Source organism: Mixophyes fleayi, chromosome 1 (assembly GCF_038048845.1).
Source record: "Mixophyes fleayi isolate aMixFle1 chromosome 1, aMixFle1.hap1, whole genome shotgun sequence".
Taxonomy (NCBI): Eukaryota; Metazoa; Chordata; class Amphibia; order Anura; family Limnodynastidae; genus Mixophyes; species Mixophyes fleayi.
The window spans coordinates 306178878-306442323 of NC_134402.1; the positions used below are offsets into that span (position 1 = coordinate 306178878).

Below are 263446 nucleotides of genomic sequence, written 5' to 3' on the forward strand. Positions count from 1 at the left end.
CAGCGAAGCAAGACTACTGATACAGAGCCATCACATATGTCCCTGGAAATGTTTTTACCTGAAAATGTTTCAATTTGTCAATATTGATCACCTCCACATTACAATTCAAGGAGATGTGATGTGTGCTTATGGTGTGTTCATCACTGCAACACTTACATCAGGATGCTTTGTCATCTGGCAGATGCACTGAAACCAGGGCTATGAAAGACAGATTTCAGTGCCCATTCCGGAGACCAGACATTTGTGAGGACAATCCCAGTTTTAAGGGGCTGCCCTGTATCTTTCACTATCACAGCAAAGAGCAACTGTATTAGTTGCACTCTGCTGTCACTGCTGGCTACAGGAACAACCTTTGCTACCATTGGTGATAGCAGTGTTTGTCTTGTACTAGTCAATGGAGCCCACTGCAGGAGATGAAATGGGAACTCTAACAACCTGCAGTATTAATGGCTGTAAGTGTTACTGGACTGGGTGGCTCTGGACCAAAATGACAGTCACAGGAAATGTTTGTGATGGGGTTTACTCTGGGGTCTGTGTGGCGCATTAGACATCATGATTAAGATTCTATTTGTATACTAGCCACAAGAATTAAGGTCTGCTTTCTATACCACTCCCAAGGAATGGGCATGGGGAATCATTTTGTACACTAGCAGCTAAGGTTGAGCATTGCTTTATATATTATCCAGCACGAATGGATGGAGTGTTTACTGCACTAGTCACAAGGATTCAGTAAGCAATTTGGGTATGCTATGTGCACTAGTCACTAGGAATTAGAATTCTTTGTACACTAGCAAGCAAGAAGAGGGGCCTGTATTGTAGACTAGCCACCATGATTCAATTAAGGTATACAGAAGCTTACTTTCTAGGCTGTAGTTTTTGTTCTTCATTCTTGCTAAAGCTATCAATGTCAAATTTGTGGTGTGCATGGCAAAATAAAATGTTGATGGATATAATTTGAAAGATGTGTGCTGAATGACACACTGATGTAGAGGTAGGGTACTACAGAAGCATGGTGATAGTGCTGTGGTCCTGAAAAGCACAGCATGTACAGATCCACACAACATTCAGTCACAAAATGCAGTGTAAATGCAGTTCTCATGAGTCTATATTTCTATGTTATATATTTATATGCAAATATGTGCTATTGTAATAGAAGAAGAATAGTGTCTCATCTACTTGCACGAAAAAGGTTAAAAAGTTAGACATGTTTACATTCTATTGCAAATAAACCTTCCTTAGTTCCACAAAAGCACTCCAAACTTTTAATAAAGACATGGAAATCCTGTAAACTTGCAAGGATAAAATGTCAACTGTGTTCCTCAAAGTTATAGTGCTTTGTTTTGATAATATTGTGGAATAAATGTTTAATTTATGGACTTGCATAAAGAAAAACTGACAGGGTAAAATATTCTTTCCATGATGCTTTCACTAGTAACACTGCCATAAATAGTTAAACCCATGAAAATAAATCACTAAATTGGTTTTGCTATGAAAACAGACACATTTCAAGACCACAAATTGGTCATCATGAAATGGAAGAAGCTCGGTCATTAATTGTTAAAAACAGTTACAACTTAAATTCTGTAATTTATTGGAATTTAGGACTCGCATTCGTTTTAGGGCTCACATTTTGTTAAATCATGCCTAACCCCACGGTAACAGCACAGTACTGATAACTAACAACAACTGCTCAGCGCAGATGGTGTTGCCGGGTGTTCGCTCCGCCGAGGCAGCAGGTGGCGCTGCCCCCCAGCCTCGCTCTGTCTGATACCCACGTGGAAGTTAGTGGCCGCTGCCGGTTGCTGGGTTTAGGCAGGACTGGTATTCCGCTCTGTGTAACCAGGGCGACCTGCTGTCATCATGGCCAACATACTAGAGACCATACTGACAAGTCTTCTGCAACCGGACAATGCTGTCATACAGCAGGTAGTGGACGGGGTGATGGGAGGGGTCTGTCCCGGCATGCTGGAAGAAGATGGGCGAGGGTGTCAGTGACAGGACTGCACTAGGGCTACTGTGTAGTGATGGCAGCCGGCAGGATTGTCACATACAGACACTCAGCATTGGAAATGTGACTGCAAAAAGTTGTTTTACGGAGTTTCTGCTCATCCTTGCTTCTTATATGTATTCTAAACTAGTTTTAGTAAGATGTCAGAGTTGTATTGATCTTTATGCTTTTGTTTACTGACTAGTAAAATTGTGTATTTTTAGGCTGGTTTACTGTTATCTCTGCATTGCACTGACAGCTTTGTTGGCAATGTTTCACTTATTCCTACAGCTCAGTTTTTCTTTGCTTGCGTTTGACCCTGTCAGAAGTAAACCACACATTTATGTGTATTTGTAAACTGGAGAAGTAGTGATGATCAATCCTGTCATTCTATCTGTGATGGTGACATTATAATTTGGGATGCTAAACTTTACTTTATTCACTAAAGTTTGTTAAACATTGCTGTACATTTTGATTGACCATACAGAATTTTTTTTTTTTTTTATATAAAGTATTTTTTTTAAAGAATGGACCTAGAAATGATGCAAACTAGCAGTAGTAGTTAGGAACGTGGTAAACATTTAATGAAATCCGTGAAGATTTTCTATTTGAGAGCATTTTATACACTGGAGTGCAGATACGTTATGAAAGAAAATTAACAGGCAAATTGTAAAGAATACAGTAATTCTGGTAGTGATTCAAAGAAGAAGCTTTAAAACAGGAGAGATAATCCAGGTACATTGTCAAAGACTACAACATCTGTAAGGAATAGATTACATCATGCTAAAATGCAAATCATACAGGAATCATGGTAAACACTAATCCATGTGTAATGACTAATTGCAAAGAGGATACGTACTTTGGCAATATATATAGGAAGCGGGGTACATGGAAATCAGCTAGCTAGTGCTAGGAAAACCGTTGCTTTCCCATTTTGTCATCACAGGACAATTATATACATCCAACTGGACAGATGCATCAGGTTTTAGGACATATAAAGGGAGGGGGGGGAAGGCGGCTTTAATGTGAAAACCAAGCTAATCTGCACAAGGAAAGCCAGATACTGCACCACCTCAACAGGTAGATCTGACACAATAACATGGACATTTATTTTTAGTGTGGGCTGTATACAGTTTATAATAATAATAATACATTGATGTAATAATACATTGATGACAAGGCTCATATTGCTGTCACTACTGCAGAACATAGATAATTTCTACTTCCATGTTAAAAGATAAACTAAAATATTTCTTTGCCAAAAAATGTTTTCTTTGCTAGCATAGGTGAAATGTCTAGTAACCCTTACAAATTTTACATTCATAATTTCCATTAGTTTATGTTTGCAAGCAGATTTGTTTACTTTCCCAGAAGCTTGAGGATAATATAGATAGTGAAATTTCTTGTTGATTCCCAGAGTAATCTCTAGAGCTTTACATATATCATGTATTGCCTAAAAAAAAAAAAAAATCACACACACTATTATCTACCAAATAGTACCACCACTATGATTTAGTTCAAGAGCTGACACTTTTAGGAGGACTTAAGTTGCTCCCTGACATATAAAAAACCAAGCCTGTCTGACACGTGGATTCTTTTAGAACACAAAGAACATTTTTACATTCTTATTGAATAAAAATGGTTACACCAAATTGACTAACAGAAATGTAAGTGCAAAGTATTTTTTTTAAGATGAAACAGAAATAAAACATAGAAGTGGGAGGGGAGACCTACACTCTTTTGTGTAATCTGTCGGCTGGAGAAAGCAGTGTTCTCCCCAGCACCTACTTCCCGGGTGCGCCACCTGGCTGTTTTTACTTGCCACCTGGCTCTTGGAGCCCAATAGAGTTCTATTATAATAGAATAAACCATTGTTTTTCCTATTAGAACAGGCACTATGTGAGCACCACTGTCAGCAGTGTGTGTGTGTTAGACCTTACCACCAGTCTGACCAGTCCAGGCAGGTATAGACCATAACCTCCAAAATGTTTCAATATTATTGCAAAGTATTATAACTGCTGCCACCCGGCTGGCAAAACTTTCTTGGAAGAACACTGGGAAGGCTAGATGGTTTGGACAATTTCTAGTCGCAAACTGATTCCTCAAAACAGATGCAACATATTTCACTTTTTAAATAGTAAATCTAAAAGTTTTTTGTTTTTTTCTGTGCCCCAAAAATCCAACCCCACTTCTGTGACCTCATTGAAAGGGGTATGCTGGTATTTTGAACACATGTTTAAACTGATTTATTGCCTCTTGGCCAACAGTTCTCTTAATGGGTCCCAAAAATATTCAGTAGCTCCCTTCTGGAACATACACTAGATATACATTAATTCCACTAAACATGGTACAATTTTCTGCACTTATTGATATGAAATATGATTGTTGTATTGAGTCCTATAAAAGATACATCATCCTTATAGCTTCCTTATGGGGCATGTATTTATCATGTATAGATGTTATTTTATTACTTTCAGGGGTTTGGAATTTATAAACATTACAGGGACAATTCCCTACTGAGCATGTTTCATTATTCTCAGTAAACTAAACCCAAAGCAGAAGTAGCTAAGTTAAAATGTATAGCTGTGCTAAAGTCTTTTACTTTGCTTTAGGATCTCTTTTTCACACCAGTTATCCAATTTGTGTATAAGAACCAAGAGCAAAACAAACAGCCACGTTGTCCTATAGTGTAAGTCCTGGCAATATTGTGTCTTTGTGGGACGCTGGGGTATTCTTTGTATACAATCGTTATAGGGATCAGGTGTGTATAAACCAAAAACAAAATCTTATTTACATCTTATGCATTTTGAAACATAGTGGCCATAAAGGTATTTTGGGCATGAGCAAAAACTGGTGTGATTACCATAAGAAAGCAAACAAGATAGATCAATGATGGGCAACCTGATGGACTTCAAGGAGAGCATGTTTGTTCTCATATGCCCTTCACTTGCTACAAAATCCCACCACATGCCCTTAGATTAGTGTTTCCACTTTCAAATTCCAGATTTCCTGGTCTTAAACTGTTTTTTCCCTTAACGGGGAAAAAAATTAATTGAAAACTCTACCTCAGACCTGCACTTGCCACAAAATGCACCCAAATGCATTCACCCACATTTACTTATCTACTGGCTTGCCCACCGCCAATATAGTTGATATTCCTGTTAACGCTTTCTGATTTCTAGGGGCTTTGGCTTGGGTGGAGATGAGAAAGAGGCATTGATGCAGCTTACTGCATTATGTACTAACTCCTGCAAAAATAATTTAATTAAAGCACAAGTTTTACACAGTATAACCTATAAATGTGATATGAACATATGCAAATGTTTTAGCTCTTTTGAGAACATGTAGGAAAGATCAAGTGATTATGCCAAAATGTGTGAACTGTTCCTGGAATGCACCTGGTTCTCAGCTTCTTTGTGGAAGTTCCTAGTATCATGGCATCAAAAAGACACACTGGTGATGTAGAGCTTGTATATCCAACGCGTTTTGTTGCATTTGAAATTTTTCAAGGCTGTTGTGTGTATTGGAAATCTACTTCTTATATGGTTGGTTTTTTTTAAAAAAAAAAAAAAAAAAAACAAAGAAAAACTTTATTGCTAATCAATATTTTGTTTAAAACAAAATGGATAATTAAAAACTTCTTTAAAAGTCAGTTAATAGCTTGTATGTCTTCTCCCATCAGCTAAAATTAAATTTGATAATAAAAGTTATAATGATTGGCTATAAGGTACATATTTTTTCTTGGAAAAAACCCAACTCATAATCAATGTTTAACCTGTGTGGCACTAATGTGTCAAATTTAAAAATCCAATGATCCTTTGTTCTTGACATTTCTGCTATTAAATCTCCTCCTCTTCAGTTTTCCTATACATGTTGTATGCCCATAAATTTAAAATCTGATGCATCCTGGTGGGCTTCTAGATAGAGATTTTGATACGCTGTGTGTAGTAAGTCCTTTTATAATATTGCGGATGTGTTCAGATATTTTTTTTCAGCTTTCTTTTTGTATGTCCTATATTCTCCGAAGCTACAGGGGTACTCCAAGCTATACAGTATATGGAAAAAAGTATTTGGACACTTGACCATTACACCAATAGGGACTGTAATGACATTGTATTCAAATACATATACTTTAATATGAAGTTGATCCCACTTTTGTAGCGATAGCCGCTTCAATTCTTCTTGGAAGGCTTTCCACAGGATGTTGGAGTGTTTCTGTGGGAGTTTGTGCCCATTCATTCTGTAGAGCATTTATGACGTCAGGTACTGATGTTGGACGAGAAGGCCTGGCTCGCAATCTCTGTTCCAGTTAATCCCAAAGGTACTTGATGGAGTTGGGGTCAGGGCTCTGTGCGGGCCAGTCAAGTTCTTCCACACCGAACTCATCAAACCGTGTCTTTGTAGTCCTTGCAATGAGCACTGGGGCACAGTTATGTTGGCATAGAAACTGTTGCCACAAAGTTGGAAGCATAGCATTGTCTAAAGTGATTTGGTATGCTGAAGCATTAAGATTGCCCTTCACTGGAGATAAGGGGCCTAGCCCAAACCCTGAAAATCAGCCCCCTACCATTATCCCTCCTCTACCAAATTTCACAGTTAGTACAATGCAGTCCGGCAGGTAACTTTCCCAGGATCTGCCAAATCCAAATTCACCCATCAGACAGCAAAACAGAGAAGCGTGATTCGTCGCTCCACAGTCCAATGTTGGTGTGCTTTGCACTACTCCATCTGGCATCTTGGCATTGGTCTTGGTGATGTGAGGCTTGCTTGCAGCTGCTCAGCTATGGAAACCCATTCCATTAAGCTCCCACCGCACAGTTTTTGTGCTTACATTAATGCCAGTGAAAGTTCGGAACTCTTCAGCTATGGAATCGGCAGAGCATTGGTGACTTTTACGCACCATGCGCCTTTGCAGTCGTTGACCCCACTCTGTGATTTTATGTGGTCTTTCACTTTGTGGCTGAGTTGCTGCTCTTTCTAAACCCTTTCAAATAATATCACTTGCAGTTGACCGTGGAATATCCAGCAGGGATGAAATTTCACGACTGAATCTTATTGCCAAGGTGGCATCCTATCACAGTACCATTCTTGAAGTCACTGAGCTCTTCAGAACGACCCATTTTGTATCACAAATGTTTGCATATGGAGATTGCATAGCTAGGTGCTTGATTTTATATACCCCTGGCAACAGGTCTGATTTAAAACACCTCAATTCAATAATTAACAGGTGTGGCCAAATTGTGTATATCACTCACTCTGTATTATTTTCAACTGATTCTTAAAGTTTTTGTTTTATTTTTTTGGTTGTGATTTCCTCATGGGTTTTAGGACTTCTTTCCTATTTTTGCATCCAGCGCAATTTATACAACCATGGTGACATTTGGTTTTCTTATTCAGATTGCTTTGAGGTTCTTTGAAAGGAATAAAGCTGTGTGTGTGTAATTTCTGAGAGTTTGTGCTTTTTTTTTTTTTTACATTTTTCAAATGATTTTAGGTTTCTTCTGTAGAATTTCCTGTAAGTCTTTATCCACATATAAGATATGCCAGTGTTTGTGAATTATAGATTTGGTAGTATATGCATTACTATATTTAGCAACGAATGCTGTTACTAAACATTTCTGTCTTATTTGTTGGGACTTATATTTAAGTGACTCCTCTCGATCCAATTACATTGATCTCTTTAAGGGAATTAATGACTTTCTCAGTTATAACTTCTGTCTATGAATTTTTCGGCTAAGTTTTCTCCTATCACATTATTTCGGTGCAATTTCTTTTGAGGCCTTTTAAATTGTCCTGCTGTTTATAGTGCTCTCCTTTGTACAAGTAATAGTTATATGAATTCAATGCTATTTATAATAAAGTTTATTTATTAATTTTTTAGTTGTCGTTCTTTCCATAAAAAATTATATGTATGACTGTGTCCATCTATGTAATTGATGCATGTGAATAAAGATGCTCATCAGTGCTATAGACAATGCATCAGGCCATTTTAATCTGGTTTCTGCACATGTTTTTGCTCATTTGTGTGTTAGAACACCGTTTTGTTTAGTTTCCCAAAAGCTTGAGGGTAATATGGATAGTGAAATGTCTTGTTGATTCCCAGAATAATCCCCAGAGGTTTACATATATCAGTGTTCTCACCTGAAAATTTTGCCAGCCAGGTGACATTAAGAAGCAGTCGGGTGGGGACAGTTGTAATTCTTTGCAGTAATATTGAAAAATGTTGGAGGGTGTTGCCTACACCTGCCAGGACTATTAAGACTGGTGGTCAGTGGTCTAACATACACTGCTGGCTGTAGTGCTCACATAGTACCTGGTTTAATAGGAGAAACAATGGTTTATTCTATTATAATAGGAGTCTGTTGGGCTCTAAGAGCTGGGTGATGAGTAAAAACAGCCAGTTGGAGTACCCGGGAAATAGGTGCTAGGGAGCACACTGTATATTATGTATTACCTGTATTGTGAGATGTGTGCACAATCTAATTTTAGCTCTAGTGGTATTCTAAACCTATGAATGAATTCTTTGAGTTAAGCTGGGTACACACTACACTGTTTTCATCCAATAATTGGCTGAATCAGCCGACATACGACCGCTCGTTCAAAAATCGGGTCTGTGTGTGCAGTGACACGATGGTCGAAAGTCTGCCCAAACGGACGATTGTCGCCTCATTTGGTTGGTCGTACTGTTTAATATTTCCGTTCCAATCGCGTTTACGTTGTGTAGTGTGTATAAACTTCCGACCGATCCACAACAGTGAGCTTACGACAACATGGCTGTAAAAAGTCGCTAAAGGGACGTCCGCTTTTCCCTTTATCGTTCTAAACAAGGCTAGTGTGTATGCAGTCCTTGGACCGAGCGATCGGAACATCGATCGCATGTAAAATCGCTCGGCATAAAAAGTTGGTCGAAATTTCTGTAGTGTGTACCCAGTTTAACATTTTGCGGACTGTGATTTAATCTGCTGTGGCACACAGATAGCTCATCTTTAGTACACAGTCATTTATCAAAACATATTCAAAGTTGCAACAGAGCTTGTTTAGCTACAACAGCTATAGAAGTTCTGAAAACATGCCCCATTCTGATTTGGGCTTTTGTTTGGAATGCTAGTTCTGGCATAGGAGCATAGTTAATGAAAATTTTGGACAGCTCTGCTCCTACCTCCAAACTTAGATTTTTCTTGTACTAGTGGGAGACTAGACTCCTTAAACTAATGTAGTTGTGTTAGGCTAATGACACATGTATCTATGCTTGCGTTCACCCGCCATTTGTCTGCACTATCTTTAACAATACGTTTCATTCATAATTATTCTTGCCCTTCCTTAGGCCACTGCTCAGCTGAAAGAAGCCGTCAAGGATCCATTAATTATCCCAGCATTGTGTGATGTACTACGAGGTGCTCAGGACCCACAGGTATTTGCAAGAAAATTGAATAGGCCAATTTTTGTTAAGATTGTGAGATATGGTTTAACACATTTGTGTTTATATTCATTTGCAGTGTTACCTGCAAGCTATTTACCCTTGAAGATGGTGATTGTTAAGAAAAGTCCATTGCACTTAGAAGCAGATTCTTAAAACGGTTGTGTTGTAGCTAAGAAAATTTTGCCTATGCTTAAAACTTAATGGCACAGATGATTAATTCTCAGTGGTTGTTCCAGGGAATGTGCTTTACAGTATTGTCTAAAATTGGCTAACACTTTTAATGCAGTGTGTCATATTGGAGTTCCAATTAGATTGGGCTTGTAAGGAGCAATGTGTGTGTTCAGCCTGTATGGGTTTTAGCACTAGAGGCTGGTATGTTTGGTATTAAAGCCAGTATCATCAGAAGGTGTGTGCCCTCCTATAGCTATAGCAAGGACATAGCTTAGCTACAGGACCAATGGTCATAGGGAAACTTATTGTATAGCACACTGCTGTAAGAAACATTTGGTGTTGGTCAGCAGTTGCTACTTCCAAATTGCAGCTCTGTCTTTGAACCTAGGTACTCATGAAAATCTTTATAAAAGTCACAGTGGAGGTGATGACTCTCAAGTAAAAAATGGGGCGGTACTGTGATTCCTTATTTGAACTGTCTACTAATCCAGCCTTTAGAATTTTTAACCATTCTGATTACCTCTATAACAAGATATACTGTTACAGTTCTCTAGACTAAACCCATTGGGACATGAGCCTTTTTTATGTGTTATTATTTGCGTGTCTGCATTTGAATTTATTTTCATGTTTTGTACATTATTTTCTTTACTGTATTCTTGTAAATCTGTGTAAATAAGTGTGTACCCAGTGCAATCTATTAAGACAAAAGTTCTACATACTTACTCAGGATGCAGTCTCCTGTGTCTGTCATCCTGTATAGAAAACTAATCTTTACATGTGCAAATAATGCAGATATACTCCTACACTACATAGTGGAGCATACTACTTAAATTTATTTTTGCAAACTTGATCAAAAGTCAGACCTTTTGAATCATGGAAAGTCCAGTTTTTTAAATCTGTCAACTGTGTTATATCTTTCAAAACATCTGGCATTTTGCTCCTTAAACATGTTTGTACCTGTAGTACTTTAATGTCATTTGGAATTGGGTTACTACTCTATATGATGTATACAGCTAATGGTTGAAAATTAGAGGTGACTTTCAATGTATTTCTTCCTGGTAAAATACAACTGATTTTCAAAATAGCTTTGCCCTTTGTCTGAAATGTTCCAGAAACACATGGATCATCCTAACAATTATCAACCAAGCTTGAATGTTGGGTCTATTTTTAAGAAAAGCATGATAAGTTTTGTTTTATTTGTTTAAACATAATACCTTTTAAAATGTTCTATAAGGATATATCACAGATGGGCAAAATAGAATGAAAATGTTCAGTAATAAAGCTGCACATTATTTTGTTGTACTCTGTCCCTTTCCTCCATTATATCTGACTTAGTACAGCTGACACCATCTATAGTTCTATAATCTTAGTTAATCCATATGCTGATGTATGAAAATCATGCTCTTCTGTGCACTCTGAGAATAGATGATAATGACTGTCACTTATTACAAACGAATAGAAACAAATGGGCAGTGAAGTGAGGGTTGAAACCAATTTGGAAATAAAATCAATAGAAATTTAAAAGAGAAGTAAAAAAACCCGTGACCTAATCTCCAGAAACTTTTAAGCCTCAACTAATTATTAGACAAGTGTAAATCTTAGTGTTTTTTCTTTTAGCAAACATTAATCGGTGCTATAGTAGCATCATTATCTATTTATTTATATAGCACCACGAACTCCGCAGCGCTGTACAGTGAACTCGCTCACATCAGTCCCTGCCCCATTGGAGTTTAGTCTAAATTCCCTAACATACACACACACAGACAAAGAGAGACTAAGGTCAATTTAATAGCAGCCAATTAACCTACTAGTATGTTTTTGGATTGTGGAACGAAACCAAAGCACCCAGAGGAAAGCCATGCAAACTCCACACAGATAAGGCCAAGGTCTGGAATCGTGAAAAGGGGACTGCACACTTTTTATAGATACAGTATGTTGAGACTAATATGTGTATGTATCATAGGACACGGCTAATAATGTGTGTATAATTGACTCAGATCCGGCAGTTTGCAGCAGTTTTGTTGCGTAGGCGGCTGACTAAAAGATGGAAAATGATGCCTGGAGAGCAGCAAGAAATGTGAGTACGAGAGAACCAATCTCCTTTGTATTGTCACACTGTCCCTCCCTTCTGTTTTGTACACATTATCTTTTTGATGGCCTCTTTAACATTTCAAAACACTTATTGGGATTTTCTATCTAGAATGTTGGGGACTTCAGATCTAATAAAAATGACTCTGCCTTTACTTATGTCTACTGAGCTCCTCACAGCTAGGCATTTGGCGATCATGTCTGTGGGTATAATCATCACAAATCAGCATCCTTTCTGGATTTTGGAACTTTTTTTGGGATTAAAGATCTCACGCATTTATATAGAGGAATATAGAGCTGGATGTATACAATAATAATACAGTAATACTTGTTATTACTGGTTACATTTTGTAAAAACAAAACACTGCGCCTCATTTAGCATTAGGGGTTAATATAAAGTTACTAGGTTCACGTTTGCATCTTGGCAAGACCATGTAGCACTCCAGCGGGGCAAATTTAAAATGTGCCAATAGATTAAGAGTTGGGAGGTGGCCACTTCCTGACTCAACTCTAAATGACAGTGCAACAATAAAGCTGTCCAGTAGTTTTTGTGCTAAATGTAAAAGCAGGCAATACTTCACCTGCATGCAAAATGAAAATGCATTTGCACCTCTTGCGTTTTAACATGGGTTGTCCAGTTGTAAACCGGCACCCTTTATTTGCTTTGCTCCTAACTGAATGATGCCCTGTTTGTGCAAACTTTTTACAATACTCCTTTATTTATGCAATGTTTTTGAAAAACATAAAATGTCAGTAAAAATAAAAACAATAACATTTAGACTGTAGATCAACTTAAAATTTAGATACATGTTTGATGCAGTAAAGTCATTTCAGTTATATGGTTTTCTGCATATACAGAGCTCTTCAGCATATTTGTGCAAAAGCTGACAGCACACCTGCTATTCAGCAATGCAGACATGCTAGAAAGGCCCTGTATTTTTTGTGTACCTTTTTAATAGTTTTATTATTTAATGGGGGGGAACACTGTGTTTTGCTTCATCTTCCGTTCATGAAACATTTTTAAAATTTAACTCATTGTCTTTATCTAGAGTGAAGTCTCTTCTGTTAGAAGCTATTACAAGGGAAACAGAGTAAGTGAAATTCACACTAGTCCCCTTTTATTACAGTGTTGGCTGTCAGGCTCTGTCCATCTCTTTGCTAACACACTTTGGCATATTTTATTCCAGTGGCACAAGCCATTCAGTCAAAATATTGCATTAAGAGCACGTAAACATGTTTGTAATAGTAATGCTTCATGCTTTTTTGTCTCAACTGTACATGTAGCCAGAAAATACATAGAAACAAGTGGTGACAGTTAATTTATATTTTTCTTTGTAGAATGCTTTATAAATACATACTTTACTGAATAAATGTTTCAAGCAAGAACATAGTTTTCAGTCTTCTCAGTGGTAATGCTAGCCATTGACTTCTTAGGGAGCCAAAAAGTGAAAAAGCCAGTTTGGGCAGCTTGTTGTCCAGTGCTCAGACCTTCACACAAACAGTCTGCGTGACGGGCAGGCCTTCCACCCGGGGTCTCACGTGGTAGGAGTCTGCCTGCTTTTTTTTCCAGATAATGTCATTTGATTCCACATCAAACACATGGGTGAGAGGAATAGTAAGTCATAAATGCATCATAGATCTCCTGATGTCCTCATCCAATTTTATTTTCGCTACCAGCCTTCCTGAAGACAAAACAAAGCATTTTGTTCTATGGGAAGCAATCCAGTCCTTGATCTAGATTCAGTTTTCTCTCGGATCTTTTTTTTGGGCCAGAACCTGCTCAGATCCTTTGAACCCATAGTGAATCTGAAATCCATAGATATTCAGCTTTAGGTGGAGAGCTTCAAGATGAAGTCCTCGAGGTCTGTTATGGAACAGGAGTAACTCATCTTTTACATGGGACATCTGGGAGGGATACCAATGTCTTAGATTTGCTGTTCTGTCCCATCATTTTCAATTTCTGGCTCTACCTTTCAGCTTGACAACAGTGGCAAGGGTATTCATGACGATCATGTCAGTGATGGCTGCCCTTCTGAGATCCTGGGGAGGTGTCTTATTCCTTACTTGGGTCATCTGCTGCAGGCTTATGTTATGGAGATGACTCAGACCTTGGCGTCTTATTGTTGAATAATAAACTACAAGTAATCCAACCAGACACCCTATGAGTGGAATGTCTTCCTGGGACTGCATGTTCGACACCCATTCGCAGAATGTGTTCTTGCCAAAGGACAAGATTCACCCTTTTATAGTGGTACTTGTAAAGTCCATTTTGCCTTGTAGACTGACATCTGTTTATTTTTGCATGAAGGTCTTTGGAATTTGGGATTTTTTTTATATGTTATATTTGATTATTTTTATTCTCGATAAATACATTCCTCTATCAAATACTATCCGCCATCCCATATTTATTTTTGATATTAGGGTCACTTTTCCTGGCGCACCCTATCTTGTAGTATTGTTTTTTTGTTTTACAAGGTCTGGCACCCTTGATTGGGGTTGCGACAGGGACTGAACCCTTATTCATTGTTCTTAGATTAATCTCTCTAGATTGGAGCGCTCAAGGCTTGTTTCTTTTATTTTCTAGAAGGATATGTAGTTGGGTGAACGACTGTATAAATGTGAGAGCAATAGGAAGCATATTCTTTAATTTTTAAGCAGCTAAACCATGTGGTGGTGAATTCAGCAAATTTATTTTGGTATGAGAGAATGAGATCCTCCTTGTTCATGTAAAAGTCTATTCTGTTGAACCCGTTTGTTATGAAGGGGGTCTGTCAGATCTCCAGTGAACAGCTTTTGTAGTGTTATTTAAGTTCTTATTTAAGTGCTTCAGGAGTGACCACTTATGAGGTGAAATAGGAATTTTAGTATGTAAGAGAAGCCAAAAGCCTGGATTTGTTGGAACCTCACTTCCTAATATGGCGGATGAGATCTGAAAACACCCATGCCAGAAGGGGACAATCTGCAGGCAGATCCTCCTGAAATAGAGTACGTATAGCTGAATTACATCTCCAACAAGAGGAGGAGAGGTGGGAGATATTGAGTAGGCTAATTCATCTATATCACCTAGTCCAAATTTTATACTGCACTTCTGTAACAGAGAGGCTAGAATAGCAAATACGTGTCCGTGTTAATGTCTTTAGCCGCTCTGCTGCATAAAGGGTTATATTAAGGTATCTCTGCCAGGTCTGGGTATATTTGGGTAATGAATGGTGGGAGCTCTGAAAGATCAGCTAGTAAACTTGTGAGATACTATGATTAGGTGATTGTGTTAATACAGAGGTCTTCAAAGTGGTGGTTTGTTTATAAAGATTATGAGCCCGTTCAAGCTCCCACAAAAAGTGTTTTATTTGCAGGTACATCCAATGTTCCCTTGTTGTCACAGCAAGCAGCAGATATGAGGATTCAGAACGTACTTATTGGGAAGTAGCAAGATAATCTTGCTTAGTAATTAAAAATAAGAGTACATAAGTTACTGCAAAAGTCCCAAATCAACTTATATTCACAAAATCTTGGACACTTATTAGAAAGACCTTTCTTTACTAACATTTTGATCAGTTTTGCCTGCTGTCTAACCCGCTGTAACCACTCACTATCTGACAAAAACACTGATTTTAACATACTAATCAGCTTCTGGTAAAGGTTATACTGTGATCTATAATTTCAGCTGAGAAGGAGGGAGAGTGATTACTAGAAACTTTACATCGTTTGTAAGAGGAAATCCCCACACTCTCCATAGGATGTGAAGTTTGTCACGAATTACCGTACGAGTTGAGTTATCAGAACTTGTTGTTGACGAGAGCTTCACCTATAGCAACCCTCTTTCCCATACAACCAGATATGTTCGCCGGTACTCTGTTGTCCCCAGGACTTATTCTCGAGTAGTGATATCTCAACTCCGGTAGATAGGCACAACAGAGGACTTGACAGTGGCATGCTGAGCAGAGCTGCTCCTGGACCAGATTAAGCAGGAACACTGAGTAGCAACAGAATGCAGTACCAACCTCAACCAGTATAACAGATTGGCAGTGTGGAGTAGAGGATGGTGTAGTAACAGCTGTGGCCTGTGTGAGATGGAGCTAGAGAGCAACACCGTGTCAGGGGAAAATGCCGGACCAAGATAGAGCAGTAAAACTGTACTGTGAAATACTGCAGACACAGGTGAGTCTGATGGAGCCGATAGCTGGCACCTCGATCCTGCGGATGGGAGGTGATCTCTCAGATGAAAAGGCAGAGTCCGAATTCAGGCAGAGGTCAGGACCACGAGCAAACAAGCAAGGATGGTATCCAGGCAGAGGTCACAACGGTATCAATCAGGAAAACTGGCAGACTATTCTCAGATACAGGAGCACGGAGAAACAAGGGTGTGAACGCTATAACTGACAAAGGCAGAGTGTAGCTGACAGGTATTTTAAACCAGTAGTAGCCAAAAAGAAAACGGCAGTTACCTGCTCTTCCTAACAGTTTAATGATTTTATTTTTTTGCGTTTACACAGAGAGTACATTGAACGTGATCTATATATTTGAAAATGCAGTGGGTGAAATAAGTATTGAACACACAAACATTTTTCTCGGTAAATATATATTTAATGTGGCTGTTGTAATGAAATTTACACCAAATGTCAGCAACAATCCTTGCAATCCACACATGCAAAGAAATCAAACCATAGATGTCCATAATTTTAGCTTTTGTGTAATAGTGTGAAATGTCACAGGGAAAAGGTATTGAACACATGAAGAAAGGGAGATGCAAAAAGGCATGGAAAGCCAGGACACCAGCTGAAATCTATCAGTAATTAGAAAGCAATCCTGCCAGCTGGTTCAGCCACAACTGATGGCCTGTAAAAAGGTGTCTCATTACGAAGGTGTCACACAAAAAAATATCTCATGATGGGTAAAAGCAAAGAGCTCTCTCAAGACCTTCGCTACCTTATTGTTGCAAAACATACTGATGGCATTGGTTACAGAAGGATCTCTAAACTACTGAATGTTCCAGTGAGCACTGTTGGGGCCATAATCCAGAAGTGTAAAGTACATCATTTCACCATATACCGGCCACGACCAGGTGCACCTCACAAGATTTCTGACCGAGAAGTAAAAAAAAAATTGCAGAAGAGTTGTCTAAGAACCAAGGACCACTTGTGGAGATCTTCAGAAAGACCTGGAATTAGCCGGTACATTTCTTTCAAAGAAAACAATAAGTAATGCACTCAACTGCCATGGCCTGTATGTACACTCGCCACGCAAAACTCCTTTGTTGAAGAAAAAACATGTTGAAACTATTTTAAAGTTTGCTGCACAATATTTGTACAAGCCTGTGAAATACTGGGAGAATATTGTGTGGTCAGCTGAGAGAAAAATTGAACTCTTTGGATGCCATAATACACACCATGTTTGGAGGAGAAATGGCACTGCATATCACTCCAAAAACACCTTACCAATAGTGAAGTTTGGAGGTGATAACATGGTGTGGGGCTGTTTTTCTGCCCACGGCACTGGCATACTGCATTTTATTAAAGGAAGGATGAATGGAAAAATGTACCGAGACATTCTTGATAAATATCTGCTGCCATCTACCAAGATGCTGAAGATGAAATGAGGGTGGACATTTCAGCAAGACTATGATCCCAAACATAGCCAAGGACACTCCTCAATTGGTTTCAGAGAGAGAAAATAAAGCTGCTAGAATGGTCCAGCCAATCACCTGACTTGAATACAATTGAATATCTATGGGGCAAAATTACACCTGAGCAATGCATGCAACTAGTTTCTCCATGCAGGATTCGTCTTGAAGCTGTCATTACCAGCAATGGCTTATGTACAAAATATTAAATACATTTCAGGAAGCTTGAATAGTTTTCCCTGTGTCATTTCACATTATTATACAAAATTTCATTTATGGACATCTATGGTTTGATTTCTTTGCATGTGTGGATTGCAAGGGTTGTTGCTGACATTTGATAGCCACATTAAATATATATTTACTGAGAAAGATGTTTGTGTTCAATACTTATTTCACCCGCTGTATGTTGGTTTGGGAATTTTGTAGTTGCTTATGGACATTTTTTCATTTACTAAGCAAGGTTATTTTGCTACTTACCATTAAGTATATTCTGAGTCCTCAGATCTGCTGTTAATTTATTATACCATGTTTCTGCCTTTATTAATATAGCAGTAATATGTTCTGAGTCTATTTTAAAAGTGTTGTGTATTTTATAAATAAATGCATTCCGTTGATTTAACCAATCCCAGCATATGAATTCTGCCATCTATTTCTATATTATTAATTTTTAAAGTATTTATTACATTTCTAACAATTATTTAGTTAAGCAATACATATATATTTTAGTGCGTCACTATTAGCACTTTTTGTTATGGTGTTTTTTTCATGAAGACAGGGCTGTTCAGATAAAACCTTCCTTTCAACCTAAAGCGGTCTCCAAGTTCCACTTGTGGTTCCGGTTTAAGACTGTGGTAGGGATTTCTTCACTCTCTGTACTTTGTCAAGGCCTTTAGGACCTGTGAAGTGTACAGGACTGATGATTGATGATGCTCATGAGAGAGGAGTCCAAGCAGATTGCTAGGTGGATTACTGTGTTAATTTGTCAGGCTTACATTGGGACAGAAAAGCCTGTTTCCGAAAATGTGACAACACTTTTTACCTAGACCGCCAGGTTCTGCACCTCTGTTAAACAGCTGTGTTGCGTGGTCACCCGGTCTTCGGTACATATGTCCACAGTTTTACAGATTCAACAGTTTTGCAGCCAAAGATATCCGCTTCGGGGCTACTTCTGAGTGTACACTCCCGTAGCGACAGTTTTTCCAGTGTCCCCCACTTGGATGAAAGAAAAAAAACAGGATTTTTATACCTTTGTTAAATCTTTTTTCTATGTCCATTGGACGACACGCAATCTTGTTTTTCTTTCCTGTTCTCTTTAAGGTTCTGTTTTCCTGTTGTTGGAGAGCCTCGTTCTCTACTCTATCTCTCGTACAATTCTTCCTGGTTTGGCTCTTGGGACTTTTTTGAAAAAAATTCTGAAGGCCCTGGCAGACTGCGGGGTAAAAGGGGAGGGGCTTAAACTTTTTGAGCCAGATTTAAAGTGCCCAAATTCTATACCCTAATGTTTCCAGTGTCTCCCAATAGACACAGAGAAAATGATTTAACATAAGTCTAAAAATTCATTTTTTTTTTTCTCCTATTCTTTAATTTATTGTAACGGCTACTGATTATTTTTTTTTTTGTCTTTTTCTTATTTTTCTTTTTGTTTTTATCTTATTTTTCTTTTCTGGACTTATTCTGTTTCACTAATGTATATGTCATTTCAGGCACAAAGTCCGCTATGCTGTTGCACAGCTATCTGCTGTGATTCTGAGGAGTGAGAAGTTAGAACGCTGGCCACAATTCATCCAGTTTGTGCTCCAAGCATCTCAAAGTGATATTCCAGAGCAGAGACAGGTGTGTATTTAACACTTTCTTACTAGTTTACCATTATTGGAGGAATTTAATTTAGTGCCTCCGAACATCATAGCAATGTTCGGCTCTGCGCATTGTTGGGTACTATGGTACCCAACATGGCGGATTTTCCTGGACAATGGCCCTTTGTGGAATTTTTTTTATTTTTTTTTCTTCCACAGCTGGCTTTATGTTTGTAGGTTTATTCTTTATGGATTCTACATTTTCTAGCGCTCTCACATTCTCTGTGTTGCATTTTGGCAGTTAATTTGTCAGTCTTTCACATCTGTTTGTCTCTCAAGCCTTCACTTTTTTTTTTCACCTCTGAATTTTATATATTTCCACCATGGTGTGATTTTTTTTTTTTTGCAGCTGATTTTACCATGTACATAATGTAGCAGCATAATGTGAAGTGTATGTGCAGTAGAAGTTTCCTCTTTAAACCTTATACTTTTACTAGTATCATATAATTGCAGCACTTCAGCATTGGATGGTAAAAATAACAGATCTGGAGCTAGTGGCATTCTGCGTTTTTGGATGAGACTGTAGCTGGTAAAAAAAAAAGAGGTTTTTTTATGCTTGCGTTAAATCTTTCTTCGAGTCCAACTGGGGGTCACTGTTACCATGGGGCGTTGTATGAGGGCGCATGGAGTTGGCATTTAAATAGTTAACAGCTAAACTTGCTGCTGCTGATTTTTCCCCTCTGTAACCCGATAAACCTCAGTAATAAAGTCCCAAGAAAAGGGTACAACAAAATAAACTAAACCGTAGAACAGCAAAAGGGAGGGAACGCAATGTCCCCTGGAAGGACTTTGAGAAGGAGATTTAAAACTTAGCGGCTGTCCCTGCCTGTTCTTCTTCTTTAATCCTCTTTTTTTTTTTACCTAATAAAAACGACCAGGAACAGTGTAAAACAATTACACATATCCTCTCCTATCTTAGAGTTGTACGCTAATAAAATAATAAAGTAATAAGCTAGCAACAGTATCTAAACAGCCCAACTCCTTGGACACTTAAACAAAACTGAAGTGTATGGGGTTGCAGAGCGGAGGGAGTCAGCAGCAGCAAGTTTAGTTGTTAACTATTTAAGTGCCAACTCCATGCGCCTTCATACAACCCCTCAAGGTAGCAGTGTCCCCCAGACTCGAAGATGGAGAAATATTCAGTATGAGGGAGTAGTGTCATTTTGGATAGGCTGTAGTGAATAGATTGCTTTTGAGAGAGTGTTGAAAGACTAAATGTTGGGGGGTAGGTGTGGTCTGGCAGGGCATAGGGTTCCGTAAATGGATAGCAGCACGTTAGAAGTCTTTGAGTTGGGAATGAGAGGTGAAGTGCTGACAGGAGGCATATCTAAGATAGTGAGAGGGAGTGTATTTCATCACTAGGTAAAAGATGTATGAAGTTGATGAGTTACAGAGAGTGAGTAGCTTGAATTCTCATGGAAATGGGGAGTCACTGTTGGTATTGCAGAGTGGTGCAGCAGATGTGTAGTAGCACTCGTATATGTTGGAATCTCATTAGATTGTAAGTGGCTACAAGCACTACCTACCTTCTGTCTGTACCTACTTGTCTACCATGTATACTCTTGTCACAACTAAACTCGCCTGGGCATGCGTGACATATAAGTGTGAATAAGTCAATGAAAAATAAACAAAAAAAATGATATCTCGCGTTCACTACTAAACCCAAAATTCTGCCCCACAAAGGTCTGATTCCGCAGCACTGTACAGAGAACTCGCATCAGTCCCTGTCCCATTGGGGCTTACAGTCTAAATTCCATAACACACACACACGGGTCAATTTGTTAGCAGCCAATTAACCTACCAGTATGTTTATGGAGTATGGGAGTAAACCCACGCAAACACGGGGAGAACATACGAACTCCTCACAGATAAGTCCATGGTCGGAAATTGAACTCCTGACCCCAGTGATGTAAGGCAGAAGTGCTAACCACTTAGCCACCGTGCTGCCCTCTTATGAAGTCTTGAGTTATGCCCTATCTATTACCAAACTGAAATCAGACTTTTTTTTAATCAGTCACTGCAAGCCTAGCAATCCCATGCCTTAAATATAGTTTTATAATAGCTAAGCCTATCTGGCACATAAATTCAGTACGCAAAGACAGAACATTATTAAATGGACGAATATGACAAAAAGTCACAATGCTTATTCAAGAAAAATGGTGAGGGTGATAAATTGATACACAGAAAATATAAATTCAAAACAGTTTTCTTGAAATAAAAATGAATAAAAACAGACATGGCCCTAGCACACTCTCATAGTTTACGGTTAGTTTGCCACCTGGGAAAGGCTACAATGTCTGGAAAATCAATAGACGTGCAAAGAACTGAAAAATCACACTGGAAGAAGTATAGTATGTTGATATGCTAATCTGTTTTATAACTTTTTTTTTTTCTTTTTAAGTGTGTTCAATCAGTTTTTTTTTGTTGTGTATATAATCTGTTTTTATTGAAATGAAACAGCATATACATATGTATGCAACAATATGAACACAAAAATATAGTACTTTAGACTTTCCATTGCACAACAACAATTACAGGTTCACCCAAAGAGGTGTGTATCTGCTTAACCACTCTAAAAAATAAAATAAAATAAGGGGGATAGGGGATAGAGAGGATGGAGGCGAAGACTGCGAGGAAAGGCAAGGGAGGAGGAGGGGGGGAGGGGAGAGGAAGGTGGGCTTCATACATTCCACTGAGCGAACAACACTGTATCTTTAAACTCGATCCATTCCGACCACAGCATGTAGAATTCACTATATTTATCAGCTGCCTAATAAATTACTTCATCCATTGCCATATAAAGTCTATTTGTGCAAACCATTCTTTTATAGTGGGGGCTAACGGTGATCTCCAGTGGACTGGTATCACAGCCTTAGTAGCACCACTGAGATATTTTACTGAGGACTTTTTACATTGGGAAACTGGTGTATTAGTGTCGTTAAGTAACCAAAATCTCGGACAGTTTGGTAATTCAATTCCCACAATTGTTTTGGAGATGAGAATGACCGCATCCCAGAAAGTTCTGATTGCCGTGCATTCCCACCATATGTGTGATGGAGTGCCCGATGCCCCCTGACACCTCCAACAGAGATCAGGGACCCCAGGAAACATTTTGCCAGGAGACTGGGACACCGGTACCACTGAGTCAATATTTTATAAAGTGTTTCAACCACTCTTATACTATAACAGAGCTAGCTTGAGTGCGCTGAAATATGTTCCCCCACTCTGACTCAGGTATGACTATGTTTATCTCCCACTCCCAATCCCTAGTGAATTTAGGTAGCGCTTTGAATAAATGCACAATCAAAATCTTATATATAGATGATAAAGTGTGCCTAGGGCGTTGGGCCGCAGTACAAAGGGCCTAAAACTGCGTGTAAGTCCTGCCTGCCTCCTCACAGACTCCCCTAGAACATGCGAAGTGTCTCAGTTGGATATGTCTCCAAATTTCCACATTGGCTAGACCCCATTTTGCCTGTAAATCAGCAAAGGGTATGACTCCAGACATGTCCACCAGCTGGCCGACGCAAGTTATTCCTGCTTGAATCCAATGTTGGAAAGACTGTCTTGAGAGGCCAGGGGGGAAATCTGGGTTGTCGTTCAATCAGTTTTTATTGATTTAGGGTAATAAAACATGAATAACACAGAGTAGCATTGCTAAATTTTACAATACAAGCCACATTTTCAACAAATGTCAAATTACGGTTAACTTTTGAGCGGCATAACCATCTAGTAGAAATTGGTGTTGTATTACTGATAAACTTGTTGATGCCCCTGCTAGTTGAATTGAGAAATTGTGGAAACAAACAGGTCAGGTAAAAAGTAAGGACCAAAGCACGGGATTGGGTAATTAAGTTAAATAGCCAATTACTTGACTTGTCACTGAACAGAGAGGTTTGGTCTCCCCTTTGCTTTTCCTCGTCCTGTGTAAGCGATCCTTCAATGTCTCAGCCTAACCTTTGACAAGCGTTGTGGTGAATCGATGTTTCACAGTTGGAGGAAAGGAGAATCTCTATCAAGTCTGGATTCTAGCTTTTGCAGCATTGTTTAAGTGCTTTAATACAGATTTATTTTTATTTCTTTATGGTTTGTAATTTGAGATAGGACCCTTGTCCAGTTTAGAAGTCAGAATTCTCGATCATAATGGACTGTGCCATGCATTATGTTTTTAGCAGTATTCATGACACCCTTCGAATAGGAATAATTTTTTTGTGCGTTCCTAACAGATATGGAGAGGGCTGCCCAACACCTCATTCTTCTCCAACAGAACACTGGGAAACATTCTGTTGAATAGATTTAGACATCCCTGCCACCTTGATAGACTTTATATTAAGTCGCTGGTATGGAAACAACCAAAGGGCTAGCGTGTGTGAATTAGAAGAGCTTTCCCCAGTTGAGTTGTTTAATGACCTCACCAAGGTCTCCCTCCCTCGCGTTTGTGAAGTGTGAAGTTATAGAAAATCCCACTAAATAGATTTTTTATAATTTTATATCATTGAGATTGTAAGGTTCCCCAGAGGCCTTCCCTTTGGGTCTCCTTTACTAGGTCCTTCAACCCCATAGAGTGGTGGATAGGTATATACTGCCAATGCTGAAGTGTGGTAGGATACACTTAGCTTGAATTTTAGGAAACGGATGAACCCCAGCAGCTTGCCTGCAAGGAAGACCCTTGTCCACAGCCATACTTAAAAGGTCTGGTATTTTCGGCAAACATGGTGCAACACTTGCAAGGACCTACAGGTAATGCTCCTCTTGAGAGATCCATTGTTTAGTGTCTCTTACCCTGATCCGTTCCAGAATTCTGTTAGGCGTAACTGCATGACAGGAGGTGTATGACAGGAGGTGCGAGGGAGCTGCAGGCCTCTTAAATGTTTGCTTATAAAATATATTTCCCCATACAAGTTCTCTGATCAGTGTTTGCGCATCTAGAAGGCACCTAAGGGGACCTGGATAGGCAAAGGTACAAAATAGAAGTTTCTAGGTAGAATATTAATTTTCACAAGGCTAGTCCTCCACATCTGGAAGAAGATTTTTGCACTGCCACTGTAGGAGTTCCGTACAAACTTAAGATAAAAAGGATGGAAATTCTCTTGTAACAACTGAGACAGGCTTTCCTCTTTGTCTGGCACCATTCTCATCTCAAATACCAAAAGATCTGTTTCAAACCTTTCACTGTCCTCGGGATGAGCAGTGATTTAAAGCTGCAGACTTTGCAATCTCCCAAATTCCCTGCTCTTAGCTACAGATTGGGGACTGGTGCAAACAAATTTGTGCCAAACCTAGTAGGTTATCTGCAAATTACTAATTTGAATTCTCTTGTCTCCCAATCTGATATTTGAGACTTTCAGGTTAGCTGTGGTTGATTTCACCGTAGTCTCCTTACAGAGAATAAAAATTAATTGGGAGAGGGGCAATATCAAAAACATATGGAATACCTCTGTTTATTTCATCTTTATTCTATCAGTATGAATGGATTTTCTAAATAATTTCTGTCCTCTGAAAGAAGCCGGAGTGGATTCATTTTCCAATGGAACTGCAAAACTCCTTTTTAGCTCTACCCTCCAACTGCCATCAATTCACAAGATCTTGCTTCTTCCTTTAAGGACAAGATTGATGAGATCAAACGTTGTCATTTTCCTCAATCAACAACCTGTTAAGTTCCTTCCCTGCACACTCTGACACTTTCTCTTTATTTGATCCCTCTAATGAATATGATCCTTATTTATTTCCTTTTTTTTATCCTTATTCGGATTTAGGTTATTGTAAGAATATATTTTTTTCCTCTTGCTCTTGTTTTGTACCCCTGTTTCTGTCCTTCAGGGCTTTGTTAGACAAGTATTAAGGAATTAAAAGTAGCCAATGGGGAGTTGAGGTGGAGTAGCTTAAATTTTAGAGCTACATTTGAAAGTGCCCATGTTATTGTGATCACAGGCTACTCCATTGTCTCCAGTGTTCCTCATTGGGTTTGGAGAAAGGGATTCAACATATTTGGAGTTGGTGTACAGATACATTTCTAATGTAAGACTTAAAATTTTACTAAATTCTCTTAATATACAAAACATTTTTGGATTTATAATGAATCCTGTTTAATATTGTTTCTGACAGGGATATTACATTGACATGTTCTTTTGAAAACCAAAAGTTTGTAGCGATTGTCTATCTGAATAAAACAATGACTTTTTGCCATTTTCTGTAAGCTATGGATGCTAGTGTTGAACTTGCCTATTCCCTCTTTAAGGTTCAACTTTTATTTCAGATTTTTGGTGGATTTTTTTTAACTATAGTTTAATATTGCAGCTGTATCTTTAACATGTTATACTCTTCATTTCAGGTTGGTCTCTTGGTTCTTCGCTGCGCTGTTGACCTCAATGCTGACCGTTTCCGGCCCCACTTTCCCGATTTAATCAAACTTTTCAATCAAACGCTATGTGATCTTCAGAATGGACCAGTGCTCTTCTATACTGTTCAGTCTCTCACCAGTATAGTGCATGAACTGGTTGGTAATGAAACAGTAAGTGCCATGCAGCCCACATCTTCTCTATTTCTCTGAAAAAACATTTACTTTAATTCTATTCTCAGCCTTTATATTGAATTTCTGTGTCATATTGTTTTTTTTTTCACAGAACCTACTGAGGTCTTTGGTCCCAAAGTTAGTAACAGCCATCAAACAATTAACAGTGATCAATGAGGTAACCTTTTAATTCCAGTTCCTTCTGTTATTCTTTTGATATTATAAATATCATATCATTGTGTACCCTGTGGTGTCTGCTTTCTACTTAACGTAATAGAGCGCTCACTAGAAGTAGAAAAATTAAATTTGTATTTTATTTTGCATTTTATTTGTTGACATGTTACCAATGACAATAGAGAAATAAAAATATAAATATTTATCTCATGCATCCGTTGAGGGACACTGAAATCAGCCAATTAGTAAAGAGGAAAAATGATTAGATACTCTAGATTCTGTCAGGGCAATTTCTAACTTGCTACAAGAGATATGTTTGGAAAGACTGATCAGCTTTTTGCCTTTCCTTCAGGGGCATGACAAGGGCATGCTTCATTCAAAGATAAACAGGCATATCTGAGAAGTCAATGCACAGGCATATAAGGACGGAATTCGATAGGTGCCTAAAAAATTCTGAGGACACTTTCAATCAGGAATGGCCCGCTCTGGCTACCAAGCCAGAAATCTACCAAGCAGTGGGATGGCCATTGCTTCATACCTTTACCAAGCGTTGATGTAATTTTCAGATGCTCAGTCTGGAAGAAAAATTGCTCAAGCCATTAGGCCAATAAAAAATAGTTTGAGTTTACATAATCCGTGACTGTAAATTTGAGCCCTTCCTATGTTTAAATTGCTTGGGTACATCTCATTCTTTAGGGCTGCAGGGAAGTCGGAAGAGGAAATAAGCAAATTATATTTCTCATTCATCTAATCTGGGGGACACTGCTACCATGTGGGTTGTATGAGGGGAGCGTGGAGTTGGCACTTAACTAGTTAACTTTTGTTAAATGTATCAAGTTGACAGACCCCTCCCCTCTGCAACCTCTGTAGCTCATTAGTTTTAGATTAAGTGCCCAAGGAAGTTTGTTTTTTTTTTTGTTTTGCTCTTACTAAAGGTTATTTATTTTATCATTTTTATTCTTTTATATTTTCTTTCCTTTTTTTTTTAAATTCAGGAATACAGGTAACGTGTTCTATAGAGATGGCACCCTTCCTGGAGATACAGCTGCACTATAGCATTTTATAGTGAGAGCTGGACGGCTCTCATTGACAACATCCGCGGCTCTTCTGTTCTGACAAGCGGCTTAATGAAGCCGCTGTCACACAGATAAATTTCCAATATACCAGCGCTGCTATCAAAGGCAAGGAGCGCCGCTAATCGGATCAGTGGTGGCTGTCAACCTGAAACATGCAAGGTTCCCCCCTCAGGAATAGGAGAGGGGGGAACTTGCTTATACATATTATCCACCACAGCAGTGGAGACAGAATGGAGCGATCGCTGCAGGCTTACCAAATTAAGATTTTGCAGCTATCGATCGCTATTACAGGACCAGGAAGAATTCTGGGGCAGAACTAAGGAAAATAGAGTTCCCCCACCGCATACAGGACTTTGGAATCTTCCAAGGACTCCGAACAGTGCCCGGGAAACCAGCAGACTCTCAGCCTGAACACTGTAGGCGCTGCTGACAGACTCCTTTCCTGTAGATCTAGCTTAGCTCGTTGGAAGGCTAAGTACCACCATGTAGCTATATATATTATATTGCTGTAGATTTCTATACTCAATTATTACTAAATAGTTTGTTGTGCGTTAGCATATATGTTACATACTGCTTATACTCTTATATTATTACAAGGCCAGGGATTAGTTGTATCCTTGTATCTATATCAAACTTGTTTCCTTGTGACTTTCTGCATTGCATTCTGTTTCTTTTTGTGGTGACACTATTCCCATTCAGAAACATGTCTGACAAGGGAAAGGCACCTCGTGAAAAATAATTTACTTGTTCAAAGTGTAAAGCTAAGTTACCTATTGGACAACAGGACCTGGGGGGCGCTCTGCATTGACTGAGACGCGGGGGCCCAGCCCACGCATGCCCAGGTTGGTGTACCACCTCTGTCGGAGGAACCGGTGTGGGCATCTTCTCTTGTGTAATCTGTTGCGATATTTGTTTAGCTTCTTGCTAGGCCAGCGGAGATACCAGCGGTTGCTGTGGTTCTCCCATTCACATTAATAGCTTTTGACCATTCCCTGCATCAGTCACCTTACCAGTGATGGTAAGGTCTTTGCTGAGAGGACACTTCTTCTGCTCTCTCTCCCTCGCTCACTTGCTCTGTACTTACTTCCCCACCAGATTCTGCAGCATTCTCTCCTCTTGGCCGGTAGAAACGTCTGCGGAACCTTCGTCGGTAGGGTGCAAATCTGCTTCCTATTACTGGTACACCACCAGGGCCAGTCACATTTGCTGCCTCGGCACCCTTCTCTCCGTCCACAACATCAAATTCCACAGTCTCCCCGTCTCCAACACTGTGCAGAAACTTCCGTGGGTTATTTCGCTTTATTGCTGTCTGGTGGACAAAGACATCTACTTTGGCGTCATTTCTGTTGATGAAGCCATATCCATTCCGCACATTAAACCACTTAACAGTGCCCGAAACCTTTACATGGGAACCAGCAGACTTTTGGTAACCTTGCAGGAGCCGAATAGTATGTTGAAAGGCCTGATGACCGGGGGAAGCCCCTTGGGTTAATTTACCCTTCAAAGTAACCTTGCAGCAGTGGATTTTAGAGCTGCTGGCATATCATCCTCACTAACTATTGCAGGTCCTTCTCCTGGAGAATCAGCTTGATCCTCATCCCTGGTCAGAGGCCTATATCGGTTAAACCATTTCTTGGACTCGCAAAGATCTATTCCGACAAGAATCAAACGACATCGGTCCACCCATCCAGACTTCAGGATACTTATGAGTCGGCCCAGAACGCAGCCTCCCTTTTATCCTCTATATCTGCAACAGCTGTAGCAGCCAGAAGAACACTCTGGTTGAGGTCCTGGGATGCAAATACTGAGTCAAAGAAATCATTAGAAACTTTGTCTTACTCAGGTACGGTTTTTTTTGGTCCTGAATTGGACAATATTTTTTGCCAGGCCACTGGTGGCAAAAGTACCTGCTTTCCGGTAAATGTACCTAAATCTAGAACTCCCAAGATTTGGTTCATTCCGCCAGCCCTTTCAGGGAGGGGGGCCCTCTGGTAGAGGCCAGACCTCCAGGGCCATACTGCTCGGGAACAGGGGTCAGTCTCATAGAGGTAGGTCTTCCAACTCTGCGAGACATCCCTCACCCTAGCTTCCAAAAAAGCAGACAGCCTGACTGTTGTTCACCCATTCTCGCGGGAGTGGGAGGACGTCTGCTTCTGTTCAGGGACCAGTGGATGGCATCCTCCAAAGAAGGTTGGATTTGTGGCATCATGACAAGGGGCTACATAAAAGGTCTTGCAGTTCCAGCCCCTCGCCGTTTTTGTTTTTTTTGTTTTTTTTCAACCAGCCTGCCCTGGGATCCGGAAAGAAGGCAGGCGATGCTTCATTGTGTCATCTCTCTTATTTCAGTTGGGGTCATCATCCCATTTCCTGGAAACCAGAGAGGACAGGGGTTTTACTCCAACCTCTTTCTGGTTCCAAAGCTGGATGGCTTATTCCGACCCATTCTAAATTTAAGGATGCTAAATCTTCACCTGCAGGTGGACAGGTTTCGCATGCAGTCCCTCCGATCGGTAATAAATGGGTTGGAAGCAGGTGAATACTTAACGTCGATAGGCATCAAAGACACCTATCTGCATCTCCCTATCTGGGACGGAGACTGGGCACTGCTTCGCTTTACGGTAGGTGCTTTACACTACTAATTCAGGGCACTACCCTTCATCCTCATCGGTGCCAAGGGTGTTAACAAAAATGTCTGTCCTGGCAGCCTGTCTTCACTCCATGGTAGTGAGAATGGTTACATATCTAGACGACCTGCTCATCAAGGCTTTGTCAGCCCAGCTGTTACTTTAGCTGGCACTTACCATCAGCACACTGGGGGGCCACGGCAGGATAATCAACTGCCTCAAACCCCAGTTGGTTCCCTGCCAAAGGATGACCTTCCTGGGGCTCATAATTGACACCAGTGTACAAATAGTATTCCTCTCAGAGGACAAGATCAATTCAGTTCAGGACACAACATTATTGAGTTCTGGCCTGAAGCAGGCCATCAATGCACCTCTGCATGCGCCTCCTAGGCAAAATGGCGGCCACCTTCAAGACTCTTCCCTACGGGCAGTTTCATTCCCGCTGATTTCAGTGGGACCTCTTAACGTGATCAGGATCCCACTTGCTCTTGGACTGTCAACTAATCCGGTTGTCCCTGGCGGCGCGGGTTTCTCTTCGGTGGTGTATGGTCCATAAACACCTGGACATAGGCAGGTGCTTCGCCAAGTGGTCCTGGATCATTGTGACCACAGACGCCAGCTTGAAGGGGTGGGGAGCTATGATCCTCCATCTCCATCTTCGGGGTCATTGGTCACGTCAGGAGACCTCCCGTCCTATCAACATCTTAGAGCTGAGAGCCATGCGGATGTACCTGCTAGGGGCCCATGCCATCCTTCGGGAGTGTCCAGTCCGTCTGCAATCTGACAATGACACGGAGGTGGCTTATGTCAACAGACAAGGCAGGACAAGAAGTTCTGCAGCAATGAGGAAGGTATCTCGGATCCTAGCATTAGCAGAATGCCAGGTTCCCTCAATTTCGTCAGTATTCATACAAGGCATCCAGAGCTCAATAGCCAGGGACCCGTTGGTGGTGACCGTCTACGTCATAACCATGCCCTGGAGCTTCGGGTTGGGATACCTGTTGCCCCCCATTCAGGCGGATCTTTCTGGAAAATTCCAATCTTCAAGTTCACAGGTTCCAGATGGAATCATTGAGATTGGTGATAAACAGCATGGAGAAGAACTAGGTTCTAGTGTCCATGTACTTCAGGGATGATATGTTGCAATCTGGAATGGTCACCAGTGCCTCCACAGATTCTCAGACACATGTCAACATTATCCTTTCAGGCCTAGAAGTGGCACTAGAGAGTCTTTACAAAAGTCATGGCAGTGATGGTTGCTCTTTTGAGATCTAGCGATGTGATAGTCCTCCCTTATTTGGCCGACCTGTTAATCAAGGCCGGATCCTCGGCTCTTCTTAAGACAAGCTCATGTGCAGATGATGGTCTAGACTTTAGAGTCTCACAGGTAGCTCAACAACTACCAGAAGCCCAGTTTTTATCCTGCTCAGCGCTTATTTTTCTAGGACTACTAGAACACCATACAGCAGAGTATTCTTGCCAAATAAGTCCCAGTGAAGATAATCTCGACTCTTGAGGCAGTACAAATTGCACAATTCCATATGTGGGGTTTCCAGATAGGATTGTTATCGAAATGGAACAAATCACACCATCAATTATCTAACCAACTCATAAAGTTGTTCCCAAAGATCCATTTGTTGCTCTTTTGGTGTCTTATGATAAACCACCTCAACAGAGGTCATCATTTGGGACTGTGTCCATCGGATGCAGGGACTATGGATCTGGAAATAGTCAATGTTACCAGTCAATGTTCTGGAACCAAGAGTGGTCTTAAATACTCTAGTAAAAGCACATCCTCTCCTAAGTGTAAAGCCAGTGATAAATCAGTCTGACATTGCCACTGCTGTGGTATACATCAACCACCTCGAAGGTACCAAGAGCTCCCTAGCGATGAAAGATATCAAAAGGATTATGCAATTGGCGGAACTTCTTTCCAACTGGGTTAATATATTTGTAAGAACCATTGTTAAGGATACAAATGTATCTTTCAAGTATTTAAAAAACACCGCACAACCTGTGTGTATATTCAAGATATTGGACAGACCTAGTACCCCATAATTGAGGAAATATAATGTTCATCTACAGGGGATATGTTTTTTAAACAAAACAAAAAAGGCAGCATTGTTGCCATTTAACTGAGAAACCGTTTTATACAACCCAGACAGTTGTGAAACGTGGACGTAGAGGTTAGATTTCTCTACTCCACAAACAGGCCAATGACTGCCGCCTCCTTGAAAAATGCTGAGCTGCCTGGGGAGGTGCAAGCCATTAATGATCCATGATATCTGGGAAGTCACGCAAATATGTTTCTTTAGATCTGACAGAGTAAAAACCACATATGTGAGTGTGCTGAAGTAGTGTATATATATTTATTATTATATATGCAAACTGTGAAGCTTTGAAAATTTACACATTTGGAAATGTTGATATTAAATGCTTATATGCATCTCTGATTGCGCAATTATTGTTGTTAAATCTTGATAACTTGTTTTCTTACCATTTTCTCTTTCTCAGGTACAGGCTTGTGAAGCAATGGAAGTTTTTGATGAGCTGATAGAAAGTGAAGTGTCAGTCATTGTTCATTACCTGGCGGACGTCATTCACTTCTGCCTTGAGGTATGTCAGCAGAGTGTATTGTATTTGTTAATGTTTAACTTGAGAAGTATAAGATTATTCAATTATTATGGGTTGTGCACATGTATGTATTTTCTGTTACTTATACATTGCTTGAGCCTTGTGGTGGCTTGCTATAACGTCAGTGCAGCTTTAACACCCAACGAAATAAAGTAATTGCTGTAGTAAATATGCTGTCAGTACACACTGGTACTATACTTTTCAAAGCACTTTGGTGCGGCTGCTGGAATGACTTATGTTTGTGTGTAATAGAAAATGTAGACTGTAAGCTCAGCGATGGCAATGATTTAACATTCTCTGCAAAGGGCTGTATAATACACTATGTGGGTGCCATTAAAATAAAGGTTTAATAATAAAAAAAAAAACTTCCTCACTTAGAGTCTCCATTACGACATTGGCACTAAATGTCTTCAACTTCTATAAGTTACCTCCTCTTCTGTATCCCAATCCTTTAGGTTTTCTTTCAGAGGGCACGCTAGAAGGGATGAGGCAGATTGTTTGCTGTCATCCTCTGAAACTTAGGACTTGCAGGAAGTGCAGTGTTCTGCGGTTCATTGTAGAGACGAGGGTCAGGTTGGGGATCATCTTTAAGAAGGTAACCAGCATTAGGCACCATTGTCTGTAAGGAGGTCGTCTTCTATGACATTAGCTAAAGATGCTGGTCCCTGGGAGAGATGCAGCCCCGGGCAGAATGGCACCTCCTCCATGGCAGCATTCAGTTTACCAAAATAGACAAACAGTTTTAAGCTCCTGCTCTTTGTTGCCAGCATTCCAGCTGCAGGGTAGTATCCACAGCTAGGGGGTTTATTTACTGAGTGGGTCTATGTGCTTTTTATCTTGGTTAGTTTTTTCAGGTGTCTGCTGCTTCCATTCTCTCTCTCTCGCTGGCTCACTATGACTGGAGGTGTTTCATCAGTCATTGTATTTATTAATACGTGAAATGTCAGTCTAAGTTGTCTAGTGGACAGTTAGACATGGACACCTTGTGCGTGTTCAGCCACAGCTTCGCCATTGGGCTACATCCCTGGCTCAGTGTATTTCTAGGCTTCAGCAGCTTGATGCCGAGCACGTAGCGTATAGCTGAAGGGAATGGTCTCTTCACCTCTTCTTTCTTTTTTTTTTTTTCTTTTTTTTTCTTTCTTACTGAAGCTTTATACTGCAATTTCATTTAACTTTTTTTCCCACAGATTTGTCACTACATTATATATTTTTATTTTTTTAAATATTCTGCTATTTGCAAATTAGGGATTTTCTCAAACTGTTTTGAACTGATAAATAATAAAGATTACATTTGTTCCCAATTGTTAAGCGCTACAGAATCTGTTGGCACTATATAAATAAATGTTAGATGATGATGTCCATATATATCCTTGGTGTGCCTCTAATAAATACACTTTCTTTCCTTTCTCTTCTTTTCTTTTCTCTTTGACATTTTATTGAGATCATAAAAGGGGAAAAATGTGTAAAAGTTTGAAAACATGGTGGGTGTGCATTTTAAATGAAATGTCATTGCCTTTTGTTATTGAAAATGTTTTTTCAATAATTGTCATTTGGTTTGTTGGCCTTTTTATGTTTTCAGTGACAAAAGGCAACTCCTAAGCCTACCTATAGAGAAAAGCCTCAGGTGTCAAGAGAGCAGTCCTCTACCTCTTGTGGAGGAAAACAAGCCTGGTTCACTAAGAAGCCAGCAGCCATGCTCTGAGATGATTTTGTCCACATGACAGGCTCCTGTCTGCGTAATCTGAAACCATGTCTGTTGCTGGAGAGACAAGATCCTCTACCTTTTTCATGGTCCGCCTTTTTGCAAGCGTTTGCTGAAGTTTTTGACCACCACATTGTGTAGCACTGCAGAGTCTGTTTTGTCTAACAGCGCCAAGGTTCACATCCTGTTCTGGAGTATGTGCTGGAATTCCATCAATGGACAATACTGATTGGAATATGGCAGCCAAGAAGTATCAATTTTGCATAGGCCTTATGTCCGTATTAGGAGGATGGACAGTTGTGTTAACATAGATTCCAGATTTACAGAGGAAGACAGAGTGACACAAGCAGAAAAGGAGTTATTTTTCTCTTTCATCCAGTCTGGGGGACACTGCTTACCATGGGTTGTGGAGGGGAGCACGGGAGTTGGCACCTAGCTAGTTAATCTTTAACACTGCTGACAGACCCCTCCCCTCTACAATATCCCTGCCTCTTCCTCCCCAGTTTTTTCTAGGTGCCCAAAGGAGTTGGGCTTATTAGAAATAGCTAGTGATTTATTTTATTTATTTTTGTATATAACTTTATTTTTTCTTTAAATTTTTATAGTTTAGTCAGTTTAGGGCAGAGCTGGGAGTGTGTTCTACAGAAAGAGAGCACACTCACACAAACTGGGCAGACTGCTCTCAATGGCAGAACATTAACGGTCACAGGATAGAGTGACAAGCGGTCTCACCGGACCGCTGTCACTCCAGGAGGCTCCACGATAACCGGCGCTGCCATTAGGCACAGAGCGCCGCCTATCGTATCATCTTGCCGGCGGCCATGATTTTTTTTCAAGGACCGCGGAGATACAGGAAAGAAGGAGGAGAAAAACGGGGCCATACCAAGATCCCCCCTCAGGTGAATAAGAGGGGGCATCAGGGTACTATAACGCTGCAGGAGACCTCTAAGAGGCCTCCATAACTCTGCCAATTTCATCGATAAGAGTTCCTTTTTAAAAAAAAAAAAAAAAAAGAAAAGAGAGAGACAGAAAGCTGCAGAGGGGGAACTATCACAAGAGCTCCCCTGCTCTCAGCACAGATGGTACAGTCTGGACTCTGGCGCCAATCAGAAGCCCGGGAAGGAACTTATCTCCAAGGGAGCAGACACCAGGACACTGCTGTTGGACTTCCCCCCTGAGTGGCCCTTTTGGCTAAGTACCAAAAACCCTTCTTTAACCTTTTACTGACTGTTTATGTGGTTACAGGAGGGAGGCTAGTAGGATTGTAAATATATTCTTACTTGCACATATATCTTTTAATTGTTACACACATACAGGTACAGCTTTTATTACACAATAGTCTGTTTCTTGTTGTAAACTCTGTCTCTCAGAAAATATCTTTTAGGATATCTATCTAAGTGTGTTTGGTGTGCTTTTCCTTTTAAAATGACAGAAAAGGGAAAAGGCCCTATGGCAAAATATTTTACATGTTCTAAATGTAAAGTTAAATTACCTAATGGGCAGAAAGACCCGTTGGCGCTCTGCTCAGCCTGTGAAGGAGAGGTGCCCTCTGCACAGACCCAGCTCCTTCCAGCCCCACCGACTGAGGAACCGGCCTGGGTAGCTTCCCTGACACAGTCGGTTTCCTCTTTGGCACAGATGGTCTCCCAATCTACTCAATTGTTGTCTAGTGTGGCAGCGTCTGTGATAAATAACGCTAATACTCCTGTGGGGCTCCCTGCTGCCACGGTTTCTACTGAAACGGCTAAAGCAGGACCTTCCTCTGCATTTATTAAGTGTTTGGAAAAGCTTAACCAGTTGCTTGAGTCCCCAGACCTGCCCCCAGCTAAAAGAAAGCGGCTCAGATCCGCTAGACCTCTCATTGTCCTTTCTGATTCAGAGGGACTTTCAGAAGAGGAAACAGATTCAAATTTGGATTCTGACCAGGTTCCATCTTCGGAACAGGAAGAAGTCATTAAATATCAATTTATTGACGATTTGGTTTTAGCGGTGAGGCAAGCGTTGGACCTCCCAGAAATGGAGGATCCTAGTCCTAGAGACAGAAGTCTATTTAAAAAGGCCAAAAGGAAGGTTATTCGTTTTCCCCCTTCTACATAACTCAGAGATATTGCTGAGGGAGCCTGGAAACAGCCTGATAAAAAGTTTTCTGTTCCAAAAAGGTTCTCTTCCTAGTATCCGTTACAGGAAGAGGACGTGGCTCGCTGGGAGGAAATTCCGAAAGTAGATAATCCTGTAGCCCGTTTGGCCCGTCATACTCTCCTTCCGGCCCCGGGCTCAGCTACTCTGCAGCATCCCACTGACCGCAGAGTGGAATCCCAGTTAAAATCTATATTTGTAGCAGCGGGTTCTTCCTTTAGACCCACGTTTGCTTCAGCTTGGGTTGCCAAAGCCATGGAGACATGGGCAGAGCAACTAGCACAGTCCTTACAGGACCCAGAGTTGGTTACCCTGGCGTTACATTTAAAGGAAGCGTCAGGATATATTTATGAGGCGGCTCAGAGCTCAGCATCTGTGTCCTCCTCAATTCAGGCTGCGTCGGTTTCAGCCAGAAGAACATTATGGCTGAAATCCTGGGAAGGGGATTCTGAGTCAAAGAAATCTATGGCATCCATTCCTTTTTCAGCTGCAGGTCTGTTTGGTCCGGAGTTAGATAACATGATTTCCCAGGCAACAGGTGGCAAGAGCACCTCTTTGCCGGTTGTCTCCGGTAGAAGTCGGACCCCACGGTTTAGTTCCTTTCGTCAGCCCTTTCGGGGTACATCCTTACCCAGAGGGCAGTCGTTTAAGGGTAGACACCGGAATTCACGAGGCTCGTTCGTCAGAGGCAGGTCCTCTTTTGCAGCTAGGCGCCAGGCCTCCAAGACTCAGGAAAAACCTGCGTCCTGACTGCCCCCATACTCCCCAGGAGGTGTCGCTGGTGGGGGGACGTCTGTCTCTTTTTCAGGAACAGTGGGCAGCGTCATCCCAAGACCCTTGGATTCGGGGAATTATTTCAAGAGGGTACATGATAGATCTGATGGGACCAATCCCTCAGCGTTTCTTTGTAACCTCGCTACCCTGAGATCCCCAAAGAAGACAGGCAATGCAGGCTTGTGTCGCCTCTCTTATTTCGCAAAAAGTCATCTGTAAAGTCCCAGACAACCAGAAAAGAAAAGGTTTTTATTCAAATCTTTTTCTGGTCAAGAAGTCGGACGGCTCATTTCGACCCATTCTAAACCTAAAGAGCCTCAATGTGCACTTACGAGTGGACAAGTTTCGAATGGAGTCCCTAAGGTCAGTGATAAACGGCCTAGAGAAGGATCAGTTTATGGCATCCATAGACATAAAAGATGCATACCTCCACATTCCTATTTGGAGCAAGCATCAGTCCCTCCTGAGGTTCACGATAGGGAGCTCCCATTATCAGTTCCGGGCCCTTCTTTCGGCCTCTCCACAGCTCCAAGGGTCTTCACGAAGATCATGTCGGTGATGACAGCGTGTCTTCACCTACAGGGAGTTCAGGTCGTTACCTATTTAGACGATCTACTCATCATATCCTCCTCAGAGATTGGCTTACGTCAACACTTATCACTCACCTTGGCAATCCTCGAGAGCCATGGGTGGCTGATAAACTTAAAAAAATCCCAGATGGTCCCGTGTCAACGCATGGTCTTCCTGGGGCTCATCATGGATACCAGTCGACAGAAGGTATTCCTGCCTACAGAGAAGACCAGTTCAATCCGGGCTACAACAATTCAGGTCTTGTCCTCTCCCAAGCCCTTCATTCATTTGTGCATGCGCCTGCTTGGGAAGATGGTGGCCTCCTTCGAAACGATCCCCTTCGGTCGGGCTCATTCCCGATGCTTCCAGTGGGATCTGTTACAGAAATGGTCAGGATCCCACATACGCTTGGATCTGCAGAAGATCTCGCTGTCTCAGAGGACGAGAGTATCGCTCCAGTGGTGGCTGAATCAGGTTCATCTGTCAGAGGGCAGGTCCTTCACTCCATGCTCATGGATTATAGCAACGACAGATGCCAGCCTGAGAGGTTGGGGGGCGGTAATCCTGCACCTCCGGCTCCAGGGACTTTGGTCAATTCAGGAATCCGCCTTATCAATAAATGTGTTTGAATTAAAAGCAATTCTTTTAGCCCTTCAGGGGGCTCAGTCCCTCCTTCAGGGCCACCCCGTCAGAGTTCAGTCCGACAATGCCGTGGCATATGTCAACAGGCAGGGAGGAACCAGGAGCGCAGCCGCAATGAAAATTGCAGCTCAGATTTTTGTTTGGGCAGAACAGTACGTTCCAGCAATCTCTGCAGTATTCATTCCGGGAATAAAAAATTGGGAGGCCAACTACCTAAGTCGAAATCAAATGATGCCGGGGGAGTGGTCTCTCCATCCGGAAGTATTTCAGTCTCTGGTTCAGAGGTGGGGTCTTCCGGATATGGACCTCATGGCCTCCAGACACAACAAAAAAGTTCCACGGTTTTGTGCAAGGGCAAGAGACCCCTTAGCGGTAGCGGTGGACGTAATGACGATGTCATGGAAATTCAGATTGGGATACCTGTTTCCTCCGTTTCCCATGCTTCCTCGCGTGCTCAGACGAGTAAGGCAAGGCGGTCTGCCGGTAATTCCAGTAGCTCCCTCATGGCCACGCCGAGTGTGGTACGCGGAAATAATCTCAATGGCGGTAGGACAAGGATTTCGTCTTCTGTCACGAGACGACCTTCTTCTTCAAGGTCCCTTCCGTCACCAGAATTTACCTCAGCTCAGTTTAACGGCATGGCTGTTGAAGCCAGCCTCTGGAGGTCTAGGGGTTTTTCCCCCAGTGTAGTGAACACTATGATGCAAGCTCGAAAGACAGTGTCAGCTCGCATCTACCACCGGATATGGCGAGCCTATATCAGATGGTGCGACGATAGGACAGGTCACCCGTCTTCCTTTCGTCTCCCTCGCTTATTGGCTTTCCTTCAGGATGGGCTGGAAGCAGGGCTTCGTTTAGGTTCCCTAAAGGTTCAGGTATCGGCACTTTCAGTCTTTTTTCACCTGAAATTAGCGGATTTGCCAGATATTAGGACTTTTCTTCAGGGAGTCTTACATATTCAGCCTCCCTATGTTCCGCCTACAGCACCATGGGATCTTAACCTGGTACTGCATATGCTTAAAGGGCCTTCTTTTGAGCCCTTGTGGTAGATTTTAGGTGTTTGACTTGGAAGGTCGTTTTTCTTTTGGCAATTGCTTCGGCACGTAGAGTGCCCGAATTGGGAGCTCTGTCTTGCCGGGAACCTTATCTGTTTTTTCACGAGGACAGAGCACTCCCCTCTTTTGTTCCTAAAGTGGTGTCCTCTTTCCATTTGAACCAGGAAATTGTAGTTCCGGTTTTTTCATCTACTTCTCAGTCTGACCTGCAGTCTATGGAAAAGTTAGATGTGGTTAGGGCTCTCCGTATTTATGTCAAAAGAACATCTCAAATTAGACGGACCGATTCTCTGTTTGTCCTATATGAATCTAACAAAAGAGGCTGGCCAGCCTCTAAACAGTCCATTGCAAGATGGATTACGGCAACTATTAGGCAGGCTTACATAAGAGCTAACCTTCCTGTGCCAGAGAGACTTACGGCCCATTCCATCAGATTGGTAGGGGCGTCATGGGCAGCAAGAAATGGGGCTTCTGCTGACCAGCTTTGCAGGGCAGCCACCTGGTCTTCTGTCTATACATTTACCAAATTCTATCAATTTAATGTATTCGCTTCCGCGGATGCAAATTTTGCTCGTAGTGCTATACGAGCGGGGTTTTCAGAGCGGTCCCACTCTTAGGGGGCTGCTTTAGAACGTCCCCATGATAAGCAGTGTCCCCCAGACTGGATGAAAAAGAAAAGAGGATTTATGTACTTACGTTAAATCCGTTTCTCTGATTCCGTCTGGGGGACACTGCGATCCCTCCCTTCTGCCTTTCCTCTGTATGCTCTTGGCTGATTGACCTATCTCCTTGGGGCTTTTTAATTAACTGGGGAGGAAGAGGCAGGGGGATTGTAGAGGGGAGGGGTCTGTCAGCAGTGCTAAAGATTAACTAGCTAGGTGCCAACTCCCGTGCTCCCCTCCACAACCCATGGTAAGCAGTGTCCCCCAGACGGAATCAGAGAAACGGATTTAACGTAAGTACATAAATCCTCTTTTCTGCTCATTTTTATACGCTGAGCACTAGGCCTTTGGCAGTGAAGAATCTTGATCCTGAAGTTAGCCTATGACACTTATAAGTGTTCGAGGCCCATTACCAATTCAAGAGGAAGCAATAAAATAATTCAATCTATGCAATTACTGTGCTAGTTCTGCACATTTTTTTAGCAGAATGTAAGAGCAAAAAAAAGTTGGGAAATGACAGGACCCACGTCCTTCTCCAACTGTTCATCAATTAAGACCCACAGTGAGCATACCAAAATGCTATATTGATTTATTTGGCTCAAGCTCTGGCTCAATGGGACATTTTATGGATATTTGATTTACCAGACATAATATTCCTCTTGCAGAGAGTCAGTTATTCCATTAGAAACTAGTGATGGCTATCCATTGTATTCAGCCCAGTTAATAAAGACACAATGCCAATAATTGTGTCCACTTCTGGGGATCATGTTGAAAAATTATGGATGTGGTTCAATTCCCGAAGTTTACCATAGTTTTGGGTATGCCTTGACTCTCCTTGCAGAATCCTTTGATAGATTCACTTTTAAAAATCACAGGTCAAATTTTGTGACTGTTACTGTAACAAATCCAAAATTGCCTCTTCAATATCAAGAATTGAAGGATGTATTTGACAAAAACCAGTTGGAACTCTTACCGTCTCATTGCCTCTGTAACTGCCCTATGTATCTTGTTCGAGTAATTGCTATTACAGTTCGATGAATCTTCTCCTTTTTTGAACCTGAACTCAATATTGAGAATTTTGAAAAAATATTTCATCCGTCCCTCCACTTCTTCGATAGGGGCTCCTTTCTTCGTTGTTGGGAAAAAGACATGAAGGCTTATGGCCTTGCACGGACTATCATGTTGTTCATTATATCACTATCACAACAGATATTTACTACCTCTCATTCCAAAAAGACTACTGCCAGCAGGAATCCTTACTAAATGACATCTCCATGGGCCTACAATTTGGTCTGTATCAGTCCCAAGGATAACTGAAAAAAATAACATTTAGCTTGTTTTAAGCACTTTTGCATATCTAGTGATGTCTTTCGGACTCTCTAACATAACAGCTACCTTCCAACACCTCATAAACTATGTGTTTAGAAATGTTCTGGATCAGTATGTGTTAAGTTATTTTTCCAGCATCTTTTCCTACTCTTGTCTGAACACAGGTGTCACATTTGGGCAGTTCTGGGGCATTTTCAGACTCACAGATTGTATACCAAACTGTAAAAATGTATATTGAGTTTGAAAGTATGTAAGTTCCTGCGGTATAATCACCAATGATAGAATCAAAATGTATCCTGTAAAAACTTTTGGCAGTTCCCAAGTATGTCAAAGCAGTCCAGTGATTCATAGGATTCTGTAATTACTCTAGGAAGTTTTTCAAAGATTATGCAGCCAATCTCTTATATAACTCGTAAAGGGGTTCCAATCCGGAGGCACCACTCTTTGTTCATCCAAAACCAGTCCAAGCATTTTTTTCTGAAAGTGGATGCTTCTCGCTCAGCAGTAGGAGCTATTATATCACAAAAACACAAAGAAAAAAAATACTTCACCCTTGTACCTGTTTTTCAGAAAGTTGGTAGTAGAACTAAACTATTCAATGGGTGATGGAGAACTTCTGGCCATTTAGTTTGCATATAAGAACTAGAGAATTTTGCAAAAAGATCTAGCTTTCATATCACCATTTACAAAGACCACAAGAATAGTAGTGCTCCTGCAGTAATTTTGAATTTGGCACTGAATTGTAAACGCAGCGAATGGTGCTTAAGAAAGGATCACATAGGAGGTCATAGGCTCAAAGATGGAGGAACAGTCTGTTTGCATGGAGCTTTTTGGAGCTGTCCCTGCAAAACCAAAATGTTTGTTCAACTCTGTCTGCTACCTGCTTTTCATCAATGGAACCTGAGTCTGATCCAAAACAGCAGAAGAGTTTTTGGCAGCATGCTACTCTCAAGCAAAGAGGAAAAAGCAGTCACTAGAACAATATAAGGATTTAATAGAGTGGATATGAGAGGACTTTGTCACTAAGGAAGATTTGTGTGTCCTGCAGGGGTTAAAGGGGCCTATGTCTCAAACAAGCATAGATTTGGTAGCCACTTGTGAGCAATCAGACAGATTCCCCAACAGATGGAGATGATTCATTCCTCTAGTAATGAGCCTGGGGAAATCAATAAGTCATCTAGAATGTTTAATCTGGAATAAGTGGAAAGTTTGTAAAAGGACATTTATAAATTTAGGTATGAATTTACAGCAGCCTTCCACAGAAATTCAAGAATCTGTCTTTGAACAATGTAATATAAAAGGATGAGTTTTTCGATATTATCAAGTCGTAAAGGACGTAAACCTGATTTGTACAGGTTTGATCTTATACCCTTTGAGTTCCAGAAATGTAGTGTAGCAGCTTAAGGTTAATGCTTCAGTGGCAAGTCTGTCCTCTAGAACTACATATCCTATTGAGGTTGGGGTCCTCTTAGACACCCCATGGATAGGAAGTTGAAGAGTTGTCTTAAGAAGTCACATGTTTCTTCAATGGATTGCACTGAAGTCTCCAGATGAATAGAAGCTGTCTTTGATGGCTTGGCGATTGAGTGATAACAGCTCAGAACAAAAGTTGTGTCAGAACAGATAATCAATACCTTTTTACAGGCAAGAAAGAATAATTCTTCGGCTATCTATTGCAGAATCTGGAAGAAGTTTGTTTCCTGACGTGGCACCAGATTCAATCCAGTAGAAGGCATCATTCCACATATCCTGGACTTCCTCCATGATAGGCTCAGTAAAGGCCTTGCAACATCTACTCTTAAGATACATATATTCTTGGACACCAAGTTAGCCTCACAAGGTAGATTATGAGATCCCTCCAGGCAGTAAAGAAGATTCATCCATCCATAAGACCTTTTGTGGCCGCATGAGACCTTAATTTTGTTCTAAACGCCCTAATGTCTGATCTCTTTGAACCTCTCTAATAAATCTCCTTGAGGTGGATGACATTGAAAGGATGAAAATGATTTTCAAAAAAATCTGCATTCATCATTACCATTTATTTATATAGCGCCACTGATTCTGCAGCTCTGTACAGAGAACTCATTCACATTAGTCCCTGCCCCATTGGAGCTTACAGTCTAAATTCCCTAACATACACAGACAGAGAGAGATAGAGACACTAGGGTCAATATGATAGCAGCCAATTAACATACTAGTATGTTTTTGGTGTGTGGGAGGAAACCGGAGCACCCAGAGAAAACCCACACAAACACGGGGAGAACATACAAACTCCACACAGATAAGGCCATGTTCGGTGATTGAACTCATGACCCTAGTGCTGTGAGGCAGAAGTGCTAACCACATAGCCACCGTGCTGCCTCATTCATTGAATTTAGTGAGAGCAATCGCCATATAAATGTCTGAAAAAGAACGAATCTGGAAGACAGATGGATCCAAATGGATCAGAGAAGACATTAAACAGGCCTACAAGAGTAATGATTGCCAAAGATCCTCAGGTCTCAGTGGTGCAACTCTGCAAAACAGCTGGTTGGTCATCTATTCATACTTTCGCAAGTCATTACCATCTTGGATTATAGTTTGGAAGAGATGTTCCTAGTTAAGCTTCCAAATAAATTTTTAAATTATGGCATATCTGGCTGAGTTTTGATTATTTTTGGGGCCCTTAATATTGTTTAAGCTTTGGTACAACACATAGTAACTGCCAGTGAGTTTGAATAAGAAAATAACTGATTATTTACCGTTCATTCCTTTTCTTCAAAAGACTCCACAGCAGTCCAATTTTACAACTAAGCTTATATTATCATCTGGGGTGTGTATTTGCTACCTGTCTCTTCTTAGCCAGTTAAAGGAAGCTGCACTATATGGAAAAAAGTATTTGGCCACACCTAATAATTACTGAATTGAGGTGTTTAAATCATACCCGTTGCCAGAGGTGTATAAAATCAAGCACCTAGCCATGCAGTCTCTATTTGCAAACATTTGTGATACAAAATGGGTTCTTCTGAAGAGCCCAGTGACTTCAAGGGTGGAACTGTGATAGAATGCCACCTTTACAATAAGACGGTTCGTGAAATTTTATCCCTGCTGGATATTCCATGGTCAACTGTAAGTGATATTATTAGAAAGTGGAAGCGTTTAGGACCAACATTAACTCCGCCATGAAGCGGAAGACCACGTGAAGTCAGAGCGGGTCAACGACTGCTAAGGTGCATGATGCGTAAAAACTGCCAACGCTCTGCTGATTCCATAGCTCTAGAGTTCCGAACTTCCACTGGCATTAATGTAATCATAAAAACTGTACGACAGAGCTTAATGCAATGGGTTTCCATGGTTGTGTAGCTGCACGCAAGCATCACCAAGAACAATGCCAAGCCAATGGAGTGGTGTAAAACACACAGATACTGAACTGTGGAGCAGTGGATAAGTGTTCTGTGGAGTGACGAATCACACTTCTCTGGCAGTCAGACTGCATTATGCCAACTGTGAAGTTTGGTGGAGGAATGTTAATGGTATGGGACCGTTTTCAGGGTTTGGGGCTAGGCCCCTTATCTTCAGTGAAGGGCAATCTTAATGCTTCAGCATACCAAGTCATTTTGGACAATGCTATGCTTTCAACTTTGTGGCAGCAATTTGGGGAAGGCCATTTTCTATTGCAGCATGACTGTGCCCCATTGCACAAATCAAGGACTACAAAGACATGGTTTGATGAGTTCGGTGTGGAAGAACTTGACTAACCTGCACAGAGCCCTGACCTCAATCCCATCGAACACTTTTGGGATGAACTGGAACAGATATTGCGAGCCAGGCCTTCTCGTCCAACATCATTGCCTGACTTCATAAATGCTCTTCAGAATGAATGGGCACAAATTCCCACAGAAACATTCCAACATCTTGTGGAAAGCCTCCCAAGAAGAGTGAAAGCTGTTATCACTGCAAAAGGGGGACCAACTCCATTTTAAAGTATATGTATTTAAATACAGTGTCATAACAGTTCCTGTTGGTATAATGGTCCGAATACTTTTGTCCATATAGTGTATGCATAGTTATGGCTGCCATGTAGTCTCCAAGTAAAATAATTAATGGTACATAATCTGTTCTTTTCTCAAGCTATGGAGGTCAATCGTGCCCAGTACCTTCTATCGTCTGAGTCACTGGTACCTGCTGTTCCAGTCCTTCTTTGGAAAAGATGCAATATTTGGAGAAATATAGTACTACATTTAAAAGAAACGTAAAACCGATCGAAGCAGCAAGCACATAACCATCGTAGACCAGTTAGGATATATTCTATTGGTGATCAAGTCTAGTTGGCTATAAAAATCTTACATTTGGGATGTCCTTCTGCCAAATTGTTAGATATATTTATAGATCCATTCATAGTCATAGCTACACAAACACTTTCATTAGTAAGGCGTTGGTGTTGCCTTCCCTTGGGACATCCACATCTCTCTCTGGTCTACATAACATTAATTGACGTTAGTTTTCAATGTCCATAATGGTTCACTAATGTTTGTGTGTTTATAGATGTTAGCATAATTTATATATCTGTGTGTTTACATTGGATTTTTTATCTATAGAGATATGATACTTATATTAGGCAACAGCCTTTCTCTTTTTGGTTTTGGTTCTGTTCATAGTTATTACAAGCACGGATGAGACACTCCACAGATTTTAGTGTCATTATTCAAGGAGGGATACCTTGGTCCCGCTGCTGCTGTGGTAATATCGTTTAACTGGAGTTGAGCGCAGTGTCAGCATATTTTGACCGTAAATTCATGTCTCCCACAGACGGCAGGCCCTTTACCCTCTATCCTCTCCCTGGTGGATAAATGTGAATCCCTGCCTTTTGTTGAATGCTCCCATAGCTTGTGTTGCAAGATGGCAACCATTCCTACTTCTATTGTTGTTACCTAAAGGGACTGCACTGATAGGAAAATAGTAACCACCCTTAAGATTGTTTACACAGCAGCAAGGGCTTCCCTTAGACCCAGTTTGACTTCTGCCTGAGTCACTAAGGTCGAGGAAAGGTGGGCGGAGGGCTTGGTGTCTGATAGATCCAAATCAGATTTCCTCACCTTAGTGGAACGCCTTCGTGGGGGCTCTTAGTACCTTGGAGAGGTGTCCATAAATATGGGACTCATTGGGGCTAGGATTTCAGCCTCCGGTGTTGCGGTTTGTTGTGCTTATGGAGCCGGACCTGGGAAGCCGATGCATAGTCCAAGAGGTCTCTGGAATCCTTTTCATACTCTGCTAGTGTCCTGTTTGGGCCTTAGCTAGATTATCTCATTGCTGAGCCCACCGGGGGAAAAACTCTTTTTTTCATGTTTAATACGCCTAGACCCAAGGAACCAATTTTATGGTCCTTTTGTCCCTATGTGAAGGCTAGAAGTCAGCGCTCAAGAGCTCAGCCTTCTGCCCCCAGGGAAGGGATGCAGAGAGGTAGACAGGCGTGGACAGCTAGGCGTCCAGCATCTAAGCCCTCTAACAAACAATCGGCATGACAGGCAGGTGGTTGGAGCCTGTCTGCTTCTTTACCGGGACCAGTGGTTTGTTCCACCATAAACTCATGTGTAAGAGGCATCACCAGCCGGAGATACATAATAGATCTCCATTCATCCTCTCCCTAGGGTTTTTTCTCTTTTGTCTCCCAGGAAACAGGATGAAGGGACTTGGCTGTACAATAGGCCATTCAGTCACTCTTTTTGGCAGGTTAGTTATTCATGTGCCAAACAAAGAATATGATTTTACTCCAGCCTCTTTCTGGTCCAATAGCTGGGTGGCTCCTTCTGACCTATTCTGAACCTGAAATCCTTGAATGTGCAGTTAACAGTGGACAGGCTCAAGATGAACTCTTTACAGTCCATCAGCAAAATGGAATGAGATGTGTTCATGGTGTCCATGGACTTTAAGGACGAGTACCTTCATGTTCCAATCTAGAAATGTTATCAGCGAGCTCTCAAATTCACGGTTTAAACACATTATTGGTTTCGGGCCTTGCCTTTCTGCTACTATGTGTACGGATACGTGCTGGATCTAATTGATGGTGGACATCTATAAGGGGCATACACGGTCTGCGGACACAGCCCTGTGTTACCAGCATTACCTTTATGACTTTGGCTTCTTATCTATTTAAGATTGCGTTCTAATTCATTGACTAATCCTGCCATATATAATCATTTGAAACAGCGGATCTGCGGATCAATTTAAAGGCTGCATATTATTCGGACTTCAGACACATTGAGACTGGTCTCTTTTAGTTTTTTATACTCGTATCTACTTTTGGATTGTTTTAACATTCGCCTTTTAATCTGATTTCTATATGTTGATATTTAGTGTTACATTTTCTATCTACAAACCATTCCCAGTTTTCACAAATGATTTCTGCCATATGATAGTTCATTGGAACAGCCTTTGTACTGAATTTATGGCTTATTATATCAAGCGCTGTTGGTCTCTTTTCTTGCTCTGGATTTTCATAGGGGGTTTGGCATCAACCCTTAGTTTGTTACAGCTGCTGATTTAATTAAGCAATTTCCTTCTGTGTGTATTGTTCTTCCAGCGCAGGACACAGTTTTTGTTTTGTTAGATAATGATCCCACAATATATACATAAAATACTACAAAAATTGTTAATAAAACTGGATATGGAAAATGTGTGAAAAAAAACATTAAATTATAAATAACTAACTTGTTCGAACTGGCCAAGAGGTCTCTTGATAGGATGATTCAGATCATGATCAAGACTCACAAACCTGTGTCTGCCTGTAGTTAATTACCATAAAGGTTGGAAGATTGACATCTTCTGGTGTGAATTAAAGGGGTTTCCTACATCTTCTTTCAGGCTGGAGAAATTCCTGCAGTTTCTGCAGGAAGGTTTGGAAGGGGGATTAAAACTTTGTTTGTTGAAGGTCCAGGTCTCAGCCCTTTCGGTTTTATTTTAAAGAAAACTGGCACCTCTGCCTGATGTGGTGCATGTGCAGTCTCCCTACATCCTCCAGTTTCTCCGTGGGATCTGAATTTGGTGCCGACTGCCTTGCAGCACCCTCTCTTTGAACCTGTTTGTTCAGCGGACTTAAAATCCTTCACCTAGAAGACAATCTTCCTGTTGACCTTTTCTTCTGCCAGGTGAGTTTCTGAGCTGGGGGAATTGTCTTGTAGCTCTCCGTTAGTCATTTTCACAATGACAGGGCAGTGCTTAGGACCAAGCCATTTTTTTAAGCAAAGGTAGTCTCTAGTTTCCACCTAAATCAGAAGATTTTGATTCCGGCTTTGGATCAGGCTAAGTCTCCAGAGGAAGAGGGGCCTCTTCGTTCTCTGGATGTGGTTCGGTGTATGTGGACAGTACCAAGGGCTTGCACAGGAGGGATGACCTGTTATCCTCTAAACAGACCTTTGTCCGGAGGGTTATTTCGGTAATTCGTCAGGCTTCAATTGAGCGGGTCAGCCAGTCCCTGAAAATGTGTGTTCTCATTCCACTGCATCAGCGGGTGATTCTTTGGCGACATTTCACAGAACCTGCACTGAGCATTTGTGCCAGGTGGCCCCTGGTCCTCGGTGCACATCTTCACAAGGTTCTGCAGGTTTAACACTTTTGTATCCAAAGATGCCAGTTTTGGATGAAAGGTGCTGCACACCATGATTTTGGAGCGTTCTCTCCCTCCTTAGGGACAGCTTTGAGACATAGTGTGCCCCATAGATGTCAGATAAAATTATATTTTTGACCTTGCATTAAATCTTTTTCTCTGAATCCAATGGGGACACTGGACACGTTTCCTTTCTGCTCCTTTTTTTTGTTGTGTTCCATTCTGGTTCTTGTCCTCTCACTGTTATCATAGTTAGGATTTAGGTTTTGGGGGAGTATGCGGTTTCCTCTTCTCCTTGTTCTGTATCGTGTTTCTGTCCTTTGTGGCTTTCTTAAACAAATGCTGATGTTAGAATGTTGCCAATGGGGTATAGAGGCGGAGGAGCATTTCAATACTAAATTTGAAAGTGTCAAAGCTCCAGCAACTACATTCTATACCCCCTTTATATTAAGAGGAAAATATATAAAGTTATGTACAAAAATCCCATTATCCCTTTCTATGAACACACATACATTTTTTGTTACTGTATGCTTAGATATATAAATCATAGACAAGTGGCATACAAGAGAAGAGTAAATTACATTATTATGTTTGTCTCTATGCAGCTTGCTGTAAACACATCACTGTCTGATAACCTCCGTGTGAAGTCACTTTTCTGTATTCGTTTCCTCATCAAACTCAAGAGCAAGGTAAGCTGTATTGTGCATGCTTAGATTTCTGTAATTAGCAACTTTTTATGAAAGTTCAGCAGAGCTAAACGTTATAATCAGTTTTTACAAGCAAATTTTTCTCACATCCTTTCCCAAATTAAATTGGACCTCACTACTTGGTCCCATCACTATGTCTCCTGGATCGACCATATCAACGCTGTCAAAAGGAATATCCTCCCCAGACTTATATACCTTTACAAGACCTTACCCATCTGTATTCCCTCCCTATGTTTTCAAATTTCTCTAATTTCATACCTCCTGCTTCATATGGTCCAGTAAACATCCTCGGGTTCACCTAAAGGCTCTTTAGAGGCCCTTGCGGTAAGAGCAGCCCCAACTTTCGTTGCTACTATCTCTGCACAGCTTGTTCATGTATCTTTGGTGTGGTTCTAGGTTCTCTAGAGTTTAAATACGCACTGAGGCTCTGGAATTACTGCCTCTGGCTTCTCTTCTCTGGCTCCCACGGGCTCACCGCCCAAAGAGTGTGCTCCTACATCTGGTAGTCTCTCACTCTCTGATGGTTTGGGACTCTGTCTCTCAAAGGCATGGTCTTTCTTCTCAACCTTCCCTGGTCCCATTATTTAAGTCCCCGGAGTTCCCCCCAGGTCTCACCCCCTCAAGTTTCCTACTATGGCATTTTCCGGTGATTAGATATCTTAATGATTTGACTAATACTGTAATATTTCCTCAATTTTCCAATATCCAATCATAATTTAGAGTGCCCATGAGATGTTTTTACCAATACTTACAACTTCGCAACTTTTGAAGTTCCATTATGCTTCCTCTATCCGCCCGTCCCCGCACCACTTTTGAAGCTCTGTATCTTTGCCGGTCCTCCATGAAGGGTCTAATTTCCACACACTCCGAACTTGCCCCGTCTACCTCTGAGATCTCCACAAAGTGGCCTGAGAAAGGGACCTTGGTGAAACCTTTGCAGATGATGACTGGTCTGAGATCCATGATAATGCTGCCTTCAGCGCCACATGTGTCAGAACTCGAGAAAATATATATAAGGTCTTTTGACACTGATATTATGTGCCTTCCTGACTTAAAAAAAAAAAAGATGCTTCCTGACTCTACTGATCGATGTTGGTGAGGATGTTTCCTTGAGGGTGCGTTCCACCACCTATGATGGGACTGTTCGAACCTGCCCCACTTTTAGCTAGATATAAAAAAAAATTAGATTCAGGCGAATTGAAGTACCTTTAGAACCTAATTTTTTTTCTGCTTCCTCTAATTAGATTATATCGGCACCTGTCTGCTTGCGGCGGACTGGTGGCAGCATTTCCCACCCCCCCCCCAAATCAATACAGGCCATAATTAATGGAGTATGGCATGTGCATCGCATGTAATTTATGACCGGCATCCTTAATAATTATTCTAAATCTTTTACCAAGGCTGTCCCTCTTTACATTTTTCTCACCCCTCTCTTGATCCCACAGTATAATTGACTACCTCCTGTTTTCTCTTCTTCTGCCCCCCCCTCCTTTGCTTTCTTTCGATACTTGCTACACCTGCTCCCCAACCCCCTAAAAATTGGGTTGTAGTGTTTGAATTTACTTATAGCATGTCTGGTAGCTTGCTTAGTATTCAGTTGTCTTTTACTGACACTTGTTTTTGCTGTTTTTATTAATTGTTCACTTACTTAGCCGACTTCTTTTTTTGACCTTTCATAAATAAACTATTCGAAAAAAAAAGAAAGTTCAGCAAAGCTCAACACAGCATACTAGTGTGTTGAGTCAAGCTCATACAGCGTACATTGAAAAGCAGTGGTTCAAATGAAACCAGTTGTAAGTGGAATATTGCAATTATTTGTTTTGTATCAATTCATGAATGTAAGTTGCAGGAATGGTCAGCTCTCCTGACAATTTTGTGTTCGCCATATTTGTCAGTATAAATGTGCGCTCAAAGTGGCTTGGCTGAGATGGACACATAATTATTATAATATGATCTGTATCTTTTTAGTCCATCTTGAAACAAAAGCTGCTGTCTCAGATTCTCAATGCTATTTTCCCCATCATGTGTGCTGAGCCTCCTCCTGGACAAATGGACCCAGAAGACCAAGAAGATGAGGATGAAGAATTGTTGGAAGAGGGGGCTGAAGTGGAGTCACCCAAACACTATGCAGCTCAGGTCAGTCATAGAGCACAATTCTCTGTTGTGTTTAGAATATGGATAAGATTTTCATGTAATGTGTTTTTGTATTACAGGTGATCGACATACTGGCTCTTCATCTGCCGCCTGAGAAATTGTTTCCTCAACTGGTACATATACAGGATAAGTCCTCTGACTTTCTAATTGATTAGTTCCATCAATACTTGACTAATGTATTGGCCATTAATAAGTCCTTTAATTCATTATTCTTTGGTCTTGAAAAACATTTTTGAACCTCTGCTTCTAAAAGTATGTTTCCTTCTGTTTCAAGAATCATTTTATTCTAACCGTTTAATTTTTTTTTCTTTTACTAATTCTGTTCATTGTATCTGTAATACCTATATGCAAGGGGGATACAAATCCCGGTTGACATGGCAACTAAAATATGCCCAGTACCAGTACCCTGGTAACCGATGCATGTTCCTCTTATATGTTCTGGCCTCCCTTCAGATTCCTCACTCCTGCACTTGTCCTGCCATTTGTACCTCGAATCTACTCTAGAATGCTGTGTTATTTGTGTTGTTACAGTGACTTGGATCTCACTTCTACATTTGCTGGCAATCCCGGTGATTTTATGACCTGGGATTCTGTATAGAAGTGTAATAGCACAAATATATAGAGATATAAGTATAAATGCGAGCACATGGTATCGGGCTGGTGTTTATTTAAGGTGACGCTAACCGCCACCGACACGTTGTTTTGTTTTTTTTTTATTTGTCTGGTGTGCAGGAAACTACTTCTCTTTTTTTTTTTTTTTTTTTATCTTGTAGCTTTGGGTATCAGCATTTCTGTATGATTCTGAGAGTTTGTTCATACAGATTCTAGGGTACTATCCCAAGGACTTTTGTCCTGAGTGCCGCAAATTGTGGGAGATATATCCTGTTCACTGCATTCATCTGCCACTCGTGCATGCTGTAATGCAGGAGTGTATAAATTAGCATCTGGTTTTTTTTGTTACAATATTCTTTATTTACATCCAAAATTAATACATTTTATATCCTTTGTTGTCTATTTTTTTTTTATGTTTGAGGGGACTTGGATATGACTTTTGTAATTTGTGTAAAGGCAAATTGCTGGTAGATTTTTTTTTTTTTTTTTTTCGTTTTTCAAAAAAAAAAAAACAGTTTGCAAACTTCTGGGGTGAATTTATCAAGCTGTGGGTTTGAAAAAGTGGAGATGTTGTTTATAGCAACAAATTAGATTTTAGTTATCATTTATTTAGTACATTCTAAGAAATGGCAGCTAGAATCTGCTATAGACAACGTCTTCTCTTTTTCAAACCCGCAGGCTTATACATTTACCCCCGGAGTTAATTATCCACATGTAAACCAGTTGAATAGTTATATTTCCGTTAATTGATGTTGAATCTGACTTTCCTGATTCGATAAAGTAATTTTTACCACATTTTGCTTGTCTCTGTGATTGTCTAGAATTGCTCATGGATGTCTGACTAATTGTATATGAGACTGACTAGAATTCCTATATATATATATATATATATATATATATATATATATATATATATATATATATATATATATATATATATAGTGTAGACGGATAGATGTATGCACACAAACACTCACTCTCATTTGTCTCCGAATTCTTTCTGTTATATGTCCTTGTTTGCTTTTCTTACATATCTTTTCTTTCCAAGACACCACTCATGGAGCCATGTCTCCTTAGTTCGAATCCCTATCAGCGGAAAGCTGGCCTTATGTGTCTTGCTGTTCTAAGTGAGGGCTGTGCAGACCACATCCGTAACAAGTATGTATAATGAACAATAGTAGTGAATAAGTGTTATCAGTAAAGAATACTCCTGATGTAGATATCAAGTATGTATTCCAATGATTATATGTTAGCTGGATAAGAAACACTATCACATGCTTGGACTAGACAATTGTGTTGTACATTGCTCTTTGCCACTTTTTTTATTTTCCTGCATTATTTTTAATTTAAGTGCTGTCTCAAAGGGTTTATATCCTTTAGCACTACTTATTTACTGCTTTCTAATTACTATGATCAATGGGGTCCCCTGCAGCAGTGTAAGGTGTGAGAGGCTGTGTCAGCTCTCATAAGTAAAATGGATAAAGAAAATTCTAATTTCTCTTTCATCCTATGGGGGACATTTAAGTACAGAGTCTCATCACTAGAGTTTGGCCACTTTAAATTGGTTCTAAAAATACAAACTCATCCCACTCTAAAAAAAACAACTGAATGTGGGTACGGTGGTATAAAGTGCCCACCGAAGTTTGGCGCTGTTTTGGATGGCTGCCATTGGCTGACTGAAATTTTAAATCATTATGTTCTTCTTTTTATTTTACTACTCTTCTACTGGCATCACTACAGCGGCAATGGTTACAAGATTCCTGAAGAGTACTAAGGAGATGCCAATGCCAGTATCGCCTCCTTCACTCACCCACTTGCTTCCACTGAGGGGCTGTATCTCTCAGAAACCCATTCACTTACTCCGCAGGTAGTGACCAGAATCCCTGTGTCTCCATTGCCATCATAGACCTTCACCTGAGCGAGCACTGGTAGTGAAGCTTTAAGGTTAGCCATGGTCTGTTGCTGGGGCCTGCACCTGAATGTGGTGCAGGGTCCCTGGTGTCATGGGGAATGTGTGAGGTGGAGGCTGGCTTTCATTGTATTCCCGCACTAGTCACAGGGAGGCTGAGCTGGTTGTCCTTCAGGATGGCAGCCATCCCTTTGGTAGTTGGCCCTGGAGGTGCTTTCCCTATCCAACTTTTCATTTAGCAAACACAGTTGGAAGACTTTGGAGCAGGAGGCACTGTTTTGTATCTATCTAATATTATTGTATTTAATCTCATATGAAAACTGGGTTCTTTGGACTAAACCTTCCTTTCAGCCCAAAGTAGCCTCCAAGTTCCACCTAAAGCAGCCTTAGACCATGTTCAGTTACTTGGAAGAAGAAATCTCTCTTTTACTCAATAGATGTTGTCAGGGCTTAGAGGAAAAATGTTATGAGGATGCCGGAAATGCGCAGGACTGATAACCTTTTGGTCCTATATGATGGCCAGAGAAGAGGTTGGCCCTGTGTTCTTGCAGATCGTTGTTAGTTGGATTACTTTGGTAATTTAGCCAGGTTTACATTTGAGCAGGACAGTCTGTTCTTGAACAGGTAACGGCACAATCTTCTAGGTCGTTGAGTTCCTCTTGGGAGGCATGGCACAGGGCCTCAGTTGTCTCCCTCAGATTATTGAAGGAAAAAATGTAATTGTCTAGTCTGAGCTATTTGTGGGTACTCTAAATAAAGAAAGCAGGAAATAGACACATTATTCTAGACTCTACACCTTTCCCTAAACTGTAGTAGAGCAATACAAATTGATTATAGCATTTTAGGGTGGTTATATAGGGGTTCCTTAATTGCGTGAAGATAATATGTATATAATTCACCTTGAAACTCTCTTAAACCATTACATAGGTGTTAATGTGGTTGACTGTTTTGTTTATCCATACACAAAGCAAAGAGGTTAACTAGTACTCTTACAGATAGCTAGCTATCTACTTGAAAACTAAACCATGTTCTCATATATGGAACATATAGGTAAACCATATTGTTAAGTCTTACCATGCTTTTCTTGCTTACCTTGTTATTTTTTCCAACATAAAGTTAAATTATTTCCGCTTCCCCATGTCACCACCAGCACAGCTATTGGTGTACATATGGTATTTAATGCAGGGCGCTTGCTCTTTAATTTAGCTTTTATTTTAAAGATTCATTATTGGTTTTCAACATATATGTCTATCGTTTGGCAGGCATCTCCAATCTATGCTACAGTTGGTATGTCAGGCTATCACAGATGACAGTCATGTAGTCAGGAATGCAGCACTCTATGCTTTGGGGCAGTTTTCTGAACATTTGCAGGTAAAGTAATATCTATTTCTGGAACAATTGCCCTCTAGGTCTGTTGTATTACCCTTCATTGTTTGTGTTTCCCTTAGTGATCATCTTTATCAGTATATGTTTCTTAGTAATGTTTTTTTCTCTGTTGATTGGTTTGCCACATGATTTTCTATTTATGTACCACTGATCAAGTTGACAAATTATTTCTTCTCTATATGTTTGTCTTTTTTTTTTTTTTTTTTTTCTTTTTCCCACTGCTAATATTTTAGTGTAATATTTCTTTATTCAGTTTATGTTTTGGTAAACAGTTAAGCACATTTTCATAGCATATCACCTGAATGTAAATATATTTCTTCAAAAGATATCAGAGATACATTTTTACCTTAGAGGACAATAAAAAACTATACAAAAAAAACCATAAATAACAAGAGGGGGTTAGCCCCGAAAAGAAGAAGAGGGAGAGGGAACCTGGCGAGTCCACCTGGGCTACGCCAATAAAGAAGAAAAAGAAGATGGATAAAAGGAGGGGAGGGGGGGGGAGGGAGCCACTCAATGAAGAATGTAGTCAGGGTTGAGCGCTGTCAGCTAAAGAGTTAGAGATTGGACTCGTCAACAATAATAGTTTCCCGGACTCTGTGAATTCAAACCACCTACAACATATAGTATTCTGCAAACTTATCAGTTGCAGAGAATGTCAGATCATCCATTCTCCTAAAGAAATCTAATTTCAAGAGCCACTCTCCTGTAGATGGTGGTGTAGAAGACATCCAGTGGATCGGAATTACCGCTTTGGCAGCTGAAATGAGATAATTCACACATGATTTTTTGAGGCTAGAGATTGGTGAGTTGGTTTAATCTAATGACCAGAAGGCAGGGTTATTGTGGACTTCGTCTCCCAGTATATCTGAAGAAACCGCTCTGACCTGATTCCAAAAGGGTCTAAGCACAGAACAGTCCCATAAGATATGAAGGGTAGTGCCAGGGGCCTTCTGACATCTCCAACAAACATACAATACCCCTGGGAACATTTTAGCCAACTTCCCCTGGCGGAAACAGCGGATTGTCAAAGATGGGAGACAGAGGAGATATGGGTGAGGATATATGAGTAAATTATCTGAGTTTTGACCACCTTGAAATTGTAGGACCTATAGCAGGAAGTTTAATAGTGGGTAATTTACTCAACCACAGGGTGAACCGGGGTGAAGAGGGCGAGCTCGCACCTTTTATACTAATCCACTGTTTCTCACCACTAGAGGTCGTCCATTCTACGATCCTCCCCAACAGAGCTGCATTGTGGTAAGAAGGAAAGTGTGGGAATTGTAAGCCCCCCAGATGTCTACGCCAATACAAGACTTCATGTTTAAAACGAGGTCTTTTCTCGACCCACACAAAATCCCTTACCACTCACTGAAGGTCAGAGAACCATTTGTCAGGTATATGTATTGGGAGTATCTGTAAGAGATAGAAAACACGCGGAAGGACATTTATCTTTATTATGTTGACCCGACCTTACCATGAAAAGGTCTTGCCATGCCACTCTCTCAGGTCTGATCGGAGCCGTGATAATAGGGAGCCAAAATTAAGGTCAAAGAGACGTGACAGGTTACTGGAAATCAGCACACCTAAATACTTAATATGATGGGGGTGCCATTGGAATGGGAACGCTTTTTGGATACCCTCAGCCACAGGAGAAGGCACCGAAATGGGTCACTGATTTTGATTAATTAATCTTAAAATTTGATAGAGAACCAAAATGCTGGAATTCCCTGGCAAAATTTGGAATTTAAATAATCGGATTCGTAACCATAGCTAGGTCATCAGCAAAAAGAGCTAATTTGTATTCTACTCCCCCAACCTGTAATCCCGAGATGTCAGGGTTTGCTCAAATGGACCTAGCCAGAACTTCCGTACAAAGCACGAAAATAAGGGGTGAGAGCAGACAGCCCTGTCTGGTGCTATTGCTAATCAATACTGGATCCGAAAGTGTCCCGTTAATTTTAATACGAGCTGAAGGCGAGCAGTAGAGAGCCAAATATCTGTGAAGCGCCAGAGGGCCCAGACCCAAGGGAGCAAGCATACACCGTAGAAATGACCAATCAGTACGGTCAAATGCTTTCTCCGCATCCGTGGATAAAAGCAAGGCTGGAGTGGTAGAGGACAGAGCCACGTAAATCAAGTCGATGACCCTAATCATATTGTCCCTGGCCTCACGACCGGGAACAAATCCAACCTGGTCAGTATGTATCGGATCCGGAAGAAGAATCTTCAGTCGATTGGCAATAAGTTTTGCATAAAGCTTAATATCGACATTAAGTAAGGAAATCGGGCGGTAGCTTGAGCACTGGGATGGGTCTTTGCCCTCTTTGGGAACCACAGTGATATGAGCCTCTAAAGATTGTGAGGAAAACGGGACATCTTCCGAAACTACATTGAAGGCTGACATCAACAGGGGAAAAAATTTCTGTTTAAAGGTTTTATAATAGGAGATTTAAAAATCCATCCGGGCCTGGTCTTTTACCCAAAGGGGTGTATTTAATTCCTCTAATTTGCCATGTGTTCTTCCAGTAAAGAGATATCTGAATCGGAGAGAGTGGAGAACCCGACCTCCCGAAGCTATGCCGATATCTGAGGGGACTTGTCTGAAAAGTCAGACCAAGGGGCTTTCTCTGAAATGTTAGAGGCGTGAGTAGTAGGAGTGGAATGAGGACAATATGTCTGACGTAAACTGGCAATCCGAACCTTTATCATTTTTAATCACTGCAATGAAGGATTTGAGTCTTTGTGATCTAAGGTTGTGGCCTTTGGGATAATCTAATTTTATTCTTTCATACATGAGTTTGTTTAGCGTCGACTTAGCTTCAGTCAATTCCATTAGTACCTCAGGCGCCAAAGCAGCTTTGTGTCTGGAATCCAGCTTTGTAATTTTTTGGAGAAGCTGAGTTTTAAGAGGTTCTCTTTCTTTTTTCATATAGGAGCCCAATTTAATTATTTTCCCACGAAGAACACATTTATGAGCTTCCCAGAGTGTTACCGCTGAAACCTCTGAAGTGAGCCTGTTCAATTTGGGTTCTACAATATGTATCTTGTAGAAGGAGTTTAAGTTTCCATGAGCAGCTTTTAACACTAGAATGGGCCAGGTGCAGGGTAAGGGATATAGTAGCATGATCGGACCAGGTCGCTTGGCCTATGGATGTGGAGTGAGCTAAATGAAGGTGCCTGTGTGAAAAAAAATAAAAAAAATAATCGATGTGGGAGTAGACTCCGTGTGGATAGGAGAAGAATGTGTAGTCAGTCCCTCACCGTAGGGTGTTGTAATCCATCAGTAAGAGGGAGGAAGAGAGGGCAAGGACTACGTCTAGTATGAGTAACCGTTGGAAGACCTTGGTTGGAGAAAAAGACATTAGGGAACATCAAAGACAATCAATACAACAAAGTTTAACAGCTGTAAATCAAATAGAGAAGATCTTATGGACGATACAGAGAGCCTGTAGAGAAAAGAGCAAACGGCAAAAAACCAAAACAGCATCATAGAATGACCGTATCAATGAGAGAGCCTTGAAAGCCCGATCCAGGCGACGATCTGGACAACTAGATGACCCTGGTTGAAGAAGAGCTAAACGCTTTATTAAGGTATCTCTATCTCTATGAGGAGTCTGTCTACGCTTGGACGCAGATCTCGGGTTGCTGGCCCTCTGCCACCTTTCCGATGATGGGGGGTGAAGCCTAGCAAAATAGTCCTACCATTCCGGAAGCTGGATGGTTTGGATGTCCAGAGCTGAACAGAAAGGGGGCAAGATCTGAGGGAACTCTTACAGATTCGGTTCGGCCACTCAAAGTGGCCTGAAGGCCAAAGAGAAAGATGCATCTAAATTTGATGCTCTTATTCCGGAGGGCATCATCATACGTCTGAGTTGAAGAGTATGCCAAGAGAGGTCCAGGAAAACTTGAATTTTCTGTCCATTCCATCGAGAATCCTCACCTTTTGAATAATTGCCTCTTTTTGGGTGTAATGTTGGAGGCGACAGATAACATCTCTTGGTCGATCTGATTGAGCTCCACGTGGTTTCAGGGCCATGTATGCTCTGTCAAAAGGGATGGGCGTGGATTGGTCTTGAACTAGAATTTCGTTGAAGTTTTTGGTCTGGAATGGGACCTGTTCCGGTAGTGTGATGTCTTTCGGGATACCCCAGATCCGTGATATTATTTCTGCGACCCTTGTTGTCAAGATCGTCCACTCTAGTCTGGAGTAGATGGAGCTCCTGAGCTTGTGTCTCCAGTGCCTCCTGAAATCTATCCTGGCGATCTTTTGATTCCTCCCTGTGTGCCTCCACAATGGCTAACCGCGAAGCGTGTTGTGAAAAGTCTGCTTGGAGATTAGCAACTTTCTTACGAATAAGTTCATGAAGTCTGGTCTCCAGGGATTTGAAATCTTTTTTTCGTCGGGAGTTCATCCTTTGTGGGAAGCGACTTAAGTTGCAAAATGGTACTTGGCCAGATTGAGAGGTTGAGTCAGAGGTCGCCATTTCAGCCGGTGAGGAGATATCGGAAGCTATAGAGTGAGGAGACAAGGCCGCAGGTGAGTTAGTGGAGGCAGCGGAAGGTGAGGGACACCTGAGAAACTGTCTGAGATCCGAACATGGTGTGCATCGAACAATTTCTTGGAACCCCGCTTGGCAATACTTTTCCTGTCTTTGCTCATGAGGAGTACCGTATGTAGATTGAAGTGATCAGCCTTAAGTTACATGCATGAAGTGAAAAATGCAGTTACCTTTGGTCACGCTCCCCCTGCAGTGACCTAGAGCGCCATGCGGCCAGAGCACAGACCGGGTCTACAGTTACATGGTTCGGAGTAGTAAGTGGAGAATCAGTGGGGTCAGCGTGTTATATTATGCAGATCTCGTCACCCTTCCAGATCCGTTCACTTGTAATGAATTATAGCAGGAACCATATAGTGGGACACGAACTGGCCATATTTATGAAATGAACAAGAGTGATGTCTGCACTGTTCCTCGTTCGCCACCTGGTGGCAGCATGTCACCAAAAGCAGATGTAGTGATAGTTAGCTGGGCCAGAGAGGATCCAATATAGGGCGATATAAACAGGCACTAATTTGACCACAGGGCAGAATGCCTCAGCCGGACTCCTACTACTTGCCGGTCCACCAAAACAAAGACCACACCTGTCACCGAGCAGCCAGACAGATGTGGGTGTCTTATCGGATGTCAGCCGTGGAGCTCCCCACCAGCTGCTTCCACATAAAGGCTCTTCTATAATGGGGAGTTTTCGTGGCCATGTAGTCTCCATGCTGAAGGCCAGATAACAGTGCTTAAGGTGTATTCGTTGAACACCGGCAGTACGGAGAGCCGCAACCTCTGGTCCGGGCGGCGGGGAGAATCCCTCAGATATTGAGCCTCAGCTGGGCAGAGGAGGTCGGAGCCCCGGGTCTCAACAAGCAAGGTGAGTTTCGGGGGACAAAGAACCCCTATCCAGCGGGGAATAGTCCAGCCGTCGGTCCCGTGGTACTTCTATAATGAAATGATCAGGACGCTAGGCCGCAATCCCGGAGCCTGGGTAGACAACGGAGCCACAGGTGGGGTATCTGCCGGCCACAAAAATCTTTTGATGGGGCTCTCAGGAGGGTAATGCTGGTCAAAACTAGGGGTGTGCACCGGCCACTTTTGGTGTTTTGGGTTCTGATTAGCTTGAGGTTTTGGGTTCTGATTGGTTTTGCCAAAACACCCCACTAAAGGTTTTGGTTCTGATTTTGGGTTTTGGGTTCTGATTTTTTTTTGAAAAAAGCATAAAAAGTGCTAAAATCCATTATTTTGTTTTTTTTTCCACTCGAACACTATTATTAACCTCAATAACATTCATTTCCACTCATTTCCAGTCTATTCTGAACACCTCACACCTCAAAATATTGTTTTTAGTCCAAAAGGTTGCACCGAGGTAGCTGGATGTCTAAGCTAAGCGACACAAGTGGGCGGCACAAACACGTGGCCCATCTAGGAGTGGCACTGCAGTGGCAGACAGGATGGCAGTTTGAAAAACTAGGCCCCAAAGAGCACATAATGCCAAAAAAAGAGGTGCAAGATGGAATTGTCCTTGGGCCCTCCCGCCCACCCTGATGATGTTGAAATAGGACATGCTCACTTTAACAAACCAATCATTTCAGCGACAGGGCCTACAAAACTGTGGCTGAAATGATTGGTTTGTTTGGGCCCCCACACAAAAAAAGCAATTCATCTCTCCCTGTACAACTAAACTGGCTCTACTGAGGTAAGATGTCGTCCTCATCCTCATCCTCTGATTCCTCGCCCCCTTCAGTGTGTACTTCCTCATCCTCACACATTATCAATTCGTCCCCGCTGGACTCCACAATCACAGGTCCCTCTGTAGTCTCTGGAGGCCAGTGCTGGTCTTGTTCATAAAAATGAATTATCAATTCTTCAATCATCATCTTCTCAACGTTTTGCAGAAGCAACCTCCTTCGCCGCTCACTGACCAGGTTCCCCACTGCACTAAAAACTCTTTCGGAGTGCACACTGGAGGGGGGACAACTCAGGTAAAATAGAGCCAGTTTGTACAGGGGCTTCCAAACTGCCTTTTTTTCCTGCCAGTAAAAATAAGGACTGTCTGACATGTCTACTTGGATGGTGTCAGCAAAGTAATCCTCCACCATTTTTTCAATGGTGACAGCATCCAATGCAGCGACAGTAGACATGTCTGCAATGGTTGGCAGGTCCTTCAGTCCGGACCAGATGTTCTCAGCATCCCCGCCAGCGGGTCGTTTAGGAAATCTCAGCTGTTTCCTCGCAGCCACAGGTGTGGAAGAAAATGAAGGAGGAGCTGTTGGCATGTCACGGTCATCTTCAGAGGACAATCTCCTGACCAGCAGGTCTTTGCACCGCTGTAGACTTGTGTCCGCCGGAAACAGAGACACACAATATACGCTTTAAACCGAGGATCGAGCACGGTGGCCAGAATGCATTCCTCTGACTTTAAAAGAGTGACCACCCTCGGATCCTGGCAAAGCGTACGAAGGGCTTCATCCACAAGAGCTACATGCTTTGTGGAATCGCAATGCTTTAACAGCTCCTCCCTCACTTTCTCTAGCTGCTTCTGCAACAGCCTGATCAGGGGAATCGCCTGACTCAAGCTGGCAGTGTCGGAACTGACTTCTCGTGTGGCAAGTTCAAACGGCTGTAGAACCTTGCACAACACGGAAATCAGTCTCCACTGCGCTTGACTCAGGCGTATCCCCACTCCTTTGCCTATGTCGTAGGTGGCTGTGTAGGCCTGAATGGCCTTTTTCTGCTCCTCCATCCTCTGCAGCATAAAGAGGGTGGAGTTCCAGCGCGTCGCAACCTCTTGTTTGAGGTGATGGCAGGGCAGGTTGAGGCTTTTATGATGTTGCTCGAGTCTGCAATAGGCAGTGGCAGAATGCCGAAAGTGTCCAGCAATTTTGCGGGCCACCGCAAGCATATATACACCCCTGTCCCTCTTCAGGTAATGCTGCACCACCAAATTTATTGTGTGGGCAAAACATGGGACGTGCTGGAAATTGCCCATATGTAATGCCTGCACAATGTTACTGGCGTTGTCTGACACCACAAATCCCCAGGAGAGTGTAAGTAGGCTAAGCCACTGCAAGATTATTTCCCTCAGTTTCTCTAAGAGGTTGGCAGCGTTGTGCCTCTTACTAAAACCGGTGATACACAACGTTGCCTGCCTTGGAACGAGCAGGCGTTTTGGAGATGATGCTACTGATGCTGCTGCTGCTGTTGCTGCGGAAGGCGATGCATCTACCCAGTGGGCTGTCAGTCATATAGTCCTTTGCCCTGAACCACTTGTCCACATGTCCGTGGTTAAGTGGACAGTGGGTACAACCGCATTTTTCAGAGCACTGAGGACACTTTTTCGTACTTCTCTGTACATTCCGGGTATCGCCTAGTGAAGTGGAATCTCGGCGGGATTTGGTACCGGGGACACAATACCTCCATCAACCGTCTAAATCCCACTCCACTGATGGCGGACACCGGACGCACGTCTAACACCAACATAGCTGTTACGGCCGCAGTTATCCGCTTTGCCATAGGATGACTACTGTCGTACTTCGTGCTCATGGCAAATGACTGTTGTACGGTCAACTGTTTGGTGAAAGACGTAGCGTTCTTACGACTTCCCCTCTGGGAAGATGACCGACTAGCAGCAGCGGCAGTAGTAGGCGTACCGCTGCAGGATCCTCCGGAAGAATCCCAGTTTGAAGAGGACTCAGTCATGCCGGTGACATGGCCTGCAGGACGATCTCTGATCGAGATCGTGGAGGAAATTGACGAGGAGGGTGTTGCTGGTGTGGATACAACAGGACCAAGGGATTTAGGTGTCCCTGGACTGCTGACGGTCCTAGCCACAGGTCCTGAACTAAACACTGAATTATGAAGGTTCTACAGGTGACGTATAAGGGAGGATGTCCCTAGGTGGCCAAGATCCTTACCCCTGCTTATTTGAGCTTTACATAAGGTACATATGGCCATGCATTTGTTGTCCGGATTGGGATAGAAATAATTCCAGACCGAAGAGGTGGATTACTTGGTCTTCTGGCCAGGCATGACGATGTGCTTTTTCATCCCATGGACAACAACTGTTTCCCCCCCTGGTGCCTCATTTAAGATAACCACATCAGCATCCTCCTTGTCAAGTTCCTCCTCAGCGCCAGCTACATCAATATCCTGCTCCTGGTGTACAACATTGACACTTTCATTAGCCAAATCTGTAACTGGACTGTGGGTGATCCTTCCAGCATATGCAGAGGGCGTGCTGCAAATGGTGGAAGGAGCCACCTCTTCCCGTACAGTGATGGGAAGGTCAGGCTTCGCAACCACCAACACCCTTGGACTCGCCTTGGGGGTTTGTGATGCCATCTCTTTAGAAGGCAGAGTTGTTTGCTGTGTTGTTGATGACAGCTTAACTCTCTCAATTTTTTTAGGGGGGGGGGGGGGGAGGAGGAGGGCTTAGATCCTTGGGTGAAGCTGAACCACTAGTCATGAACACGGGCTAGGGCCTAAGCCGTTCCTTGCCACTCTGTGTCGTAAATGGCATATTGGCAAGTTTACGTTTCTCCTCAGATGATTTTAATTCTAATTTTTTGCTAATTTTAGTGAACTTTGGCTTTTTGGATTTGACATGCCCTCTACTAGGAGATTGGGCATCGGCCTTGGCAGACGACGTTGATGGCATTTCATCGTCTATGTCATGACTAGTGGCAGCAGCTTCAGCATTAGGAGGAAGTGGGTCTTGATCTTTCCCTACTTTATCCTCCAAATTTTTGTACTCCATTATAGTTTAATCTCTGGTACTAATATTTCTGGACTGCAGGAACAGTGAACGTAGTTTAATCTCTGGTACCAATATTTCTGGACTGCAGGAACAGTGAACGTAGTTTAATCTCTGGTACTAATATTTCTGGACTGCAGGAACAGTGAACGTAGTTTAATCTCTGGTACTAATATTTCTGGACTGCAGGAACAGTGAACGTAATTTAATCTCTGGTACTAATATTTCTGGACTGCAGGAACAGTGAACGTATTTATATATTGCAGTACTAATATTTCTGGACTGCAGGAACAGTGAACGTATTTATATATTGCAGTACTAATATTTCTGGACTGCAGGAACAGTGAACGTAGTTTAATATTGCAGTACTAATATTTCTGGACTGCAGGAACAGTGAACGTATTTATATATTGCTGTACTAATATTTCTGGACTGCAGGAACAGTGAACGTATTTATATATTGCAGTACTAATATTTCTGGACTGCAGGAACAGTGAACGTAGTTAAATATTGCAGTAATATATTTCTGGACTGCAGGAACAGTGAACGTATTTATATATTGCAGTACTAATATTTCTGGACTGCAGGAACAGTGAACGTATTTATATATTGCAGTACTAATATTTCTGGACTGCAGGAACAGTGAACGTAGTTTAATATTGCAGTACTAATATTTCTGGACTGCAGGAACAGTGAACGTATTTATATATTGCTGTACTAATATTTCTGGACTGCAGGAACAGTGAACGTAGTTAAATATTGCAGTAATATATTTCTGGACTGCAGGAACAGTGAACGTATTTATATATTGCAGTACTAATATTTCTGGACTGCAGGAACAGTGAACGTATTTATATATTGCAGTACTAATATTTCTGGACTGCAGGAACAGTGAACGTAGTTTAATATTGCAGTACTAATATTTCTGGACTGCAGGAACAGTGAACGTATTTATATATTGCTGTACTAATATTTCTGGACTGCAGGAACAGTGAACGTAGTTAAATATTGCAGTAATATATTTCTGGACTGCAGGAACAGTGGACGTATTTATATATTGCAGTAGAAATTTTTTTCAACTTTTTTTTTATCATTTTTTTATAATTTTTTAATAAGTTTTTAATAACAATGGACTTAGCAGGACAGAGCACAGGACACAGCACCACTGGACTCAGCAGGACAGAGCACAGGACACAGCACCACTGGACTCAGCAGGACAGAGCACCACTGGACTCAGCAGGACAGGACACAGCACCACTGGACTCAGCAGGACAGGGCAAAGGACAAAGCACCACTGGACTGATCAGCAGGACAGAGCACAGGACAAAGTGACCACTGGATTCAGCAGGAAAGAGTGACAGGACACAGCACCACTAAAAAATCCAACTTCCCTGTTCTTAGCCCGACTGAAGATGGCGGCGGCAAGCGGGGAATTTATACTATCCGAGTCTCGCGAGATCCAACGGCGGGATTTGGAGTCTGAGCCTTGCTTTGACTGTGTCTCCCCGCCGGAAATACCCGAACAGTGCTCGGATCGCCCTCGGATCCGCACTGTTCGGGTGGGCTCGGATTGCGATAATCCGAGCCCGCTCATCTCTAGTCAAAACGCGGGAGCCAAGTCTGCATGCGTCCGTCACGGATGGGAACCAGTCCACGCTCCTGCTAATATTTTTAAAGCTTCATTACTAACTTCTTCCCTACTCTCCTTGGAGCCGTGAGTGCCGCACCATGCAGATTTGTTTCCTGTGCCTAGTATAATTTCTGTGTGATTCTGGGGATGGGGTTATGAGAGAGAGGACCTTTCTCTATGATTGTGGCTTCTGATTGGTGCTCCTGCTCACATCCCACCTCAACAGCCATTTTAAAGGGAGAAACTAAAGTATTCCACCACTAGGTAGTAGTGCAGGTTTATGTTCTGCTTTTAACATTGTTTTTTTCATCCACTTGTGTTACACTTTTTCCTTTGTATGATGTCTTTACCAGTCTTCTAGCTTTATATACATATTTGTCCATTTATCTGTGAAATCTCATATTCCCCACTATATCTGTCACTACAGTGCAACTAAACTTAAAGTATGAGATTGTCTAATATAAAATAACTAATTTTAAGATTTGCAAATATAAATGTATGCATTTCTGGGGCTTATCAGAACATAACAAGTGAGATAGAAGCTTATCACGATTGGGAGATTTTTGCCCTGTGCACATTAGACTTCCAATCAATAAGTTTATCAAACTATTTTTTTTTCCCAGTAAGTTTATCATTCATTTTTTTTCTTGACTTTCAGTCCACAATTTTTTTTTATTTTTTTTTTAAATAAAAATACATATTCTCTTTTTTTAGTTTTCTGTTGGCTTCTGATGGGAAAATAAGGTTACGCTTTACAGTTGGAGACATTAGCCTACATCAAATAGTGTTCCATTGAAAATATACATCATTGGACTTAATGAAATCATACACTGTTTTAAACCATTGTAATAAGCCTATATACAGCTCTCCACACATATGATCGATCCAAACTAACTGCTTATATGTGGCTCTGCTAATGTCTGAAAACAATTGAATCTTAATTTTAATAAATTGTGGCTGAAAATGCCATCAACAGGGAACAGCTGTCGTTGGGTCTATGGTCAATAGCCATCTGTACTAATTGGGTTATGGGTTGCAGCTGTTTTACCTGACTGCAAAATGTATACAGTTTTGCTATTTTATATGTTGATTTGGTCAAATGTCTGAATCTTAACATTTAAGGCCACATTTAGTGTGACGTGGCTAACAACATTGAATGATGGCTTGCACATGGATTCATAGCAAATGCCAATACTGTAGTATACATATGTCATGCATTATTTCATTAAGATAGCGGAACTTGTACTTGTATACAAGATTTGGAGGATGGCTTCTCATATGATCAACTTCTGTTTTAGGTTTAGTGACATTGTTAATGTCATTTCCAGGTTATTCCAACTAATTTATCTTTTGTGTCACTTGTGTTCTTCCCTCTATCCTATAAACATTCTTCTAGCTCTTCTAACTGCTTTGTATTACAGTCTCTTGCCTCTCTCTCTCCTAGCCGGATATCAGTGGCTATGCAGATGCTGTACTTCCGCTGCTCCTGAATTACTTGTCTGCTGTGGATCCTTCTCATACTGCGCATCTCACTAAGGCTTATTATGCTCTTGAGAACTTTGTGGAGAATCTTGGTGAGAGTTGATAAGGAAACCAGTGCGGTGGTACAAAATAAGTATTTGCATGATCAGTAAAATGAGTTAACATGTTTATATAGTAATTTAATTACAGTTTTTTGCTACAGTTTTTGTGTTTCTTCTTTGCTGAAGGTAGATTTTAGATATTTTTCATTGGTGTGTTTTATGAGGCAAACCTTTTATGGGCAACTATAATCTTTGTTTGTGAGTGCATGAGTGGGATTAGTGTTGCTAGTTGATATTATGACGAGACAATGTTACAAGCTTTAGTAATATGGAGATACGTTTTGCTTTCCTGCAGGCAGTAAGATTGAACCATACCTGCCCACCTTGATAGAGCGGATATTGATGTCTCTGAGTAGCTCAGATAATACCAGACTTAAGGAGCTGTCAGTGAGTGCTCTAGGTGCCATTGGTGAGGGAATATGTGATTTGTCTTCTGTATCACCTTTCTCTTTTATTGTCTTATGATCCCATTCTTTTCAGACTGACCCATTTACTCTATTTCCCTTCTTATGTATTCTGTCCATCAACTGTGGTGCCTGTTATGCTTCCTATCCTGCAAGTTGTGACCACATTCTTTTCTGTCTCTATTTATAAATCATATGTCGCCCGTCTTTCCTATACTTCACTCCTTTGCTTTTCTCTTCCCCAGCCAATGGTGCAGAAGAATTGCTCCGACCATACTTCCCATCTATAATGGAAGTATTGAAAGTTCACCTGGTGCAGACAGGTGAAGAGGGAAGACCTGTACAGATCCAATGTTTGGGTAAGCAGAAAGGGGAGACATAGTCAAAAAGACGAGGTTCATGCTTGTAGTGGGTTTTTTTCCGTTTACTTTTGTATTTACGGAACTGAAAATGAACTTTTGTGTCTGATTTGAAAATATTAGAAATTGTAGAAAATAGGATGTATTATCAAGTTTTGATCTATTAAACTGGAATAGGAAGCTTTTCAATCTTTTACGTTGTAATTTATTTTAGCATTGTGTCTGTTCACCTCTTTTCCCAGAAACCCTTGGTGTTCTGGTCTATGCGCTAGGTAAAGAAACTTTCCTTGCTTTAGCCGAAGACTGCTGTCTCTTAGGACTCAACTTATGTGACAGAATTGATGACCCAAACATGAGAAGCTGCGCGTAAGTCAAAATACAGTAGGGGGTGTGTTTGGCCGTTATAACATTTATTTGTGAAAGTTCAGATTTTAAAAGTAAATTATTAAATATCTATCACATACACAGCTTAAAAAAAAAAAACAACAACATTTTTTAAAGTGTAGAAACTGTTACACATAGTTGGAGTTGCTTGCTTGGGACTTCACACTATGAATCGAAACTAATGCTATTTGTGACAATGGTGTTCTTCACAATTCCTTGTTCAGGATTTTGGTAAACCCTATCAGTTAGGATATCTTGCTCTATTAAATAAAAGGTAAATTACCGTGGGAATCCTTTCTACTTATTGGGTTTACTATTAGATGGGTATTTTCAGCAAGTGCATAACCAGGTGACATTGGTATCACCTCTTCAAAAAAAATACAGTAAAGTAGTGAGAATAAGTGGTTCCAACATCTGTTTAATAGCTTGCACTCCCACAATCCATGTCTTAATTAGACTTCTTATTTCACATTTTTAGGAAAATTATATATTGGAGCAATACATAAGACTGGATATATTAATTGCCAAAAAAGCTTTTTGGCATGTTTTTAATTGTTGCTGTGTACATATTTTGTTTGGTGTGGACTTGGTTATTTTAACCATTATATTATACGGAGATGCATGTTTGAACATATTTGTGTTGTATTGAATTACTTTAATGTATTAGATAATACCTTTTTCTCTTTCATCCAGTCTGGGGGACACTGCTTACCATGGGTTGTGGATGGGAGCACGGGAGTTGGCACCTAGCTAGTTAATCTTTAGCACTGCTGACAGACCCCTCCCCTCTACAATCCCTCCGCCTCAGTTTTTTTTTGGGGGCCCATGGAGTTGGGCAGTGTTTTAGTTTCTGCTAAGTTTTTTTTCATTTAATTTTATTATTTAACTTATCATTTTTTTTTTTTAAAGGAATTTTTTCTTTTGGTGGCAGACCTGGGAGTGTGTTCTATATAGAGAAGGGTAAATAGGGTGCCTGAATACAGAGTGACAAGCGGTCTCTCCGGACCGCTGTCACTCTTGGGGCCTCCCCGATAACCGGCGCTGCCACTGCGGGCATGGAGTGCCGGTTATCGGAGTGAACAAAATGCCGGCGGCCATCTTGAAATCCGTGGAGGAGAGAGGAGCTGAAGGGGGCTATACCAAGATCCCCCCCTCATACATAGGAGGGGGCATCGGGGTGCAAAACCGCAGCGGAGACCTCAATTTGAGGTCTCCACTACTCTGCCATAAACCGCCTTTTTATTTTTATAATGGTGGCCTCTAAAGATCTACAGAGAGACAGCATTATCAGAGGGGGGGGGGGCTAAGACATAGAGCTCCCCTGCCCTCCAGAGAGAAGTGGACTAGCCCGGTCTTCTGGCGCCAAGGAGAAGCCCGGGAAAAGGACACAGATCAGAGGGAGCAACCACCAGGACACTGCTGTTGGACTTCTCCCCTGTTTGGCCTATGGGCTAAGTATCTGACTTATTTAAACACATATTACTGTATTTGCTGACTGCAAAGTGGGCTGGTAGGGGTTATATTGTAGTTCTCCTACTTGCCAAGATATTATATTGTTGTTTAACAAAATACAAGTACAACTTTTATGTCAGATTAGTTGATTACTTGTTTTTTTCACACTGTTCTCTCTCTGTCTCTCTCAGCTAAAAATCTAACAATTTAAGGCTGTGTGTTTGGTGTGCCTTCCTTTGTAAAAATGACAGATAAAGGAAAGGGCCCTATGGCAAAGTATTTTACATGTTCAAGATGTAATGTAAAAATACCATGTGGGCAGAAAGACCCGTTGGCACTCTGCTCTGTCTGCGAAGCAGGGGTCCCCTCTGCGCAAACCCAGCATATTCCAGCCCCACTGACGGAGGAACCGGCCTGGGTGGCCTCCCTGACACAGTCTGTTTCCTCTTTAGCACAGATGATTTCACAATCCACTCAGTTGCTATCTAGTGTGGCAGCCTCGGTGGCTAATAATGCTAGTACACCTTTGGGCCTCCCTGCTACCACAGGTTCTATTGGAACGTCTATACCAGGACCTTCCTCATTGCTTACGGACCAGGCCCCTGTTCCCACAGAACCGGCATGGTCCGCAGCATTTATAAAGGGTTTGTACAAACTAAACCAGTTACTTGAATCCCCAAACATCCCGCCTGCTAAAAGGAAGCGGCCTAGATCCGCTAATCCCCTTATGGTCCTTTCAGACTCTGAGGGTTTTCAGAGGAGGAGGGGGAAATAAATTCTGACCCTGACCAGGGTTCAACCTTTGAAACAAGAAGAGAACACTAAAAGCCAATTTATTGATGATTTGGGTTTAGCGGTGAGACAAGCGTTGCACCTCCCAGAACCGGAGGATCCTACTCCTAGAGACAGAAGTCTCTTTAAGAAGGCCAAAAGGAAGGCTATCCGTTTTCCCCCTTCTGTAGAACTCAGAGATATTGCAGAGGGAGCCTGGAAACAGCCTGATAGAAGGTTCTCTGTTCCCAGAAGGTTCTCTTCCCTGTATCCATTGCAGGAGGAAGACGTGGCTCGCTGGGAAAGTATTCCTAAGGTGGATATTTCAGTAGCCCGTTTGGCCAGACACACTTTACTACCAGTGCAAGGTTCAGCAACTCTGCAGGATGCCAATGATCGCAGAGTGGAATCCCAGCTGAAATCTATATTTGTGGCAGCAGGTTCTTCCTCTAGACCCACATTTGCTTCAGCTTGGGTTGCTAGAGCCATGGAAGCATGGGCAGACCAACTGGCAGAGGCCTTACAAGACTCTGATTTACTTCCCCTGGCTTTACATTTGAAAGAGGCATCGGGGTACCTTTATGAGGCGGCCCAGAACACAGCGTCTGTGTCCTCCTCTATTCAGGCTGCATCTATTTCAGCAAGAAAGTTATGGCTGAAATCCTGGGAAGGAGATTCGGAATCAAAAAAGTCAGTTGAAACCATTCCTTTTTCAGCAGCAGGTTTGTTCGGCCCGAAATTGGATACTATGATTTCCCAGGCAACAGGGTGCAAAAGCACTTCTTTGCCGGTATTCTCAAGTAGGAGCCGGACCCCTCGGGTCAGCTCTTTTCGTCAGCCCTTTAGGGGGATCTCCTTGCCTAGAGGACGGTCATTTAGGGGTAGACAACCAAATGCGCGAGGCTCCTCTGTCAGGGGTAGATCCTCATTTGCAGCTAGGCGCCAGGCCTCCAAGACACAGGAGAAGCCTGCGTCCTGACGATCACTCTACTCTGCCGAAGGTGGTGCCAGTGGGGGGACGTCTGTCTTTGTTTCAGGAACAATGAGCAGCGTCATCCAAAGACCCTTGAATTCGGGGCATTATATCAAGGAGATACATGATAGACCTGCTGGATCCGGTACCACATTGTTTGTAACCCCGCTACCCCGAGATCCAACAAGAAGACAGGCAATACAGGCCTGTGTCGCCTCTTCTTTCGCAAAGAGTCATCTGCAGGGTCCCAGACAACCAGAAGGGACAGGGGTTTTATTCAAATCTGTTTCTGGTCAAGAAGCCCGACGGGTCCTTTCGACCCATTTTAAACCTAAAGAACCTCAATGTGCACTTACGGGTGGACAGATTTCGGATGGAATCCCTGAGGTCGGTAATAAACGGCTTAGAGAAGGATCAGTTTTTGGCTTCCATAGACATAAAGGACGCATACCTCCACGTTCCCATTTGGAGCGACCATCAGTCTCTCCTAAGATTCACAGTGGGGTCCTCCCACTATCGGTTTCGGGCCCTTCCCTTCGGCCTCTCCACAGCTCCGAGGGTCTTCACGAAGATCATGTCGGTGATGGCAGCGTGTCTTCACTTAAAGGGAGTTTAGGTCGTGCCTTATTTGGACGATCTGCTCATCAAATCCTCCTCAGAGATTTGCTTACGTCAGCACTTATCCCTCACCTTGGCAGTCCTCGAGAGCCATGGGTGGCTGATAAACTTAAAGAAATCCCAGATGGTTCTGTGTCAACGCATGGTCTTCCTGGGGCTTATCATGGTTACCAGTCGGCAGAAGGTGTTCCTGCCTACGGAGAAGATCAGTTCAATCCAGGCTATAACAACTCAGGTCTTGTCCTCTCCCAATCCCTCACTTCATTTGTGCATGCGGCTGCATGGGAAGATGGTGGCCTCCTTCAAAACGATCCCCTTCGGTCGGGCTCATTCTCGATGCTTCCAGTGGGATCTGTTACAGAAATGGTCAGGATCCCACCTGCGCTTGGATCTCCAGAGGATCTCGCTGTCTCCGGGGACGAGAGAATCGCTCCAGTGGTGGCTGAATCAGGATCACATGTCGGTGGGCAGGTCGTTTGCTCCATGGTCGTGGATCATAGCCACGACAGACGCCAGCCTGAGAGGTTGGGGGGCGGTAATCCTGCACCTCCGGCTCCAGGGACTTTGGTCTGTTCAGGAATCAGCAATATCAATAAACGTATTGGAGTTGAAGGCAATTCTTTTAGCCCTTCGGGGGGGAACAGACCCTCCTTCGGGGCCATCCTGTCAGAGTTCAGTCTGACAAATGCCACGGCTGTGGCATATGTCAACAGGCAGGGAGGAACCAGAAGTGCAGCCGCAATGAAAATTGCAGCTCAGATTTCTGCTTGGGCAGAACAGTATGTTCCAGCAATCTCGGCAGTATTTATTCCGGGAATAAAGAATTGGGAGGCCGACTACCTAAGTCGAAATCAAATGATGCCGGGGGAGTGGTCACTCCATCCGGAAGTATTTCGGTCTCTAGTTCAGAGGTGGGGTCTTCCGGATATAGATCTCATGGCGTCCAGACACAACAAAAAAGTCCACAGGTTTTACGCAAGGGCAAGAGACCCCTTAGCGGTGGCAGTGGACGTAATGACGTTGTCATGAAAATTCAGGTTGGGATACCTGTTTCCTCTGATTCCCATGCTTATAAAATATGGATTAATTGTGGGAGAATAGGGTTTAAGCGGTTAGCAATCAGCTTGGCAAAATTTTTTAGATCTAAGTTAAGGAGCGCTATGGGCCGGTAATTAGGACATTGTGTGGGGTCTTTCCCTGGTTTTGGAATAGTGATTATCTGTAGAATGCACATTGTAAGTCAAGCGCTGGGGCACCCACAATACAGATATTGCTCTATTCCTATCATAGGATACAATTTTCGATGAAGCCAAATTAAAATATTAAATTTGAAATTTTATTCATACACCATCTAATATAACAAATATATGAAAAATCTGAAACATCCTCAATTTGGAATACAAAGCATCACATTAGTTGGTAAGTTCCACTCAATATATGAAACAGAATATATTCCTTATCTCATGAGATCGTTGCAGAGAGGAACGATTACCTACACCTTCTATATATTCATAACAGGTGAAGCCAATCTTTATATAGATGAAGATATTATTGCATATGGATCCAATATGATACAGATACCCAAATAATAATTAAAAATTAAAAAGTATACATTTCCAATATCCAGAAACCGAATACATGCATGATTCAAAAATTAAGGGAAAGGGAGGGATTAAAAATAGATATTGGATAATGGTAATACACCTGAACAAATAGAATGGAAAAAGTGCATAGAAAAACTTGCTGGTATTGTTGTCCACCGTATGGTTAACGATACATCCAAACACATATATGTAGAGTATAGTTCCACCTATGCATAGGTAACTGCTGTCATCTATAACTCCTTTGTATCATGTATCCGCTTGTTGAACTTGGAGTCCATGTGTATAGCAGTAAAACATAACCACGTGTGGCTGTCTTGTAGTGACTTATGCACTCCGGAAAATATAAAATAATAGGGCTTACCCGGCTTGATCCGTAACTTAGAGTATAACCGAAATTCAAGTACAATATACCGTTCCCTCCTGGATGATTTCCATAAATGGAGCGAGACAGAGTTTGCCCAAGCTGGATCTGTGATCCGAAGAGTGCATATGACGCAAGCACGTTTTTCCGTCACCTCGTATCTGGGGATACACCCCTTGGTTGCCCAGGAACCAAAGTTTCGTTTGAGATAAACCAATTTGTGTGGGGTCTTTCCCTGGTTTTGGAATAGTGATTATCTGTGCCTCTAACATTTCCGCCGGTAAGAACGTGTCTTTAGTAGCCAAATTAAATAGATTAGTGAGCATCGGGGACAGTTCAGACCGGAAAGAGGAATAGAAGTCTTGCGTGAACCCATCAGGGCCTGGGGCCTTCCCACACTTCATGGATTTTATAGTGGCGTGAACTTCGTCCTCTGTCCATTCCGAACATAAAGCCTCGGCATCTTCGGGAGGCGAAATAGAGGCAAGAAAATCATTAATAGCCTCTGGGGAGGGTTGGGTCAAAGTTGTGTCTGACTTTAGATTGTATAAACTTTCATAATAAGAAGCGAATCTGTTTGCTATAGAAAGAGGATTAGATATATGGGTACCCTGTGCACTGCATATAGATTTAATTCTGTTAATAGCATTCTTCCCACGTAGTTTACGAGCAAGCAGCTTACTAGCTCTGTTACCTAAAGGGTAAAATTTCTGGTTGAGCTTAGCTATTGCGTTGTTAATTTGTAACATAGAGATTTCGTTAATTTTCCTACGGAGAGTTACTAGGTCAGCTTTAACTTTAGTATTCTGAGGGGTACGTTTATGAAGAGTCTCTAACGATGCCAGCTGTGACTCATACGAGGAGAGCGCTTCGGACTGTGTTTTTCTAATTGTTGCTGCTGCTTGAATTGCCGCCCCTCTCATTACTGCCTTAAGGGCACACCAATGGACATATACTGAGGTGTCCTCAGATTTGTTGGTCTCCAAATAAGAATCCAGAGCTACCCTCATAACTTGATTACCTTCAGTACTGGTTAATATATGCTCTGCTAGTCTCAAGGGCCGGTCTCTAGATTTTAGGTGTTTGACCTGGAAGGTTGTTTTTCTTTTGGCAATTGCATCGGCACGGAGGGTGTCGGAATTGGGAGCTCTGTCTTGCCGGTAACCATATCTGGTGTTTCACGAGGACAGAGTGGTTTTGAGAACACTTCCCTCTTTTGTTCCAAAAGTGGCGTCCTCCTTCCATTTGAACCAGGAAATTGTAGTTCCGGTTTTTTCATCTACTTCTTAGTCTGATCTGCAGTCTATGGAAAAGTTAGATGTGGTTAGGGCTCTCCATATTTATGTCAAAAGAACATCTCAAATTAGACAAACAGATTCCCTGTTTGTTCTCTATGATTCTAACAAAAGAGGCTGGCCAGCCTCTAATCAGTCCATTGCAAGATGGATTATGGCAACTATTAAACAGGCTTACATAAGAGCTAACCTTCCTGTGCCAGAGAGACTTATGGCCCATTCCACCAGATCGGTAGGGGCGTCATGGGCAGCAAGAAATGGGGCTTCTGCTGACCAGCTTTGCAGGGCAGCCACTTGGTCTTCTGTCCACACATTTACCATTTACCATTTACCAAATTCTATCAATTTAATGTATTCGCATCCGTAGAGCGGGGCTTTCAGAGCGGTCCCACCCTTAGGGGGCTGCTTTAGAACGTCCCCATGGTAAGCAGTGTCCCCCAGACTGGATGAAAGAGAAAAGAGGATTTATATACTTTAAATCCGTTTCTCTGATTCCGTCTGGGGGACACTGCGATCCCTCCCTTCTTCCTTTCCTCTGTATGCTCTTGGTTGATTGACCTTTCTCCTTGGGGCTTTTTGAATTAACTGAGGAGGAAGAGGCGGGGAAATTGTAAAGGGAAGGGGTCTGTCAGCAGTGCTAAAGATTAACTAGCTAGGTGCCAACTCCCGTGCTCCCCTCCACAACCCATGGTAAGCAGTGTCCCCCAGACGGAATCAGAGAAACGGATTTAACGTAGGTATATAAATCCTCTTTTTCGCATATAACTAGCTGATATAGAATTACATGAAATAGAAAATATGAATGAAATTTGAATGCTAAACAGCATGACTTTGCTGGAAGGCACATAATGAAAACTGAAATGATATCCAAGTAGTAGTGTCATAGCTTACCACTATTTCTGAAAATATGGGCACTAGTTGCTAACATTCCATTTCTCGAATAGAAAAGCTCGTACTTAAAAAATTGTACATTTTAAGTTGGCCTTCCCACGTCTCTGCCAACCGCTTTTAACTTTTCTAAATTTTGGGTGTGACATTCATTGGGCCTGATGCGGAGTGGTACTCAAATTGTGCAGAATTGACACTCGGGCAAGCAGCCCATAAAAATAGCTTTCTCATGGCCATTTGCTGAGCTGTACGCATCTTAAGATCCGTACTTAAGAGGCCTGCTACAGTAGCATATGCTCCGAGGTTTACGCCAGGTACACATCAAAGACACATCCCACTTGCGCTATATTTGTATCCATTTGTTTTATGTGCAACAAATGCATATGCCTACAAAAGCAGTAATCCAAGAAAGGAGGAAGCACAAAATGTAATGAATGTATAATATATGCCTGAGCGTTGAAGAAAGTATCAGTCAGCGATGCAATTGTAAATAGCCACTCACAAGTGGTCACAAGAGATTTGCTGGTGCCAGAGACTGTTGTAGTCGTTATCCTCTGTTTGCACATGCCCCTGATGCCCCACTAATAAGTTTTTTTTGGGTTTTTTTTTCTGGTCTATACGTGTCATTTTCCATGTCGGCATCCGTTCACAAACTACGTGAACACTCCCTTACTGTACTCTGCCTATGTTTGGACCTGCCCCGACCCGTCTATCCAGGTGCAGGATGGCAGAATCATTCAAATCTGCATATGCGTGCACCCAATTTCTGGGTATGCATAGAATGATTTCACACAAACTGGTGTAGTTCTCACTTTGCAGCCAGTTAACATTGTGCAATCTAGCTGAACCCAGTTTAGGTACTATGCAGTGAGCTCTGTGTGTTTGCTTTTGGACAGTGTTGACATAAGGTTTTGCATTGCTGGATATAAATACTGTGCTGTCAATTGTGACTACATTAGGTTGAATATTTGCTTGGGAGTAACATTAGAGCAGTTGCTGAGTATATGGCTGGTAATTGCTGTTGTCAACTCTTTGCTACCTTAAATCAATACCTTCTAAGTGCCAACCAAAAAAGAGGATTTCTCCTTCATCCTATCTGGGGGACACTTCTACCATGGGGTTGTAGGTTGGGGAGTGTGGAGTTGGCACTTGACTGGTTAATTTGTGGCTGCTGACAGACTCCTCCCCTCTGCAATCCCCTGTAGCTAGTCGGTGTAGTTTAAGTGCCCAAGGAGTTGGGCTTACTATGGTTTAGCTGGAGGTTTGTTTCTTATTTTACTTTTATTTATTTATAGCTATTATATTGGAGCTGGAACAGCACACTACTCGCAGTTTAGGCTGGGTAGTGGTGGTCACGCAGTGAGAACGGAGAAGCTCACACTAACTGCATATTTCTCTCCTGCAGATGCTGTAGGGCAAAGCCCGCAGTTACATTATCCTGAGGCCTTGCACTGCTCAGTCGGGCATAGAGCACTGGAATTCAGCGTGCTTGCAGGCACCTTCTTGGGATCTTCCAAGTGCCTCTCTCGAAGGAGGGGGGGAATCGGAACTAATGTTAAGAAAGGGGGAGAGAATGTATACTTATGTCTGCGCACTTAACCTGGAAGCACCGCAGAATAGTTATTTAGGAATCAAGGAGAACGAGGCTACAGATAGGGAAGAGTTAATATAGAGCTTCCCCTGCATCTGTCAGCATGTTTGTTTCTTACGGAGGCCACAAAGCATCACTGAGCATGGAGGATCCTTTGCAGTCAAACTAAACACACATTGGCTGTTGTCTGACTCTCTCCTGCCAGCTCCTGTTAACAGGAAGCTAAGTAACTTTTCCTTTGCCTTTCTATCTCACATTGTACTTGCTGCATTTTACAAACAAAAAACGCTGAGGTATTGCAGGTGACTTTGTTAGGGATCAGTAGTATTCTTAGGTTTCACCCTCTGCCTTGTGTGATTGTATACTTTACTGCCTTGTTCTGTTACCCATTCAGTAATGTCTGATAAAGGGAAAACGCCTAGAGACAAATTTTATAATTGCTCTAAATGTAACACAAAATTACCAACGGCACAACAGGACCCAAAGGCACTCCGCACAATCCCAGGTTATTGCTCTGATAGTGGCAGAGGAAACGGTGTGGGCAGTGTCTTTGCAACAGTCAGTGAATACTCTGGTGGAGCTTTTGAGCCGCCCAAGAGAGACCTCAGTGGGAGAACACCCCTCTACCTCGTTAGTAGGGGTAACCTGCCCCAACAAGCCGAGAGTGCAGGTTTAATCCAAGTGGCCTCCCATCCTCGTTAGCTCCCTCAGGCCTTCCCCAGGGGGAACCGGCCCGGTCCAGTGGTTTAGTTAGTGGAATAGACAGATTAAACCGGTTTTTTAGACTACCCGGGACCACCAGGATTTAGAAACGAGAGACACAGAGTGAGCCATCCTCTCCTTTCGGTCTCTGACTCCGATCATCAGAAGAGGATGGGGAACTTCTGGATGAATCAGATTTCCAGACACAAGTCTTAGACCTGGATGACTCAAACAGAAACCAGGTCATTGAGGATCTGGTTTTGGCAATACGGCACGCCTTAGACCTTGTGGATATAGATGAGCCCAGACCAGTTAACCAAGGGTTATTCAAAAAGGTTAAAAAAAACAAACAAACCCCATGGTTTGTTTTCCCCCTTCATCGGAATTAAGAGAGATTGCAGAATCGGCTTGGTCACAGCCCGATTGCAAAATAGTGGTTTCACAGAGATTTATGTTCCTGTGCCCATTACAGCCAGATGACCTTGCACGCTGGTAACAGGTTCCCAGAATGGACACACCAGTGGCACGACTGGCGCGCCAAGCTACGCTACCAGTTCTGGGCATTGCCAGCCTTCAGGATGCCACTGGTCGGAAGGTGAAGAGATTCTTGAAATCCATTTATGGAGCAGCCTAAGCTTCCTTTAGACCCATGCTGTCATCTGTATGGGTTGCTAAAGCTAGGGAAACTTGGGCTGACCGACTAGCAGAGGGATTGCAGGATTCAGACTTCCTTCCCCCGGATTTACACCTGAAGGAAGCCTCAGGCTATCTGTATGAGGCAGCGCAGAATGTGGCTGCTATTTCATATTCAAAGTCTGCTTCTGTAGTGGCGATTAGAAGAACTCTCTGTCTCTGCTCCTGGGAAGTAGATGCGGAATCCAAAAGAGCCTTGGATGCACTCCCTTATTTGGACTTGGTACTTTTTGTACCAGAGTTAGAAAATATTATCTGCCAAGCTACAGAGGGTAAGAGCACCTTCCTTCCCGTTAATGTGCTAGAGCCTCGTACCCCGTGGTTTAGCTCCTTTCACCAGCCCTTTTTTTTGGGGGGGGGGCGGGGGCTCTGCCTTTAGAAGTCAGACAAGCAGAGATATCTGCCTCACAGCACTGGGGTCATGAGTTCGATTCCCGACCATGGCCTTATCTGTGTGGAGTTTGTATGTTCTCCCTGTGTTTGCGTGGGTTTCCTCCGGGTGCTCCGGTTTCCTCCCACACTCCAAAAACATACTGGTAGGTTAATTCGCTGCTATCAAAATTGACCCTAGTCTCTCCCTCTCTGTCCCCCTCTCTGTCTGTCTGTGTGTGAGTGTGTGTCTATATTAGGGAATTTAGACTGTAAGCTCCAATGGGGCAGGGACTGATGTGAATGAGTTCTCTGTACAGCGCTGCGGAATTAGTGGCGCTATATAAATAAATGATGATGATGATGATGATATGTCTACTGGATTTAGAGGTCACTCACATAGAATAAGGTCCTCATCTGCCAACAGGCACCCCGTCAGACCCCCACCCTCCTATCCTCGTGGCTGCTCGGGAGTTGGGGGGGGTGTCTGCGACTGTTCACAGAGCAGTGGATAAAATCCTCTCCAGATCCCTGGATTCAGGCATGGGGATATATTGTAAATCTTTTAAGTCAGGCCCCTCATCGTTTTTTTGCAACTTCCTTGTCGCTCGACCAGAACAGAAGGCAAGTGATGCTGCATTGCGTAGATTCTCTTCTTTCAGCGGGAGAAATCTGCCCGGTCCCAGAGATACAGAGACGCCAGGGATTATATTCAAATCTTTTTCTGGTCTCCAAACCAGATGGCTTTTTTCATCCTATATTGTACTTAAAGACTCTAAATCTACACCTGAGAGTAGACAGGTTTCGGATGGAGTCTCTTCGTTCAGTGATCAATGGATTGGAGGGGGGAGAATTCCTGGTGTCCATAGATATTCGGGACGCATATCTTCATGTAGCCATCTGGGAGAGCCATCAGCCATTGCTCTGCTTCACGGTAGGAGCAGCCCATTACCAATTCAGGTCGCTTCCCTTTGGCCTTGCCACAGCGCCCAGGGTATGTACAAAGACAGTCACAGGCCTTCCATGCTCCTTTGCATGAAGTTACTTGGCAAGATGGTCTTGACTTTCAAGACAATCGCCTACGCAAGGTTTCAATTGAGATGCTCCCAGGGGCATCACCTAAAGAAGTGGTCTGGTTCAACTCTTCACTTGGAGCACCAGAGGATACTGTTGTCCCCAGAGGCTCGGTTATCTCACAGGTGGCGGAGGATTAAAGAACACCTATGCATGGGCAGATACTTTGCCCCATGCTCCTGGATCATCATACTGACAGATGCCATTCTAAAGGGCTGGGACACAGTGGCTCTACATTTGCACCTTCAAGGTCTTTGGTCGGCACAGGAAATTTCCCTACCAATAAATATACTGGAGTTGAAGGCCATGTTGATGGCTCTCAAAGGGGCTCAGTCCCTCATTCAGGCATCCCCAGTACGTTTACAATCGGACAATTCCACGGCCGTGGCATATGTCAACAAAGAGTTCAAGGGCAATGCTCATATCAGCCCAGATATTTTTTTGGGCAGAACAGTTCGTCCCATCTCTGTCAGCCGTATTCATTCCAGGCATTCAAAATTGGGAAGCTGAATTCTTAAGTTGTCACGCAGCAATACCAGGGGAAGGTAGCGGAAGTATTTCAGATGCTGGTCCGGAGGTGGGGCCTTCCGGATCTGGATCATATGATATGGCATCCAGACACAACCGTCAGATTCCCAGGTTCTGCTCAAGAGCAAAGGACCCCCTGGAAGTGGCGGTGGACATAATGACAGTGCACTGGTTTTCGGTTGGGGTATCTCTTTCCTCCCATTTCAATGCTTCCCCAAGTACTCCGGCGGGTCGAACAAGAGACTCCTATTCATACTGTTAGCTCCCGATTGGCCACGCAGGGTATGGTATGCAGACACTCTTTTCATGGCGGTAGGACAAGGACTTTGTCTACCTCTTTGCGACAACCTTCTGCTGCAGGGTCCCTCTCAGCATCAGGACCTGCCTCGGCTGACTTTGACAAGCATGGCTATTGAAGCCAGCCTCTGGAGGTCCAAAGTTTTTACCTCCAAGTTGATGAATTTCCTGTAACGGGGTTGGAAGCCGGTCTCAGCCTGCATTTACCATAGAATCTGGCGCATCTACATTAAATGGTGTGAGGGCTGAGCACACCATAGAAATACATTTCATTTGTCCTGGCTGCTGGCATTTCTTCAAAAGTGTCATGACGCAGGGCTCCACCTAGGATCCTTAAAGGATCCAAGTCTCGGCCCTTTCAATATTCTTCCAGAGGCAGCTAGCGGACCTTCTGGACGTCCGTACCTTTTTGCAGGGTATTTGCACATTCAACCTCCATTTGTTCCTCCCACGTCACCCTATTATCTGAATTTGGTACTATCTATGCTACAGGAACCTCCCTTTGAACCCTTTACAGTAAGCGAACCTGAGATTCCGGACATTAAATGTGGCGTTTCTGCTTGCCATAGCGTCAGCTAGACGATTGTCAGAGCTTGGGGATCTTTCCTGCAGGGAACCTTTCCTGATCTTTCATGATGACAGGGCGGTGCTTCGGACTGTCCCTTCTTTTCAATCAAAAGTAGCTTCCGGGTTTAGCATTAATCAGGAAATAGTGGTTCCAGTGTTCCAAGACGCATCCGGGGATTCCACCTTAGAATATCTGGATGTGGTTAGGGCATTACGTATTTATGTCCAAAAAACTTCGGGTATTCGACGTATGGATTCTCTTTTTGTCCTGATCAATTCCCAAAGAAGAGGCTGGCCAGCTTCTAAGCAAGCAATTGCTAGATGGCTTACCTTTACAATAAAACAGGCGTACCTTAAGGCCAACCAGACTGTACCTACCCACATTACGGCATATTCCACCAGGTCTGTGGAGGCTTCCTGGACTGCTCGCAGTGGGGCCTTTGCTGAACAGCTAGGTGAAGCGGTCACCTGGTCCCCGGTCCAAACATTCACCAAATTTTATCAGTTCAATGGGTTCACATCCTCCGATGCTAGCTTTGGTCGTAGTGTACTACGAACGGGGCTTCGAGGACGGTCTGTCCCTTAAGGGGGCTGCTTTTGTATGTCCTCACGGTAGCAGTGTCCCCCTGATAGCATGAAAGAGAAAAGAGGATTTTTATGCTTACAAAAAATCCCTCTCTTTCTGATTGCATCTGGGAGACACTGCGTCCCCTCCCTTCGGCTCTTCTGCTGTTTGCTTGAGCCATTTCTCTCAGTCCATTGGTGGACAGCGAGAATGGGGTATAATAGGTGGAGTTGGAGCTAGGGCACTTTAAATCTTCAGCTGTTGAAGGATAGCAATACGAATTTTTGTGGTGCACTATAATTAAACAATAATAATTACCAGCAAAAGCTGCCTAATTAGTGCTGCACTCATACCCCTATGTGCGCGCGCAGTTGTTAGAAAGCTGGCCGGGTGCAGCAGCAGGAGAAACTAAGAGTCCCGGTTGTTGCCTAGGCAACCGGGACGTAGAGCGCGGAAATGACGTCCCGGTCATCATGGTAAGGGCCGGGACGCCAGAGGCACCAGGAAGCAAGTGGGCCGCCGCGGCTCGTAACAAGATCTTCTGAGCCAGGGCCCATTTCTCCATCAGCATTTAGTATGGCTGGCTTTGACAGCCTGGTGGCTGAAAGCCCTGATCGTCTGCAGGAAAGATCTCTTGGGAAATAGTCATCCAGACAATGATTAAGGCCAGGAAACCAGTGTCTTCCAAAAATTATCACCGAATTTGGAAGTTTTACATAGGCTGGTGTGAAAGGAGACGTGCTCATACCTTTTTTTTTTTTTTTTCCAACTAGCGTGTTTTTTGTCCTTCCTCCAGGGTAGTCTGGACAAGGGCCTGAGATTGGCTTCTCTTAAGGTTCAGGTCTAAGCCTTGTCTGTCTTTTTTCAAAGACCACTGGCTGTATTGCCTGAGGTTTAAACCTCAACTGGCTGTATTGCCTGAGGTTTAAACCTCAACTGGCTGTATTGCCTGAGGTTCAAACCTCAACTGGCTGTATTGCCTGAGGTTCAAACCTCAACTGGCTGTATTGCCTGAGGTTCAAACCTCAACTGGCTGTATTGCCTGAGGTTCAAACCTCAACTGGCTGTATTGCCTGAGGTTCAAACCTCAACTGGCTGTATTGCCTGAGGTTCAAACCTCAACTGGCTGTATTGCCTGAGGTTCAAACCTCAACTGGCTGTATTGCCTGAGGTTCAAACCTCAACTTGCTGTATTGCCTGAGGTTCAAACCTCAACTGGCTGTATTGCCTGAGGTTCAAACCTCAACTGGCTGTAGTGCCTGAGGTTCAAACCTCAACTGGCTGTATTGCCTGAGGTTCAAACCTCAACTGGCTGTAGTGCCTGAGGTTCAAACCTCAACTGGCTGTAGTGCCTGAGGTTCAAACCTCAACTGGCTGTAGTGCCTGAGGTTCAAACCTTTCTTCAGGTGGCCCTTCATATCCAGCCGCCATTTATTCCGCCAGTGGAGCCGTGAGACCTAAATTTGGTTCTTTCAGCCTTGCAGAAGTCGCATTTTGAACCCTTGGACTTTGTCACCTTTAAAGTTTCTGACCTGGAAGGTTTCCTTTTTACTCGCCATATCATCTGCACTACATCATGCATCTGAGTTGGCTCTGTCCTGCAAGTTGCCCTTTCTTGTTTTTTTATGAGGACAGCGTTGTTTTACGCACCAGTTATATAAGCCAGGATATTGTTATATGTTGCCCCAGGACTTACAATCCAATAGTCATGATAAGCTTCTTTTGGTTCATATGCATGGATGGCCGGCAACGAAACAAATAGTTGCCAGATGGATAAAGACTATCATTTGTCAGGCTGATCTATCGGGGGGGATCTCCTGATCCAGATGGGATTGCGGCTCATTCAACTAGGTTGGGCGCTGTGCGGAGTGAAGCCTCGATCGAACAAGTTTGTCAGGCAGTTGCCTGGATTTCTGTCCACACATTTACCAAATTCTATCGCTTCTACATCTTTGCAGCCAAAAGCTAGCATGTTTAGAAACAAAGTGTTGTGTGTTGCACAATCTGAACGTGCCCACCCATATAAGTAGCTTTGGAACTTCCCCATTGTAAGCAGTGTACCCCAAATGGTTGTGCAACCAAACAAGCTATTTTATACTCACTGTAAAATCTGTTTCTCTTAACCCATTTGGGGTCCCACTCCTTCTGTTTTTACAAGGTTTCGGTTGCATGTTTCTTGTTTGGTTGTGGATTTTATTCCTATCCTTAGGGTTTTGTTAGTTAAATAAACCGATTCTCCTCCATCCAGGGGCATAGAGTGGAGGGAGCAGGCCAGACAAGTTGTTTAGAATTTAGTGCCTTATTCCCAACACAGCGCCCTCCGTACCCCATGGTAAGCAGTGTCCCCCAAATGGGTTACCTGAAACTGATTTTACGGTGAGTACAAAATCCTCTTTTTAGGGTTATTGATCTGTTGAAATCATCTTACATAAATTTATTTTAAAGCTTAAAGTAGTATGTCATAGTACAAAGCCTCAATAAATGGGAAACTTATTTTATCAGCATGTTGTCTCTGGTTAGTATTGCTACTTCACAGTGCTGGGGTCATCTGATTGATTCCAACCGTGAATTTTTATGTTCTCCTAGTATTTTGGTGGGTTTACTCCGTTTTCTCTGGTTTTCGCCCACAGTCCAAAAACATACCTTGTAGGTTAATTGACTTATGACAAAAATGGACCATAGTGTGTGAGTGGTAGGGAATATATACGGTAAGCTCCAATGAGACTAATGTGAATGATTACATGACACAGCAACTGAGCATGCCCTAAATAGCTACCTCAGCTTTTGCAAAATATATAAAGAGTTTTTAGTCTTGTTGTGAGAAAAGTGCTATATAACATTATTATCACCATCATTAATATAATGTATGTGTACCTATTTATTTTTTTATATTCATAAATATTAATAGAAAATGAACTGTTTGTTATAGTTACAACCTATTTGCTGCTCTATCAGAGGTCATGGAAGAAGGTATTTCTAATCACCTGGAGAAAATGACAACTATGATGCTGCTATCCCTGAAGTCAAAGGAAGGAATAGTGGTAAGAGCTAGTTCAAATCCAAAACAGAGAATACTTACTTGATTTGCAATTGTGTTTTTCTTTAAACAGAATTTTATTTCATAATTTAAAATTAGATTTTTATAAATCAAGTGTCTTCTATTTATAATAGTGAGAATTTGATTTAGTGGCTTAAAGATGCATTCATGAATTAAAAAAGCCATATAGAAATAGAATCCATTTAACTGGTACATCCATTTGAGTAGTTAATAGACCTTCAACATTACTTGCCTGTGCTGCTGTACCAATGCCGCCGTGAAAATGGTAGGTCAGTTTGTCAAATCGCCAGAACGGCAACTGGTAATTTGATGGCAGCTGTTTCGGTACCGATTTCCAACACCACTCAGAGTTCACTGAACACTGTTTGCTTTTGACGTTCATTGGAGGAGAAACAAGGCCATCTTGCTGCCTATGACAACCATGGCTGGTTTCTGGGACGTGACATTGCTAGGGCTTTTAAGACCTATGAACATAGGTCTACAGATTTTTGGCAGAATGGATGACCTGTTGGTCCTTAATGATGCCCACAAGAGAGCTTGGCCAGCGTCTAAACAGACCATTTACAGGCAAATTACTTTGGTAATTCGCCAGGTTTATATTTGGGCAGAATAACCTAGCCCTGAAAATGTGCGGGAATAAGATTGATGGTGTGCTTCTTGGGTAGTGCAGCATGGGGCCTCAGCTGAGCAGCTGTGCTGGGTGGCCACCTGATTTTTGGTGCACACTTTTACATAGTTCTGTAGATTCAATACTTTAGCATCCAAAGATGTCAGATTTGGACTTAAGGTGTTGCTCGCTGTTTCTTCTCCCTTAGGAACCGTTTTGTGTCATCCTCAGTGTTCCAGTGACCCCCATTAGGATTTTTGTACTTAATAAATCTTTTACTTTGAATCCAGTGTGGAACACCGGACGCCAGCCCTTTTTGCTCTTTGGTCTTTTGTTTCTTGTACCTGATTTTTTTTTTTTTGGGTTTTAGAACATTGTTCTCCTCTCCCTCATTTTCTGTACTCCTGGTTCTGTCCTTTGAGGCTTTGATACTGAAGGTTTAGGCAGCCATTGAGGGTGTAGAAAGGGAGGAGTTTGAGCTTTTGCTGGTAAATTTAAAGTGCCCAAGCCCCTGTCATTGCATTCAATACCCCAGTTTTTCCGTGCCTGACAATGGCTTCAGAAAAAAAGGCTTTAACGCAAGTACAATAATCCCATATATAGCTCCCCATTTTGTTTGTCTGGAATCAACTGACGTGTTTAACTGTTAAGGAGCAGAGCTCTGCCCCTCCATTCTGCTTGTCTATGCATTTTTCTCCAACTTTATTTTAAAAGGATCCTTATCTGGGATCATGGTTGTTTACAACTCACTCACTGTTTCTGGATAACAGCTATGATATTGCAGCCTGTGGGCTTCTTAACTCTTCTGCCATGCCAGTACAGCAGCCAGTAAGAAGGCATGTTGGAAATTGTCGCTCCTAAGGTTGTATAACAACTATGTATTGAAAAGTAAATTGTAATCACGGGCAGGTGTAAGGAGAACTGGGGTTGGTAGATTAGGGAATAAGCATGGGAGTATTGGTGTGAAGGGTGTCCTGAGTTAATGCAATTGTAAGTAACCTGTGCCTTTCCATCTGCTGGGAAACTGGGATGTCACACAAATCTTACCAGCTTGCAGAGCATACTGGGACTTGTAGTTCAACAAAAGTTGGAGAGGTTGCCTATGTCTAGGGTATTAAGAGAATAGTATGTTTGCTCTGCTGTACAGTAAATCGCACAAGCAGTAAATCAAATATGGACAGAGCAGCTGTAATGTCAAGCCTATACTAACCTATACTTAACTTCAACCTGAACTAATAAAAATGAAACCAATAAAAATGTTTTTACATGAGACAATACCTACCATACAGAGGATTTGCAGCTGGTCTGTATAGTATAGGCTACATATAGTAGGGGATGCTTCCATTAAATTATATCTAGAGAAACAGTGTAACACTGTGCATAAAACTTTCTAGTTCTTTTTTTTCTATCTGAAATCTTGTCCTGCTGAAGTAGTAACTATGGCGCATGCTGTTAAGAGCCCGATATTTATAACACTATCGCTCAATATCTTTCCTTTCTTCATCCTTCATCCAACAGATTCATTATAATGAGAATCGTTCTTTCATGCTGTTTGATGATGAGGCTGACGAGGAAGATGCTGTAATTCAGGATGAGGAGGAGGAGGAGGAAGAAGATCCTGACATTGAGGGGTATGATGTGACTAATAACTTCTTTCATTAATGACCGTTGACATGCTGAAACATCTGCACATATAGGAAAGATACAGAATTGCATCACTGAAAAACTGTATGCAGATCCTCGGTACACATGAAAAGATGATTTAGAAGTTTTACAATATTTTTTTTTCACGTTCACACACAAAAGGTGTGATTGCAAATAGTGGTAAATTTTAACGGAGTAATTTCGGGATATTCTCCCAACATTTGTTTTGTCACCGGTAAAGACTGAAGATCAATTTCTGTCCTGACTACTTAAGATGGAATTTGGAGTCACAAAACTATTGCGGAAATGTCCTGATATCTAATGGGTGATGGCTGGGTCTGTGTCCGCACTGTCCTTCTGGAAAAACTATTCTCCTTCGGTGCTGTGGGTGGGGGGCGGGGCACAGACAGTTATGGTTCACCTCTAAGAGACAGGGCATTGACTCCTCTATGTGCATATAACACCCCTGTTCCCCTGCTCCTCCTCAGTTCCTTTTCTCCTGCCCTACATGGGAGGTGGACACAGTGCTTTGCTGCTTTACTTACTTACATTATATTTACGCCATTTGCGGTATCTCCTGGACCGAGGATGGGATATTTTCTTTTAACCCCTCAATCTTACTGCTTCTGTAGTCTCTCATTCCTATCTCTGTTCCTAGATGAGTGGGCTGCTGGCTGCTTAGGGTGAGGAGGAGTCATTTAATGTGCTGAATAGTGTCTACATTTTTCCTGGCATCTGACAGTCTGAGAGCCACCTGGAGGCTTGGACTTCATGGATTGAAAGTTTTAAATTTTTACCTATTGAAACACAATTCAGGAGCTCATTGTTTACAGCTGACCGCTGTATGAAACCAGGGTTGCACGTTACTGTACTTTTCACTTGAGCTGCTTTTGTTTTAAACACTGATATAAAAAGGTGAAAATGTTTGTCTTCTGTTTTATCTTACCTTAATACACGGATTATTGCATGTCTGCAGGTTTAGTGTGGAGAATGCATATGTAGATGAGAAAGAACAAGCATGCTCATCTCTGGCTGTGATTGCCTTAAATGCCAGGTAACTTTTTGTTCACCTTCATCTCCTGTTCTACACCACCATCTCCATTTCCTTTTTTTCTCCCCACTTTCATAATCTTATTACAAAGAAACCTTACAAGTGGTAATATTGATGTTTTTCTTCCCTCCCCATCACTTCTTGTTTGTTCTTTTGTACTTGTCTCTGTTGCCACGATCCTTTGCTGGCTGAACATGACTTTCTTATTTTTCTATTTCATATTCTCATTGGTTCCCAACTATCCTAATAACTCTTCTCTCTTTCTGCATACAACCTTTGCTTATTTTTGTTATTGTTTTTCGGTGAATGTCGAACTAATATCATTTCTATCATCTTTTATTTTATTTTATTTTTTACCTTTTGCTTTACATTTTTCCTTCAGCTCTTCATTTTTCCTTTATCTTGACTCATGCTTCCAGGAAGTACTTAAGCATATTGAGGTAAGAACACGATTTTCCCTACTGGATGTGAAAGGGTAATTATTCATCTTCTCCCTATGATGCAACTCACTGGACATTTAAGGAAGAACATGTGTCTAGTCAGCGCACTCAGTGGTTAAATTTGTATTTAAAATTACAGCTTTTATTCCTGTACGCTAAAAATGTTTCTTTAATTTTTATTAATGAATCATCATGATTGACAAAATATTTAAAACCAGTGATTATAGATTGACTTGATAGTATATTAAGTAACTGTTCACTCCTGAAGATCATTATATTTGTTTAACATTTGCTCTAAAAAGGAAATGAGGAGGTGTTGCACATTGCAACCAAAAATAATTTAGCTATCATTCTGTAGAATGTACTAGACAAATGATTGTCTGATTGGTTGCTATGGACAACACTTCCACTTTTCCTTTTTTTAAAAAAAAAAAAAAACTTTGATACTTTTACCCACCAGTCTGATAACATACTGTCCTAACATTAGTATTGTGGGACATAGATTTGTGGTCAGAACTGGGTCTCCCTTGCACTTCACTGGTAATATGAATTTGTTATTTCCCCTGTTTTTGGAAAGGAGGATTTTCTTTCTCTATTTCACTGGTTTGCATTGTTTTTTCTCTGTTTGTCGCCTTTTTTAGATATGCCTTTTTGAGATGAGTTGTAATTTACCATTTTCTCCTTTTCAGTCTCCTCATCCCAGTGTCCGCAAATCGGCTTATGAAGCACTGGGAAAATTTGTACGCTCAGTGAATCTTGTTTGTCAGAAGAACTCCAGTGATCCTAACACTACAGGTAATGGTGGTCATTATGATATGTGCAGGTTAAACAATGCAGATGAATCAAAGGAAAGGGAGTAGAAAAGCGTTCGATAATCTGGTAGAGGACATAAATTGATACTGGAAGAGCTGGCTTCAGTACCATCAAAGCAAAAAACAACGAGCGGAATTATGAGATGAAAGTGGTCTATGTTTGTCATATGGTAGAAATCCAAAAATGCAGTGATTAGAGAGGGGAATTTGTTAATCGCAACACTCAACTCTTTTTCCTTTACTTTTCTTTTTAATTCTGCCTTTACCTATACGTTTCCACTTCCAACAGTTCTGCTTCACCTGTTAGACCATGTCATCTCTACCTATCTTCATGGGGCAATTCATGAGAAAGAACGTGAAGTAGTGATGACTATCCTAGAGTCTTTGAACAATTTACTGAAAGATGTGAAGAACCCATGTGTGAGAGAACCCGAGCAGCTTGAAAAAATATGTGCAGTCATCAAAGCTGTGCTGCAGAAAAAGGTATACCATGTACACACTGATCTCTGGACCACTCTTCACACTGCAGGTTATCTCTAATCTAGTGCTCTATTCACAGACATCTTGTCAAGATCCTGAGGCAGAAGATGAAGAGGATGAGCAGCAGGTTGGCATCATTTTCCATTATTCTGCACCTTACCAGTTTTTTTCCACATGCTAAACTTTTGTTGCATTTTTTTCTTTTTGCACAACTTATAGCAATGAATTCATCAAATTCCAATTTATTTTCTCTGAATCATAAAATGAATAAATATTAAAACATATTATAATAAACAACAACATTTTCTACCCCCTCTGGGGGCAGGGTAACAGAAGGGGAGGCCAGAAGACCATGTCTGTCTCCAATACTTTTCATGATTAATATTAATGTTAAAACTAAAAGCATGTGTAAACAAACAAAGCTTAGCTTGCCAAGTATAGTGTTAATAACAATTGTGTTTAGAGCATAGGGAAATCAAGGTCCTTAGGGCTTCTCTGAAGCTGGATGCCCGTGGCAAATATCTTGTATGAAATGTATTAACATATTGTTACATTTTGCTGTTGCAATATAGCTTTCTTCTCTTGCCTGCAATTTTCCACTCTACATTTTATCGTCCCATTATTCACCTTGCTTCATTCGCTTTCTGATTTTTTTACTACTACTCACATCTTTCTTCCACTGTATCCTTTTATACTTTCAACTTGCATTTTTCTAATGACCTTTTCTTTAATCTAACATTACTCTAGTTAAGTCAGGTTTTCCTAACCTGTTTTGGAACACAGTTTGTCTCTCTTGTTTCTTGTGCACCCTTCTTTACTTGTGTAAATTCACCTGCACTGTACACTGTGCTTAATGGCTCAGGTATTTGAAACCTAAAAATGCCACAGAGACTGTCCAAAGCCAGAATGGACCATGAATTTACTGCCATAAAAGGAGGGAGGACATAAAATGAAACTGCTGTGCCTATACATGGTAGAAGATGTATCACTAGTACATTCAGAGGTTTCTCTACTTTTAATATTGTGTTAATAAGAGAGTCCATGTTTTGCATAGTGTTGTGGAATAAAGTGATACCAAGAGCAAGTCCAATGCCAGGAAGCAACCAATCAAATTGTCTACCTGCATTAATATATATGAAAAAGCACCTCCAGTCCCAATTGTCACACAGTGGTGGGCTTTCTGGAAGTTCAGAAATTGTATGCTTGCCATATGAAGCTGCAATTAACCAGCAAGTCAGACTGAGCAGACGAGACTGTACAGAGAGAGTGCTCTCTGTTCTGGGGATGCCACACCATCTGTTCATACGGGATCGACTCCACTCTTCACTGAAGCACACCCATGGAAGCAGCAGAGTGATAGAACTGTATGTCTCATTTTGAAAGCAAAGGAATCGCAGAAATATCACCTCTGTCCTGGGCGATAGGGACCAGCCACCAAACCATAATCCCAGCAAGAATCCTGCAAGAAAGGAATATTGGTAAATATGTTGTTTTGCACATTATTACAGCACAGGGATTTTGAAAGGCTTAATGGATATCCTAGAAGGCAGCAACAGTGGCGAAAGTGGAAACTTTAAAATTTTACGGTGTCTATTTGTAAATTTCATTTACTGTCCATTTATGTAGACTATTGTATGAAAATCAAGACCTGCGCCTCTGTTAAGCATAATTCCCTGCTGTGCTAAATGGGCTTCAAGTTTACCTTATGCTTGGTTTGGATTGAATTAATTTCAGTCTCTAATCTCGGTATTTTCACATTTGTCTTTTTCAAATTGCGGACGACCCTGATGACTGAAGCAAATAGACATAGTCTACATTTTCAGTCATCGCTTTTCTTTTTTATCAAGTAACTATGTTCTGTGTCCTTTTTTTGCATTTAAAATGCTGTAAATACTAGTAGCATCACAATTTTTAACTTAACCATGATAGTTTTTATTTTCTGTCTGAAGGTTGTAATCAAAGGTGACATTACTAGTGCTCATTCTCAAGCTGTTACACTGCGACTTTACGTATGCACCCCCTTGTTCATCCCCCAATCAAGCCTGCCTTTTTGCAGCTTACTATCGTGATTGCTTTGGAACAAAAGGCATCTTAGGTTAATCCGGCAGTTGTACATGTGGCAACCTACTACACAGGTCACTTTTGTCTTCTTTTATACTGCTTCTATGCATGTTTGATGTGAAGTTTTTCTATAAGTGAATATAAATAGAATATTATGAGACACTTTTCATCTCACAGTTCTGGGGGCTCATGGAGTTCTGCATTCACCTGAGAGAGTCTCCTTCACAAGTGGAATGCACCGCTGTGCGCTCTTAATCGGAAAATGCCTAACAGCTTTGTTTTGGATAATATCTGGAGTGCTGAGATAACAGTATCTACTGTGTGGTCTACTTGTGTGTTCAGGGCTCAGTACCTGTGCTACAGCTTGCCTCCGATCTCCTAAGTTTTCCACGTTTTCACAGTCTCCAGATTTGCTTCACCCTGCCACAGCAGCCTCTACAGCAACCGCTCATCAGTCCAACCTTCACAATGGTGAAGGGCTGACTCCTACTCACCCAGAATTAGAGAGGAGAAATCAGCCCTAATTTGATATTTTTTTTCGTCTTGCTCTCTAGGCTGTCTAGTTAATGTCAAATGAGGCTACAGGGTAGCACACATTAATTTCCTTGGCTGGATGTGAGCATTTCCAATTCTTAGAAATTCATGCCCAATCTGCAATCATAAGTGGCACAACCAAGGGTTGCTCGAACTAGAATGGGTGCAATCACTCGCAGCTACCTAGCCTGTTGGAAGACGTGCTTATTTCGGCTGTTTCCATTCTGGAATCTGCCTGGCCTAATTCAGTGTGTTGTAGACCTATTGAAAATTTGACACAAGAAAAAGGTTGACCTCTACATTCTCCTTAAAGAAATTGGTTACATTGCCCTTTTTTCTCCTACTCAACCAGCTCTTTAATGAGTGGTCATGGAATAGATGTATCCAGACAAACACTTTTGCACCCCATGATCCTTCTATCTAGCCTTTGCAGATGCGTATATGGCCACAGCAATTTTCACTTGGGCACAGCAACTCCAGGAGGGATTACAAAATTGCACTTTGTAATTGCAAACTTGAGAGCACAAAGACTTACAGTTGTAATTGCCCCTGACAACCGACTAGAGCCCTGGGTGTGCAAATGTGGTAGGAATTCACTGCCTTCTGGTGGGCTCCCTGCTTTCTTTTTATGGCGTTTTCCTAGAAACCAGGAATGCTTTACATTTGACCATTCGAAGTCTGCAGGCTGCTGCGGTCATCTGCTCTATCCAAGATCGTAATAAAAGTCTGAAGTTTTATTCCAATATCTTCCTGGTCTTCAAGCAGATAGTTCTTTTTTGCCCATGTTGGTTTTAAGGGCCCTCAGTCCTAATGTTTGCCCACAGAAAACATTAGCTGAGGTGGTTCAAGCAGTGTGTGCCACGTCCCTACACTGCTGGAATCTCACTCCCTCTCAAAGAACAATTGACATATTTTGCAAATTAAGCACTTTTTACAGGTGCTGTGTCGGGAACATAGCCTCCGCAGGAAACTAACTCTCTTTGAGGAACTTTGCTCTTCGCCTCAGAGTCCGAAACAATTCAAGATTATGACTAGGTGATACAGATGCCCTAGCGTTTTTAACAAAATATCCCTGTGTAGTCCATCTACTTGTTGGAGATGTGATTCTGTAATTAACATGCTGTTTCACATATGATGGGAGTGCCCACGCATATCATCTTTTAGACAAAAGGTCTTAAACATTTTCAGGCAACTACTCAGTATTGATGTTCCATTAGATCTGGATTTCTCGCTGCTTCTACCCACCACAATTCCCATTTATAGGAAATTGTTGTTAAAGCATTTAAATAAGGTTGAAAAAGCTGTAATGCCGGTTCACTGGTAATCTGAAAGACCTCCCAACGTATCTGAGTGGTTTAGTAGAATATACTTCTGTATGGACATGGAGGACTTCATTACCTTAGCTCAAAACAAGTTCAATGGATTTACAGCTAGTTGGTTAAGTTGGCTGACGTTTAAAGAAACTGATGCCTAATGCTCTCATCTCGTCTCCATCTCCCATAAGCCTACACTTCTCTTGCAATAGAAGTTCAGTTAGTCTTTTAATAGTGCTTCACACATTTCTTGCACTTGTTACTTGACTAAACGATATAGTATTCTCGCAACCCACTCCACTCTGGATCATAGACTCTTTAGCTATATGTCTCTAGCCAAGTGACCTTCCCTCTTACCCTAATCTCCCTCCTGGTTTCAATAAATACATTTTTATTTTAGTTTTTGTCATATATGTGATGTAATTGTTAAATCACAAACAAATAGTGTAAGTTAATGTATCTGTTTATTCATTGTATGGCAAGCAATAAATAAAGAATGCATACAAATAAAATAGGGCTGGATCGATTTCACCCATTTTGACGGTGTAAGACCCTCTTCTGTCCCTGTGAGGCCGGTATGCACTATAGACAGAGCATAATGCCTTGAACAATGGTGACTGATTTTTATTTTATTTTTTGTATACACAAAAATACAAAACATAAAAATCAGCTGCAGATGTATTCTCCTCAGTCCACACACACCCATCTTTCAAACGCTGCTACCTGTGTTTTGTGTTTGTGGAACCATAGTGCAGCAAGGTGCAGTGTGAACTAGTTCCTTCTGACATGTCTTGGACTGTTAAGTGAACAAAGCTTGACGGATCCAGTCATAGTTTATGATCTATGTGGCATTAATATTGTCAAAATACACTGACATTTGATACAAGTGCTTGTCAGGGCAAAATTACTGGAAGCAGTATACAAAGTCTGGCCAGTGCTTGAAAGTTTTCAATAGAGATCCATGATCAGGGTTAAGCTGTTCGTTGTGTGCTGAAAACAACCTGACGCTGCTATAGAGGACAGCAGGATGAAAACCTTAGTACATGCCCAAGCTCAATATTTTAGTTGCAACATAATGAATAAATTGCTCTTCCTCTTAAGATCAATATAATACTGCTACAGGTGGCTTCACTTATCTCAGTATGAACTTGTTTAAAATATCACCACAGGATCAGCACTCAATGTGGTCACTGTGACGACTAAAGAATGCTTCCTATTTATTAGGACAAGGGGGTGTTATGGAGATAAACTCTAGTCACTGTTGCTGGTCTTTTCTTGGGGCACAGGCTGGCATGTTGAAGCACATATATATATACACTGTGGGGGCACTGACTCTTTTCTGTCATGGCACAGGAGGGTAAGTGGAGCCATATTTGTTGGTTGCGCAGCCTGACGTGGTGGTGCAGGTAATTTTTCTGGTGTACTGTGGGGCCACGATATAATGGTGCTGGTCTAATATTGGGTATACTGTGTAGATTTTGTAGGCAGTGTATTATATTTTGCATAATGCTCATAATCTATCATGTTGACAGACACTGAGCACTGTACACTTTTCTGTACAAAATTGCTGGCTCCTAACTTTTGGAAATGCTCATAGCATTTGTATAAATTTCTTCAAGCTTGTTTTATGTTAACTTCAGCTGAGTGCAGTAAATTGTTTAATTAGGTTGTACAGAGTGAGCACTGACTGCTTATTAATAAAACAAATAAAAATCCCCACAATCATTAGCTGTGGTTACACCTGCACCATGTCCATGCCTTTTTTTCACATGATAAAAACAATAGAGAATTTATTTCCAATAATAATCAGTGGGTCTATACATAACATTGATTGCGTTTACTGCATGAATACTATTTAAAGTGTATTGCAAAATGGTTGCAACATTCAATAATTGTCTGTTTCAATACATTACAGAAAACTTACAGGTACCCTTCAGCTGTGCTTCAACGGACTCTGATGTGAAATTTATGCAATTTGTTTTCTGTCACATGTCTTATACTATACTTTTTGTTTTATTTTATTTTAATTTCAATGCCAACATTAACACACTTTGAATTATCAGGATGTCTTGCTGAAAGCAGCCATTTTCAAGGGTGAACCCATATTATACCAGTATAGACTCATTGCAGTACAGCTTTTGACATGCAGCAGCAATGTTCTCATATAGTTGCATAAATGTAGACATATCCCATCGTTTTAGTAATACAATTGTATTTATCTGTCTAACTATCAGAAGATGTCCAGAGTCCTCCAGAGATTAGACCAATAAAGATAAGGACTAGGTCAAAGTCCAGAGTAGCATATGTTACTAAGGAAAACCAGTATATTGGTAGTGGGTGAGCACAGAAAGTACAAATCGCAGTTCTAATTACAATTAGGCCTCCATGCTAAAGGAAAATGTTTAATGTGGCCATATCATCACAGATAATATTATCAACCGTCAAGTGTAGCAGGATCTCGCCATAAATAGTGCCTTAATAATCATAAATAACAGTTGCCACAAGAATACATGAATTGGATTCCCCATTCTTTTCACGCAGGTTGTGAGTTCTGCAGTAATCTCATTTGGTTACACACAGAATTTAAGATTGACTATTACCATGCTTGTAGTCAGTGGATGGATTAGGCAGTGTTATCAGCATTGATTTAAGGAATACTATAGGGTGGCCATAAACATTATGATTAAAATAAGGTGACAGACCATAGAACTGAACTCTATATACATTTTTGAACTATGGGAAGTAACTGGAGCACCTGGAGTAAACCCAAGCAAAAAATATGAAAAATCACTGCTGCACATATAGTGTATAACATGTATATAGCGTAGCCGTTTTATACAATATTTGTAAGAACAATGGCTGCAAATGTCTTGTAATAATATAACACTTAGAGGCATCTGCAAAACAACTCCACTACAAATTAAACATCCTTTTTGTTTAGTAGTATTTTGAAAAGCTTGAACATTTGGTATTTTATCAATTTTTCAATTGTAGTTTCAAAATGGATAAAACTTGCATTTTGCTACCTTATAATACCTCCCGTCAACAATGCATGTTCAAACATTGCAAATGTAACTGTAGCAAAGCACTCTAAAATGGACCTAAACAAATTGTACACACGAAAGTAGAAATGATAGGTGCTGTGCAAAACACTCACCTGTGATTGTTGTATCCGTCATCAAGAGGATGAGTAGAGAAACGGTAGACACCTGATTGTAAGTCTGTACTGAGCACAGGAATGGCAAAAAATTGAAGAGGCATTTTCCAACCTGCAGATACAGGATAGCCTCTTGAATACTCATTTCTGAAGTCTCTGGGAACTATTTTCTCATGCACAATGACAATTGTTTTGTATCTCATACAGCATTTGGCAGTCTCACATAGATAGCAGGTACTTTCATCAGTTATTCAGTGTCGCCTTTCACATTTGTATTTTATTCCTTAGCACAAAATAGCTGCTTCTTTTTTTTTCTTCTGTGTGCTCAACCCCTCTTTTTTCGTTGCAAAATTAAAGTTCTGAATTTTCTATCACAGTTTAGTTTTGTTTTTAGTGCATTCTCTGCAGTAGTAACACCTGTTTTTTGGTGAGACCCATTTTGACTACAGATTGCTGTGACTTTGTCTTTTCTCTGTGCTTAGTCTTTTCCTCTCTTTGTATATTTGCTCTTAAGGTAATTAACCTGTAGAGCAGGTATATCAGCCAAATCAGGTGTGGACTGTGCTAGCAACGCCTACACTTCTCAGATTGTCTGTTAGTGACACACCCACTTCACTGTCTCGCTCTAGCATGATTTTTCTTGGACATTTGAAACTTCATGTCTAAAAGCTTATATACATTTTATACATTTTTTTAAAAAAAAAAATGTATTGTTTCTCCACAGCAAAATATCTTGCCACTTTCTGTATCTTCTACATTTTGCATTGTGGTGGACGTTCCTTATGTGCAGATCTATTCAACTTATTCCCAAACAAAATGTTTTGCTCCTGCACGCCCCATTTATTGTATCAATGCAGTAACTTGGGCTGAATTTAACTTAGTGAACTAAAAAAACTCTTATTAATTAGTTCAGTCCATGTAACTTCATTTGCACAGTAAGTGGTCGGAAACAAAGCATTTTTATGAAATGTTCAGTCTGGCATTGTGAAGATGATTTTCACGATGATGCTCTGTTATGACTATTATTTAGTGTAGCATTATATTGCATATTGATATTGTTTGTTAACAGTAATTAAGCTATAATTTTTGAATAAGTGACATCATTATTTCACTTTCAGTAGTTGGGGGTCATAGAGAATAGGTAATGTTTTACCTCTACAAGGTATGGCACAATAAAACAAGAGTTGACTCTTCCTCATCCCAGTTACCCCCCTGAAGAACAGCTCTTTCTTCAGTTCTGGCCTCTTGTTCTCATTTCTTGCATTTATACTTTTGATAGATAGACTCGGCTGCCTTCTGGAGTGTGACAATGGGGTTGTTCTTCAACCCCTGTATCTACCTGCTTCCACTGTGCCTCACCCCTCATCTGTCCCCAGTTTCAGCTGTCGTGCAGTGCACTACTCCATTTTTTTGCTGGTCCTCCTGCTCCTGTCACCTCCCCCTTGCTGGCCTTCAATAACAGCATGCATAACAGTGCATTTCAAATGGAGTCTAGCTAAATGTATTATCTGCTTTTTTAAGGATGGCAGAATGTAGAAGAGCCTGCGGGAGTGTGGAAGGGTGCAGGGCCAATGTAGTCTTGCACACCTGACACATCTGTACAATTGTGTGAGCGCTGGTGTAACAGCAACTCCTCTGTGTGGCTTCTGTCTACTAGATCCTGTCCTTGCTATATCCTGCCTTCATTAGTTACAGACTCCATGTTTGCTTCATGCTGCCACAGCAGCCTGCATATATACAACTCACTGGTCCAGCCTTCCAAAGAGAGAGACACAATGGTACCTGGCCAAAAAAAACTACACCACTTTCTCATGGGAAGTATTTTGTCCTTTTACTCTTTTCTCTTGCTAGCCTAGTGGGTGATAAGTGAGGCTCTTACTCTCCTTAGACACCAAAGAAAAATATAAATTTATTGGAAATAACTGAGGACTGGATGGCGGACGAGAGCAGGGCAGTCGGATTATGCAAAGCCAATAACGATGGAAAGATCAGACCATAGTACCACCAACCCAGGATAATACCATATCTATTGGCCGGTGCTAAAATCTGTCCAAGCGGCTTGACTACACCCCCTCTGAAACTGCCGGGATTAACCTGCACTTACCGGCCGAGGGTCCTCCTCACAGGCGGACCAACCAATGTTGACACTGAAGGGGTTAGTGACCTGTGACTAGATGAACCCAGCAAAATATGCAATTCTCTCCTACCACCCGCTGGGATCTTTTAACAGATACGCAGCCCACCACTAGCAGACCTAACCACTGCCCTCAGCTTCCAGAACAACGGCTCTATGAAGAAACGAATGCCTTCTTCCTTTAAATGCACCCCTTCAGGTGTAAACAAGTGCTAGTACTCTGCTTTTAACAAAGAGTGAGTTATGACCGAACCTCCTAGCGATTTGACAACCTTGCTAGCTGACTGATTAACTTTCCTAATTATGGACCCCATGGTGATGTTGGGTTTGTCGAACCTCCATGTTAGTCGGGGAATTAAGTAGGACCAACATAATTTAATAGTGGGCCATTGCTGGGAGACAGCTGACAGGTCAGTGCGGATCTGAATGATAAGATCCAACGATTTACCTACTCCCACGTTGTTGCCCTCTTAGTGGATGACCGGTATATCCAGGGTGCCATGTTCTATAATTTGACGAGAAATGAGGGGCAAAAAAGAGGCCCATGTTAAACCCCTCTTCCCAACCCATTTGACTTGAACGTGGGATGGCCTTCATATTTTCATTTAATGGAATTAAAGAATTCATTCTGCTCCGACCTGCTGTGGCTAACTGGCGTTTCCTACAAAATATTCTACCCATAGGCATAACCCTGCAGGCGAAATTAAAGGACCCCAATAAAGCTTGAATATGATGTAGAGTGTTGGAGGGAGAGCCCAGTGTGCTGGATATCAAACACTCTAATTTCTTGATCTTGTCCGTAGGCAAATGACAACAGCCTTCTACCGTATTAATTTCTATTTCCAGGAAAGATAAACAAGTTGCAGGCCCCTCAGTCTTGTCCCGAGCTATAGGCACCCCCATTACAAAAAAAGTGCCTGAGCGGAGTACTATGAACCTGGCCACTCACTTTCTCACAAAACTGTTCGTCCTACCTGCACCAGATCCTTTGCCGGTTACAGATGTACATCTCATTTATGAGGTGTAAGTCCTTCTGCACTTCTATTCTAGATTCTGGCCTAGTTTCCAGAAGGCACAGTAACCTGTGAGCCAATTAGGGACATTTTTGTAACTTTTCTCCCCTATGCCCCCTTTTCCACAAGCTGAGTCTAAATCTGTTTTAGCTGAAACCGTTAGCTCAAACTTATTTACATAGAAGCCCTTGTTAATCTTATCCCTGATGCTAGGTCGTAAGCTGGCCAAAAGGGCAGTGTTCTCACAACGGAACATTGGACCCGCGGATGCTGTTGTTTTGGCTTAAATAGGCCGCTTATCTACATGTGACTTATTGCGGTTAAAATGGGTATTTAGAATCTTAATCAGCTTACAGAGGCCCTTGCCAGAAGCGTATGAAGAATCATCGCTGGTGGAGGAGACTTGTGGACTAGGTGTGTGTTCATGTGCAACAAAAACATCACCAGACTCACCACCAACTGCTGCTGCTGTTGGCAACCCTGAAGCTGCTTCAAAAGTTGTAGCCTCTGTTCCGCCCACTTTGTATGTACGACCAACACTTGCTGGAGAGTCCCCACCTTCTGCATCCCTAAAGCGATCGGGATGTCTGAAGATGGCTGCGGTCCAGAAATGCCTGATGAATATTTGTTGGCATAGACATCCCCTGGCGGCAGGTCCCTTCCGATCGAAGCACCTGTGATGGCTCCTCCATGGATGCCTGGATTGCTGAAGATAGAGACATGTTTATATCAGAAGTAATCTTCTGGGTTGCTAGCAGGGAGAGGGGAATATGCGACCTGCATGTTTGAGCTTTCACGTGAGCATGCAATTGTGGTAAAGAACTCAGGGGTGGCGGTCTGCCTTTAGAGGTAGAGCCTATTGTCTCAGCAGGCCCCTGCTTCTCATGCCCTTCCCCAACATGCCGCTGGTTGATTTGGGATGGTACAGGTAAGTATGCATGTAGCGCATGGGGGGAGGGATTGGGTAAGGAGGTGTGCAGGAAGCAATGTTCCGGGAACTGGGTCTGTGGTCCGTAGAGGGCTAGGGGAAGTCCCAGGGTACCAGAGGTCCGGAAAACATAGGTCATAGGTTAAATTCGGCCGATAAAGTTCAATCCAAGGGTTCAGGAGGAGAACTGGAGTGCGAAGGACGCCCCACAGGCGCTGAGAAAGAGGGCTGTGATGTAGGAGGAGCTGAAACCAAATTATTGACCCCAAAGACAGGCCTGAGATTGTCCATGGGGGCAGCGATATAGAACTGGACCTGACTGGCTGCTTCCTGCGAGAAAAGCAGTGAGGACATATCTACGGGGAGTGTCAGGTCATGACTAGGAAGTGGAGGGAGGGATGAAAGGCCACTGTGTAGTGCCCCTTAATGTTATTTCCCTTATGCCGCAGTTGAATGGTGAGTACTCTTGTCACTCACCTGCATGATTTTAACTATGTTCTGGCTTAATGCTTCACTTTAACTAGTCCATTTTAAACAGGAGAAGCAGAAGACAGCATTTTGAGTTGCACCATAGCTGATTGAGGTTTATTACAATCTGGACTAGATTTGCCCTCCCACTGGCTGTTTAATAGTGAGACTAGCCTAGCTTCTTGGGACAATCGGTTATTGCCAATTGTAAAATTATTATAAACTAGGCTTAGGCAAACTCAAACTATGTCTCTACAACTATTGTGGAACTAAATGCAAGCAGTTGAATAAATGAAAATACTACCCCCTCCCCTCCCTCCCAGTGCCTCAATATTAAATAATTGGTATTCACGGTTCATAAATAGTCCTTCTTGTCTCCAAACTCCCTAAAAATCCCCACATTAAATTAATAACCCCCAAAGCAGTCTAGCATTAATTAAATAATGCCATCACACCACTTTAAATTAAGTCATTGCTTTGACCCCACTATTAAATTATATTGCCCCACCAATGAATTAATATGTCCCACCTACTATGTAATGATGATCACCCACCTTCACCTTTCTACTCCTATTACAGTAAGAGCCCTCCCCCCACACTTCCGCCATCTGGCTCTGTAGATTTTGGAGGCAGACTCTTCTTTCTGTCTGCTTCTCATTTCCTGCACATGTGGGACTGCACGGTCATGGAAATTTGCCTGGAAACCTCCCTAAATGTGCACCTGTATCTCACAGGTTGGTCACCTCCTTTAGGTGGCAGATGGACATCTATGGATTAATAAGAGGCAGAGTTCCTTTAACATTAGTGACTGATAACTCCACCCCTAAGTTTTTCAAAGACAGCATGCAGATCCTGTGGTCAGCAAATGGACGTATTGGCATTGCAACTAACTCACAGGTTACCCCTCTGCAGTGCCAGAACCTGTGCCTCATCGAAGTACTGGTGGGTTCTGTGACCACTCCAGTTCATCTTCCTGATCCCACTGATTGCTCGAATCCTACAGAACGTTCCATAACAAGGGGTGTGACCTTCGTCATTGGGCTAGACAGGCCTCCTCCTTTGGGCGGACCTGCTTTCACCAGGGCTTAACGGATAATGGCATGGCTCTAGAAGCCATGAATCTTAATCGTAAGGGCCTTACTGACCCAGTTATTGAGACCATGCTATTGGCACCTAAACCCTCTTCTTCACATGTCCATCATGGGGGTTTGGAAATCTGGCTACCTTTGGTAGGAAGGTCATCCAAAGTTTGTTTTCTGTAACCTCAATCCTTTGGTCACAGAACACCTCTGTATTTTATAATATGTGTATAGCTTACACTAGGGGGGTGTTCATTATTCCTATGGTGTGGATTAAATTTTATACCTTCTGTAAGTACATACAGACATTCTGTAGCACTGTATAATTCAGGAGAACCTACTGAATAAATTGTAATCTCTTCACAGGTCCCACATAGCCACACTAGTAAATGTTATAGTTTATTCTTATACCAACCACTTTTACCAATATATCAATGTATGCAACCTAGTGACTGACAATTCTACTTTACCCTATGACCTCAATGCCTAGAGAAGGTGAGCTTGCTTACCCTGTCCTTTACCCACAGGCAGAGATGGATGCAATGCTGATGGAATATGCAGGAGAGGGAATTCCTTTGGTGGCTGCTGCAGTTGGGGGTTCAACATTTGCTCCATACTTTGTAGGTTTTCTTCCTCTGTTGCTTAATAAAACGGTAAGAGCAGTGGTTTGCTTGTACAAATGTATCCTGTTGGCCAGTTTGTAAAAATTCCTTTTGCGTGCTTATTTCACAAAATTTGCCAGATTGTTATTTGTAATGAATTGTCATCTATTAGTGACTTTTAAAGGGAATGTCCACATTTGAACTTAATTAAGTGGCATCTTTACTACACTCCTACTCGAACACTTCCTAGAATTTGAGTGTTCACGGCCCTTGTTCGACTAGCACTGTTTACACACCACTTATGATACAGCCTAACCTCTTTCCTGCACCTCTGTGGGACTCATGTCAATCTTTAGTGCCGTCATAGATATTGAAGGGAATGCCATATAACATAGGGGTAGCAGGAAAAGTTGTCTCTGAAGGTGGATATGCCTTTTAAATCTAAACAGTAGCTCATTACCACTAAATATTATTGTGTTCCTTTTTTAAAGTCAGCTGGTGGTCTGTTCCTTTCCCCACAAACCATCCACTACTAGTTGGCTTCAAATGAACACTGGAGTCATTTCTCTAGCTTTAATCTTATTCGTATTGGTGTTTTCTTTTTTTTTTTCTTCAATATTAAGAAATTCAAATGAACAACAATTCCCTCGCCATTAGCCCAATACGACTAATCCTTAATTCCCACCCAGCTTTTGTTCTTTACATAGTCACCCCCAGAGGAAGATTAATAGATCACCTAAATTAATATATGCTTTAATTGATGGGGTTAATTAGAGAGAGAAAGCATCACCCAACCTAATTTGTTTGAATATATGCATATATGTTATATTCTTTGCCAAGTGATCAGATGGTTAGATCACTTTCCCCATTTGAGCATATGTGCTATTGTAATCCTATTACAAAAGGTGTAATTTCTATCCTCTATAACCCGCTCCACACATCTAACTTAGTCATTGTTGACGAAAACCCTAGACCACCTCCTTAGATGAAGACATGTAGGATAGAATTAGAAGTAAAGTAGCCAAAACTTCCCTCTCTACTTTGATAAAGGAAAATTGAAATATAATTTATACTAGGTGGTACCATGCTCCCGCAAAATTGAATAAAATATTTCCATATTTGTGATGGGTGGGATGTGAAAATAGAGGATATTTTATTCATATATGGTCGCTATGGCCTGAAATCTTCATCTTCTGGAAGAAAATTCATACAATAGTTGGAACAGGTTTTGGGATTAAATTTCAGTTTTACAGTAGTCCATCTTTCAATGCCTTTTGATCCCTGGATTTGGAGTTTGTTCTAATAAATTTGCCTTCCATATTTTAAATGCAGCTGTAGCTAAATATTGGAAGGGCTTATGTTCTATTTTATTACTAAAGAATGGTTTCTCTTTACTGATCCCGTATATGCTGAAACAAAAAGTAAAAAAACAAAACAATAGTTCATTGACTGGGATCATCTGTTGAATCCACAATGTGGTTTTCATTTTCCTTTCTGATTGAAAGCATTAAAACATCTCATTGTAGTGTCATGACATTATACATAAAAGCTGATTTTTTTTCTCCACACAGAAGTCCAGTTGCTCTCCTGCTGAGAAGTCATTTTCCGTAGGTACTCTGGCTGAATCAGTAGTAGCTTTGCATGAAGCAACTGTGCAGTTTGTACCGCAGTTACTTCCTGCACTACTCTCTGCAGCCCATGACGAAGATAATGAAGTTCGAAGTAATGCTGTGTTTGGACTTGGGGTCCTGGCAGAACATGGGGGTGCAGCCATGCACACGTATCCTGCATAATTTCTATGTTTTACCTATATACTACTTGTACCTTCTACCTTATATACACTTTTTTGCGACTCTCATATGTCGTTCTAAAAACCAAGGACTTTACCAGAACTTTAAATGGTGTAATTGCCCATTTTTTTTTAATTCTGCAGACATGCACAAAGCTCTAGGATGAAACAACACTAAAAACCTGGACATGGCACAATTTTTTTTTTATTTTTAAAGGTGTACTTTCACACTGCTTTGCAGTCCTTTGCAATAATTGGGGTACTTTTCTGCAACTTTAATGATTCAACTGGAGACCTCCCACTGAAATGTTCTCAATTAGCATATGGTCAATTCATCCATTGTCTTGTATGTCTTGTTCTCCCACTTCTCTGTTTTTTCCTTATTGCACTCGCTAAGTATTCATTTTTTGCCAATTTGGCTGAGCAACATCATTTTCTACTGACTAATCTGTTAAACACACAAAGCCTTTGCTTGGTACACAACATAATAAATGTTGGCTATGTAAGTGACAGGCACGCACTATACATGTTCTTAAAGGAAGTTTTATTGCATGTTTCAGGTACTTATTTAAACCAAGTAAGCCCAGTCCTGGATAGGAGCTTTAGCGCAGGGAACCTCCCTTTATCCCAGCTCGTTTGTCTCAATAGCCCCTATTAATATATGTGAATTTGTAAAATGCATGCCCCTGATTTATGAATGAAAGGTATAATTGCAATAGGTTGATTCTGTTTGAGTCCATTCAATCAGCATAAATTCGGACAAGGTTTTCCACCACTCTGCAATAAAACATTGAAATTAAAAGCAAGCACCATTGAAACTGATAAAGGGAGCCATCCACAGCTGCCTCAATAGTGCAAATCTCCAGTCACAATTGTTTGTTACTACCTTCCTAGTTAATGGCACAATGCAACTGTAGGAGAAGATCTCCCAAGTAAAGATAAGTGATTGTACACCAACCCCCAGCTGCTTTGAATGCCTTTTGTTGCTTCTGACAGCAGTTAGTGGTTTCTTTAGAGCAGTAAAATTATGCTTGATCTAGGTAAGCGGAAAAGAAAATAATTCAATGTCATACCTAGCCCAGTGCTTGTTTTTATATAAATTGGAAATATAAAAAGTTGATTATTTTTTTATTTTATTTTTGGTATTTTATTTAATTTTTTTTTATTCTTCAAAGGAGACAACTTAGGGTTGCAGCATTGTCTTAAATATAACAGCAGCATTAACGAATTAGAAAGCAATATAATAGTACTGATGGTCCCCCACTGGATGCTCTTTTTATATATTTTTACCTACGTGTATTTTTCCACAGGTTTTGTTTTGATCTTGAGACTTGTGCTATGTTTCCTCGTAAATTACGTAATTTTCCTTGACACACCTGAAGACATTATCCCAAGCTGCTTTCTGTTTTATCCTCTATAATCAGCTCTGAGAAGAACGCACATGCTCTAGACAATGTGTGTGGGGCAGTGAGCCGTATGATGTTGAGTCACCCAGTGGGTGTACCTGTGGAACAGGTAGGGGTTTATGCATGCTGCGCACATTATGAATTACAGGAAAAAGTATAGCCCACACCCTATCCATCTACTATCATCCTGGATATACTGGATAATCATGTTTATAAATCCTTTTGAAGCTGCCTGTCCAGCTAGACTGACTTCAGGTTTTCTTCTTGGTGTACTCTCCTCCCTAAATCAATTAATGGCCATTCTGTCTTCTCTCAATTCATCTGTCTAGCATTTGTTCTGTCCGATGTCTTAGCTTTTCTCTTTGTTTAGTTTCCTAACATTCTGATTTCCCCAATTTAGGTATTTCCAGTGATGCTTCGTTCTCTGCCACTGAGAGAAGATTTTGAGGAGAACTATACTGTGTTTAAATGCATTGCATTCCTATATGAGCGTAACCCGTCACAGGTATATTATAAGATAGACTAATGAATGTAGACATCACATAACAACATCAAATGTAAAGCAAGTGAGGCAAGTACTGTGTAACATGGAAAGATATAAGAGTTAGGCTGGGTACCACAGTACAGAAAATTTCTCCCGATGCGATATTGTTAATGATTTTACCAGCAAGTGAAAAAAATAAAAAAAGTCCCGATCAGCATGGACAGTTCAGGTGTACTACATTAAACACATTTTACATGATTTACCTTCAGATCTGTGCTCTTCATCTGTCATAACCATTGGCTGAATAGATTGTGACTCTGCACACTCCATAGAGATCTATGGACACTGCCGGTCATGAGTGCACATTCACTGCAGGATTGGAATAACATTAAATTAAACGATATGATGAGCTTTGGAACTATAATCAATCATCATTGGAGCATACACACTAATGTGATATTGGGCCAAATGGTTGTTTATCGTGAGATTGGCCCGATAATTGGCTGAAAACTTTGTAGTGTGTACCCGCCTTATATAACTTGGCAAATCTTACATTGCTACCCGTTATCCCAGGTAAATGGAATTTTGCATTGCACTGCAGCCCAAGTCATATTGCTTGAATTAAGTCATGTAGAGAATGCTTGTAAACTGTGATCACTACAGGTAGTGTAAACAATAGAACAAAGCAAATAAATGTGTCATGCAGGTTTCACCAACTCAAGGCTATTTGGAAAACAAATGTCTTTATTGTCTATAGTTTAAAAAGAAAAACCACAGCTGAATAAGGAGAGCCAAAAAGGCACTTACATTCCAACTGCTTTCACACACACATACACTTCACCAGGGGTAGCGGTGCAAACAGGTGTCATTATTCAAATAACCTCTGTCATTAAGCAAATAGAGACATTTGTAATGGTAAGGAAATAATAAGACATTAAAAAATGTTGATCAAATTCTGGAGGAGGGCTTTAGCCGCAGTAATACATACAGTATAATTTGCACTGGGTACTGATTACAAGAAGAAATGACAGTGGCTAGTTAAACAATGACACCTCATTTTGCAGCTATCACCAATAAAAAGCACATGCAGGTATAAATCTAGTTGGAGAGTGAGTGCCGTTGCGGATCTCTTCAATCAGATGACATTTTTAAACTATATATAAAGACACTTTTTCTTTCAGGTAGCCTGGTGCTGCTTGTATTTGAATGACACGTGCATTTTTGCTCAGCTGGTACCATGAGAAGATGGGTCTATTTACTTATAGTGAGACGTTTGTATTTACAAGTGTCTGTTGGAAGAAATATGCCTGCAACGGGATGAGAAGTAGCCATCCCAGAATCTGTATATTACACAAAATAGCTAATTGTTATGTGTCAGGCTTTCCTTCAATATCATAATTTCTTTCATGAACATTTAATTTATGCATTCCCTTGTATAATGTGTGTTTTCTTATGTATTCTCTAATGTAGGTTGCTGCACACATTAATGATATTGCTAGGATATTTGGTCATGTATTGGGGACGAAAGAAATTAAACCAGGTACAGCTATTGACATCAATGGGCCATTTGTTTCTCTGATGTTCAATCAACAACATATTTATACTGCACTTCCTTTTTCTACATGTTAACCCTTTATATTATCTGTGATTCTGGAGTTTTATTTTAGAGCACTTCCTCAGTCTCAGTATGTGGTGAATGTTTTGTTTTGGTTCTTTTGTGTCATTTTCTTACTTTTTATGTGATTTTGGCAGACACAGAAGAAACTGTAGTCATGTTATTGAGAAACATGGCACAGAGTTTCACACAGGAGTTTCAGAATGCTGTGATGTCCCTTCCTGCTGAAACATCTACAAAACTTCGTTCAGCTGTTACCTTCGTGTGAGGAGCATCTTAGCATAGTTTCAGTGAGTCTACACAATTATTTTGCTGGTTTCTCTGCCTCTGTCACTCCTTCTTGCTTTCACTCGTTCTCCCTTTCTTTCTATTGAGCTCTTTTTTGCTCCTGCTCTTTCTTTCTTGAGCTCTGTCTCTTACCAAATAACCTCCTGACTTTGATTTGTAAATTAATACCGTGTGTTTCTTAATTTCAGGATAACTTAACAGGATGTTTTCAAGTTCTGTTCACGTTGCAGTTTATAGTTGGAATTTCACATTGGGCCCAGAAGACTGTACATGACCTGCTGTTTGGGACTGTACGTTGACCGTTTTTTAAAGACACAAGACATGGTTCTCAACTCCAGTGCTGGAGTTTGAATTAACTTTGCTACAAAGCTGTGCCTTTTGCATTCAAACTAAAGCAATAAAAATGAGATGCTCTGTTTAGGCTGAAATCGGTCTTCAAATTATTTTCCAATATGTCCAGGTTAGGTGGTAAAATGGGTTGTTTATGAATATGTGTTACATATACTAGTTCTCTAAATTTGCTTATCAGACAATAACATTTTAATAGTCCCCAAAAATAGATGAAGTGATTACTGCCAGAAATTACAGTTCTTTACAGAATATAAAACTAAGCAAAAAGTAAGTGCTTTCCAAAATGTACTGCAAAATGGACTTGAGGACTAGTTTTAAATTAAAAGTCATTAATCTCTGACTGCAGAAGACGAGAATCACATACGTGACTAAATTTAACTGGTCCAACCACATTCTGCTACATTAACAAGTCTGAAATCCTCACATGCATAGCAATGTCAGCATGCTCACAAATACAGTTGCAAGATTTGAACCAGAAAACCTGTATAAGACAGTCACAAAGTATATGTTTTTATAAGTCACTGTTATAAAAGGAGAGGAATTGTATAGGACAGTGGTTCCCAACCTTTTTTGACTTGTGTATCCCTTTTGAACCCATTTCTATAAATTGTGCCGCTTGTTTTTAAATCCTGACCCCCCCCCCCAGCACACCCTCCGTCCCTTAGATGCGTGACTCATGGCATACACATGAGTTATAGATCTGTAAGGAACAGTAGAAGGAAAGCTGTGCTTTAGCTGGACCAAATGCGTTACAAAAGTAGAAGGAAGAAAAAAAAAACATTTTGAGGTGAGATTCCGATCAAGATATACAGCAATTTGAATACGCACTTTTCTCTGAGAAAAAGCACCTTTATCTAGCAGGCATACTGAACAGTCTGACGTCTCTATTGGCTGTTAAAATAATCTCTGTAATTGGCTAGTGATTTAGAACAGAACTACTCGCATCTCAGCCGTCCCCTCTGCTTCTTGCAGTTTCTCAGTCTCATAGCAACCTCAGTCATGTTCATTGTTTCACCCAATCAGAGACAGAATAGCAGAGGGCGGAACCTCTCGAATTCTCGCGAGCTAAAGAGATGTGTCCTCTCTCCAATCTGCCATTACTTATTATTTTTGGAGTACCCCTGAACCGCCAGCACGTACCCCCTGTTATAGAGTTTGCACTTCCTTTGTGCTCTCGTGACAACTGGCTATGTAGTAAATCTTTGTGCAACCTTTTTATACTTAAAACTTAATGAATTTGTGCCAGGCTCAGCCACTTTCATGGCAGATTAAGTTTTATTGTGTTCTGTCGCTTGGCAGTCTGTCACTTGTATGAGGCTGCTGTAACAGGTCATGTTGTCCATAGTTGTTCCTGAAAATTACATGATTGTGCCCACATACAGCCAAGGAGAAAAAAAAACATTCCGCCATACCTTGTTATAACCTTCCTCTCCTCCTTTTTTTCTCCAAACCTAGCCCTGTATTATTTTATCTTTGATATCACTTCAGATACTATGCATGCAATCGAAAAGCAACCTCTGCATACCCGTGTTATAATTCATAGAAAGTGATCAATCACCGACACCAGTGTTTTGAAGGAATATAGCCGAGAGGCAGATTTAATCATACTTACCAACTTTAGAAAGTTGGTTTCCGGGAGCCTGCCGGGGTAGGTGGGCGTGATGGGGAAACGGGGCTCCAAAATGTGCGTAATTTTGGACCCGCTCCCATGACGTAATGACGCAAACGCGTCATTTGACAGCGGGGGCGGGGCCAAATGCCGCGATTCACCGGGAATCGCGGCATTTGGGACCTAATTCTGCCCTCTCCCTAGTGAAGTGGGCAGATCCGGGAGATTGCCACACTCTGCCGGGAGTCCGTGAGACTCTCGCAAAATGCAGGAGTCTCCCGGACATTCCGGGAGAGTTTGCAAGTGTGGATTTAATATCTACCTGTGCATTGCTACCATTTATGTAGACGCCGAGAGTAACTATCTGGAGATGGTCACTTTCCGCTGGACCAGAGTCCAATTCTTCTCTCTGGTCATCATGTTTTCCACTTAACGGTTCTGCAAATGCATTTCAAATGTTTTTAAATCTTATAAGGTGATTGCAAGATTATTATTTGCTTTGTTTAGGAAAATGCATTTTGTTTAAAAAAAAATTGTCAAATGTTTCTAGTATTCCCTGGTGGCTTTGCTGCCTATGTGCTTTGAAAATAATTACAATGTTAAGATGAAAGACCTGGCACTTTCTCCTTATCACCATTTATTTATATAGTGCCACTAATTCCGCACCGCTTTACAGAGAACTCATTCACATCATTCCCTGCCCCATTGGAGCTTACAGTCTAAATTCCCTAACATACACACACAGACAGAGAGAGACTAGGGTCAATTTTTGATAGCAGCCAATTAACCTATTAGTATGCTTTTGGAGTGTGGGAGGAAACCGTAGTACCCGGAGGAAACCCACGCAAACACAGGGAGAACATACCAACTCCACACAGATAAGGCCATGGTTGGGAATTGAACTCATGACCCCAGCGCTGTGAGGCAGAAGTGCTAACAACTTAGCCACCATGTTGCCCCCTTATCTCCTTTAACAGGAATCATCTGTATCTGATTTTTATGTTTTATCCATTCACCTGAAGAATTTGCAAACCTCTATGCGCCTCTTTGATGTTAGCATAATTGCCTGGAGGAATTGGTTGCATATTTCTATTGTACAAGGACACTGTTTGCTTCAAGGGAATTATGAATTTCAGAGAGCTGTTGCCTAGTATTTGTTTATTTGAAAGATAATTTTCCTACACACATAAAGTATTTAAACTATTAAGCATGACATATATAATAGTCCTCCATTTTGAAAATAATAGATCTAATAGTTCTGAAATGTATTCAGTGTGTTATTAGTACTACAACCACCATAAAGTACAAGTTGCAGAGGGGAATGATTCGAATACCCAGATACTGTGCTGAGATGATGCTGCTGGAGGTGTACTCCAGGCCACACCTACAAAATTAATAGTGAGTAGTCAAATTATATCATTACTTTTTTTTATGTACGGATTTCCAGTCGGAAAATCCCAGGACCCCAATGATCTTCCAGCTAAGCTCTACACCTTTTATAACAAATCCTAGGCACTGTTAGGCTTATGGGGAAGCCCTTGGAGCTCGGCTCCTTTGCACGTCCAGGCTTTGGAACGCTGCACATGGCAAGCTACATGGGGAAGGAGGGGGGTGGCGAGGTCCATGTACTCTCCTGTGAGGTCTTGCTGAATTTTCTGAGCTTAAGTCCCTGACTGGTAGATCTCTGTGGTTAAGATATGGTGCCTCTACGTTTAGAACAATTGTTCAACAATGGGGTCCTTAAATCATTAATACAACTTAGAGAGGGGTATGCAGTTCCCAAGCATATGTTTTATTGCCACCTACAACTGCGGCATGGCAGCCTCTAGGCTACTCGAAAATTATCTCCTTCACATATTTCTATTTGTTAAATGAATTTCCCACCAATAACCTTGCACAATTGAGGGTAAGGTGGGAGGAGGATCTCTGTCCTCTCCAGGACGAGGACTGGGGTTAATTCTTAGTAGTTCCCACTGCTCAACCACCTCCCTGAGGTTTCAGCAAATTCAGATTTATATTTAACACAGAGTGTATCTTGCTCCCTGTCGACTGACTCAATTCACACCAGATCAGACAACTCGCAGCCCTAAATGTGGGGTTTCTTGCAGCTCATTCTGGCATTTACTATGGCAATATCCTTAAGTCAAACATTTCTGAAGTTATTAAATGTGTCAACAAAACGGAGTCAAAGTGCCGTTGTATTCCCCTGGCCTCTGTGTTTTTGTCTTGTAACTGGAGAATATGCTAAATTGAGTGACAAGGCAATATTTAAGTAATGTGTTCATGCTGGCCAAGGACTGTATAGCTAGATTTTGGATGACTTCTGCTAGCCCCCATATACGCAATTGGATTAATTTAGTTAATACTATGGTGGGACATGAACGTTTTGTCTTGCCTCCTCTTTTGCCCTGCCCTCTATGCAAGACCCTTCCTACTAGATTAAACCCGCAGGCACCCTGGATTTTGAGGTTATTGTTGATGTCTTTGATTTCATTGTTCTTGATATCCTGGGTTTATTGACTCTGCTACTCATACAGGTCCTGGTAACTTTTTTCAGTTTCTTGTGTACATTACACAACGTTATCTATGTTAGTTTTATTTGCATCAATGTATGTTTTCCATTCTATACTTGTATCTATTGATAACTTTGATTGTGCCTGAGCCATTAGTTTCATATAAGTGAGACTATACTACTAGGTCTTTTATATGCTATGTGGTGCTTGTTTGTTTGCAGTTAATGTTTAACTGCTTGTTTGTTTTGTTCTTTGTATGTAAAACTAATCCATAAAATAAAAACATGGTGTTTAGAAGAAAAAGCAGCAGAAGGTAAGAGGAAGTATGATACCATACTTCCTCTTTCTATCTAATATTGGACTATGAGTGGCATTATAGAAGCATAGGGTCAATCCTATAGCACTTGTACCATTCTAATAGAATCTAGCCTTACTAATATAGGCAATTACCTTCAGTCATAATAGTTATTAAGGTTCTATACAGCGAGTGCATCCAGCGATTTTATAATCACTTCTTTATCACTTTTATTCACAAGCACTTATATTTCGCTATTTTTATTTATTTGTTTTTAATCAAGTTCAATAAAGGTTATATTTTAATCCATGACGTCCATTTAACTATAATTATACTAGATTGTCAACTCCTGGGATATTATGTGCACCTACTTTGCAAACAACCATCTAGTTACTTTTTTTTACGCATGTTGAGTTAAGGTGTTCTTTGGTTGCACCCCTTACACAAGCTATTAAGAGACATCTTGGAAATATGTTGTTGTTAGGGTAACTCCCAACAATCAGTACGACGCAGCTATTTTCTTTTCTCTTGTAACTTTTTAGGGAGAATGTAAGTTCTATTGCAAAGTGCTAGATGTTGAAGTAAGTCTTGGGGGTGGCGGTTTGGATAAAGATAGTGAAGTATAAGTTTTAGACAGACCTTTTGGTCTGGTAATGATTAACCCCTTGTATACACAGCATGCAGTTTCAATTGTAGCATGAGTCATACTAGTGTGTACAAAAATATAGTCTAAGCTGGATAATGACACAAAAGCACCCCAGATATTCCAGTAGATGGGGCTGTGTGTTCTATACTAACTTTAGGGTATTTTTTTTTCTAGTTGTCTTGTCTAAAACTGTCTAAAATAAGCCATAATATAGAAGTCACCACCAATGATAACCTGACTGGATGTGAATCGTTCACACATTTATCAACCTTCTGTCATATATGAAAAAATCTAATATTATGTAACCGCTTTCAGGATGAGTGATTCTGGCAAATATAAATCACACATCCCCTTTAAATGGTATCGCTACCCCTCTAGCTTTTGAATCAGATGAAGTTTAATTATTTATTCTCCAATTTAGTATGCTCAGTTTCTTGCAGCAAGGCCACATCCATTTCAATTCTATACATATGAGAATGTTTTTTATTGGAAACTATTTTTTTTTTATCTGATGATAATGACTAACAAAAAAAAAATCTCGAAAAAGACCAAAAGAAATCCCAATCAAATGAGATTTTGGAACATAAAAATGCAAAGAAGACAACATGACCAAATAACCACATTTAATGCTTGTTAAACCTCACACCCAATGGAATCCACCCTGCACACTATTATTTTGGTGTCTGCAGCAAGACAGACAGACTTGTAATATTATTTATAATCTAGTCCCTTCATCCACAATATAAATACTAACGGTGCACCAAGTTCCCATGATCGCCATGCTTCTATAACCATTAAGTACAAGCCACATATTAAAGCAAACTACTGAGTGGGGTGGCATATATTATAGTATAACCAATCCATAAGAAGTACATTTCCTCCGTGATTTAGTCCTAAAGCAACAAATCAACTTTAAATAGCATCCTCATCATATAAGTATTGTTATAATAATACCTGGATTGAAATATATATATAACATTGCTCACTGTACCCTGTGATCCGAATATAAACAGAACTAAAACCAAATTTCTGCATCTTTTTTTTTTTTTTTTTTAACAAAGTGGATGTCACGAACACGCTCCCAGCTGCCGTGACTTTGGGGTGTTTGCTGTATGAGGTTACACACGATTCCAGCACGCAGTCTCTCTCTACCTATTACACTGGTTATAGACCTACTGAATCGCCCCCACACCGCGCTCTCACACCTCACACACTTCAGGTTTGCCACCACCTATTGAATACGGGGAATAGGACCCCTATATACTGGCACACAAGAATTCTGGCTACCCACAGGCTAGCAAGGCCCACACCAGCAAACAAAGGGATAACTCTTCCCACCTCCAGACTGTTACACAAATGTAAATGCAAGCACCCACTAGGCTTGTTAGTCAAATGTATTAACAAATCACACACCGGCATGCAAAGGGTTAACTTGGTCGAGCTATAGTCTTAACAGGCTAATGGATTTGTTAGAGTATCAAGGACGTCACTTATAAATTTAATATGCAAAGGTACAGGGCAGTCAGATATAAAAAACAATAAACAATTGACATAACATACAGAAGCAAATCAGTTTAAAATAATAGGTTACATTCAGAGTATAACTTACATGAGTTGTATAATCTGTGCCGTAGGTAATTGGCTAGGAGGATGGACAGCTTATTAATGTGGATTGATTTTCCCAAAAGACTGACAATTTTCCCCTTCACAACACAGGTTTTTTAAGCAATATGAAATGGGACGGTCTTCACAGGGACAGTGTTAATGCTAACGGGGGCAGGGATGTCCCCTGGGAGTCACTATAATTTGCTCACAAATATTCCCAAAGTTTTGACCTTTGGATAATTGTTCACAGATATATCCCAGAGACATAGCTCCCACCTCAATAAACTGGTCATAATCTCGCACACATTTAAATACCATGGAATGGAATTATGACAATGTGACCTACCTTTCCCAAAGATATGTGATTATAGCTGTTCCTATATACCTATATAGGCCTTCAAATGCTGCCTTTGGCTGCAAGGATGTCAAGCTTTGACCGACCCCACAAAGTCTATTTAGGTGTCCAAAAACTAACTTGTGTCAGGATATAGCTCCTACAGGTGCCCCTGCTATCTTCTAACACTGGGATGTGCAGAGCCATCACATACACACACAACAGGCTTTCTGACTTAACATTTTACACTTTAGTAGCTCAACTTATCAATGCATTCAATTGATATACCCGATTTACACTGTAGTTATGATTTAGGCCTTATTCCAAACAATTATGTGATGGGTTAACCCTTATAAATAACTGTAAATTCTCTATGCTCACGACAGTGGGATTAAACCGTATTAAAATCTGACTAGAATAAATGTTGCAGTATATCCTCAAAAGGGGAATTTTATCAGCAATTATATGCAGGAACAGTAGGTGGTTCTGAGTCCAGGGGGTATATTTACTAAACTGCGGGTTTCAGAAAGTGGAGATGTTGCCTATAGCAACCAATCAGATTCTAGTTGTCATTTATTTAATACATTCTACAAAGTGACAGCTAGAATCTTATTAGGCAAAATCTCTTTTTCAAACCTGCAGTCTAGTAAATATACCCCAGCTCAGTTTCTGTCACGGTTTGGTACACTAGATTCTTGGGTCTGCCCAACTTGGCGTCACTCTCAGCAGGGTGCGGAGTCATAACGGGTGGATGGTATTCACCAGTGACCACCGCAAGGTGATTTGGATTTAGCGGCGTCCGCCCGCAGGTCCCGGCCCCTACCAGGGGTGTTAGACGAGACCCTAGAGGAGTCAATAATAAGATGTTATGAAGAAGCACAATGGAGGCAGATGGAGTATGAGCTCTTTGCCCAGAGAGGCAGAGGAGACTGATGGATACAGGTGGAGTGTAAGCTCTTCAGTCAAATAGCGGAGTGAAGACAAATGCAGAGAGAACAATTCACCTAACGTGTAAATAGGAGCTAGTGTGGCTTGAGCTGTACAGCCTGTAGTGTAGTGGCACAATAAGGATAGGTGCAGCATGAACAGTCCAGCCAGCAGAGTAATGGAGACGGGTGCAGCTTAGGTGGTTGAGCCCGTAGTACAGCAGCACAGCGGAGACAGGTGCAGCGTGAACAGTCCAGCCAGTAAGGTAACAGAGACAAGGAGGCGCTGAAGTTTCAAGGTAAACGTACAGGAGACAAGACTGAGTCTAATCAGGCAGTTAACTTGATCAACAGGCCCTGAGGAGAAAGGGAGGAAGTGCCTTTTCAAGTTTGGAGGCAAACTGATTAACCAATGGAAAACATGAGAGAACATAAAGGTGTAAGGTCTGCGCATGCGCAGAACCAAAGCCAGGATGCCGGCAGCTGAAGTATGCATCAATGGGGAACAGGTGAGCGTGTCTGTCTTCGGTTGTGGAAGCCGAATGCGCGCCGTGTGACAGTTTCTTTTGATTTTCTCTTTTCGCTAGTAGCTCAATTCTGTCTCTGCATTAGATGGCATGGTGCCCTCTCTAAATCCCTATTCATCTCATAGTGATTGAAAATCCTTTGCATCAGATGCAGTGATTATACACAGGTAAGTAGAAAGTTCATTGCAGATATTGTCTTGGGAAAAGAATTAGTATATAGGTAATAAAATGTGCTCTTATAACATCTTCTTTGCAATCATGTAATTTATTCTTTCAAATATTTCTTGTCTTTTTACACAGACTGATGCTTTTTAAGAGCAAAATCACTACCTTTCGACATGTATTTTCTGGAGCTCTTTGTTGACCTGTTCTGTATCCGTTCTATCTATCACCATATTAAGGTGAATATGTTTATCCAGGTGTCGTAGTCTTGCCAGTCCTGTTGTCAGGATGGTCAATAAGTCACAACCATGATATTTTCCTGCTAGACCCACTGAATTAAGGTTCACTAACATCCACTGTATTTGTGATTTGTTGCTTTGGCTGATGAGAAGTCTGCCTTTCTTGTTGGCTGATGTCTCCCAGCCTATGGTCAATAAGCATCAGCTTCCCATATTTCATACTCCTGGTACACAAGTCAGGTCACAGGAGTACATTTATACATTTTGGTAGCCCTACCTACCTTGAATGCTGCCATCTACCTCTGTGAAATAACATGGTAATTTTGTTTGCATGATGTACCAGCGGGAGTCCGCAAGGAGAGGGGTCAGAAGCTAAAGAGTATCTGTGGTCAAACCTTTTGATTATTTCATAATAAAACTGACCATGTGGGGTCATGGGTTTGATTCAACTGCCTGTGTGAACTTTGTATATTTTGTGTGGGATTCCTCCAGGTGCTCTGTTCCCCCCCCCCCCCCCCCCCATAGTCCTGTGAAGGCTCTATAATGCTGACCAGAGCGCTAATCTTATTGGTAACAAAATCTGATCCCCGATATCTAATGGCAACGCAAGTTAATTACTTACCTTTCCTGTGGTCTCACACTGTCTCCCATCACTGGAGAACAGGTTTGGTTCATATAATAATATATCAACTCTTGCATTCATCTAGGTCTATTTTTGTTACAAATTTCAGAATGATTATCCGTGCACCTATTGACAGTAGCTAATATATTAAATGAGTAATCCAGTGTCTTATAAGAAATAGTATTTAGGATATAAAATCCAGCAGAAATTTTAAAAAAATAATAGATACGTAGCATACCCACCAACTCCTACTTGCAACCTACTACCAAAGCCATATATTAGCACAACAGCAAGAGAAGTTTTAGAGCAGGTGTGCTCAACTCCAGTACCCAATTATAACCGACAAGTCACGTTTTCAGGATTTCTGTCTATAGAAATGCTTAAAGAACTCCTGAAAACATGAACGGTTGGCGGTACTTGAGAACAGGACATGAGCACCTCTGTTTTAGAGAATAAAAGGCAAGATGGAGGTAGTACTATTTAACAGCAAGACATGAGTATAAATGAAATGTAAATAAATAACAAACACTGAATGGAGCCTTATATATTTTTTTAAGGCAAGAGTATCACAATGAAGTTGTCTATACTGCTAACTATGGTTCTCAAACACCGACTAAAACTTAAGAGACGGTTGAAGAGTAGAACATTTATTTGAAAGGTAGATGAACATTAAAATAAGCATCCCAAGTTTTCCATACCTTAATAAAAGTCTGTATTGAATTTTTAACGATACTTGTCATATACTAGATCCCAGTGTTTCCCAAATCCAGTGATCCACTATAACAGAACACGTTTTAATGTTAAAATGTCTGTCAATAATGAATACACCAGAACTCCAACAAGGAGATATGGAAAACATGCACTGTTAGGGCTCCCCGAGGACTGGATTTGGGAAACTCTGCCTGCTCTATGTGATCGGAATGGCAAATTATTTTCAGGACTTCTTGATAAGATGGAGTAAAGGGGGTGGCTTTCAGTCTGCTGCTAGCTAACACGTGGCAGCCAGAGTATGCCCCCCCACCGCTCCTCTAAACTTCCTGATCATGGGTTCTCTTATACACCCTATGTTTTCCAGGACTGGATTGTGGTTCTCACGTTTTTTTGTTTTATATTTGATCCATATTTCTTTTCCCTCTTCACCCCCCCCCCCCCCCTTCTCCCTCCCCTCCTATCCCACCCCCTTTCTATGTCTGCCACTTAAGGGTACGATAAATAGTCAATCTCACCTGTGATAACACTATTTTCTCAGTCCCCCTATGATGGATACATTACACATAGTATCACTTAATGCTAAAGGGTTGAATGCCCCAGAGACAAAAGCTAAAGCATTATGATCTTTTAAAAGCTCCGCATCTCCTCCCCACCTTAGTAATAGGTATTTCTCCCATGCTTCAGTTTCCATATCAAGACTAAAGGTGTCAGAGGTAGAGACGTATCGGTTGGAGAAGGGGTGGTGTCTCCTTGTATAATGCAAGATACTTAATGTTGTCAATATTTACATCACTAATCCAGGTCAACCAGCTTTATTCAAAACAGTGTTGAAGCCGGTTAATTCACTTCAAAAGGATGTATTGAACTTTGACAGTCTCCTTAACACATCTAATCAGTGTCTGACTGGGTCATAAAGGGCCCACAGGGAAAATCAATGTTTGGGGCCCACCTACTGACATTGAGCTCTGCAAATCTCTGTGGATGCATAGCCAAATGAAAAATCTATAATTACATTACACATTTAAAGGGAAATATGTGTAAAAAAAAAAATGGAGAAATGTATTCTTAATACCTGCAATTGATGAAAATCTGTGACCTTCTGATTCTCCGTCTGTGCTACTGCTGGATTCAGGCTTGTCTGGTCCAGGGCCCCTGATGCAACTCATTATCTGCCATCTCGCTGATCAGCGACTTTTCCTATTGAGCCAGTTCCTTTCTCAGTTTCCAGTCCTTACTTCCCCTAAACCTCATATCTCCCCCTCTGTCGTCCCTGCTTCCTAGACTTAATGTCTTTTCCCATTGCCTCTTGTTGACTTTTCTGCCCTCTCTCCCCTTATTTCCCACACACACACACACACGCACGCACGCACGCACTGGTTGAAATGGAAATTTAAAAGTGGTGGTATGCAAAATGCAAGTAACTGGAATATGATAGTAGAAGTTCTATGTACGTGTGTGTGTGTGTGTGTGTGTGTGTGTGTATATGTATGTATGTGCATATATATATATATATATATATATATACGCACATATACACACAGTTATTAAAGTAGGATTGGATGGCAGTATGCCATTCCACCACTCTTCCTGCTTTGATTGTGTAGCAAAAAAAAAAATATCTTTATTGTTATTGCACTACCGTGTTAGTCAGAAAAATCTATGTGATGTTAAATACTTTAGTGTAAAAAAAGACAAAAGTATTATGGGAGTGATACCTTTATGTTACACTCGGTCTAGATTTGTAAGGACCTAGCAAGGTGCGGAGTCTAACAGCCCCCTGTTTTTCACCAAGAACTGCTGCAAGGTGGGATGGACTTAGCTGCTAGGGAACTGCAGGTCGCGGTCCTTGGTTTGGCCCCTAGACATGAGCGGGATAGGTGAAGCTGACAATACAAGGAATGGAAGTAGATACCTTGAGAGAGTAGTGGTATTCACTGGAGAATGAGTAGAACCAGCGGGACGGAGCATGCGGAGAGCTGGATGCGGCCAGATGATATACAAGGTAGGTGACAGGAGAGTGGTCTTGTATGCAAGCTGGTTGGTACACAGTTCAGATGACTGTGGAGCACTGAAGTAAGCAGGAGGAAGGTCTGATATACTAGCCGAGTCGGTGCACTGAAGTAAGCAGGAGAGTAATCTGTTAAAGAAGCCAAGTTGGTACACTGTTCAGATGACTGCGGTGCACTGGAGTCAGCAGGATTGTTATCGGTTAAACAAGCGAAGTCGGTACATGGTTCAGATGTCTGCGGTCCACTGGAGTAGGCAGGAGAGTAGTCAGTTATTATAATTGACAATTATGAATCTTTTTCGTGATACCTGGTTTCGTTGGTTAGATTACAAGGAATCTGCTCAACAGGCCGCTTTTGCCATTTGAGTCGCTGTGTACTCTCCAAAGTACGCCCAAACATACAATTTTATCAATCTACAAATTACTTATTGAGGATATATTCACACAAAAACCTCGTTTCAGAGATCAATGGGAGAGAAATTTACAAGAGCTTATTGGGCCAATCCAGTGGGCGAAAGTGTTCATGGCTACTCATGCCTGTTCACAAAACACCACTATTGTTTAAACCCAATACACAATTTTTACACGATGGTACAGGTGTCCCAAATTATTAAATCATTTTTTGCCGTAACTGTCCACTCTTTATTGGAGATGTAACTCTTATGTAGGTTCTCAACTCCACATCTGGTGGTCCTGTCCTAAGATCTCTCCTTACTTGAACAAAATAATATACCTCTCTAAATTGATCACAAGTGCAGATGTGCCGACTGACCCTGGTTTCTGGCTCCTGTCATTGACCATTGCCTTTTATAAAAAAATCACTCCTTAAACACCTAAACAATGCAGTGAAGTCTCTGATCCCGGTTGGAAGTCTACCTCAACTCCTACTATGTCTGAGTGGTTCAAACGCATTGATTTTTATATGTCCATGGAGGATCTGACCCTATCGGCCAGCAATCGGAACTCTGAGTTTACAGCCACTTGGTTCAGTTGGCTGGAATTTATAGAGACGACCGACTACTGCATAAGAGCATTATCCTCTCACACCACAGTAACTTTTACACCGAGATGACACTAAGCTGATTTAACCTGGAGTGATTTCCTATTGCAAACTGTAGTTTTGGGGGGTTTTTTGGCACCTTGATTTACTCCTAATTATCCCTAATATTGCCCCCTCCCTCTTTCCCTCATATCCACCTCCCCCCATTGTTGGTATATGTTTCTTCTGTACAAGGGAAAAAAAAATTGTATGGTTTTTTTTTTTTTTTTTTCAAAACATTTTTATTGAAGATATTTAGACATCAATCATACAATACAGTTCGTTTCATAAAAAAAGAGAAACATTCAATTGTAAATACAATCAACATACATGTACATATATATTGTTACATCTTTTATAGATTCTACTTGAGGTTTGACAACACCTCGTTACATATATTCCAAGATATATATATATATCTGATATTAGTATATAATAGGTCTATAACATGGAGCAGGACAATACTACAATAAGATAACATTTGTGATGAGAATAAATATACCACCCTCCCTCAATGAGAGGAGCGTTCACAACATTACAATTGTATGTTAATGAATTGCTTTGCTGGTTCTCTGGAACGGTTAATGATGACTACTGTACAAAAAAAAGCATAAAAAAAAAAGATTCCACGGAATCTGCACTCTACAGTACTTACCTCTCTCCTCCCACTAGTTGAGCTGTTTACGCCCCTTTGATGGTTTGGGATGTGCAATATACAGCTTATAGTGTCCTACGTAATTCACTCCTACTTCCTCCCTTTTCGGTCCTCAGAATAGAACCGGCTGGCTCATAGGTTATGTAGAAAACTCATCCAAGGGAACTGGCTATTAATTTACATTTTCTCTATTTGAACCCTTCCACTGCAGATATATTAAGCTTAATTGCTTCCCCTCCCCAGCCTTCTCCACTCGTTTTGTCCTCCTTGCTTTCCCTCCTGTTGCCCCTGTTTATTTTTCTACCCAGTTGTTTTATGAGGTTTACGAGATAGGGTTAATAATGTTTTATATTTTTGTTGCCTTAATAGGAACTGTATTTTGCCCTCTGAGTAAAATTATCTTTAAATTCAATCCATGGTACTTCTTCCAGTACATGCCAGTGTCTTTGTGATGCATTGTGACTTTTTTTATTTTTATTTTTTTCTTCTACATTGAATTTCTTATATTAGATTTATGTTACTTTAATGATACTTTGTTAGTCTGTTTGAGGTCTGACCAACATATTTCCCTTTTACTATTACCTGTTGCATAACATTTCAAATGGATTGGTTAACACATTGGGTTGAGCAAACATAAATGTAACTTTAATAATGCCATTACAGTGCCCATAGTTTCTACAGGGAAATGTCCCAAATCGCGGTGCACTAACAAATCTTGAACGAACAGGAAATTCTTGTATATCAGCCTTAATCAAAGAACTATCTATTTTCCAACCCTCTTTTATATGAAAATAAGGGTAATTCAGAGTAAATGTTTTCCATACTTGGTATCCACTCTCAACAAGGGTCAATATTTATGTAGAATCTTGCAGATCATCTTAGACTTCCTGTCATAACAATTTACAAGTGGAATTCTTCTATTTACTGTCTTTTATTTTTATTTCTTCTGTAAACTGTGCTGAGTAAGTTTGCTATACAGATCCGGTTCCTGCATTGTGAAACTTGTATACACAGTTTGTTTTGCTCTTGCCTTAGTGGTTTGGTGCTGACCTCCTGGAAAGATAAGCTCTGCAGACGGAAATATCAGACAGAAATCACATGCAGAGTGTCGGCATCTCTAATGTCTCTGCATTGTATTATCACCAGAGACCTGGTATCTGCATTGTAATTCCACAAGAGATTTGGCTGGGGTCTGCACTGGGCACATCACAGCTGACACTAAATGTAAATTGTTTTCTACACTAATAGTTACAAATTACTGTAACTATTCAGGGGATTTGGCTCCACTGAAATACTGAGCCATGTGTGTACTGTAAGTCTAACACATTTAGCAAAGGATCAGCCACATGTTCAATGTAAAAAGTGATGTTCGCTAAAATGCTCATTTCAAACTGCAGCGACTCCTAAATTTTAGACTCTAATAATATAGTTGCTTACTATGGACCTCATTTATGGTGCACACTTAATGCACCTTGGTTTTGCTCCTAGATGGTCCTCCCTGCACACAACCAGATGCACACCTTGAGAGATGCCTCCACTAACAAGTGTGCAGAGGGGCAGAAAAATCTGGAGGCAGATTGTGAAAACTGTAAATGTAACATCAAAGTCTAACCTACCAGGTAGAACCTCTTTTTGACTCATTTTGGCTTAAATTTATCATAAGTGTGAGGGAACATAGAGATTGTCTTTATTACATTTGGCACTTTTGTATGTTTGAAGCTTTGCTTTACACTGGGCAAAAATGAATTCACAAAATGTCCCTCGCTAAAAGTTCAGAGTGAGACCTGATCTCTGCGCTGGTGCAAAAACAAATCTTTCTTCAAAGTGGAAAAGCAGGAGCAGAGTAGGACCCGAAAAAGCCACTCTCTCCTCTCCTTTATCTCACTTCTATAACTTTGCACTGCAAAATGAAATCTCCACAAGACTAGGCTTATTGATGCACCTACACTGTGCTGTGCATGCCCTCACTCCACCCAACTCCTCCCGTGGGCTGGTGAAAAGTTATACTCCTCTACAGACTCAACCATCTTGCCCCATAAACCTCTGATATTTGCCTACGTCTAGGTCCACCAGTATAAACTGGGGATTTAGCACTACCAAAGAAATATCTTTGTTTTATAGTTAAAAAAAAGCTCATTCTCCCTCTCAGGCCACAACTAAATTTTTCATACTACTTCCACTTGAATCTCTGCAAATTTCCATAAAGTAGCATTCCCCACTTCTCCCCTTTCTCCTCTGTAGTCTATTTTTAAGTTCACTATATTAGAAGTCTGTTTGCTTAAACCTGAAACCTGCCTATTCTCTGATTTCTTGGCCGTTATTATTTAAACTTCTTGACTTTTAATTACAAAGCCTAGCGTAATTGTGAAAGAAAATTAAATACGTCTACACAAGAGTTTTAAAAACTGCCACATGCAAGTTAATTTATTAATAAATATCCATTTTTTTATCAACTCGTATCAAATAAAAACTATGCAAAACAGAATGAGATGATTAATATGTATCCTCAGTCCTGTGAGTAGCGCTTTCCAGGAGAGATGGCAATGCGTCCATATGGCTTGGTCTGCTCCAGGTGGATAACTTGCTGTGTGCAGAGCACTGGGGAGAACAAAGTTATATATATTACCAGAAACTAAAACTATATTTATAACAGTCCACATAAGTTTACAGCACAAACTAGACTGTTATTGGCATCACAATCTTAAGAAACACTAATGGAGATTAACGATAATGACATTTTGAATGGCTTATCTGCAAATGAAATGTAATAGCAGAAACTCACCAAGACAGCCAAAAAAGAACCTGGAGACCAACAAGCGAGAATAAGATTGTGGAGTGAGGTTGTGGAAATCGGAATGTCCGAAGTTTTCAATCTGAGCGTATAAGTTCCTAAAGTGGGAGAGCAGTATAACCAAATCAGACCATGGAAGCAACAAAGGTAGACAAAAAAAGAAACAGGGACATGAGCAGTGTTTGTAACCTTTGTACATCACTCAGTAATATCTCGTCAGTTTCAGGCATCTCCACAATGAGCTCTGGCATTTCTGCAACCACTGGTAGAAATCTGTCATCCTGAACGGAGATTGCTCTGCAAGACAGAAAAGATTTTCTATGTGAAAGAAAACAATAAGGAAAGTTCCCTAAAACATTTAATTTTGGTCTCTCAAATTAGACGTTTTAAGATTGAAGAGCCACTAAATGTCTTAAGATTTCTCTGACCACCAATACATAAAAAAAATTTTTTATACTTATGTTAAATCCTTTTCTTTCTGGGGTATAGCGGCTTAGCACTGGACACTAAATTGTTGAATATGTAAAATTTTGAGAATGTGTGGACTGAAGACAAGGTGGCTGCCCGAAAAGCTGCTCAGCCAAGACCCCTTACCTCACCGCCCAGGAGGCACTCACCAACCTGTTAGAATGTGGCATCAAATTTTTAGGTAGGCTTTTCGCCCCAATATAGGCCTGATAAATTACCAAAGTAATCCATCTAGCAATGGGCCAACTTTTTTTGTGCGCATCATAGAGGTCCAAAAGATTATCTGTTCTGCGTACTATGAACATATGTCCACAAAGTCCTGACAGCAGCCAGAGACTGAAGAGAGCCCTCTACTTTCAGAGACCTACCAAGATCCAAAGCGGAAAACAATGTCCTGATTTATGTGGCACTTGGAGACCCCATTTGGCTGAAATTTTTAGCCCAAAGAACAGCCCTGCCTTAATGAAAGATAAGATATGGAGACCTACAAAACAGAGCCCCCAGCTCCAAAACTGTAAAGATAGCTAAAAAAAGGTTGACTTCCAGGTGAGGAACTTTAACTCCACTAAATCCAAAGGTTTGAAAGAAGGCTGTTGTAAGGTTATCAACCTTGAGAACCCAAGGCGCTATTGGGGAAAGTCTGTAAGAAATTCTGCATCTCCTTTAAAAGTTTCTTTGCAAAAAAACCAAAAGGGTCGAAATCTAAACTTTCAGAGAGCTAAGCTTCAAGCCATCATCCAGGCCAACCTGCAAGAACAGCAGTAGACTGGCCAACGGTCTTCTATATCATGAACATTTCTGGATAAAACTCTTCCTAGCCTTATGCATGGTCTGAGAAACCCTTAGCTCTATGCATCATGGCTTCAACAGCCATGCTTTAAAAGCAAGCCAAGCTCAACTTTGGTGATGAAAGGACCCCATCACTTAAATTTCTTGTCTTAGAGGCAGACACAATGGCAGAAAAAGTACTTGTATCACAACCTTTCTGGCCAATCTGGTACTACTAGCATCACCTGAACAGCCTCTCTTTTAGAATCCAGGGAAGCTCCCTATTGGAGGTAACAGGTAAATCAGACAAATGTTCCAAGGGACCGACGTGGCACCTTCGGATCTATTGTGCTGGACCAGATATGCTTCACTTTGTGGTTCAAACAAGATGACATCATGTCGATATCTGGCTGACCTCAATTTTTCACAATCTGATGAAAAATTTATGGATGAAGGGACGGTTCCCCAGGGTGTAGGGTGGAAATCTTGCAAGTTTTCAACCCCTGGAATGAACACCGCCACAATAGCTGGAACATTCTGCTCCTCTATCACATAATCCTGCTAAATTCTGTCAGCTCTTGGTGCTTCCGTGATGATTGAGGTAAGCCATAGCCATGGCATTATCAAACTGTATCTTTATGGCTCTTCCTTGCAACAACTAGCGTCCTCTGACTAAAGCACTGAACACCGCTCTGAGTACCAAGTGTGAGAGGCCCCCCAGCCCACAAGGTTGGTATCTGTTGTCAGAATAGTCCAATCCCAAATAGTGAAGGATAACCCCTGTTGAGGTTTTCACCTCTGCCACCAGAGGAGTGACTGACACACCTTTGGAGACAATCTGTAAAACTGGCTGGTGAAATGATGGTGTAACTTGTTCCATTATGATATTAACTTGATCTGGCAATATCCCAAATAGAGCCTTGCAAATTGCACTGCCTCAAAGGTCAAAACAATCTTCCCCAAGACTTAGATAAAAAAAAAAATAACCAATGCCAGTCTGAGAAGTAACAGGGACGTTACAAGAATCTGATCCTCTGGCAAGAACACCTGGTATTGAACAGCAGCGTGGGGAAGACCATCTGCTGTGAGGTTGTGTTTCTTGTAGTTGATTGTAATGTCTGAGCAGTCTCCTGTACATGGGCCCTTAGCAAGATCAGTGATCCCACTTTGACCACATGATCATCCAGGTAGGGAATGATACACACTCTCCTGCATCAGCAGCCATAACTGTCATGAGTGAACGCCCTCACTGCTGTCCCTAGGCTGAAATGTAAAGCCTGAAATTGAAAATGACTGGACTAAAGGGAAATCTGAGAAGACCGTGTTGTCCCTCCCAGTATGGAGACAGGTACAGTACTTGCCTATGTATTGCAGCAATGCTGGCTGGTAGTGTAGTGCATTTTATGGCATATGAGTTCATACAGCTATATCATCAATGGAGAGAAAGTGGCTTCCTTGAACATTTTACCTATTATACTATTACGTTCACTTCGCTTTAAGAACTTGATTCAGGGTCTTACTGGCCTCCATCTGGGCAATGAAGGGCTATGTGCGGAGTGCACCAGTCAGTGAGGGACATTATTCTGGAGAATGAATAATGTTTGGAGTGACAGTACCTTTAGTTTATCTCACAGGTCTCTCTCACCTTCTCTCTTCAGGTGTAAACAAAATGGGCCGAGACCGCTCTTCTTCAGACACTTCCAGAGAGACTTCTAAAATGGAGAAGAAAGAGTCACTGAAGCACTTGGTTTGTATATCTGTATGATTACGCATATCAATTGTGACTTTGTTTAAGGCAACCTCAACCCACAATCCTTTCATACCCTACTTATAGTGCTGGGCAGCGGTCGCTACCTGAGCACTCCTGAGTCAGTAAAGGTATGTATTCTGCTAAACAGGATACAACAAAGTACAAAAATGTTCCCCCCCAGAGACGGAAAGAAGTAGGATAATGCCCCCTTCCCTCCAACACTCTTACATGTTAGACCACTCTGGACAAGTCCCCACAATTAGTAAAAAGTTATTACAATCAATAACAACAGCCTACCTGAGGACAACAGGAGACTGACGCCAGACCCTGTAGCTGCACGTACCACCTGAGAGAGAAAGACAGGACATTTTAGCTTGTCTACAGGTTTCTCCCACTACCTTACCGTTGGTCCCTTTCTTCTTGCACAACTTGCAGTTACTGTTCTGTCCCTTTATTTGTCCTTCACTCACCTCCAGCTCACTCATGGATTCCTCCTCTCTTTCCTGGATACGTTCCAGGGGCTCCAACAGAGCACACCTAGACCACAACGCTCTCAACTCTGGGGCCATAAATTGCTCTAAGACAGAGGTGAAAAAAGAAGTTTTACAATATAATTAACATATTAATATAATTAAGGGCATCTTAATGCAGAACTGTAGCACAACTATATAAAAATATACATATAACAACCATAAAAGACAAAAAATTAATCTAATAAAAGCTCAAAGCTAAGTGGATACCATGCTCGTTACTGTACTCACGATAAGTTGGAGACGTAAAGAGGGAGGCCGGAGTTCTAGTCTTCATGTGGGGAAGTGTCACAGGAACCTAAAGTATTGGAATTAAATGATTCACTGCACAATCTACATTCTTCTGAGTTAAAACAGTGGCTGCATTATATTACTTATGCAACCAGACCTGAATTACATTTTGTGCCACATTTACACTGTAATGTTTTAAAAATGAATACATCTAAATAATGTATCCCCCTCACCCCGGATCGCCTTCATACGATATGGCCAAGTCAGTCTAAATTCTGCTGGCGTCAATGTGGTCAGATAGCAGATGTTTATCATGTCTTTTGGACTTGCCCGGTGATCCAGACGTTCTGGGGCGAGGTATCCGCTTTGATTTCGGAGGTCCTGCGAGTCTCTGTCTCTCTTGACCCGAAGGTAGCCCTCCTACATCAGCCTGTGATTCCTAGCTATAAGCGCTATGTATTAGGACACATACTAATAGCCGCTAGAACAGCAATAGCTCAGAACTGGAAGTCCCCTGCTCCCCCCAGCATCACTAAGGTCGTGTCTAAGATCCAGTATAGTTTTGAAATGGAAACAACGGATGTGCCCTATACGTCATCCGCCTCCAATCCAATTTTCAAATGGTTTAGCTGGCACGAATATGTTACAGAGGGCTCCGGTAGAGCACGAGTAGCTTCAAATACTTCACCCCCTCCCTCCCCAGCAGCCCTCATAGAGGAACCCCAGCCTAACGAATAGGGTCTGCCTGTGTGTTATCTGAGCTACCTAGGTATTAATATCTCCCCATCTGGTGTACCATGAGAAAGACCAATGTGTATATTTTATTTCTGTTTCTCAAAAGTAACGTGCACGCTATCGCTGTTTCAATTGAGTGACCCCCCCTAATTTTTTTTTTCTATTACCCTTTTGTTTGTTCCCCCAACTGTGCTTGTTACCCTTTCTTTTTTCTGTACCCCATTTAACTTTGAAAAAAATTCAATAAAAATTTATTGAAGTATAAATAATGTATCCCATCAGTCCATGATCAGTATATGTTGATAGATATATCACAAACCATAAATATAGTGTGTGATGTGAGCAGGTGGTCCTGCCATGGGCCTATGTAGTCTCTCCACTATGCCTATATGCATACTAGCCAACTCTCCTGGAATGTCCTGTAGACTCCCGAATTCTGAGTAGGTCTCCCGGACTCCCAAGAGATCTTGCAATTCTCCCGCATCTGCTCACTTTCTAGTGAAGTGGGCAGATTTTGAGCCTCCATGATGCGATTCTCCGGGAAGCATCGAATCGCCAAGCACCCCCCAAGACTCCCGGAAGCCAAACTGGAAAGGTTGGCAACTATGCCTATATGTACACTAAAAGTGTGAAGTATACGGTATGTTTAGTATATATGTGTATATGCAAGTTGTAGAGTGTTTCTGTCTATGTGATCTTAGGTGGTTTTCATCAGTTCAGTACTGATTTGTTTGCCTTTGTATATAGCAGTCATTCACAACCATTATGATGTGGTGAAACATCTGTCAACACACCTGCCATGTGATAACATTTTGTGACACATGCTAATAAATAAATGCAGTAAACAAATTATGAACTATGAAAAAGTGTGTTTACAAATCCAACAATTCCATTTTCTACATAACCCCCAAATCTTTGTGACACCTCCAGTCTGGTGCTAAAAGCAAAATGTTTTGTTGGATTTATTTAATCTGTTAATTATTTTTTAGTCTTGCCTTGATGGCTGTCTTGTGTAATCACGTACCACTGCCTGTGTATATATATGTGGATCCTTTGTTTGCTCTTGCATCATTTTGCTTTCAATCTGTGTAATGCTGTCAATTAAAAGACTGGTTCTTCGCACAGAACGCCTGCTAGCAGGGCGAGCTTCAGCCTCAATAGGCGACTCCACCAGCACCAACTATTCAGAATAGAAAAAAATATATATAGTGGAAATGTTACCAGTATGTATGGAAAGAGATGATTTAAAAGGTTACTTGTGTGTTCATAAGTTTATACCCTGGTATAACAGATGTATAGAAGTACTGTCTATTCTTCTACAAAGTACTAATGACTATGATCTGAACTGAAGAGACAGAGAAAGGAGAGGACAGGAAGAGATAACAGACACTATTTACTAAAGTCCAATTATTGTTTAATATGCTGGTCAAACAAATTAATTGTATTTAGATATGATACACCTACACTTTTTTTTTCATGTTAGAAAGAACTCTAATTGCCATAATAGTCCTATCTGCTTGTGGTACTCCATGTTGTTTTGTATATGGTAGCATGATATATTCTAATTTATATCGGAAATGTTAAATCATACTGATCTTATATCATACTATTTCTTCAAAATGTCCTGCTAAAGTCTTGTAGAAATAGCTATTAAATATATAATATATAAATAACAAAAAAATAATTAGATAATTATGTAATAAACAATAACTTTCCACCTCAAAATTCAATGGTATTTGTGCAGAAGAGAAAGAAAGAACTGTATAAATAAATATATTATGCACAACATTTAAACACTGCTACTGTTTACACATGACAATAATGTAAGAAAGGTAATTAATGCATTATGCATAAAGCAATGAAGCATACAAAGGAAATAATGGCAAAACAGACTGAGAAAGATTTCCTATAATGCTAAAAGAAAATAATCTTCAACACACAAGAAAAACACCAACCCTAGCAACAGTTATTAACAGAAACACACCTCATTGAAATAACAAGTAAAATACACATCACAATATTAGATCTGATATAAACAACCATAGAATTAGGAATTATTATTATTATTACCATTTGTTTATATAGCGCCACTAATTCCGCAGCACTGTACAGAGAACTCACATCGGTCCCTGCCACATTGGAGCTTACAGTCTAAATTCCCTAACACACACACAGACCGAGACAGACAGACTAGGGTCAATTTGTTAGCAGTCAATTAACCTACCAGTATGTTTTTGGAGTGTGGGAGGAAACCGGACCACCCGGAGGAAAACACAGGGAGAACACACAAACTCCACACAGATAAGGTCATGGTCGGGAATTGAACTCATGAACCCAGTGCTGTGAGACAGAAGTGCTAACCACTTAGCCACCGTGCTGCCCACACTTCAATCTTGTAATCAAGTACTCATCCCTGCCCATACTTCAACCTTGAACCCCACGTCATATTACATAGGAATATCATGGGCAGCTTTTTGCATCCACAAAAATCAACACTAGCGATGGTACATTTTAAAATTGTATTTATTCTACCTCCCCCACTGACAAAGATTATATCAAAAGTGAACTATAGCTTTGAAATGGAAACTTTAGAGGTACCCTATTCTACAACAGCTGCCTCTCCACTAGTGAAATGGGACAGTTGGTAGGTCTATATAACTGAGGGTCCTCGGGATTCCCAACAGATTGTTAATGCCGACTGCTTGTGAGTATAAGTGTATTGGCAGAATGTCCTAATTTCATATATACTAGTCTAGGAGGGTTGATGTTTTTTTTAACGTGTGACTGCTAGTTTCTAGACATATAGTATCTCAGTACTTTCAGGTGTGAGATTGTTTTTTATGATCTACTGTTGTGTTCCTTACCCACTATGTACCCATCCTTCCCTTCTCCCCAACATAACATCTTTCCCTTACCCTCCTTTTTATTGTACCCTTATTGCAACCCTTGCAAAACTTAATAAAAAATATTTTAGTTAAAAAAACAAAACAAACTGAATGATACATTGAACTTTAAAAAAATAAAATAATTTATTCTACTAGTAATAGTAGGTAACTAAAAACTTTGTCCTTACTAATCCTTGTACAATATTAAGAAAGAAAATAGGATTATACTCAGTGTAAATTCCCTTTCTCTTAGTCCATTGGGGGACACTGCGACACATTGCGGGTAGAGTAGTTGGTCCTGGAGTCAAAGCACTTTAAACATTAAACTTGTTAAATGTAGCTCCAGCCCTACTGTGCCCCTCTTATAGGGCTATTCAGGTTTGTTTTTTTGAACAAAGCCCAAAAAGAGGGCCTAAATAGGTCAACCGTGAAAACCAACAGCCATCTTTCATACAAAACAGAGCAAACATGGGCGCGCAGTGTCCCCCAATGGACTAAGAGAAAGGGATTTTACGGTGAGCACAAAAATCCCATTTCCTCTGTTGCCCTATTGGGGGATACTCCATCACATTGGGGACATTCCAAATCTGCCCCTAAGGGGGAAATTGCTCTTAAATGGCTGCTCATATAAACCTTGCGGCCAAAGTTAGCATTCTGAGATGCAAAGCCCTGCAATCTGTAGAATTTCAGAAAAGTGTGGATAGATGACTACGTAGCAGTCCGGCACAAATGTTCGGCCAAAGTCCTGTCCTCTGCGCCCATGAAGCACCAACAGCCTTGGTCGAATGAGCCGTCAAGCTCCCTGGTACCACCCTAGCCGACTGAGCATAGGCTAATCTGATAGTAGAAGTGATCCATCTAGCCACTTGTGCACATCATGCAGCACACACAGAGCAGTAGTTCTGCGAACTGTTGCAGTACAGTCCACATACAAACAAAGAGCCCAGAAGCAACAAGGACACATCTGAAGACCGTGAACGCAGAGAGAAGCTTGGCACCACTATCTTCTGGTTAAAATTAAAATGGAAGACAACTTTTGGGTCAAATGAAGGCTTGGTGCGAAGCACTGCCCGGTCTGAATGAAACAGTCAGTAAGAAAACCACCTTCCGGTTGAGATACCTTGGATCCACCGATTCCAAAGGGTCAAATGGTTCCTTAACCAGAGCCCTATGTACCAAATTAAGGTCTCATCATGGCTCAACTGGGTGTACAAAAGGGGGTTGAATATGAAGAACCCTCAGCAGTAAGGTCTGAACCTCCATTATACCGGCTAAATTGCACTGGAAGAAGACTGACAGTGCTGAAACCTGCAGCTTCAAGGAGGATAAGCGCATGCCTTTGTCAAGACCTGCCTGAAGTAAAGAGAGCAACCTGGACAGATTGAATTGAGAAGTGTGGAAATGTAGCCCCTCGCACCAGAGAACATATGTCTTCCAAACCAGTTAGTAATATGAGGCAGAAGAATGTTTCCTGGCCTTAATCATGGTCTGCACCACCGAGGGAGTGAAACTGCGAGCCTGAATGATAGGGGTCTCAGTAACCACACCTTCGAAGCTAGCCAACCTAACGAGTGGCATCGAACAGGCCCTTGCACAAAAAGGTCAGAACGAAGAGGTAGCCAAAAGGTAGAACCTACAGCTATCCTGAGAAGGTAATAGTATTACGCTCACCGCCTGGTCCTTCAATGTCTTGAGCATCTGCGGAAGCAAGTGGAGCGGAGTAAAGAGATATACCAGATTAAACTTCCAATGAACCATCATGGTATTCACGAATGCTGCGCTGGGATCTCTGAATTTCGCACAGAACAGAGAGACTGGGTGCCATGAGATCTATATCTGGTACCCCCCAACGCTGGACCAGGAGGTCGAACATGTCCCTGTGCAGGGACCATTCTCCTGGATGGACCCTGTTGCAACTGAGATAATCTGGTTCCCAGTTTCCCACCTTTGGGATGAAAATGACCGATATCACTGGAACATGCTATTCTGCCCAAGACAAAATCTTGGATGTCTCCTTCAGGGCCATGGCACTGCGGATGTCTCCCTGATAGTTCAGGTGTAGGCCACTGCTGTCCCATTGTCCAACTGGACTTTCAGCAGCTTGGCTGCCAGAAATCTCTGTGCCTGCACAAGCACTCTGTGCACAGCCTGAATTTCCAGCATGTTTTTATGGAGAACCGCCTCCTGGGGGTCCCAGAGTACCTGGAAATCAAAGGGTGCCAATGACCCCTCCCCACCCTGACAAGATGGCATCCATGGTCACTAGCATCCACTCCCATGTCTGGATGGAGCAACTCCTGTTTGGATGAGACCAGTTTAGCCACCATGTGAAGGACTGGCGCACCCTTGCAGACAACTTGATGATTTGTTTGTCCAGATGAAAGGGACATTTGACTACTTTCTCAGAAGTTCCCTCTGGAACATCCACAAGTGAAATTGTGCAAATGGCAGTGCCTCAAAAACTGAGACCATGGTGCCCATTAACTTCATGCAGCGAAGGAGGGAGATTTCCCGTCTTGCCAAGAGGTCCCAAGTCTTGGACCGAACACTCGCTTGTGCCTGGTGTTGAGACCTAAAAAGCGTATTCTATGAGCTGGCGTCAAAGAGGACTCTGGCATGTTGATGATCCAACCATTTGCTTCCAGGAAGGACGATGTGAAATGCAGCAGGAAGATCAGGACTTGGTAAGATGGTGCCTTCAACAGTAAGTCGTCCAGGTAAGGAACAACTGTTAAGCCCCGGGAGCAGAGAAGGCCACCATCACCCTGGTGAAAACCCTTATGGTGGTAGCCATGCCAAAGGGTAACACCCTGAACTGGTAGTGTGCATTCTGTACAGCAAAGCGGAAGAAGCACTGATGCCCCTGCCAAATGGGAACATGGAGGTAAGCATCCTTTATGTCCAGAGAAGCAAGGAACTCTCCTGCCTGTGATGACAAACCGCAGTGACTCCATCCTGAAGCCCAGGACTCACACCTGTTTGAAGATTTTTAAGTTTAGGATGGGCCTGAAGGATCCATCTGGCTTTCAAAAAATAGAAAAAATTGTTGGAGTTTCACCCCTAACCCCTTTCCAGCAGAGAAACTGGAATGAGTACTCCAGAATTCTGTTCTGGATTGCTCTTGGAGTGCTCTGCGCAAGAGACCGCAGGCTAGAAGGCCTGTGGTAAAGAATCGGCAGTGTGGAAAGCAGTGCAAATCAATAATATATCCCAGAATGACAATCCCTTGAATCCAGGCATTGGGGGATGAGTCCAACCATTTTTCCTGAAACCGCATGAGACAGGCTCCCACCACATTCCCATGGCTGGGAGTCACGTCATGCGGAGATCGACTCTGTCTACCTAGGGTTCCCTCATTTGACAGGCCAGCGGCCCCGACGGAACCCTCCTATAGTGGGAGTGGACTGTCCTCTTGCAGTAGCTCCCCAGGATCTGCTGAAGGGGTAAAAGTACTGAAACCCGAAATGTTTCATTTTGGCCTGGGAACTGGCAAAAGGGGACTTTTTCCCACCTGAGGCCTCCTGGATAAGCTGGTCTAAACAGAATCCAAAGAGGGACACTCCATCAAAGGTTGACTCCTCTAAGGTCCGTTTGGAATCCGTGGACCGAGAACAAAGCCATAAGTAGCTCCTTGCTGCTATAATAAGCACTGGTAGCTTGGATGTAACAGAGATGGTGTTCAAGGATGCCTGTCCCATAAATTCACACGCTTCTTTGAAATGATCTGTCAATACCAGTAACTCAGTGTGCCACGTAGACTCTTCTCTAACTGTTCGGCCAAGGTCTGAATTGCCTTCTTCAACAAGGCTGTAGCATGCCGGTCTGAAAATGCTACCAGACGCTTCTTAAGCTCAGTGGAGCAAGAAGTCGCATTTCTTGTCTGTTTTGTCCTTAAGCGAGACCCCACCCTGCACCGATATAGTACTGGTTCATATGACCTCATATAGCAAACACCCCAAAGTAACGGCAGCTGGGAGCGTGTTTGTGATATATATATATATATATATATATATATATATATATATATATCAGTGGATACAGATGTTATATATTATATTCACAAATGGCTAGTCACTCTATATGTACAGTACTGTGCAAGAATTTTAGGTAGGTGCGGAAAAAATGCTGCAAAGTAAGAATTCTTTAAAAAAAATAAGTTAGTTGTTTATTTTTAGCATTTAACAAGATGCAAAGTGAATGAACAGAAGAGAAATCTAAATCAAATCAATATTTGGTGTGACCACCCTTTGCCTTCAAAACAGCATCAATTCTTCTAGGTACACTTGCACAAAGTCAGGGATTTTGTAGGATTATAGTCAGGTGTATGATTAACCAATCATACCAAACAGGTGATAGTGATAATGATCATTTTCATATGTATGTAGAAACACAGACATTGACTGAAACAGAAACAGTTGTGTAGGCTTAAAACTGGATGAGGAACAGCCAAACTATGCTACAATGATGAGGTTGTGGAAGACCGTTTCATGGCAAGACTGAGCACAGCAACAAGACACATGGTAGTTATATTGCATCAGCAAGGTCTCTCGCAGGCAAAGATTTCAAGGCAGATTGGGGTTTCAAGATGTGCTGTTCAAGGTCTTTTGAAGAAGCACAAAGAAACAGGCAACGTTGACTACCATAGATGCATATGATGAAAGACACATCATGCTTACTTCCTTTCGAAATTGAAAGATGTCAAGCAGTGCCATCAGCTCAGAACTGGGAAAAAACAGTGGTACCCAGGTACACCCATCTATTGTTCGGAGAAGTCTGACCAGAAGTGGTCTTCATGGAAGAATTGCGGCCAAAAAGCCATACCTTTGAAAAATGGCAGCAGGTGCTCTGGTTTGATGAGTCAAAATTTGACATATCTGGTTGTAACAGAAGGCAGTTTGTTTTCCCGAAGGGCTGGAGAGCGGTACAATAATGAGTGTCTGCAGGCAACAGTGAAGCATGGTGGAGGTTCCTTGCAAGTTTAGGGCTTCATTTCAGCAAATGGAGTTTTGGATTTGGTCAGGATTAATTGTGCCCTTAATGCTGACAAATGCAGACAGGTACTTATCCATTATGCAATACTATCAGGGAGGAGTCTGATTGGCTCCAACGACTGCGAACATACAACAAATGTCATTAACAACTATCTTCAGCATAAAAAAGAACAAGTCCTAGAAGTGATGATATGGGCTCCACAGAGCCCTGATCTCCACATCGAATCTGTCTGGGATTACATGAAGAGACAGAAGGATTTGAGCAAGCCTCAATCCACAGAAAATCTGTGGTTAGTTCTCCAAGATGTTTGGAACAACCTCCCTGCCAAGTTCCTTCAAGAAATGCGTGCAAGTGTACCTAGAAGATGTGATGCTGTTTTAAAGGCAAAGGTTGTTTACACCAAATATTGATTTGATTTATATTTCTCTTCTGTTCATTCACGTTGTATTTTGTTAATTGATAAAAATAAACTATTAAATCTTCCATTTTTGAAATAATTGTTACTTTGCAGCATTTTTTACACAACTGCCTAAAACTTTTGCACAGTATTGTATATACATGTACCACGCTGTACTGTATTCCCCTTGCAGCTCTACTGCTGCCTGCTTCCTTTCACCTGAATTGCTTGTGAATGCTACAGCCGAGCAGTGGATCAGATTACCCCAGGCAGAGAAGCGTTGCATTGTCCTGCACCCGGAAGCAGCTTCAGCAGGCTATCTCTCCCCTGGCACTGACCTGGCGTGGGACGTGCATCTTGTGGATACCACTTCTCCACTATTCCTGTGCTGGTGGAGCTCACCCTCCTAGACGACCGCGTTCATCGCGACATACCTGCAGGACTCTCGGGCAAGTCAGAAGTCCATGCTTCATCTCAGCCTAACTCACAGTCACCGGCCTGATTCACAGCCACTGCCCACAGGCCTAATTTACAGCCACAGGCCTGAACCACAGTCACAGGCCTTATTCCCAGCCACAGCCACTACCCCTAGGCCTCAACCTCAGCCCCTTGGCCTCCCTAGGTCCCCTGGTCTGTACCTCATACCCCAGGAACACCTTAGTAGGCCACCCCTAGCCTAATGCCCATAGTGAGTGTGTTTTATTGTATCGCCTAGTGTTTATATGCTGTATCATAACTGCATACTGTATCCTCTCCCTCTATCTCTGATTGTCCTCTTGGTTATATCGTCGCGTATCTCTTGTTGCGGACTGTGTATGCCAGATAGTTGTCAGGGTTTGGTGCATGAGCGAGTTTAGAAACGTAAAAGCAGTTAGGATAGCGACAGCCTAGGTAGGGAGTCTGTGCTCTGTTTACAGGCATCGGTCAGCAGACAAGGACACTAATACCCCAGGCAGTGAGAACCCCCTGGAGTAGCAGGGACTGAGAGAGTCGCCGTAGTGGACCAGCTTACGTGAGTATAGTCTGGCAAGGGCTGTTCCCCATGGTGCACCTTCTTGTGGAACTGTCCTGCCCACCTTTCACCCCACCCCTTTACAGCAAAATGAGTGCCCGGCATACGAGACAAGGTGCTCTCTCCCCTGTTGCGATCAGGTACTCGAACATTCCCCTCCCTCTTCCGTGCAGATGCCGTCAAGAAGGGAGACTCTCCCAAGGGCAACCAGAGGCCATCGTGGTGTGTAGTGTAAGCATGAGTCCCTTTCCTGTCCCAGGCCCCTATCAATAAACCCACCTTACACTCCACACCCTGTAGCCTTTCCTAAACATTGGTAGCAAACTAACCTCAGCAGGCTGTCACCGTCTCACCGACTCCTGGTTCATACCTGACGCTCATCCTCTTGATACCTACATGGGACGGTAACAACTGGTTCACGTATTTTCCACTTAGGACTGGATGACCGTAGCAACACCTGTCATCCACCGCTGATATTGTGCCTGTTTTTCTCTAAATATTTTTTTCTCCCTCTCCTTTTCTTTCTTTACTTTTCTGAGTACAGCCAGATAGCACAGTTACAATAGTTGTTTATACTGCAGTTGTTTATTCTTTTTGCTGCGCTGATCAACAGATATTACAACTGTTTCTGAAATTTTCCATAATCTTTCTATTTTTTCATAAGGTGTTTGTGTTCACACAAGGATTAGGACTCTCCTCATTTCCAGAGTTAATAAGTGAATTCCCAAACTCTATTATTGAGGGTGTTCTTCCAACCTACATCAACATTCAACCTGAAAGACTAGAGTTGGAACTAATAAAAAGAAAAAGCACTCCGGTCCACTAATTTGTTACTTTATCATATCAAAAATCACAATTCAACAAATCTTATCTCACCCATTGGCAAAAAGCCTTTATTTCAGTGATACTGTGTTGGCGAAATATTAAAAGTAATAGAGAGATGTGAATAAAGAAAGAAATTGGTGCATAATAAAAAACACAGACCGTTCTATAGAAGCCCAATCACTGTTGGATGGAGGAAACAACAATATATACATACAACAGATTCGATCAGGCCTGTCCAACCTGCGGCCCTCCAGATGTTGTGAAACTACAAGTCCCAGCATGCCCTTCCAGCGATCAACTGGTTGTCTACTAGCAAAGCATGCTGGGGCTTGTAGTTTCACAACACCTGGAGGGCCGCAGGTTGGACAGGCCTGGATTAGATGGAGAGGTCTTTATCTATAATAGTATAAATTTCATTCTAATAAAGAGCTAATTGAATTTATTATTGTGTACAAATTTGCCATTGCTCCCAAAAATTCTTAGGGGTATATTTACTAAACTGTGGGTTTTAAAAAGTGTAGATGTTGCCTATAGCAACCAACCAGATTCAGTTATTTATTTAGTACATTCTGCAAAATAACAGCTAGAATCTGCTATAGGCAACATCTCCACTTTTTCAAATCCAGTTTAGTAAATATTCCCCTTAGAGTTAAGTATAACTGTTATGTAGATTTTGAAATAAAAATATTTTTATCTTGATTTCTCTGTGTATATTTGTCCTAACTAATAAGGAATAAATATTTATTGGACATAATGTCTTATCTCTTATAACACAGCAAACTTAAATTCTTCTACTATTACTTTAACAACAGACATTGATGGAGGTTAACTTGTTAAATTATTCATGCATGATTTCTGCCATATATCAAGTTGCCAAGTCCTATGATTATATTATCATACCTCTTAAAATTCTAAAAATTAGTCATAAGAATAGGAAAGTACCGTGAGTCCATTGGTACAAAATATTAGGAATCACAATCTATAATTCATACCAGATGGGAATAAGATATAAATTATACATTTAAGTTTGCTAAAAGTTCACAGAGAAGGCTCAGTCAGAGCCGTAACTTAGAATTCTAGCGCCTGGGTTGAGAAAGACAAATGCCGCCCCCTAGCCCTCAATTTTAACCAAATTAATCTAAAATATTCCTAAACTGCACCCCCCTTCAGCGCTGTGCCCTGGGTGGTCGCCCCTATCGCACAGCCCTAGTTACGGCCCTGGGCTCAGTCATATATACTTAGAATCTTTAATATACCATCCTCTACTTGGTATCTAGATAACAAGTTTGGGGAACCAACCTGCTGATAACCGCATGGATAAATTCTGTATCAAGCCTATGTCTAAGTGCACAGCTAGCAGATCTGAACAGGCCAAAATCGTCAAAAGCAAAACCGGTGCAAACAATAGTGCTTCCCTTCCTGTCTCTCCTCTCTTCATGCGGGAATGGGACCATAACTCTCCTTCACTAGCCACGGCAGCCCTGGGGCCATATACAGCCCAGAATATACCTAGCATCCTGCTCCCTCTTATTGATCAAAAATTTGGTGCTATGAAATCCACTCTAGATGCAGCTATGCCTAAAATTTCAGATAACATAACTAGAATTAACACGCTGGAACAGCATACTAGCAATGCTGAAGATAATATTCTAACATTGCAGAATGGGTCTGAACAACACTCCCGTCAATTGTTTCAGTTACAAGAAAAACTGGATGATCTGGAAAACCGCAACGCTAGAAATATCCTGCGGTTCATTGGTATTCTGGAATCTGTAAAAGGCCCTAATTTATTTTCTTACCTTGGCCTTATTGTCACTCTAAATCTCCATGACGAAACTGACACTCCACACATAGAGAAAGCCCACCGCTTGGGAACGCTCAATAAAATAAGACCGCTGATTGATAGAACTACATATAAACCCATGGTCAATGCACAAGATTCCTCTATTTACCCATGCATTCGCCCTCACCGCTTAGATTTTTTTCAGTACCAACATTACATTAGCACTGTTTTATGTAAATTCTCCCCAAATGACTGGTATAACTCACTAGGTGCTACGCTTTCACTGGCCTGTCCCAACACACCACGCCATATTGCAACACTGTTCTCTGCTACACAATCAATTTGACTTTGATAACTCCAAAATTGACCTCTCCCAGTGTCGAGATTGTTTTCCTAATCTAACACTTGGGGGTATATTTACTAGACTGCAGGTTTGAAAAAGTGGAGATGCTGCCTATAGCAACCAATAAGATTTTAGCTGTCATTTTGTAAAATGCACTAAAGAAATGCTAACTAGAATCGGATTTGTAGCTATAGGCAACATCTCCACTTCTTCAAGAGAAGAGGAGGCTCTAAAGTGGTAGGAGGTTAAACTTATGTGATATTTACACTTTTGTACAATGTGCTTTTAAGATTTTTCCACCTCTCTGAAAACCTATACACATGTCATAAATGGGGACCAATTACCGCACAGATGCCTCCATGTTCATCCATCTTCATCACCTATATTGGGGGTAAAAACCAGAAGCAAGTCATGTCCATAGATCTTGTCCATAGATCCAGAAGAAATAATCTCCTCCATCCAAATCAAGTTTGCTTACCTCCATGTTCTCATCTATCCACTCCATCACGTTCCTTCGATTTGTAGTTCTAACAAAGCACTTTCAGTTTGTGGTGCTTTCCTTCAGCATGGTGACGGCTTCAAGGATGTTATGTGGGAGATGGTGCTGGTCATAGCCCGGGCTCCAAATACCGGAAATCATGGCGATCCCTTACATGGATGACCTTTAAATCAGGGTTCTGTCAACAGAGGAGATTCCTGCCAGACAATAGGTAGCCATCACCTAGTTGGTTAATCAACCGCTCAAAATCTTCTCTGATTTCTGTACAGGGGATTACCTTAATGGATCTTCAATTAGGTACAGCCCAGGGTAGAGTCTTCGTTCCTCATAAAAAAATTCATGGTCTCCAAGATCAGCACTTTAAGATGGCATAGCATGGTAGTTGTGACCATAGAGGCTTTACCATTGCCCAGTGATCTACAGTTAGACATTCGCTGTGGGTACCTGATACTCCTTTTACCCTCTTTATCAGCCCTTCTGTCTCAAAGCCTGTGATCATCTCTCTCTTGGTGGAAGTCGGAAAAGTCTTTTTCCGTAGGATGTTCATTTCTGGTGTGTGGTGGCAAAGGTATATATCAATTACCATGGAAGCAGAAATGTCCATTGATGCAATATCAATTATTTTGCGATCATCACAATTACCCTCAGTATGGGAAAAGTCATGGAGGATGGAAAATCCGACCTCCAGTGACTGAAGTCTGCAAAGATGAGCGCTGTGGGGTTCTTCCTAACTCGTACATTAAAGGTAGTATTACAGAAATCGATAACTTTGTTCCAAAACTTATTAGTTTTCCTGCAATCCCAGAGGATGTGTGTTTTATAAATAGCTTGTTGTGTTTTATATTTTGGGCACATTCCTCTTTCATTCTCTACCATGTGTTTGTGTTGCAATTGGGAAATATAAGCTATATTGATTATCTTAATGTGAATCTTCTGTAACATAGCAGAAATTAGGATTTGTAATATGGACTCAAAGTGAGTTACCAGAGAGTCAGATTCATTAAAATCTGAGATATTCCCATGCCGCGTCCCCTCCGTTTTTGCCCAAATAGCCTGTATGTTAGTTCTTGTGAGAACAGCAAAAAGGTAGCGAATCTTGCATGCAGTATTTTTTATAAAGTTGATAAGGGACTCCAGGGGCGGGCTGGCCCGGGGGGCAGGGGGGCATCCAATGACACGGGGTGTGGCCGCGTCAGCATCCCATGACACGGGATGCGGCCGCGTCAGAACACAGGCGGCCGCATCACATGACACGCGTTGCGGCCACGTGTTATGTGATGCGGCCGCCTGGGCGCCCCCCCGTGCTGAACTCTGCCAGCCCGTGCCTGAGGGACTCCATAACATCGGAGGGTTGCAAAACTGTGCATCTAAAACCAGTGAGGAAATATAATGATGTAGTTGTAAATACATAAAAAATTGGGAATGTCGGCTTTGTCTTTTAATTGTTGAAAGGAAAAGAGATTGCCCCCAGGATCAAAAACATCTTTTATAGCAGCAATACCCTTATTTTTCCAAGCCAAGAATGTGGCCTTCTCCAGGCTAGGAGCAGATGCTCGATTACCCCAGAACGGAAAAAATCAAGTACATAATTTGTGCCGATTAAATTTTTTGTTAATAGATACCCAGGTACTATAAGTATCTCAAAATCGAATATGATGAAGAAATTGTTTAGGGATATGGGATATGGGTAGATAGCATAATGCAGAAGGAGCATACGGAAAAAAATTGTCTTATTTGTGAAACGTTCTTGGTTGTAGCAACTGAAAGTTGCTTGGAATCACTTCCGCCTGGCTCATGATCGCTCTAGTGTATCATAGATACAACATACAGGAAAGGATGATCGGAGGTAGGTATTATATTAAAACAGAATCAACTGATCATGGCAAAAGTAGAAGAATAATTATAATAATTATATATATTGTCATATATTGTCGCTAGCTTACATTGCTTACATTGCTCTGCCAGCTATATTTAAACACAGTAAACACTGTGCTGAATTGCAATTACGAGAGCAACCTCCGTTATACCACTACATGGACTGATCTATGTGTGGAAGTTTCGGAGGGAGTATAACATCAGCCTGAGAATGATGTGTATTCATTAGCACCTATATTAAGCACCGTACCCCAACATCAGTGTTTCAATATACTGACACTGTATTAGGACAGTAGCTCTTATTATTTATATCAATCCTGTTATATTATAACTAGGCAGAATAGTTTCCGTGTAAATCAGTTCCTTTGGGGATTTGTTTGGAAGTTTTGGAGACAATAAATCATTAAAGTATGATTTTTACCAAAGAACATAATATATTAAACCCATGACTACCAAATTCAATACATTGAATTAGTATCACCTCAGCGGTTTTCATTATTCAACTGCTAATGGATGGCTAGTGTGCAATGTAATCAAATAGGGAGGCCATATAATTATTTCAATCACTTCCCAGGTTGATAGTATCCAATCTGTAACGCCAATATCAACTTATAAGGATTATAATCCATTTATATATCCTTCTGACACATATAGCCGCATTTAACAAATTGTGCCAAGGATCCAATCTAGGGCAGTGTCGTGGTTGGACATTGGTTTGTCCATTTTACCAGTCATAATTTTTGATTTGCATATCTCACATACCCATATTTTAATATTTCGCTACTAGATGATTTTATGTTTATTATTTAATAAAGTTGTATTTAACAGTAATTTTTGAATGGTCACTTTTCTGTGTTCCATATGAGTGCCCCATATAATCCTTTCTTATCCTACTCTTTGGATTTTTGAATCAAACGTTCTCGGTCTGTCTCTTACGTTGTCCCATGGCAGTCCATATAAAATAGGAATTGGATCAGGATTTTAGCTGTAGAATGAGATTTAGAGAGGGTGTCAACCACGGTAGTAGAACATGCACTGAGATCCTCGTTTTGGATCTTGCCACTGGAGTTTGCATGGGTATCACAACGTTTCCTCTCTGTTGGCAAGTTGGGCCTTAGCAGTAGTTTGACTATTAACAAATTTGTCCATGTTGAAGCGTGTGAAGGCAGGAAAACATAGTAGAAAATCAGTTTAGGTACATTTGAAGTACAAGGGTAAGATGTGAAATGTTTGTGTTAGAACATAACAGGCGAAGTTGCTGTCAGCACAGCATTGATATAGGGCACAATACAGTTACTGGTCACAAGATGGGGATATACCACTGTAAATGGAGAAAGCACTGTATAGAAATTGAGAAACTGGGCGAAGAGAACTGTTTTGAAGACAAGTGGAAAATAGTCTATTTAAAGTTCTAGATTGATTCAAAAGTCTAATAAAAGAGGGGCATGGTTTGGGGGGCCATGATGGATAGACGCGTTCTCTGAGAGCTCCGTCTGCCAATCTCTCCTAACAGCGATAATTCTATCTTTTGCTTGGAAAAACCTTATCCCCAAAGACCCCCCTCATTCGGCTAAAAAGGTGAAGAGCTGAGGCTGGCGTTTGTGAGCTTCACTCACAGGGCTTGCTGGAAGCGCTCTACCGCGGCTTACCTGACGCCGCTCGACCCCTCGCTCCTACTCTGATTGGCCCGTCGGTTCCAGAATCGAGCTACCGCGGGGCCCCCCTCACCTCCAGGTACACCCCTGTTGCTGCGGTCAGCCCCGAGCCAGTAAAGGCTCCAACGAAACTCTCGTTGGAGTCCTCCCGACCCTACCTGTCCTCGTCGGAGCCTGCCCAGCGGTCCGGTCACTGCTGTGCCCACGTACCCGCAGTTTTCCGGCTGTCCTGAGAAGGGGCCTACTTCCGGTTTAGCGGCCTCGGTGCATAGTATCTGAGTGGCCTCCAGCATTGCACTTCCGGTCTGGGGCTGGAGCTAATCGGCAACCAAGCGGGTGTGGGGACACCCTGTCTTTTCCAGCTGAATTGCGGTAATTACATTGGAGGGGCAAAAAAACTAGCATCTCCTGCAGCCTGGCAATATATTGCCCTAGAGTCCAGGGTACACTTAAGCTGCAACAACACTGAAAGAGGACCCCTAATCATCAGCTGAACTGGGGTTACTCTATCTGATGACCAAAAACCTAGCGGCTTTCTGCAGCCCGGCAACACACCACCTGGGAGCCCAGATTTCGCCTAAATAGCAAGTATATTGTATTGCCTTTGGGAACGCCACAGGAACTCCCTCAATGTAAAGTGCAAAGTTGGACACTGGGCATATAAGGAACCTTTTTTCTTCTACTTAAACAGCTCGCTACTGTTAATGTCCACCTAACCCATCTGGATCTGTCCCCCATCTGTCTGTTATACTCTCAATATTGATCAAGTGGATCGCCAGAGATAAAATCTTCAACATGAATAAACCTGCAGGCAGAGGCCGCTGGGGTACAGCTGGCGAAATTACGCAGCATTTCTCCCATCAAGACAAAGCAATCACATCTTCTCCTGCCCGTTCCCCTCAGGGGGTCCATAACGAGGTAGATCCTTCAAGCATTTCAGTTCCCTCCACCAAGGCTGACTTTGCCGAATTACGGAGCTTAATTGTGGACCGTACTAATGCCTTCTCTGTAGACATATAGAAAGCTATAGGGGACCTCAAAGCAGAAATGGTCATAATATCTAAAAGAACCTCGGCCCTAGAAAATAAGATGGAGTCCTCACTCAAATTCCAAAATGATGCATCACAGGACTTAGACTTCCTATTAAAAGAAAACAATTTCCTGAGAGACAAAATGGAAGACATGGAGAACAGAGAACTCTGTAATAACCTCTGACTACGTAAGATCCCTGAATCTGTTGAATCAAAAGACCTAGAAGAATACGTGTGCAAATTCTTCTCCACATTGGATCCCACGCTATCTAACCATCCAATACAGATAGAACGGGTTCACAGGGCCCTGAGACCCCGTCCGAAGGAAACAGATCCCCCTTGTGATGTGATACCACGTCTCCTATCCTTTAAGACAAAGGGCCTCATATCTAATGCGGTCAGGAACTCTTCCTACACACTTTATGATGGTTGTCGCATACAAGTGTTCCAAGACCTTGCCCCATCAACGATTGCTAAATGTCGCGACCTTAGGGATGTGACACGTACCTTTAGAGAAAATGGCTATAAGTATCGCTGGGGATTTCACCTGATAATTGATGTGGAAGGCCACCAAGAATCAATTCGCACACCTAGCGAAGGGAAAGACTTGATCCATAGGCTTTACCTTTCTCACCCTGATTGGACCATTGAGGGGATCCACAAAACCCTACAGGACAACAACCTCCTTGATTTGGTTCTCTGACTTCCTTACTAGAGAGGATTTGAATGCTTAATTTCTATCATTGTCTATACAATGTTATGCTCTTTTTTTTTTTTCTAGTTATTTCTCCCCTGCATGGTTTACAAATGTTTATTGAAGTTCACTCATGTTGATTTTTTTCTACTGCATCGTAGATGCAGCTGTTTCTGGTTGTTTGTCTTACCAGTATTTAACTAAATTAATGTCTTTCGCAAGATAGACGGGGGACTCTCCTTTTGCCCCCCTAGCCGCGCACGCACCTTTATTGGGAATTATACATTTTTGTTCTTATTTTTTAGATTCACAAAATTTAAGTGCACTCCCACACCTTGTGCCTTGGTATATATCAGCGTTGGCTAACCTGTGACACTCCAGGTGTTGTAAAACTACAAGTCCCAGCATACCTTTCCAGCAATAAGCTGCTATATATTGGCAAAGCATGCTGGGACTTGTAGTTTCACAACACCTGGAGTGTCACAGGTTAGCCAACACTGGTATATATCATCGTTTAGGTGTATCTCGCCTAACCTCTGCTTATCTCTGTCTTTATGCACTTATCCTGTAGGCTTCCCCTTTGCCCGTGAGGCTTGAGCCTGCACCCTTACCCTTTTACATTTCATATCTTATCACTTTTCCTCATCTTTATTTCTTCCTCTCTTTTCCATGCCTTTTTCTCCCCTTTTTCTTTTCTTCTTTCTCTCCCTGGTGTCCCCCCCCCCCTCCCCTTTCGCTGGGTCCTATTTTCCTTCATTTATTTTGGCTCCCCCACACACTAAAACTATGTCGTTCACAACTATTTCTCTCAATGTCAAAGTGTTGAATGCCCCACAAAAACGCTCTATGCTGTTTCACACTATACATAAACTAAAAGGTGATATAATTTTTTTCAGGAGACCCATTTCAAGGCTGGCGGCTATCCCTCCTTGTCCTAGAGAAGATACTCCATGACTTACTACTCCTCTCATCTTACAAATAAAAATGGGGTGGCCATCCTACTCCGTAATTCTGTCCCCTTTGTTATGTCAGAGATCAAGGACGATCCCGAGGGACGGTTTCTCATCTTATCGGGAAAGATTGGGCATCTTGAAATAACCTTCGCCAACATCTATGCTCTGCTCCTAAACACAGGTCAGGCGACTTTGTTTTCAGAATTACACCACTCACGTAAAGTGCTGCTCCTTCTAGGGGGTGTCTTTAACACTGTTATGTCCCCTTCAATGGACAGATCAACATCTAGACACTCTTCTCCATTATCATCGCACACAAAAAACCTGCAAAAACAAATGACTGAGGTCGGTCTCTTTGAAATTTGGCGAGCGCTTTATCCCACATCCAGGGACTATACATTCTATTCATTTCCTCATCAATCCTATTCCCGAATAGACATGTTTATGGGATGCACTAATCTTCACAAATGTTCACAAACTCACAGAACTCGTTGGCGGAGGTCTTCACCTTTAGCAGCTGCCTTTCCCATAGAGCTTTATACGCTCACCGGTACTCAGATGCTCCCAGGACTTAACTCCAGATGTAGTGTAAGTTTGTAATACAAAACCGTAGCTGCAGGCCAGGAGGCAGCATAGATGGCAGCAGATGGTCAGACAAAAGCAGCGGTCAGAGGTCACTAGCAAGCATAATAATCAGGTAACACGCCAAAGGTCAGGGTTACAGGCAATACAGCAGGGTCCAAGGTACAGGCAAACAAATCGGGGTCGCAGGCAAGGCCCAAGGAACAGGCAAGGGTCATACACAGAAGTTCAATCCAGAAGGTATACACCAAACGGCACAGGAGCAGGTTAGCAGACGGAACCGGATGCTATAACTGGCAGTGAGGCTAAGCCCTCCCTGCCTTAAATACTATGATGGATCAATCAGAAAAGAGGAGGAAAGGGCTGACAGTCAGCCTCAGGAGGCTGCTAATTAATTTACTGGCTTAGAACTGGCATAAATAATAACATAAACCAGGAACATGTATAAATATATAAATGAACCAATTTAAATCATAGGAGAGCTCCCCCTGGTGTTGGAGGATGTCCCTACACCCTCCTACTCTATGCCACAAAGATAAGCTCAAGGAAAAATAACAGTGCATTGTAACCAATGCACGCGCCCGGCTGCTAGATCACGCCAGGATGCGGTGTATCGCCGCGGCTCATGACAATGTTATTTAGTTCTGGATCGAAGAGGCTCGATCCTGAAAAAGGTAAAGCCTCTAAGGATTTTTTGGACTGCCGTCGGCATCACAGGAACGAACCAAAAGCATTCTCCTAGCTCCACCGCGGAAGCAGACACCGAAGAGGAAATGGAAGCCGCATTCTGAGCCACCTCATAAAGATAGCCAGAAGCTTCCTTCAAGTGAAGGGTCAAGGGAAGCAACTCAGAATTCTGCAGACTCCAATTCAAGACTCCATTGCTCTGGCCACCCACGCGACGAGAATAATGGTCTAAAGCAGGCCTGTCCAACCTGCGGCCCTCCAGATGTTGTGAAACTAAAAGCCCCAGCATGCTTTGCTGGTAGACAACCAGTTGATAGCTGGAAGGGCATGCTGGGACTTGTAGTTTCACAACATCTGGAGGGCCGCAGGTTGGACAGGCCTGGTCTAAAGGCTGTGCCAGCCGCAAGGAAGATGGTCATCAGAAACCTTTCCATTCTGCAATCCGTAGGATCCTGAAGTACCGTTGCGCCTGGAACCTGCAGGGTAGTATGGCGGGCTAACCTGGCCACCGGAGTATCCACTCTGGGTAACTGTTCCCAATGAGCTACATCTTGTTCCTGCACAAGATAAAGCACCCTATACTTGCAAGGAACCGAAAACTTCTTATCCTGCTGCTTACAGGCGGATTTGGCAATCTCTGTAAGCTCCGCTGACGATGGAAAACAAACCCTCAGCAGGAAGGACCTGGAGCTATATTAAGCTGCGGTTTGAAAAAGTGATCCAGTCACAATACCATCTTCAAATATCTTTTAGAGGGTGGGAACTCCCTCTATCATCATATAGGCTCTACTTAGTGGCTGCACTTACATCCAGTAGAAAGCGCGGCTTCTCCCACTACAATTGTTATTCTCCCAGATTGGTGTGCACTTCTTGAGCGGTGCTGTATGGAGTCTCAGCCAAGCAATTGTTGGCTGGCAACCCAGGCCTCCATCCATTCTTTTACAGAATTCTACTGGTTCAATGTATCCAATCCAAAGAAACTAACTCTGGACGGAAAGTTTTGCAAACAGTTGAGCCTGAGTGTACCCTTCCTTTGGAGCAAAGTTGGTACTTTCCCAAAGTGGTAGAAAGAAAAAAAAGAATTTTTTATACTTACGCTAAATCTATCTCTCGGATTCCATTTGGGAGACCTAAACTTTCCATTCCCATAAAGAATGTTGATAATGCCCAACTGGACTAAGGGATCATTTCTAATAAGCCATTAGTAATGTTATTTATCACTGGTACAAGATAAGTCCTATAAACTTTAAGGTGATGGATTGTACTAAATCTTGAATACATAGACAACAGTATACAAAAACAAGTAACATCAATTATTTATTGCCGTGTAAATATATTGGCCTTATAATGTTTATCTTTTGTATTATTTAATTTTCTAGACTTTGTATGCTGCTATATGTAGCTTTATTGTCATGTACTTCCCAAGATCATAACTACTTTTCTATCTATAGAATTTTCAATGAAGGAGAAGGTTAGGTGAAGCCATTATGTTAAAAGGAGTCATCAGTGAATAACATATGGGGCAGAGCCAGGGTCCTCACTCTTGGCCAGGTCTCTATAAATATCTAAAATTCATTGAACAGCTGAGAGTTGAATTTACAATCCTAGCTCTTATTTTTATAGATATCTCCAATTATTCCATGCTCCTGGGGCTCAAATTAGGGGGGAACCTCCGCAGCTTGTTGACTCTCCTCTGAAAGACATTCTGCGTAAGGTTATCTCAATTTTTTATGCCCAGCTCAACCTGCAAGTTTCACCGGAGAGCCTTGTACCCGTCAGATATAAAACAGGGAGTAGATATCTGATCAGGAGATATCTCTAATGAATAGAATCTACTTACGGGCATAAAAGATGATACCTCCTGCTTAAGGTAGTAGCACATGCACTTTACCTCACCCCTGCTGGGATGTTTAGGATGGGTAGAATAACACCCCTGACTGCCCTAAATGTAAAATTCTAGCAGACACCTTATTGGCATATGTTATGGAGTTGTTCAGTGGTGGACAAATTTTGGCAAGATGTGTGGAATTATATATATTTAACAGTTGCATTAGCTCCTCCCCTGTGCCCCGAGATATGCCTCTTTATTTAGTGTCACCCTAGAGGAGAGTCTTAACAAACATTTATTTAGATATATATTGAACATTGTATAATTGGCTAAAGTTATCCTAGGTGTTGGATGACGATACTTCCCCCCAGTGTACGTAAATGACAATAAATCACGAAAGATTCATATACGGAAAAAAAAATTCAATAAAAAAAGCATGATTTAAATAAAGGCGACATCAGTACAACCAGAACCTCAGAAGAGGAACCTTGCATAGAACCACGTGTATTGTGTGTATCTCTTTTCTTCCAATTTGGTAAATAAACTGTTATTTGTACAGTCAGTTCCAGCCTTCTTGTCAAACAGGGAGATTCTACTTCATTTAGGAGAATCACCCCAACAGAGGTTGTCTGCAATAGGGTCAGGTTCTTTGCTTGTCATTTGGAATACACTGCGATTAGATAGGTTTTCTACTATTATAAATGGATATCAAATTTCTTGCCAAAGTGGTATTCTCATGCTACCCACTGATTTTTTGCAGTCTTTGTGTGCTTGTAGTGGTTTTTGGGTGGCATTTTTTTCACAAATAGTTCACTTTAGTGGCACATTGTTTTACACACAAAATGGACCACAATCCTAAAATTAACAGCAAAAGTGTACAGTATATAAAAGAAACAAAAAAGACAAGACAACTGTATTTATGATACAAACAGTACCTGCGGACTAGTGGGATGTGGAGAAGGAAGGTGGGGAGATGTATGCAGAATAGATGGTATCTCTGGAGAGCCTTCTAGAGAGACAGAAATTTGTATCAAAATGTCAAAAAAGGGTACACCAAAACTGAAACGGATTATGCGATTACTTCAGACATCTAACTACTTTATATGCACACACTGATATAGAAAAGTTTCCCCACAAACACCATAGTGTTGGCATTACAGATTGCATTTTTTCACATTTTGTTCATAGGGGGTATCTAGTTTGTGCCATTGTACATAGCTATTACTCAGCACACACAGACCCAAGATGTTGAATGGCTGGATTGCTTCAGGAATCACTTCAGCTTGGTAATGCGGTCGAAAGATGAATGCACAAACAGACAGACAGTAGTCGTCTTGCAACTGCATTTACTAACATGTCCGATAATGATTCGATCCATTTTGATGAAATTATTATTGGCCATCAACTTGTTTTCGACCCATACGGACTGCAATATTGCGCCTATTGGCCGGTGATATCGCCTGCAATATTGCAACATTAGTAGCAGTCATAAGAGACTACTGAGACATTCAAAGCTTTATGCTGGATGGTTTTGGCAATGGGTATAAGGAATGTGTATATTGAGTCTGAGCATTGACCTTTGCTGAAGGGTGTGCCAGGAGTTATCATGGAGAATTTGGATATTGTATCCATTGAGGTCTATCTCTTCTAACCTCTGTGACCTCCTCAAGATCTCTTCACATACTGCATAGTAATGTAATTTGTAGGTTCTGTGGCTGTGACTCGCCACTTTCGCTGGCCAACTGATCAGCCTCACCAGGGTTATTGTATCTGTTTCAGCCTATAGGCTCGAGGCTCTGATTTCCTCTCAATTGTCCTCTACTTCGGTGGGACACAGGAGAGGTATGACGCTGGCCCAAGTTTTGAGTATTAATATCCGAGAACCTATCGGCGAGAGTGTCTCAGTAGTAGAGGCCGCCATAATGAAGGCCTGTGTGAGGTCTGGGTCTTATGTAGTTTTGCACTCCCGCCATGTGGAAGGAAGATGGGTCCCAATTACCAGACTTTCTGGCCAAATTTTGGTTCAAAATTACCCTCCTGGCTCCTCTGATGCAGCCCGCTAAAATAATAGATTAAGCTGGGAAGGCTTGTAGATTGGGCTGTATGGAGCTTGAATGTACAGAGCGCTGTTACATCAGACAGATTACATTTTTATTTCCTAACTGTTGATTAAGTAGGGTAATCTGTTCTGCTTTCAGTGACATTTCCCTCACAGTAATTTTCTCACATAGGAACACTAGCCCATGACTTCAGTGATTCACATCTTCCCTATGTGAATACTTAAGTTCCTTAATGGCACAAATTAATCAACAGACACAGTATGTAAAGCATCTTACCAGGAAATAAAGTAATTGGTTCTCCTGTTACTTCATCCAGAAGCACTGCAGCATCGAGCTCTGAAACTGTTTCTGATGGCACACTGCACAAAAAGAGAGACAGCCGAGATGAATTCAGCCCAGACTGATGTTCATCTGTTGGTCAGCAGATAAAGTGGGGGCATTTGCACTTTCAATCTAATAATATGGAAGTTTCCTTACCAAGCATTACGTCTCTCAGAACTTGACAAAATGAGCGCCTAAAACGAATTGTAAACTTTGCGATGTGCAATATAGATGGAGACAGATAGAAATGTATTCAACAGTGTCCTACATGAGTAAGTTACATCTCTTTCAGGTTCTACAAAGACATTTGGTAATATAACTAAGAGATTATGACTGCAGAGATATAGGGACAACTTATCAAAATGCATGGTTTGACCTAGCTTCATTATATAAACAAGATTCTACACAGCTGAACCTGCTAAGAACCTGCAAGAGAGCACAGTGGAGTGACAGACAGACCAGGAGACAGCCAGACCATGAGGAAAGTGCAGTGACTGTGTGTCAATGTTTGCGAGTCCGCAAAATGTTTGCGAGTACGCAAGTGTTTGTGTTTGGGGGTATTCATGTGATGGATGGCTGGTGTGGAGACACTCATTTAGCGACTATTAATGATATGTGGGGTCTAATAACGTAAGGGTACGGTTAGTGCACATAAGCCTGTTTATTAAATGTGATTTCTGTTCATTTAATTTTGCAGCTAGTTGGGGATAAGGAGGCCTAATAAAAAAATATGAGTGCATTTAGCATGGATGAAGGCTGAACATCCGGATCTTAACTTTTGTGGTCTACTTAAGACTTCTGCGTAATGGCTAATTCTCCATAACCAGTCCAAAGTAATACAGTTCTGTCCTTTGTAATGCATTTAATGAAAACTTTCAACAAAGGATGGGGCAAATGACATCCTAGACTGCGGCCTGTATTCTGACCCTTCTTCTGGCCACGGCCTCCGCCTCAAGTCTTCCCGTTACCTTATCCTACACCGTGGTGTCGAAGTCAGCAAATTGGATAAAGTAATTTCAATTAATATCGAGCAAACTTGGTTGTCTTTGTCTGAAAAGATGCATAGAGCACGCTACGGCGTGGAAGGGAGTATCCAGCCGCAGCACGTGGCAATAACAGTTTTACACTTTTATACACATTCGCACAAACACACACATTTGTAATTAGTACACATTAATTGTAGTTGCAACACATAGTTATTTATGTCGAAATATAGTAGTATTTATGTTTAATATTATAAGTTATATGCATGTTAGTAAAAAATATGGTTCATGTTATAGGAAATGTGTCATGTCTGGTATCATTTTAATCCCCTATTCATCAGCAGTTATCCGGTTCTTTTGCCGAAGAGATCACACATTGGATACTCTAGTTAGCTTATCTTAGGGAATAAATGTTTAAAGTGATACTGACTATAAAATGCTAATAGACTAGTTGAAACTGGAATCTTGGCGGGAAAGTCGGAGCACATCCCCTGGAGAGATAACCCCCACCTTTGGATATTTTGGTTTGAACTGGCCTATGATCTGCAACATCCTAGACCTTCCTGAAACCTGGACCAATAGAAGCAAGCCACATCATCTGCATTGTTTTACTGTATTTCTGACTGCATATAAGCATGAGCTCTTTATCTAGTGACCAGTCTTCTTTGACCACACACTTCAGACCTGAATGACTGTTCACTGGATCCAGGGCGCCTGCGATAAGTAACAATTGTACTTATTTTATTTCACTTGAATTATTCTGCTACTTTTGGATAATAAATCTTTGTGCGTTGGAAACACAAATCGAGATTCACAGTAATACACAGAATGGTACGTACACTGGCGCTTCCGTCTTTGACTCACAGAGAACCTCTAAAACAGAGGAATGTATCTCCTCAATCCTCTCGTCATACGAGGTACATAATAAAGAAAGAGACAAAGAAAAAACATGGCATAGTAACGTACAACACCAAATAAAGTCTACCACCACTATGGGGTATATGGTAATCCTCAAAGGTAGGTGATGTCAATAAAAACTTCCAATAAGCACCCGTGATGATTACCAACCTAACAGGAGTGGAGTAAGAGAGAATATATACTGCAATACTGTTAAGGGAGCAGAGAATAACCCTACAGGCGCATATTGATCTCCTTTAATGTAAGCATATACCCTAAGGGGGAGAGAATTGAAGAAAGAATCACGGGTGCTTATTGGAAGTTTTTATTGACATCACCTACCTTTGAGGATTACCATATACCCCATAGTGGTGGTGGACTTTATTTGGTGTTGTACGTTACTATGCCATGTTTTTTCTTTGTCTCTTTCTTTATTATGTACCTCGTATGACGAGCGGATTGAGGAGATACATTCCTCTGTTTTAGAGGTTCTCTGTGAGTCAAAGACGGAAGCGCCAGTGTACGTACCATTCTGTGTATTACTGTGTATTGATTGTTGAGTTTTTGGTGGAAACTCTGGGGTGTGTACATGGCTGCATACTTGAGTGAAGCACCCTATAAGATCTGTTTCAAATATACAAATGGAGATTCGACAGTCGTTATTGGATAGCGACAAAACGTGCATAACAATTTGGGGGCTCGCGGCGGAAGTTACACTACCGGACGATACGCAAGACCCACGGATTTCGGTTCCCCAACAAAGGGTGGATTGACGCGTCATATACGGGTAAGAACGCAATGTGTTCCAAACCTGTTTATCATTCTGTGTTGTGAAACCGAATGTCTGTTTTTTGCATAATCTGAAGGAGCGCTAACTTGAATCTAGGGACAAAAGAGAAAACTGTTTCTTTTTATTGTCATATTGTGATTTAAATATATTGCATTGCTTAGCGTATGTGTACTTCCTGCATTGCGTATGTGAACTTCCGGTATTGTTGCCACGTGTTTAAACAGTCGTGTTTATAGTCTGTTATATATGCATAGTGTAATCACTTGGTAAAACCTCTGTGCTATTGTTTGGGAAATTTATTTTCTGTGCAGAAAAGGTGTATGTGTTTGTGAATTGTATGATTTTGAAGTGATAGTTGATTTACTGTTGAAAGATACAGGGATATCGGTTGCTGTCTGACGAGGCGGGCAGAACAACCGAGGTTAGGTATACACAGCAGGTATACTGGCAGCAAAAGCTCTGTTTGAAACGAGAACAGTTAAAAAGGCTTTTGAAACGTACTCCCCAATAGTAATTGCAAAGTTTACCGATAGCTAGTATCGCTAAGCGGTGCGTTTGGACCGCATGGTTTATTGTGCAACCATGATTGTGAATTGGGTGGAGATGCGGGAGGAATTACGCTGGTAAGGGGGGTAAACTCTGATACTACCAGTTAAGTAATATACTTGACAGATTTTGTGGAGAGCCAGGATATCGCGGAGCTGATATTTCTGTTGTCCATAGTGATATTTCTGTGTTAGGAGGTGGGTGGCGTAACCTGATTAAATCGTCCACGGTTAATCTCTAGAAGGCTCTGTTTGAAACGAGAACAGTTAAAATGGCCCTTTTTGCGCAGTGTTGAGAAATAGGTTGTTTTCACAATGGGTGCGAAGCAAATGCTAGAGATGGTGGATGTTGTACTGCCTAAGGAAGGTCCGATTGGTTCGGCAAGGTTCCTTATGTTTAAAAAGTATGGTGCATACGCAACGGTGTATTGCGACAAATGGGTCAAGATGACCAAGGATTGTGTGAAACCTTTCCCAAAGATTGGCACATTTGATTCTGAGGTACTAAATGATGTAAGAAATAAAGTTCGGTTGATTAAATCAACAAAATTAAGAATTGAACATGATGACTGTTTAAACTGTGGCTAATGGAAGGCAACACGTGGCAAGGCAGCGCATGCACAAAGGAAGTAGGCGTGACAAAAAGCACGCACACAGCGGAAGTAGCCATTGAGAAGCGTGGAGAACTTAGCGCAAGCCCCCTGCCCTATGCGGCAGGGGGCGTAAGTACAGTCGTTATTAAAAATGAAAAAAAGGAATTTGCTAAGTTATATCCTGTTTTAAGTCAGTTTAAAGCAAGTGTTTCTGAAGAGGAGGATGAATCCACTGTAATTTCAGCCATTGCCCATGCTGCTAACATGCTAGAAAGTTCAGCGTAATTATGGAAAGGGGGCAGTGGCTGAGATAGGTGAGAGTAGTGGAGTGACCACTAGGAGGGAAAACATCCAAGGTACTGAAGCAGCAACTCCTGTAAATAATCCTGAAGGTAGTGAACCGGTGGGTACTTATCCTGTCCGCACAATAGCTGTTCCCAATGGGAAGGTGGATAAGGATGGTATAGTTCATGTAAGAAATGTTACATTGCATTGTCCTTGGACTAGATCAGAACTACGTTCCATTATGACTGAATTCCCAGATCCTAGAAAAGAGTTGGCTAAGTGTCTGAAATTTGTCAAAGACTTAGGAAACGCACACAAACCAACCAATAAGGATTGGCGGGTAGTGTTGAGGGCTTGTCTTCCTCCCAATACTAACATCCAAAAATTTATTAAAGATTGTTTGTTGGAGGGAGACGACACCTTGACAGATGAAGGTAATCAAGAGAATATTGAGAAAATTATTTCACAATTAGCCATCTATTTTCCAGTCGTAGTAAATTGGAGTAAAATTTTCACCATAAAACAAAAAGATAGTGAAACTGCAGTGGACTACTTTGCTAGAGCTTTTGCATCAATGACACAGTTTTACTGGGATAACAGATATAAAGGAGAATCCACATCATAGGGAGGAAGCTGTAACGGTACTAATGGATGGTCTAAAGGAAAATCTAAAGACAAGGATACAAACCTCAACACCTGGTTGGAGGGGCAGCACGGTAGATCCTCTTAGAGAGATTGTCGTGGAACACGGCAAAAATATTTTTAGAAAGAAGCAAGAGAAAAGTGACAGGCTGATGAGTCTAGTGGTAAAATCCTGTTTTTTTTTTTTTTTGGTGACTGTTCTGCCCAATCTATGGGGCAGGTCAAGACTGTGTACTCTTTATGTACATACTGCATTCTTTTTATACTACACTAGGGTGCTAGCTGTCCTTTGTGGGCTGATCACTCCCCCTCTAGTTTCTGGTCCCGCCTCTTTGATGGCTGGCCACACCCCTTCTGGTGGGCCCCTGGCGTTGCAGCCCCCGATGGGCCCTTCATGCCTCAGTCCGACACTGTGTGCCCATGGATTTTCCTCTCAGGCTGGTAAGAAGGCAATGTCATGTCTTACTTGTTTGAGGAAAAATGTCGGAAAAAATTATACCAACTGAGCCATCCCATATCCCTCCTACAGACGGACCTTTTCAGGTAATACAAATTGACTATATCCAGTTACCACCTTGCAGGAATCTAAAGTATGTGTTAGTATATATTGATGTGTTTTCTGGTTGGGTAGAAGCATATCCAGCAGCCACTAATACTGCTGTGTTCACTGCAAAGAAAATTGTTAAGGAATTTGTGTGTAGGTACGGTATCCCTAGAATCATAGAAAGTGATAGGGGTACCCACTTCACTGGTGATATCTTCCAAAACATGTGTAAGCTCATGGGAATCAGTAGCAGACTTCACACCCCTTACCGACCAAAAGCCAGTGGTAAGGTGGAAAGAGTAATTGGTACTATTAAGAACAAGCTTGGTAAGATAATGGCTGAAACTGGGTTGGTGTGGCCTGAAGCTTTGCCACTAGTCCTCCATAGCATCCGAACCACTCCCAGTCCTCCTCTTAATCTGTCCCCCTTTAAGATACTGTTCGGCCGACAACCTCATTTGATCGTGAGTCCACAAGACGACTTGAAGTGTAATAATGAAGTGACTGTGAAATATCTTAAAAAATGAGCAGACAGCTAAAGCAACAACAACAAAAACTAAAAATGCTGTCACCTGGTATGCCAGAAACGAACTGTCATGATGTTGAACCTGGGGAATATGTTATGATCCGCAATTTCTTACGCTCAGGCTGTTTAACAGACCGTTGGGAAGGCCTGTACCAAGTGCTGTTGACCAGTACCACATCACTGAAGGTTGCAGAGAGAGACACTTGGGTCCATTCCACCCACTGCAGGAAAGTCAGTAACCCGGAGAAAGTGCGAGATACTGAGACTGACGACACCATTCTGTCACTCGTAAACCTGTTCCGGGAGACCTAAAGCCTGCAGTCAAGACATCTGAGCCAAAGACGTTGCTCCAAAACTATTTTTCCAGCGATGGAGTGGCTTTTTTGTTTTTCTTTTGTTCCGGGATTTTTCTTGTTTTTACTTTTTTATAGGACACTCTATTTTTGTGAAGACGGATGGAAGACAGAGGCAGGATCTGGTAGTGATACCGATGAGATGGAGGTCGAGGGAAAGTTATTAGAATACCCAGAGCAGCCCATTACCAAGCTTGGTCCAAGGGTTATGAGAAGGTCTGCTAGCCTTGGAACTCGGAGACAATGTGAGGGGCTATTGTCTGATGAATATTGTATCTGTTAGTTCTGTGACTCCCTAGTTGAAGAGAAATGCATCCAGCGATGCCAGTCCACTGGTAATCTGGACGTGGGCGGGCATCCTCTGGAGGATTATCACTCCTTAGTGGGTAAGGTTCTAAACCAAACTGAGAGCTGGGTGTGCTCTCATGTGCCTCAGGGACAGCATAACATAGGACTAGTGCCGTTCCCACTAAACGTCTCTGAGGACCTTGAATTAAGGGGAGGGAGGTCCATAGAAGGGAAGTACAATAACACTAGGGGGTATATTTACTAAGCTGCGGGTTTGAAAAAGTGGAGATGTTGCCTATGGCAACCAATCAGATTCTAGCTATCATTTTGTAGAATGCACTAAACATCTCCACTTTTTCAAACTCGCAGTTTAGTAAATCTAGCCCTAGTCTGAAGCTTCGACAATACTCCTTAGACAGATCTCTACTGTGCCTAAATATCTCACATGCAAAACGTCTGGAGAATTGGGAAGCTGACCTATCAGATCAGACAATGGCTCGCCACACTTATTTTGGAGGGAGATTTACAAGGTCACCAATAGGCAGGAATGTTGATGAACACCATAAATGAGGACGTGTAACCAAATATAAGAAAGTATCCATGCTGACAAGTGTCTTGAACAAATGAAGACACTAGGCATGGGTAGTTTTGTCAAAACCTTATGTGATATAATTAATGGGCATACTGTTCCTTATGTTCTCCCAGATGACGTGTACTTTGTTTGTGGGAGAAAAGCTTATTTCTGGGTGACTCTGAGGGTTTGTGTTTCTTAGGTAAACTCGGTCCTGAAATCATGACTATTACGCATGAAGAAATGGTTGGTATTCACAAGACTACATCCCCACCATACATACACACACAGTATGAACACCGTGGCAAGAGAAATATGATTCCTGGTGAGGAACCCATAGCTACAAAATTGATTAGTGAAACTTCTGGTTTTCAAGTTATGGTTGCTCTAGATCTCACCAGGACCGCTCGGGGAACTTTAAATTTTAAGTATATTCAAGACCTAGATAAATTGATAGATAATATCACCGAGATGTATGATGACACTTTCAGGTATACGGGAAGGGAGCTACAAGCGTACAAGAAGGAGTTGGTGTAACAAACTGAATTATTAGCTGGTACTGAATTATCTCACCTCTATTACTGGTGGATACTGTGTGACTTTGGCCCCCCAGTTTGGTATCAAATGTTGCACGTACATCACCAATAATACAGATGACCCCAAGGATGTTATAAACCAGAAGATGGATGAAATTCTGCAACTCAAATGGGAATTTCGAAGGAACCATAATTCTTCGTTATATGAGGTCGGGGAAAAGGTGGCCGGTTGGTTCTCATGGTTGAACCCTGCAAAATGGTTCTCTGGTTGCTAGCGTAGGTAAGCTCCTTCTCCTTATACTTGGTGTCATCCTAGTAATTGGCTTGTGTGTCAAATGTGTTCCTACTGTGTTGAAATGTGGGAAGCAGTCTTCTGGGGGAAACACTGAAAACGAGACTGAAATGGTGGTGAGGGATACCGAGATCATGGTCTGTGAAGAAGTGTTGTACAATCCTGAACTTGAAACTGTGATATTGTATTCGTTTATTACACTATCAAAGGGTGGAGCTGTCGAAGTCAGCTAATTGAATAAAGTCATTTCAATTAATATCGAGCAAACTTGGTTGTCTTTGTCTGAAAAGATGCGTAGAGCACGCTACGACGTGGAAGGGCGTATCCAGCCGCAACACATGGCAATAACAGTTTTACACACATTCGCACAAACACACACATTTGTAATTAGTACACATTAATTGTAGTTGCAACACATAGTTATTTATGTCGAAATATAGTAATATTTATGTTTAATAGTTATATGCATGTTAGTAAAAAATATGGTTCATGTTATAGGACATGTGTCATGTCTGGTATCATTTTAATCCCCTATTCATCAGCAGTTGTCCGGTTCTTTCGCCGAAGAGATCGCACATTGCATTGCTAGTTAGCGATCTTAGGGAATAAATGTTTAAAATGATACTGACTATAAAATGCTAATAGACTAGTTGAAACTGGAATCTTGGCGGGAAAGTCGGAGCACATCCCCTGGAGAGATGACCCCCCAACTTTGGATATTTTGGTTTGAACTGGCCTATGATCTGCAACATCCTGGACCTTCCTGAAACCTGGACCAATAGAAGCAAGCCACATCATCTGCATTGTTTTACTATATTTCTGACTGCATATAAGCAGGAGCTCTTTATCTAGTGACCAGTCTTCTTTGACCTCAGACTTCAGACCTGAATGACTGTTCACTGGATCCAGGGCGCCTGCGATAAGTAACGGCTGTACTTATTTTATGTCACTTGAATTATTCTGCTACTTTTGGATAATAAATCTTTGTGCGTTGGAAACACAAATCAAGATTCGACAATCGTTATTGGATAGCGACAAAACGTGCATAACAGTGGTTATCCTGATAAGCCTCTACTACCATAGAGACAAGTCCTGGGGGCATCCGAGTACAGGCGAACTTGTATAGTTCTATGGGAAAGACGTCTGCTATAGGTGAAGACCTCTACTAGCTCGGTTCTAAAGGCTTGTCAGTAGCTGCGACCCTAACACCCTGTACTAGAGCAACAATTCCACATAGGTTTTTGGTCATAGCTACCATCCTACAAATTTCCTTTTTAAAATCACTCTAGAGGGAACACAAATGTGGCTGCCAAACACAGACTCTCAGCCTGTCATGTGATGGCAGAGGATGGGGAAAGAGGGGGTGGATTTCACAGTAAAACAGAGCTCAGATGTACGCTGCAAACCCTCACTACATTGTGTGCCATGTAACTGTGGTTACCATAGTAGTCACATTACACTGAGTAAAGTCTGCAGAATTGTAAATCATTAACAGCAGTCTAAAGAAACAAGGAAGAAGGTAATTACCAAACTGACAGTGATTTCCAACTCCTTTAGAACCACGCCTTTCATTTGACTTTTCTATTTTTCTCCTAAAACTATGTTTGGTTTAGCCTCATGTATTTATCATGAGAGTGAAGGGAAATGGGGAGCTGTTTTTACATTTGTCACTTTTGTGAATTTGAAGCTTTATATTACAAATGGGTCTCATTAAACGTATAGGAGCAGAGTTGAAGGCGACCAGCTCTGAGCTGAAGCAAACTTCAAAACATTTTGTGGAGTGAAAATGGCCATGCTCCTGCCTGTACAGCAAGAATCACCGCTAAACATGTGCACTCTCCGCCCTTGTATCATATTGTTTTGCACTGCTTTGCAAAAGAAGGACCTCACTACACCCAGCTACTCTCCCTGGCTTTAGCTAATTTCAGCTCCTCCACAAATGCCACCATCTTCGTAAACATATCTGCTTAGGCGGGGCTGGTGGCACTGGTCATCATCATCATCACCATTTATTTATATAGCGCCACTAATTCCGCAGCACTGTACAGAGAACTCATTCACATCAGTCCCTGCCTCATTGGAGCTTACAATCTAAATTTCCTAACACACACACTCAGACAGAGACTAAGGTCAATTTGATAGCGGCCAATTAACCTACTTGTATGTTTTTGGAGTGTGGGAGGAAACCGGAGTACCTGGAGGAAACCCATGCAAACACGGGGAGAACATACAAACCCCTCACAGTTAAGGCCATGGTTGGGAATTGAACACATGAGCCCAGTGCTGTAAGGCAGAAGTGCTAACCACTAAGCCACCGTGCTGCCCCACTGGTGAGACCAATTCTGCACTAGGCCACAACCACTTTGTTCTTTGTAAAGGACCTCCTATATATTTTTATACAAGTGGTACTTTACCCTGACTTAGGCAAATGTCTGACTGTTGGGGTTTCTGGTTCTCTTCTGCGTTTGCTATCTACATCCTCTGTGAAAAGACAAAATGTTAAATAGACTACTTTGTTAATAATAAAAATGAATCAAGCAGTACTGCAATAATATTGGATAATCTGTGTATTTTTATGTATGTTTGATTTTATTTTTCAAATCATAATATTTTGTGTGTATGCACCCAAATATTGCAGTGCTACTCTGTAGTTTGTGCCTGCTTGCCCATGAAGGTGTAAGACCACATGTTACTATACAATGTGGAAACTAAATCCCTTTCTCTGTCCTGTCACCTTCAACATTTTACTGCAATATATTATTTTCTTATTCAAAATGCAACCAAAACCCTCATTACCTGCCTACTGCAACCTCCTCCTGGCATTCCCCTCACATCTGTCTAAAATGCAAGACTGATCTCCCTCTCTCACTGCTCCACATCCGTCTCACCACTGTGCAAATACCTAGATTGGATCCCTATACCCTCCAGAATCCAATTGAAATTATTTTGCCCCACTTAAAAAGTCCACAACAAAACCACCCCTCATATATCATCACACACCTTTGTAGATCTGCTTCGGACCTCTGCCTCACCTTCTCTCTGATAAACCACCTCTCGCTACCATCTAAAAGACTTCTCCTGTGCCCCTACAATCTGTGGAATTTCATACCATGTCTCTCACCAAGCCTTCAAATCTTTAAATATTCTCTGAAAACCCACCTGTTTACTTGAGCCTACCCTACTCACATTTGTACACCCTCGATGTTATCCCAATCTTCTCTCTGACTCCCACTTGTACACCCTCGATGATATCCCAATCTCCTCTCTTATGTCAGTTCTGCCCCTTGCCCACTAGATTGTAAGCTTTCTCAAGAACAGGTCACGGCCTATTCTTTGTTTTCACTTCTGAATTTCGTCTACATTGTATTGTACAGGAACGTTTTCTATATACTCTTTTTCACTACTTCCTGGTGCTGCATCTATAATAATTAACAAATATGTTGTTCATAGTGTTAAATGCATACAGTTGTGGTCCTATTTATCCAACAATGTATCTGTATAATATGACAATTTTTGTAGGTATCCTACCCAGAATTTATAGTCTGACTAGTTCTCATGTGTACTTTCTTCAAACCTATTGAGATTAGCAAATACTCAATACAACAATTATATGAACTTGTAATAGAACAATGTAATTCATAAACAATCATAATAAATTATTAGTACATGGCAGGAATATCTAAATATATACATTTTTATATAGCATGTTAGAAAATCTTATAACAAATAAGGACAGAGGACCATTCACTTTTGTATCAGATTTTAACTAAAAGCATGTTACTGAATAGGTCAGTCCTTGTACCTTTGCTTTTCTTACCCTCCTTTTCTGGGATCATTCTCTCTGGTTCTATTCTTCTCTCCTCTGCCTCTTTCACCTCCAAAGACTTTTTTACACGTTCGATCTCCTGTTCAGCTTCTCTGAGCCGTTGTCGGTCTCTCTCACGTTCTTGTAGACGCTCACGCTCCTTTTCTTTTTCACTTAGGTGCTGCTTTAATTTTTCGGCCTCCCACTTGCGCTCTCTTTCTTTTTGTAATGCCTTAAGGTTTTCAATTTCACGTTGTTTTTTGAGCAAGACCTCTTCTTTAGCCCCTGCTCTATTGAGATGTTTCAGCTCTTCTGAAGCTTTTTTCAAGCGCTCAATTTCTCTATCGGCCTCCTGTTTGCGCTCTTTTTCCCTTTTTGCTTCCTCTTTCCTCTCCCTCTCTCTTTCAGATTCCTGTTGGAGCTTTGTTTGTCTTTCCTGTTCTCTGAGACGCTCTCTTTCTCTTACCTTTTCCTGTAGCTCTCTTCTTTTACTCTCAATTTCAGCCATACTCTCTTTTTCCTTACCAGCTTCTATTTCTTGCCTTGCGTCAGGCTGGGGTATTTCTTCCCCCTGCACCTCCTGAATCTTTTCTCCGTTAACTTTCAGTAGTTCTGCCCCAGTATCCTTCTTTGGCTCTCGAGTTGTGTCTTTTGGGCGCTCTCGTGTCTTCCGTGGCTGAGGTAAGGTTTCAACTTCGGGTAATGGAGGAAGGTCAGACATAAGTAATTCCAAATCAAGTGCACTTACTTCTGGGAGGTCTTGACCAAACTGCAAGGTAAGGGAACACTGGTAAGAAAATAATACCAGGGCTTGTATTGGTGGTTTGCTACGCTAGATCTGTGGCCACTGCAGTTTGAATGGATGCGAAAATAGAGATCACTGATCTATTAGTGAACCCAATATCGGTGCACACTGAAAACTTTACAAAAAACTGGACGGACTATGGGGCATATTTAATAAAGCACGATAGTTTTTTTAACGGATAATTAAGGTCCCACAGTGCCCTCCGCAAATTTATTAAGGGGGCATCGCAGCAGATATCATGGATATCTGCTGCTTTGCACTCCTCTTCGTTTTTGGGAGCAGTCACCATTCAACAGAATGGTGACTGCTCCTGGCCGCAATCTAACAAGTCCCGAAAAAACATTTTTTTCGGGAACTTGTCAGCTGAAGCTGGCGTACATGAGGAAATCTAATGCTGTCAGCTCTGCTCCAGAGAGAGCAGAGCTGGACAGCGCATGTGTGGAGGGATCACATGATCTCTCCCTGTCACTCACAGCTCTCTCTCTGCAACGACAGAGAGGGGATCTGTGTGCGCATGTCCAGTTCTTGGAACTGGATATGCGCACTTGAAGAGTGAGGAGAAGACCTGAAGACAGCGCTTCCGAAGAGGGGGGTAAGTATGTTTTTTTTTTATCACTGAAACAGCAGTTTTTCGGAACTGCTGTTTCTCTGCACGGCTGTACATAAATGTGAGAAGTAGTTCAATCCTTATCATTGCGATAAGGATTGAAAACTACTTTTCACTTTATGTGAATAATGATAAATGTGCCCCTATGTATGTAACAAGCAGAAGGCACAGTCTATCACGCATTCTAGAAATTTGTGTGTGAACTAATATTACATGGAAGAAGCAAACTTTGTACAGATATAGCAAGTGTCAGGCTGCTTTTAGGATCTCCCCTCACTTTACTATGCTGTTAGCTCACTAATTCTTTAAAGTGCCTGGAATGTAGTACCAGCATGCTGCCCCTAAAACCCTTAAGCAGCCTAAGCACTAAACAAGCGTTTACAGCTCAGCCGATCACAAGTGGTTAACCTCACTGGATGCTTGTGATTGGCTGAGTACCTATTGACTCTACCTCAATTTAATTCACATCCATTCTGCACTTAGGCTCCAGAGGTAGTTCTTGCTATGTAATAGCATTTTTTTTTATTCCCTCTGGAGCACCAACATTTTTTTTCCCTTTGGACTATGTTGTGAAAGAAATATTTATTATTTAATAATGTGCTTTTTAAAACATTTTAAAACTCTTGTTGTGTCTGTTTTTGTGCAAACCAGCTTAGATTGTCTAAGGCAGGGCCTGTTTAAGAATTTTAGAGGGGGTAGGGTCACACCACCAATTTCTATCTATTTATTACAGGTATTTCTTATTTATTTCAATGGAGATTCCAGTGCATATGCCGATGGACTACTTAAATTTAACATCTAGTAGTAGAAAAAATTTACTGCATGTGAAAAATAGTTAATTGAGACTTAACACTTTGGGAAACACTTGGGATGATGCAGTTTTCTTAAAGCGTGATGCATGAGGTATTGCGCTAACACTTGTTATAGCTGTATGTATTTACCCTAAACGTGAAGAGAAGTTCAGAGGTACATGTTGTGACAGCTGTGCATGACTCCCAAACTCTTTATAATCTATATAATATAATTTAGTTATACAAAGTGACTAGTTTACTTGACGTAGAGAATTTAAAGATATAATATACCCTTTTCCTACAATATTCCAAGAAATGAGTTAATATTCCCCTCTTGAGCATGCTCTCTTTGTTCCGGTACCTTGTCTTCTCTCTACTGCTGCTCCCCTGAGTATTGCCTTCTAGTCTATGTTCCCCACAGTGCTTCTCTCCAGTTAGATAATTAGCAAATTAATGGATAATGGACAATGACGAGATTGGTTGAGACAAAGTTCTAACTCTTAAGCCATTTAAATGGCTTAAGAGGTGGAAATAGGTGGAAGAATGATTGGCATAAAAAACCTGCAGAAAACCTGTAAGTTCAAGGTTGATAGCAAAATGCTATGGGGAGAAAATGAGCAGACTTATATTTTCAAGGATCTCCCTACAGAGCCGACAATAAGACAAAGAGAAAGTCTGTAGCATATTCAGAAAGGAAACAGGAGTAGCTTAATGGGACCTTTTGTTGCCATGTGTCCAACCGAAAACCCAAGGATTTCCATCATGTTTTAGAAACAAACCGGTGAAGTTGGTCATCCAGCAATTTCAAGATTTTGTCAAGAACACTTTGACAAATGCTTTGCCAGGAAAACATGAAGGACTATTTTAGTTCCAATTAAAGATAATCAAACTCAAGCTAGCTATCAAGCTAGTACTGAATAACAGTACTCCCAGTGGACTTTCCAAGGCATTTCTAGAAAGACAGGGGCAGCACTGCACTTATTTTTGGAGACATGTCCTCTAATAAACTAAAATGGGAGTCTTGGAGTAAAATTTTAGGTCCTCCTTTTCTATTTATTTGTATAAATTACAAACTGTCTCTAGTGAAAAGTGTATGAAATAATTAATATGTGTGGAAAATGTCTCTACTTGTTTTGGAGCTGGCCCCAGTCACCTCTACTGATTGCAGAAGAACAGGTTCCACTTCTTGCATTGTTATAACTTCTGGAGATGTCAGGTGGTCAGTGTCTAACGAGGAGAACAAAAAATATAACTATCATATGTATATCAGAACTAAATATGGCAATATAAATATTTAATCAAATAATTAATTAAGTAGCACACATGACCATAAAAAATGTCCCTTACAAGAGAGAACCTTAAAAAACAGCATAGATAATACGTGACTGAATACATTGTACAAGAGTTTCACATTTGCTTTCATCAAAATAATAAAACTTCCTATATACTGTAAAGCATGCTCTATACATTTTTATGTACATTATGCATAGAAAACAATATAAATACATATTTTGTTCTGGAAAAAGCTACACAAAAAAACAAGGAACTTATGAAAGTTTGTGTGCATGGGCAGTGGTCAAAATAACAAGATCCTGGAAGGGATGAGGGGACCCTATTTAAATAACTCTAAATGTCATTCTTCTCATTACTGAGCCTTATATTTGTGAGAAAAATACCTTTATATAACAACTTTCCTTCATTATGCAATGCCAGGTCTTTTGTGCAACTTTCTATTAGCTTAAATCATTGTATTTATTTCATGCAATACGTGAATTTTCAGCTCTGCTGCTATTGAGTCACTTTTTATTCATGTTTATTGTAATAAAGTGTCAGTCACTTATAGAGTTTATTATTTTCTACAAATTTTCTACAAATTTAAAGCTAATATTGGTACATACAAAGGAAAGGTGACAGACTTGTAACAATCAGGGGTATATTTACTAAACTGCGAGTTTGAAAAAGTGGAGGTGAGGTCTATAGCAACCAATCAGATTCTAGCTTTCATTTATTTAGTGCATTCTACAAAATGACAGCTAGAATTTGATTGGTTGCTATAGGCAACATCTTCACTTTTTGAAACCTGCAGTTTAGTAAATATACCTCTCAGACTCAAATCTAATCCTTAGGATCAGCTGATAAAGCTATTTTTCCCAGAGTCCCATCATCTTACACCATACAAGCACTTCCAAGGGTCTTCAGCTGAACAAAAAGTTGAATGCCAGACAAAGCTGAAAATTATACTTTCTCATATATCCATTGGGAGACGCTGGAACCATGGGATGTAGAGGTGCGTGAAGTGTAAGCTCCTCCCCCTCTATATTCCCCAGCAGGAAGGTGTTTGTTGTTTCAAAGTGCCCATAAAAGGAGGGCTCATGGCAGATAAATAGTTAATGTTTAAATGATTTATTTTTATTTATTTTCACATTCTTTTTAGTTTATACAACTGCCGATGACTCAGTGGAAGAGATATTGGAAAAATCATACTACCGCCCACTATTCACTAATAGGAGCTCTGGAGAGGGGGACCGGTAACTACTGTCACAGGCAATGACCGAGGACCCCTGCAGCTGCTGTCGGCACAGACAGCAGCTTCTCTGCACAGAACACACCCCTATGCAGCGGCTGTGTGATTGCAGAAACTTCTCCTCCTTCAGTGGGACCAGGGAGGAGTTCTACCAAGTGTTCTCTATCAGAACTAACGCACTCTATAGAGTCTTTGGGCGTGTTGTTCAGATGAGGGGCTGATTTATTAGCCCCTTGTTAGGCGCAAGGACAGGATTTGAATCCTGTCAGTTTCAGCTGATGCAGTGGACCCGATTAAGGGCCCAAATATTCAAACTCTTCCTGGGCATGCTGTTTTTCGCAGAAACACATCGACGACTCCTCTATAGCTCATAGCATGGAAGTGATAGAGTGTCTTTATTTTGTGTTTTTTTTCTATAATGATATTATGCTAAGTATTAGTTCACTCTTCTCTTGTCATCGTGTTCTGCTCCTTTACTCTCTCTTTATCTATCTCTATTTGTAATGTCAGACAAAAGCAGTAGTGTCTGAGCCTCTTTTGGTGGGGCATCTTAAGTAAACTTTTTTAAATGTTCAAAATGTCACTCCCAATTGCGCCATGTTTGCCAGTGGTTGCTTGCGCCAACATGGTGGAACCTGTCTTGGCCAAGTCCTTAGCAAAATTAATTGCTAAACTGCCTCAATTTATTTCTCAACCCAAGAGAATAAGGAAAATGAAAATGGTGATGATATAATTCCCTCTCTTTCCCCCCTTAATGTTTTACACTTACCCCTTAATTCTTTAAAATGTCAGGTTTCAGCTCTGTCGGTCTTTTTTCAGAGAAGACTGGCACTAGAGATTCAGGGGTATATTTACTAAACTGCAGGTTTGAAAAAGTGGAGATGTTGCCTAAAGCAACCAATCAGATGCTAGCTATCATTTTGTAGAATGTACTAAATAAATGATAGTTAGAATTTGGTTGCTATAGGAAACATAACCACTCTTTCAAACCCGCAGTTTAGTAAATATACCCCTCAGACTTTTCTGCAGGGAGCTCTACAAGTACAATCATCATATATTCCTCCAGTTGCACCATGGGAACTTTTCTCAAGACCTTACAACATCCCACTTTGAACCTTTATATTCAGTAAAACTAAAATTTCTTCACTTGAAAGACTATGTTTTTACTAGCCATATCCACTGCAAGAAGAGTATAAGTTAGAAGCTCTTTCTTGCAAATGTCCTTTAATTGTCTTTCATGATAAGAAGGAGGTTTAAGTACTAAGCCCTCATTCCAACCAAATGTGTTATCGAAATTTCACTTAAATCAGGATATAGTCATCACTGGAGTCAGGACTGAGCAATTTTCAAAGGTAGAAGATTCCTTTCTAATGCTGGATGTAGCCAGAGCCCTTAAAAAATCATTTGGATAGGACCAATAGCTTCCATAAGTCAATGGACCTCCTAGCCCTTTACTATGATCAAAAGAAAGGTTGGCCTGCAACCAAACAATCTATCGCCAGATGTATTAAGTCAGTAATTCGTCGGGCATTTATAGGAGCATGTCTGCCTGTTCCTGAAAATAGGAGAGCACATTCTACCAAGTCAATGATGGCTTGGGGCCCTCGGTTCAACAGTTGTGCCAGGGGACTCCCTGGTTTTCTGTTCATATATACACAAAATTCGCATAAAGATTTGCAGAGAGTAATCTCCCTTAAGGGCAGCTTTGGGGACTCCCCATGGTTCCAGTGTCCCCCAATGGATGTATTATGAGAAAAAGGGATTTTTTTACTCATGTTAAAACCTTTGCTCAAAATCCATTGGGGGATAGTGGATAAACACCTATGGTACACCTTGGTTTTGTTCTTTGTTTGACTTTAGTGATCTATGATTCGGAAGACTAGGGCCTCTTAATTGTTTTCACTCTTTTGCTTCTCTATACCCCATGGTTCCAGTGTTCCCTAATTGGACTTCGATGAAAACGATTCAACATGAATATAAATATCCCTTTATTAAGCTAATGCACTGACAGGCACACAAGAGTTAAATGCCATGGGAATTTCCCATGGCCGTGATCTGAAGTATTTATGTATTTCAATTTAATTACTTTGCTGCTGGGTATTAGTTAATGATAAAAGGATTTTTACTAATCATAAAATCCATTTCTCTGACTTACGGTGAGTAAAAAATCCTTTTCTCTTTCCTGTCAAAACATTGGGGACATACCAAAGCTGCCCCTAAGGGAGGGATTGCTTTGGAACAACTGTGTGCAATACTTTACAACTTGACAAACCTTAAAGTGTGGACAGACGACCACGTCGCAACCCGACACAACTGCTCGGCCGAAACCCCGTGACATGCTGCCCACGAGGCACCAACAGCCCTGGTGGAATGACCTTTAAACCCAACAGGCACAGGCCTAGCCATCTGGACATAGGACAAGTGAATAGAATTGATTGCTTTAAGCAGGCCAACCCAGTTTGTGAGCATCATACAGGATAAAAAGGTCAGCGGTCTTACGAACAGAGACCATCTGGTACACGTAGTACTGAAGGGCACGAACCACATCCAAAAGATGTGGTTCATCAGAAGACCTGGACGCAGAACAGGACGCCAGAATGGAAGACTATTTAGATGAAACCAGGAGACCATCTTCGGCACAAAGGATCGTTTGGTGCCCTATTAGAATGAAATGACCAGAAAAGGGAGAGAACAGCACAGCGCCACCAACTCAGACGCTCGACAAGCAGATGAAATGAGAAGAAGAAATACTGTCTTCCAAGTCACATAACTGAGATCAATCTGGTCCAAAGGCTCAAAGGGAGAGTTGGTGAAAGCTGTGACCACCAGATTTAGATCCCACGGTTCAAGTAGATATACAAAGGGGGCTGAACGTGAAGAACACCCTGCAGAAAAATCCGAACATCCCTCAAAACTGCTAGTTTCCTCTGAAAGAAAATGAAAAGTGCTGAAGCCTGCCATTTTAAATAAGAAAGACGTAGCCCTTTATCCAGACTGTCCTGCAAGAAGCTAAAGAAGTTAGGGAAGACAAAAACGAGAAGTGTGAAAACCTAGATTTTCACACAAAAGTATGTAAGCCTGACACACCCAGTAAAAACTTGCAGAGGAAGAAAGTTTCCCTGCCTTAAAGATTGTCATCACAACCATGAGCGAAAAAAAACCCTGGGCTCAAATAATTAGGATCTCGGTAACCACGCTGTCAATGCCAGACTATGTATAGAGTGCCAGCGAAGAGGACCCTGCACCAGAAGATCTGGACGAAGAGGCAACTGGAACGGTGGACTGACCGCCATATCGAGAATGTCTGAGTACTGCATTCTGCGCGGCCAATCTGGAGCTACCAAAATGGTGAGAACTTATTCTATTTCGAGTTTTTTGAGCAGCCGCATGATCATGGGGATCGGCGGAAGCGAGTCCAAAGGGTAAAGCCCTGAATTGATAGTGTTCGCTGCGGAGTGCAAAATAAAGGAGACATTGATGCCCTCCCATATCAGAACATTTAAGCAAGCAGTGCTGACAGGCAGAAAAGATTTTTTTCCACCAGTGGCTACCTGGATGATCTGTTCCAGCTCGGAACCAAACAGAGTAACCCCATCAAAAGGCAAATATTCTAAGATACGCTTTGAGTCTGCATCAGCCAACCATAACAAATGATGGACAGCAATCATAAGCGCAGAAAGTCTGGATGTATCATGGGCTGCGTCTAAGGAAACCTGACCTACAAAGTCAGAGTCATCCTGAATATGCTCCAACAAAACCAATAAATCAGCTTTAGGCACATTGTCTTGAAAGCCCTTAGCCAATTGTTCCGCCCAAGTCTGAATGGTCCTGTTGACCCAGACAGTGGACATATTTGGTCAAAATAAACTTCCCGCCGCCAGATATGATGAACAAAAAAAAAAATGTCACACATTTTATCTGAGGGATCTCGGAGGGAAACCGCACCCTGAACAGGAATACTGGTGGCTGTAGTAAGGCAAGCAATAGGAGGATCCACCTTGGGAGCACTTCCCCATTTAACAGACTCCTCCGGCAGCAATGTGTAAAAGGATCTAAATTTACCTGACATCTGGAACTTTTTGTTAGGTTTTTGCCAGGCCTCAGACACCATTTCCAAAAGTTGAGGAAAAGGTGGGAAACAAATCACCTGGTTCTCTTGTTTTTTACAAAGGGAGAAGCCAGATGATTCTGGAACCTCGGGCTTCGCAAAACCTTAGGAGTGTCTAACGCCCAAGATTAAATTATCTACACACTGGGAGGAAGATGCGTCCTCAGCACCTAAGTGTAACGATCGGACTTGAAGATGTCGCTGACTGGTATTGACTCTACTAGGCAGGAAGGCGCGGAGTCTAACGTACCCCCGGTAACCACCAGGGACCCCCGCAAGGCGGTATGGGCTTGGCTACCTGGGGCACGCAGGTCGCGGTCCTTCAAGCTAGTTAACAGTGCAGCGAGAGTTTGCAGGAGTAGTCGTGCGGTCCGAGTCAAAGCCAAACAGTAGCGTGGTACAGAAGGGTGATCGGAAGAATGGTCAGGAGGAAAGCCAAGGGTCAGTATCCAATAAGCGGGGGAGCCAAATTGTGAGACAGAGAATGGTCAGAGACAAGCCGAAAGTCAAACACCAAAGGTAACTGGAATGTGGAAACAGGAACAGGATACTTACTGGAGAAAGGTGAAACCAATACTCTGGCACTGAAGGAGGGATAGGAGTGGCCTTAAATAGAAGGGCAGTGGCCCTGATAGGTTCCTATAATGAAGAAAAGCGTCCCGTTGCCTAGCAACTCAGGTCTTGGGTTAACCCAGCATGGATCATAGACAAGGGAACAATAGGCTCCGGACTAGTAACTGGAGCATTGTGTGCCAGGAAGCTTCTGGACAGGGCGTCTGCCCGGACATTTTTAGAACCTGGATGGTAGGTGATTACAAAGTTAAAACGGGTAAGAAAAACAGCGACCAACGAGCCTGTTGGGGGTTCAGTCGTTTGGCCGACTGTATATACTGCAGATTCTTATGATCCGTTATAACAGAGATCTGGTGTGCAGCGCCTTCTAACTAAGGGTGTGCACCGGGCACTTTTAGTGTTTTGGGTTTTGGGTTCTGATTAGCTTGAGGTTTTGGGTTCTGATTTGTTTTGCCAAAACACCTGACGAAAGGTTTTGGTTCTGATTTAGGGTTTTGGGTTCTGATTTATTTTTAAAAAAGCATAAAAAGTGCTAAAATCTAGTTTTTTGTTTGTTTTTCACTCCTACGCTATTATTAACCTCAATAACATTCAATAACAATCATTTCCACTAATTTCCAGTGTATTTGGAACACCTCACACTTCACAATATTGTTTTTAATCGTTGGACCGAGGTAGCTTTCTGGACAATTTGGTACCGGGGCCACAATAAAAAAACATAAACTGGTCTCAATTCCACTGCACAGCTATCTGGACTGCGTAGTGTAGTGGCCCCGGTACACAATTTGGTACTGGGGCCACAATAAAAAAACATAAACTGTTCTCAATTCCACTGCACAGCTATCTGGACTGCGTAGTGTAGTGGCCCCGATACCCAATTTGGTAAAAACTTAACAATAAAAAAAACTTAACTGGTCAGAATTTCACTCTACAGATGGCTGATCCTACATCCTCTGCAGCATATACAGGGTGTAGTTCTAACGCGTCAAAACCTCTTGTTTTTGATGATGACAGGTCATTTTAATTAATTTTGGATTTGGCCCCAACATTGAATGTAGTTTAATATCTGATACGCATCTATCTGGACTGCGTAGTGGAGTGGCCCCGGTAGCCAATTTGGTACCGGGGCCACAATATAAAACCCTCAACTGGTCTGAATACCACTGCACAGATGGCGGACACCGGATGCACGTCTAACACCAACATAGCAGTTAAGGCCGCAGTTATTTTTTTTTGGAGCTACAAAAAAAACAACGTAGCAATACAAATGGCAGTTCCTCTTTTTTGGAAATACAGAAAGAAAGAAAGTAATAATAGAAATGGCAGTTCCTCTTTTTTTGAAATACAGAAAGAAAGAAAGAAAGTAGTAATAGAAATGGCAGTTACTCTTTTTGGGAACTACATATAGAATGAAAATATAAATAGAAATGGCAGTTCCTCTTTTTTGAACTACACAAACAATGAACGTAGTAATAGAAATGGCAGTTCCTCTTTTTGGGAACTACATATAGAATGAAAATATAAATAGAAGTGGCAGTTCCTCTTTTTGGGAACTACATATACAATTAAAGTATTAAATAGAAGTGGCAGTTCCTCTTTTTGGGAACTACATATACAATTAAAGTATTAAATAGAAGTGGCAGTTCCTCTTTTTGGGAACTACATATACAATTAAAGTATTAAATAGAAGTGGCAGTTCCTCTTTTTGGGAACTACATATACAATTAAAGTATTCAATAGAAGTGGCAGTTCCTCTTTTTGGGAACTACATATACAATTAAAGTATTCAATAGAAGTGGCAGTTCCTCTTTTTGGGAACTACATATACAATTAAAGTATTCAATAGAAGTGGCAGTTCCTCTTTTTGGGAACTACATATACAATTAAAGTATTAAAAACTGTGGCTGAAGTGATTGGTTTGTTTGGGCCCTGACACAAAAAAAGCTATTCATCTCTCCCTGAACTATGAAGGTTATTCAGGCGAAGTATAAGGGAGGATGTCCCTAGGTGGCCAAGATCCTTACCCCTGCTTATTTGAGCTTTACATAAGCTACATATGGCTATACATTTGTTATCCGGATTGGGGTGAAAATAACTCCAGACAGAAGAGGTGCATTTTTTGGTCTTCTGACCAGGCATGACGATGGGTTTTTTCATCCCATGAACATCCACTTTTTTCCCCCCTGGTGCCTCATTTAAAATAACCACATCAGCATCCTCCTCATCAAGTTCCTCCACAATGCCAGCTACATCAATAGCCTCCTTGACACCTTGATTATCCAAATCTGGATCTACACTGTGGGTCATCCTTCCAGCATATGCAGAGGGTGAGCTGCAAATGGCGGATGGAGTCACCTCTTCCCGTACAGCAGAGCCGTAACTAGGGTGGTGCGGGCGGTGCCGTCGCCCCGGGCGCAAGCCTGAGGGGGCGCAGCAGCCGCCCGCTACCTTCCCCTCTGTGGCACTTAGTAAAAGAAAAATGTTCAAAAAAAAAATTAAAAAAAATTGCGGCCCCTCCCCCGACTCGCGGCACAACCCCCCCGAGTTGGGGGGAGGGGCTAGTGTGCTGGCTGGATATGAATCTATTTAGCTCTAATACACTGACCTGCAGGAAACGGCAACGTGGACTGTTAATGAAACAAGTGAACACTGGAGTCCTAAGTTAAAATCAGTAACAGGTTAGAGACGATTTGCAGAACTTGTTCTTGTGTCTCTCCAGCTGTTGGAGAACTACAAATGCCAGCATTCCCTGCCAGTCTGGAGATGCAGGTCTTGTAGTACCATATCAGCTGGAGAGCAGCAGTTTGCATACATCTGGTTTGTGTATACTCCTGTGATGAAAGGAAGATAAGGGGTTAATGTATTCCCACAGCCCCAAAACAGAACTCTGTGACTGTGAGATAGGGCTGCAAATGATCCCACAGCACCTGACATGTCTGTTGCCGAAGGTTGGGCATTCTGTCCCTGGAATGCTGTTTCCTATATATTGTTACATTACATAGTGACAGGCAGTAATCACATGGGGGGGTATTCAATTGTCGGCGGCATTAAATTGTATTAAGTGCATTAAATATTATAATACCTATCTATCGCTATATATTTTTTGCATACTTTAAATGGTCATTAGGCCAGAGAGCCGGTTGTTAATTTATTGGAATCCCACCACTGTGTGTGTGTATATATATATATATATATATATATATAAGAATTCTTTCAGTAAAGTACTAGCCACACCCACACATTAGGTTGGCCACACCCACTTGTCACATGCCACTCCCACTTAGACGGGGGGCGCCGGTGCCCTGTCTCGCCCAGGGCACTAAAATGTCTAGTTACAGCACTGCCGTACAGTGATGGGAAAGTCAGGCTTCGCAACCACCAACACCCTTGGACTCGCCTTGGGGATTTGTGATGTCATCTGTTTAGAAGGCAGAGTTGTTTGCTGTGTTGTTGCTGACAGCATAACTTAAATTTTTTGGAGGGGGGGGGGGAGGAGGGCTTAGATCCTTGGGTGAAGCTGAACCACTAGTCCTGAACACGGGCCAGGGCCTAAGCCGCTCCTTGCCACTCTGTGTCGTAAAGGGCATATTGGCAAGTTTACGTTTCTCCTCAGATGTTTTGAATTTTCTTTTTATACTAATTGTAGTGAACTTTTGCTTTTTGGATTTTACATGCCCTCTACTAGGAGATTGGGCATCGGCCTTGGCAGACGACGTTGATGGCATTTCATCGTCTATGTCATGACTAGTGGCAGCAGCTTCAGCATTAGGAGGAAGTGGGTCTTGGTCTTTCCCTACTTTATCCCCCAAATTTTGGTACTCCATTATATGCAGCACACGTTGTATTACAGTACTATTTTTTAAATACTGCAAGAACAGTGAACAATTTTTAATAGATTGCAGTATTAATGTTAATGGACTGATATAATTTTTTTTAGACTTTTTAGAATATTTTTTAATATTTTTTTAAAAGGATTTTTGTAGAATTTTTCTTTTTTTTTTCTTTTTATGGAAGAATTTTTAATACTTTTGAAATAAATATGCACTTAGCAGAACAAAGCACAGGACAAAACGCACCGCTGGACTCAGCAAGGACAGAGCACTGGACTGATGCACCACTGGACTCAGCAAGGACAGAGCACTGGACTGATGCATCACTGGACTCAGCAAGGACAGAGCACTGGACTGATGCACCACTGGACTCAGCAGGACAGAGCACTGGCAAAAGCACCACTGGACTCAGCAAGACAGAGCACAGCACAGCACAGCACGAGAAATAGCAGGACAGAGGACCACCTAACACACCCTCCCTCTTCCCTGATCAATGCCCGAGTGAAGATGGCGGCGGCAAGCGGGGAATTTAAAGGTTCCGAGTACAGCGGGATTATGACTCAGAGCCTCGTTTTAAGTTTCGGAATTGGCGGGAATACCCGGACAGTGCTCGGATCTGACTCGGATCCGCGCTGTTCGGGGGGGCTCGGATTCCAGGAATCCGAGTCCGCTCATCCTTCTAACCAATGTCGCCATTCCTCAAAGGCCCACTTGATTGCCAACAGCTCTCAGTTTCCCACATCATAGTTGGCTTCCGCTGAAGAGAACTGACGGGAAAAGTAGGCACATGGATGTAAGCGGTGAGTATGAAAATCTTTCTGTGACAAGATGGCACCAGCACTGATGTCAGAGGCATCAACTTCAAGAATAAATGGTACCTTAGGATCTGGATGTCTAAGGAACTGACACAAAGGCTTTCTTCAGGGTTTCAAATGCAGTTGTTGCCTGGGGTGACCAGTTAGCTGGATCGCTTCCTTTGCGCGTCAAGTTGACAACAGGAGCCACAATATCAGCAAAGCCACAAATAAATCTTCTATAATAATTGGCGAATCCCAGGAATCTCTGGACCGCCTTGAGGTTATTCGGTTGTACCCAATCCAGGATAGCTTGGACCTTGGTTGGGTCCATGGAGAATCCCTCAGAGGAGATTATATAACCTAGAAAGGACACTTTCTGAACCTCAAATTCATATTTTTCAAATTTAGCATAGAGATGGTGTTCTCGCAATTTTTGTAGGACTTGTCTGACATGACCCTGATGTACTGATAATGACTCCGAATATATGAGGATGTCGTCCAAGTAGACAACAACGAAATGTCCAAGGAACTCACGTAGCATCTCATTAATCAGGTCCTGGAATACTGCAGGCGTGTTACTAAGACCAAACGGCATGACCAGATATTCGTAGTGGCCAGAAAGCGTATTGAATGCCGTCTTCCACTCATCACCTGCTCTAATACGTATGAGGTTATATGCACCACGAAGATCGATTTTTGTGAAGATTGTTGCACCTCTTAGTTGATCAAATAGTACGGAGATGAGAGGAAGGGGATAGGTGTTCTTGACTGTAATGAGATTCAGCCCTCGGTAGTCAATACAGGGTCTTAGTCCTCCGTCTTTTTTGGATACAAAGAAGCATCCTGCTCCTACTGGAGATTTGGATGGCCTGATGAAGCCTTTCTCCAGGCTTTCATCAATATATTCCTGCATGGATTTGGTCTCTGGACCAGAGAGGGAGTACAAGTGTCCCTTGGGTAACTTAGAACCAGGAATAAGCTCGATGGCACAGTCGAAGTCACGGTGCAGTGGTAAAGTATCAGCAGCCTTTTTGGAGAACACATTCCAGAAGTCATGATATTGTGAGGGAAGCTGCTCCGGAATAGACTGAATCACACGCAGAGGCAGTGTCAAGCAAGACTGTGTACAATAAGAGCTCCACTGGACAATTTCTCCTTTTACCCAATCCATGACAGGGTTATGACGGGAAAGCCAAGGGTGGCCCAGGATCAAAGGAACTGACGGACATTCGATAAGGAAAAAGACTATGGACTCTGAATGGAGAGCTCCAATGTTCAACTGTAGTAGCGGGGTCTCCCAGGTAATCTTGCCGCCAGGCAAAGGACTCCCATCTAAGCCACATACAGTAATGGCAGATTTGAGCTTTACCATCGGAAATCCGACAGAGCGGGCAAACCTGATGTCAAGGAAGTTGCCCGCAGCTCCACTGTCAATGAAGGCCGACAGGTCCACAGAACCAGCACTGAACGTGAGCTGTGCAGGGATCAATACAGCATTTTTTGGGGAAACAATTTGTAGACCTAGGTGAACTTTCCCCTCATTTCCTAGCCATGCTCTTTTCCCGGCTTATTAGGGCAGGAACGGGAGAAGTGGCCTTTAGTGCCATAGTAGAGACATAGGCCTTGTGACCGTCTCCTGTCTCTTTCCTCAGGGGAGAGACGACACGCTCCTAGTTGCATAGGCTCCTCACCATCCATGGTAACAGGAATCAAGGCAGATGGAAGAGAAGATGCCTCCTTCTCAGACTTTCGCTCCCTCATTCTCCTGTCGATTTTAATGGTGAGGTGCATCAGATCCTCCAATGAGGTAGGAGTTGGGTATTGCACCAAAGAATCTTTAATCTGTTCCGACAGACCTAGGCGAAACTGACTGCGGAAGGCAGGATCATTCCATCCACTGTCAGGTGACCATCTACTGAATTCAGCGCAGTATTCTTCTGCCGACTGCCGAGCTTGTTTCAAGGCCTGTAGATGAGCCCCTGATGGTGGGGACAGACTGGGCTGCAGACTGACAGAGGGTCGTGAAGTGTGTAGCAGCTGGGGAGAACCCAGGCAAACGGAGTGAAGTCCAAGCAGAGGTCAAGGGCCGGCAGCAGATAGCAATTCCAATTAACAAGCCGAGGTCAAGGGTCACGAGCAGACAGGAAGATCGGTAAACAGACCAGAGGTCAGGGTCAAGAGATACACAAGCAAAGTCCAAATCCAGGCAAAGGGTCATACACGGGTAATCAGCAGAAAGTTCAATAGGCAGGAACAATGCACAGAGCAGGTCAGCAGACTGGGAACAGAAGCTATAACCAGCAAGGAGGCTAAGCCCTCCCTGCCTTAAATACTACCAGCAGCCAATCAGAGCCTGGCTCTGACAATACACAGCCCCCTGCAAAATTGATTTAATACATTAATTAGCCCGCAGGCTAGTGGGGCTGATGTGCGCACGCGCCTGGCTTTCTCTCATTGCCGGGACGCAGCACTGAATAGGAGGCGTCCGACTGTTGCCTTGGAAGTGACGTCCTGGTCGTCATAGCGACGGCCGGGAAGCAGGTGAGTGAGTCGCGGCGGCTGGACACCGCCGCGGCTCGTAACACCGGGTTGGACTCTCCACAAGATTATTTGACATTTTGCACAAGTATAATGTTGCACAGACTTTCCAGTGGGCCCCTTGGTCATGCAAGTCCCTTTCTCCAACAAACCGATTGTCAGGATTCTGAATATGAAGACCACTGAGAAAGCGTAAGTGAAATGAAGCGATTTATTTATAACACAGGTTTAGGATGCAATAAATGGTAAAGCAACAAGTACAATTCAGAAGGGTATGGCAGAGAAGTCACATATGCAGAGAATGGTCAATAGCAATACAATCAAAGAGGCAGTGCTGAGAAGCTGGATAACAAGGTCTGGTACAGAGGCTGGAGAAGCAGGATAAACCACGGGTGTCAGGATACCTGGATTACGCAACAGGCACAAGGTACCGGATGAACCATGGATGACTGTACTCCAGATTACTCAGGAGGCACTGGATGATGACTGGTGTCAGGACTCCAGGTTAGTCAGAAGGCGCGAAGCACCGGATGATCAACAGGAAGAGAAAGTGTAGTGGTCTGCAAGGCGGAGTACCAGGTAGGCAGACAGCTAGGAGACTGGATAAGACACAGAGGTGTAACAATTGCAGACATGGGAGCTAGATAGCTTGATAGCTGGAGATGCCACAGACTGTAGGTGCTGGATTTCTAGAGGAACAATAAACTGCATACACAGTAAAGCAGGAGAGTCAAACAAGCCAGGGGTCAAAGCCAGATATTCCACTATGATACCAGGGTGAAAGCAGGAGCGAAGTCACTACAATGCTGGGTCAGAGGTCATAGGAGCAGGTGCCAAAAAATTGGGACAAGCAGAGATCAATAGCAGGAAATCAATCAGGAATCATACACGGGAAATCCATTAGTAGTTAAGGCAACATATGAACTAGGAAAGACTTCTGGGAGAGGCAGTCTAATAAAGGCCAGAGACAGGTGCTAGGCATCCCGGAGTAAGGAGCTTAACTCTAGCAGGTAGAACAGTCCAAGTACAACACTGGCCCCTTTGGTGGAAAAGAGGTACTGCAGGCTGGATACATAAATGACAGAGTCCAGACATATCACTTGCAGGTAAGGTTAGGGGAAGGCACAGCAGCATCTAGATGCAGGGTTGCAGCCAGTGGCAGATCGTGACACTGATGTTTTATAGCTCAGTGACTAATAAATCCCACCTTAATAAATCCTCTTGTTAAACAGAATTTAAACAGAGAAAAATGTATATACTTGTATGACACATTCTGAGACCCACTATACTGAGAATAAATGCCTACAACACTGCAGTAGCAGGTGGTAAAGGCATACGAAACAGAGCTTCCATTTGTTAAAAAAACAACAGGGAGAGCGCAGTAGAAGAAAAATTCAGTCAGAGGTATTCCTGCACTGCTACTGGGGGAAATGGTTGCTTCCGTGAGAGAGATCCCACTAAAACACACTGAGGAGGAGTATGTCCCTTCCCTCAGCTATGCTTACCCAGTAATTTCTGCCTCCGTGAGGCAGCCATTACTACTTACAGTAAGTGGCAGTGCCCACCTCCGGTGATCTCTGCCCTGCTCCTGGGCCGTTTACTCCAAAGACGAGTCATGTCGCACGGACTTACCCCTGCACAGAGATCCCCTGCTGTGAAGAAATGGCTCGCTGCTAGGGGGATTCAGCAAGCCGTGTGGCTGAGAGTAGTGGCTGACAGCTTCACACTCATAGAGCCACAGCCTGTGTGAAACACATAGCTATTACCCGATGGCTGCCACAGCATTGGGGGTGAGGGAAGCCCAGAGGCTGCACACCCCTGCAGGGACCCAGAGTGAAGGCAGCCCTGTGAATCATGAAAAATTTATGAAACTTACTAAAACTTTAAAAACGGACAGGGGCCCAAAAAACCCTACCTCCTGAGCACTTGGCTAAAGTTTGATCCCAGATGGCAGGGGCATAGAAGGGAAGGTGTATGTTCAAAGAGGTTATTTTTAAAGTGCCATACTCCTAGTCTGCCTAGTATACCCCCAATGTTTTGCAGTGTCCCCCAATGACAGGAAAAATAAATTTGTTGTTTTTTATTACAATTTAACTGCTAGCAAATTTGATAAATCAAAATAAAATTGATATATGGTCAAGGATTATTGGGACTCAACTTCTATTGCCTGAAAGCCACACGGTCGATGCTTCATGCATTTATCACATTTTTTTTCATTTTTTTTCATTTAGTCTGTCTTTTCATCTCACCATCTATCTTGCTTGCTCTCCCACGTCTTGGAGGACTCTTCTCTAATCTGACAATCTCAGGACCAGAAGTCTCCAGAAGCATGCAAATCTGTTTAAAAAATAAGGAGGACATCATCTACAGCCTCTGTTCTGCCATTCGGCATTTGATTTCTATTCTTCCGTTCAATAAAACAAAACAATCCAGGATTGACGATACAATGAAATCTTCATATGTAATATTACATATTTCTAGTTAGTGAGGGTGGATATCTAGTTGGAGACACTATATTCTGCTTTTTGGATTAATTACTGGTACTGCTTGAAGGATTTATATTCTGTAAACATTTTGTCATTTAATTTATGTCAATTAAATAAGTTAAGTCAATTAATGCTCCTTTTAAAGTTGCAGTACCCGGTAATAAAATAGGAAATTCTACAGTATGTATATGTATATGTATATATATATATATATATATATATATATATATATATATATATATAAGCTAGTAGGCTGGTAGTTGCTTCCACGTTCGTGGGATAAATGATGCGCAGGATTTCACGGTTACCAAAAAAGGTTCCAACATGATCTTCTCTTATTGTTTTCTGTCATTTTGACGGGCTTTTAACTAGTGACAGTATAATTAGTAACCATGCTAAATATGTTTGAAACTATTTCCAGGACTCGCTGTTTTTTTGGAATTGGACTATTCCTTTGTTGAATGATCTGATATAAAAAAACAGCAGGAAGCCACTATGAGACAATAGTGTCAATAGTACAAGGGGAACTTACTGCCACAAGTGTATATACTGTTTCATATGTATGTATGTAAAGTTTTTCTGTAAGAAAAATATTTGTTTGGACTTGTATAAATATTGAAACAGATCATCACTTAAACAGTATAGGTCAGTTGTGGTAAGAGGCGGCCCCCAGCCTGCAGCTCCTGATATTACTTATTTAGAGGAGAGGAAAAAAGTGGCTGGGAGCAGCTGGCTTCCTCATCAAGTGACTTCCCCTGAACACTGCAGGGGGGTCACGCAGCCTAGCCAATCAGAGGAGGGGGGGGGGGGCAGTTCCCTTCTCAGACTAAATGCTCTCCCTCATTCTCTGCAGGCTCTGACATGTAGGGAGGTCTGAAAGGCTTGGCGAGAGCTCCGGAATGTGTGTAGGGGTGTTTTGTGACAAGTGGGAGTCTGAGGGTATGAAGTGATATTTTGGAGCTACTGACTTGACTGTGGTGGATTTTTGGAGTATGTGGGTGTATTTTGGGTTGAATGATGTGGGGGTGCCAAAGTTGTTTTGAAATTAAATGTAACGTGCAGTCCTTTTGAAGGTTGAAGTACATTGGGTTGCCCGCCACTGGTATAGGTGGATTCACATGAACCCGAGCAATGCAGCTTGTTTGCAATCATTCTTCATGTTATTTTAAACATAGGACAAATATAGTATTTGTTTTGTGACATACATTTCCAGTAACCATATTGGTCCCAGAGGAAAACTGTATTCTCTTGTAATCACATGAAGGTTGTGTAATGATATTGTACATGTATATTTTGGTCCACCAGGATTATTACAGATTGACCAAATTTAAGCATAATGTTGGATAAAATTTCATATCCCATAGAAAAGACTTTGTGTGCAGAAGGTAAAGGCATTCATCTACTGTACAGAGGTAATACAATAGAAATTATGAGGGGGATTGTTACCTGTGGAATCATCAGTGGATCTGGTAGTTCTGGTGGAATTTCCATCATCCCAAAAAAAGGATCTGGGGCATCCTCCAGCATCTGCATGAGCATTAGACTGTCTGGGAGCAACAACGCTCTGAGAAATAGACAGATTGTAACATTGAACTCATATATACAATAAAGACATTCACTTAACAAGTTGCTGTTGTATATAGAGTGTTTCATGTGACACTATTCCTGTGACAGGAGCTTGACATCACTACTTTATATGGAAAAAGTGAATATCTAAGCGCATTTCAAACAATGTAAAAAAAAAATTAAACAAACAAAAATGACGAGTTTCAATGTCCACTAATTTTCAAAATTAATTCAATACATAAATGAGGCTACACCAAGTAGAAAAACAGAAAAGTTTAGCAAAAAAAGAAGGATGTGGTCCTAAATTGGTAGCAGGTTGGACTTTGAAATGGTGTCTTCACTCTTTACATTACGTACATTTCCAGTTAGACCTATAAGACAACAAAAGTAGTTGCAGATTGATTTTCTATGGTCAGTTTCCAAAAAATGGATGTGGCCGTACATTTATGATTGCTCTATGCAGACAAATAGCACATTTGCTAAATAGTAAAGTTCTGCGAACCTGCATGTTTTGCACTTTTGTGAATTACTTATAATATAATGCCCCCTTGAGCACTACACACAGGGGTCATAGATGCAAAAATGGATAGGATCCTAGCGTTTAAAGAGTAACTGGAATCCTGTGAAGAGGCTTCTGTTTAACTTTATGCTTACCTTTCGAGAGTTAGATTTGAGCTTTCAGGAGGATGCCTGACTGAGTCTTAGTATTCGAGTTTTTACCTTTGTGATTGAATAAACCAGCTGGGAACAACCATGCTTGAGTTCTGAAAGCGATACTCTGGAACCCATTGTAAGATGAGACACTACAGAGAGTTGGGCAAAGAGGACAGCGTGATGCTGACCTGTCCAGAAGTGTTCTCTCCAAGAGCAAGACTGTACTTGTTAATTTACCGATGGCCAATGACAGCTTCTGACTGTCCTAACAATGAGTTCAAATCTGTGAATTATATTGACTGATAAACCTTCAAGAAAAGTGAGGATGTGTTGATGTGTTGATTCAAATGGACAAGGTTCCTCAAATTTTGTAAGTGGGCATGTTGCCCCATTGTGCCACAAAAAAAAAAGTGGTAGTGGTAATTCTGGTCACCATTCTATTAATTATTGCATTAAGATAATGGTGGATGTCAAAGTTAGTGGAGTAGGGGCCGAAGCATAGAGCGTGCAGTGCATGGCCAGTGTCAGAGGAGGGACAAGGCAGGGAGAGTCTGGTCTCAGCCACCCTCAAGATGCTGCTGGCTCTCACCTCGCCTCATGAGAGTAATGGTCTTGGGTACTAGCTTTAATGAAGGTGCCCACAAGCTTGTAGAAAAAAAGCAGAAGAATCGATGTCATCATACTCAGAGACCTGTGTTTTATCAGAAGGCACTGGGAACCATAGAAACTAGAACTACATGTCAGTATCATCCTCCTAAGTTGAATTGTCCTCTGAATATGCAACATATGTAGCTCTGCTACCTAAAAAGACAGGATAATATTATTAAGTAATCCGAAACTGTACAGCAGCATCCAAGTTAGTTACTGCCTTGACAAACTGATAATAGACTGCATATAACTTAATTCCCCAGGTTCAGGGGAAAGAAAAGTATAGAGGGATGCATGTGTTGAAACAGGACTTAGCCATTAGGTAACTTAGTTTCATAGTAAGCACAGACATACTAGCTTTCTGGGGCAATAAAAGCAATAGCCATTCTACACTTTTTAGCTCATACCGAAAAAGCAAACACTGAAAGAAAAAGCTCCAAAGCCTGAAGAGTATAGTAAAAACTAAAAACACATTTACGTCATTGGAGCAGCACCCGGGATGAAGAGAGATAGCATATGTCTAAAGCTAGGTACACACTACAGAAAAATTCTCCCGATGAGATATATCATGAACGATTTTACCAATGACTGATAATCCTAATCAGCATGTCGATTCACGCATAGACACTATACAGGTTTGACGTGAGTTACCGTCAGATTTGTGATTTTCGTCTGTCATAACCATCAGCTCAAAAAGAAGATTTTTATACTTATGTTAAATCCTTTTCTCTGATTCCATCTGGGGGACACTGCTATCATGGGGTTGTATGAGGGCGCATGGAGTTGGCACTTAAATAGTTAAACTGTTAATATAACTGTTGACAGAAGCTCCTCCCCTCTGCATCCCTTGTAGCTCCTCAGTGTAATTGAAAAGCAGCAAGGAAGGGGAACAAAATAGCATGCAACCAAGAAAAGCAACAGAAGAGCAAAGGGCGGGAACGCAGTGTCTCCCAGATAGAATCAGAGAAAAGGATTTAACGTAAGTACATAAATACTCTTTTCTCTTTCATCCAATCTGGGGGACACCTCTACCATATGGACATTCTAAAGTAGCCCTATGAGGGAGGGAAAGCTCTGTCAATTCGGCCTGCAAAACTTTGCGGCCTCAGCTTGCGTCAGGAGACACAAAAACATGAAAACGGTAAAACCAGGTAAAGTGTGGACAGAGAACCTGGCTGGCGTCAGGCAGAGCTAATCTGCCAATGCACTGTTGCACGCAGCCCAAAAGGTCCTCCACAGAACTGATGGATCTGTGTCTGTGTGTGTGTGTGGGGGGGCAGTCTGTCAATCCAGTGTGTGGTGTTATATCTCCCCTCAGCGCCCTATAGAGCACCTCAGTAACTGAATGGTCTACCTCTAATCTGCTCTCAACAGCCGTTTCTATTTTATGTTACAAACACTCCCAACAGTTCACAATGATCAGCCTCCTTTTGCATTAAATGGTTTGCTGATTCTATTATCTGGCAAGTCAGCATATTGCTGTGTTCGGGTTCGCGTCCCCTTTTCTTTCCTCTCCTGCCAGTTTGTTGCCCTTGTTGCTGAGTGGCTTGCTCAGTGTCCTGCATGGGTTGCTGTGTGGTTTGGCTGGCTGCATTCTGTCTCCTCGGTAAGAGGTGGCGGCGTCACAGATTCCACTGCCACATCACACAATCCTGCCTCAGTGAAATCAGACGGCATGTAATGAAAACTACAAATGTAGATAGTATAATAGATGCATGCATTGCTTTAACATTAAAACAATCTTTGTTTTGCAGTTCCCATCGACAGTCGAGGAATGGAAAATTATTGCTAAAGGTTTTGACAAATTGTGCAATTTCCAAAAATGTGGCACGGCAACAGATGGCAAACATGGAAGAATTATGCCACCTTCTAAAAGTGGATCCTATTTCTATAACTACAAGGGATTCTTCAGCATTATCCTGATGGCCATAGTGGATGCCAATAATGAACTTATCTTCATGGACATTGGTAAAAATAGAAAAGTGTCAGATGGAGGGGCATTGGAGCCCTTCCATGACAAACTTAAAAACAATGAACTTAATTTGCCACCACGCACCCAAACAAACTTAGAACACAATTTTACATTTGTAGCTGATGAAGCCTTTGCACTGTAAACTAATATTTTAAAACCTTACCCCCAAAACACTCTCACACCTGAAAGGAGGATCTTTAATTACCAAAGAGCAAGTCAAGTAGTGAGAATGCTTTTTGTATATTGAGTAATAGATTTAGGAATTTCCATACACCCATAAATCTGGGTCTTGACAAAATAGACAAGGTGGTGATGGCTCATTGGGGCATATTCAATTAACTCCGAAGATCGCGGTTACTCTCCGGAACGGCCTGTGAAGATAATCTGAGATACCACAATAACGCTGATTTCCCTTTGTCCCCCATAGGGTTGCGAAGGAAAATCTGCGTGGTTGCTGTACTGTTACCTTATGTAATGCGCAGCCGCCGCGTAACTGCGATCTCTGGAGCTAATTGAATACCTCCCCTTTGTGTCCTACACAACTTTCTTAGGTGGAAAAGCCCCAGTGTGTGCAGCACAGCTTCTACTATGGTGCATACTGAAGTAGTAGTGGCGTTGACACCACTGGAGAAATGTCAGCAAAACAGCAAAAGTAAACAGGGAGGAGTATTTGGAATATTTTAATGGTGATGGCATTATGTCCTGGCAGAATTAGATGTTTTAATCAATGTACATTGCAATTCTGTGTTCGAAGCACTCATGTTTACCAAAATGTAAATATTCATGGTTTTGTGTGTTTACTTACTATGCCACTTGCCAGTGTGTCTTCAGTTTCCGGAGGGACAGGTGAGGAACTACACTCCATCTGTGGCACACTGCTTGTTGGAGGTCTGGCTATTTCTTGGTCAGCCTTGATGCACAGGAGGTCAAAGTACCACACACTAGGTACACACATCTTCAGCTACTGCCCCAGATCTATTGGAGGACTTACTGAGTTTCTTCTTCAACACAGTCCTCATGTTTTGGATTTTCCCCTTGACCCAACAGACCCTGCAGTAGCCTCTGGAAAATGGGAAAGGCTCACTCTCAGGAGTCTTCAGTAGCCAATATCCTCTTCTGCCTGTTGCAAAATTCTTTTGTCTTACAACATGTATTACAATATTTCCATACACAGAAAAAAATAATCAAAATAAAGTCTTGTGTCTTGTTATATTAGAGATCAAATTTTGTATAGAAAGTGGTGAATCCGTTCATAAAGTACAAAAGCTTACTAAAAAGTTTCAATGCAGAGCTGCAAATACCATCATTCACCCACAATGCTCCATTCCTAAGCTAGAGCTGCCGTGATTGCTCCATACCAACTGTCAGTGCCCACATATGCACTAGAAGCGTCTATGTAAACAGAGGAGCCAGGCTGGCACCAGCGGTATATGACAACGTGGCAGATGAGCAAGGGATAGACAAAAGTGAGGGAAGTGTTGAGAGGGAAAGAGTAGAAGACATGCCATTGGATGAGGTTGAAAAAAGCCATGCCAATGAGTCCAAAGGAGATGATTATGATGGTGAGAGTGCTGGACCAACATGACTACGATTGTCACAAGAAAAAAATAGAGAAAACTTATTTAAAGAAAGGAAATAATAACGCAGACGCTGATTATTATGCTATGCGACAAACTTCGAAAAAAAAGAAGCAAGTTCCAGATACAGAAACGAATGTCAGGTTTGAAAAACAAGGAGCAATGAAAGAGAATACAAATGAACATTAAAAAAATGAATATGAAAAGTGGTTATTAAAATTTTGTAAAATTTGCAAGTAAACCTTGTTAATAATTAACAATAACAATTAGTATGATTAGTAAAACAGTGACAGCTATTTACAGAAAGAAAAATGCGTGATGAAGTGTGCACAGAAACACAGAAAAAGAAAAGAGACAGAGCCATAGTCACTGAGGACTTAAAAGAGGAAAACACAAACAAAGGAACTGGGGAAATAAGAGGAACCGTAAGAAGGTAACTAAAAATCATTAAAAAGTTAAAAAACGTAAGGTGTATCCTGTGCCTATATAGTAAAAATTTGCATCTATATTTCAGTTGTATGGACAGTCATGGCAGCAAGCCTGGACAAACCCAGGGGGGACATCAGCACAAAGTGATTTCAAGCAGTGTCCAAGCTGAGCAAATGCTAGTGTTAAAAATTATGTTGTGTCCTGTTTCATGGTTAAAAAAACTAAATTACAGTTTCTGTTCTTCATTTCAGACAAAAGTTCTGAAGGAGAGAAGGAGGGGCCAACATCTCTCTGGCTTCCGGTGATGTAACAGGTGTGGCCGAGAAGATTGCAAAGCTGAACGAGTATTTTAACAAATTGAGAGCAACCATAAATGAGGTCAAGAAGAAATTCCTCAAACTGGAGAAACATTATCTTGATTTGTTTCACATGTATGAAAAAGTATTGCTTGAAGCCTCTAATCAGCAGAAAAGTTAAAATATGTAGTTATATCATAATATTTAGTATATTATCCTGTTCTGTAGTGTGAGGAATTCGTATTTCACAACCACTTACTAGAAATCTTTATTATGATTGAAAATAAAGGATTTTGCAAACAACATTCTGGTTTCTTAAATTAAGTACACATAAATAGAGGTATATGAAACAACATAAAATAAATGTACACATAACACACAAGTAAATAAATTAGACTTTTGTACATATTATTTATACATTCTTACATTTCATGATGAATAAATACACTTTTGTCCACTTCACATGTGCTGTGGTACAGACAAAGCAGGCAAAATTACAGGTAGATAATACAGAATGGAAGAAATGGACACGTCACATGAATAAGTAAATGAAACTTTATTGAGAATATGTATTTCCACATGTGTTAACAATTCATGTTGTATACACTTGCATATAGGAACACATAGATGACATATAGAGCATGTAAAAACGTTTATTATTGATTCGCTATGAAAAGATCACTATTTCCATGTGTTTCAAGTTTAGACAGCACAGCACAGCACGTGGAAGGCGTAAGAGGCAGCATCATAAATTTAAATATACACACCGAGAAAGGCGTCGCTGTTGGAGGAACTATCTGCAGAATTGTCGGACAGATGGCCATTAGTATGTACACACTGCAGAACTGGCACAACATTGTCCCATCATTTATAGAGATTTTTAGTCCGGTTATTAAATCAAATCAAATGATACGATTTGCATTGGTATGATAAAACATGATCATTGGAGAGTACACACTAATGCAATATCAGACCTAACAGTCATTTATCCTGTGATTGGCACGATAATAAGATGAAAAACCTGTAGCTTAACTCTCCCCAGTGTAGATAAGATCGCACGTACAGAAAGAAAGCCTTTCTCAGTGCAGATATGCCAGATCTATTAATTCAAATGTTCTTCAATGAGATGAAACACACCAGTCTCTTATGACAATCGTAAAACCAGTGTGCCTGGACTGCCATGTCTTATTAAATCTAGTTAAAATTGCCAAACCAATTTGCTAAATACCCTTCTATGTATATGTATATCTTAATTTATTTTCTAATATTAGTCCTCCAGTCTAAACTTCATTTATTAATAAATGATTCGCTTTTCAGCAAACACCAAGGTCTCGCTCCTTCTGCAACAACAGGGCTCCTTCAATAAAATGGGAAGAGCATGTGCTGTATATTCATGCAAAAAACAGCAACCAGGTTAGTTGTTGTAATGCATGTACATAACAAAGTGTACTGGTTGGGGGCAGGGGCTAATATAACATCTGTGAAAGTGTACATATAATTTAACTATATGAATTTATAAACTCTAAAGATCAGGCCTCTTACTTTTTTTTTCATTATGTATTCCTGTAATTTTATCAATGTATGTTTGTTTATTCTCCTGATCAGTGGTGGAAGTGGGCTGGTATACGGTGGTATGCTATACCGCCACTTCTCCTACTGCCTTCACTGTAAAACTAGCAAATTCCATTCACTTACATTCCCATTACATCTTTCATACCACCACTTCTAAATTCCCACTTTGATCACTGCAGAATACTGCATGTTATTATAAGTAGAGATGGTCACTGACACCCGTGTTTTGGTTTTGGTTTTGGTTTTGGATCTGGATTACCGTCGTGTTTTGGTTTTGGTTTTGCAAAACCGCCATTGCGTGTTTCGGTTTTGTTTGGTTTTGTTTTGCTATTTTGTTGGAAAATAAATGTTTTTGGGCATAAAGTAACCAAATTTAGTGCTCCACCTGTTTCTTGGATAAGAAAGGTAATTCTGAAGCTAATAAATTAGGAAGAAAACAGTTTAATCCCTGGTAGGCCGTCCTTAATTCTGCACACAAACCCGATTGTCTCTCTTTCTTAGCCTATTGGCAATGCAGCCATCGACTTTGGGTGTATATTACACCCTACACCCTACACTTCTAGTTAAATATCTAAAGAAATGGACAAAGGCAGTTTGGTTTCTGTCTGCATCAGCCCCCCCCCCCCCCCCCTCCACTTGTAGTAAAATAGAACAAAAGCAGCCTGCATAGACTGTAGAACTAGAAATTCGAATATAGAAAGAAATGGACAAAAGCAGTTTGGTTTCTGTCTGCATCCTAATCATCCACATCATCATTAGCGCCCTCGTTGCCTACACAAATCTCTCCCTCATCCTCTTCTAATTCCAAAGTGGCATCCTCAATTTGTGTATCACTGGCTACACTCGGGCTGTTTAGGCACAGATCAGCAGAACTGCTGAAAGGGCCCTTCTTTATGGGTACATTATCAGAATGCTCACGATTAGACATACCACTGTTGGATGGACTCTCCACAGGGATTGGCCTTAGTGTTTTCTTGCAGCCCGGCTTTCACACGTAGCAGTAGTTGTGCACCACTTTTGGAATTCAAATTACTTGGTCTTGCAAATTCTATAGACAAGCCTGCTTGTCTTCCTCTTCATCAATGACTCTTAGCAATCGAGCACTCGTCTTTGGGTGTATGTTACACCCAAACCTTATGACTGTAAATTAGTAAAAATACAGTTTAATCCCAGATAGACCCTCCACCATCCTTTGCATTTTAATATTAGGATTGGTTGGAGTTATGGTCAAGGTCACACATTTTTTAAAACAATCTTTCAAACCAGCCCAGATGTTAATCTGTTGTGCTTTGCCTTCTGCGTCATCCCTGCTTGTGTTTGGAAAGTGCATATTGGTGCCAGAACCTCACGTGCTAGATCTGCTCCCACTGGTGCTACACTGCTGCAGGATTTACACAATCAACCGCATCCTCATCGTCGGATACCCAAATCTCCCCCACATCCTCTTCTAAAGACAAAATGTCATCCTCACTTGGTGTATCACCGGCTACACTCGAGCTGTTCAGGTACACATCAGCAGAACTGCTGAAAGGGCCCTTCTTTATGGGTACACTAACAGAATAATCACGATTAGACATCCCACTGTTGGATGGACTCTCCACAGGGTTTGGTGTCATTTCTGATTCAGAGCAAACATTATCCTCTAATGCCTTACTGTTATCTTGCAGCTCGGCTTTGACGCGTAACAGTAGTTGTGCACCACTTGTAGGCTTGGTAACATTTTTGGATCTGCCACTAATAGAGAAAGGCGAAGACCTCATTCTCTCTTTGCCACTGCGTGCGTAGAATGGCATGTTGGCAATTTTTTTTTAGCGGCAGTTAACTTTTCCTCAGTTACACTTTGTTTTTGCTTCAACGGGGTAAATTTTTTTGGGGTGTGTGTTTTTTTGACTGATTTCAAAAGACGGTGTAGTTTGACATCGCCTTTCCCAGATGACGTACTGGGAACACTACCATCAGGACTGGTGACAGAACCTGGTTGCTCATTTTGCTCATATGTGGACTGCATTGAATCCATTCTGAGCCCAAAGCACTTGTAGTGCTACAAATTGTTTTTGACACTGCTGCAAAATAGTACTTTTTTCACAGCCAGATAAATTTCTGCAAAAGAATGGGGGACACCCCAAAAGCAAATGGAAGTGCTAAATATATTTTTTTTACAGTGATGCAAAATAATACTTGATTCACAGCCAGATAAATTTCAGCAAAAAAATGGGGGACACCCCAATAGCACTTGGAGTGCCAGAAACTGAACAGAAAAACCCTCCTCTCTTCTCTTACTGCTGTAACAATCTGGTATTAAGCTTTCAATGCTGTTGAATACAATCAATCACTGTCCCTGCGCTGATATAGCCAGTGTGACCTAACCCTGCTTTCTCCCTCTGTCAAATGGCAATGGATTGCTGTGGAGGCTGGTATTTATGCTTTTTAAATCTCGCGAGATCCGAGCTCAGAAAAACGAATACGTCACAATGACGTTTTGCCTCGATTTCGAAACCGAATGGGCGGGAGAGTACCGAGCCTGCTCGGCTCGGTACTCGGATACCCTAAATTCGGTAGGATTCGGATCTCGGGGAACCAAGCCCTCCATCTCTAATTATAAGTAACAGGGGAAATTAGAATCTCTCTCTAATATTAAGTTGTACACAAATGATTCCAGACCTGTATATTGTCTGCTATACATCAGTGATCTTGACAATAAATAGGAAAGAATAGGAAATCAAAAATAAATGTGCTAAGAAATAAAAAGGCAGAAGATGTCTATAAATGGTATAATACTCACTGATCAGATTGCAGTAAATCAATTTTCATCTGCTTCTCCACTTTATGCAAACGTTCCAGGGTGTTCTTCATTTCCTCTAAAAAGAGGGAGTTGTTTTTATAGCATTGAGGATAATAGTAAAAGATTGGAATACCAACAAGTGGTTTATGGATTACCAGGGTCAAAAGACTAAACAATATAACGGTATGGTCAGTATATGAATTCACTGAAAATCACGGTGTTATACAAATGGAGAGAATTGAGGACATTTACAAACTATGAAAATAAAGTAACAGGCCCACAAAGGCCACAAAAGTGTATTTGTTAAAAATGCGCCTATTTTTACTGGACCATGCATTTAATTGCATGGCAAAATAGATAGTGAATCTTGGGTGGAATGTTGTACTTTCTAGGGCTGATGGGGGTGTTCTTCACTGTTGTGGTATATGTACAATGATGGGCTGGACTACATTACAAGATTTAATTTTGCAGAATGAAACATTTAAATGTGGGAAGTAATGGAACTTGCATATAGGTGAAGACATTTATGATTTTGCAGGACACCAAAGGGCTTTTAACCATGTAAATTAGCCTGAAAGGTCAGTGGTGGCAGAAATCAGCAGTTTTACACAAAGTTTAAGTAAATGCACATACTACACAATCCACGTAAAAATGCATCTTAACCAATTTATTTAAATAATAAATAAATAAAAAATATCACATAAGTTAAATACTGACTGTTTTTTCATGTAGCACACAAATACTTGATAACTTATTTGTACACTGAAATTTGAAGTTGATATTTGTGCGCTACATGAAAAAACAGTCAGTATTTAACTTATGTGCAAAACAGAAAACTAATTTGCACCCCTTGCATTGTAACATGGTTTTGTCCAGGAGACTTAAATAAGAAACTTCTTAATTTAAGATCCTTAATGAATCAGGTCCCCAGTCTTCAAAAAGCATTGATATTGCACATCAATTGTACAGATGGACCATGAACTTACTGAACTGTATAAGCTGTAATGGCATGTATACAAGACCTCAAGTCTTGCTCTTTGTAAAAAAAAACCTCCAATAAATCACATTAATGTGGGTATTCTATTAACAAGACTAAAAACTAGAGTCGTCACAAAATATGTAATTTATGAATGTTAACTTTATATACGCATTTAATGCTTCCATTACCAGGTTAATTTACCTATAAGCAGATCACATTGCCGGTGATACACACAAACTACTCCATAGCTGAGCTGTGCAGACAGATACAGTGAGAGCCGAGGTATGGGAGAGCCATGGTATGGAGGTGGTACCTGCTGAAGAATATATTGCACGATCTTCTGACTGAAGAAGAGGAGAGATAGAAAAGCACTATATTTAATGAAGACATGATTTACTGACATTAATGTACGTATTGCCCTGTAACTCAAATAACCATGCTTTATATCAGTGCTATGCAGAAGAGCATCTCTGAATGCACAGCATCTTTAAACTCTGAAGCAGATAGGTGGCAGCAGCAGCAGCAGCAGCAGTAGCAGCAGCAGCAGTAGACCACTCCAAGATCCACTCCTGTCAGCTAAGTACAGGAAACTGAGGCTACAGTGGGCACAGACTCACCAACTCTCTACAGCTGAAGATTGGAAAAATGTTGCCTGGTAAATGGTGCAGGCTAGTTGTGGTGGTATAATGATGTGGGGAATGTTTTCTTGACATTCATTAGGACCATTAATACAAATTCAGCATCAATGGCAAAGCCTACTGGAGTATTGTTGCTGACCATGTGCATCTCTTTAAGGCCACTGTCTACTCATCACCCCAATAGCCTCCCATAACTAGGATCAGATTACTGCTTGTTAATGCATGATGGGCAGGATTGTGAGGCTGGGATGTTGCAGAGGAGGGAGGTGATGATGTGATTACCAGGTTGAGGCTGCAGAAGCAATATTAGTCACTCCTGCTGGACAGAGTTGTCCTAGGAAAAAGAAGGCTATCGAAGGGGTGTCACAGCCATCATGGCCCCTAGTTAAGGCTAGTGGCGATAGAATGGCTGAGAGTTAAACAGGTGTTGAAGTGGAATTGCAGTGCCTGATGCCTGAGATGGGGAGGAAGGGGGTTCATCCATTGACAAAGCCTGGTTTGGTGGGTGGAGGCAGGGGGTGTGGGCGGTCATTTACTGTAGGCTCTGGCTCCAGGCCTGTCACTGAACCTTGTGTGTGTGTGTTATTAATGCTGACACTGTCATATGTGCATGGCTGGACTGCTAGCCCCCTCACCAGACTTTGTACACTGTTTAAAAGATGCTGCTTAAAAGATTGAACTGTTTTTGTTTTATTTGCTCTCCTTCTGTACTTGTGTATCCTTAGTGTGTGAGGTAAATCTGAGCACACAAACTGTGGTCTGGGTGTATTTATCTTATATTTTATTAATCATTCTCAAACGGTCTGTATTAGTTTATTCCATTGTAATACTTATTCTGATTTTTTTTTGTTGCAATAACTTTTTATTAAAGAATAATATTCCAAAGCTACAAACAAAATAAAATAAAGGATGATCAAACAAACAGTCATACAGCATTGGATTAAGAATAAAATAAATAAATATAGTTCTCATGAAGCCATACAAAGAACAAAATACAATTTCACCATTGGATCACCCTGCTTTACAAAGTAGAATTTATATGAAAATATAAGCCCTATTTAACTAGTCATTGTGAAAGTGCTAAATCAAGCACAAATGAAACACATGGGAAAAAGTGAGGTTGGGAGAGATGGGGAAGGAAGGGGGTCACACAGAGCAGGATCTTAAGCTGGGTGCACACTACACAGTTTTCATCCAATAATCAGCTAAATCAGCCGACACACGACCCCTCGTTCAAAAGTCGGGTCAGTGTGTGCAGTGACACGATGGTCGAAAGTCTGCCCAAATGGACGATTATCGCCTCATTTGGTTGGTCGTACCGTTTAATATTTTCGTTCCAATCTCGTTTCCGTTGTGTAGTGTGTATATACTTCCGACCAATCCACAACAGTGAGTACGAAATTACAGTCATTGCTCACGACAACATGGCTGTAAAAAGTTGCTAAAGGGACGTCCGCTCTTCCCTTTATCGTCCTAAACAAGGCTAGTGTGTATGCAGTCCATGGACCGAGCGATCGGACCATCGGTCGCATGTAAAATCGCTCGGCATAAAAAGTTGGTTGCAATTTCTGTAGTGTGTACCTAGCTTAAGTCTTCAACGGTGACTAGATAAGAGGTCAATTGGTGAGGTCAGATAACAATGTTTACTCTTTAAGGCAGCACAAGAGAAGACTATCTAGAGATATTTAAATATTTATCAGTATCTTGGAACTCTAACCTTTGAATCCATATAGCTCAATAATCTTCAAACCTATCAGAAGAAGAGAAGATCAGATCATCCATAGATCTATAAAATTCAATATGGACGATTCATTCTTTCAAGGCTGGAGGAGAGGGGGATCTCCAATGAACAGGGATCACTGCCTTTGCAGCGCAATTTAGAAGATTTAACGGGGATTTTTTATATTGGAGCCCCCCCCCAGTTGTCTATGTCCAAATAAAGTGTCATGCTTGAAGTGAGGTCTCCTTTCGAACCACACAAAGGGCTAGATTTACTAAACTGCGGGTTTGAAAATGTGGAGATGTTGCCTATAGCAACCAATCAGATTCTAGATGTCATTTATTTAGTACATTCTGCAAAATGAGAGCTAGAATCTGATTGGTTGCTATAGGCAACATCTCCACTTTTTCAAGCCCGCAGTTTAGTAAATATACCCCATAGTCTCCAATCAGATTGAAGAACCACTTCCTAGGAAAATAGATCAGTAAGGTTTACAGATGATACAGAATATGTGGGAGAATGTTTTTTTTAATAATATTAGACCTACCTATCCAGGAGAAATTCTTGCTTCACCATTCTCTCAGCTCCTTTCATATCTTGCTAAAGATGGATTGAAAATTAACAGCAAAGAGCTTGGAAAGGTCTTTAGTGATAAAAAAAATCCCAAATATTTGATGTGTTTTGGGTGTCATTAAAAGGAAAAAGCATGTTTCAGCCCCTCAATTACCTTTGGAAGAGTGATGAGATTAAGTGCTATGGATTTTGAATAATTTATTTTGAAATTAAAAAGAATTAATTAGAACTCAAAAGTTGTGAAATTCCGAGACCAAATTTGGGATATAAATTACATAGGTCTGCGAAATTTAAGGTATTGAAACCTTTTAAAATAATACTTTTATATTCTTAATTATACTCCTGTGTACATCAATTAATAGTATATAAAAAAAAAATACCACATCACATTTACCTATAAGGGGGTTACATACATTTTTAAGAAAAAACAAGAAGTTTAATTGTTCTTGACATGTTTATTGTGAAATACGATGAAGTTTAGATGATATCACTGTGTTTTTTTGTCTTAATTACATAATAAAATAACAATAAAATAAAAAAATAATAGAAACAAAACCATAATTATTGAAAAAATCGTTACTATCTTGTTTTTTTTTGTCTTCAAACTTCGTTTTGTCGCTTTTCGCTTATAAGTTTTTTCTTTGTCGTCTGTGTATCATCCAGCAGTAGTCAGCCTTCATGCTGACGTCCCAGCGACCCTGGTATCTTCTTTCTACGTCTTGGTGGAACCATTCACCCTGTTCTTCACTGTGGTCTCCGAGATTATTCGGGAAATGCTCAATATAGGAATTCCAAAAATGTACCTGTAAACTCATATTGCAGCCAAGGTTTCTGTAACTATTAAGCATTTCCCTGACAATTTCTTTGTAGTTTGGATCCTTGCCTAAAAATTTTGAAATCACTTGTTTTAACGAAGTCCACGCAGAAAGTTCCATAATATTCATTACGCGCCCGAATTGTTCATCTTTTATTAACTGTCTAATGTCAGGGCCTGTAAAAATGCCTTCCTTCAGTTTAGCATCGGATATGTTAGGGAATTTGGTTCAAAGTTATATGTAAGTTTCTCCATCTTTAGGCAGTGCTTTTACAAATTGTTTCATCAGTCCTAATTTTATATGTAGAGGTGAAAGTAAAACTTTATTTGGATCTACTAAACTGGATTTGATGACATTATTTTTTTCAATTTCTAAACTTTTTCAAGCTGGCCAATTGTTTTTTTGCCAATGGAAGTTTTTAGCTCTGCTATCCCATTCACAGAGAAAACATGGGAATTTGATGTAACCTTGTTGCTGGCCAAGTACCATGCATAACATTTTAAGACCTCCACATATTAACCAGTTGTGTCTTGCATATCCAATCAGTTCCAAAACAGTTTTCAAATTTTCATATGTTTCTTTAAGATAGACTAAATGTGCTAATGGTATTGACGCGTATGTGTTGCCATTGTGCAATAAAACAGCGTTTAAACTTCTTTTTGAAGAATCTATGAATAACCTCCATTCTTCCGGGTTGCATTCAATAACAAACTTTTGCATTAAGCCTTTGATGTCTTTGCAATAAACGATATAGTTCTCTTTCATTAAAAAAAAAGTGTAAATTCCTCTTCTCTTCGTCGATACCAAAAATATGTAGTGTTGGGATCTAATAAATTGTTTTCCTTCAACAGAGATCCCAGCAGCTCGGCTGCATCTTTGGGGAGTCCAAGATCCCTCGCCAACTCATTTAGTTGATTCTGTTTCAGCGGTCGCGTTGTATTACCAGAACATTCTGCATGAAATATTTCACCACTACTCGGAATATCATCAGATGAAGTTTGTGACAATATATTGTCAATATCTGTAGGTGGATTAGGTACTGGTAATTCTGGTCCATGTGGTATCGGTTTCGGAACTGATTCGACAACAGGGAAGGTGATTTTGTGCTTGGTTTTAGAATTACGCCCTTTAACATCAATTGTGCAAAAATAGCAATTAATGTGAATAGTTGGCTCCCTCCATATCGTAGGAACACCAAAAGATAAAGCTTTCTTACCAGAAATCCATTTCCATAGTATTTCAATACAAGTCGAACAAACTTTGTGCGGAGGCGACTGTTTATCTTGATGCAATATCTTTATTCCAAAATAAGCAAAATATGCCTTTTTTATGAAATCACCAATGTTTCTTCTTTGTTTTTCTATAGTATATGTCCACAAATATAACAAAAGACATCTGCACTATTTTTACATTGTCTAGACACCATCTTCAACTATTGGAAAGGCACAGATGAAAACTCGAGCATTAAACACGTGCGTTAGTTACAAAATGCTCCAGCACTCTCACCTGAGATCAGTGGCAGAACCGCACAGGCAGTGTGGAGGCCGCCCCTCCCTTCAACTCTCTCCTTCTCCAGGGTCCTAAGCCTGCCACTCACAAGCTCCGCCCCCAGACTACACGAGGAGCTGCTGCTGCCGCATGAAGCCTGGTACTGTAATTTATACTATGATGGCTACTTGATGAGTAGCATTAATTAGTGTGTATACTGTACTGTATGAGTGGTATATGTACTGTATGTGTGTGTGTAGTGTCTAATGTGTGTGTGTGTATGTGGTGGTAGGCAGGGGTTAAAATGAGCTGGCACAGGGCAAAACTGTGTTGCATCTGTTGTATTTGGTTCCACCTTCGCCAGCTCACCTTGTAGTTGTGTGTGTGCAATGATCCTTTATACAGTATGGGGTTTAGGCACTTTGTACATTTCAGCTCCAGGCCCATGTGGACCCTAATCTGGCACTGGGCAGGGGGGGGGGAAAGAGTTTTATGACGAGAACTGAACTGCAACGTTCTATACTACCGACTGAATTCATTTAAGACAATGTTTTAGAATAAATGTAGGCAGAATACATTTATTATTTTAAAAACTATGAAAAAAATTAGACTGAGTGGAAGAACAAGAAGCCAAGAGTATAAGATCAAGAACTTTATGTCACGGGCACTAGGAGTCTTTACCCAGGGATCACCAGGTGATAAGCTTACCAGAGCAGTATAGGTGGTAATATGGTACTCTGGTAGCAGGGTGATCACGGAACAGGAGACAGCAGATGATAGAGATGCTCAGGAAAGTCTATGACTAGCAGCACTGGTAATATATATGTAGTAATACACGAGGAACTGTATGGACAAAGGACACGTGAGGGTAGTCAGTGGTCTGCGGTAGCAAGTTGTACCACTGCTATAGTGAGGAGGAATGTCCAACAGAAACGAGGAGGTGATGAGAGTCAGCAGTCTGCGGTTAGCAAGTTGTACCGCTGTCTGGGTGAAGGAGTGGAATCCAAGTGGAGGTATCCGGGAAGTCAGTGGTCTGCGTTAGCAAGTTGTACCACTGCTATGTGAGAGGATACTGGAACAGTTGACACAGGAAACAGGGATCAGTGGTCTGCCTCTAGCAAGTTGTACCACTGAATATATATGTGAGGAGGAGCACGGGGAGAGACTGCAATACAGAGGATACACGGGCACCTTGAACTTGATACACAATGACATGCACAATATAGTAATGACTGAACAGCACTGCAATAATAGAAAGTCACAGGAACTATCCGGGCAAAAGATAACACAGTCAATGATGGCAATAGTCTCAGCGACTAGTAAACTCCAGAGGAGAACAACTCAGTCCAGCAAGATATGCAATACACCAGCATAGTCAATGAGAAGTATGCATACCGTGGTTCAGGAGCAGGCTGTCAGACAGGAGTGCAGAGATACCTGAACGGCTGAAGGCCGGCAGGATGCGAAGTCCCTGGAGGGTGAAGCGGTAATCAAGTAGGTGCAGCGCACAGGTAGGTAGACCAGCAGGGGAACAAATACTCAGGAAGCAGTAGTATGTAGAACTGGACTCCTGGAGGACCCTGAAGAGTAGCGATGGTCTAGACGAGATGAAAGCAGTGAGGCGCAGATCCGATGCAGACTGGGAGTAGAGACCAGCAGGAACACTTGAGAAGCACGGAGAGCGGATCAGCTGTTGTAGACACGAGTAGAACTGAGGAGTAGCAGCCAGCAGGACTCTGCAGGTACACGGAGGTAGCGGATAGCAACCAGCAGGTGCAGACACGATGAAACACGGGAGAGCAGAGCTGAGCTGGAACAGTTGAGCACGGAGAGCAGCGGATAGGAATCAGCTGTAGCAGTCTCGAGGAACACGGGAGAGATGAGATGAGCTGAAGACTGAAGCGCACGGAGGCAGCAGATAGGAATCAGCCAAACAGTCACGATGAAACACAGGAGGGTTGAAGTGGTCAGAGGACTGTAGTGCACGGAGGCAGCGGATAGGAATCAGCTAACAGTCACGATGAAACACAGCAGAGTTGAAGTGGTTTGAAGACTGTAGTGCACGGAGGCAGCGGATAGGAATCAGCTAACAGTCATGATGAAACACAGCAGAGTTGAAGTGGTTTGAAGACTGTAGTGCACGGAGGCAGCGGATAGGAATCAGCTAACAGTCACGATGAAACACAGCAGAGTTGAAGTGGTTTGAAGACTGTAGTGCACGGAGGCAGCGGATAGGAATCAGCTAACAGTCACGATGAAACTCAGGAGAGTTGAAGTGGTTTGAAGACTGTAGTGCACGGAGGCAGCGGATAGGAATCAGCTAACAGTCACGATGAAACTCAGGAGAGTTGAAGTGGTCTGGAAACCACAGGAGTAGAAGTGGTCTGGAAACCACAGGAATCAGCAGCGCTGAATACACGAGGAAACACAGGAACCCCTTCAGAGGCTCATGGGGAATGAGACTCCAAGATCAGGCAACGTGGTATTGACCACAGGTGCTTAATATAGGGAGTGTTTCCTGATCTGCCAATTAAGTTAAAGGAACAGGTACTGAAGGGTTTGAAAGGGCTGCGCATGCGCAGACCCTCAGGATGGTGGACGGCCACGGTTCCCAAACACACGGGAAGAAGCACTCACAGTCTGGTGAGTGACAGTACCCCCCCTTTTAAAGGTGGGCACAGAACGCCTGGAACCGGGCTTGTCCGGATTTTTGGAATAAAACTTCTTAAGAAGAGCTGGGGCGTTGAGATCTTCAGCTTTGATCCATGAACGCTCCTCAGGACCAAAGCCCTTCCAATGAACGAGGAAACGGAGAACTCCTCGCGAAATTTTTGCGTCCAATACATGAGTAATCTCGAAATCTTCCTCCTGATGAACTTGAACTGGCTGAGGTGCTGAAGGAGGAGCCGAGAAACGGTTGATGATGAGAGGTTTGAGCAAGGACACATGGAAGGCATTGGAAATACGAAGGCTCTTAGGAAGTAGAAGTTTGAAACAAACTGGATTTATCACTTGAATGATCCTATATGGACCAATAAAATGAGGAGCGAATTTCATAGATGGGACCTTCAAACGAATATTTTTGGTAGATAACCAGACACGATCTCCAATTTTTAGTGGTGGAATAGCCCGCCTCTTCTTATCTGCGAAAGACTTATATTTGGCAGATGTCTTCTTTAAACAGGTTTTGACCTGAGACCAGATATTTTTGAAGGTCTGACAAACAGTATCTACAGCAGGAACTTGGGTGGGAGGGAGGGCAGGAAATTCCGGAAAAGACGGATGGTGACCGTGAACCACCAGCACTTGACTTTTTGAAGATGACTCCTGAGATCCATCTTCAACGTCCGATGACGTCACGAACGCCCGATGAGGAGGAAGGCGTTCAGACTGAACCTTATCGCACAGATCCGTAGATGAAGGATCCTGTGGAGGAGGACCTGGTGGAATAGACGAATGCTGTCTTTTGAATGAAACCACTTGAGAGAGACAACGATGATGACATTCAGCTCCCCAAGACGTAACTTGAGAAGTGCGCCAGTCAATCTGGGGAGAATGACATTGAAGCCATGGAAGGCCTAAGACAATCGGACTCGTCGTAACAGGAAGAATTAAAAACGAAATCTCTTCATGGTGTAGCACACCAATCTGAAGCGTTACTGGCGACGTACTCTGGGTGATGAGACCATTGATGAGACGTGATCCATCTATAGCAGTCACAGTAATCGGTGTTTTCAAAGTAATCACTGGTAGGGACCATTGATTCACTAGGGATTTAGAAATGAAATTTCCTGCTGCTCCAGAATCAATCAGTGCTTGAGACTCAAAGGATTTGGTAGCAAAGGAAATCGTAACATCAAAAGCGCAGACTTTTAATTTCGTAGAAGATGGAGAGGACTCCAGGAACCCTAACCTTATCTCCCCAGTATTGGTTAGAGCCCGGCATTTCCTGGGACAAGAATTGAGCATATGCGTAGAATCAGCACAATAGATACAAAGTCTATTCTTTATTCTTCGGTCCCTCTCCTCTAAAGTTAATTTGGAGCGACCTATCTCCATGGGTATCACCGGAGATGAAGCTGGGTGAAATTGAGGATTTGAGAGAAGAGGTGTTTTAACCGAAGTTACTTTTTCGGAATCATTCTCACGAAACCTCATGTCTACACAAAGGCAAAGGGAAATCAAATCATCCAAAGAGGAGGGTACTTCTTGTGAGGTCAGTGCGTTTTTAATTTTATCGGAAAGCCCCTGCCAGAAGGCGGCGATCAGTGCCTCAGCGTTCCACTGAAGTTCAGAGGCTAATATCCGAAATCGAATGACGTACTGAGCCACAGTGCGAGATCCTTGGCGAAGACGGAGAATGCTGGATGCAGCGGAAATAACACGACCTGGTTCATCGAATACACTTCGGAAACGTGGAAATAAATTCGGCACTATCCTGTAACAATGGATCGTTTCTTTCCCACAGAGGGGAAGCCCATGCGAGAGCTTGTCCAGAAAACAATGAAATAAGATAGGCCACTCTGGAACGATGGGTAGAAAAATTTTGAGGTTGGAGCTCAAAATGAACTGAGCATTGAGTAAGAAAACCCCTACAAGTTTTGGGGTCTCCATCGTGTTTTGACGGAGTAGGCAGGTGATGCGTGGAAGCCGTAAACACCTGGGATGGCACTGGGGAAACGGAGGAAGGCACCGGAGCATCAACAGTAGTTGTGGCATCTTGCACAGACGTTCTTTGGGAGGCTAACGCCTGGTAACACCGCAGTAAATGCCGTTGGCGAACTTCCTGTTGCTCAATACGGGTAACCAGATGCCGCAGCATCTCTTTGGCTGTAGGTTCCGTATCTGGGTCTGTCATGGCCTGATCTTACTGTCACGGGCACTAGGAGTCTTTACCCAGGGATCACCAGGTGATAAGCTTACCAGAGCAGTATAGGTGGTAATATGGTACTCTGGTAGCAGGGTGATCACGGAACAGGAGACAGCAGATGATAGAGATGCTCAGGAAAGTCTATGACTAGCAGCACTGGTAATATATATGTAGTAATACACGAGGAACTGTATGGACAAAGGACACGTGAGGGTAGTCAGTGGTCTGCGGTAGCAAGTTGTACCACTGCTATAGTGAGGAGGAATGTCCAACAGAAACGAGGAGGTGATGAGAGTCAGCGGTCTGCGGTTAGCAAGTTGTACCGCTGTCTGGGTGAAGGAATGGAATCCAAGTGGAGGTATCCGGGAAGTCAGTGGTCTGCGTTAGCAAGTTGTACCACTGCTATGTGAGAGGATACTGGAACAGGTGACACAGGAAACAGGGATCAGTGGTCTGCCTCTAGCAAGTTGTACCACTGAATATATATGTGAGGAGGAGCACGGGGAGAGACTGCAATACAGAGGATACACGGGCACCTTGAACTTGATACACAATGACATGCACAATATAGTAATGACTGAACAGCACTGCAATAATAGAAAGTCACAGGAACTATCCGGGCAAAAGATAACACAGTCAATGATGGCAATAGTCTCAGCGGATAGTAAACTCCAGAGGAGAACAACTCAGTCCAGTAAGATATGCAATACACCAGCACAGTCAATGAGAAGTATGCATACCGTGGTTCAGGAGCAGGCTGTCAGACAGGAGTGCAGAGATACCTGAACGGCTGAAGGCCGGCAGGATGCGAAGTCCCTGGAGGGTGAAGCGGTAATCAAGTAGGTGCAGCGCACAGGTAGGTAGACCAGCAGGGGAACAAATACTCAGGAAGCAGTAGTATGTAGAACTGGACTCCTGGAGGACCCTGAAGAGTAGCGATGGTCTAGACGAGATGAAAGCAATGAGGCGCAGATCCGATGCAGACTGGGAGTAGAGACCAGCAGGAACACTTGAGAAGCACGGAGAGCGGATCAGCTGTTGTAGACACGAGTAGAACTGAGGAGTAGCAGCCAGCAGGACTCTGCAGGTACACGGAGGTAGCGGATAGCAACCAGCAGGTGCAGACACGATGAAACACGGGAGAGCAGAGCTGAGCTGGAACAGTTGAGCACGGAGAGCAGCGGATAGGAATCAGCTGTAGCAGTCTCGAGGAACACTGGAGAGATGAGATGAGCTGAAGACTGAAGCGCACGGAGGCAGCAGATAGGAATCAGCCAAACAGTCACGATGAAACACAGGAGGGTTGAAGTGGTCAGAGGACTGTAGTGCACGGAGGCAGCGGATAGGAATCAGCTAACAGTCACGATGAAACACAGCAGAGTTGAAGTGGTTTGAAGACTGTAGTGCACGGAGGCAGCGGATAGGAATCAGCTAACAGTCATGATGAAACACAGCAGAGTTGAAGTGGTTTGAAGACTGTAGTGCACGGAGGCAGCGGATAGGAATCAGCTAACAGTCACGATGAAACACAGCAGAGTTGAAGTGGTTTGAAGACTGTAGTGCACGGAGGCAGCGGATAGGAATCAGCTAACAGTCACGATGAAACTCAGGAGAGTTGAAGTGGTTTGAAGACTGTAGTGCACGGAGGCAGCGGATAGGAATCAGCTAACAGTCACGATGAAACTCAGGAGAGTTGAAGTGGTCTGGAAACCACAGGAGTAGAAGTAGTCTGGAAACCACAGGAATCAGCAGCGCTGAATACACGAGGAAACACAGGAACACCTTCAGAGGCTCATGGGGAATGAGACTCCAAGATCAGGCAACGTGGTATTGACCACAGGTGCTTAATATAGGGAGTGTTGCCTGATCTGCCAATTAAGTTAAAGGAACATGTACTGAAGGGTTTGAAAGGGCTGCGCATGCGCAGACCCTCAGGATGGTGGACGGCCACGGTTCCCAAACACACGGGAAGAAGCACTCACAGTCTGGTGAGTGACACTTTAGTAGTGTTGTCCCTCGCTTCACAGCCAGGGACAAAGCCTACTTGATCCGAATGTATGATTTTCGGTAATATGGATTTCAATCTATTGGCAATAAGTTTAGCATAAAGTTTGACATCCACATTAAGGCGAGAAATGGGTCTATAACTTGTGCATCAAGATGGATCTTTTCCTTCTTTAGATATGACTGTCATGTGGGCTTCCATGGCTTGTGTTGTAAAACTATCATGATCTGAGACCGAATTAAAAGCCTGCAGCATCAGGGGAATTCATCTTTCTTTAAAAGCTTTATAATAAGAGATGGTAAACCCATCAGAACCGGGGCTCTTTCCACTTATTCTGATTTTAGTTCTGGTGCAGACAATTAATCAGTATCATTTACAGTATATTACTTTTTGTCACTTTAATTAGTAATCCGGTTGCAAGGTTCCGGGAACAGAAATGTCACTTTCAGACAGGGTGTTCTAGATACCTGTTATTTCAGTGTATATACTTTTTAACCATATGGTCCCATGCAATGGTACTGCTGTATGGGGGATAGTAATCCAGCTCTGGTTCAGTATATTTACAATGACCTTTACAGGCATTAGTAGCTACCTTACACACGTTTAACATGTTGGGCCTCAGTCATTAAGGAAAGTAAGGCAAAAAAATAAGTAAATTTTATCCCCCGGACAAACCATGTTAAAATGCAAAGGGTGCAAAATAGATTATTATTTTGCGTATTAGTTAATAACTGGCTGTTTTTTCATGTAGCACACTAATACTTGATAGCTTTATTTTTACACTGACATTTAAAGTTGATCTAGGACATGTACTACTCCAATTATAAATCTGTTTCCACATTTTACATTTACTTCCTCCTCCAATACAACATGGTTTTGCCAAGGTGAAAAGTTACTCATTGTTTTTGCTTTACTTTCCTTAATGAATCAGGCCTGTTATGTTTGCAAACCTAATAACTTAATAGACATACCAGGTGTTGATGACGTTTACTTTCAGGTATTCCCGTTTTACAATCCTACTGCCTTTTGTAGCAGCCAACCTAAATGATACATAAATTGTCACACATGAACAATAATTATAATTAATTTGTGTACACTGCTGTGCTTTATTTGATATTTTTATGAATCCTGCTAATCACATAGCCACAGAATACTACATTAAGTCTGACAATCATAAGTCCAATTACCCAGAGATACAAATATAGAAGCACATGTTTGTGGACTTTTTTGGGGATTAAACGTGCAAAATACACCCAAAGTATATGTTTTGCACATGTAACCCCTATCTTATCTCCAATCATTGATTATACCCTAGCATTACGTATCTAGCTGGTACCTTTTCGCGAAAAATCTTGATCATCAGTGGGCAGGGCTATATAGTAGATTTTTCAAACATCAGCGGTTTAAGTGATGAGCGAGAAAAGCTATTCAAACCTGTAGCTATCAGATATATGACGGTGGGGACTTGGAGCAGGCAGAGGGCTGCGTAATCAAGGCCCAATCAAGACTCTTCACAAAAAGGTAGTACTTACATTCACCCTGTCCTTTTACAGGGAGAAAAGGAAAAACATAGGGATAAGAGTCCTTATTATTATTTTTTACTTTTTTATTGAAATTTGTCAGAAAATCTCACTATCCCTAAAACTATTAAATAAATGGTGAACTCAAAACAGTTCTGTGCTTAATTGTGCCTCAAACAGGAGAAAGCATTGGTTAGACATATTTTTATGTTTTCCATTTGTACAGACTATGAGCATATTTAAGGAACAGTGTCTGCTAGCTATTTCCCTGATTTCTGTCATATTTTTGGACCTCTCCAGACCTGGTCATGTCCACCATACCTCACCCCCAATGGTTTTACACTTTAGTTCTTCAATTAGACTATGCTCCCAAGCTACTGTATGGTGAGAGGATTATCACACCTCTACTAGGCTGACAGGGAAACGCCGAGAGGTGATGAAGGGAATATGGGGAAAATAAGACAAATAATGGAATTTACTAAAACTGTCATATAAATGATGTAATGGTTCATAACAATAGTATTTTATATAGGCATCCCATAATATTTATATTAGACAAATAAAAAGGAAAAACCTAGGGCTAGAGTCCCTTTAAATGTCATAGAAAAGATAAAGGGAATGCCACAATCCCACATTACAGTAGGCGTGTCCCATTGGCTGGCTGGTGTTAATGAATAAATTGTCATAAGAGCTGACTATGTGCCTTCCTCCATTTTAATCACTAATCTAATCATTGATGTATACATTACTAGGAATGTATAAAGTGATTAAGTTAGTTTTGATGCAAAGACCCATACCAAACCATGGGCCATTATCCATTGTAACTAAAATTGGTCACGTACATATAAAAGTGTACAGAGGCCAAACTAGTGAGCTGTGGGCCCCGGTGCAGGGAGGAGGGAACCGGGGCCCCGACCCTCTGAATCTGCCCCATTATCTCCATGGGCCCCTGTGCATGGCACCTGCCGTACCAATGGTAGTTCCGCCACTTTAAGTGTATATAGTGGAACTAGAAACTTATGAACTCTTTAGAATATTCTGCATTTCTGCATCAATGTGTGGTGAAGACCAGTCTTTGGTAGTGAATACTCTGGTTTAAGTTTCTTAAATAGGACAGGGCCACCCAATCTCACAACTAATTGTTATCCCATTGATTGACACTCCTGACTAATTATCCCCTAAACTGAATTCATAATCCTAGAGGTCCACCCACATACCTTTTCCAACAAAGAAATTTAATGTTGAAACATTTTGATCAATGAATAAAAAAGTATGTAATTTTGTGTGTTGTTTGAGTTATTGGGTTCATGTTATCTATGTTTAAGACTTGATGAAGATCTGAACACATTCAAGTTCACATTTATGCAGAAATTATAAAACTTTTTAAAGCCTTCAAAAAATGTTCTAGCACAATAGACTAGATAAATAGATAGATAGATAGATAGATAGATAGATAGAATAGATAGAAAGAAAGATGGAAAGCACCTTACCATTTTTTTTGCATCTCCCTAGGAGGCATTTTCAACACGATTCAGTTCATTCTTTATCACAAAGATAAGGATTTAAATATCATGATTATCTATAAAAATTCTTCACTAGGAACAGTAGTCATAAAAAACTGCTGCTCCTGTGAAGAAGATCTGTCTCCTATGTCTTCTGCGGTGATTATCGCAAAGTGGTCACCTTTACGATACTGAGCGGATGGGAGAGCAGGTAAGCTAAGGTGAGGGACATAAAGATCATTCTACCGCAATGCTCTCCCCTTAAGAAGATACTTTAATATGCTGTTTTCTGGGGATTTCAATGAAAAATATCTTTGGTAAATAGACCCCTAGTAATCTGGACATCAATTAATTAGATGATGATGATGACAGTTTATCAAAGTGACCAGACATGTTTGGGTTAATCTGCTTTTAGTCTGATATATGCGCAGCACTTCTAAATCTGTTAGTACTTGAGTTGTGATACAAATTCTATATGAAATGCTGTTTCCCTATCACATAAAAAAGCTTCAGCTCTAAAAATGCTTCACACAGTATGGGACATTTATAAAAAAAAAAAAAAAAGTGTTGACAAAGAAAACCTGTACAGTGACATACCTATATCATGGGAATTTGCAGATTAATTTTGCGCTATGCAATTTCTATTAGAAATGTCCCCAGTGTTTGTACAGCTGAATCTTTCTTATACAACAAGAAAAAAGTAAGGTTCTTACATTACAAATTTTCATCTAAACACTTCTATAGCACCATATTCTAATACTATAAATTGTACATATGCTGTTACCATTACATACCATATGGTTGAAAAGCAGCCTGTGTGTCGTTGCAGTACATTGGGATAGTAAAACATGGCAAGAAGATAAAACTTGCTGAAGCCGTCAATCACTTGCGCTATAGAATTCCTTTTCCTTTATCTCCTTCTTGTGAGTTCACTTGTTTTGCATCGGCAGGATTACCTGCCAGGTCTACACTGTTTATATAAATTGATAAACTATTGTATATTAAATATATTATATTAAAACTTACTGCAGAGAAACAGTAATTAAAAAAGACACAGGAAAGTGAACTTACCTAATGTACAATAAATATACGATAAAATTACTGTTAGACCCCCAATAAATATGAAACTGGCTACAGAAATCCTTAGTTTGAATAAAATGCCCCCACTGATAACATACAATGCAACTAGGTAACGCCGATTGCTGAAATATGGGAGGCTACGGATAATCAGACTGCGATATAAGAATACCAGCTGTACGTCTGTAACTATACTAGAATTGTTGGAGGGTTTAAATAAAGAATGTCAATACTTTAATTAGATTGGTCTCTGTGATTTATATCCCCGGCTCTCAGTGGACCAGGATCGCGATCTCTGATCTCTGATCTCCTCCAGTCATGTCAGATCACATCAGTCTGAGAACACATCAGTCTCTCAGCGCAAGGTAAACAAATGCTTCATTGCTACTCATCAGCTTTCCGCCAATCACTGAACACAAGACAACAATATAGTTGACGCCCCTTAATGGCTATTGGAAGCCATTGGCTCCTGGAAGCCAATAGGAGACAAGTCACTATGACTCAACCACCAAAGCTTCGCAACAAGGACAGCTGTGGATGCCTTTCCAGTCAGCCAATAGGAACACAGTTACTGAGGGCTTCAGTCAGGGCTTCGTGTTTTCCCGCGTAGTTCATGTGTAAGTCACACATTGTCCAGGCATGTAGAATAGGTCGGATTGTTTCTTTGTACAGCTTAGTTCGACTGTATTGTATCAGGGCTTTCAACCTAATAAATAGTTTTGCTGACACTATTTAAAATGTACTTGCAGTTTTACTGATGCATTATGCTATGTGTAAGCTTCTCTAGTAAATTAAAGCGACAGGGTTTGAAAGCACTGACATGAATTGAGCTCTGTCCAAAAATACTTTGCTGCAACACAATCTATGTAGTCACAGGTTTGAGAGAGAGGCAGATTCAATTGAGTGCACTACTGCCAAAAGTAACGCGGTCCTGGTACTATTGCCAATAGTACGGACGGTACTAGTGCACATTATTACCATTATTACGGTAATATCAACGCTAATTTGTGCTTGCGGCTCAGAGCCATGAGCTGAAATTACTGTATTAACGGTAATAGTGCGCACACCGCGTTATTCACGAGAGTAACACAGAGGGGCAAATTCAATTAGCCTTTGCATTCGCGGTAACGCGCGTTGCCGCGAAAAGTGCGCATTCTTGCGGGTATTACGGTACCGCATTAACGCGGATTTTCATTCACAACCCTATGGGCTGCGAACGAAAATCCACGTTATTGCGGTACCGTGTATTACGTTTCGCGGCTGTTCCGGCGCGTTACCGCGAATCCAAAAGCTAATTGAATATGCCCCAGACAATTGACTCTGCCCCTTACATAGAATGGGTTTTATTTTAACATGCATTGTACTTGCATTAAAAAAAGGTCAGGCATAGCTTTTAAACACCAGTATGTAATTACCCTAATTAATGTTATGATGGCTATCAATATGTACTATACACCTACAAGTTTCCACACTATTTAACTCATGTTAATGAAAAATAGTAATACAAAAGTTTGTCTTTTACGACACTGATTATTTTGCTGGAAAATGTTTGTTTTTTTATCACTATTTCTTGCTATTTCTTACTTGAGTGTGTCAAAAACTTCATACAACCAGTTTGCAGGGAACTATTAAGCTAATCCTGAGAAATTTAATAACAACATCCCCAAATTCAGTTTCATTTTAACCACAATAACTTATTATTTTAATTAATTTGTATATATAAATGAATATTTAAATTAGTTTTTGGTGTATTATGAAAATATGCACTTTTTAAAAAAACAACATTAAATAGCAGTAAGGAGACCATCATAAAAAAAAAAGAGTGCTCGAAAGGCTCTCTGGAGTGCTGTGATTATCAGACTAGGAAACAACAGTGCATCATGAAAATGAATGGGGAACGCTGTTAGACTCTCTATTAGGGCATATATTGCAGCTCCCCCTCCATCTCAATGTACAATGATTTAATTGGAAAAATCCTTTAAATGGCTGTGTAACAACTGCCTTTCCTACTATCTAATTTTTCTGACATAACTGAGGTTTCAAATACTTAGTGGTAGATTTACTTAAAATCGTGTTTGTCAGTGGTATGAAAGTGCCACACGTCCCTCCAAATTTTGTGGCATACTAGTGCTCCAAACCGCCGTATTACTATAGGGCAGTTTGAGACTTGAATGGAAAGTCTCCAGTGATGTGTGGCGGTTTCAAAACACCTAAACAACCGGCAATTTATTCAAAACCTCCAGAAATATACAGGTTTCTTATACGTGCTTCTGATAGCCTAGTTGGCTCAAACATGCTGTTTGAAATATCTTGCCAGCTATGGCTAGTGATATATAGCCAGTGTGTGTCATCCCAAAACAAACAGGTTAACATGAACTCCTTTCTGGCATGATTTTTAAATGCTTTTTCATAAAAACATCAGTACTGAAGATTGTAAATTATGACAAATTAGATTAATTCAGCAATGGCAATTACTTACTAGTAAGCTCTTGGGATGATACATCTGGCTTCCAGTTGTAAAGCAAATCAATTTATGCATTTCACATTTTCAAGGACTACACAAACATGGCACAGATCACTTGTTTCAGCATTAACATGTAAATACTTTTTCCTTTTCAAAATCCATGGCAGCCCCAAAAAGGGGTTAATTGTTAACTGGCGGAGAAGAGACAGGACGAAAGTTGACACTCCTGGGAGCTATATAATGCAACTGCTCCCTTACTGGCAGTGGCAATGTAACTAGGATTTTTCTTGTATTATCCGGATAAGGCTTATCTGTTCCTGTAAAGAATCTGGAAGGTCCTGGTGTCGCATTCTCAGGGATCAGCCAAACTGGACAAGGGGTGGCTCGCCTGGGACAATTCTCCAGTTTGTGGATTTGGGAAGACGGCATTTGGATTTGAAAAGCATGATGACCTAAGCAGCTGACGTCATATTTAAGTCAGCGCTCAAAAAGGAAGCAACGCACTGCTTCATCGCTAAGTCTAGGCCACAGCCTGCCACATGGCCTGTAAAAAACTAAAGGACACCCGTTCAAGGTAAACCTTAGTGAGGGGTGTTGGCAGGGCTTGCGGCACCATTAGGCAGTTGAATGAGACATTATTAGTTATCTGGTGGCCAGGACAGTCCAATTCCAAGGGGCCCCTTCTAGCACGCTGCCAACTCCAGTGTGATGAGACTGGGTGTCCAGTGTGATGTAGGGGGGCAGTGTGATGAAGGGAGAACAGTGTGAAAAGAGGGCACAGTGTGCTAAAGGGTCCCAGTGTGATATGAGTACACAGTGTGCTAAAGGAGTCTAGTGTGATAAGGGGGCACAGTGTGATGAAAGGGGAACAGTCTTCTGTCTCCAGGGCAATCAGAATCTGAATGGGCAATCTATATAATTAATTATATGCAAGAAAAAGTGAGTAGTCAATACCTGCTAAGAAATATTGCAATTATGGGGGGGTGTGGCTTGACAGCCAAGATGGCCAAACTTAGTTTGTGAGAGCTCTGGTCTTACCCGCTTTATTGTAAGCCTTCCACTTTCTGCTGGTAGCTAACTGCCTGAAACAGGCAAATATACCCTCTCACAGGGAAAACTATAACTGGATTTGAAAAATGGATATACAGTAATTCTTGGAAACGAAGCTGGCTTGTTCTCCTCCATGGGTCCCAAGCTGGTGGGTGCCTACCATCCCTGCACCAGAACTCCTTCTGTCAGGCTAGCATTTATCTTTCTGTCCTCAGATCACCACACAGGGGAGCCCTGTTTCATTACCTATTGAAAATTAAAGTCCCACTCTGCATTTCCGCTTCTCATTGCCTGGGACAATTGTAAAGATGAAATTCCATGTGGCTGCATAACACGGCTACTTGCCTTGGACTTGTGACAGGGAATTATACCATCTGCGGTCCAGCTGAAATTATTGATACTCACTTGGAGGCCACAGAGGACCAAGGAGTTGCTACACCCCAGAGAGCTTATGTCGCTATACCTCATCTGGCCCAGAAGCATCCTGTTTTGAATATTCTGCACAATCAGGCAGAGACCAGCAAAGGAGTATCCTGCCATCAAGTGTTTGCGGGCAACGCTTGGGATCCTCAAATGGGAAACGGAGTGCAGTGAGAACCTGTTGGTGCTTGCGGGCTCCCAACGCTGTTGACAGCACAGATCTCTAATCCACGCTGTTGGGATTGTCTAAGGCCTACTGACAGCTACTATTTGCTGCCAACCGTCGGGAAAGTGGTGAGTTCTCTATCCCCCGAATGGATATAATACACAAATTGAGTTCATAGTACTCTAGAGGCAAGTCCATCAGGTTATCCAGTGTTGAAATCTTCCCAATACCGTGACCTACAATACTGAGACATGGCACCCTCTGACAGTATATTCTATTTCACTAACATTGTTATTGCATTGTAATTGAAGGCAGAGAGCCTCCATTAGATTTTGCACCTGACCATTACTTCAACCCAATACATTTGCTCGTCGGGAGGCTTGCCTCCTAGCAACAGTATGTGGGTTAGTCTGCAAGCCTCCTGAATACAGTGATGCAGAGGAAAGTGAAAGAAGAGCTGTGTGCATGCACTCCCGCCCTCAGTCATGTGGGCAGGCACCAGAGCACTGTTGGTCAGATTTTTCTGTCAGCGCTGAGATGGAAAACACAGTTTCTGTCTCAGTGACAGACTCTTTAATGATGTCCTCCATTGTTGGCAGTAAAAAGGGGAAAAAGCCAGTATCTTCCTCTTCTTCACCTGAGGAAATCTTTTATAACAGAAAAGAAAATATTTCTGCTAGGGAATTCAGAATCATTCATTCTTCAGATTCTGATCTGTTAAGTAATCCTCATGAGAGTCCTGTTCAGGGAGTCCACAGGCACCAAAGAAAAATTTTAAAGAAGAAAAATAAAAACAAAATTATCCCCAGGCAAATCTGCTCAGATGATATTCCCCCATTCCCTGGAATTGCCCATAGGAGGCAAAATTCTAGTGCTTGGAGCTGACATGTTGTCTCTTTCCGCAGCTGGCAGCAAGAGGCCCTGTAGTCAGTATATGGGGTTATCTAGCCACTACATTTTTCTCCAAAGGAAATTGATAAGTCTCTTTCTGTAGATTGGGAACAAGAGATGATTACAAGAACCTCTGCCTTATCTCAGTGTCAGTGATTTAGTGAGATCCAAATGACCAGGTTGGCATTAGCAGAAAAAACTGATCCAAAACAATTATACGCCACACACTTGGCCCTAAAACGCAATTCAGAGGTCCAAAAATGTGCGCAACTGGCCTTTAGAGCAACATTCATCAGTAAAGAACAGTTGGTACCTATATGGGGTTACCAGATATACCTGCATTATTTGCCCCTGATATTGATCCAGCTTTAACCTCTATTGTGGGGGAAACAGACACAATGACCCTACAGACCACACATTAAGGAAGACCAAAAACAAAATAGCAGATCTAGCTGGGCCCCTGCTATTCATCAAGGCAGACAGAGAAGGGGAGTCTGGTTGTTCCCTGGATCCTTTAATGGCGTCCAAGCTAGCCCTAGTTAAAGCCATTAGCAGAGCAACTATTATAATAGGTCAGTCATTTAATTACATCACAAATACCCACAGGTCTATGTGGCTGACCAGAGGAGGTTTAGCAGACCTTGCTCCCAAATTTCTTGAGTTCCCAAATCTGACAGATGCAGACTGTTTTGGGCCTCAGTTTATAGAAGAGGTCAAGGCCTCATGCCTCCTTAAGGCCTCAAACAAAAACTAGATACTGAGCAATTATTAAGGAATTCAACCTCTGGTGATCTCAAGGGGAACCCTCTCACCAGGCATCATTACTCTATTTAGCACTGGACTTCTAAATACGAGTCAGGCCTGGTGTCAGTTTGTCAGGTGCTGTCTCCACACTGACACTTGGTGCAGCAGTCAGACGCCTGCACCTTCTCGGCAGCCGCATCCCGTTCCTAGCAGCGGGACACTATCTCCCCTCACCTGTGGCAGTCAGCATGTCTGACTGCCAAAATCTCCCTAACCCAATCAGGATGCACCTTATGGTATATAAGCACCCTCTGACACATGTCTAGTGCCTGAGTATTTGTTCACTCCTGCTCCAGAGCTTCCTGAACTTCTGTTCCAGTGTTCTTCGGCTCTGACTCGGCTTCCTGTTACTATTCTCCTGTGTTTCGATTTGGTACCTCACTGCCCGGCTGGTTTGACTATTTGGCTTGACCTGACTTCTCTCTGGATCCTCCCTGTGTACTGCACCGCTCGGTTGGTTCTGACCTGGATTGCCTGACTACGCCTGTCTACTACTGTTGCTACACCAGTGACTGTCTTGGAGAACCGCGACCTGCATACCCTCTGCAGCTAAGCCCAAACTCGCTTGCGGGGGTCCCTGGTGAATACCGGGAGTATGTTAGACTCTGCGCCTCCCTGTTCAGTTGCGCCAATACCAGTTAGCGGCCAACTCTGCAATTACGTGACACAGTTACTATCAAATCATACAGTACTGCTTTAGCTACCATGATCCCAAACTTAATGGACAACAAACTATATCTCCATTTTTTACGAGGTATGTACCTTTCAAGACCAATCTTACCAAAATACACCCACACTTGGGATATCAAGCTTTTCCTCTCCTTCCTAGCTTCATGAGAGACGGACTCCAACATTGGCTATTTATCCTGTAAGTTGGCATCTTTGTTCGCTTAAGCCAAAGCAGCAAGAGAAGCTGAACTCACACTCATACACACCTCAGACCAATGGTTATCACAGACTCCTATGGGTTACCACATCACTCTAAAAGGTCATACTAAGACTTCCTCATTCACTAATCCCATAGTTGAATTCAATGTTATATATGACTCTTTGGAGCCTAACCTTTGTTTGGCTTCTTGCCTATCCTGCTGCTTAGCTTTGATAGCTCACATGCTCCCAGCTTTTCCTTACTTGGAGAAAACCTTTTCATATGGCAAGATCCTCTACTATTAGAAGAAGGATTGTGGTGACCATGAATGATACAGGGATAGATACAAACCAGTTTAGAGGCCACTCCCTACGGGGGTCAGCAGGCACAAAAGCAGCAGCTAAAGTCTTGTCATTGCAGACAATTATGCTAGCAGCAAAATGGTTCTCAGCTCATACCTTTGCTAAGCATTATTGGAGACCAAGCGATCTACAAAAGATCAAGTTTCTCAGAGCAACCACCAGGTATATAGTAGTCTGCCCACCTGCTGTTGTTAGGTGGCAAGCTTCCCAACAAACAAAATACTAGCAGGAATCTATCACCTGAAAACTGGATTTGTTTTAGGGAACAGGATTGTCAACAAGCAACAGCTCCCATCTTACTTTCTCATTTTGCAGGGACTGTTGCTTCCTCTGGAGACCATGGATATTAATAATCTTACCTTTTGTCATCCATCTATGCTTAGCAAGAGACCAAAAGATGCTTTAGGCACCCATCAATAAGGAGCATAAGTAATCTACTACCCAGCATTAGAATTATTTCCTAAAATTTAGAGCCAAAGTTGGTTTTCCAGCATCCCTCTCTCCTAGTTCTAACAGCAGCATATAAACTGTTATCCTAAGTTGTCAGTTATAGTTCAATAAATAATTGTTTTTGGTTACAGAACATAGGTGTCTTCAATCTTCCTACACAATTTAAAGGTGCTAGAACTGTCAGGCTCAAAGGTTACCTTTTTTTCTCCATCAGCGAGCTTCCTAAAAATCTGACCAGCGGTGCTCTAACGAGCACCTAACTCGTACGAGGTCCTCGGGAGTGCGCGTGCACACCACTTTGTTTCTGGCAGGGGAAGTTAATTTCTTTTCACTCTCCTCTGCCTCAGCGTTGTCGAAGTCAGCAAATTGGATAAAGTCATTTCAATTAAAGTCTAGCAAACTTTGTTGTCTTTGTCTGAAAAGATGCGTACGGTACGCATCGACGTACAAGGGCACGCTACGGCATGAAAGGGCGTACGCATCCACTACACGTGGCAGCAACAGTAATTGGTCTTTTACCATACATTCACACAAACACGCATACTTATAAAATAGTACACATTAATGGTAGTTGCAACACATAGTCAGTTATATCGAAACATAGTAGTATTTATATGTTATATCAGAGTTACATGCATATTAGTGAAATACACGGAACGGGTTAAAGGAATAACATCATGAGTGGTATCATAATGAACCTTATTACATATCCTACTGTTTGGTTCACTCTGCAAGGGAATCGCAGAATGTATACGCAAGTTATGAATGATAGGGAATTATGAACTACTTAAGACTAAGGAATCCTGGCGGGAAGAGCAGAGCATACCCCCTGCAGAGATGACCCCCTCCTTTGGATTCCTTAGGATGAACCAGCCAATGATTGACGACCCCTTGGACATTCCGGAGACCCGGACCAATAGATGCAAGCTATACCATCTTCATTGTATTACTGTATTTGATTGTGTATATAAGCAGCAGCTTGTGATCCAGAGTGCAGACATCTTGTCCCCAGACTTCAGGATTGAATGACTGCACTGGATCCAGAGCGCCTGCGATAAGTAACGGCTGTATTTACTATTACTTCGCTTTAGCATATTATTCCACTTATTGCAAATAAATATTTGTGCTTTGGAAACACAAATCGATGTTCGACAATCGTTATTGGTTAGCGACAATACGCACATAACAATTTGGGGGCTCGTGAGCTTTGGAGGTTTCGTTGCCGATGATACGCAAGACCAACGGATTTCGGTTCCTCAACAAAGGGTGGAGACGCGTCATAAACGGGTAAGAACGCATGGTGTTCAAAACCTGAATTTTACTCTGTGTTGTGAAACCGAATGTCTGTTTTGCATTATCTAGGGCACGCTAACTAGAACCTAGGGACAAAAGAGAAAACTGTTTCTTTTTTCTGTCATTGTGCGTTTCAACTGTATTGCATTGCTTAGCGTATGTGTATTTCCTGCTGTGCGTACGCGAACTTCCGGTAGACTTGCCACGTGGTTAAACAATCGTTTTGATAGTTATTGTACATGTATAGTATAATTACTTGTGAAAGCCTCTGAGATATTATTACTGTTGTTGGGAACTTTTGATTTTCTGCGCAGAAAAGGTGTATAGTGTGTGATGTTGTAACGTAGATACACTGTTCATTATTCATTGTGCTCAGTTGCTGTCTGACGAGGCGGATTGCCCAACTGAAGGACGGTATACAGGGCAGGTATACCGAATGCGAAAACCGGGTTTTCGCAAAGCGCTACCAATAGATCGCAAGGTTTGCTAATAATTAGTATTGGTAGGCAGTGCGATCCGATCGCACCGTTAGTGCGAATTGGTGAAGCAGCTAGGAGGAATTATACTGGAAAGGCAGGTTGATTGTATTAACTTGCGCTCCCAGCGATAATAAACTCAGCAGATTTTTGTGGTTGAGCCAGGGTATCGAGGAGCTGATAGCCCTTGGGGCCCACAGTGATATTTCTGTATTAGGGATCCTCGCCAGGGGCGAGAAAAGCGAGTGAACGCGGCTAAAGGAAATACGTTCACCGAGCATTATAGATCTCTAGGTGTGATTGTAGCAACAGAGTTGAAATTATTAGGTGGAAAGAACAGAGCATTGCGGTGTGTCTGTATTTCACATTTGGCCGGAAGGAACAGAGCATTGCGGTGTGTCTGTGTTCCGGGTAGAAGGTATATTGTTCAACATGGGTGCTAGGCATACGCTAGAGATGGTCAGTGTACTGCCTACGGAAGGCCCTATTGGTTCAGCAAAGTTTCTCATGTGTAAGAAATATGGTGCATATGCAACTGTGTATTGTGACACGTGGGTCAAGATGACCAAAACTTGTGATAGGCCTTTCCCAACAATAGGAAGTTTTAATGCAGAGGTACTAAATACCGTAAAAGATAAAGTATGGTTGATTACCTCAACGAAAGTGAGGAATAAACATAATGATTGTTTAAAATTGTGGCAAATGGAAAGTAACACGTGGCAGAGCAGCGAATGCAAACCGGAAGTAGGCGTGACAAAAAGCGCGCGCAAGGCGGATGTAACCGTTGCAAAGCGTGGCGAACTCAGCGCAAGCGCGCCCCTGCCACCTTATGTGGCGGGAGGGGTAAGTACAGCCGTTGTTAAAACTGAAAATAGAAAAATTGCTAAGTTGTATCCTGTTTTAAACCAGTTTAAATCAAGTGTATCTGAAAGTGAAGATGAACCCACTGTGATTTCGGCCATTGCCCATGCTGTTAGTGTACTAGAGGCTCAGCGCAAGTATGAGAAAATGGCTGAGATAGGTGAGAGTAACGTGATCACTAGGAGTGAAAGCGTTCTAAATCTAGGACCAGTAAATCCTGTAGTGTCTCCTGAAGTCAGTGTACCAGAGGGTGCGTTCCCGGTCCGCACAATATCAGTTCCCAATGGGAAACCGGATAAGGATGGTGTAGTTCCTTTAAGAAATGTTACAATGCATTGTCCCTGGACTAGATCAGAATTACGTTCCATTATGACTGAATTCCCGGACCCTAGAAAGGAGTTAGCTAAATGTCAGAAATTTGTTAAAAACCAGTAAGGATTGGCGGGTAGTGTTGAGGGCGTGTCTTCCTCCCAATACTAACATACAAAAATTTATTGAAGATTGTTTGTTGGAGGAAGGTGACACCTTGACTGATGAGATTAACCAACGGAATATAGAACAAATTGTCAAACACTTAGCCATCTGTTTTCCAGTAGTAGTAAATTGGAGTAAGATTTTCACCATTATACAAAAGGATAGTGAAACTGCCTCAGATTACTTTGCTAGAGCTATAACAGCGATCGCACGATTTACTGGGATATCCAACATAAGTGAGGACCCACATCACAGAGAGGTAGCTGTAGGGGTACTGATGGATGGCCTTAGAGAAAATTTAAAGACGAGAGTACAAACCACATTACCTAATTGGAGAGGCGTCACAGTAGACTCTCTTAGGGAGTCTGCTGTGGAGCATGACAAAAACCTTTTTAGAAAAAGGGAGGAGAAAAGTGATAGGTTAATGATGGTAAGTATACAGGCTCTAGAAAGGGTGCATACACGACCACCAGCATACAACCCATATAACAGAAAAACTAAAGTGATCAGGTGTTTCAACTGTAACGAGGAAGGACATTACGCTAGAGAGTGTAAAAAGGAAAGACTCAATACACAGAAAGGTGGGTCACATAGATATCCTCCAAGGAGGGATTCACATAGACTAGAAGACTCACATCTACCCGCGCATATTACGGCAGCAAATGCTGCGCGGGAAATCAATAGTCAGCGGTAGGGGTCAGGTCATACCTGTAGTCTACAGCCAGTGAGGTTAACTGAGAGTCAGAGTGAAGAACCAACAATGATAGTTGACATAGCTGGTAGGAAACAAACTTTTCTTGTAAATACAGGGGCGGCCCGATCTGTGATAACCTCTCCTTTCAACCTACAGGTGACCAGTAAAACTATTCCAGCTATGGGGGTAACGGGAAAAGTGCTACATTATCCTCTAACTAAACCCGCCGAAGTTACTATCGGGCCTCTGCATACTAAGCATTTGTTTCTCTTGGCTGCAGCAGCTCCTACTAACTTGCTAGGGAGAGACTTGTTATGTAAAATGGGATGTGTCATATACTGTACTTCTGATGGTGTGTTCTTAGATATACCGGAGAAGATCGCACATGAGGTACAGGATATATTGGACACCCCTCAAAGGTTAATGTTACACTCTCCTGTTATAGAACAAAGTCCATCTCAAGTAAAGGGGATGTTGCTGGGAATACCAGGTTCCCTATGGACCAGAGATGGACAGGACACTGGACTGATGGCAAACGTAGCCCCTGTCATGGTCAATCTAAAAAGTGGTAGGATAGCTCCAAAAATCCCACAGTATCCATTAAAACCGGAGGTGGAACTAGGGGTATATCCTGTTATTGAAAGGCTGTTACAACAAGGGATTTTAATTCGTACAGCCAGTACAGCAAATAGTCCCATTTTCCCTGTGAAGAAGAGTGGGGGGAGGGGCTATAGATTAGTCCAGGACTTAAGGGGAATTAACAAAGTTGTTGAGAGCCAATTCCCCGTAGTGCCGAATCCAGCTGTCATCCTCATGCAGATTCCACCGTCTGCCAGTCATTTTACTGTCATTGATCTATGTTCTGCTTTCTTCTCAGTCCCTCTTCACCCTGACTGCCAATACCTTTTTGCATTCTCCTACAGGGGAGTGCAATACACATGGACCAGACTACCCCAGGGGTTCATTGACAGCCCCAGTATTTTCTCCCAAGCCTTACATGACTGTTTGCAATCCTTTCAACCCCACAATGGGTCTGTTCTAATTCAATATGGGGACGATTTGTTGTTGTGCTCTGATTCTTTTATGTCATGTTTGCATGATACTAAATTGTTGTTGCTTCATCTTTCACAAACAGGGCACAAGGTGGCAAAGGATAAATTACAGCCATGTCAGACTAAGGTCAAATACTTAGGACACTGCCTCACTAAGGGGCTAAGACACCTGACAACCGACAGAATTGAGGCCATACAACACATGACCCTGCCGCAGAGCCAGAAGCAGATTCGTACTTTCTTGGGGATGTGTGGATACTGTAGGTCCTGGATCCCAGGTTTTTCTATTCTGGCATTACCATTGCAGGAGCTAGTCTCTTCCTCAAAACCAGAACGTGTTGTACACACAGAAGAGTCAGAGCAAGCGTTCTTTAACCTTAAAGATAGTCTGACAAGAGCACCTGCATTGGGAATACCTGATTATGAAAAGCCTTTTGAGCTATTTTGTACAGAAGCTGATGGCTGTGCAGCAGGTGTCCTCGCACAGAAACATGGTGACGCTAGCAGACCGGTAGCATACTACAGTGCACAATTAGACAATGTGGCAAGGTCACTCCCAACATGTCTCAGAAGTGTAGCAGCAACGGCCCTTTTAGTAAGTAAGAGCGAGGATGTAGTATTAGGTCATAATTCAACCATCTATACACCCCATGCTGTATCAGCTCTGTTAAATTCAGCCCAAACCAGACATGTTTCTTCAGCTAGATTCACAAAATGGGAACTAGCCCTGATGGCACCCTCAAACATCACCATCAAACGATGTAACACCTTAAATCCAGCTACATACCTTCCGTATGTGTCTCAAGAGACACAAAGGGTGGGAGGTGAGGAGACCCTGGTTGATGATGAGTTAGGCAAGAATACTGACACGCATGACTGTATGGAACACCTGAATCAGACCTTTACTGCAGGGCCCGACATACGTGACACCCCCTTAGAAAATGTAGATTTTACGTTTTATACAGACGGAAGTTGCCATAGACAGACAGAGACAGGAGAGCTATGTACTGGTTACGCTGTTGTAGACGATCAGGATGTGGTAGAAGCTGAACCCCTTGGTCCACCTCACTCAGCCCAGGTGGCGGAACTAGTAGCACTAAGGAGAGCGTGTGAACTGGCAGAGGGTAAATCAGCCAATATATATACTGACTCTAGGTATGCCTTCGGGGTAGTGCACGATTTTGGGGCCCTTTGGCGTCTTAGAAACTTTACGACAGCAGCAGGTACACCAGTGGCACACTCACAACACATAAAAGGACTTCTGACAGCGATACAGTTACCCAGAACAGTAGCCGTCATAAAGTGCAAAGCCCATACCTTTGAAGAAGACCCAGTGTCATTAGGCAACAACAGGGCAGACGAAGCGGCTAAATGGGCAGCAGGGCAACCTATGACTGTATCGACCGACACTATGATGGTTTTTTAGACATTAGACACGCAGAAATTAATTGAAATGCAAGATTTGTGTTCCCTGCAGGAGAAGGCGGTCTGGAAGGCGAAGGGATGTGGTCAAGAGTCCTCAGGACTCTGGAGGGATGGACAAGGTAAGCCTGTAGCTCCCCGAACATACTATCCAAGCCTGGCTGAAGCAGCACACGGCGTGACTCACCTGGGTAAAGAAGGTATGTGCACACTGGTGAGAGCATACTGGTGTGCTCCCAGATTTTCCTCTCAAGCTGGTAAGAAAGCAATGTCATGTCTTACTTGTTTGAGGAAAAATGTTGGGAAAACTATTCCAACTGAGCCATCCCACATCCCTCCTACAGACGGACCTTTTCAGGTAATACAAATTGACTATATCCAATTACCACCGTGCAGGAATCTAAAGTATGTGTTAGTGTGTATTGATGTGTTTTCCGGTTGGGTAGAAGCATATCCGGCAGCCACTAATACTGCTGTGTTCACTGCAAAGAGAATTGTACAAGACTTTGTGTGTAGGTTCGGTATCCCTAGAATCATTGAAAGTGATAGGGGTACCCATTTTACTGGTGATATCTTCCAAAATATGTGTAAACTCATGGGAATCAGTAGCAGACTTCACACCCCTTACCGACCACAAGCCAGTGGTAAGGTGGAGAGAGTAAACGGTACTATCAAGAACAAACTAGGTAAGATAATGGCTGAAACTGGGTTGGTATGGCCTGAGGCTTTGCCGTTGGTCCTCCACAGCATTCGAACCACTCCTAGACCTCCTCTTAATCTGTCCCCCATTGAGATACTGTTCGGACGACAACCTCATTTGATCGTGAGTCCACAAGACGACTTAAAGTGTAATAATGAAGTGACTGTACAATATCTTATAAGAATGAGTAGACAGCTGAAACAACAACAACAAAAACTAAAAATGCTGTCACCTGGTATGGCAGAGACGAACTGTCATGATGTTGAACCTGGAGACTATGTTATGATCCGCAATTTCTTACGTTCAGGTTGTTTAACAGACCGTTGGGAAGGCCCGTACCAAGTGCTGCTGACCAGTACTACATCACTGCAGGTTGCAGAGAGAGACACTTGGGTCCATTCCACCCACTGCAGGAGAGTCCATAATCCGGAGAAAGTGCAAGACAAGACTCAGACCGACGACATAGAGCTGTCACTTGTGAGCCTGTTCCGGGAGACCTAAAGCCTGCAGTTGAGACACCCGAACCAGAGACGTTGCCTCAGAACTATCTTTCCAGCGATGGAGTGGCGGTTTTTGTTTTTCTTTTGTTCCAGGATTTTCCTTGTTTTTACTTTTTCTAGGACATTCTATTTTTGTGAAGGAGGATGGAGGACGGAGGAGAGTTCTGGGAGTGATACGGATGAAATGGAGGCCGAAGAAAAGTTAATAGAATATCCTGAGCAGCCCATTATCAAACTTGGTCCAGGGGTTATGAAAAGGTCTGCTAGCTCAGGAACTCGGAGGCAGTGTGAGGGGCTATTGTCTGATGAGTATTGTATCTGCAAGTTCTGCAACTCCCTAGTTGAAGAGAGATGCATCCAACGATGCCAGTCCCCCAGTACTCTGAATATAGGCGGGCATCCTTTGGAGGATTATCACTCCCTGGTGGGTAAGGTGCTAAGCCAAACCAAGTGTTGGGTGTGCTCTCACGTGCCTCAAGGGCAGCATAACATAGGACTAGTGCCATTCCCGCTAAACATATCCGAAGTACTCGAATTAAGGGGTGGGAGGCCCATTGAAGGGAGGTACAATAACACTAGGTCCCCTAGTCTGACGCTTCAACAATACTCCATAGGCAGATCTTTGCTGTGCCTAAACATATCTCATGCAAAGCGCCTGGAGAATTGGGAGGCTGACCTATCAGATCAGACAATGGCTCGCCACACTCATTTTAGTGAGAGACTCACAAGGTCACTACTAGGCAGGAATGTTGATGGAAGTCACAAGTTAGGGCGTATAACCAAACATAAGAAGGTATCCATTGGAAAAGTCTCAACAGATAAATGTGAAAATGTCATTAATGCCGACACATGTCTAGAGCAGATGGAGACACTAGGCATGGGTAGTTTTATCAAAACTCTGTGTGACATAATTCATGGGCATACCGTCTCTTATGTTCTCCCTGAGGATGTGTATTTTGTTTGTGGAAGAAAAGCTTCTTCCTGGGTGACTCCGAGTTCCAAGGGCTTGTGTTTCTTAGCTAAACTGGTTCCTGAAATCATGACTATTACTCATGAAGAAATGGTTGATATTCACAAGACTACATCACCACCATACATACACACACAGTATGAACACTGTGGCAAGAGAAATAGGATTCCTGGTGAGGAACCCATAGCTACAAAATTGATTAGTGAAACTACTGGTTTCCAAGTTATGGTTGCTCTAGATGTCACCAGGACCGCTCGGGGAACATTAAACTTTAAATATATCCAAGACCTAGCCAAATTAATAGATAATATCACCGAGATGTATGATGACACTTTCAGGTATACTGGAAGGGAGCTACAAGCGTACAAGAAGGAGTTGGTGCAACATAGATTGGTACTAAATTATCTCACCTCTATTACTGGTGGGTACTGTGTGACACTGGCCACCCAGTTCTGTGTCAAATGTTGCACGTACATTACTAATAATACGGATGACCCTAAAGAGGTTATAGACCGGAAGATGGATGAAATTTTGCAGCTGAAATGGGAATTTCGAAAGAGCCATAATTCTTCGTTATATGAGGTCGGGGAAAAGGTGGCGGGTTGGTTATCATGGTTGAACCCAGCAAAATGGTTCTCCGGTCTGGGGGAGTGGGTACAGGAAATGGTTGCTAGTGTAGGTAAGCTCCTCCTTATACTGGGTGTCATCTTAGCAATTGGTTTAGTTGTCAAATGTGTTCCTACTGTGTTGAAGTGTAGAAAACGGTCTCATGGGAGTAACACTGAGAAAGAGACTGATAGGGTGGTACCAGATACTGAGATCATGGTCTGTGAAGAAGTATTGTATAATCCTGAACTTGAAACGGTGATTGGGTGATAGTTTATTACACTATCAAAGGGTGGAGCTGTCGAAGTCAGCAAATTGGATAAAGTCATTTCAATTAAAGTCTAGCAAACTTGGTTGTCTTTGTCTGAAAAGATGCGTACGGTACGCATTGACGTACAATGGCACGCTACGGCGTGAAAGGGCGTACGCATCCACTACACGTGGCAGCAACAGTAATTGGTCTTTTACCATACATTCGCACAAACACGCATACTTATAAAATAGTACACATTAATGGTAGTTGCAACACATAGTCAGTTATGTCGAAACATAGTAGTATTTATATGTTATATCAGAGTTACATGCATATTAGTGAAATACACGGAACGGGTTAAAGGAATAACATCATGAGTGGTATCATAATGAACCTTATTACATATCCTACTGTTTGGTTCACTCTGCAAGGGAATCGCAGAATGTATACGCAAGTTATGAATGATAGGGAATTATGAACTACTTAAGACTAAGGAATCCTGGCGGGAAGAGCAGAGCATACCCCCTGCAGAGATGACCCCCTCCTTTGGATTCCTTAGGATGAACCAGCCAATGATTGACGACCCCTTGGACATTCCGGAGACCCGGACCAATAGATGCAAGCTATACCATCTTCATTGTATTACTGTATTTGATTGTGTATATAAGCAGCAGCTTGTGATCCAGAGTGCAGACATCTTGTCCCCAGACTTCAGGATTGAATGACTGCACTGGATCCAGAGCGCCTGCGATAAGTAAGGCCTGTATTTACTATTACTTCGCTTGAGCATATTATTCCACTTATTGCGAATAAATATTTGTGCTTTGGAAACACAAATCGAGGTTCGACAATCGTTATTGGTTAACGACAATACGCACATAACAGCGTATTTGGAGGCTTGCTGCCTAACCCACTTGCTGTTGCTAGGTGGCAATCCTGTTCACTAGAACAAATCCGGTTTGCAGGTCATAGATTCCTGCAAACTAGTGTTTGATTTGATTTTTCTACATTTGCTGCAGCAACTCTATGAAGAGATCATATCTTACTCTCCTACTAATTTACTAACTGCTTTTTGGATGAGACTGGATGCCACTGTGTGTTCTACTGAGTTCTACTAACTTGTCAGCAAACCTACAGCTTCAAGCCTTTGCTACAAAATTCATTAAGAAATGTTAAGCTCTCACTTCTAGTAAAAAAAAACTATCAAAGGAAAATTCTCTAACTGTCCTGGGCACTTCCTGTGCACTCTTTTGTTACAACAAATACATCAGGGCTATGCTATTGGATACATTCCTAGCACTTCACCTTCTACGAATTGTACTATGCTACTATTGTCCCAATATGATCTGAAATAAAAAAGTTGGTTCAACCACCCATGAAGCACTCTTTGTAATGTCACGTTCAACCTGTACACCCGCAATTCTTTTTGGAGCTAGATCCTCTATTCGTTCACATTTTTATTTTATTTCATACATATTCTTTCATTATGCCTCAGACAAAATATAAACTTAGCACGATCGTGCCACCAGTACACTTTTAGCCTAGAGCTGCAAGTGGTGAAGGGACCTTCCCTAGCATTAGAGATAAGAAGCAATACCCGTCCTGTTTGATTAATATGTAAGATACTGTCAACTCATTATTGTTAGTTTATACTTCCACTACCTTGATCTATGGAAATATTGTTATGTTTTTATAATACTAGTTTGTTTGGATTGTATTTGTAGGTTGATAATGCTTTCCTGATTTATTTTTTTTTAAAAGTACGTTTTATTAATAACATCTTATCTTTAACAATGTTACAAATTCTCAGAAGGTACAATAACAAGTACTTGTACATATAAAAATAAACATGATGTACAACATTTTCTCACCATGCTTTTACAATGTAAATTTGGCTGTGTGTTAATCTCGTACCATGCAGATTTTGTTTTTATTTTGAACAAAACAGAGAGAAATAATAAAAAGAGGAGGAAAGAAGGGGGGAATAAGTAAAGATGTAGGGCAGGAAGGGGGGACGACGACAAAGAATTAAAGGGATTGGGGGAAGGAGTTCACGTCTTTAACAAGAAGTAGTCAAATCCATTAATTGCAATGAAGGATCGGTCTCTACTAGAATTGAAGCAGGGGTTGATTATGGTATGAAGCCCATGGAGACCAGACCTTGTGGAAAGACACGGAGGAGCCCCTCAGCACACTAGTGATGTGCTCCATTTGGTAGGTATGCCAAACCCGACCACAGACCATTTGGAGAGTGGGGGGTGTGGGATTTTTCCAGGAAGCAGCTGACAAGTGGCCGCGCCGATTATATGCCGGAGGAGCTTATGTGCATGTGTAGGAAGGTCCGGTAGAGGCAAGAGCAATAATACATGCTTAGGGTCGGAGGGTATGGAAGTGTCAAGGACCGCTGTAGCCATTGTGAGGACCGCTGTAGCCATTGTGAGGACCGCTGTCCTGTACGAGCCAACTTGGCCACAATTTCTCCAACATGTGGCGTTTGTGGATATATCACGTGAAGCCTAGCAGGTACATAGTACCACCTGTGGAGCAATGCTTTCCTGATTTTGATTGTGTTGCATGGTTATGATAACGTTAGTCACCCTCATATTAAACATTCCTCCAGCCTACGGCAAATACTGTATCCCAATTTCTCTGGCTAGCTTCCCTTACCTCGTTATTATCCCACCCCTTCTCTCATTTCTACCACTCTTCCCTCACAAGACACATCTTGGTCACACAGTATTAAACAGTGCAATTTTCAGATCAAATTTCAATATCCTATTAACCACTACATACACTATATTGATCTATTACTGTCATTGTGAAGTTTTCCTCACAATTTCCACGTCTGAAGAAACAAAAAGTTTTACTTCCAACTTCCCATTTAAAAGAAATGGTGCCGCTATCTTGATCAGTGCAAAAATGTCCTTTGTTTTTTTTAAAAAAACAACAACATGGAATATAAATATGGGAGATATGTAATCATAAAAGGGTTATTGGAAGATAAAGAAGTAACAATTTGTTCACTTTATGCCCCTTTTTTTGTAAGAGAAGCTTGTGAGGAGATCCAAAAATTAAGAATTCGTACCCTTAAAATGTTGGGAGATTTCAACCTAACCCTTGACCATAAAATAGATAAAGACACATACACCCCAGTTTAGTACTTCAGGGCTGTCAACAGCGATTAGAAAACTAATAGCTGAATATGATCTCTACGACATTTGGCGGGTTGACGTCGCCGATGTGAGAAATTATACATTTTTTTCTAATGTCCACAATTCTTTCTCACAAACTGACCTTATTTTATCAGATAAATGAATATTACATCACAGTAAAACCAATAAAATCCTCCCAATCACTTTTAGCATGGACATTGGACTTTAAGCAAGGCAAGATCCCCTCAAGAACATGGAGACTATCAAATTCCTTGTGTCCGCTTTAGAATTCAAGTTGGCCTTCTCAGAGTCACTAGCATTATTCATGCAGACTAACCAGCTGGAGAAAAACCTTCATATTTACTTATTGGTGCTTCTTAAAAACCATGCTTAGGGATATAGCAATGCAGAGCCGTAACTTAAACTTTTAGCGCTTGGTGCAAGAAGCAAAACTGCTGCCTCCCTAGACCTCAATTTTAACCAAATAAACCTAAAATATTCATGAACTGATAATCTGCGACCCCCATCATCGTTGCGCCCTGGGAGGTCACTCCTCTCTTATGGCCCTGTAGCAATGCAAACCGATTCTAGAATTAAAAATAATGTATGCCAAAACCCAGTCTGATTAAGGAGTGAAAGTTACCAAACTAGAAACCCGAAATCAGAGAAAGCTTTAAAAAATCCTTTCAAAAAGAGTTAAATTCAATTAGAAACCAAGTACAAATCTTTATATGACACAGATGGAATCAGCATTCGACAAAAATTCTGAGTAGCAGGAAACGGCTAGCTGGTTAATTACATGCAAACTCAGGGGCCAGCAAGCTAGAAGTAAGATACCACATCCTATTGATACCCAAGGTGCAAAAACATACATCCCATCTGATGTTGCCAATTTCTTTGACAATTATTATGCACAACTTTAGAAACTCCACAACCATCAGATTATCTAGTTATGCATTCTTTAAAGAGTTAAACTTTCCTTCACTTGATAGAGAGAGCCTCAAAACACTAGATTCAACAAAAAATTAAAACGTGTGGATTTGGGTGCAGAGGGGAGGCATGAGGTAAGTTGAGGCTGAAGGAAAGGAGGTTGTGGTTGGAGAGTGGGAATGCTAAGTTGATGAAACTAGAGATGGAGCAGGAGGAGACAAGTTCAAGGGAGTGCCCATCACAGTGGGTGGGAGATGAGGTACACCGGGAGACCAAAGGAGGAAGTAAGTAAAAGTTTAGTGCTAGAAGAGATAGTGGGATCAATGGGAATGTTGAAATTGCCTAGTATGATAGTAGGCAGATCAAATGATAGGAAATAAGTGAGCACGGTAATAAAGTTGTCAAGGAAATGGGAAACTCGACCTGGGGGATGATTAAAGACAGCAACACGAAGGTGGAAAGGATAAAATAGATGGATGGTGTGGACTGCAAAGGAAAAGAATGAAAGTGAATGTTCAGAGGGTATGACTTGAAAGATGCAACTTGGAGAAAGTAGAATGCCTACTCCACCACCTTGTCTGTTTCCGGGTCTGGAAGTGAGGCTTAGGGAGGTTCCTGCTTAGGAGAGAGCTGTAGGGGATGTAGTGTCAGAGGAGTTGAGTCAAGTTTCTGTAATGGCAAGGAGGTTGAGAAATTTAGAAATTAATAAATCATGAACAGATGTAAGTTTGTTACCAACAGATCTGGCATTCCATAGTGGACAGGAGAAGGGAATAGAGTGTAGTGGAAATATGTGGATAAGGTTGGGATTGCAAGAACGGGGTGGATGGAAAGATTTGGGGTGGAGCGAGGAGCGTGAGAAGAGAGTGGGGATTGTACGGGGCCCAGGGTTAGGTGAGATGTCACCAGCAGCCATAAGAAGGAGCAGGGTGAGAAAGAGGACATGCGAGAAGGACTTGTGGGTGTGAGGTTTATTTCTGTTTATGTAGGCTGGTCAGTGTGTTGGGTGCAGAAGACAAAACACTTCATGTGTACAGACTAGTGAGGATGGGAGTAGTGAAGAGGAAATTATAATAGGGGAGGGTGAAATAGGATGATGGAGAAATGTGGTGACAGTGAATAGAAGAGAGTTTAATTTGAGTAGGTGCATGATGGAGAGATGTTCACACACTAGAGTGTGCTATAGAAGAAATATATCAGGCTCAGGGTTGAGCTTGATATATTTCTTTATAGAAGAAATATATCAGGCTCAACCCTGATATATATATATATATATATCTATATATATCAGGGTTGAGCCCCAAAATTCATATCATGCCTAATTATGCCCCCAATTCAAATTATGCCTTATAATTGTGCCCACTATTCATGTTACACAAATTAATGTGCCCCCAATTCATAATATGCCACATAGATGTGCTCCTCAATTTATAGTGTTCCTCATAATTACCTTTAGAGACACGTCTTCCGTTCCAGAAACCTGGGAGCTGCTTTACTAAAGCAGCCGATGATGGCCAAAACTGAGCTGTTGCGCATGCACAAAGAATTGAGGGATCCCTGATTTATAGATTATGCAGGTTCAAATCAATCAGTGCACAGGATACCCGATATTGGATTTTCTTCTGATTTGCCAAAACTACTTGCTCTTATCACACTGAAGGTTCAGGCATCAGCATTAAGTGTATTCCTGGACATAATATTAATTATCAGATGATTTAATTAAGAGATTCTTTCGAGCAGCATAGATAGTTCATTCATGCATGATATCCTTTGTGGCAGCTTGGGATCTTAATCTTGTTTTAGAGGCTCTAACATCAGAACCCTTTGAACTTAAATGGCTCATACTCAAAGTAATATTTCTGAAACCCGTCACATCTGCTAGAAGAGATGGAGAACTTCAGGTTTTGTGGTACAAAGAACCATTTCTGAACCTACAATCAGATAAAGTGGTGTTATAGACAAATCTTGAAATTTTACCTTTTGTAGATTCCAAGTTTCATTTTAAACAAGAAATTGAACTTTCAGCTTTGTGTCAAGAGACAGCCAATGAAAAAGAGAAAACACTGGGTTTGGTCAGAGCAATATCAGTGTGTATCTCTAGGATAAAGGATGTCAGAAAGGCAAATCATCTCTTGATGAAGGTCCAAGGCAAAGTCAAGCTCATTCCAAAAACACAGTCGCAATATGGATTACAGATGTTATTTCATAGGCTTAAAAAAGGAAAGGATGTAAGGTGCCAAATAAATTGAGAGCGAATTCCACAAGAGCAGCAATAACTTCTTAGGCTCACGGGGCACAGGCTTCAGCTGAAGATCTGTGCAAAGCAGCAGTATGGTCATCAATAAAAACATTTTCTAGGCACTATTTTCTGGACGTTATGACTTCAGAGGACACTCCCATGTTATATACCTTCTGTGGGTGTCAATTTTTTCTGGTCTCTAACTCAGCTGGCTAAGGATTAACACATTTGTGGGGCTGTCTTGAAATTCTTCAAGGAAAGAAATGATCAGGTAAATGTGATTGCAGATCAGTACTTAAATCTGCAGTCAGGGTGTGAGGGTAATAGAGGACAGTCCATTGATCCTCTTATGTTCACTAGCAGTGAATGTGAGTAAAGAAACAGGCAGCATCCTAAAGACATTGTTGTCCTTCATGAACGCAGCTGGAAGAACCAATCGCTTTCATCCCCATTCCTGTTTGCATGCTTTTGCTGATGTTACAAAACATTAGTAAAAGCATCCTTTTTAACGCCAGTGAGGAACTAACCTAAAATGAATGCCAATTCCTGCTGATATGTTTGATGAAACCTGTACCAGCAGAAATATATGGAAGACTATACAGCTGTAGAGGGATATATTGTTGGTTTCCATACTTCAGTTTTAAACAGTATCAGACACTTATGAATGATGAAACTTCCAAGTTCAAGATAAAAAAACACAAATACAAACAATGGTCTAACGGAAACATTTATTGCTAAAATCCATAGCAATGGCGAAGTAATATCTTGTGGTTATAGTTTAAAGGTTATATATTCATGTAGCCAAAGTATTTACCAGTAGTGCAGTAAAAAAAAAATCTCAGTGGTTCTAAAATGCTGGATCCAATTAGTCTAAAGCCTTGGGGGAATCATAGTGAATTCTGTAATGCAGATAATGCTGTTCCCCTTCTGTAGTCTGATAGGCGAGTGTCATATATGTTCACAGTGTCATGATAAATGTGGTTTGTGCTACCCTTATGTAGGCATATTTTAAAACTTTTGAATAAATAATGATTTGTTGCAATGATGAGTGTTTTTTATTTGTTAGTATTTCTATCTGGTGACATGACCTCTCCATACGTAATAATCTGTACATATGCAATTTCATTTTTAACACAACCTCTGTGATGTATCATCTGTGCTTGAGAGATAAACTTTGATTTTATACCAAATGTTTTAAAAATCGGAAAATATTCTGCCATTAAAAAAATTGAGAGATGATTAAAATGACCAGTAAACCTAAATACATGTTAGCTTTAAATCAGAGTTGAAAATATTTAAGGTAAAGTTTTTATGATAGGGCACATTTCTTCCTAAACATAGCAGACTTCTCATTATTAATTCCAGAACGCAACAATCAGCCACTTTTTGTCTAGAATTATCGATAACTAAGAACAATAATTTGGTCTCAGTCACATAGCAAATGTAAATATAATGTAACTTATCTCAAGTTCGGATGCTAAAAACTGGAGCGGAAGACTCCCATCTCCTCCTAGTTTTCCTAATGTAAGACGGTGGGAGAAACTGATAATGTGCTGACAATTCTGGAAATGAATTACATGCCCAGATGATGCCCTGAAAAATTTAGGATTTGGGAATCCTGAGCTCAGTGGTGGTAGATTTCTGTAAGGGGGGACAAGTACAAGTAAGTGGCCCATTTTCCAATCATTTCAGTTGCATTGATAGAATCTTGTGTAACTGCATCCCTCAGTTGATGCTGGGATAATAGCTGTAGTATTTTATATAAAGACAGAAACATATGTTCAGATTATACAATTTGTTGCCTAGTAAGATGGTATAAATAGCAACAAGTAACTCCAGTTTCCATAATTTCAACAGACACGATGCTGCTAGGCAGATTTATATGGTTCATGGTGGAAATATGCTCAGTAAGGAATATGCCCAGTAGTAATTACCATCTAGAAACATCTCCAGCAATAATGCCCAGAAAAAAAATTAGTAACATTCCCAGCAATAACAACCAGCACAATGCAATTTCTCCATTCATATTACACCAGCAACTTGCACCACAGTGACAAGTGTAGCGAGGCCACAGCCTGTGGTAAGGGGGCCATTGGCAAAAAAAAAAATCATGGTGAGGGATACCTACATTGTGACTGCTAGAACAATTGTGCAAAGTGCAATTTCACGTTTCACTGACAGACATATTTTGGACAGCACAAATACCAGTTATGTTAGCACTTCTGCCTCACAGCACTGGGGTCATGAGTTCAATTCCTGACCATGGCCTTATCTGTGTGGAGTTTGTATGTTCTCCCTGTGTTTGCGTGGGTTTCCTCCGGGTGCTCCGGTTTCCTCCCACACTCCAAAAACATACTGGTAGGTTAATTGGCTGTTATCAAAAAATTTACCCTAGTCTCTGTCTGTCTCCCTCTTTGTCTTTCTGTATGTGAGTGTGTGCATATATTAGGGAATTTAGACTGTAAGCCCCAATGGGGCAGGGACTGATGTGAATGAGTTCTATGTACAGCGCTGCGTAATTAGTGGCGCTATATAAATAAATGATGATGATATTACATAGATCCCAATTCAAATAATAATCATTTCATTAACTTGATTGTTTTTCTACTATATTTGTTTTCAACATAAGTCCCCTTCTCTACTGTAGTTGTGAGAGGAAACACATGGCTGCATGAAAACAAAGTTATCAGCACCTGCTGCTATAGATCATATCTACACATTCCCTTTAGTGCCTTACAGAGCTTGCATTGAATATATGTTCACTAAAACAAAACTGTGTATTATCTATACGCAGCAGTTTTCTGGTTCAGCTCAAGTTCAGCTAGCAGAGCAGGCTTTTGAAATGCTTACAGTATGAGCAGCTGTTGACAAATATGTCCAAAATGTTTTGCAGAACTATATCTGGAGTAGAGTATAAAAAGCTAAACCATATATGATAGTTAGTATAAATGTGCGGAGTCTTGCCTGGTAGAAAATACACAAAGCATAGACCCAAATCAGATGCCAAGTCTAACATGCAGAGCTATATCCAATGCCACGTCTAATATTGTCATATTGCAGTCACTGTCCAAATGCAAACATGTATGGTCCCAAGCAGATGTTGGTTGTGATTGGCAGTAGCATGTCCCCATACACGTTGGAATTTGTGGCCAATTAAGTCTAAAATGACCCAACAACATAAATGCATACTTGCCAACTCTCCCGCATTGTCCGGGAGACTCCCGCATTTTGCGAGAGTCTCCCGGACGAGTGTGGCAATCTCCCTGATGGGAAGGGGGAAAAATTTAGTTTAAACGCCGCGATTCACCCGGAATCGCGGCGTTTAGCCCCGCCCCCACTGTAAAATGACGCGATTTGCGTCATTCCGTCACGGGGGCGGGGCCAAAATGACGCGATTTCGCAGCCCCGCCCCCTGCACGCCCACGTCCCAGCCGGCATCTCCCGGAAGAAAAAAAAAAAATGTTGGCAAGTATGCATAAATGGTTGTCTCAGTTGTGTGAGAATGTTAGTGGTAGCTCTTTTATATAAGCCAATTATATTTTTAGGTTTAGTGGTCGCTGAAGTTAGGATTTCAAAGCAAAATTCCTCAAGCAATAAAAAAAACAAAAAAAAAAACATACTACAAAGTATATTAACCCTAAGAATAAATATATTAAACTTTTACATAAGTAGTTGTAAACGTTTCTAAAAACTTTGATAAGCACTTCTAATTATTAAACATTACCTTGGTAATAGTAGTGGATGATAAACTAGTAAAAAAAAAGTTCAAGATTAACATAGCAATAATATATTGACCTTAAAAAAGTAAGCTACAAACTGTATAAAAGAAGATTGGTCTGTTGGTTGCCATGACATCTAAGTATACTCAATACAAAAGAAAAGTAAGGTACACAGAGCCTTGAAAGTTGAAAAAAGAAAAAATTGTAGGTGATAACTGTAGTAAGAAAAACATTAGACATCCATTATTGAAAAATTGCACAATTTTGGAATCATTCAAATATACAGGGAGTAGATGCAAACATCATATAGGTAGCAGAGGTAGCACACAGTTAACCAAGGACTATACTCAACACAACAGAAAGTAAAGGGCACATTTTCTAAATTTATCTAGATAAAGTAAATATTAAAGTATTTATAATTTCTTCAGATACTCATTAAAATATCTAAAATTACTATTTAGCCTGACTTAAGTTTCAAGTGATTAATGGTGAAAACTGAGCTTGACAGCACATTTTCCACCCCTAAAGAAACAGAAGCAAAGTGGTGTTAGCCTTGCATATGGGAATAAATTGCTAATGAGTGATATATGAACACAGATCAGCACTGCTAGCCGACATATCCACAGGCAGCAGAGGTATCAGAAATGGAGCAGGGGGATCCTGTAGGAGCTGACTTTTAGACTGAGCAGCAAGGTGATTCTCAGTTGCTTGTCGCACCGACTCAGACGCTACAACTTGCTCTATCTGCAGGAAGAAAAAGGAAATTATCATTGTTCAAGTATGACACATAGAAAAGACAAACTAGATAGAGGTAAGTAAATGAGTGGCATTATCTTTCAATTATTTATTTTACAGACAAGTTACGCTTGTAAAAAAGTTAAACACTAGTCTCACCCTTGCTGTGATCAGTTTGTCTGTAGCAGAGTCACAATCTGAGATCTCTTCCCCAAAACACAAGGTAACGTGGTAATTAGGAGGCATTCCTCCTTCTGTTCTGTATATTTCCAGCTCTGATGAAAATACAGAATTAAGTAGTTATATAAGAAAACATTTAAAAATAAAATACTCCCTCTATGATCAGAACATATTGTCTGAATGTTCATGTAGGCCTTTAACCACAAAAGATAGAAGAGTCTCTTGCATGCTAGGTTGCATAAAGTATTCACTAACTATACATATCTTCATTGCATGTTACCTTTACTTCTAATGTCTCTCCTAGAGACTATTCTTCCTTTCTCTCAAATTTAAACAGGTATGAATCGCACAGGGCAGGTCCTAAGATCTTGGTGACACATTGTGGTATAGTAATAATTATATATAAGTATTTCAGAGAAACTTATTCATTGTCACTCAAAATTGGTGCACTCACACAGGGTAATCAGTATATATAGAAAACAGGAGAGAAAGAACCTGTGCTACAAGGCACTCTAAGGACTCATGAAATTATTTAAAATTATATTTTTATTAAATATTTATTAAAAGGAAACTTTATTGTATCATTGTAATATGCCCTTAGTCGGGCTATATCTCATTAGCGAAATATTAAAATAAATAACTAAATAAAGTGAAAAAATAATAAATAATATAACTCAAATCAAAAGGTGCAATAAAATAGCAGATAACTGCTAATCTGTGCTACTGTCTCAAAAATCCTTATGTAATCTGTATATGCTTGCACATGGAAGTCATACAATGAATAGGGTGTACATATGAGGATGAGATTCAAATATGGACTCAATTTATATAATAGCCAGAATCTGGCATGTAGGTTGCTATATGAGACCAAATGTCTATTAATGACCAATGTCTCATATACTAGACTTTGAAATTAAGAGCAGTACAGAAAACCTTCGGTACTTGTTTAACTGGGTAACTGTTAGTTATAGTGAAGTTACAAATCATCTATACCAAGTAGTGTTAAGGCAATCTGAGTGGGTTCTTAAGTCTGAAACTAGGCTATCTTATATGCACTGTTTCGAATATTCAATAGTATAAAGTTTAAATATAGAGCTCTGAAAAGCGATCAATATCAATTCTGATCCCTAGAATGGCTCATTACTCTCATATTAAGGAGTTTGTAATTCCCCCTCTATAAATAGTAAACTTCCCTAATCGCGATCAGTCATAAGAGACAGTAGCGCAGAAACATCGACGCGCGTTTCGCTACTGAGCTTAGTCAAAGGCAAGCCGAGGCATCCAATAGAACTGCTATTTATGTTATTTAAGGTCCCACCTCTTACAACGTCAGCCTTAGCGACGTTGTAGCAACAGTATTCACATGGGCATTGATTGACAGAAAGAAAGACCAATCATAGGAGGCGGACTCAGCCTCTCATGACGTATACCTTCATTGTGTAAGTGGTAACTATAGTTACCTTGTAAGACGTGGATTGTTGTTAAATCATCTTTAAAAGAATATGGCAACATGTAAAGTATGGCGAAGTTTGTTTAAAACAAACAATCCATAATATTATCAGATGTTAAGGGGGAAACAAGTGTATCTTACATTTTCCCATATGCGGAAAACCTGTGATTAATTTACAAAGTGGCCGATTGTATCTATTGATTAATTTCATGACTATTAAATTAAATAGTGGATAAAGAGTATACCAATAGTCATGTTTTAAAAATAAATAAAATACAAACACAACAAAATGTATTAATAGCAGAAATCAAGCCCCACCTCTCATGACATATATCTTTATTGCGTGTGTGGTAACTATGGTTACCTGGAGATAAGTGGATTATGTTGATATTAAGTCATTGGACATATATATCTCATGACTATCTGTCAATAGGTGGATAAGGAATGTGTCAGTAGTCACACTGTATAAAATAAAGCACACACAGGAAAGCATATACACATTACATAGATGTATGTTACAAGTAGTAGGGCACAAACAGAGAGGTATATATAGATACAACTAGTAAAAGTATATACCTATAATGGTGCATTATAATTAGTGCACCTTATGTACGGAAGACAAATCAGATAATTTATATATAATTATATGTAGTTGTCAGATGTAGGGTACATATAAAATAATGTTAATAAATGACACAATGCTTTGATGATTGCTTTGACATACTTGTGTATAATTTTAATCGTCATAAGTTAATAAGTGAAGATTAATTTGATCAATTTAAAAAAAATCTTGTCAAAAACGTGAGAGGTGAAAATTATATGGTGAAAAAATAAAAATAAAATTATTAGTGTTTAACTCAGTTAAATAATACCTTGTATTTATGTGATTCAGTTTATTAATATTTAACACTTATTCTTAAAATGTTATTAACAGTTTATTATTGAGTCCAAAGAACAACTAATTGTTACATTCTAATATAACATGTTATTTTTTATTAAATGATAATATTAAATTGTAGTGAGTAAGTGAAGTGAACAAACTAAGGATGTGCAAAAAGTTGTGTTGGTTATAAACAATGTAAGAGCTGGATAAAATGCAAAACAAATTTGTGACCAGCTGTAACAAACAAAATGTGTGGAAATAATTGAAGTTAAATTATCAATATAGTAGTGATTCTACTGTGTACTCAACATCATAATTGCTCCAGGTATTTTGGTACATGATTAAATAAAGTGCAGCAATTCACTACTGGTGTCCCTATTAATTTCATAGTGTATACTGATTACAAATATACCATACAGTTGTTGTGATCATTGAGACCATTAGGGGTTAAACTATTCATAAGGAAAATCTTTTTAGTTTCCCTTTTAAGTCATTTGTTTTGAAGATCACCTCCCCTAAGGCCCAGTGTGACCTGTTCAATGGCAAAGGCTTGAAGTAATTTTGGATCAGAGTTGTGGTATTTCAAAAAATGTCTTGCGGCTGTTGTAAGTGGTTTGTAATTCTCTTAATCTCTCTTTGCTCTTTTTATATGTCCCGTATGTTCTAAAACCCTAACTTTAAATGGCCTGCTAGTCATGCCTATATAGTAAAGATTACAAGGACATATTAAGCAATAGATGACGTTCGGTGATATACAATTCAAAAATTGTTTGATTTTCCACGCTTTTGAATACCGATCAATATATTCATTGACTTGCTTCATGTATGGACATGCACTACATAAGCCACATTTGAAAAAAAACCCTTGGTTTACTGTGGTCTGGTTTGTCTGAGGTAAGTACACTATGAACAAGACGATCCTTCAGGTTTTTTGATCTCCGCCAGGTTATGGAAATTTTGTCCCCCACGATCTTCTTTAGGTCCTCATCCGACTGCAGTATGTTCAGATGTTTTTGAAAGATAGTAGAAATTTGTCTCATTCACTTATATATCTCATTCCTTATCCACCTATTGACAGATAGTCATGAGATATATAAGTGGATATATATGGCCAGACTGTATATTAAACAGCCTCTCTTTGCACATATAAATGATACAAAGATAAAAAAAATTCTTCAAATATCCGATTATATTACGGATTGAGTGTTCAAATAAATTTTGTAATACTTTACCTGTTGCTATATATGTCCAATGACTTAATATCAACATAATCCACTTTTCTCCAGGTAACCATAGTTACCACACACGCAATAAAGATATATGTCATGAGAGGTGGGGATGATTTCTGCTATTAATACATTTTGCTGTGTTTGTATTTTATTTATTTTTAAAACATGACTATTGGTATACTCTTTATCCACTATTTAATTTAATAGTCATGAAATTAATCAATACATACAATTGGCCACTTTGTAAATTAATCACAGGTTTTCCGCATATGTGAAAATGTAAGATACACTTGTTTCCCCCTTAACATCTGATAATATTATGAATTGTTTGTTTTAAACAAACTTCGCCATACTTTACCTGTTGCCATATTCTTTTAAAGATGATTTAACAACAATCCACGTCTTACAAGGTAACTATAGTTACCACTTACACAATGAAGGTATACGTCATGAGAGGCGGAGTCCGCCTCCTATGATTGGTCTTTCTTTCTGTCAATCAATGCCCATGTGAATACTGTTGCTACAACATCGCTAAGGCTGATGTTGTAAGAGGCGGGACCTTAAATAACATAAATAGCAGTTCTATTGGATGCCTCGGCTTACCTTTGACTAAGCTCAGTAGCGAAACGCGCATCGGCGTTTCTGCGCTACTGTCTCTTATGACTGATCGCCATTAGGGAAGTTTACTATTTATAGAAGAGGAATTAGTTAGGTAGGGAATTACAAACTCCTTATTATGAGAGTAATGAGCCATTCTAGGGATCAGAATTGATATTGATCGCTTTTCAGGGCTCTATATTTAAACTTTATACTACTGAATATTCGAAACAGTGCATATAAGATAGCCTAGTTTCAGACTTAAGAACCCACTCAGATTGCCTTAACACTACTTGGTATAGATGATTTGTAACTTCACTATAACTAACAGTTACCCAGTTAAACAAGTACCGAAGGTTTTCTGTACTGCTCTTAATTTCAAAGTCTAGTATATGAGACATTGGTCATTAATAGACATTTGGTCTCATATAGCAACCTACATGCCAGATTCTGGCTATTATATAAATTGAGTCCATATTTGAATCTGATCCTCATATGTACACCCTATTCATTGTATGACTTCCATGTGCAAGCATATACAGATTACATAAGGATTTTTGAGACAGTAGCACAGATTAGCAGTTATCTGCTATTTTATTGCACCTTTTGATTTGAGTTATATTATTTATTATTTTTTCACTTTATTTAGTTATTTATTTTAATATTTCGCTAATGAGATATAGCTCGACTAAGGGCATATTACAATGATACAATAAAGTTTCCTTTTAATAAAAATATAATTTTAAATAATTTCATGAGTCCTTACAGTGCCTTGTAGCACAGGTTCTTTCTCTCCTGGTTTCTCTCAAATTTATCAGCATCCAAGTTTTTCCTGGGTTCTCATTTGGTGGGCCAAATATCATTATAACACATATCACAATATCATAAAATTAAGTCTACAGAGTTTCTCAGGAATGACAAAAGCCCAAAGAGCCCTAACCTTTATGATACTAAATGCACTTACCTCTCAGGAACTTCTTGGCATCAAATAATTGTACATATGCATCTCTTTCTAGTTTGTTAATCTCTCCTTCATTATCCACACATGGCCCAGTCCAGAAAATGCGTCCTGAACATGATTTCTGGCGCTGAGCAAAGATTCCATTCGAGGTACTGGCCAACATGACCCCAGCTTGAAGGAATTTCAGAAGGTCCGATGTTTTCGTGCGTGTGTCTTCAGCAAGCCTATCATCCGGGATGGGAAGAAGCACGTGTTCCATTCCACTAACCAAGTGTGCAGGAGGAACCCTAGCTGACAATTTGCATTCCCCACTACGGACCAAGCACTGTGATACCTCAATGCCACTATATATCACTGTAACTTGCAAGTCTGAAATGGGAGACAGAGAATATTTACATATAGAAAAAGCATATGGTGAGAAAGCTCATACATAGGTACAAAAGAGCCCCAGGCGTGTTAGTTTGTCCTTCAACCACAAAAGTCAGAGGGAGCATCTCTAAAAATGGTCACTCAACACAAACACATTACACTGATATTCTCCAAAACTGAAAATCATGTATATTTTATACAAGTTAACCCGTGCATGATACTCATGCATTCTAGTCAAATCAAGCTACTTAAAAAGGTTCTTGTCATGCATTTGGACCTACCCCAGGCCTCCTTAGGGGAAGAGCATTAGTTCCCGACGCAAGCGGCCTTTTTAATGTGTGTTCATGAGGTAAAATTACCTCACGAAAATGAGTTTGACCCCTCAACTCGTAAATTTAGCCTTTACTACCCCTCCCATGGGGGGAAGGGGGGATGATGGAAGTTAACTGACTTCCCTATTCTAATTTTTTTGTCAAATAATGTCAGTATACCAAATTTCAGGTCAATTGGATGAGCCCTTTCTGAGAAAATAGTTTTTTACACACACACACACACACACACACACACTAATGCACGCCTCTACACATGTGTGTTCATGAGGTAAAATTACCTCACGAAAATGAGTTTGAGCCCTACCAAATTTCAGCCCTTTTTGAATTTTTTTTCCCACACACACTAAGAATTTAGTAGGTCAGTGTATAACTCTGCCCAGCAGGTGGTGCTGCAACTTGGTTTTTTTTTCCCACACACAGAGGCCACTAAGCATTTATATATTAGATATCAGATGGCTTCTGAATTCATGTGGCTTTTTTTTTTTTTTTTTTAAACCTATCAGATAGGAATTCTGGCATATGAAAATGTAGACTATGGGCCTGATTCATTAAGGTACTTAAATTAAGAAGTTTCTTATTTCAGTCTCCTGGACAAAATTATGTTACAATGCAAGTGAAAAAAATTAGTTTTCTGTTTTGCACATAAGTTAAATACTGACTGTTTTTTCATGTAGCACACAAATACTTGATAGCTTCTATGTACACTGAAATTTAAAGTTGATATTTGTGTGCTACATGAAAAAACAGTCAGTATTTAACTTATGTGCAAAACAGAAAACTAATTTTCACCCCTTGCATTGTAACATGGTTTTGTCCAGGAGACTTAAATAAGAAACTTCTTAATTTAAGTACCTTAATGAATCAGGCCCTATATTCTTGAAGCTTAGTTTTATCATCTCAAAACTGTACCTTATCCACTGAAATGTAAGACATACCTAGCATGCAGTAGTTACTATATTTAGTGCATCCAGTTAAGTACAATGTAACTGAGTGCATAGAAAGCTCTAATAACAAACACACTGTGAACAACGCTGGCCGCACTGCAGGTATAATGCAAGTGTTTTATCTAGTGTGGATGAGCCCTAAAACCTTTTGGATTCTAGCTTGTCCGATTAGATCCAGTATTCTAGAACATTTTATTCTAGAGTACTGGAGCGAGTAGTAGAGGGAGTGCTAAAGTATTCTTGGTAGTTCTTATGTATCCATATCTACAGTGAGCAATATTGTTAATGTAAAAGGTGAGAGACATTTGCTTACATGCAGCAAACTGTAAAAAAGTTACCTGTATGTGTGATGTGTGAAGGTACTGTTGGAGGAGCTGTAGAGGGAAAGATAACATAAAAAGTTAATGACGATAAGAGCAAATTGGTTTCTATCTGCCCTTGGATTCCATACTAAATTACTCACAGAGTTGGTTTTCAAAGTTTTCCCAATATATTCTTAGCTAATACAAACACCTTTTGTTATATAAACACGTTGTTTAAATAGAGCAGTTGGTTGGACAAGCTGCAGTAGCTGTCCAATCAATTACCTTCAATATCCTGCTTGAGTGCTGCACACATTTCTAATTCACCAGGATGTTAAGCATGAAGAACACAGATTCTATATACAGTATTATTTTTTATTATTATTACCATTTATTTATATAGTGCCACTAATTCTGCAGCTCTGTACAGAGAACTCACTCGCATCAGTCCCTGCCCCATTGGGGCTTACTGTCTAAATTCCCTAAAACACACAGACACACACACACACACACAGACTAGGGTCAATTTGATAGCAGCAAATTAACCTATCAGTAAGTTTTTGGGAGTGTGGGAGGAAACCGGAGCACCTGGAGGAAACCCATTCAAACACGGGGAGAACATACAAACTCCTCACAGATAAGGCCATGGATGGGAATTGATACTAATGAGCCCAGTGCTGTAAGGAAGAAGCGCTAACAACTTAGCCACCGTGCTGCCCAGTACTTTCCCTACACCCACTCACCCTCTCTTTAAAACACCACCTGGTATATCACCTTAACAAATATGCATTAAAAGTATGAATTTCATTCAAGTTCATTCACTGATGCGCTACATTTGGCCTGTTTTCTAAGATATTGACAGAAAGAGCACATTATACAGAACTTTCCAATGATTATACTATCCAGGTATTAGATGTCAGGATACTAGCAGTGTACACCTAAACATATATATATATATAACAAATATTCCACATCTGAAAATGGGAATGTATTAGGCTAGTTTCATGAGGTACAAAATGCAGGTATTTTGTAAATTACGCATGCGCTGTCGGTGTGTGAGTTACATAGCAGAACCCCAATGTGTGTGGCAACTCAAGTCGGCACGTACACAGTGGGGAGAACCGCCAGGGGTGATGACATCAACACCTCTGGACACACACAACATCCACATGTGTGGTGAATCACCACACACACTTTGCTGCTGGGGAGGCTGGTAGTTTCCGGGTCTGGACTATAAAAGCCAGACCCGGGACTCCCCCTCGCTCTCTCTCTGCCTGCCCCTGGACAAGGAGCACTGTCCTACACTACACTATACTAGGGAGACACACTACACTACAGAAAATATATATTATACCACACTACACTACAGAAAATATATATTATATAGGGATACACTGCAGAAACCATGACCATAGAGAGAAACCATGTACACAATAATTTTTCACATCATGTTAGTATAACTGCTTTAGATGACTCCTAGGGGTAAATGTATCAAGCTACGAGATTTCAGCGGGTTTGAAAATTGTAAATGTTGCCTATAGCAACCATAATAGGCAGAAACAAGAGAAAAAGAAGTTCTGATATAGAGGCTCTATTATTATTATTAATACCAGTATAAATACTCTCATATAATCTGTAAATCTACATGTTAAAATTACTTTTATTGTTATAACAATTAAAATGATTCCTATTTGTATGCCTTCTCCTCATCCATAGGAGGATGGTGGTACAGTTATTATAACTGGTAAAGGACAGTTATGCCTGACAGCAGCTGACTATTTTAAGGTTTCTTCAGCGACTGGTTTTTGAACTGTGTCTCCACCTTCCATTGTATCTCTTTGCTTCACCCATGACGCACCATAGGCAGCTACAGAGAAATGCCATTTATCAAAGACTGCTTTATTATTGGCAGCAGACACTGCTACTGCCTTGTAATGACAACACACACTTTCCCGTCCGGCTGCCTCTATTGTTATTTTGCTTCTTTAGGTAACAGGTGTCAGCCAAACCTCTTAAGCTCATTTGGACCAGGCCATCTTTACCTTTTATGTCATGTTACTATAGCTCATTTGCTTATGCCATGATCTAGTCAGTATACAGCTAATACACCTAACATATGTTAGTTAACACTCTGTTCAATGTGGTGAACGAAGAATATGTAGATGAGATTTAAACCCCCCCCCCTCCCCCCCCCAAAAAAAAAACCCACCTCTTGTGCGCCTGATGTCTGTCTAAACTCGGTTGTTTACCTTGTTGATTACTGTTACCTGGGCCTTTCCTGTAAAGTTGTCCCATGTGGATTAATTATTCTGTAACAATTGTGTAAACTTCTGGAAGGAAGAAGAAGAGAGCTCTCTAGAGAAGACATGACGTCTGAATGCTTTGGAAAGGTTTCTGGATTTATGAACCTTTACATTTGGTACAGAGATGTATAACACCCCAGAAATACTATCTGCACTAATTTGCCTGAATCTGAATGCAAAATGTGGAAAAATCCACCAAATTTTGCGAATCAATGTTTGTGCCTCACCCACATTTTTAAAATGCACATTTTTTGTGGAGTGGAAATGGCTGTGCATCCTACCATAAAAGGAGGGAAAAACACAAATGCCCTATCCCTTTATTTAATTTTAATAATCTCGTTTTTGCAAAGGTCTGGAAAACTAGGAGCACCCTACCCAACTGATCCCATCAGCCATGTTTCGCCGCAAACCGTGCACGTCGGTGGGGAAATAGACACCCACCACACAAATCAGTAGAATCAATTCATCCATCACTAGTTACAGCTACAGCAGTGTTTATTTGCTTATTAGTTGCAGTTTGGTTCCAGATCAAAGAAAATGGTGGTAGCCTCAATGTACTAGTAGACATGTTTCCCAGATCAGTTATAAACACATTGTCACCCTGGAAAACAACAATAAGTACCATACTACATACATTCACAGAACTCAAAAGCAAAACAACAAAAAACATAAATTTAAAGACAACTTGACAATGTGGGTAGTTTTTTTGTTTTTGTTTTTAAATCTGAGTAATCTGAATTTACAGGAATAAATACAAAACTCCTATTACATCCCTGCTATACTGAATTAAAGATGCTACACTTCAGAAGCATCTTTAGCTACACAATGTGCAGACATGGGTGGGGAAACTCAACCAACTTCAAGGTGGCTTGTGTTCTTGTGCATGTGTAATTGAGAGAATGGTGCTCTATAGAGTTCATGGACTTCCAATTGCGCACACAGTAGCTATAGGCAACAGCCATTGATTTCTGTGTGGCATTTATTAAATGTACCGCAAGGTGTTATCACATCAATACTCAGGGCTAGACTGCGCAGGCGGCTTTGGTCACGTGATGTCGGCATATATCAAAAAGCGCTAGTTTTATAACGCATTGTTTCCCATGTGCTCTTTTACACAAGCAATTTTAGTAAATATGTAATGCAACATCAGATAGGCATTAATGCAATTTAAACCCCTTCCATAAACTTCATGTGATCACTCTCCACATAGATATAAAAAGGGCAATTAATTAATGGCTCATTGCAAGAGATATCAGACAATTTTTGTCAGCAAATGCAAGAGTACTCAGGAAGGTTTTTTTGTTTCTTTTGAGTGTTGAGCTCATTAAATCATCCACATAAAATTGCATTAAATCTCACTTCATTTGTTAACAGAGTAATCCAATGACATTTAATGATCAGGACTAAAAATTGCGTATATAACCATAGCCTTAACAGGACACAAAAATCAGGTACATTGAAGGTTATGTTATGACTTACTCAGAGTAGCGATGTGTGTGTTAGGACTGCATGACTCATATTCCGTTTTAGGCTGGAAGTTAGGTATATCTGTGTTGCTTGTGTCACTTCCAACCCCAGAGTCCTCTGGAGAATTAGAGCTGACCTCTGAAGTTTCAACTCGAGACAGTTCCTGAAATAGACAGAATAAAATTCAAAACACAAGAGAAAAAAAAATTATGAAGCAAGCGGAAGAGATTAATTTAATCCTACCAATGTGAAAATTTGAGGCTCCTTTTTTACTTGATCTACTTCATCAGATGAGCTGCTCCGTGAATCTGCAGTGCTCTTTCTCTTCCGGCCTGCTCTCTCAGAAGGTGCGATTGCTGAGGTAAGAATAGAACAAATAAAATCATCATCTCTTATGTCACTGGATGCTTTTTTAAAATGGTGCTATGCTCTTGGACATCTGGGTCTTTGGACTTCACTAATTTTAAGTATGCAGTGCCACAGAGCACTGCGGCCCTTTACAAATCACTAAGCACTATGTGAGCACTGCAGCCAGCAGTGTGTGTTAGACCACTTACCACCAGTCTGACCAGTCCTGGCAGGTGTGGGCAGTAACCTCCAACATAACCTCCTGGCTGGAAAACTCTCTTGAGAGAACACTAAATAATAATAATAATAATGGCAACTTATGGTGTGTTACTCTGTCAAGTCTACCAATGTTCCCTGTGTGCCAGGGTATGTGTTTGAGCCTCAGGCTTTATTAGATTTCTAGTTCTTATGCAAGCGCTCACCTTGTTCTTCAGGCGGAACAATCCTATAAACCTTATAAGGTTCAAATATATCCAGCTGGGACCTCTCTGGGACCTCCTGGAATTCTGGGCTCTTGTTCAGGGCACAACGAAGTCTTGTCTTCCATGTAGCTGCATCCTTCTTTTCTCCAGTTTGGTATTTGTTCTTGTACACAGCCCAAGCCTGGTTGCAAAAGACAAACAAACTATACATCAAAAAGTCATACCATAACATTCCCCTCCACTATTAGGTTGTGAACGGAATTAATTTGCCAGTTCTGCGGTACAAGAATGGCTACATGGAACGGTCCCTGAGGGTCAGGCTAAGGTAGGTAGAAGCTTAGTAAGATTTACTTAGTAGATGCTAGTGCAAAAAAAAAACATTTTCTGACAATCACCATAATATAAAGATACACAAAGTATAATGGGTCACACATAGTGTCACAATTAAAAGGTCAAAATAGCCATAGTAGCTCAAGCACCTTAAAAATGGCAGCATCTTCATCATGGCGGAAATCTTGTTTGCCTGCATGTTTCCATGGGATTCGGAAACTAGTTTTCTGCTCATCATCCCACATGAGTCCAGTAAACTTTGCACTTTCAATCTGTTCCACTAGCCATGGCTTCAGCTTCCGTGTTGGGCGTACACGACGACTAGCCATCTGCAAATCATCACAATATACTACTTTACATCCAGATTTTGCACAACATTGCTTAGATATATAAACTGGGTCAAATTTACAATTGTTTGCCCTTCTAGGTAGCTTTTGGAGTGCTACCACATCCGATACAGCCACATAGCTCCAATTCAACTAGTAAGTAAAATTATCATTCATTACCAATTATTGGGGAAAGTGTGTGTGCTTACTGTAGTGCAGAAGCATGATCAGCCACCAATATTAAATCAGCCATGTCACTCCTGCCACACAAGACCGGACATATATAGTGTAGTATACAAATATGAACTGCCTTTGAATAGTGCTGTGCCAAGTTGGCCTATACTATATTTACAACCCTGAGGACAGAGTTGAGAAACTTCTACATGTAAGGCAATCCCAGGCCTAAGAGCTCAAAGACATCACAATACAGGAAATTGCAAAAAAATAACATTTCTGTAAAATGCTTTGCTGATTTACATAAAATGGACTGCTACAGACTATGACTGTTTTCCCACGACTGGTATTTTAGTTTAAGTAACTGTGGAGCATAGCTTCATACAAAATTTTTTTTTTACAACTATCTATACAGATGTAAATACTCAAGCTTATTCCTGAATAAACATTTCTGCACATACAATGGTTAATAGCCTGCTGCTATATATTATTCTTCTAACTTTAAAATAAATAGGTTAATTATTAAATTTCTTGTTTCCTCTTGAAGTGTCCTCTTGCAGGAATTAAAACACTGAATATGACATAGTCTCTCATCCCTTCTGAGTAAACAGTGCAGAACAAGCCATCTCTTGCATTCACATGAAGTATATAACTATACATCGGAAACTGCAATATCTACCTACCTTACACCTTTATGTCTTGTGGTATTTCCACTTTCGGAATCACTTGTTTTTGTGTTTCTTTTCCCCTCTTCGTCTCCTCTCCGCCCCCAGATTCTCTGTCTCTCGTTTACCTCCTGTTGGTGTTTCCTCCTTTTCCCAGAAATCACGTGACCTGCACACAGCCAAATGCAACTCGCAAGTCTGACACAACAGGCAGCAGCAGCAGCAGCAGCAGACTGCTAGGTTTTACGTCATTCTCTCTCTCTTCTGCTTTGACTAAATAGTTTTATTTTAACTCCCATATATATATTCCCAAAATATTGAGAATATATACTTCCGAGGTTCTGCTCACTGTTAAGATAATTAGTGCAGAAATTAACTCCCAAACTGAATCAGTAGAGGAATACTTATATGTTTAGTTTACTAGTCCCCAGCCATCTCAATGTTACTCCAGAGCAGAGATAAACTTTACTATTTAACTAATGGACCTGTGTAAATCAAAAGGGATTCTGCCCATTCACACTGTGACCAGGGGCTGGCTGGGCAGGGGGGCTTAAGGACCAGTCACATAGTGGGTTACCTTGGGCTGGGCCACTGGGCTATCTGAATTTTCTTTCCTTTACAATGTTCCTAATACATACCTCCCAACATTTGGAGGTCCAATACCGGTACAAAGAAGCCACGCCCTCATCACCGTCCACAATTTCCAATTTGCGCAGAAGCTGTTGAACAGTTCGCGCAGTAGCATTTTTCAGGCACTTCTTGGCCCACTTCTTCCTAGACCACTGGGGAAACTGGCTGCTATGTCCCGGTATCAGAGCGTGCTCTCCGATACCGGGACAAATTGTGAGTCGGGTGAGACAGCGGGACTGTCCACTGAAATGGGGACTGTCCCGCTGTAATCGGGACTCTTGGGAGGTATGCTAATAGGCTGCTGAGCCGAGTCTCGCCCCTCACAGGCTAAAATCTGACAGCCAACCCCTGGCTAAGACTTTTGCTTTAGAGCTAATTGCCCGCAAATTGTTCCATGTGCATAGATACAAAAGGAACATAGTTCCCAATCTACATCTGATCGAGAGATATCAGATGTGAAACAAATGGATGGTAGATGCTACAAGCATTCTCAGTCCGCATTGCATCTGCTCTCTTATTTCCACCAGTGACAGTGTGAAGTCTCAAGGAGTCTAAATTTGTTAATTTAAGGGGGCATGTGGAGAAGTCCGATGGCACACGGGGAGGTCTGTAGGGCATGTAAGGGTCATGTTGGGAGATCTGATGGGCATGTAAAGGGCTTGTGGGGAGGTTTGAGGGGCATGTAGTTGTTCTGGGCACTATTTCTCCACAGTTAACCCCTGCTTCCACCAGCCTCTGCCAGGGAATGTTTGTAGTACAGATCAAGAATGAGTGTAGTGTGGGCCCAGCCTTTTAATTTGTACTGGGCCCCACAATTTCTGATAGCAGCCCTTTGTATGTGTATGATTAAATCTGACAAAATCCAGCCACCTGATTTTCAAACTAGATAGGCCAGTGTATGACCAGTTTAATAGTTTCACAATACCATGGATCTAAAAGTATCAGCTATTTGATCCAATTTACACTGGGTTTTTAAGACTGCCATACCCACTATGATTGAGACAGCCAGTTATTATTACTCTTCAGTCCTCCATAGCAGCCATAATTATGAGTAGATTCCCTTTCCAGTTTAGGTAGAGACAGATTACAAAAACACACTATGTTCCTCCTGTCTAATATGGGTAGGACAGGTAGCGGTTTATTAGTTTTTGTTCTATAGGTAGGGGGCTTACCTTCTCTAAAGTTCTGGATGATGCACCAGTATCTGCTTCAAGCTGATGATAGAGCTGGCTATCTGGGAAAACCAGTCTGCTACCTCCAGAAACAGATCTGTTGTGGTCATTTTTAATTTGATGCCATTCTGATAGCAGGTAATGATCTGCTCTAAGCGTTCCTGCAGTGAGTCTGCTGTACTCGGAACGGAGATGGAGTCTGAGTCAGACCCCAAGCAGCCAAAGGGCATCCACATTAGATAAGCTCCTAAGATCATGTAGAACCCCTATCTATATGGTATTTTAGATTAGATAGTAACTCTAAGTCTCTTCAAAAGGCTGGAGAGAGAAAGGACAATAAGATGCATAAAGCCTGTGACAAGTCTTTAATGAATGTAGTGAAAGGAGCCGTTCATAACCCACCAGAGCAGTATAAAGAACTTATAGCTTGGATGAAAGCGGCAAAAGAAGGTTTGTGCACCATACAAGGGTAAAAAGAGCAAGGTCCCAGACAAGCATAGATTTGGAGGAAGTATGTGTGCAATCAGAATGTGAGTCCTCAGTGAATGTGTATGATTCCTCTAGTTGTGGATCCATGGAACTTAAAGAGTCACTTAGGATGTTTAATCTGGATAATGTGGAAAGCTTGCTAGAGCATATTAACAAATCAATGGGACTAGATCAGGAGCAGGCTTCCACAGAAATGCAAATCAGGAAGTAAAGAAACATATTTTTAAGGAATGGGCACAATTGGGCAAATGTTTTTATTCTTTTCATCACAAATAACACTGCTTTCTTATGTCAGGATGACACCAGGCAACCCAAACTCTGGCTAGACACAGTCCTCCTGCATAGTCACTGACCAACTCACTGCCATCGGTCGCGCCACACAATAGAAACCCTCTATATCACAAATTATATACATATATATATATATATATATATATATATATATATTTACACATACATACACACACACACACACATATTTATTAATTATCGCCTAACATGTATTTTGAGTTTACTTACTATAAGATATGTCAAACACACAATCATTCCAGAACCCTAGAAACCATTCCTGTTCATAGCAGAGTATCATCTAAAGACATTGCCATTGTGAACCTACAAATTCACAACTATTAATACTGTTCTTTTCTTGAATGCTGCTATCACATATTGTCATCAGTAATTGTTTATTTTAAATGTCATTATCCAATGCCATTCTATAGTTAATCTTTTTCTATAACAACATAGTATCATTGTTATTATATGACTTTTCGTTTCATGGTTATATTGAGATGAACCTCTATATCCTTATCAGCAGTAGTCAAAGTGGAAATTTAGACATGGTGGTGGTATGGAAAATGTAAGTGAATAGAATTTTATAGTTTTATGATGATGGCAGTAGGAAAAGTGGTGGTATGGCATACCACCGTATGCTGGCCCAATGCTTATTAGAGATTAAACTTGTCCACTACTTTTCAGGTTACAGGCCTTTACGTTACATAGTTTTTTAATAATCATGCCAAGTTACTTATCACCTTTTCTTGGTGTGTGTGTGTCAGTTGGTTGTCACAATTCCTTTGTAGAGAGTTGGACAGGGGGATTTCTCGAGTCAGCCCCTGATGGACCTTGACAAGATCTATAATCCTGAAGAGAGAACATAATTTGTGTGGAGGGACTGTGTTTGAGAGAGTGAGAAAGAGGTAAAATGACCATAAACATAAGATTTACCACTCCTCTCTGCACCAAGTGCACTGGGGTACCCAGTGATGCAGGGGCTACATTTATAATAGCATCCAAACTGCTATAGTATTACATGTTTAGTTTAGGTGTTTTTTTCTCTTATATTTTTATACTGTGCATTATGAGCTGTGGATTATTCTATCATTTGAATCTAAAAATTTGTTTAAGGTGCAAATGGATAGTGCAGTAGCTTACATTGCCAGGAGCTCTTTATTAACTGAAGCACTATCTGTGTAGTGTTTATAAGTTCTCCACGTGGTTACATAGGTTTTCTTCAGATGCTCTGGTTCCTCCCACAGTCCAAAATGTGTGTGTGTGTGTGTTATGGTAGAGACTGCAAGCTCTACTGCAAAACTCCCTCCAAACTCACCCGCTTCCTCCAAAAGTGCTCTCGCACTGCTGAACGCCTCTAGAGGAAATCTCGTTCCCTGGCTGACTTCCTTCACTTTAAATTCATCCTCTCCTCTTTCTGCTCTGCCCTCTCCCTCGCTAAACAATGCTTCTTGAAGTCCCTCATTTCTTCTCAGTCCTCCAATCCCCGCCGCCTCTTTGCCACCTTCAACTCCCTCCTCTCCCCCCCTTTCTGTCCCGCCTTCCCTATCTGCTTTTTCTCTTCCAAAATTGAGGCCTTTAGACTGAACATCTCCTCCTCCCCTTCTCCCACCACCCTCATCGCTTCACCTCCCTAAAAACAACCAACTCTGGTGCTCCCTTATACTTTCCTCTCCACCTTCTACCTTTCCTCTCAATCCCATCCCCTCCCACCTCCTTCGCTCTCTCTCTCTCACTGCCTGCTCTTACCTCGCACACCTCTTCAACCTATCACTCTTCTCTGGTGTAGTCCCCTCCTCTTTTAAACACGCTCTTATCTCTCATATCCTCCAAAAAACAATCTCGACCCTACCTCTCTTGCTAATTATCGCCCTATCTCACTTCTCCCCTATGCCTCCAAATTATTTGAGTGGATTGTCTGCAGCCACCTAACCAGACACCTCTCGGACAATTCCCTCCTTTACCCTCTCCAATCCGGCTACCGCCCTCTCCATTCCACCGAAATTGCCCTGCCCAAGGTTACTAATGATCTCCTATCAGCCAAATCCAAGGGTCACTTCTCCCTACTCATCCTCCTTGACCTCTCTGCAGCCTTTGACACCGTGGACCACCCCCTCCTGCTGCAAACTCTTCTCTCTCTCTGCCTCTCTGGATCTGTCCACGCCTGGTTCACCTCATACCTCGCTAACTGCTCCTTCTCTGTATCCACGTCTGGTTCTTCCTCCTCCCCCTACACTCTCCCTGTAGGAGTCCCGCAGGGCTCTGTTCTCGGCCCTCTACTCTTTTCGGTCTATACGTCCTCCCTTGGTGCTCTCATCTCCTCCTTTGGTCTTCAGTATCACATTTATGCTGATGACATTCAACTCTACATCTATTCTCCTGATCTTTCTTCCACCCTCCTCACTCGGGTATCTGACTGCCTCTCCGCCATCTCCTCCTGGATGTCTGCACGCTTTCTCTCATTGTCTTTCCTCAGCCCAGACTCCCATCCCACCATGACCTCTCTATTGTCGTCAACAACACCACCATCTCCTCTGTCACTCAACTCTGCTGCCTTGGTGTCACCCTCGACTCTTCTGTCTCTTTTGCCCCCCACATTCATTCCCTTGCCCAAGCCTGTCGCTTCCAACTACGCAACATCGCCCGCATCCGTCCCTTTCTCTCTCAGGATTCCACCAAAACTATATTAAAGTAATTCTATCGTTTTAAAATAAGCATTGCCCAATCAATTGAATGTGTGTCCAAAGCACAAAGTGATTTATTTTTAACAGATGTAAATAGTCAACAATTCAATACATTATTATATCATGATAAAGTACAGTACAGCACAGCCAATACCAAAAGATAAGTACATACCAAATGCAATCGCTTGCGCACGCTGCGCAATCACCGGACCCGATGGACAATATTCTGTATAGAATATTGTGTCAGAGTTGACTGAGGCCCCAGTGAGATGCAGCTAATATATATACAGTCAGTGTTTCATTGTGAACAATAGAGATGACGTAGATTGTTTCTATAGGTCCAGACGTTGGGTGGGTCCAGGCCAGACAGGTAATAGGTTGATTCAATCTAAGGAATCCAAAGGTGGGGGTCTTCTCTCCAGGGGGTCTGCTCCTTTTCATAGCCAGTATCATACAAAGGTTTTACTCTCTAATATCAATAACTAAAGTATGCAATGTGCGATCTCTTCGCCGACTGCACCGGACAGCTGCTGATGATTAGGGCTTCAATATGATATCAGGCATGACACCTTTCCTATTACCTAAACCTTTAATAACACTACAATGTACATATAATCAACATATATATATATATATATATATGTATATATATAGACTAATAATAAACTGAATACTATCTGCTCCTGAATTACGGTGTAACAGAACCAATATGAAATTATATAAATAACTAACTGTTGTAATGCGAGTGTGTGCGTGCGTATTTTACCGTGCGAACGCACCACGTCACGTAACACGTGGCGTACGCTTCGCAATACGCACGGCAAACCAATATTAAACCAATATACTTTCGTTCATCCAATTATACGACTTCAACAGTCCACCCTTTGATAGTACAATAAACTATCACCTTAAAGATGTTATAAGCAGGATCTCAGTACCACGTTTCATTGTTATGTAATACAAATCCCCTTTGGTGTATGTCCACACTGTTTGTAGATCTAAACAAGTTATCATAAGAGAGAGTCTTAATCCTCTAAACGACTTCTTCTTTTACTATAAACCGTACACTTCTGGAGCTTGGAGATAACTTTTTGTATGCCCTTCAAGGGTGCAATAAAACACTTAATACATTATTTGGAAAGGTACATGGTACAGTAGAACGTGTATCAGCTATACAGAATTCTCTACTATAGTTCTTCAAGTTTAACAGGTTCTTCTGTCCAACGCATGTCTTTAAGCTCAGAATACATTTAAACACTTCATGTTCATCAATAGCATCATCCTATGTCTATCAATAATGTCATATGCAATCTCTTTCAGCTTGCGTTAATATACACACATCTCATAATGTCACCAGTTCTTTTCATCAACACTTGTGGGCGGGCTATTGTCTGTTCGTTCTTCCCAGTCTCCCAATACTCAGATTTAACAGTAATCGGCTTGTAAAGCATTGGGAGACTTCAGACTAAGGGACCTAGGTGTCCTACTTTTTCCCCTAGTGACCTCCCACCCATAGTTCGGGTACCTCAAGAATATTTAGTGGAACGAGAACTAATCCTACTTGATATAATCACTGAGGCACGCGTGAGCACGCCCAGCACTTTGTTTGGTCTAAAACCTTACCCTCCCAAGAATGATTATCATTCTCAAGGATGCCTGCTCAAGTCCGAAT

General features: G+C 41.4%; 3 protein-coding genes and 1 long non-coding RNA gene across 6 annotated transcripts; 1 reads left to right on the forward strand and 3 right to left on the reverse strand.

The window, feature by feature from the left end:
- Positions 1-1762: 1762 nt before the first annotated feature.
- Positions 1763-110777, forward strand: IPO4 (importin 4). The gene is made up of 31 exons (XM_075211157.1): positions 1763-1926; positions 9312-9398; positions 11576-11655; positions 12716-12757; positions 18990-19119; positions 25471-25650; positions 25763-25828; positions 32039-32140; positions 49216-49299; positions 51286-51453; positions 51531-51584; positions 53132-53241; positions 55255-55363; positions 67753-67882; positions 68187-68300; positions 68541-68654; positions 68897-69020; positions 86316-86427; positions 88570-88682; positions 89672-89749; positions 90129-90186; positions 90876-90981; positions 91288-91481; positions 91558-91605; positions 104693-104818; positions 106339-106547; positions 107939-108071; positions 108363-108467; positions 109917-109986; positions 110199-110351; positions 110538-110777. Exons 1-30 carry the CDS (start codon positions 1861-1863, stop codon positions 110327-110329), a joined length of 3243 nt encoding a protein of 1080 aa, XP_075067258.1. The 5' UTR covers positions 1763-1860; the 3' UTR covers positions 110330-110351; positions 110538-110777.
- Positions 91705-99146, reverse strand: LOC142108325 (uncharacterized). The gene is made up of 2 exons (XR_012680140.1): positions 98544-99146; positions 91705-92937 (listed from the first exon to the last, which is right to left on the reverse strand). It is a non-coding gene; the product is annotated as an uncharacterized LOC142108325 (long non-coding RNA).
- A 16210-nt stretch (positions 110778-126987) lies between the features above and the next one.
- Positions 126988-215912, reverse strand: REC8 (REC8 meiotic recombination protein). Of its 3 annotated transcripts, none has more exons than XM_075211158.1 (20): positions 215673-215912; positions 215396-215571; positions 212551-212619; positions 199672-199814; positions 198492-198567; positions 188442-188559; positions 186759-186846; positions 171293-171366; positions 167949-168705; positions 166546-166612; positions 156242-156324; positions 154841-154914; positions 132889-133044; positions 131130-131196; positions 130839-130945; positions 130666-130714; positions 130264-130330; positions 127572-127679; positions 127374-127480; positions 126988-127189 (listed from the first exon to the last, which is right to left on the reverse strand). In XM_075211158.1, exons 2-20 carry the CDS (start codon positions 215449-215451, stop codon positions 127098-127100), a joined length of 2358 nt encoding a protein of 785 aa, XP_075067259.1. In that variant the 5' UTR covers positions 215452-215571; positions 215673-215912; the 3' UTR covers positions 126988-127097. The 3 variants fall into 3 exon arrangements, with proteins under 3 accessions (XP_075067259.1, XP_075067260.1, XP_075067261.1); XM_075211159.1 differs by having other exon boundaries at positions 215396-215592; XM_075211160.1 differs by lacking the exons at positions 212551-212619; positions 215396-215571; positions 215673-215912 and adding an exon at positions 202376-202469.
- A 26311-nt stretch (positions 215913-242223) lies between these two features.
- IRF9 (interferon regulatory factor 9) lies at positions 242224-256678 on the reverse strand. The gene is made up of 9 exons (XM_075211161.1): positions 256530-256678; positions 255496-255675; positions 255017-255197; positions 254490-254602; positions 254259-254409; positions 250513-250548; positions 248533-248898; positions 243389-243504; positions 242224-243238 (listed from the first exon to the last, which is right to left on the reverse strand). The coding sequence occupies exons 2-9, from the start codon at positions 255673-255675 to the stop codon at positions 243068-243070; spliced, it is 1314 nt and encodes a 437-aa protein (XP_075067262.1). The 5' UTR covers positions 256530-256678; the 3' UTR covers positions 242224-243067.
- Between the last annotated feature and the right edge of the window lie 6768 nt (positions 256679-263446).

What these genes read in the sequence shown, in the direction of transcription:
- IPO4 (XM_075211157.1), top strand. Translation starts at nt 1,861, where the DNA reads ATGGCCAACATACTAGAGACCATACTGACAAGTCTTCTGCAACCGGAC. An exon ending in ACAATGCTGTCATACAGCAG is followed by an intron (nt 1,927 to 9,311) that starts GTAGTGGACGGG and finishes GCCCTTCCTTAG; the next exon opens with GCCACTGCTCAGCTGAAAGA. An exon ending in GTGATTGCCTTAAATGCCAG is followed by an intron (nt 89,750 to 90,128) that starts GTAACTTTTTGT and finishes TTTTTCCTTCAG; the next exon opens with CTCTTCATTTTTCCTTTATC.
- REC8 (XM_075211158.1), bottom strand. Translation starts at nt 215,451, where the DNA reads ATGTTTTACTATCCCAATGTACTGCAACGACACACAGGCTGCTTTTCA. An exon ending in GGCTGCTTTTCAACCATATG is followed by an intron (nt 212,620 to 215,395) that starts GTATGTAATGGT and finishes TGTATCATTTAG; the next exon opens with GTTGGCTGCTACAAAAGGCA. An exon ending in CACATCCCACTAGTCCGCAG is followed by an intron (nt 133,045 to 154,840) that starts GTACTGTTTGTA and finishes TATTCTGAATAG; the next exon opens with TTGGTGCTGGTGGAGTCGCC.
- IRF9 (XM_075211161.1), bottom strand. Translation starts at nt 255,675, where the DNA reads ATGGCTAGTCGTCGTGTACGCCCAACACGGAAGCTGAAGCCATGGCTA. An exon ending in CACACACATCGCTACTCTGA is followed by an intron (nt 250,549 to 254,258) that starts GTAAGTCATAAC and finishes TTCCCTCTACAG; the next exon opens with CTCCTCCAACAGTACCTTCA. An exon ending in ACAAACTGATCACAGCAAGG is followed by an intron (nt 243,239 to 243,388) that starts GTGAGACTAGTG and finishes TTCTTCCTGCAG; the next exon opens with ATAGAGCAAGTTGTAGCGTC.